This window comes from Anopheles coustani, chromosome 2, assembly GCF_943734705.1.
Source record: "Anopheles coustani chromosome 2, idAnoCousDA_361_x.2, whole genome shotgun sequence".
NCBI classification, from domain to species: domain Eukaryota; kingdom Metazoa; phylum Arthropoda; class Insecta; order Diptera; family Culicidae; genus Anopheles; species Anopheles coustani.
Window position 1 is genome coordinate 30,287,848 of NC_071289.1, and position 286,573 is coordinate 30,574,420.

General features: G+C 45.5%; 16 protein-coding genes across 18 annotated transcripts in view; 5 read left to right on the forward strand and 11 right to left on the reverse strand.

Moving 5' to 3' along the window:
- Positions 1-7,671: 7,671 nt before the first annotated feature.
- Positions 7,672-20,756, forward strand: LOC131266607 (aquaporin AQPAe.a). Of its 2 annotated transcripts, XM_058269199.1 has the most exons (6): positions 7,672-7,933; positions 17,443-17,548; positions 17,695-17,801; positions 19,185-19,619; positions 19,693-19,815; positions 20,180-20,756. In XM_058269199.1, the coding sequence occupies exons 2-6, from the start codon at positions 17,470-17,472 to the stop codon at positions 20,213-20,215; spliced, it is 780 nt and encodes a 259-aa protein (XP_058125182.1). In that variant the 5' UTR covers positions 7,672-7,933; positions 17,443-17,469; the 3' UTR covers positions 20,216-20,756. The 2 variants fall into 2 exon arrangements, with proteins under 2 accessions (XP_058125182.1, XP_058125181.1); XM_058269198.1 differs by lacking the exon at positions 20,180-20,756 and having other exon boundaries at positions 7,679-7,933; positions 19,693-20,046.
- A 307-nt stretch (positions 20,757-21,063) lies between these two features.
- LOC131262707 (galectin-6-like) lies at positions 21,064-22,927 on the reverse strand. The gene has a single exon (XM_058264767.1). The coding sequence runs from the start codon at positions 22,749-22,751 to the stop codon at positions 21,474-21,476; it is 1,278 nt and encodes a 425-aa protein (XP_058120750.1). The 5' UTR covers positions 22,752-22,927; the 3' UTR covers positions 21,064-21,473.
- A 275-nt stretch (positions 22,928-23,202) lies between these two features.
- On the reverse strand, positions 23,203-27,086 carry LOC131263187 (transcriptional repressor CTCF). The gene is made up of 4 exons (XM_058265350.1): positions 26,779-27,086; positions 26,303-26,479; positions 24,622-26,197; positions 23,203-24,552 (listed from the first exon to the last, which is right to left on the reverse strand). Exons 1-4 carry the CDS (start codon positions 26,983-26,985, stop codon positions 23,426-23,428), a joined length of 3,087 nt encoding a protein of 1,028 aa, XP_058121333.1. The 5' UTR covers positions 26,986-27,086; the 3' UTR covers positions 23,203-23,425.
- A 363-nt stretch (positions 27,087-27,449) lies between these two features.
- Positions 27,450-28,722, forward strand: LOC131266452 (protein arginine N-methyltransferase 6). The gene is made up of 3 exons (XM_058268983.1): positions 27,450-27,549; positions 27,609-28,492; positions 28,562-28,722. The coding sequence occupies exons 1-3, from the start codon at positions 27,490-27,492 to the stop codon at positions 28,683-28,685; spliced, it is 1,068 nt and encodes a 355-aa protein (XP_058124966.1). The 5' UTR covers positions 27,450-27,489; the 3' UTR covers positions 28,686-28,722.
- On the reverse strand, positions 28,716-30,973 carry LOC131266450 (gamma-tubulin complex component 4 homolog). Its single transcript, XM_058268982.1, has 4 exons — positions 30,908-30,973; positions 30,377-30,828; positions 28,921-30,315; positions 28,716-28,861 (listed from the first exon to the last, which is right to left on the reverse strand). The coding sequence occupies exons 1-4, from the start codon at positions 30,971-30,973 to the stop codon at positions 28,723-28,725; spliced, it is 2,052 nt and encodes a 683-aa protein (XP_058124965.1). The 3' UTR covers positions 28,716-28,722.
- Positions 30,974-31,343: 370 nt separating this feature from the next.
- On the reverse strand, positions 31,344-45,279 carry LOC131264192 (guanylate cyclase 32E). The gene is made up of 18 exons (XM_058266480.1): positions 45,082-45,279; positions 38,912-39,097; positions 37,006-37,136; positions 36,816-36,927; positions 36,538-36,720; positions 36,126-36,243; positions 35,906-36,052; positions 35,605-35,840; positions 35,230-35,382; positions 34,774-35,111; positions 34,485-34,599; positions 33,979-34,045; positions 33,505-33,913; positions 33,276-33,445; positions 33,034-33,211; positions 32,824-32,964; positions 32,097-32,755; positions 31,344-32,037 (listed from the first exon to the last, which is right to left on the reverse strand). The coding sequence occupies exons 1-18, from the start codon at positions 45,277-45,279 to the stop codon at positions 31,634-31,636; spliced, it is 3,945 nt and encodes a 1,314-aa protein (XP_058122463.1). The 3' UTR covers positions 31,344-31,633.
- Positions 45,280-47,833: 2,554 nt separating this feature from the next.
- LOC131264194 (uncharacterized) lies at positions 47,834-48,559 on the reverse strand. The gene has a single exon (XM_058266481.1). It carries the CDS (start codon positions 48,557-48,559, stop codon positions 47,834-47,836), a length of 726 nt encoding a protein of 241 aa, XP_058122464.1.
- Positions 48,560-52,043: 3,484 nt separating this feature from the next.
- On the reverse strand, positions 52,044-59,680 carry LOC131263164 (D-3-phosphoglycerate dehydrogenase). Its single transcript, XM_058265322.1, has 6 exons — positions 59,524-59,680; positions 59,283-59,333; positions 53,750-53,904; positions 53,079-53,431; positions 52,757-52,975; positions 52,044-52,668 (listed from the first exon to the last, which is right to left on the reverse strand). Exons 1-6 carry the CDS (start codon positions 59,605-59,607, stop codon positions 52,532-52,534), a joined length of 999 nt encoding a protein of 332 aa, XP_058121305.1. The 5' UTR covers positions 59,608-59,680; the 3' UTR covers positions 52,044-52,531.
- Positions 59,681-64,312: 4,632 nt separating this feature from the next.
- Positions 64,313-108,951, reverse strand: LOC131263083 (E3 ubiquitin-protein ligase MIB2). 2 transcript variants are annotated; one of them, XM_058265229.1, is made up of 7 exons: positions 108,884-108,951; positions 106,764-107,509; positions 83,960-84,331; positions 72,047-72,386; positions 67,877-68,178; positions 67,145-67,799; positions 64,313-67,067 (listed from the first exon to the last, which is right to left on the reverse strand). In XM_058265229.1, exons 3-7 carry the CDS (start codon positions 84,015-84,017, stop codon positions 64,787-64,789), a joined length of 3,636 nt encoding a protein of 1,211 aa, XP_058121212.1. In that variant the 5' UTR covers positions 84,018-84,331; positions 106,764-107,509; positions 108,884-108,951; the 3' UTR covers positions 64,313-64,786. The 2 variants fall into 2 exon arrangements, with proteins under 2 accessions (XP_058121212.1, XP_058121214.1); XM_058265231.1 differs by having other exon boundaries at positions 108,826-108,892.
- A 1,488-nt stretch (positions 108,952-110,439) lies between these two features.
- On the forward strand, positions 110,440-111,444 carry LOC131267657 (uncharacterized protein C1orf50 homolog). The gene is made up of 2 exons (XM_058270586.1): positions 110,440-110,696; positions 110,767-111,444. Exons 1-2 carry the CDS (start codon positions 110,639-110,641, stop codon positions 111,306-111,308), a joined length of 600 nt encoding a protein of 199 aa, XP_058126569.1. The 5' UTR covers positions 110,440-110,638; the 3' UTR covers positions 111,309-111,444.
- On the reverse strand, positions 111,363-114,237 carry LOC131267656 (protein hook). The gene is made up of 4 exons (XM_058270585.1): positions 112,632-114,237; positions 112,437-112,552; positions 112,150-112,373; positions 111,363-112,087 (listed from the first exon to the last, which is right to left on the reverse strand). Exons 1-4 carry the CDS (start codon positions 114,075-114,077, stop codon positions 111,810-111,812), a joined length of 2,064 nt encoding a protein of 687 aa, XP_058126568.1. The 5' UTR covers positions 114,078-114,237; the 3' UTR covers positions 111,363-111,809.
- A 428-nt stretch (positions 114,238-114,665) lies between these two features.
- Positions 114,666-117,772, forward strand: LOC131267700 (zinc finger protein 182-like). The gene is made up of 6 exons (XM_058270635.1): positions 114,666-114,800; positions 114,862-115,638; positions 115,704-116,105; positions 116,185-116,491; positions 116,580-116,707; positions 116,773-117,772. The coding sequence occupies exons 1-6, from the start codon at positions 114,666-114,668 to the stop codon at positions 117,094-117,096; spliced, it is 2,073 nt and encodes a 690-aa protein (XP_058126618.1). The 3' UTR covers positions 117,097-117,772.
- A 346-nt stretch (positions 117,773-118,118) lies between these two features.
- On the reverse strand, positions 118,119-120,773 carry LOC131267699 (protein pecanex). Its single transcript, XM_058270634.1, has 4 exons — positions 120,725-120,773; positions 119,868-120,649; positions 119,374-119,808; positions 118,119-118,997 (listed from the first exon to the last, which is right to left on the reverse strand). The coding sequence occupies exons 1-4, from the start codon at positions 120,771-120,773 to the stop codon at positions 118,122-118,124; spliced, it is 2,142 nt and encodes a 713-aa protein (XP_058126617.1). The 3' UTR covers positions 118,119-118,121.
- A 79,979-nt stretch (positions 120,774-200,752) lies between these two features.
- Positions 200,753-201,604, reverse strand: LOC131263936 (COP9 signalosome complex subunit 8). The gene is made up of 3 exons (XM_058266225.1): positions 201,499-201,604; positions 201,361-201,431; positions 200,753-201,301 (listed from the first exon to the last, which is right to left on the reverse strand). Exons 1-3 carry the CDS (start codon positions 201,553-201,555, stop codon positions 200,866-200,868), a joined length of 564 nt encoding a protein of 187 aa, XP_058122208.1. The 5' UTR covers positions 201,556-201,604; the 3' UTR covers positions 200,753-200,865.
- A 2,448-nt stretch (positions 201,605-204,052) lies between these two features.
- On the forward strand, positions 204,053-211,265 carry LOC131261977 (MPN domain-containing protein CG4751). The gene is made up of 6 exons (XM_058263859.1): positions 204,053-204,528; positions 204,609-204,716; positions 204,788-205,031; positions 205,100-205,202; positions 205,277-205,695; positions 206,456-211,265. Exons 1-6 carry the CDS (start codon positions 204,451-204,453, stop codon positions 210,307-210,309), a joined length of 4,806 nt encoding a protein of 1,601 aa, XP_058119842.1. The 5' UTR covers positions 204,053-204,450; the 3' UTR covers positions 210,310-211,265.
- Positions 211,266-213,114: 1,849 nt separating this feature from the next.
- The window catches only part of LOC131265891 (pneumococcal serine-rich repeat protein), a 196,930-nt gene continuing 123,471 nt past the window's right edge, over positions 213,115-286,573 (reverse strand). Inside the window, exons 6-14 of the mRNA XM_058268230.1 lie at positions 244,245-244,425; positions 244,023-244,148; positions 242,281-242,426; positions 238,876-240,027; positions 227,077-228,162; positions 225,063-225,438; positions 224,814-224,921; positions 223,150-223,425; positions 213,115-222,124 (exon numbers count right to left, since the gene is read on the reverse strand). Coding sequence (XP_058124213.1) covers positions 218,572-222,124; positions 223,150-223,425; positions 224,814-224,921; positions 225,063-225,438; positions 227,077-228,162; positions 238,876-240,027; positions 242,281-242,426; positions 244,023-244,148; positions 244,245-244,425 — 7,004 coding nt within the window. The 3' untranslated portion in view covers positions 213,115-218,571. The remainder of the gene's footprint in view (positions 222,125-223,149; positions 223,426-224,813; positions 224,922-225,062; positions 225,439-227,076; positions 228,163-238,875; positions 240,028-242,280; positions 242,427-244,022; positions 244,149-244,244; positions 244,426-286,573) is intronic.

Consider the following 286,573-nt stretch of genomic DNA (forward strand, 5'->3'; position numbering starts at 1 on the left):
GGCCTCGAGCACGTAGGCGTGTCTGGATTTCATTTGCCAAATTGAACTACCGCCGAACACGCTCCGCTTGGCCGTGTCTTCGGTGGCCATCATCCGAAAAATTGGAACCCTTCGGCCCATTGCAAGCGGACGGCGGCGTTATTTACAACCGACACAATTGCCGCGAGACATGGCGGTGGAGATTTAATTTTCCAGAGTGTCATCTAATGGGCACGATAAAAGCGGTACAAGAAAGCGGGGAAGGTTATTTGTGTACCGCAAAAGGTAGAGAGGTAGGTGTTTGACATTTTTGTAACTTTGTAATTTTTCTCATTAAATAAAATTCCAGAAGAATAGACAACGTTGAAGCGTTACGTACGTACGCAAGTTTGAGTCCCATAAACTCGTTATGTAAAAATTTTTGAAATCGGTAAACGACTACTTTTAACTTTATGTTGTTGGTTTTGGTTTTTTGATGCACCTCTTGGTGCAAAGCAAAACAGGTCGAAATTAAGTTTTTTCAGCTTTTATTTTCTCAAAATGTGTTATATAAATCCAGAATGAAAGTGTTCGCTAGCAGCATTTATCAGATAGGCTGTAAAAATCAGGTATACATGTTTATCTACTGTTAGTATACAATTTCTAAATAACATGTTTGCTGATGAAATCATTCATGAATGGTCAAAGAAAGGAGCTTGAAGAAATTTAGAAGAGCTTATAAAATATCAGAAACACTGTTATGCAACACTCTTCGTTGACCTTAAAGTTGTCGTTAAAATAAGTTTCATTTCTAAACCCACCGTTTCATGAAAATAATTAACAACTCAAACTTCGATTTATGTCTTTGCCTTTTTCATTCACAATTATTCTTTTGAAAAGCAGGTTGTTTGAAACTGTTGAATTAACATCTAAAATGTAAATTTAATTTCATTCATAAATACTGTTTAAAAAAGTATGTTATTTAAGAAATGTGAATAAATAGCACTTTTGGTTAGGGTGAAAGTGCATCAATTGGGCAACGATTATGAGGAATCATATAACATGGTCAATCTAAAAGATTGTATAAAATATATTCTTCTCAATACCAAATTTCCTAAAAAGATCCTTAGATTTCCTCGTTATATAAGATGTATTTGAAATTAAAATGGACACCAGTAAGGTAAAATACATGTTAAGTGGCTGGTGTCCGTTCATGTGTTGATCTTGAGAAGGATTCTATCTCTTTATTATCTTGTTCCTTTTTATCGTTATCAGAAGTACAAGATGAAGTAAACAATTGCTTCTCGTTTGCACAAAATATTCATAATGCACCTGACCTTGGTGACACTGCACCTCCTCCGCTCCGACACACTCCACCTGTTCGGTAAGATTATCACGTCGATAGTCGAGAGCTCGCCTCTTTCTCCCCGTCGGCCGAGGTAGCAGCTGACGTCCCGTCGCCACTGCATCTGTGGCGATGCATTGACACGTCTCCGTGGCGTAGGATTCCAGAAGCTGTAATTAATAATTCAGTCACATCCAACACCTTCCGCAAACGGCGTCACGTTGCCCCGTTGCTCACAACCTCACATCGCCACCGTGAGCATTGCGACGGGGACGACTCCCTAGCCCTGATCATGAACTCGAAGCCATCGAACCGAACGACACCTCGAAACCACCTCCTGATTCGGTCGCCCCCTCGTCCACGCCTGTCTCCCAATGCTGGTGGTGCATCTTCCACTAATTAATAACGAATAAAATAACACCTCCCTACAAGATGGGGCCGCCAGAAGAATTATCGTGCAGCGTGCGTACGGTGTCACACGCGGTCAGTCTTCGCGCCTCATTGCGCTTCCGATATATCGACGGTTTGGCCACGACGACGCCACAGGACTCTGGCGGTTCGTTTACAAACAACATCAAGGGGGTTTTTAATGAGCTGCAACCAGCACCATTAAATGGTCGTTTCTAATGATGCTCAAACAAGAAGCAGGCCATGATTATTTTCAGTTGGATTTAACAAATTCGACGCAATGCTTTAACCTTTGCAAATCCTTCACCGACGCACCGACGATTAAAATGAATGTCAATAAATTATTCAACCATGGTTGTTTTTCAAATCAATTTTACCTTTGTCCGACACAACAAAGGAAATAGTGAGTAATAGAGGTGGACGAACTGGTGGCAAAATAAACAAGAAAATAATTTGTTTTCTAACCGACTCGTAATTAACTATTCGTATCATTCATTAACACCCTGTTTAACCACCCTAACATCCGGCATAACACACGGGTGGAAAATCCGTGTCAAACACGGCGCGACAGCAAAAGAAGAGCGCTGATAAATGAGAACATTCCCCAGTAACGCTTTAGCAAAAACTGATTTTTGGAATTCATCACAAAAACACGAAGTAAGAAAATTTAACCCTTTTGCTTTGTTTGTTTTGTACGATCAAATGAAAATATTACGTAACAGCTGGGTTCGATGGTTCGGGGTTTCTTCAACGTGTACGAATGACTGTCGTTTCCTTTTCTTATCTTCTCGACGCGCGAAAGAGTGTCGTTGGTCAGGCGTGGGTGTTGAAATAATTATATTGGGACGCATTGCCGTGGCATACTTTTGGGGCGGCCAGAATGTTTGCCAGACGCGTCTCGTTTTTCGTTCATGTAGACTTTCCTACTCGTTGTTGTTGATTTTTTTTATCTTTTACGACAAACGATTTAAAGTGTCGTGACAACCGTCTTCGCCGCAACGATTTAGTTTATTTTGAGTTTGTTTTCGAAACGTTTTGTTTGAATCGAAACGCAAAAGTAAGAATAAATTGTTGATTCAACTAACGTGAGTATATTAATCGGAAAGTCATAGAACAAGTGAAAGATGTCATGAAATTTTTAAACATGTACAGTAAGTTGGGGCAAAAGAACGCTATGGACGTTAGGGAAATTGGAACTCACTGAAACTAATGATCGGAATTGTGATTTTCTCTAAACTTTTTCAATATATGTCCCACAAAATATAGTACAAGCGGTAGTTTGACTACTGATTCAAAACGAACAAAAAAAGGAGTCGTCGCAGATACCATCAACACATTTAAATAATCTTAAAATTGATATAAGTTAAAAGTTAATAAGACATCTTTATAATTTTTTAAATTGATCTTGCATTCTTTCCCCACTATGTTGATTTTTTTTTCTAACTATCTTACAAAAACTGTACTTGAAAAAAGATACTTTAAATTTATTCAAAGAGACCAACGCTAGATGAAGCTCACAAACGTTGTTGACAAACTCTGATAAATGGTTCATTGAAGAAGAACAGTGCGCACTTGTGCTCCCGCCACGAGGCAAAATAATAATAAAGCTGCTCGACGGTTATTTTAATCGTCATTTGATTTATGTCTTTCGGCCTCACAACCCTTGTCAACAGTTGAACGTGAACTGCATACATTTATTCGATCATAATCGTCCCATGGCACGTGTACTTAGCTTATTTAATGCACTTTCCATTAACTTATATTTGAAAATGACTAAACGTGAAAATTCTATTCATTTTTTTCGTGATGATGAAGTCTTGCTCAACACCATTTAATCACGCATACCGTGCGTGCCTTCACGGGATGATAAAACGTCAGCATCCTTTGTCGGTGAGCGACGCAACTATGTCCCCGGGAAAATGATGGCGATCGTATAATTTACAATGCCACCATTATTTTACACTTTGGCAGCAAACGGGTCAAGCTCTTCTTCGTTCTTTCACGTCGCAACAGTTCTTTAATTACCGTTGACAATTTATAGTCCTCGAGTCCCCAGCCCCTGCAGGTTCTTCAAAACAACCGGTACCAATGCGACAGAAAGACCGATGTTAGTTCCTAAAACAATCTCCCACCCAGTGCAAAGTCAACTCGTTTCTAACGTTTGCCAAAATTTTCCACCACTCATTAGCATCCGGTCCTCTCGGGTTTATGGGGAAATGTTCTAAAAGATCTCGCACGTTGACCTTCGTGGGGGTTGCACTATACGAAAAGTATTATATGTCAAATTTTATGTCCCCCTTCTGCGGGACAATATGCGAGAATCAATTTTAAGATCGCACGTTTGGCAACGATTTGCTGTTCAAAATCAACCATCCCAGATGGTTTGACGTGCAGGAAAATCACGTTCCGTCTGTTCGTGTGGCGTGGTAATGGCCAAACACGATTTTCTGGGGAACGAAAATAATATTTTGCTGGGGGGTGTTTTTCGCAGAGGGGTTTTTTTTATCATCTTTAAAAAAAAATCTAAGATTGAAAATAATTTTTCATTCTCATGAATACCTCCTTTCAACGATGCAATTCTGTGAATAAAGTTCCTTCCCATAGCGAACCGTTTCGCGAGAAGTTTGTTTGGGAAAACCTCATTGTTTACATTCTTATCTCGCCCGGGATTATTGCATTCCTGTTGTTGAAGGAATTGTTTATTCAAACGCAAGCGCTGGCTGCAGCAGCAATTATATCATTTATCTTATTGATTAGTCCCACGCCCAAGTGGTGTTGTTTGATGACACGTGCCCCCAGGACAACACGAGCTTTTGATTATAACAATTGTTGTTCAGAATTTAAAATTAACAATGCAAGTTTAGATCAATGTATCTAGTCATACCTCTTTTAAAAATCAGCTATCAAAATTAACAGTAGAAAACTTTTATATTTGTATACTTTTCAGTTAATATTTTGAATTTGACTCAGATAAGTAATGTAAAGATTTTTTTACTTTGCAATTCATAAATAATATTTATAAATTCATTTGGTTTTGAGTAGTATGTTAAGGAAATCGGAAAGCTATAATAAACTAAATATTAGTTCTACGCTTGTGTTTTTTTCATTTCAAATCCGCTTTGATTACAATGTTTCTTGAAACTTCCGACGCAAATACAGGGCGCAAAAAGCAATGAACAAAAGCACGAGTTCTCTTTTCTCCGCTTGCATTGTAATAAAATGTCTATTCTACTGTCCTTCTAAATCGTGAGCATGATAAACACCCGATCGAGCAGAAAAAGGCTTTGCATGTCGGTTGTGCGAATTCTGCCTCGAATGATTTTCATTCGAAATGACGCCATCATAAGACGTCAGCTGACGTCGGGAACCCCGTGACCGTCGACTCTCCAGTCTCAGCATCGTTGCCAGAAACACATCGCGATGACGTCGAGAACGCCCCGGAGTATAAAAGGATGGCGAATCTTTTATCTGTGTAAGGAATGCGAAACTGTGTGACTAAAAAGGAAAAAGACACCACGCGAGGCAATTATGTCGACAATTATTGGCGAAGCACGCCCGGTGCGGCGTTCCAGTCCGCGTTATCAAATTACTTGTCGCGACGGCGGTGACCGACCACCGGGAACATCCCTTTATCTCCTTCTTCAGGGCTAGATAGAGGCAATAGAGGGGGAGACTATTGAGGGAGGCTGCACATTTGCATGCTTACGTAGTATGGAATATTAATTATAGGCTTAAGCTAATATTTGATACTTAATTTATTCCATTTGTGCCCGGAAGACATAGGGATTCTGTACGGGGAAGCTACTTCGCCAGGGTAGAACTATACCATGTTGAAGCGAGTTTGTGTGTGTATGAATGAGCCTCAGCGGACGATGATAGCCTCAGATAGCCTCGATGCCGTAGACATGATGTAATTTATCTACGAGAGCCACGGAGTGTGATGACGCTTTTCCGAGTGCGCGTAGAACAATAATTAATTGTTTTAGAAAATGTGTACCGATGTCATTGTTTACCTCGCATGAGGTGGACGATTTATACTATAGTTGCACTTGAATTCATTTTCATACTCTATGATTCACCCAACACTTGGAATATAAAGTCATTCTGAAGCTAAACGAATCTAATAAAAATGCAAATCATCATTGCACAGTCGTGAGAAAGTGAAGAACTTTTACAGAAGCATCACGCATCCCGAGTCGATCATTAAAAACTAATCTAACCGAGTTCCTCGCACGTGGGGAAATAATTAATAAATTTAATTACCACCATCGTACCACCTTCATTACATTTCAACTCGAACCGTGTCATTGCAGCAGCGGCAACGATCATTCCCTTCGGCTAAACATGCTGTTTGTGTCCTGCTGAGGGCGCATCCCTTGCAGCAAACCAATCAAATCGACAATAGTGCACGGACGACAAGTGCGGCGACTGGCTACCGCGATGACCGACGAGTTCTTGTTCGATTCCCGCCCCAGGAGATTAGCCAAATGATGTCAGATAATTGTGCATTTTTTACACCCAAAGAAGAAACGACTAGAAGATCATAAAAAACACACACGCTCAGAAGCTTGGGGAAAGGAATACGTGTATGGGAATCCTTTTTTGGCCACCGACCTCCAAACGATATGTAGCTGTGGGGTGGACACGCTGCGCCATTTCGGTGCCAGTCGTGGGCAGAAACCTCAATAAAAACCCCTCAGCAAAACAAGACACACAGGTCAGGTGGTGCTAAAAATACACAAGATCATCGTGATCGCTCCCTTTTATCTCTATCGAATCGGAATAGCTACGTCAATCCAACGAATCCCAACCATCGGATCCAATTTCTCCTCCACTTTCGCCACGAGCAAACCCCACACGGGGCACGAAAAATTATGACACAGATTCTCGAGCAATCGCAAAACGGTGGTAAGATAAGATAAGAGGCATTAAGCGCCAACAATAAAACACGCGCCAACGTCCTTCGGGGTTGACGCAACAATCCGTTATCGAAAGTGAGCGGAGAAAAACGTGTGTATCGTCTTCATCGATTGGCAATCGAATTATCAAGATTATCTCCAGACAACGGCTGGTGGTAAGCCACGTGTGATGTAGACCTCCCCAAACACATCAAGCAAGCTGTGAGCATTGCATACCCAAAGGCGCTCGGAAATCTCCAGCGAACCGTTCGTACACTTTTTGTTCGACCACGTGACTACACGTGGTGTTCGAACAAATTATTTCGCATCGTTATGTTTTGGGCATTGTTGGTAAAGGGCAAACCAGTGTGTGCATCAAAAACAAAACACCTTTGAAATGTAGGGCGACGAGACGCATCAATCTCTGGTGACAACATCATATGTAATCATAGATAACGGGCGCACGTTTCCCTGGCAAGCGTTGAAGAGGACGTAAGTGCACCGTAATTGAAGAGTCTGCTAGTTGTTTACATTATTTACTCACCCACGAATCAATCAAATGCGATAGAGCAACATTCCATGAACTGTCTCTAAGCATACAGAGGCGTTGTAGACAAAATTGTAAAAGAGTAGCCCAAACACAAAAGTTGGTTTTCTTCGAGACTTTATCTAAGTAAGCGACACAGTTTATCATTTTTCTCAAAATATTTTTAGAACAACACGTCCTTGGCGGTAGGAAGCAATCATATAAACACAATGTTAAACCTTTTTGACGTGCGGTAAAATTCGTCCCCAGCATCTGTGGTCAAAGATGCTGAGTGCTGCCCTGAGATGAAGATCTCGTAAGATCGCCACAATGCCGCGCGTACAATCCCATGAGAGCCATTGGTGAGTGGCCAGTTGCCGTTCCTCGATGCTGTCCCCCTACCCAGGAGTAATGGTGGCAGCCGTTACAAGTTCACAGTACCCTCAACCGTTCTTTGAAGTACCTGTGTGTAGAGAATAGCGCCTACCCGAGGTTTGCGATCGTCCGAGCTGAAAGGGTACGCTGAACCGAACTCGCTGTTCCCGCTCATTCGTGGTCGATCCTCCGTGCGAAGAGCATCGTTCAAGCAGAGGCTCCGCTGGTGAACACTGCTATCGATAGCAGACAGATACTACGTATACTACCATCGGCATCATCCCAGGACAGGGAACAGGAGACATAGTTTTGTGGAAAAAAGAAAGAGCAGTGTGTTGTGTAGTGCCCGTGCCGCTATCTCCTACCGGTTGCGTTCGTTATCATTACAGGAAAAGCACCATCTGAACAAACTCCTCGTCCAAAGTAAGTACGGAAAGGGAAGCAACATCGAATCGTCATCGGTGGTTGTCGATTTGACGAATTTTTATCTTACCACCAATAACAACAACATCAGCAATTGCGATCTGCTGTAATTTCAATGTGGAGAAAACTCGCGTCCCTTTACACCTGGACGATGGCCTTAATGAGCCCTTATGGTAGAAGTGTAACGATAAGGACACATGTGCGTACGTGGTGTAGTGTGGATGTATAAAATCGTCCAAGGTACGTTGGGCAACCATATTTGTACCCGATCATGTTCAACTGATGGCGTACCAAACGAAAGGTAGTCATTAGTGGTTTGAAACCGAAGGTTCGCTCTCTGCGGACATAATGGCAGAAAAAATGGTCTTAATTTCACCACGAAGAAGTTGTATTTCAACGAGAACGACCCCTTTGGTTCGCTAATGGTGAATCGGCCAAGTGCAATGTAGCAATTTGTGATAACGCAAAACAGTTGTCACATTTACCTACATCCATCATTCGGAGTGCGTTGGAATCGTATGCTGGAGGCTGGTGTTGATAAGCCTTAGGCAGCAAATCTTCTAATTACCAGGCGTGTGGCAAAGCGCTCTGGAATTGGCTGTTTTTACGATCACGACGATTCTTACGACCACGTTCCAGGTCACTTAAAACTCATCAGACCTTCATCTCCCGATGCTTCGGTTTATTGCTATCGCCATTATTTCTTCCAAAAAAGAAATGGTTCGAAAAGAATGTTTTCTCGACGCCATAATTTTTAACTGCGATGACCAACCAGTACTGTGTGCGCAACTGTATTTGTTTCAAATCGAAACAACTCTAAATCCATTACAAAATGTCGTAATTAGATATTAAGATTTGTATAGGTTCAGGGTCTGCAAGAAAGTAGCACAAAATGCTACAAAGTTTGTGTGCAATAAATTACAAACAAACACTCATAATTTTCAAACAACACACAACTCAAGCCACACACCGCTTCAAACCTTCGCTCTATCTCTCTCTCTCTCTCGGTTGAAACCTTCGAAAACAAAAGATACTTTTCTTCAGTGATGGTTCTAAAATAAAAGTAGTCGCACCAAACCTGACACCGACGGAATCTACCACTTAAAACTGATCGTACTGATTGCGAGGCCACTTACCGAGACCCGACCCGGTGTAGCACGCGCGTTCATGTTTCCTCCGAAACCGCGGCGGTGGCGGCCATTTGAAACGTTTAGTTTTTCCCTCTCAAGTGGAGCAGAATGATTTGCGACACCCGCCACTTGGCTGCGGCAGGGAGTGTGTGTGTGTTTATGTGTATCTGTGTATCCCGACCGGTCGATTTATCAAATTATGTCCTCGGTTTGGGGACACCGCATACCGGGGAAGTACTCTTGCCCTCCCGAGTTAATGACGATTGTGGGTGGACAGTTCTATTGGTTTGCATTGCACGCAAACGCGCCGAGATGCGTCGAAATGGGAGCCAAGCAATGTCACGTTTACAATTGTTTTAATTGCTTCTGAACACAGATTGAAGGTTTTCCGAAACTTATCAGATTCTAAAAATATTATCCGATGTCAAAATATCCTACAAGGTATTTATTTCATTTATTTGCCTACCTTGAAGTAAACAACTTTATTACTGCTTCACTTTCTTTATTTGTTTGTTCAGCATTATCAAACCGTATTGAAATGCGCAATAATTACAATCCTTCGCCAAAACTGTGACCAACATAAAAAATAAACTTAAATTACTTGAATTTATTACTTTCACATCCAGTGCAATCTCAGAATTATCAAATTGTGTTCCAAAGCGCAAAATGTATAATCTAATGGAGCATTGTAGAAGAAAAAATTAAACAACCCTGATACGACATTCTTCGAGCGAAAAGATAAGGAATTGACAAGAATAGGCACAGAAGGCACAGAAAAATCATCCTTTTTGGATTTGGGAGCAAAACGAAAGTGTTTAAGTTATTTTCAAAATGGGAATTCATTTTCATTTTTTTTTCGAGAATGGTGAAACAGATAAAAACACAACGGAAAGCATAAACATAAACAATCTACACCTTCCACTCGCACAAACCATACGCATGTGCCTTAATCTAGACAGATCACCATCGATTATCGGTTTCATTCGAGTTCAACTGATTGCCTATTATCACTTCCCCCGAGACGGTAGGTAGGAAGAACCTGTAAAGTGAATTTAGAAAATTTTCCACTTCCACAATCAACTGCAGGAAAAACGAGTTCTGCTCGCGTTTTATGTTCAACGTGTTCATTTCCGTAGCGTTTAAAAAAAATTGCATGATCGCAAAAACGATACAACAAGCTCACCGGCTATTCCCAGCAGTGCGTTTGAAATTGTAAAATCGTATTGCTTGATCGACGTGTCGTCAGGCAAAAGTGGCGTTTGGGAATTCCCTCCTACAAACACTAATCAATGTTCCATTAGCCTTTCGCGAACGTGTCGATAGCGTGAGGCTAATCCAAAGCCGAAAACTGAGGTCGATCAAAAACCCGCATGCACACCGGATTGCCAGTCTGTTTGCATACGCACGTAATTACACGTCATTTATTTGACATCCAACACGATCGGTCCACCAGCGATACTATCGACGTACGCCATCGGCAACAGTTCATCGTCTTAAGCGTCGTTCGGAGGAAAACTAACCCTACCTACCACCTACCTTGAGGACGCGGAACGGCACGTCTGGACGTATAACTTTTACGGCCTTGTGTGCATGCGGTAAAAATTAGCAACTCCGGCTCGACGGCATACCGAGCGGAAGACGGGGGGATTTGAAAACAATCATAAAACTAACTACTTCCAACACCGATCTGTGGGTTTGGGTTTGGAGTGGAAGTGTGGAGGTAGTGAGGATGTGTGCCAGGAGGTAACGGCTCGAATTGCGGCCGCCAGTAACAATGATGGCCCGGGCTTTGGCCTCGCAGCGGTGACAATTTATTTAAGGCAAGAGAAAGAGGTTACCCGAGATATGGCGGGCGGCTACGATAACGATCTCGACTAGGGCTAACCTCAAAATCCTACCACGCCCCAGGAAGGGCGAGAAGATGCGGCCGGTAATTTAGAACACATTTCAGCGGCAATCGCTACTTCCGTTCTAGCGCCTGTACGCCACCATCTGTCCGACGGGCTTGATTAACTCCCGGTCCGGTACCGTTTTCAAACCCCGGAGTGGAACGATTCCCTACATTTGGTTTTTCGTGGGCAAGTCGTTCCGCTCAACTCTAATTCTTTTCCACGTTTAACAACCCGTAGGTTGGATCTCCTAACGGTTCCGGGCGTAGGTTGAGATGTATTTGTTTGCCCGCATGACGCGTAAAGCTGGTAAACAAAATACAACTTCGCTGAATCATGCCGTATTGATTCGGCTTCATTCGATGAAACTTTTCCATCCACTCTAATCAGCCTTCCACGCATTGGGTGAGTCATTGGAAAATTGTCCGAGTCATTGGATGCAGGTGCAACGTCCGGTAGTTTTTAATTGCATCGGAAATAACTCAACAATAATTGTGCTACTAGTCGGAAGGTAATTGGGACGATGAACGATTAGGTTGGTTGAGAAATGTAATAAATTTTCTGAAAGAATGGTTTATTTCATACACTCGAATGTTCCCACGTTTTAATGTATTGTTTATTCTAGTTAAATTATCAACATGTTCGTTCACTCGTAACAATCGATGAAACAGATGTCACTTTTATGTTCGTCGTCCTAACAATTCGTATGACGCGTTAACTTATTTGTTGTTCTGTTTAGCATCCCATTGGATCATTCCACAGCTTCCGAATAGCAATGATTGATCATCTGAATGCTCACGATCATAACATATTACACAAAAGGAAAAACCAACCGGTGATCGTGCCTCAACATGGTGAGGCTAAATCCAACTTTAATTGCTCAGGAGTATCATTCGATTTTGCATGTTTCTTTTATTGTGATGTCCATTTACTTCGCACGATCCTACTTATAAGTCATCTTATAAAAAAGTAAAAAAAAACAAGCTTCTCTAAGCCTTTGAGCAGAGCCTTTGCAGAATGCAATTTTATGTTGAAGTCATGGCCTACCTAATTGGCAAACCCAGCAGAAAAGGTTAGAAACCTGTAATGAATGCAAAGATCACTCGGTCTCATTAACCCTCGGAGGAAGGATGGTTGATCATAGTCGCGATTTTTAAGGATGCATTTTATTTGAAACGACCATAACACGAAGTAGAGATACGCTGTCAGGTGTATTTATTTAAAACGGAGCGCAAATTGAAAAAATTTTAAACGGAGCGCTCGGGGGCTTCGACAAGTTCCTCTGTATGGAAATTTCTTGGTAAATTGCTCAACACTGAATGATGTTAACAATCAAAATCAAATTCCTTTCCGATGTTGACAAGCGCTCATCAGAAATAATCGCAAATTCCACCGTCGTCGACGTGTGAGAGCAGCACCGCAAGAAATCTGACTCCTCAACATCCTGGATGGACGGATGGAAATTCCGCGCGCAGGGGAACTCACGACCGCACGAATCGTGTTTGATATCAGCGAACCGCAGCATCCATCGCGGGGAACAGTTGCTATAACCGAGCGGCATGCGAGCACGCGACAACTCCCCGCGACTTCCAGCCAAGGTCACGGTCAATTCATCTGCTCGAAAGCCGCGTTCGTCACTTGCTGTTGGAACCAGGTCTATCGCTTCGGCACTGATTTTGTGGTTCGTCTTTTTTCTTCCAACTATTACGTTGCTGCGCTTGCGCGCAATTGTAATTGGGATTTGCGAACGAGAACGGGTGCGGTGAGCGCAAATTGTTACATATTCGCATCGCGGGGTAGGTTCCAATGAATTTGTTTGTTTTATGGCCGGCAAACGGCTTGGCCGTTATCTATTGTTTACGGTGCAAATACGCGGATGGTATTGTTTTTAGATCTCCCGTTGAGAGCTATTTGGAAGAATTAATTAATCGCTTATCTTGCCGGGATTTGTATTTTACTGCCTAGATTAAATGTAACGGGGGTAGATAAAATTCAGATGAACGTAGTCAGTGCCATTTTATAAATTCCATGCAAATAACAATTGACACACGCTGTCCTGATAAAGGCTAGCCTGATCGTAAAAAGTGTGTTAACCAGAGTGGGATTTAAATTGTAAGGATTTGAAAGGTTTTTCAGTAATTATATTATTAACTTAGGTCTGCTGTTGGTTTTTTCCCCATGGGAATATTTTTCATTTAATCAATTTATCCCCACTGAACACTTTGTATCCGATCAACACGATCGCCATTTTTCACTCCACCCCACAAAGGTCAATCGATGTGGCCTGCAACTGAGCCAACATGCAACCCAACCCCTCTTCAACATCTATGGAAGCATCTTTGCGTGTCATTTGCACCGGAGAGACATTTGCAACGGCGCCAGTAGTGTACGGTTCTCCTTCACATCTACGAGTCTAAGTGCATGCAATTAGTCTGCCATTTATCATCAGTTCGTTTGGATAGAATTTCCCTTCAAACGCTCGGGGCCGGACACGGATTGGTACTTCCGTGATGAAGCGTAGGAAGTGAGAAGTAAAGACAATAAGCTAACGCTTTTCCCATTGCCATCTCGAGTGGCTTATCTCGCACACTTAAGTGCATTAGCTTACTTCCTAGCCAAGTAGGCTCTTGGGAGAGAAATCTTTGACACGCTCTTTTCGAGGCCTCTTCTTCTGTTCATTAATTAAAGGGTTAAAATCTGTGGAACAGCGGAACCGAGGAATCATTTATCTTCGTAGAACAGAACAAAATACTGTAGCCACAAGAAATAAAAACCTCTCATCGATCAATCATCGTTAGTGCTGATGTGCAAGCCGAAGGGAGGTGCCATGGCTACGGTGGAGTCTACTTGGATGGTTCTATCCAAAACTGTACAACGGCTTACTTGGTCGTGCGTTCGACCTGTCATTGGTGTGACGATAAATAGCAACAAACTTCTCCTTCGACTACGTGAAAATGACATTACTTACCCCTACGACCGAAGGCAGAGAAAGAAGCGACACAGAGGGCAACCACATCGATCGCATGCAACTGCAATGTAGGCGCCGGACCCTCCCGTACTCACCAACTTTGGTTGGGGAAGGTGCATCGTAAATTTTAAATTCCAAATGCATCACACTGACCTAGTCCTCCGGATGGCAAGCGTGTTGGCATTGACAGTCAGCGGCGGGTCCTCCGCAAAACCCTCACCCTTGCATAATATGCCCACGGTTGGATATGGACGTTACGCTTCCGAGCTCGCGGTAGTGAGAGTCTTGTTTGTTTTGCCTCACACTGTCCCTCGTAGGACATGGTTGTGATAATGCATTTAATTTTCGTCTCGCGAGAGAGTGATTAGCATCGTACTATGAGCACGTACCCGGGTGCATAACGCGATATCGATATCCTTGCCGATGTTCAGGGTGAATGCAGCGCACCTGTGTCAACCTGTGAGTGTGTGTTTGCGTTGGATTAAGCCATTGACATAATTTCCTTACGAGGAAATGGAAGGAAGGTTTTGTTTTGCATACCGTTTATCGTTTTGAATCGTTTCTTTACCCTTCAAAAATTTTATTTAATCAAATAAAATCAATGTGCCTGTGCGTTCTTAGTTTTTTTAAAATACATTCTTTTACGCTGTAAGTATTTATTTGAATTGAACAATGCTTTATTGATTTCATTGATTTTAAATTGTATATTTACAATGTTTGCCACGTGGGCTGTACAAGGATTCTTAATTATAACTGTATATGCCAAGGATTGTCTTTAACAGTAATACGCCTAAATGTATACTGCATGCAAATTAAAAAGGTAGATGTAATTAATTAATCCCTTTTAGTACTCCCTTACTCCCTTACAGTATTGATCAAAATGTTGTGCGCACCATAAAAATTTAAATTCTTTATTTTTCGTTCAATATGAAATAAACTCACTTTAACATGTGTAATACCGTATCTAACAAGATAATTAAAAGAAATTAAACAACAAATGGCAGCCTATCACCGTTGATCTACGGTATTTGTAAACTAGGCCTGTTACTAATAACATTTGTATTTAAAAAAAAGGCAAATTTTCATCGGTGATAGGAAAAAAGCTAACCAAGCTAATCGAATGAAGTAAATTTTATTCTTCAGTTACATCTTTTAAGTACTTTCAAAAAATATTCCGACGGCCAGTAAAGCAGCCTTACTGTCCTTGGCCGAAACTTTGGCCATAGCCGACAAAAGCAAGCGTGTAAGGATGTTTTTCAATGTTTGGGAGGCAAAATTTGGAATAGGTGGTACCTTAAGTGTTGTAAATGTTTTATCGATTGGTTGGCAGAAATTTGGTAAAGGCAGAAGGAGGGTTGGTAGTGTGGGGTATATCAATTATATTTGACCACTGAAACCACTCCTCCAAACCACTGAATCGTACTCTTTATGATAAAGTTGATTAATCTGATCTTTTTCTGATAAAGTTGATTAATTCCAGAAGGCATTGCACACTATACATTCATTCTCTTTTTTCTTCATGCAAATCTGCTGGTTTACAGCCACGATATGGCGTTCTATGGGAGATTAGGGACCTTAAAACATTTTAAATATATTTTAACTAGCTCCAAAAGCAACATAAAGGTCCACAGGTTTTTTACCATTTGCTGCCGTCTGGCTGTAAGTAATTTTTGGTCTTTAAGCATGTTTTAACATACAATCAAACGTAGAGGGTGTAATGTTTTGGCCTCGGCGGAATCAATTCAATTGATACCGTTGTCAAACTTGTTCTAAATTTAAAAGAAATGCTACTATTTATTTTGTTTTTTACAGAAAGTGGCTAACCCTAGCCGTTTTTGCATGAAAAGTCGTTAAAATTAGTTTTTTTCAATGCAAACGATATTGAGCTTCTGCGAGAGGAGTAGAATAAAAGGTATACAGTTTAAACCAAATGCCGTTACAATCCATGTCTCAAAAGGGCATGTTCTTTGAGGTATAGAAATGACTTCAGCAGTAATCCTCAATGGGTGTCGGAAGTACGTCAAACGGTATAACGGCCCCGGGAGCCGGTTTCTCAATCAAACGTATCAAACTTGACACGCGATCGTCAAGACACGGTTACCTTTCTATCAATCATCGTACGGTTGGAAAAAAAAGGTTTCGCCCCGAACTTAATGAAGAAGGGAAGATAAAACCGAATAGCATCGCGGTGGTCATGTTGGGGAATCCCACACTCGAGGTATCGCGAAAAGTTTCCGCAGGAATGAGTTTGCTTTATATTTTCGTTCATATTCTTTACTCCACCCTTACTCGTCCCAGTGTCCAGTGGTGAAGCATTTGGTATTCAACAATGATCGAAACTTTTCTTGTACGGAATGTGCTCCGTTTCCTTTCGCATCGGCATAAAACCATTAGCATACCTTGATCGTTTTTCAATGGAGATAATTAATCTGGCTTAGCCACGGCTATTAGACAGCATCTCATACATGTATATCGTTTGTCATTGACAAGCAAGTTTGTTTGATCAGAATAAGCTAGTTTGTTTTAAACATTCTAAATAATTTGGCCGATCGATTTGGCACCCTTTTCGACAATTTTTACACATCCCACTCATTACAACGCGGTCGGCTACCTTGTTCAACAACTCTCATGTGGTGGTTTAATTTCATGACTTTCAATTGCCTTTGGCTGAGGTCATGATTTATGTCGAACCTAAAATAGATCGCCAGAAGATAACAGAAACCCTCCTCGGAATGGGGGCAAAGTCCAGTGTTTGGCTGTCGTGCCACATTTTAAAAGATTAGCGGGAATAAATACAACGCTAGAAACAAAAAGTGAAATGATCCTATCCAACCATTGCATCCAGTCTGCTATATCAATTATTAAGTCATATCGTTAAAAAAAAAACAGATTATATTTGTGATAATCTTGTATGGTCCATAAGCTTCGATTTGCTGCAGTTTTGTGTTTTTTTTTTTTGTTGCGCAACCTTTTTTGCATCCCCCACCGGTGCAGCATATGGGGTGAAGGCCTCTCCTAAGACGAAGCCCGCGGTATCGAGAAGTTCATCCGCTCTTCCGCTCCAAGTGATCGTTCTATTTTTATCTTTTTATATTATTATCAATAATGAGAGTGCGGGGGGAGGGGGTGTGGGCAGTGGATAGAATAAATTGGAAAAGGAGCGTTGCATATCCCTAACCTAGAATCGAACCCCAACAGCAAGCGCGGTTATTAATTGGTGCATCCACTAAGTGGTTAGGGCTATCCAGCTCCCCGGCATAGTGCCATGCAGCACTAGCATAATACTATCCACACAAAGGGTTCTGTGCTTTGCGTTGGCCGCGTGGCGCATGCGTAAGGCTATGCTACACGCGGCGCCGGATTGGATTTTGTGGAGCCTGGATGGCTTTTTATTTCATTTTTTTTTTATTTCAATCACGAAACGTTGTGATTATATTAGTTGATGTGTCGTCGAATTGTAAACAAATTGAGAGGAAAAATAATGAAGAATCTATTTATATTTTTATTACCCCTTGTTCACAGTAAAACAACACCCTACAAGAACACAAGATGGGCTACAATCTCGGAACCGAGGAGCTGTCGAGCAAATCGAGTGGCCTCTGGAGAGCTTTGCTAGCAGAGTTTGTAGGTAAGTCCCATCATACAACCGATTGCTTGCCACATCATTGAGGGTGTGAAAGGGTGAAACAAAAAAAACACCATTATTAATATCGCACCGTTGACTCGTCGTTCTCTATCAATCTTATCACCCCTCGATGTCGCCGCGCGTCTTAGGTATTTTCATTCTCAACTTTTTTGCCTGTGCCGCATGCACGCACGCGAACGGCGACAAGACGCTGATTTCACTGGCCTTTGGATTGAGCGTGTTCATGGTGGTGATGGTAAGTAGACAGAACACTTGGCGTCCCGCCCACGGAACCGTAGAAAGCCCAATCGATTCAAGCCTAAGGTGTTGGATTAAACCGGAGAAGAGTTAGCTTCAAAAACATCTCCTATTACCATAAACATCCTCGAACGAAGAAGAGGGGCGACGATCGCCAAGAGCGGCACACTCACGTGATCTCCAGAAAGCGCTGCTTTCGTCATTCGAAAGCGATCGATCATTAGTGCCGAAACAGGAATCTTCCATCGACGTCAAACCCGCATCGTTGGCGAATGAAAAATGGTCGTGCGTTTTATTAGCATAAAATCAACGAGAAGACTTCCTACATCCCCCCGAAAAATCGAAAGATATCGTTGAATGTTTGGTTTTGTGAATGTGAGATATAGATGGTTATTTACAGCTTGATGCACATTGCTTGCATCATGTTCAAATGCCTTCAACGCATATTCCCTCAGCGAGCGAAGGTGCAATGCAGGTGAATCACGTAAAGTTTATATGGTGTTTTCGACTATCGTAACAAAATCGCTCTACGTGGTATGGTAGGTTGAGGGTTGCTCCCTCGATTCAAAGCGTGTCGGTTCGAATCCAGCTACTGGCAGGGTAAGGTAAGGTGTAAGGTCTTGGAAAATAGTACGCCCTTTGATCACCACGGGTAACGGATGGATGGGCACGATGACCACAAAGCCACTTGCACGCCGATAATAAGCAAAGCGCTTGAAAGTGTGTGTTATCTATCAACAGAACAGTAAAACGTAAATCATTCACTATTGCCGAATGAGAATACCCAGTTCATTTGATTGATTTTATTTGGTTTTAAATTTTTTACTTTCATAACATAATGCAAAATATCGGCTGAATATTTTTTCTAACAAAAACATTTTTTTTATCCAAAACTATATTCAAAAATATGTTCCGATGCATGACTGCCGAGAAACAACGGGAATATGCCGGCATGCGTGGGAGCGATCAATTTAAGCGGTCATTTTCAAAATACTACAGTTTCCTCACTATTTAAGGCATCAACGTTAGCGTAAAAAAACTGGAAGTATTTTTTAATTAAGTGCGCATACTTTTTGTGGGCCAAAATTTTTTCTTTGAAAAACTATCAAAAGTGGAAAAGTTGTAAACAAACAAACATAAAATGGTCGCGAAATAGTGTGTCCTATTTTTATTTATTTATGTTTTGACCCAATGTGTTCTGCGCATGATTTGCTTCATAATCGTAAATCAATAATCGAAAGTCTACTGCATTCTCAATGCGCTAGCGCATCAAATGGAAAATCGATTGGGCAAATAAGTTTAAACTATTAAAAAGAATATGTTATGAGCTTCTGTTGTGTGATATTCCTTTCATCGATACCTCGGCGTTCCCTTATCCTAGGCGATCGGTCACATCAGCGGAGGACACATCAACCCGGCCGTCACGGCCGGTATGCTGGCCGCCGGCAAGGTTAGCCTGATTCGTGCGTTACTGTACGTGGCGGCGCAGTGTGCAGGTGCCGTCGCGGCCACCACCGCCCTCGACGTGCTCATCCCGAAGAGCTTCCAGCATGGGCTCGGAAATACCGGCCTGAAGGAAGGCGTGACCGAAATGCAAGGTTTGGGTTTCGAGTTTTTCCTCGGCTTCGTGCTGGTTCTGTGCGTGTTTGGCGTGTGCGATGAGAACAAACCGGACTCACGGTTCGTCGCCCCGCTGGCCATCGGGCTCACCGTTACCCTGGGACACCTGGGCATCGTCGAGTACACCGGTTCGAGCATGAACCCGGCCCGCTCCTTCGGTACCGCTCTGGTCACGGATAGCTGGAGCAACCACTGGGTGAGTCTCAAGCGATTGCATTAACAGGGTAAGGTAAGGAGAGATTATATTGTCCCTTTTTTTTAAACCACAGATCTACTGGGCTGGCCCGATTCTCGGTGGCATCGCAGCCGCACTCCTCTACAGCTTGCTCTTCAAAGCACCGGCTTCCAACGATGCCTCGGAACGCTATCGTACCACGGCCGATGACAAGGAGGTAATGTTGAATCTGATGAAGCATGCCGCTCTTGAGGAATCCGTCATCACCACTTGAAGGCAATCGAGAGAATATCGTCCGCGATTAGGATCGGCCATCCTCATCAGATCACCTCATTCGATTCGTTTTGTGATCATATTTTTAATCGTTACTTTTGTGTTGTCCTCGTTTTATCGATCGTTGTTATATCGTTTTTTAGTTGTTGAAAATTTTAATTAAACCCATTATTCATTGGTTTGTTTCATCTCATTTAGTCATCCACAGGCGCCATTCATTCGTTCACTTTCATTCGCTCTTCATCGGTCGCTTCTCTTTCCGTTTTCGCCATCTAGCATTCGCTAATGTATTTCTTTCCACACCTTAGATGCGACGGTTGGACGGCAAGCACGACATGGCTTAAGCTACTTTTCCACTAGAATCCTCACCACTGCGGTTCTACAACGTAACGAAAGAAAGAAAATTAAAATTACGAACAAAACCCCTCCCCGCTTGGAATCCCGAAGCGCGAAGACTCTTTCGGAAGTCGTTGGGGGCTCCCGTGTCTCCATCGGCGCTGCCAGGTTCCATCCAGCATACCCAGCCAGCTCAAGTGCGTTTACTACATTTTAATTTTAATGCTATTTAACTCACTGACCCCAATCGCCGTCGAACGCACGGTTGCCGGAATCGGCGCAAGCAATCGTCGTTTTTCGACCGTTTGTCTTCTACATCCATTCTAAAAAACCCCCCACAACCACGTGTAGGTGTTGGAAAGCTGTTTTCGGTTCAAACGAAAACATGCCTTTCATCCGCACCCCGCGTGGCCTACTTCGTTCGTTAGGTTAAGGTAGTTGTAAAAGTCGTAACCCGTAACGTTACTTTTTGTACCGCGTGGTATGAAAGAAAAATGTTTGGCGGTACATAATTTTAATAAAATAAACTATCGTGCTAAGCGCACTTACAAATCATTTGTGCTCTGTGTCAAGTGCCTAAGTGTTTTAATTTCTACATCAATGACAAATGTTTTTCTGCCTTAAGTGGCCGCACTCCATAGGCTGTCCTTTAAACTCATGAATGAAATACGTTGATTGGAAAAACTTCTAAAACCATCCACCTCGGCGCTACTGCAAACCAAATGGTCCATTGTTGATAAGGAAACAACATTCTTTCCCCCGGCGATAACGTTTTCCCATCGAACGTTTCCAAACCGGGCAGTTCTGTTTGATTTAATTATGTACGTTCAGAAATTCAACCAGCGTATAGTTTACTTTTAACAGTAACACTTTATTGTACTGCATTTTGGTATCGATTAATTGCACGAATTTCATAAACAAGCAAAGGGGTTGAAAAGCAAAAGCTTCCTAAATGGGGGGAGAAAAAACAGTAAGTAATAAAAACTAACACATGTCGAACCACTTCAACTCTTTCTAATAGTTAACTTGGCCTCCGTTGGTTGACACACTAAAAGAGCACCAAACAGCTGCCCTTCTATGGCTTCTACAACTAGTATTGTATATCGCATGAGCGAGCAAAACGGCGCACGTTCATCCTTCTAAATAGGGGATGGAATCTTTGGAATCGTACGCAAAGCTTCCTTCTTTTCTACCTCACCGCTAACAGACTTAAGGTTTCCGCGTATTGTTGCTGTTCGAGTTGAGCTTGCTTTTGTTGCATTGCATCTAGTAGGCAGTCTCAACGACAACATCGAATACTTTGATGTCGCCCTGAATGTAGACGGCTTCAACCGTGCGCGGATTATCACGGAACACAAACTCCGCTATGAGCTTCCCATTCAGCGACACCTGATAGCTGGTATCCGTGCAGGCAATCTGTAGGTGGAACGGCTTGCCGGGCATGAAGTCGGTCATATTTTCCGACCGCTCCTCACGCTCCCACTTGCCGTTCATCCACGAGTTCCGGCAGATGACGTGCCGTCCGCCGACACTTCCGAAGCGCGGGTTCAGATGGAACTGAATGTTCGGATGGGGCCACACGTACGCGCTGCTCTGCAGGTTCACGTAGAACGAGTGGGGCAGCAGCTTAACCCGGCCGTACAGGTGAAGCTTTTTGCCCTCGGTAAACGGCTCCTGGAGGACGCCCGTGTAGGGCATCGGTTTGCCATCGGCTTCCGGCAGTGAGCGGGGTACGAGCGAAAGCGCATCGTGGTCGATCTGCTGGGCCTCCGGGGTCCGCTGTCGGATAAGCTCAAGCTCTAGCTGCGGATAGTACTCCATATAGCACTGATCTACGGCAACATCCCGCACGTCCCCTTTCACCTCCAGGGTGGTGATCTTCTTGTACGGCAGACGGTGCTTGAACGCGTTGAAGTGACGCCCATTCACGCAGATAAGAAACTCCCGCTCGGTCACCAGCACCTGCACGTTGAAACGCTGCCCACGGTGGAGGTTAAAGGAGAGCGGCGAGGCGACCTCCTCCTTGCCCCAGCATCCCTTTACGCGGCAGTTGCGCACGATGTAGTTCTGGGGTAGGCGCGGGTTGAAGTGAAGCGCGATGTCACCATTTTTCAGCAGCAGATTGACGGAAAATCGTTCACAGGTGAGCAGAATTGTGCCCGTCACGGCGAAACACAGCCCCGGCGATACCTCGGTGATGTTTTCCACCGTGTACACCACTTCGGTCGATGAGCTCTTGTCCAGGCTAACCGACCCAGGAGAAAATGCTTCCTGGTAGGCGAAGTCACAGCTATCTATAGATTCCGAAGACATTTCCGGTTCACTTTCCGGATCGTCGGCCGCGGGTGTCGAAAGGGATTCCTCGTTGCTAGCGTCCGGCGGGTAGTGTCGCTTCAGCAGGGCTTCAAACTGACGTTCCTTTCGGGTCACGGCCAACTGCGACCAGCATTCCTTCAACGAACCGCAGCGACCCTCAGCCAATGTGCTTCCGTACGCGAGCAGATCGTCGCCAATACTGAACACAAGAAAGGCAAGTACGGCCATTCGAGGCGATCGTACTACGACAAACTACCAACTCCTCACGTACATCGTCGAATGGTGCACAAGTACACGCGAAATAGATAGGAACTATCTTCAGACGAAAGTAAAAATACTGACAGGCAACGCGGGACGACGCAATAAGTACGACGGATGATGACTAATGTAATAATCTTTACAAGACTCCGTGAAATGAAGCACAATTTATTTTGACGAAGAAAACTCTGTGTACGATTGCAATCCGCTGATCTGTTTTTGTTTATCAATTTTGAATCCCCTGAAAAGATGACGTTTTGCTGTGCAAGTTGTTTTTCGAGCAGTTTCAAACGCGAGTTTTCGAGCTGTTAGCACCTGTAAAAAGTTTGAACTTTCAGTTCGTTGTACGTTTATCGAGTTTTTGTTTGCTTCGCTTGGGAATGGGTTTTCCGTTCAACTAAAACGCAACGCATTTGTCATTTTAAACTGTTACACAAATTTTTATTCAAACTCTACATTGTCCAATGGTCCTCCCTGGATATTCGATGTCATGTAGCACATAGGAAATGGTAGAAAAAAATCGGTTAAAAGCAAATAGTCAAACTTAAAAGTCGTTATAGATAAACAGATAAAAAAATAAAAGAGAAAAAATTCAAAATACTGATTACAATAAGTGGGAATTCTAAAAAGTAAACCAAAATTCCTTAAATTTTGCCCTTCAACTTGCCCGCTTTCTGCAGCGCCAACGCTTCACTTTTGGATAAAATTAATTTTTGCAACTTGACCGTCTTGCCACCGACATTCATCTCGACCGGTGCGTCCGCGTTCGGCTCACGCTTGACCGTGCGGACAACGTTGACCTGCACGGGTTCGCCAGCCTTTGCCGACTTTTGTGTCGTATTACGCAACGTAGAGAGCATTGCCGGATTCATAGTTTTACGCTGTGGGCCCGGCGCAAAACGTTTGCTCGATACCGGCTCGTCGGTTGCGGATTCTTTGTCGGCTGGTCGCTTTATGCCAGCCATCGGCTCCTTCGAGGGTGGTACGGCATACGATCGTCTGACCATCGATACCGAACCCTTGCTGGACGCTCCGGCAGCACTTGGGAACGTTTTTGGTGGCACATCTATTCCTACCCGCGTCTTGGGGAAGTTCATCGTGCCACTACGTTTGAGTCCACCTTCGACGGTGGATTTCCTGTCCGACAGCACTTTTTTGATTTCCTCGTCCAGTTTCGTGTGCTGCTGCTTCCGTTCTTCCTTTTTCATCACCACTGGTTCAACCTTCTTTATGGCAACATTTTCTTTCTTTCCTTCGCTTTCCTCCACCTTCGGGACTATCTTCGGTGGTCTTCCGGGCCTTCTTTTCGGTTCCACCACCATTGCCTGAGCAGTGCCTTTGGACGAGCCCTGGATGGGTGACTTATCTTTTTCAATCGGTATCATTTGCGGTTGCTTCTTTTCGACAACAATAGGCTGTGACGGTTTTTTCGGTGGGTTGGTCGTCAAAGAAGGCGCCGATTGCTCCCGCTTGATCGTCACACCTTTGGGCAAATTTTTCAACATCTCCGACACGTTACGCTGGGCCGTCTTCTTTTCCACCGCCTCCTGATTGCGTTTGAAAAACTCAACCATGCTCTTCTGGCGGGTCATATCTTTGCTTTTTGGAAGCGGTGATAGACGTTCCTGCTTCACTTGCTTCGGGTGTTTTGTTTGCGGAGATACCTTTGGTTTTACCTCCGATGGTGTTTCTTCCACGTATTCATTCACCTCGAATGTTTCTATCACTTGCTCATTCCCTTCCGGTTGCATGAATATGGCCGTGTCGTAATCTGAAATCGTAAGGAAAGGCGTTATGATCAACATTGGTCGAACAGTAAAAGGCAACCCTCATCACCTACCTTCTGGTTCAAGGAAAATATTTTCAATTTCCGAATTTTCGGAATCCAGTACCACATCCGTCTTCATCTCTTCGCCAGACGTCAAGCTTTTGCTATCTCCCTCAACTTTGGGTTGGTTCGCTGCGACCTCCTTCCGCGACGCTGCCTGCTCTTCATTTAGCTGCCGCTGCTGCTCTTCCGACCATTCGCACGCAAGCTCATCCGCGTGCTCATGCTGACAGTGAGCGTTTAACTTTTGCTCGCTCGTGTACAGCAGATCGCAATAGTCGCACGCATACTGGTTTTTCTTGGCATGCTCATGAATATGCGCGACCACCTCATCAATATCCTCGAACAGTTCGCGACACAGCGGGCAGACGAGTGTCTCCTTGGCGTGCACCTCCGAATGGGCAATTAGCTCGTTCTTACCGTCGAAACTCTGCTTGCAGTCGTTACATTTGTACTCGCACTGGCCCGCCGTATTGTGGGCGCGCAGATGCCGCGACAGATGATGGCTCAGCATGAACGACTTCTTGCAGAGCCGACACGGATACGGTCGACTGCCCGCGTGTGCCGTCAGGTGCCGTGACAGTGCGGCCGACGTGTGGAAGCTCATGTCGCAATATTCGCACTTGTGCGGAAGTTCCTTCGCGTGCACCGCGGCATGCCGCTCCAGGCCCTGCTTGTAGGCGAAGCTTTTCGGGCAGTCCGTACACACGAATGGACGATTTTTTTCGTGCGTCTGCGCGTGCTTGTCCAGCTCCTCCTGCGACACGAACACGCGCTCGCAGAACACACACGGATAGGTCAGATCGTCCTTGTGCTGCGCCTGGTGGCGCGTCAGCAGTGTCGATCGGGAGAACGCCGCACCGCAGATCACGCACCCGTACGGGCGCTCGCCGGTGTGCGTTGCCCTATGCTTGGCCAGATCGTACTTACTGAAGAAACGCTTATCGCACTCTTCACACGGGAAGTTTCGCTCGCGTTTGTGGTTTATCTTGTGCAGATCCAGTAGCTGCTTCAGCTTAAATGTTCGCGGACATTCGGTGCATGGGAATATATTTTCCTGTTCCGGTGACTCAACCGGCTCCGGCTCGAACTGCAGTATCATCTCCACCGTTCCATCGCCGGTGGTGACGAATTCTTCCTTCACGTTCTGCCGTTTGCTGGCCATGCTGGCTAGTCTGTTCAGTATGACAGGAGACTTTAAGTTTTGCTTCACCAACGGTTGATCCTTGTTTTGCTGGGCGGGAGGTGATTTCTGCTCGTCGTGATACTGGAGCCGTACACCCTGCTGCTTTGCCATTTTAGTCGGTGCGTCGCGTTTCGGCATCGGAGTCGATGTCAACAGTGGGGTGGACACCGAGACGACACTTTGGTCCCGCTTCATTGTCCCTGCAGGAGGCGTTCCCTGATAGCCTGTCGTCCCAATCCGTTGGGAAAGTTTCAAATTTTTCAAATCATTTGGACTCAGCTTGATGATATTGATCTTTCTTTCTCTATTGGATTCACTCTCGCCGCCAGAAGAAGCATTAATGATGTTAATCGTTGCATTGGCACGTGGATTTGCTTTGTGTTGTGAATCTTTTACGTTTGCCTGAAAAGAAAATTTAATTTGTACATGTTAACACGTGACTATAAAATGTGCATTTTATAGCACGTAAATAGACATTTTTGTAAATATTGATAGAATATTACTTACAGCGAAAGAAATCAATTCCTTAGGTAAGGAAAGTTTTTCTGGCCAAATTCCGGTGGTGAGAAACAGTTTCAATTGCGAATCAGCGGTCTGACATATTTGTTTGAACTGATAGTGATAGTTTAGCAAAATTCGACAGGTGTGACAGATCACCCCCGGCATACCATCGCCAGCATAAACCTGTTGTAGGAAAAAGAAACAATAGAAATTACAATCAACAGCATTCAAACGCTCATTTTCCGTTGCAACATTTAGCTTTTATGGCATCGAAATTCGCCCAGTCGGTACGAGCGAATGTGTCCGCGTTTGCCGCCATATTTGTTTTAGCTTGCTACTTTTTTCGCTCCCTCCTCCTCGAAAGAAGCCGTGGCTAGCGAGAGCACAAACTTTTCATTTTACGCGCAAAATGCCACAATCTACAGCCAGATTCTGCATTCCGCGAGACGAGCGCAACATGATTTACTCCTTTACGCACTTACCTCAATCGAAACGCAAGCCGTTATTTGCAGCGAAAGTGGCGTTTGTGGCGTCCGATTAGGGCCGGTTTGAGGAGTGAAGATCGAGCTCAAAGGTGCATCTTGCGCTAGGCAAAGGCGGCACATTTGCTTCGCTTTCAGCTGCTGGGGACGCAAAGCTTCGTCCACCACATCCACCGCGATCAATGTACGGTCACCCGATTGATCCATGGTGATTGAATTTAACTAGTTTCACACCCTGCACTGGGAAACTGCGCGTTTATAGACGAGCAAACGGGGAAAACACACACGAACCAGGAACCTTCCGATGCACCGCTCCGCAGCAGGTAAGAACACAGACTGAATTGAAGCAATTGGATTGAGTGCGATCGATCGATTGTAGATGGCGCAGGTAATTTCTGCAGCTGTCAAAAAAACGGGCGAAAACGGAGAACCACTTTTGCTTTACAATTAATGTGCATAAATTTAAAAAAAGAACATTTGCTATGATAAGTAAAATATCAAAAAGTCATTAAATCGTGTAGATTGTTGAGATTTTGTTAATTAAAACAGCATTTAATTTAATGAGAGATACGCTTTCTAGCGCCATCTGTTGATGAATCTGCTTGATACTTTTTCTGGCGAACGTTGATTTGACAATTGTAAATTAAAAACATAAACAACGTTCGGAAAAACAACGTGCTTCGTCGGTCGCCGGTTACGCTGCACACGATCATGGACACTACGGGAGAAGCTGATTGTGGAGCATATTTTGATAGCTATGAAGATCTTAAGGTATCCTGCGAAGTGTCTCTTAAAAGTCGGCAGTTTGTAAGAACACCCCTTTTCCATAGATTCACGAGCTGATGCTCTCGGACGAACCCCGACAAACCGCCTACCAAAACGCAATCTTGGGCAACCGGCAACTGTTTGCTGGCAAAACCGTCCTAGATGTTGGCGCTGGCACCGGAATCCTTTCCCTCTTTTGCGCCCAGGCGGGTGCTCGCAAAGTGTATGCGGTCGAAGCGTCCAATCTGGCCCACTTGGCCCGTGCCGTGGTGAAGGAAAACCGATTTGAACAGGTGATTGAGGTGAGCGAGTGCAAGGTCGAAGAGTTTCGCCTGCCGAACGACGAGCGGGTGGACATAATTGTCTCCGAATGGATGGGATTCTTTCTGCTCCACGAGGGTATGCTCGATTCGGTGCTGTACGCGCGGGACAAGTTTCTTAAACCGCACGGATTGATGTTTCCAAACACCGCCACCATTTACATTGCACCGTGCAGCGTACCGTCCCGGTTTGACCGGTGGGAGAACCTGTCCGGCGTTAGCATGCAGTGCTTCGGAAGGGCGTTACGTGAGCAATGTTCCAGCAAGCCCGAGGTGTTGACTGTGGCGTCGGAACATTTGCTTCACGAAGGCCATGTTATGACGTGGCTTGACCTAAAGGAAGTTACCAGCGAGGAGCTAAACAGTATCGAGGCGAAGGAAGTACTCGTTGCACAGAAGGAGGGCAAACTCCAGGGGTTTTGCATATGGTTCGATTGCACCTTTCCGGCGGCAGAGTCTGATGAGCAGATGAGTTCAGAAGTGATACTGTCCACGAACCCATCCGCCCCGGAGACGCACTGGAAGCAGACGGTTATTCTGCTTCCGGAACAGGCGTGTGAGGAGCTGGAGGCACGAGACCCGGTGGCGTTCAGTTTAACCATGACACGCAATCAGGACACAAACCGGAGGTAGAAACGAATCAAACAAAAAAAGCTTCTATATAATTTCCTTGTAATTTGAGAAATTTTCATTTTTAGGTACGATCTGCAGCTGACTCTCCTGGATGCGGAGACAGAGGAACACAATTTACCATGCGAATGTCAGATGACAAAGTGTATTTTAATGAAAGCCCATCTCGACTCAATGCAGGTCGATGGGTAACCAGGCGGACAATAAACGAACGTTCAAGGAACTCCAACTAAGCAGTTGTTTGTGTGTTGGAACTGAACCAATGGTTGAAATCCAGGCGAAGTAATAACTGAGATAAGGGCGCACTACTAGGGCCCGCCTTGAGACCGATGAGAAGCTTCAACAGAGAATCGACGTGGTTCATGAACCTGGAAGAAAAATTAAACATTAACCTACGGCGGAAGAACTGCACGTGCCATTAACTTACCCTTGCTCGTAGGTTACAAACTCCTGGCGTTCCATCTTTGTCATCGGATCCTTGCAGAGCATGCAGAACGAACAGAACCGATCGACGATCGAAAGGATACTATCGAGAATTGTGAGCACCGGATTTTCCTGCACCTGTATCACACCGGCCATGGTGGTCGTTGTGCCGAGTGAGGAAGATGGTTCGCTAGCGCTTGAACTGGCCAGCAGGAAGCATAAGCTGAGCACATTCACCTGGAATATCGTGTGCGCTCGTTGAATCCGTTCGAAGTCGGCCGGCCTGGTGGTGGTGTGGCTTATTACCCCCAGGAGAATGGCGAACTGGCTCTCCAGCACGTCCACCTGCAGGTAGTACTGTAGGTTGTTGATCAGAAACATCAACTTGTTGCGCAGCTGCACCACGTCCGAGTTGTGTTTGATGCGCTTTTCACGCTGATACGACCAGATCTGCAGCAGATCGTGCTGGATCTTTTTGATGCGCAACAGAAACCGGAACATTTCGTTGTACCGGTCGAGAATCTTGGGTGAAAAAAGTAGGTGCAACGGCCACTTGACCTTATACTTGAGCATTATGTTCCCGATGGCGCTCTTGGTGTCGTAGCAAATGCTTTCCTCCACTTCGTCGTTCCCGGGCAGCTCGAATGAAAACTGTTCGATGTCTTCCCCGACGTTGATACTGTTGGCGGCCAGCTGAAGGGCACGGTTAAGATCACGGGCGGTTCCATCGTTGATCTCCTTCCCGATGAGCAGCTTGAGCGATTGCGTTTGTACGAGAAACTCGGAGAACAGTTCACCCCGGCCGAGCAGAAAGAAATCCTTCATCAAGCGCAGCTGGCGTACCAGGTCGGCCTCCTCCACCACGATGACCGACATATGCATCGTCACTTGCTCCTTGATTTCGTCAACCAGATGCTCGAACTTGGTCACGTTGAGATTCTCTTCGTTTTGCAGCTGGTGAAACTTGCGGAACAGTTCCTGCTCCTGTTCGCCCCAAAGATTGTCCTTCGCGGCCGCCGACAATCCGCCCGTCCTACGGCCGGCGATCGGGGCTCGCCGCGCCCCCCGATCGATCGTATGCTGCCGCGGGTCGAAGTGACACATCAGCACCGTTTGGCCCACGAACAGGACCTTCTCGGCCCAGCTGGCTGGAAAGTAGTAGGGTAGCATCTCACGACGGATTTCGTACCGCCACAGTTCCGAGTTGATGCTCGCACTGTCCGAGAACGTGTTGACGGATGTTTGCGTGCGCTGCTGTAGGCCACCGGTGCTGATCGATCCCTTCGGGTTGCTTTCCACCTGCTGAATGAAGAACTCGCCGTAGTGGTCGACAAACTTGCCGTGCATTAGCCAACCGTACAGTTGCTTCAGGAAGATGACGTACACCGACTTTTGAATTCTAAAATCGTAAGAATGGAAATTATTTCACAACGTACTGGCCACAGCCTCGATCCACTTACGTTTTGACCGCCTGATAGTTTGCATCGTTCCCGTGCAGACAGTGTTGCTGCAGGTAGGGCAGCAAGGCGCACCCGTGAATCCTTTGCGTCACCACGCCGCTAACGAGTTGCAGAAGAAACCCAAACAACGATCGATACTGGCTTACTTGGTGAAAGATGAACATGAGCGAAAGATTCGGCCGCTTGAGATACTTGGCCTCCAGCTCGACCGCCAGATCTCGGTACGGTTTTACCACCAGCTCCAGCCCATCGACGAACGCCTGCAGATAGAGACCCTGCGGAAGCGGTTCCTCCGTGGGTTTCTGTTGCTTCGGTTTCAGCAGCCCAGCCGTCAGTGTCCCATACTGCTGTATGAATTTTTTGATCTCCTTATACTGGTTGGCAATGCGTAGTAGCTCTTCGAGGATGTGTATTTCACCCGGGTGCAAGAAGGTGGATGCCACTTCGGGGATCTTGTTGTACGGGCAAAAAGTATTCATATAAACATTCGATCACTGTAAAATGTTTTTAAAACTACTGTTTCGGGCTTACCGTAAAATTTTCGATCGGCAGCTCGGCATTGGAGGAGAATAAAGTGAACAGAATATCGTGAATCATTTTCAGCTGGCCGTCCGGCTCGCGCGCGGGCTGAAAATTGTATATAAACAGCAAACAACGGCAAAATGACAGATAGTCTGAACTGACAGCATTCTGCGCCGGGCGAAAAGTTTTATAGCATTATCAAAATATTGGTTTATAGCTCGATAGATCTGCGTAGCAGCGCCAATTTGTGTACGACGGGAATTCGATTACAAGTTTGTCGATGTAATTAATTTATCCGTTGGTTTTGAATTTTGAAATTCGAATTAACCGGTTTTCACCTGACACACAAACTCTTAAATTATAAGAAACAGATTTTTTTATTATTTTGCTCAACCACTCAAATTTTTAAATAGATACACCACATGAACTTTTTAACACAGTTTATTTAAACATCAATAATACACATCTGAAACAGTTGCTGGAACTTCATTCGCAACCTTTGTAAAAATTAAAAAATGCCATTTTTTACTCCCGTTTTTCCATCACTTCCTTTACTTACTGTTATCCTACTTCATGAAACCTTATCAAGCCGACATGTTTACGTATCGAAATGGTAAATAACATCACGGTATGCTCTGTGGCACATGTTACATTTACAACGGTTATAGGAAAAACCTGGTAATACACTCAGTCTGTTTGAAACCAGTGTCCATTCGCACGAACCTAAACCATGGCTCACTGCATAAACGTGATCTGCGGTGCTGACCTCGGTTCCCGGATCGTGCGCACAGTCATCAAGTTGTCGTTGTAGTACTCCAGCAGACAGTTCCGCTGCCGGCAGGTGCAGATGGCTTCATCGACACCGTAGCTTCCGTTGAAGATGGACAAACGCTGCGAGCCACTATCGGCCATTGCCGGTGCGTTGCCAATGTGCAGCTTGCGTTTGTGGCAGATGTAGCAGCCCAGGTGTGTCTCGTCGTGGGGGAGGATGCTTACCGTTGGTATTTGCTGATCGCTCGAGCTATGCTGGTGCGCCGACACGTGACGACCGGGAACCGTTTCCGACAGCATGCGTCGTAGCGACGGTCGGCTGAGGTTGGTTTGCGATTGGTCCGGTGTGCACAGGAGATCGGGTATGGCTGAGTGGGAAAATCAATTGTTAAAACTTGCGTGTTCTTTGGGGTTTCTCCTGACGTGCACTTACTCAAATTTGTGATCGCGTCGTTCGATCCGAAACGATCCATCCGCTTCTGATCATCCTCACCCTTCAGCCAGTACGTGCGCATCTCGCCCTTTCCCTTTACCTTGATAATGCCCCGCTCCTCACACTTGTACCCTCCGAGCTTTTTCAACAAGCCGTACGTCACGGATGAAATGTGGATCTTCAGCGCGTCACCCGTGCTCTCCATCCGGGACGCCGTGTTAACGGTATCCCCAAACAGGCAGTACCGTGGCATCTTCAAGCCGACCACCCCCGCCACACACTGCCCCGAGTGGATGCCGATGCGCATCTGTATGAACTCACCCGGCCGGTGCCGTATCTCCAGGTTCGAGATCGAGTTCAACAGATGCAACGCCATCGAAGCGATCTCCCCGGCATGCCGGTCACCGTTTCGCAACGGAAGCCCCGAGACGACCATGTACGCGTCCCCGATCGTCTCCACCTTGTACACGTCGTAGCTGGAGATGATGAAGTCGCAGCAGGTATACAGATCGTTCAGCATTTCCACCACCTCGAAGGGGGTGCTGTGGGCGCAGAGTTCCGTGAAGCCCACCAGATCGCTGAAGAAAATGGTAACGCAGTCGAAACATTCCGCTTCCACTCGTTCACCACGCTTGAGGGACTCTGCGACACTCCTTGGGAGAAGAAATATACACAAAATTCTTAACTCAATGAGACCTCCACGGTGCCGATGAAGACATACTTTGGCAGCATCCGCAATAGCAACGATTCCGTCTTTTTCTTCTCCTCCGAAAGCTGCAATGTCCGCTCCTGCACAATGCCCTCGAGATTGTAGGCGTACTTTTCCATAATAGCTAGCATGTTGTCGAAAATGTTGGACTTTCTGGCAAAGGGATCATAAAAAGTATCGTAACGTTTCATTTCAATGTCCTTCCAAACAGGTGCCACTTACAAACCCGCCTGCATTGGTTTCAGCTTCACACGCACCAGGCGTATGTCTGGCCGATCCTCGGGATCCTCTTCCCAACAGGCGTGCAGTAACTGAATCACGTACTCCGGTGCATCGAGCCCTCTCAGTGAGGGACGGAATATGCCGTACTCTTCGGGTGACATGACGCGTGCCACAATATCTGAAACAACGTGGTCGAGGAAAGGTTTAGATGATGACCCGTAAGTGTTTCTCAGTCATATTACCTTGCCAACTCATATTGATGTCACCCCATGGACCCTTCCGTCCGATGATTTCATACAGCACGATTCCAAACGAGTATACGTCCGCCTTCTGAGTACCGCGGGCCGGGAAGTTGGAGTCCCGCAGTATTTCCGGTGCTTTCCAAAGACTTCGGCGCAGTTCCTTCTCGAACCTGTAGCGCAAAAACAACATTCCTGCATGATTGAATGCTTCCCTTCGGGCCTCCCTTACTTGTTCGGTTCTTCCTGTCCCGATTTGAACTCCTGCAGTCCAAAGTCGGCTATCTGTGCGACCCAGCGGGAATCGATCAGGATCTTACTCGATCGCAGGTTACCGTGCGAACCGACGTCACTGTCGTGCAGGTAAATCAACCCCTTCACGATGTCGCTCACCAGCGACGACACGAACATGTGGTCTAGCTTCAGATCCTCGTTCGAGAGGACGTCGACTAGGCTGCCGCGGGCACAGTACGACGTTAGGATCGCTACCGTGCCGTGGTCGACCGATGCGCCGACGAACGTGATCAAGTTCTCGTGCCGTATCTCGCGCATTTGCTTCAGCTCCTTGCGAATGTTGCGCGTGATGTCGACGGAGCGCTTGTGGAGGTACTTAATGGCGGCGATATTGCCACGGTATAGCCCTGCAAAAGAACACAGGAAGTGGTACTTGGCGCGTTTCGGTCAGTAGTGGTGCTGCAAATCTTACCAATCGTTGTATAAGCACGTTTGTTCGCATCGCCTGTATTATTTACCATGATGCTTTGTTGACATACCTGGGAATGTAAAGAAAAAAAGCATTCAGATAAAATACTGAGCCTTGAAGCTGTAAAATAATGGCATCATTGTAGTTTATTATACTCGTCACAGTTTCCAATTTAATCTCTATAAAGATAATTTCAACATTATTTCTGTCTAGTCATGGCACATTTTTGTCTTGTCGTTTTATAAGAAAGTATGAAAACCACAACAGAAACACATAATCATTTTATAAATATTTTAAGCATAGTTCTCTTTTTAAAAGTTATCCATTTAGTGATCTCTAGTATGCAAGAACAAGTAAATTTATAACAAAATAAAACAAAGATTGTTTTCAAAATTGTCCAACTCCTGGCAGTGATCGAGTTGGCCATAACTTAGTTTCCCTTCCTGGTCATTTCGGTATGAAAACTCCTGTTTCCTATTTCACGTCGGGCGGGATTTTGCGCTACCTACAAGGTTTTTGCGGACCTCATTGTTGTAGAGCGCATCGGGTGAGGTGATTAGAATCACATCCTTCATGTCCACCTTCCACAGCAGGCACGCCAATGTCTGCTCGTAGCGATAATGTCTGCAAAACAAAAAAGGAGCAAGAAAGCACATCGTGGCGCAGGACCGGAAACCGGACACTCGCCGTCATTAGTATTGCAAAAGGCAGCGAGAGTAACGGGTCAGCGGGACCACGGTGGCATGACGTCACCGTGACTCCACGTATGTGTGTGTATATCGGAACGCGCTATACTACTTGAAGAGCACGACGGTGAAGATGGCCATGAACAGGATCACGACGAGCGCACCGCTTATGTAGCGCCAGTCCTTCGCCTTCGGGCGACACTTTTCGTTGTAGAAGCCGCAAATCGGTTCGGCGGCCGGTGGCCGTCCCTTCAGCCACATGATGGGTCGGTTCGGGTTGAGATAGCGGAACTCCGGCAGGGTGGTGCTGGTGGTGGCATTGCGCGCCCCGTACACAAACATTGCCACCGCTTGCATCGACATCTGCAGCGAGTTGTTCACCTTGTCGTCCTTCTGGAGCGCGATGACCGAAAAGTTACCCTCGGCGTCCCCATTCGGATCAATGTAAACCTGGCGGAGAAATGGATGATTTGAGATTCGCGTTGAAAGATACCAACCTCCGTCGGTGGAACGGGAGGCAACACTTTAGTATACACGATAACATCGTTCACGTTGTGGCGTCACCTACGTCGAAACCCTGGATTGAGTGATATGAACGGTTGAATATATGGCGCATAATCAATCTTCCATCCGTGATGTCCCCGCCGTCGCGTAAAACCTCCGTCGCGGCTCGTGCGTAGATGACGAGTGTATCGTACAGGTACGCGCCGTATATGGGGACCTGTGGAAGGAGCGAGAAGAAAAGAACAAGCAAAAGAAAAATTGGGAGACGTGAGTCAGTAACGCCATCATCCAAAGGAGATTCAGTCGAACGGAATGAGGCTAATCAAACACTATCGACTTCCACTCCTTGTCTCATCCGAAGCTGAGAGTTGTTTGCCATTCACACAAACTCCGGCATCGGAGAAGCCACATGCTATCGTCAAGAGTTTTCCAGACTTACCTGTATTGCATCGAATATTTTCTGATTATAAGGCAGCGGCACGTTGAAGGGGTCCATGCGGGAGTACAGCTTGAACTGGTGGCACAGGTTGCGATACTTGGGGTTCATTGGGAACGATGGCGATATTCGTAGCACCGACTGAAATGCTTCGTGCAGCCGCTCCTGGTCCTTATAGTTGTACCGCTTCCGGTTGTGGTACTTGTCCTTCGAGTACTTCTGGTAGAAGTCGGAATATTCTAGAGCAAACAGATTGGTGTTTGGACCAAAGGGTTATATTTGTGTGTAGCCATCCAGCGCCTACCTTGGTATATGCTACGCTGCACGGAGGGATCATAGATTTCATCGTCTATCGATATGACGATGTAATCGCCCGTACTGAGCAGCTTCCGGTTCTGCAGACATCGCACGAAATCCACCATTTCTATATGATCTCCCACAAAGACGTACACTGCGAGCATCAGGGATCACAAATGGATGTCAGTAAGTACACTTCTTCCTTAATTTCATTTAACAACTAATACCTCGTGTGTTTTGATAGGTGTCATCCACTATCTCCTGCAGCTTGTAGATCTTCGAAGGGATGTAGTCCGAGTAGATGCGGAAGTGGTTCAGCGTGAGGTTGTTGGATTCTGCTTGTAGCTGTAAATAATCACGAAACCGTCGTTGTTCACCATAGTTAGTCTAAGCGCATATTCTAATATCGAATAACATAAACAATCAAAGAGCTCATTGAAAATCTTTCCTCGACAGTCCAATGTACCGCGTTGGGGAACTGTATAATGCAACGTTTATGGACTATCATAATTTCACGCACCATAAAACGAACACATTTCTTCGTGCAAAGGTAAACCATAAACCTATGGGGAAAACAAATGTTTCACCACAAACACGGATGTTCGGGTTTTAGCGTGGATTGCAATGGCAGAAGCTTACCTTTATGGCAAGCGCAATCTCCATACTCCAGGCCGGATGTTTGCCGGCGACGATGCTGAAGCAGTGCCAGTTGTTGGCCAGCAGCAGGGCGGCCACACTCTTCGACACCTTCGTCGCCGGTGGAAGCGTTCGAGCGAAGCTGCTGTAGACCGTTTTGTCCGAAACCGCGATGTCGGCGCATTTCTATGGTAAAAAACAAGGAAGGGAAAGCCCCGGTTCCGCGAGAGCATGATCAGTCTGGTGAAACTCGAGCCCGAACGTTGGTTGGGATAACTCACGTAGGATATCATTGGTAGGTTCCAGGCGGACGCAACCAGCGCCTCGGAAGTGCACGTTTCATCCGGTCCGATGAACACCACGATGCCACTGTCACGCATTTCCGTCATTTTTCTGTTCCAAAGTATGTCGCAGGTGTGAAAAATCTTCGTCGAAAACGGGAAAAGAAAAAAATCCCACCCCCATACTCACTTTATCGGGAAAGCCTTCAGTGATTTTTGCGCCCCAATGTCCACGGCTTTGAGGCGCAACTTTTTACCGGGCAGCAGCGTCGAGTCGTTGTTGATTGTTTCGACCGCAAGGAGCAGCGCGCCCAGGACGACCTGTGAGGGTGGATGAAATGTCGGTTTATAAACGCATCACCAAATACTTGCTCCTCAAACTCAATCACGTGCTTAATCGGGAAGAAGTTACGCAAGTCAATCTAATATGATTATCCTGTGTCGAGATTGAGTTGGAGTCAATCAATACAAAGTTACTGTAGTTCCGATAACAGGGGTTTTATGATGTAATCAAATCCGACGGTGTGGTGAGTTCAATGATTTCTGTTACTTGTACCATTGATCAATGACTGTAAAATTAATCCTAATAAATTGTTGCTTTGTACTCGATATCAAAACTAGCACTGTCGAAAGTACAGAAGGGCCACATTTTAAGCGTGAACTACTGGGCGCCTCCATTAGGAAACGAGATGCGGTGTTGCCAATAACATTTAATTTTAATTTTAACTTTAATTTTTGATAGAAATGTGCGACCAGCGTTTATAAATTGGATTTGAAGGTAATTATCAGAAAGCGTAATAATCAGGAAGGGCTCTCATTTTTGCTTTCAAACATTGGTGATCCAAATTCGAATAGGGTAACGGTACCAATAGTGGTGCACTTAGTAATGTAACTAACAATATGATGTAATTTATAAGTGTTAAGAACACAATATTTTACATATTTGAATCAAGTATGATCGAAACACGACTGGAAAACATTTATTTTCACCGAAAACCATTAAAAATACACGAAAAAAAGCGTATATTTCTTCCGATTTGGTTGCTCCTATAATGGTGGTATGGTTCCTACAGTAGTGGTATCGTGTTCCTATAGTGGTGGTAGTACTTGGAAATGACTGAATAAATTTTGACTGTGACTTATTTTTGAAGCATATATAAAACAGAATGGTCAAATTACTTAGGCCAATGCATTTTCTTGGTCATAGACCAATGGATTGGCCTCATAGACTACTTATAAACCAATGCATTTTGCAGCGATTTATAGCCTTAAGGAAATCATGGCATACCTGATAAATTCTTAAGAAATCCAGCATATTAGTACAACCTGTTTAGAAAATATTAATTTTGGAGCCTTCATTTATTACGAAATGAGAAGGTTTGTCTTTTAAACACCCCGCAGAAGATCAAAGAACATTTCATAGAAGAACAAATATCTCCATTGTATTTACTTCGTCGTAGATCTGGAATTTTGTTCCACTACAACCACTATTGGTACTAGCCCCACAATAGGAGCACTTACCCTATACAATATTTGAATATACAATAAATATAAATTCTTAAAATGCTTCCTTTCCAGCTTTTGCAATGTTGCAGTTGGCAAAAGTTGACCAGAACTGAACATCATTAGGAATAAAGCCACAGGTAACTGTTTCAGTGTCTTATAAATTTAAGGTTACAAACTTGGTATTTATTGGTACATGTACTGGAAGTAACGGAGGCACGAAGGCAACCAACATTTATCTACAAGTACTAAAAGGATTCCGATGATTTTCTCAAACCGATGAACTATGCTTGAAACTGTAGAAAACTTCTCTTTCATTTGAAGCGTGGTATAAACATGCCATACGACTATCAACGTACTCAGTGTGACTAGGTCAGATAAATCACAATTATCATGCTAACCACCAGCGTACGCTAGTGTGGCAATTTCAATTCCCTCCCTGGGAATGACGCTCCGTGACCAACCCGGTCACCACATCGTACTCCATATCAAGCACATTACCACCCAGCGCGGGTCGGCAATCAAGTTTCAATTCCCGTTACCTACCGGCGCCCAGCCTCACCTTGAAGACCTTGACCGAGGTGGGTCCCTACCTTGGAGTGTACGTAGCCGGCCAAGAATCCCACGTACAGCTCGTCCCCGGTGCGATTACGGCCGATACCGGGTGGCATCGCCATCGCCCCTTGGGTGACGTTACCGCGCGCCAGCCCACCGTCGACGGGGGTTCGTGGACAATCGCAGGACATTCGGGCGACAGCTGATGCCATCGCGTGCGAAATCTGTGGCCCGGAGGGAAGAAGCCGGCCCGCCAGAAGCAGGAGAAGCAGCGTAGGCGTGACCGTTGTTGTCCGAGGCATTCCTTATCTATCGGGGGCCGGTGTGCACCAGCACTCCAGTTGGCGGTAGGTTTTCCTATCAGGTTAATTCTGCAACGAAAGAAAAACGTACTGTACATAGTTTTCTTTGGTCGAAAGTGAGAGACCCCCAGCTTGGGCGATATTTTTTCCAATTAATTTACACCTGCTCAACCATATTTCCTGTTTTAAAGAGGACTTTTCAGCTGAAACTTATTTCCCACCAATAATTTACCAACGGCTGGTTCCTGGAAAAAGCTGTTTCCATGGAAGGAAAGGAAAAGTTTGGGCTGGCTTTCAAAATCCGCTCCTAACCGTGAAATGAATCTACTTTAAATTTGCGAAATTAACAGAACCTTCAAGGTACCCAAGTTAATCGTCTTAGGAGAAAAAGAACAAGCGTTCTGCTTCGTTGTCGACGAGGTAAAATTTGATTCCTCATTAATACTGTGTTACTAATTCTATCAGAGCATTTAGAATTGTTTATAGCCCAATACCGTGTACAGTATTGATTGATTTTCTTAACAATTGTAGTTTAAAACGTATTGTTTCTTATAACATTTTTCGACGAGAAGTACTTTCACCTTTAACCCAGTTTATGTGAGCTTTGAGGGGAGAAGAGCAAACTTAATTATGTTATTTTCAAAACAAAATGCTTCTTTTGCACACAACAACACATTCATTCAAAGACCAACGTACCGAGTCTCGGGGTTTCTCGTCCAAACCGATTACTCGTATGATATATTTTTATTACTTCGCCCGGCCAGCGAGTAAGCTGTTCTCGATTCCTTTTGTCGCCCGGGATGAGCTTAGTTATCCTGCCGAGCGAAAAGAAAAACTGCGCCCAGCGGCCAATCCGGTGCGTACAAACGATGTGGAAATTAAGTTTGGTGTGCTCACAAACACCCTCGCATCACTTGCGCTTCACTTGCCAGGCCGGGGTCATAAAGTAGAACTAGAGCAGTAAAAATTATGATTATTACAAATGGCAAATGGCCGTTCGTGTCTTGTCTTCCGAGGGGTTTCGTGTGGGTAAAACTGTCGACGACTTTCTACACACCAGAGCGTCGAAGTTTCTTGTCGTGTGGAAGAGTGCAAGATACCGGATGGCAGGCCCCGATCAACGCCAGGACACCGGGAACGATGTAAATCCCTTTTATGAGGGAACCGGTGAAAAGACGGAAATCATGTTTGCTGCTCAAATGTGGCGGGATAATAGCGTATGCGTGTGTGTGTGTGAGCATTTGTTGGGAGCCGCTAACCAAATTCCGAGCGGGAATAGAAATGTATTTTAGTGACACTTTGTCTTTATGATAGTGTCCATTAACTACAATTGTGGTGAATATAAAAATCTTAATATCAGTCTACGGAAACATGTTTAGAATTCATATTCAATATTGTTTTGTTTAGGTTTGAAATAAACTATTAGTGATAAGGTTTTGTAATATCTGTAGTCTTATTTACATTCCAACAAATTTCACCAATTTATCCACACACTTACATACTATCGTGTTTATTTTAATCCATTGAGACTATGATCTTCAACGTAAAAGCTTTACCTTCAAATGAACATATTGCTTCAAAGTTGAGTCTATTTAAATTTACAGTTTGAATTTCAAAGTGATTTTCACATTCAATGAAATATATTAAGCCCACATTGTTTTACCACCGAGTTTGAAGGTGTATCTTGGAACTTCTTTTTGACAAATCAAAAGTGCTAACCCCTAAAACACCCATTTGTGCTTGCATAAAAAGAGGTATACTACTGAGAAAGAGAGAACAAACTTTGCAATAGTCGAGTGAGCTTTTATGATCTTCTATTGAGGTACTGTTTACAAAACAAAACCAATTTTTAGTAAGTAACATGGTAAATGGCTAAATGTGTCATCCAATATCGATGTTTTTTGTTTCCAATTATTATAATGTATGATTTTAAATAAATTTACTTTCGAGATGAAGATACTCTTTTTACTTTTTATTTTCGTTTAAAGTGTTTGCTTTTAGAAAATAAGAACAAATAAAACGGAAAGTCCTTAATGATATTTCACTCTTCATCCGGAAAGGAATCCGGAAAATGGTCACGCTACACTACGCCCTCCACCATTTCCCAACCATTTTCTACGAAAACGATTGTGTCGCAAAATTAGACCATCATTGTGCTCGACCCAAGTTTGCTTTGGCAGAAGTTTTCCTTTCCGAACGGCCCACTTTCTACCGGTGCGTTCCATTGAGTAAACTTGCCACATTAAAGTTCAACCGACTGAAGCTGCAAACTGTTGCTTTTTCCCCTTCCTTGACCGAAAGGGAAAGGGGGGAACCCTTTTTCGACACCGGGTTCCCTGTGCGGCGACAAACTTCTAAGAGAGCGTGCAAAGGATGTGCACCACTTTGCCGGGACTGCTCCCCGTTATAAATGGTATGAAATTGTCACCAAAACGACGCGTAGCCCTGGGACCGCCCGGTGATAAATTTATCTTCATTTTCGTGGATAATTAATTTGTTTTCCAGCGACCGGTTTCGATGGTCCAGCCTGCGTGTGCCTGATCATTGCGGACACGTTTGTTTAAATGTGAGTGAATTAGGGAAGAAAAACAAAAAAAAATAATAAAAAGTTAGGATATGTAGGTAGCGCCCATGATGACCACGATGAAATGCTCCTAATCCATGTGGCGACATATGAGAACCACCGTCCCACGTGTTTCGATCGAATTTGTGGATTAAACGTGGCTTAAATAATTTATTACACTATTAGCGGGTATCGAAATGAGGTTTCATCTCCGACGAGGCGAATTTTCTTTCCGTGAGCAACGGTTTCTGTGTCTGTTGGTGATGTGTAATTTGCGATGATCTTTTATCTAGATACTCTATCTTGAGCTTGTTTTTCTTTTCAATGTACTGGCATGAGATTGTTAAAAATTTATCTATTTAATGAACAGTTTTTTAACTCACACTACACTTCTCAAAACAATTGGAAAACGAATCGCTATTGTGCGTCCATCGTTTCCTCGAAACACTGTTTACTTAACACATGACTTTTTCCGAATCACAGCAGACGCTTGAGTTGCTATACTAAATTTAACGGATTTCCACCGAGTAACGATTGCTGCACAAATTGATTTTTAAAATAATTTGTTTACAACATGGACCACCCGGGAAAATTTACCCGAACTACCCTGGCCACACGGCAGAGCATGGTTGCAATCATGTTCACTTGTTCCGACACACGTTCACGCATTCATGGTGACTTTTATTCCGCTAAAAAAATCACTTCACACACCATCAGACCTGCCTTCCTTGTCGCACCAGGGATGGTAATTTCGGTGGCCCCAAAGTCAATTCAACCGGGGGCATTGAAATGAAGTTTAATTTTAATTTCATTGGCATAGGACCCACGTCGGAGGCAGCGACGAACACACACACACACACACACCTTGATACCCACAAAAAGGACACGTAATAGGAAACGCGAAAAGGAAAGCAATCCCGAATGCTGCGGTTTCACTGTGGCGCGCTTATCCCTGATTAATCCGCTCGTGAAAAATCCTATTACCGGGGCGACTGCACCCAGCACGGGGTCTACGGTTTAACGGTCACTGTCATAAAAAAAGAGAAAACAGGAAAAAAAACTGGAAAACCTTAACAAACTTAGCCACATGAATTTTAATACTATTTTATTGCTCCATAGTAAAACATCCGTCTACGAACCATTCGATGTATCCTTGATTTTTTACCCGGACATGCCACGATTAAACCACCTCACCAAGCGTGTTTTATTTTATATGTTCTCGGAATGCTTTTATTTTTCACCCCGCCAGGACTTGTGACGTTATTTTTTCACCACATCGTTTCCACCCATTTTAATGCGATCTAATTGACATCAATTGAAAACCCATCCTTCGGGAGTGCGTTGGTTGGGTGTAGCGTCGACGGAAGGAAAACGTGTGACTCGTGTCCATTCCCTTGTGTTACTTTTTATGTTTTTTAATTTGGATTACTTTTTTCCATATTAACCACCCCCTGACCCCGGCCCGGTGCGAGGTGCGTTGTTCCAATTAAAAGTTATCGGTAATTTTAAACCCTACGAACACTTCCCAGATGCACTGAGTAACGCGGGGAAGGCGGGTCACTGGGATAACGTTTCACTTTCACTGACCACTCTGGCGGCTAGGAGGGAAATTGGCGTTTACTTTCTTCACTAACCTTCTAGCCGGAAGTGAAAGGGGTATTGTACTCCACTCGAGAGAAACAAGGGGAAAAGGATGATGCCACTAATGTCCCGTCCCAGGGATGCCGGTTGATGCGGGCACTATCCTTGCTGGCAACAGACTGTCCGATGCCGGAGTCGGCACTTGTTGCTTTATATACATTTTACGGAAGTAACGCTCGCCCGAACCGAGAACGATTCGGCACCGACATTCCGGAGCGCAGAGTGTCGCTCGAACCAGCGATCTCTCCCGGAGTTGCATCCGCAGGCAATGCGGAGAGTGTTGTTTTTCCCGCAGCTGGTCGTGTTTTCCCTACATTCCTTGCGGGATATGTCCTGGCTCTCAGACGGGAATCGAACGCGGGAAAAGCTGACAGTGGATCATCCGGTCGGAGGGTTTTTTTTAGAAGAATTTATTTACTTCCACCTCCGAGCACGTGCTGCGACGGCAAACATCGATCGACGTGCCGGGATCGTTGGGTAGGATCGTTTTATGAATGAATGGGCAACTCCTCGCTTTAGTTTGTAAATACTATGTTATCAAATACATAACATCGCCCGTAAGCTAGGTGCTACATTGGATGTCGTCATGATTAAAATGGATTAGTTTATTTTAATTGAATTCTCACTTCGGAAGTCGTTTAACATTGCACATATGTCTGATATTGTTGAAAACATATTTGATACATGATCTGGATTAATCAGTAAGCTATCGTAAAATCACTCCATGTATTCAATTGCAATCAAATCACTTGACCCCAACTAATGGGACAAGAGATCTGCATAATAAATCAACATTAATGAACCGGTAATCTCAGTGCCCTTAGATGAGAACAATCGAAAAATTTAATTATTAAATAACAAACAAATTAGTATACACATAATGGATTCTCGAAACGAGCTTGATGAACTAGTTATTCGGTTTCATAAAATGAGACAGAATAAATGAAAACAAAACAAGCTCACCAGTTGAATTTTAAGCTTCCGTTTATTATTTCATCAGGTTACATAGTTCACACGTTTTGATCAGATAGAAACATTCAAGTATTTCTGTACGGTAATGTTTAGTTTGGCAAATTGCTGAACGGATGTAAACTTCGCTTTACTGACCAAACCAGTTCTTACTATGGAGTAACAAACTAACTTGTGGTACTAGAACTGCTTCTACATATCGAACGTCCTACTCTGTTCAGTTATTTACATTGAATGTAATGGTTAGAAATATATTGTTTGAGCGCCAAACGAAGCAAAGAAAACCATACCATCAGTAAACGATTTGAATTGATAAAATAGGTAATGAAAAAATGTCAGCGAAAAAATTCAGAAACAAATCTGTAAGGTACTTAACTTAAGGTAATTCGGGTTCGCGTTCCTAATGAGGTTCGATTATGGACAACATGTGCAAACGTAGTGCGCAAAACATCATGCTCAGAGTGAAGCATTCCATTTTATCCATCTTGACGATCTGGCGGCGGAGGCCTTCGTTCTGCGGGTTCAGTTCCATCTCCTTTACAACTGCTACTCGCTTCTCAATGTACTCGCCAACATGAGAATAACTGTCATTCACCAGCTTTATAAGTCTTCGCATAACCTCATGCATATCCTTTACTTCCTTGACATATCCGATACGCGTCTTTTCCACTTCTGCGATAAAAAATTGGAGCTTATCGCAGTCCCCCAACAGGATTTTAATAAAGGGCTCTACTTGGAATCTGAGCTTGAACATAAGTCCGCTGTTAATGGCATCCTTCAGCTGTGGAACTTGAACGTTAGACCCTTGGATAGTTTCGGCAAAGTAAAGCGCCCCAAAATCAGGGTCTTGTAGCAGATCGGTCAACGCGGCAATCCGCATTGGGAAACTTGTTTCAATCAATGGCTTGAACTGCTTGATCGCTTGTTCCATGTTTTGTAGTTGAAAAAAAACTGCCTTCGCTGTACACCGTTAATATGATGGTCTTATTTGACTATTCTCGTTCAACCGGGTCTCGAAACTAGTGATGAGAAGAAGGAATAGCTTCTTATGATCCGATCTGCTCTCTTGATTATATGATCTGATCTGATCCGAAAATATGAGAGCAAATGCTCCATTATGATCCTAGTGACGCCATTACCCGTAGCGCTATGGCGATGTGTTCTGATCTGATCCAATACGCTCTTTGCCGGCAGACCTATGGCGATGTGATCTGATCTGCTCCATTATGATCCTAGTGACGCCATTACCCGTAGCGGTATGGCGATGTGTTCTGATCTGATCCAATATGCTCTTTACCTGTAGACCTATGGCAATGTGATCTGATCTGCTCCATTATGATCCTAGTGACGCCATTACCCGTAGCGGTAAGGCGATGTGTTCTGATCTGATCCAATATGCTCTTTGCCGGCGGGCCTATGGCGATGTGATCTGATCTGCTCCATTATGATCCTAGTGACGCCATTACCCGTAGCGGCATGGCATTGGAGTACGATTATGCTCTTCTGATCTGATCCGATCTTTGACTGAGAGCAAATGATCTGATCTGCTCCTGAAATTTTGGAGTTTTCTCATCACTACTCGAAACACAACTTTTAGCTGACAAGATGCTGAGCTTGAACTGTCGGTGAACACTAGTGTTGGCAGAATCGGGATTCGGAAGATTTGAAGATTCGATCCCTAGAGGGATTCCAAAGATTTGAATCCCATTTGACGGATTCTAAAGATTCGAATCCCATCTGACAGATTCTAAAGATTTGGACGGTCGTCATCGATTGCACAAGGAGGTACATCTTAGATTTCCCAACTAGCAAAAGGGGACCACTTTCCGGAGTAGGGCAGGTATTTTCGCACAGTTTTGGTTAACACCGCCAGCTATCAACGGTTGATAGTGTGGCGAAACCCACCAGTACTACTTAAGGGACCTGATCTTGTTCCTTGCATACAACGGTCCCGAGCAATCACCTCGAAAGATAAATCCCCGAGTCCCCCAAGGTTAACGAGGCACCACCTTCCGGAGTGTAAAAGGGTATTTCTGCTCTGTTTGTAGTTCACACCGCCAATTACCATTGGTTGATAATGTGGTGCCACTATCAAGAACAGAAAGGGACCCAACGACAGCGAGATGTGTAGATACTACTAGTTCTTTTCGTACAGCCATGTCCACCAATTGTCCTCATTTACGCGCGCGTGTCTCAAAACTATGTAGACTCATTCATTCTATGAAGTTAAATTAAATAATAAAAATAAAAAGTCCCTGTTCATTTTTTTACTCATCATCACCATAGTCAAAGACCATGTTGACAAATGCAATACTACGGGGCTCAAAAACTACAACATTTACTAAATACATTACAAGCACAGCGTCAGACCACCTGCTTCACGTATACGGCGCATAGGCGTTTGAACTCCCTTAGATTTCGCGCTTGTTTAATCTCTCTCGGCATCCTGTTGTACCATTGTACTCCTTTAAAAAATAACGAATTTCGGGCGTTTCTAGACAGTTAGCCAGGAAGTCTTGGCTCATCGGCATTACGAGTGTGATACCGATGGACGTCAGTCCCAACAACTATCCTTTCCCCCAAGTACGCTGGTTCCAGGCGTTTCAAAATTTTGTACACAAAGACCACAGTTCCAAAGGAACACTATCCGCTGCTTGGACTGTTTCGCCTGTTTCCTTGGATTGGGATTCGGATTTGGGGATTTGGTTTACCTATCACTACGAACGAAGCTGCGCGCCAAACTTTGTGCAACAAGCTTCAAAAACCGACTAATTTCTCAATAACTTTTTAGTGGCTTGACCAATTTTAGCGCCAGACCAATTAACTGAAAGGTTTTTTAAAGACTGTAACTCTGTGCAACAAAGACTCTTCCGTAATTCTTAGTTTATGAAATTCTGAGGCGTAGGTGCAGAAACCTTGGTTGGTATTATGAGTGAAGTACTCAGCCGGGTACTGTAACCTGTCAACGCACACTTGCCATAAAATCATGCAACTTTGAATCACTCGGTAAACCAAATCTGCTGCGTTCCGTTAATGCATGAAATTCATAAATAGCTGCAAACGATGAACTTACCCTCTCAAGATATAGTTCAGCTTCAATTTAGCATACAAACCGACCGATGTCAATAACACTTAACGTTTTTCTAAACAACGAATTTACGCAATGCGATGCGGATTTTACTGAGTTATGCAGTGTGCAATTAAGATACAGTTGCACAAATACCTTTATGTAATCACTTCGAAAACATCTTAATTTATCAAAAATAATTTTAAAACAAACAGGCTTGCATTTTTTATAGTTTATTCCATCAGTTTGCATTTCTCACTCGTCGTGATGTGAGCGGAAGAAAACGAAATTACACTCAGATAACAACACTGTATTCTTATACTCCATAATAAAGGTCGACTTGGTTTGGGACTTCCTGATTTCAGTAAGACAAAGTACTCTTCTCCACCATCCCGTACCGTTAGATCGAACTTGTTGCTTAAAAAAAGTCCGGCTTTTCGGAAACGGAATCGTATAACATCCAACAACGATATCGGATGATGCGAAGCCTATTCTCTAGTTTCCGAAGGTACTCCTTCTCATCCATCTTAGCGACCTGTCGGTAGTGGTTTTTGAAACACTTATCCTCCTTCGATTTGATGGTGGAATACTTTACTTTGTGTTGGCACATCTGATCGTATGCAGCGTTCACCTCCATTTCCAAGAATTGTATTTCCATCATTGTCTCCTTTCGGATTGACTTGCCGATGCCATGGCGGTGTTGCCGTTTCGGTTTCACGTCCAGCTTTTTGCCCTCCTCCATCACGCTGATCCAAGTATTGAGCAAATTGCAGTCGGTTTTAAGGGTTTGAATACAGGGCTCTATTTTTAATCTGAGCTCAACGATAAGTGTGCTGCCCTTCACATTCACGGACGACAGCGCGTCACATCTAGTTTCATCTTCCATAACTTGTTGAGAAGACAATTTGATGTTTGAAACATTTGCTTTCTTCGACTTTTCTAGCTTCGAAATTGGAACCTTCAACTTCTGGACGGGATCAGCATACTGACGGCCGGAAAATGTAGGGTCTTCTAGCAGAGTATTCAACCAGGCAATACGCTTTGGTAAGTCGCTTTTCAAGAATACTTCGACGCGCTTGGTGACATAGTCTTCAAAGTCTTGTTCCCATGTTGTTGCTGTTGCAGACAAAGTGCTTCTTCTCATGTTTACTTTTGGCTTGGTTTGGTGGAGTGTAGACTTTTCTAAACAAAAGGTCGAATGGCGGTTCGTGTCCACTGTTTCCGATAAAAACTATTCTGCATTTAACAGCGTGAATAATCAAAGCAGTATTTGTGTGCACTTGTTAAACTTGAACCATTCGGGAACACATGATGAATTGGGCGCTGTGACGTACTAAGAGTTCCCGGTATCATAATGACCCTATGCAATGGTATAAAACCCAATGTTCAGTTCTTCCTTCTTATAAACAGCTACGACTTCTATGAGAGAAGAACACAGCCTGGTACTGTAAACAGCCGAAACGCACACTTGCTATAAAATTATACAATTTCGAACCACGAACCAAACGCAGCGTTTAAATAAATGTATATAATTGGTAGTAAAGTTGGTCCCCGCAGTACGCGATACTCGATATACGCGAATTCGCAATAGGCCGCGTCCACACGGCATCGTAGCGTAGCGATTTTGACACTCCGTCGTAGTGTCAACTATTTTTTATGGCCGTGGCTAAGGCCTCTCGACCAACATTTACACTACGACGGAGTGTCAAAATCCCTACGCTACTATGCCGTGTGGACGCGGGGATACGCGATTTTTTACAACTGACAGCTCATAGCGTTGCTTGAGTTCTGACTAGTCAATTTTACTTTGTTTTGGTAGAATGAAGTTTTTAATATGCACTTTTTAACAGAGACATAATTATGCAATGTAGGAAATGGAACACTTATTAGTGATTTCGATAAAAGATATGTTAAATAAGCGGTTCCCTCTCAGTGTCAACTCTTCAATATGAGGTATAAACGAAATGGCAGAGGAAATCCGCAATACGCGAAAATTCGATATACGCTATTGCGTCCGGTCCCAAACATTCGCGTACTGCGGGGACCAACTGTATATAAATTTTGTATATAAATAAAAAAGGTATATAAATTTTGCTTTAGTTTGCATACTATGTTTATGCCTGTTACAAACAAAACTTGTTTTCTCTTATTTTACATTGATTTTATATACTGAATACGTAGAAGTACTATCAGCAAGTCCATATTTAACATGCTACATTGTTTTGTTGCACATTTTCAACAGTAATGGGAATAAATTAAACAAAAACACAGGCATACAATACTTCATCCAAATTTATTCCATCTGTTTGTATTATTCAACCATATTGGACCAATGGAATTCAGAACGAAAAAACTAATAATTCATATCTAATGATACCGTTTTATAGTTGCTCGATTTAACCTTGAGTTTGGTCTGCTTTGTTCAATTGTAAGCGATTATGTTCGATCATGAAACTTTGCGAGTCAACTGTAGGTTGAATAGGGAAGAAACTAAGAAAATGTCGTTTGATAAACTATGATAAATGTGACGAACGATTTGCAAACCATTTGAATTGAATAAGTAGAGCAAAAGTACTTTTGAGAGAAAGGCATGTGAGGCACACACAGTTAATTCAACGATTTGCCTTACGACGTCTTCAGCTTTTCAACGAAGGCCGCGTACAGCATGCAGTATCGATTTCGTATCACGCGAAACATCTTCCCAAAACGAAGGCACTCCTTTTTATCCATTTCGAGGATCTGGTAGCGGTAGTCTTCGTTGTGCGGTTCTACGTCCACCTTCGATTCGGCCTTTGACCGCTTCTCACGAAATCGGCAAAGTTGAGTTGATAAAGAACTCACCTCCGCTTCCAGTGCTTCTATTGCAACCAGCGTATTCTCATCGATCAATTTGTCGAGGTATTCATCCGGCATTCTCGGCTCTACGATCCACGTTTGGAGCAAGTTGATGTCCTCCCTCAGGGTTTTAACAAAGGGATACACTACGAATCTGAGCTCAAAAATATGCTGTTTGCACTCTACGTCCCCGGACGGCAAGAGGCGAAACTGAAGGTTACTGTGTCCAGCTACCGTACTCCAGCCCGAATGTGTGCAGGATGGCATTTCGGCAGCTGTTTCCTTGGTCGACTCCTGTTTCCTCTCCGCAACACCAATATGCAATGCCCTGGTACAGTTAGGTTCGGCAAACGTAGGCTTTTCCAGCATGGCGTTTAGGTAGCGAATACGTTTGGGCATCTCAATTTGGAAGAATTCTTCAACGCGCCTGGTTAGATAATTTTTTATGTACGGTTGCCATTCTGTTGATTCTTCTGCTGAACTACTTTCGGTCCCCGTTGACCTAGTGTTTGCCGATGTAGTGATCTGCTGATGGCCTGTAGTCCGTTCATCCTGTTCCAGCCTGGTGTCTGATGGTGTTATTTGATCCTTTTCATCCATCTGTATCGCGAGTCTCAACTGCTAGCTGAAGAACTAAACTAAACCAATCAGTGAACACTTGATTGGATGCTGTGACCATCGCCTTGTTTATAAGCTCACATCGAGTTCAGATTTCTTTGAAAAGGCCTTGAATCGTAGCATTGAAGAATACAGCATGATGCTCTAAACTGGTAATGGGCAGATGCTATGAAAGTATGCAACATTCTTTTATGCCATTTTGTGTTCCAAAAATTGGGTAAAATTGGAACCATTCAATTTCAAAATAATTCCAACATGACCGCCTAAACCGTAGGAACGTAAAGTGAATTTTGTAGAACAAAACACTTCCAAGGGGACCCGCCGCCGTGTACCATTGTAAAACTTCGTGCATTTGATAATTTGTTATTCTCATCTACATACATATATCTTATCGTGCAGCAGTTTGCTCAGGTTAGAACGGTAGAAAAAAAGTAAATATAGGAAAATAAAAAACATGCTGCAGGCAACGGTTGGATTTTGTTCGAAAAAATACATCAATCAGTTCGAGTCATTTCCGAGACTGAGCGTGCTCTGTCAGGAGATGCAAAACAAGAAATCGCTAAACTTTCCACCCGGCAAAGACGGTCCCTGCTCTCATAGCAACGGCAACCAACCAAATCCAAGCGCAAGCGAAGCGAAAGGCAGCACGTGATCTGGCATCTTTAACTTTTTTCCACGACGATAACAGACGGTGCAGCGTGCAATCAGCATGTTTTGATTTCGTCTTGAATTGAGGCTACAGGCAAATATAATAAAAACCAACCAAGAAGCCAACCGTTCCGATGGGGGAAAAATGAGCAAGTTACTTTGATCCAGTTCGTGATTTGTTTCGAGCAAAGTGATCTTCTTTGCTCCGCCGCATAGTATGTCGCAACTTCATTTTATCAACTTTTAGCCGATTTTCTTTTCTTTTTAATGTGGTAACGCACAAAAGCAAACATCAATTTGGTTTATGCCATTTTTCTCAAATAGTCCCCTCAGAAATGCGGGCCGGGAAAAAAATATTTCTCTATCAACGGTCTTGAAAATAAGCTGAGCCGCTCCTACAGGTGACACCGTCAATTTGTGTTGCTAAAATTGGTGAATATGAACGTTTGATGGCTCATAAATATCGTTGTTTCAAGGACACAAGGGGGCCCTTTCCAGAGAAAGACAAATTGGGTTTTGTTTCGTATGTTTTATTGGAAAGTATACTAGGACGAACACATGAACAAACTGTTTGGTGTTTTAATATGTGCACAGTTTCGCTACATTTATTTGCTCCTCTTCTCCAGTGTCACGTTGTGCTATTTGTCAAATTTAATCGGTATCGAATTTCATAATATCTAAAAAAAACCACCCAACACCGCTTTCCATGGGCGAGCAACTTTTCATTAGTAATTGCTGGCGGTCCCCGCTAGGATCGAATTCTAACGGCGTGGGGATGCGTCACGCTCCGGGGTTGATGACGTAACGCGAGGACAAAGTTGGATACCCTCCACGGGACGATGATGTGAAAATGTGGTGCCATTTCGTATCGATGATTGATTTGCTTGTGGTTTCTTAAGGATTACGACGGCTTCGGCGGAATGGTGGCACCATCCTTATCGAAAGCTGAGAAAGCAATTTGCCCCAAAAATAGCGCGACCGTTTTGAGCTTGCTGTCTCGGAGGAGGAATTAGATTTAAAAGACATTCTTCAACACCTCGCGATTGACGACACCGGCGTACTGCGTGTAAACGGTCGACTTGCCCGTTAGCGCGATGAACTGCTCGGCCACCTCGACGGCAACGCGCACCTGCGCCTCGGACGTGCTGGCACCTGTAGGAATCGGAAGTGGAATAGCCCGTGTTAGTGTGTGTGTGTTTTCCCGGCCAGAAGGGGAGTGAAATCCGGACCCCCGACTTACCCAGGTGTGGCGTCGCGACCACTTTCGGATGATTGATGAGCTTCCGGGTGGTGTCGGATTTCGGCGGCTCTTCCGGATAGACGTCGACGGCGGCCCCACCACAGTGGCCACTTTCGAGTGCGGCCAGCAGCGCCTGCTCGTCGATGATGCCACCGCGGGCCACATTGATCACGCGCACTCCCGGGCGACATTTGGATAGCGTGGCCGTGGAAATCAAATCTACAAGTAAGTCGAATATTTAGCACTATGCTCAGTATCTCATCCACACTTCTACTTCAAATGCTCTTAGTTTGTTAAACTCCACCGTAAACCAGTCACTTACTTCTGGTGGCCGGAATGAGCGGCGTGTGGACGGTGATGTAGTCGGCCAGTGGCCAGATCTGTTCCAGCTCCATCTTTTCGATGCCGGCCGCCTTTGCCTCCTCGCTGGTTGTGATGGGATCGAAGCCGATCACGCGCATCCCGAACGCATTCATGCGCACGCCCACCTCGCGCCCGATCCGGCCGAGACCGAGGATGGCTAGCGTCTTACCGTACAGCTCGGTGCCGGAGTACAGTTTCCGGTCCCAGCGGCCCTCCTTCATGCTGGTCGCCGCCGGGCAAATGGGACGCGCGAGGGCCCCGATGAGGAAGCAGGTGAGCTCGCACGCCGAGATCGAGTTGCCACCCGGGGTGCTGGTTTTCAGGGGAGGGACAAAACGTATGTCGAATTAACAAAAGAAATGTACTGCCCAATGAAGGATATATCGTTGAAATCATTTGCTCCTCATTTATTTTGAAACATTTTGATTTCCAAAATTGATTTAAAATTAAATTGGCATGCATTTTTAAAGGATCGTGGGTTATTATTATTTGTATTATTATCATACTATCGAAGCACACATTTATCAACTCGAAGAAAACGGTATCAAATATTTAAACCTCACTTACAAACGAATCGATCCATTCGTATTTTACTCCGCAAACGGAGCGCCTCTACTAATCTCTACTTACTTGAGCACCAGCACGTTATTTTTCGTGGCCGCCTCGATGTCGATGTTGTCCACGCCCGCCCCGGCTCGCCCGACCGCCTTCACGTGTCCCGCACCCGCATTCAGCACCTCGGCCGTTATTTTCGTGTCCGAACGCACGATCAGGGCGTCATAATTCTGCCGGCGGGGAGAGAAAACAAATGAGCGAAAATCGATTAGTGCGGGCACGAAACTTAATCCCGGAGTATGTCCCTTTGCCGTAGTCCTTGGGCGCCCCCGGACCGTTACTCCGACGCTGTTCACGAGCGCATTCATTCGTCAGCGTGTCAAAAGCGTTTCCACGAATCGTTTCCGTCCGCCGGACTTATGACTTTCATTTCCTTGAGCCTCGGAAAGGGGAACTCCTCCACCCCAAACACCCTGCGGCGTGGTCCCTCATTTTTTGGTCATTCATGCGACGACGACGTTAGAAGCTATTGTTCTTTTGCTTCGATGCCGAGATTAATTGCTATCAATTGCTTTACGCTGGGCACGGAAGGGATGTCCGGTTTCCGGAAAAAGCTTACAATTGAAGGCAAACATCTCAATTCAATTTGTTTCGTCTACGTCACGGACCAATATTCAATCAGTTTCGTACCCAATGTGTGACCGTTCGTTTGAAGCGGACGCATCTATGACGCGAATCGTGGTCATTTTCGTGGTTTGATTTTTTTTTGTGTTAATGAGCACACAATTTGTTGGAGGAAGAGTTTGCAACATGTAAGAGAAAAATATATTTTAAAATATTCATAATAATTTTTGAGAAGATGAGCACCTTTTATTACACACGACGTTAATTTGTCCTACCACTCAGATTATTTGTGGAATCAAGATAAATTACAATGAAATCCTTATAATGCCATGTGTACCAGAACATTCGATCAGTATTAGCAAAACTAAAAAATCTGTAATTCGTTCAATCTTATCCATTTGTTCCAATAGTTGAGTAATTAAACCTTTATTTATTCTCCAATAATTTGTAACAAATGCTAATTTGATTTCTTTTTAGTTTGTTCCAGAAAAAGTATCGAAATAAGTGATGTGCCTATTTCTAAAAACATAAAAAAATTGTTCACGCACTTTTGTAAAATCACTAGTTTGGTATATTATTCAATTTGTAACCAACACTGTAAACCAATCTTTGCATTTTGAATGAACTAAGCGGCAAAAACGGCGAAGAGGCTACTTTGTTTCGTCTAGTGATGAGCAAAACGATTCCAAAGCCGGAGCCGATTCCGGGCGACTCCGAAAATTTCGGAATCGATTCCGGAACTTAGGTTCGAATGGGTATAGGCAACAACCTTTTTTTTTTTTTTTTTGAATGAATGTTACCGACTTTGACCTTCAGTCATTCGGCGCTAGGATTAATTGCACTTCATGCTTATGGCTCCAAGAAGACTTCTTCTTGGCGTAACAACCATCTTTCCCTTATGTACGTGGATAGTCAGTCCATACGTACAGGGGATGGTCGGTTGGATTTCAAACCCCCGGTTGGGTTATCAACTACACTATTGCGCTCATATGCATCGTTCAGTGGAAATTCTAAACATTTTTATCATTAACATTTAACATGCCTATTATGCCGTGACTTTAAGATGGGTCTCTTATTGTTATGTTTCGCCATCATCTTGCACCGAATCTATCGGACTACCATATATAGTATTAACGTATTGTGAATATGGGACGAGGAGAAGTTCAGCTTGTTAATCATATTTTTGAAAAATTAAGCACGTTTACTGACCAGACATGATATCTGCAGATGTGTAGAAGTAAGTGTTATGGCTTCTGAGGCATAGCATGCGATTTTAAAAAAGGGCTTTACGGATTAGAGCAAGCTACAGGATGCTGGAAGCAGAAGTTTGCCGCTAAAGTTCGAAAAATTGGGTTTTTCGAATAAAAACAAAGCTATTAGGTGAGTATCAGCCCAGTTATGAAACATTTACTGTGGAAAAGATTAGTTTGATTAGCGTTTTGTAGTTACAAAATTCAATCCGTTAAGGATTCCAATGAAAGAAAGGGAGATATTCAAGTTGCCTCCGTAGGACAAATGTATAAAAAAAGCATGCCTAAATCAATCAACCCCAAATTGAATAAAGAATCTGTCATATTAGAAGAAAAATAACTCAGCTCCCACTCTTCAATCAATTTTCGATTAAGTCAATCATCAAATCAAACAGGATAACGTTCTTTAAAGTGTTAAATTTCAATTTAATTCTATAATACAGTTGTCTTATAATACTTTCTTATCTAGAACTTAAAAATAAATATAACTAAAAATCTCGATTTCATCCATATTCGTGTAACATAAAAGTTTTTGTTCCAAATCAAAATTCCACTACTAATGCTACTAAACTAATTAAAATAAATGAAACTTTACTCCAAAATTATTCCATAATTATGTTGTATGAAAATTATTTCTTTCAATTTTTTTGAAGTTATTCTATTACGCTTTTCTGTTAGTATCTGCCCAGTTTTAGAAAAAATGCGTTCACATGGAACAGAAGTGGCCGGTATTGATAAATACTTTTTCGCAAAGCCGCATAGTGTTGGGTATATTTGGACTCTGTTTTTCCACCAAAGTAGCGGATCGTCTTTAATCTTTATCTTTTTTTCACCCAAATATCTATCTAGCTCAGATACGGCAACTAATCTGGGATTAGATGCATTTTCTGGACGTTGCACATGGCGATTCAGTACTTGCCAAATATCTCCATCATCATTGGGATTTTGTTCTATATCCTCACTTGTGTCGGGAGTCTGAACTTGAAATGGAATCATTTTTGAAATAATTTTTTCATATGTGTCTTGAAAATGGTCGTCATCTCCCAAAAATCCTTCTTTTTTGAATCGTGGATCCAAGAGGATGGCAAATGACACTATTTCTGAATTGTTAATTTTTTTGAATCTTTCCTTAATCCCACTTAAAATAATATTTAATAAATCCACAGATTTGGGGTGCAATTGTTCTTTTTCCTTCTTTTCTTCTAATCTGGTTACCGTCGACTTAATAAGCACTCCCATTTTAGAAACGGTAACTAATTTTTCACCCATGATTTCATTTGTTACTGCATTTATAATTTCAAGAATTTCGGTAACCTGTCCTATTATAATCCATTCATTTTCCTGAAGTTTGGATGGCAAATTTAAAGCTGCCAAAGAAGAAACTAAAGGGATCCTGTTTTTAATTAGTCTATTTAGCATCTCAAATGTCGAGTTCCATCTAGTAGGACAGTCTTGTTTTAGTTTTAATTGAGGATAATTAAGATTTTTTTGCATTTCTATTAATTTTGAAGTTGCTATGGTACTTTTACGGAAATGCTTTACAACGTCTTTAGCATCTTCCACGATTTCCTTGATAGAGTTCTGAATGGCCTTCTGCACTATCAAATTTAATGTATGCGCCCCGCACGGCAAGTGAGACACTTCTAAAATATCTGCTGTTGATTTCATGTTAGTGGCATTATCTGTGACTAATACACATATTTTTTCCCTAATAGCATAATTTTCGCATACTGTTCGTATCCAGCTTGCCAGATTGTTGGCTGTATGGCGGTGAGGAAGTTCGGAACATTCTAATAAAAATGATGATGATGTATATTCTTCGCATATGAAATGTGCTGTCAATGCACAATAAGATGTATTGTTGATACTTGTCCAAGAATCAGCAGTTAATGCAATTGTGAAACTGGATATAAGTTTTCCTTTTACAGTATCTACTGTCTCACTATAAAGCCTTGGTAGGGCAGCATTAGAAATTGTTTTTCTACTTGGCAGATGATAGTTTGGATTTAGCTCATGAACAAATTTTTTAAAATAATAATCTTCTACAATTGAAAAGGGATAGTATTCCTTACAAATCATGAGAAGCAAAATGGAATCAAGTTTTTCTTTACTCTCTGCACTCATGGGCTTATTGGATCTAAAATAATTTTGCATAGTGTTTACAGTGCTAATGGCATGTGCTGTTTCTTCAGGGACTGAGTTTCCTGCTGCTGATGTACAAGGACGACGAATTCTAGTTGCTGGAACTGTAGGATGTTTACGATCTAAGTGCCGTTTAAGGTTAGAAGTCGATCCATTGCTGTAACACAAAACAAGCTGGCAATAGCGGCACTTTGCACCTCCTTCAGTTTTCAGGAAATGTTGCCATATATCACTGGTTTGAGCCATAATGTACGATGCAGATGACGTGGGTACACAGCACTGAAGTTAAATATTGCATTAGAACTAACTGATACTCTAAAATGTGGCTAGTAAACCTACCGAATTACTCCGACTTAATTGACACGCACTTCAATTATCAATGACCGAACTCTAATGCTGTCCAAACAAGACTGTCTGCCAAGAACTCAAATTGGGTCTGCTGCGGCAAACATACTGCTCAGTACATTACAGTTAGGCAAACCCCACACCAAGGAAGAAATCCATGAATGAAAAATAACGCTAAATTAAATCCCCTACTATCTCCCGGTAAGTGACTGTTGCATTGAATTCATCAATCAGGCCCTGCCCGATCGCCAGGAGGGGATCGACCACAAAAAAAAAAATGCCCCAATATCGCACCACTGACTTGCGGCCCGCGAGACCCTCTCCTCCTTGGGTAAATGAGGCCTAACGCTATGGTTATTCTACCCAATGCGGCCCGCGTTAAAAAAAGTTTGGAGACCCCTGTTCTACACCATGCGATGCCGGTTGAGTCGACTTTTTTTTATTCAAAGGTTCTCGTCGTTTGCTTTTCGCATCATTCGGTTTTTTCGATGTCGTAGAATGGCAACAGGTACACTTTACTTGCAAGTACCATGGTACCTGTCGATTCCCCCTTTTAATTATAATTTTTTTTAGCACCATTTGTTGCCGTTCGATAGCATGGTGTGTCATTTGCTGCTATCCGGAGCCGCCCGGAATCGGCACCTTTTGTTTCTGAAACCGAAATCGGTGCCGATACCGGTACCGTTGTTGGCACCGATTCCAAAAACAGAATCGGTACCGGCTTCGATTCAAAGACCCATTCTGATTCTGGAATCGGTCTCGGTTCCGATTCTGGAATCGGTCTCGGTTCCGATTCTGGAATCGGTACCGGTACCGATTCCGGAATCAGCACCGATTCCCATTCCGGAATCAGCACCGATTCCGATTCCGGAATCAGCACCGATTCCGATGCCGGAATCGGTATCGATACCGATTTCAATGCCGGAATCGGAATCGGGTAGGTTCGAGTCGGAGTGCTCATCACTAGTTTCGTCGCGTTCAAAACGACACGGCTTGCTGCCGTCTAGCCATTGGCATTGAAGGACGACGACGAAATGCACATGCTGATGCACTGCTCTCGAAAAACAAGTTCTCGTCGAGTACCCGCGCCACGCATCCCGCTCCGAAGAGTATAGGGTGGGCCCACTGTTCCCAGTCAAGGCGAATGACTTCTTCGCCAGCCGTCTCACATTCTTCAATTAATGCAACGTGCAACGCGAGTGGGACGCGAACGTTCGTTACTGTTTCCCTATTTTTTTTTTACTCACCTTCACCTCCTTCACCAGCTCATCTTTCGGCAGCTTCAGCTTGTAGTCGACCTACGGGTGGAGCAACGAGAAAGGAACAATTGAAGATGCAAATCCGGCTAGCTCGAAAAACAATCCTGTAACCCTAGCAAGCAGAGTTCAATCACACGCAGCTCAAGGCTACTTGTGTGTGGGACACTCTAATTGCGGGCACCGCCAGGCAACCGGTGGCATCCTTTTTCTCCGGGCGAACGTTACTAACATCAATGTTGTGGTCCTGCAGCAACTTGACACACGCGTTGTCGACGGCATCGCACACGAGAACACGCTTGATATCTACTGGCATTTTGTGGCACTTTGTTTCGGGGGTGGTTGAGCACAATTTGATTCACAATTCCGTTCCTGCGAGGCAAAACGTCCTGTGCAATACGAGCGCAAACACGACACTAGTTCCCGTGGCTATCGGATCGCTACTGCCGGACCGAAGGGTAGCTCATGCGAAGGCTCTCGACCCGGTCCCGGGATCTTATGGCCAGGGGCAACGACGGCGGCGGCGGGTGCTTACATTGATAATTGGTTCCTACATTTTCCCACTACATCGACATCAACGCACATGCCGTAAGCCGGTCGGACGGCTTTGGTGTGCGTTGCGCCGGCCGTCGGACCTACGATGTTGTTTACTACACTTTAGGAACCAGATCCCCGCACCGATGGGTGATGGAACCGGAGAATTAAAAGGCAGGCGACAACGGGTTTCGTAGTCGTGTATGGCGTGCGACCTTGCGGCGGCATCGTGTTTCACATATTGGTTCAATTACATCCCATGCGCGAGTGAGTGCGCGCGGTCTCCAGGCAGAGAGTGCGGGAGATCAGATGCAACAGCACTCGTGCATAGTTTACGGGATGATGGCTAGCCGGTTGCCAGGGCAGGTCAGAATCATCGCATTCTGTAGTGCTGATCCTCGTCTCGTTCATGTTTACCTCTTGTACAAGCTTCCACGGGGTTCCACAGACCATGTGTGTTGAGTGGTGGGCCCTTATCTCATCAATGTGCACGGTCCTCTCAGGGCCATTCTACCAGATCGGCTTCTGACGTCGTTATCGGATGTTTCAACGCGTTGTTTACCCGTCGTCCGGCGTTGTTGATCAGAACCGAGCACTATGTAAGGCGCACGGTGCGTTGTTGGGAAGCCTGTACGCATTGCCAACAGAGATAAGAAGCTTCTGTCATCGCACTTGAATATATGAATCATGACCATTTGGCCTTGTTAATCCCCTGCCGTCCGAAGGAATGGGTCAGTCAAACACTTTCACCAGACGACAGGATTGCGCTCGGATTATCAGCCGTTACGTAGACGGATCTGTAAATACAGTGTGCTACACTTGTCGTCGCCGGTTATAAAATGAATCTTTGAACGAAAATTTTCCCATTCACTGGAGGCGAATTATCTGTCAAAGTAAGATTTTATTAGAATATTTTTTCAGGAAAAAGAAGGAATTAACTTAATGATGTGCTAATCTTCTACACAATTTTATAGAAGACGCTTCTCCAGATCCTGATGCTCTTCTGAATGTTGAGTGCCAATAAAACTTATCTTCATCCATTTGCTATCACTTCGCTGGCTCACTTCTCGTACCCACTCGGGAGGGCATTTACTTCGGGGTTGTGAAACAGCGTCCTGTTGCCATCGCCCCACGGGAACCGCTTGTTCCGTATGCGAAGGTGCTCGTAGGGAACAAACTCCGGCCGAGCACGGCGTCCGTGGTGCTCCATGTGGTCCAGGTAGACGTTCAAAAGGCACAGCCCGACGGCAGGCAGTGCAAGGAAGAATGTCATTTTCTTCCACATCTTGTAGCCACCGGGGGAAGCTGAAAGTTGTTCCGATGCACAGACAGTTGAACTATACGAACAATTTAGTGGATTAGGCAGAATGTGTGTTACCTTCATGTCCGGATCCAGCTGACGTCATTTGAGAGTAGAGGCTTTGGGGCAATATTCTTTTAATGGTGTGCTGGTACTTTTGACCACATCACAAATTCGATACTAGCGGATCCCGAAAGTTCAGGATTATCAGCACACTACGATGGGGAATTTGATGCTGTTCTAAACCTGAACGAAAACGTAACCTGTACACAAATATCATGGCCAACTTGTGACATATCGAGTTTAACAAAAACTTAGCATAACTAATAATAAACAATAAACTAAACAAGTAAACGAAACGAAACGTTAACATACGGTCAAGTAAATCTACAAAAAGTTGATTTTAAAAAGATCCCTGAAAAATGATTAACGATTCATTCATTTTTTCAAGCTACTGCAAGCGCGGCACTTGACAAAAAACAAAGAATTATAGTTATTCAGTTATATTTTTACTTTATTTTATACAAATTGTTCCATTTACATACAGTATGGGCCTATTAACGATTTAGGATACAAATGGTTTTAGTATTTAATCATTTTCTTTAACGTTCTCTCCGATTCTACCTACCAAAACCCCCCTCCTATCACCAACTCATTAGCATCTGTTGTGTGTCGCTCACGAAACGGTTGGGTTTCTCTTTTTTCATATCATTTGCTACATTTTCTGTCCCACGAAGCTCGTGTGACAACTTAATAAAACACTGGTGCACATCATTAAAGTTTTTATGTTTTGGTTGAAACTTATCATTATCTATTTTTATAAAGTTTTTGTTTTCCTTAGTAATGGAGAGAAATTAGCTAACCACGGTAGACAATAACGACGTTTTTAATAGTTTCCTTCGTTTGTTTGAGACTGAACGTGTTTTCTTGGTGTATGTGCTAGTGACACTTCTTCAAATGTGCTTTTATCTCTTTACCTCTTATCGTTTCACTATCCGGCAAAATAGTTCTAGTTGTTTGCACTCGATTTGTGTTTTGAAAATGTTTCATTTCTTTCACGTGTTGAATATTACGAGTTCGTATGTGCCACGTGTGCCTTCCATCATCCGATAAGCATCCTTGTGGTTTTGCTTCAAATTTTACACCTATTGTACACGTATGCCAGATTCTTGTCGTTTCCCTTCTCCAACCATAATTACCGATGAGAAGCTAAATACGTTTCGTTTAGCATAACAGATCTGTACTCACATTAACTTGATGGTTAACCAGAAAGCTCAACACCAACGCAGAAAGTACGAGTTTGCACCAGCAGAAGCAGCACATTGTAATTGGCTTTGTGTGTGTTATTTTAATCCTTTATCCCTCACCAAAGGAAGGGCAAACGGAAATCTATCCATACATTGAGATTTCCGCCTGGCAGATTTCCCTACCATTTTTACTACCTTTTCCACTTGTCCAGCATTGCATTAGTGTTTAGCTATACATATACGTTTTCTTCCATTTGCACTGAATATTGCACTTTCAAAAAGCGGGTGTATATGGTCGTACAAAAATAGCAGTTCTGTTCAGATGGTATTCTATGCTATTCGCTTTGCAAACACGTAATGGCGCTGCGTTAGCTAAATTTGCGATACAAAAGATCGATAACGAAAAAAACAGGTAAAAAAAACTACATTGATGCAGAAACTATCGTTTCGTTATGGACCTGGAACGCTTGGTTGAAGCGTTTTCATCCAAAGCCATATCGCTTAGCCTCAACCGTTGCTGACATTGGGAAAATGGTTCTTCCGCGGTGGTATTTGTACGTGTCTATACCGATTTCTTACACACATTTCTCTTTTATAAACGACAACCGGTGAGGCAAACACAAACATAAAATTGTAGCGTATCCTGTTGCTTTGGCCGTTTTAAGGATGCTTTACTTTCTTCGATACAAACTGCACACTGGGAGGGTGATTTGGGATGGTTCTAACTAATAACGTTCAGGTCCTTCTTTACACTCTGGATGTGATCAGGTGTTGATTAACATCGCCTTAAACTATACTGCTATGTACATGATTTGAGATGAAAAATTTGACTTTGCATTACACCAAAGTATGAGGCAGTGTGGTGGGTGACGAATGTGCGCATTGGAATCACCGGGTGTCACAAAACAGACAAACAAAGACCATATTTTCCGCATTCATGGTCGGAAAAATGAACAAACAAGTTACTTAAATCATTTAACGGCTAAACAGCGCTACACGCCAAGAGGCAGAGAGAAACATAAGGCAAGCGATGAAAGTCGGAACATAATTCCTGTGGTAATAAATAAGTTGGATTTAGCTAAAGTGAAATTATGTTCACCTCGCACGGCTTGCAACAATGGAAACGTTCTTACACCCTACTATTAGTGGATTTGCGATGCGATTTGGTCAAGATTACAATCGGATGAAATGTCCTTTTATAAGTTTAGTGAAATCCTCTCCTTTCCAAATTGGAAAGCAATTATGTACAGTTCGATTTTTGGCAACACTCAACAATGAGGCGACACCAAGCATGAACCCTGTCTGATGATGACGGTATGATCGCATACATTCGATTCGCTCGGCAAGTATGTTACCGGAAGGATCCGTTTTAATCACGAATGTGGTGTTGGAGGATTATAATCATAATTTCAACGATCTCATTAATCGCTTCCCTGCAGCGATTTTATCGATCGTGAGGGATGTTTTTGTTTTAAGAATGGGTGGAAGGTGGAGCATGCTCGTGTGGGTGTGGATATTTATATATTGAGACTATCGCGCCCAGGTACTATAACCAAATAGTGGATATCTTTACGGTACATTCGTTTTCGAAACAATATCTGACGAACACTGGCATCTTGCCATTTGTGTATTTGCTGCTGTTTGCCGTTCATTCAATGGTAAACATGTTTCGTGCTCTAGCGTCTGCTTCTTAAACATTACCATACACGTTAGCTTTACCTCTATATATATACGCATATTTTACATACACTTCGTAAGCGCAAACCGGCAGACAAATGTTCAAGCGTTGAAGCCCACCCACAATTTCCCAAAACAGTATACGAATAGGACTAGGACTTTAGGAAATTAAGTGGGGCCAACAGGCCAGAAACCAGAAGTAAAACACTCCGGAAGGGTAGGTATCATTTTCCTATCACTATCTACATGTTTCCGGATCTGCAGCGCATTTCGGAACAGCGGCAACAATAGAGTATCTCAACCGGAAAAGAAAAGAGTGTTCGCGTGTTTGTTTCTGTTTTTTTCTCATAATTTTTGATTTTCATTTGCTTCGTCCATTCACATCTTTCCATTAGCGGTTCAGTTCGTACAACTGATGAAATAATAGTTATAAACCTAGCTATAATGTATAGTATAAATAAATAGTGAACACTTACAGATGATCTTTTCGTTATGACCGTTTGTCTACACGCTTTTTTCCTAACAAAAAATAAACCGTTACACACGCACACACATACGCACACGCACACAAACATACACACATCGCTGTACGCATCGGGGGAAGTCGAGCCTTAGTTTCACCAACAGTGACTTTGTGCTAAGTCGTTTCTCGCTTGTCCAGCAAAACTTTCCACTTGAGTAATTTGGTAACAACAAGACGTGGCCACACCCGCGGGAACTGTGCGGGAAGGGTGTACCTAGTACAGGTTGATCTTTTTCGTGATCGCCTTCCGGCACATGTGGCAGATCTTGAGCGTTTCGGCACACTTGGAGCAGGAACCGTGCCCACAGAGGAACGCCACGTTCCGCCGGCGCTCCATGCAGATGCTGCAGCAGTGCGTCTCCTCGATCTCCATGATTTTGCTCTCGAGATAGCGCAACCGGTCGGCGGACGGTTGGCGGCCGTCCTTGGTGCAGAACAGCGGCCGGCCGGCCACCGTCGTGCGGCGCTCAATATGTTCACCGCAGGTGAGACACTTCTTCATCCGGATGCCACACTCCTCGCAAGTGATCTGATGCTGGCAGGGATCGAAAATGATCAGGGGCAGGATTTCGTTGCACACGATACACTCGGCCGGGGTAAGCCGTGGTGGTTGTTGATGGCGGTGGTTGTGTGTGGCGGAGGATGCTGGCGGGGGTAACGGTGGTGGTACCGGTGCACAACCACCACCAGAGGATGGTGGCGGGCTTGAAGAGGACCCGCTAGAGCTAGAGGTTGGGGGCGTTTGCGGTGCGATCTTGTCCAGCGCGAACTGGCGCCGACTGATATGCTTCGAGGGTCCATTCGAGGGCGCCGGAGACGACGAAGAGAGGCCACTGGCATGAGGTGGCGGTACCGGGGCTACCTGTAGCTGTTCGCCGGTGGATGATGGTGGTGGTACTGGAGGTGGAACGCCTGCAGCAGCTCCTCCTGCCGGCGATAAGGCTCTGTTGGGTGACTTGTACCGAGCGGGACTATCTACAAACACGATGTTGCCATTGCTAGCACTAAGACTAATATCACCGGCGGCGAGGTTATGGGAGGCGGCGGAGGTTATGGGAGGCAGATCACTATGGCCGTCTTCACTATGGCCAGCGGCACCGAGTACGGCCGGTGGGGTTACCAGAGCACCGGAGGCGGCACCTCCCGGGTCGCGATTGTGCCCAGCACGGTTCCGTCTCACCGGAGTTGGAGGGTTCGAGCCGATGGGCTGCTGCATTCCGCTGACACCGGGACCGGATAGCGCCGCCAGTGAGACCCCGGACATACCGTTCTCCAGCACGAGCTGCGGATTGTGCGGACCCTCCATCTTGTCCACCAGCTGTTGCTGGTTGTTTCCAACGCCAGCTATGCTCATCGACTCGAAGTTGAACAAAAGCTGCTGTTGCTGTGGATCCTCCTCGTTCGCTAGATTGCGCGAAGCGGCTCCGGTCGCCGAAAGAATCGCCGACGAGATGACGGGTCCGTTGGGGGCTGCCGCTGCGGCCGCTTCCCTCGCCAACCGCGTCCGTTCGTACTCGACGATGATCTCCTTGATCTGCGGGCTCTGAATCCAGTCGAGCACGCGCGCCCCCTTGTGGTTCACATCGAGCGGGCACCCTTCGCTGGCCAGGAAGCACAGCAACGCGTACATCAACCGATGCTCGCTCACGATGCCAGCGAGGGACTGGAAGATGTCGTGGATTTTCGGTGCCTCCGTCGGCGATACTTCCTGCACAAGGTTGGCCTTCTTGATGATGCACAGGTGCATCGCATTGTCGCCGTCTTCGTCTCGCGCCCGAATGTCACACCCGAGGTCGACCAGCTTCTCGATCGCCGCCGTATGGCCCTGCGACACGGCCAACAGGAACGGCGTCTGGCTCCGATTGTTGCGTATGTTAACGTCCGCCTGGCCCTCCTTTACCAACACCTCTACCACCTTCGAGTGCCCGTTGAGGGCGGCCAGGTGAAGCGCCGAAAAGCCATCGTCCTTGCGCACATTCACCAGCTGGCGGGCGAGACGAATAATGTTCCGGGCCGCGTGCACATTCCCCTTCAGCGACGCGTGATGGAGCGCATTGAATCCACGATTGTTGCGGATGGTCAGATCGAGGGTTGGACAGTTGCACAGGAGCTCCACCACTTCCGTGTTCTCCTTGCCGATGGCATCGTGGAGCGCCGTATCACCGTACGCGTCCTGGACGTTCACGTTTGCGCCGAACTCGAGCAGCACCTTCACGCAGTGCGGTGGCTTCTTGTGGGCCGAGATGTGCAACGCCGAGCAGTGGGACGAGTTCAGCACATCGATGTTGGCGTTGTGCTGCAGCAGCACTCGCATAATCTCCGGTTGGTTGCCGAAGGCGGCGTAGTGCAGCGTCGAGTCGCCCTCCTTGTCCACCACGTTCACGTTCGCGCCGAGCAGCAGCAGATACTTAACCAGCTCGACGTGCCCCTGGTGTGCGGCCACCTGGAGGCACGTTTTGCCGCCACTAACGCAGTCCACTGCTTCGGTATTCATTCTGCAAATGGAGACGAATAAAAAAACGTTAGTTAGTTTTCGTACAAGAGATGGTAAACTTCCGAGCACACAACCTACCCCAAATAGTTCTGGACAAACTCCAGGTTGCCCTGGGCCGCTTCCCGCACCAATCGATCCGCCGCCGACGTCCCCGACAGCCCGGACAGTGGCGTCATGTGGTGCTCGTTCGTGCGCTGATTGCTCAAGTCCATCATGCTGTTCGAACGCTCGGTGGCCGCCGCATGCGACACCGCCGACCGCTCCAGCTTCACGCACTTCGGGTTCACCGTCCACGCCATGTCCTCGTCCAGCTGCTGGACGCGCAGATCACCGTCACTGTAGATCTTGATCACTTTGCCCGACTTCCCCAGCACGTTGTGCATCGTTTCGATCCATTCGCCGTGGCCCTTCTGCAGTTGCTGCATTTTGGCCGCATCGCTTATGAACGTCACCACGTCGCCCAGATTGAAGCTGAATATTTTAACCAGTGCGGCCGGATGGAACGTCCACCGGTTTGCGCACCCCTCGTACTGCACGCGGATGTCACCCTTGTCGGTGATGCGGTGCACGATGCCGATCTTCGGCAGGTACTCCGCCATCCGCGGGTTCCATCCTCCGTGGCCCTGCTGGAGCGTCTTCAGGCGCTCCTCCGAGATGGCCACCTGCACCCGGTCGCCGACGTAAAAGTGCGAACGCACCGGCGGCGACACCGGCTGCTGTTCCTCTGGTTGACCTTGAAGGAATGGAAGGAAAGAAACGTTAGTAACCAGGGCCGGCTTACGCATGTCGATCATGTTCGCGCTCACTTACCTAATACTGGCATGTGATCCTTGTAGTAATATCCACCGACTGCCGGCTGCACGTACCGCAGATCGACGTTTCCCTTGTGCCCGAGGCGATACACGTTCGTTGAGCCGGAGGCCCAGGCAACACTGGCCACACTGCGACACGACTCGTTGTCCCAGCCACGAATTTCCATAACACGACCAGTCTTTCCGGGACCACCGTCCTGATTACTCCATTCCCAGTCGGGACCGCGCGTTACTCTTGCACCGACGAATATGCCCTTCAGCTGTACCTTGGTCGCTCCCTTCCGCGGTGGCAAACGGATGCTGCAAGAATGATGACCAAAGCGTCAGTGCACGGCCCTTTAAACCCTACGGAATTGTGGATGCGCGCGTGTATGCGTGTGTGTGTGCGTGGGCAAAGCACGGGTAGGGGTAGGTAGCCCACATCCCCTCGCAGGATGAAGAAGTTTTTCCCAAACGAAATCCCATCCGGAGAAATCCCGCGCCGAAAAACCGAAAACTACCCTAAAACGAACTGGGAAATTTCCTCAAGATGTGCGCGTTCGGTTTTGGGGTGAAAGGCCCGTGAAAGACGGTCGCTTTCTTTCTCATCCCCTCTTCCTCTCGCGCATCGTATCGTTTTGGTCTCTTCTCTTCCGGAAAATTCGTAACGAACATACGATACGATAAACGATGATCCGAAACTATTCTAAACCACTATGAGTACAAAGTGCAAAGTAAAATTTTTATTGAATGTGCATAACGAACGGAAACATATAATGAAATATAAATTAAATGGTCACGTTCGCGTGGAAATTCCTGCTTAATGAACAAACATAAAACAAATCAGGAATAAAAAAACAACAGTCAACGTCTCCAACACACACTCGAGGTAACGTTCTTCTCTCGAGATACTCGATCTCGTTGCGCTATAAATATCGGCATCCGCGGGGGGAAAGGCATGGGATCAGGAGGAGAACCGAACCAAAGGGAACCGTCAGGAAAGTAGCTGAACGGTATGTTAGCATTTAGTTGGGATTTTCCAAACCCTCTTTCTCTCTCTCGTGTTGATTGTGGTTCGATCGATTATTTTTAACGATCCCGAAGCCCTGCGCAGCGCCACTCGAGTTGAATTAAGGGCTTTTGCTGTTTTTTATTTAATTACTTATAGATTGCAGTGCCTCTATTTTACTAAGAATTGATATGAGCTATGGCACTAATCGGTTTTATGCGTTGAGCATTAGTTTAAGCTGTGATTGCACAAATGTGTTTTGATTTGCTAAGGACCTAACCGTTTAGGCTGATTTTAAATCATACAAAACCTACGATCGGCGATCAAAAGGAAAAGTTTTAGAGAGCAAGTCTATCAGCAATGCAAAACTGTTAGATGTTAATGAAAAAACTAATAATTCCGTCCAAATTATGATTCGAACGAACTGATTCATTAGGAAGGGAATTTAAACTTTCCACTGTCTTACCATCCATACATTAGATTGGAATAATAAAAATAAGGTAGTTTTTGGAACGTGAATTAAATTTAAAAAAAAACCCGATGTTTTGAGCATAAGACGTGAGCAAAACCACATTTGGTCTTGCCGGATGAAACAAATAAATGTGCAAATTCAGGAAAAAACCAACAATCATCCACTCAGGAGGAACACCGATCTTCAAATCAATTTGTTTTCAACGAAGAAACTAGGACAGCGAGGCGGAAGCAATCCACCACGACGTTTGAAGTACGTCACGCAGATGTGAGAACACTGTCGCTCCCGTCTGCACCACCAGGCGGAAACAATTTCCGGTAAGCGATGTTCCGGTAATATCTGTCCGCGTGATCTATACGACACGATGCATCAGCAGACATCCTACAACAATGACGCAACGCAGTGTGTACCGCAATTGTAGGACACCGTACGACGGCCCTCGATCAGTCACACGGTTTGCATATCTCAGAGTGTGGGGGATATGTCATGACACAACAGCGCGTGGAGGAGACGCGGCCGGAGCTGCGCGGGGTATTTGGGATTTTCCCAAAAGCGCACGAGTGGCCGGCTCGATGAGGGGGGAGCAAGCAAGTAAGCGAGCAAATAAAGTGAGGAGAAAAAAAAACAAAAAATCGCCAACCGACTCTTCCACCTCCCGTCGGCGAGGCGTGACTGATTTTACAGTTTTTCGGAGCAAAACCAGTTCTCGCAGCGAAATTATGCTGCTGCCCCTTCCGTTGGGTTGGCGGTCAATGGCAGGCCGTCGACTTCCAGCTCCGCGCGCGCATCCCGGACCGACATTTTTTCACCCTGAATCGTCCGCGCGAAAGACAGAAGTGGATGAGGATGAGCGAGCCATCTGGCTTCATGTGATTGGGATGGGGGCCATTTCGTTGTTCTAAAACCCCGGGGCGGACGATGATCGAACAGAATTGCACCACAAATGGTACGAACCACGGTCGATCTGCCGCCATTCTAAAACTAGTTCCAGCGTTAGTTCAGCAATTCGTGAAGCAGTGAGTGTACCCAACGAACAGATGTCTGCGTGTGTGTGGGGCGGGATGACGACGGAGGGGGGAGGTTGTAAAAATCCACTGGGAAAACCCTTTCCGATATTGTGTGCGCACAGCTTGAGCAAGGCCTCAGCGCACTAACGGAGGAGTTGGGTTTTTGTGCACGGTGAGTTCAGTTCTTGAAAACTGTTCCGAGGTCGAAGGAATCACCACCGAACGAACTCAGTAGACTCCCCCGAGTCAACTAACGCAGTTCAGTTGTATCGATTACCGTTCGAGGAGGAGCCTTCGGGGAGCCGGGGCCGATGACCGGAGTGTGGAGGAGCACTATGACTCGGTCGGCGGCCTCCGTCGATAGTGTCAATTTCCCGACGGAATTGCCCACAAGCCCACGACCATCGGCAGTCCAAAGTGACCACCAACACACCTTCTTGGCATTTAACAGGGCCAAAGGGAGACATGAATCGATGCAAAAGAAGAAGAAGAAAAGAACAACAGAAAAACCAAAGGAATCCCCTTCACCTTGCGCCCTGACGCAATAAGGTCCGGTGAACGCTGACCTCAAACAAGGTCTTTTTGGGGGCAGCAAGTACATCTATTCGATTAGCGTTCCCATTCTTTAGCAGTGTGTTCGGTTTTCCCCATCCAAAGCCCAGAACTAAAATCGACCGTTCTGAGTCGTTATTCCTTCCGTTAACGAATTGATAAGTCTTTGTCGGCAGGACTCGGCAGAGATTACAGTAATGGCCTACTAGTATCGCATACGTTTTTATGAGCTGAAAGTATGTGTTTCATGTATACAACAGTTACCTTCAAATATTTGCTTTGATATGTTGTTAGTTATTGGGTTTTTAGCATGACATCTGTTGGAAAACAAAGCTAACAAACCAAAACATAGAAAATACAAGCGGAATTCCGTAGAACTCTTGGATTTCTAAATAGGCATATTAAATAATAGCTTGATGGCCCTAAAACCCCGAAGCGGTCTAAGTCCTAACGACCAGATTAATCCAAATCTCATAGGTATGGCGGGGAAAATGTTCCAGCATAACATGCCTTGAATGCCCCATATTTTGTCACAAGCACTAATGTTGGTGTTTTGCCCTTCTTTTGTTTAGTGAGAACATGAACTGAAAAATGATAAAAATTCTTTTAAGAAGTCAAATAATTTTCAATGTTTTATCCATTAAAAAGGAGGGTATGGATATCATAAAACCATTTATGTTAACGTTTTTTAAACGTTGTTACGTGATCAACGGTGGGATTATCTTGCCAACTACGGAAAATTTTAACAATCCCAATAATAATTAATCGGAAATCAGGTCTCTTAAAATCCTACTACTTACAGCTGAGCATACCACCGGACATGCTTTCGAATAGTCAGAAACTTATCTGAGATCCTTAGCTGTCAAGTGATGAGTATCACATTTTGACAACCGAATAATAGCTCTGATGCAATTTTCTTGGGGGATGAGATTCGAACCCAAGAACTCCATTATCGAGGTTCAGTGCCTTTACTCGCTGCGCTATCGGAACCTTCTCTCTACAGTCGCAATTTCGCATACAAAACAACGAGTTGCTCGATTGATTTGAGCCTAAAACTATACCAAATACTTGTACCTCCGATTTGTTCTATCGTTCTCTCCTTATTTCCAGTGTTGTAATGTACCCACCCGATCGATTTGTTCTACTTACCCCACGGAGTTGGACGTCTGGAAGCGGATGAACGGATGCTCGAGGTCGTGCACGTCGTTGCCGTAGCAGGTGGCGCACAGGTCGTAGTACGGACACTCGGCGCACCGGAAGCGAATGCCGGCGATGCCCGCCTTGGTGCACCCGTCGCAGATTACGTTCGGGTGCTTCACGCCGATCTGCGCGTTGTCGATCACGATCAGATCGTACTGCTTGTGGTAGCCGACGCGATAGTTGGTCCGGTGGCCCGAGTCCCAGTTCACGACGACCGTCTTGTCCGGCGAGTGGGTCGACCCGGAGCGTCCTATTTCGCACAGCGTACCGACGTGTCCTTCACCGTCATCTGAGGAGTGTTGAGGGTGTGTTTGTTGTTGTTGTTGTTGTTGTTTAGTTCCGGCATATAGAATAGAAGAGAAAGACGCGAACACGAGATTACATCACAGCTCAAAAGGTAGTAAGACAGGGTTGGTTTTCGACGTTGTCGAACGATCATTTACATTTTTGTCACCACAACTTTCTTGACCGGTTTTGCTGGGTTTTACGAATTTTCAAACAGACACACACACACACGCACATAAAATTCAAGGAATTCGGTACGTCAATGTGCAAATCAAATCCAAATCAAACCGTCCTCACTTTTAACGCCTATCGCTCGCGTTTATAAAACACTCCTCTTATGCACACTGCGTCTTATCTTTTTTCCAAATAAATTACGCTGTTTTCGCTCCAACCAAACCACAACACCGCTCGAACGTACAACCGGAACTAGACAAAACTTGACCCTCAAAATCGCACACTGTCGCCCGTCTCGCGACCAGCAAACTTTCACTTAAGGTCGATGAGGAGGACAGCGAGGCTAAGAAAACACTCACTGGTGATGCAAATGGAACCGCCGTTTGGGACGGTTGGGGAGGAGCGTTACACTACCAAATCTCTCACTTTCGTTTGAAAGTCACCGTTGCTTATCTGCTGCTCACTACCCGCAGTGCGGACGCCTTGTCAGTTGAGTGAAGCGACCGTCCGCGACCGTACCTCACGATCGATTAACATTTCCATTGCATCTTCCCGTCGACGGCTCCGGCCATCGCGCGTCGGGATTTAAACGCGACGCTCTGGTGGTGCGTGGTCTCTTTCGCTCGCGCCGTTTCACCGTTTCTCTGTCTCAAGCACGTGCTGCTGCTGCTGCAAGACCCGCGAGTTGTTCCGCGAGTTGGTCCCCGACTACGTCAACAGACCCGACGTCATCCGCGTGACTAAGCCCGTTCGGGCAGCGAAGGAGACAGAGCGGGACAACAGGCGGATCGCGACCAGGATCCGGCCGATCTCCTCCGAGCGATCCCTAATGCCGCACGTCAAGTATCGCCAGTCGGATTTATTGTTTTTTTATTCTAACCACTTTTTTTTTCCTTTTTTCTTGTCCCGACCAAGATGGGAACTAATCGACACACGAAAGGGAAACCTTCCTCCCTCGCTATGGGAAGGTCCAAAGTACGGTGCGAGTAAAAACAGAACGGAAACCCGAACCGGGGGTCCAAAACAAATGGCACGACGAATCACCAGCCGAGCGCGCGTTGTTCTTCCATGTCCTCATTAGTCCTCCACCACCCGCCCTGCATAACCTCTATCATGGCGGACCAGAATAAGGGTATTCCAAGACACAGACCCAGACAGCAACGAAAACGAGGCCGTATTTGCCAAACCGCGTCGACGACGGATTCGGAGGAGTGTTTTTCTTTGTGTCCCTGGCCTGGTGGAGGCGCGAGGGCCGGGTTCCGTCTTATCCTTCAACTCGCGCGTTCAGCGTTCGTGGCCAAGGCGAGGGGCGCGCGTATAAACAGCACCGAAAGGAACCCGGCACGCACACTTGCGCAATGCGGACGTGGGTAGGAAACGATGCGAATGATGGAAAAATCGGTGCCATCGATCCGTTGGCAGTCGGAAGTCTCGGCCAAGGAGCATCGTGAGGCAGAGGAAGTAAGGAAAAGTACTAAAACCCCCTACGAAAAGAGCAAGACATCGCTAATAGAAAGAGATTCCTAAAGGTTACTTTTTTCTACCACCCCCGAACTTCCTCCCCCAAAAACGACAATGGTTGATGCTAAACGATAAAAAAAGGTGAACGACAAAAAAACAAAACAAACACCAAAAGTGAACAAATAGAAACGGAACTTGACGCAAACCACACACCACTGTCGGCTGGTTTCCCTGCTCGCGGCCAACGTCATCCTCCGCGGAGCATCACTTCCGGCTGCCGGGGTTCGGGGGGAGGGTTTTTGGTGGGAAAAGTCATGACGGCGCAAATTGGGACGAGCGGACTTCAAAAGGGAGTACGTACTTGAGAGCCGACGTACTTTCCTTCTTTGGTCCTCCCGTTCTTTGTTTGAGGCATAACACACTTGGCGAAGGAAAAAAACAATAAATCATCTAACATTAGCTTTTTTGCCGCTTTTTCTCAACCATTTTTTTTTGTGGTCATTATCGTACACGGCTTCAGTTGGTTCGGGGAATTCATTCATACGCAATAATTGGCGAACCGGGCGACCGGGTTCGTTCGGGGGTTCACATTCCGTAAGAATCATGCTTCAAGAATAAAACATCACAATTAATCTATTCCCTCCTCTCGGGTGCTGGGAGGGGGGGATTGATGGAAAGCTTGGAAGAATGCTTGACATGCCTGACAAGTTCCACATCCACGTACTTCATAATGCACATGCAAAAATGATAAGCAAAATCATATCAATCAAGCTCATTCATTTAACTTCCCCTCCTATCTCCCGTTGAAAAACCATGCTGTTCTTTGTAATGCTAGGCGGTATGCCTATCGCTAGTATAGCTTTGACCTTTGATATGTCTTTCTTTGTACGTATGGGCTTTATGAGCGGGTTTTTCCGTCGGTCTGAATTTGCAACACACTTTATCAACTATAATAAGCTTTCTCTTTGTGGCCTTAAACAAAATGTTAGCAAATTAAATTCGTTCGATTCGGGGTTATCCATGACGTGTACAAGGGTTTCCTACTGGAAACAAATTTTGGGAGCATTTCTTCGCGACCTAAATTACCAACGCGAGAGGATACGTTTTTCCAGCTGCATTCATCATAGGAATATCCAAGATGAATGTTGTTCGTAGGGCGTTGATTTGTTGTTTGTTGTTGCTTGCTTCTTCAGCAGTATGTGTGCGTGTCTGGGCATATGTCTTGCAGATGGGCTTACGAAGATGGAATCCCAACTGAACCCCGTGAGTAATGCAACGCAACGCAAGGTTTTTGGTGAGGTGAGCTCAGACATACTTATACGGAATCGTCAGCGAAACAAACGAAGCATGACCGTGACTTAAAGTGGGGCATACTTCGGCAGAAAATGTTTACAAATTTCTCACCTTCACAGTGATTCGGAGCGCGATTCGAGATAAAGCAGCACAAAGTATCGTAGAAAAAAGGAGTTAGCTTTTGCTAATTATATTTACAGTAAGTTTTTGTCGTCCTGAATGATGTTGGAAAAACCGCAAAACCGCCCTGCTGCAGCGGCGGGCAAGCGGTTAACTGCATTACCAATCCAGGCGCCCGATATGCAAGCCCGGGAAATACCCAAGCGGCCCGGACGGGCGGGTCGAAGACGATCGACGCCAGTCAGGAGATGGCTAGCACAGAAAAACGGAAGTAGATCGCATCGTTCCCTCCATCGGCTGAGTGGGAAGGCCGAGAAGGGAAGCGGAGGATGAGCGAGGATGACTAAATTATCAACAACAATTATCGGTCCATTCTTTTCACTCTCAGGAGACTCGGCCCTACGAGAAAGAGAATACTGGAAAACGGATGCTGGTTCCTTCTGAGGGAGCGTTTCCGTGAAGCGATGCCATATGCGTCTGTGTCCTGTTTGCCCGGGAAATCCCCCGCGATCATCGCGAGTGGGATAAAATTCCCCCGAAATGCAGCGCTTTTCCTCCGACGAGCTCGACACGGCAACGCTTGGACGGTTTCGAACGGCAGATGAAAACACGTGAAAACACGGGAGGGAAAACCGTTCGGGCGTTGTTGGCACGCGTGCCTTTTTCCCGGGCGCGGGATGGAGCCGCGGGACACGCGGGTCGCGGGTTTTTATTTTAAAATAAATCGTCTTGTTCCAACACTATTTTTAGCCTACATGGAGGAGGGTGGAGGGGATGCGGTGAGCCAGAAACTGAGGGGCGGCAAGCGAGCAGTGACATTTTCCGCGTTTCACAAGGCGTGCGCTTCGGTAGGAACACGAAGGGTGTCCGAGGGTCTGGGATGTTTCAACCCGCGCTCGGCTTAAATTACACGCGAAGAAGCTCGAAAGAGCATTCCCCCAAGTCCTGCACGGTACACAGAGCGTCTTGGAGGAAACGGAAACGGGATGTTGAGTGGAAAATCTCGGCAGCAGGAGTAAAGACCACACATTAAAAGCCACCGTTTGTCCTCCACCCTCGGCATGGCACGGGAAAAGCCGGGCGGAACGATTTGTTGCATGTTGAAAGGATTTCCCCGGTGGGGGAAAAATCGCGCCTCCGTGGAATGTGCGTCGGGCATGTGTTTACATTATATCGTCACGCTACACAGTCTGTTCCTGCAGCACAGCCAAAAGGGAAGCGCAACAGGCCTAGGAAGCACCGTTGTTCCCGACATACGTCCCAGCGTGCGTGAAAAATTCGGGAAAAAGGTAAATGACACCTCTGTCGCCGGTCGATGGTGGGCAAATGCCATCTTCTTGCCTCGTTCGTGTACTGTCTGGCGCAACCATTGGTGTTGATGGGTCGACGACGACAACCGGGATTGTTTGTGGAGTGTCTGTTTCCTCAGGTCTAGCTTTGGTTTTAACTATATTAAAAGGTTATGCTTCAATGTGATATTTTAATATTAATGAGAAATGAAACCTTGTATAGTTCTATTATTACAGTAACTTTGAAAAGAAAAGGTGTCGATTCTTCTTACTTTAGGCGCTTCATATCTTGGTAACCGAAAAATTCTCAAGATCATTTCTGAAAATGGTGATTTATACGATGGATAAATTTTAACGAAAATAATAATGCGATCGAAATGTGACTAAGAGTTATGTTTTAAATGAAGTTTTAATTTGTATGATAATATATTAGATACGCTGTAGACGCACAATGTTATCGTGCCAGAACACATTGGAACAAAAGGAACATAGTTTATATAGAATAATTTATAAGCTTCATCGAGAAGTGAAAATATGGCGATACTTTATGAAACCTTCGCTATTAATAGTGCACAATTAATATTGTCAGATCAATCATTTAATTAAAGCTAGTCTGCTGAAAAATGAAAAAGATTGCGACTACAAGACAATGTAGTGATGTTTTAAATTGTATAATAAAGTTGCAACAATCACCAAAGTTATTAAGATGATTATTTGAAATAACTATCAACAAATACTTTGCGAAACAAACTTCCGAATGTGTTGGAGAGCTTCTTTAAAATGCTAAATGTCCTTGCAGTATAGTCAAATATTCATGCTTCGACTGCACCATCTAACCGCATGGCTGAGGATTCCGGGGGGAAAACTTCACGTGAAGAAGTAAAACACGAATAAAATGAGCCTCTCTTGCTCCCTCTCTACCTCTCTCTTTCCAAAGCACTAACGAGACAGGAACATCCTAACTAAACCGTATGATTTTACCATCCGCATTTGCAGACAAGCCCCACATCTGCAGTATTGATTTTTGATTTTTATTTTAAAGCTAAACTTGATCAGCACCGCTACTAAGCCGACTTGGCTTTGGCATTCCGTGAGTGCTTCGAGGGGATTACACGTCGGGAACGGATTTACGGGCGGCTGAGGTTGTGGTGCGCAGGGAGCGCAACGAGCGAGACACGACAGGAGATTAAGGCTTCACAAAGGCCAATATGTCGTGCTATTTATGTACGGATGGTACATACACACGACCTACACGTGCGGCAGCACATGCAAAAACAAACAAGGTGCCATTAGAAGTTGGAAACCGTAGTGCAGGGACATGGAACGTGAGCGAAGCTTTTGAAGTAACTTAAAAGTAAAACAACGAAAGAAAACAATAAACACCATCCAGCGATGGAAAACCCAGTTGAAAAAAAGAAAACCGGATAAAAGTGATAAACCAGTACAGTACTTTCAACCTCCATACCATACACCTAACAGAATCGGGTTTATACCCATACTAAAGCGATTAATTGTACTGACTGATCGTGTTGTTAACGTAACGATCAAATGGTATCTCCGCTAAGTGAGTTACCAATCGCTTGAGCATTATCTAATTGAAAACCGTAGCGTGCAGCGCAACGAAAGGTGGATCACACCGTGAAAGTACATGCTCGAACGAACATGCTGAGCCACACGCACGTAGGTATGTGGTTTCGGTACCGCGGAAAAGCCCAATTGAATCGAGGAAGATCAAAATCACCCTCACCACCCTCCCAGATTGATGGTTATCGGACATCGTGACAGCTCGGGCAGGTCGCTTCATCGACCGGCGAGAAAGGTGGTGAGGCCAAATATTGTGGGCTCTAATCAATGTAACACACTGGAGGAGCCATCGAATCACGCAAGCATTACAGCACCCGCCCCACAGCCTGTACAAAGGCACAAAGTATTCACGAACTGCTAGTAGGAAGCTAATTTCTGTGAAAGTAACAACAATTGACCGATGGTTGAATGAAAACAGTTACATTTTACATGAACAGTAAAGCACTTGTTCAATTCCATGTGCCATTGTGTTGCACAACGTAGCCGATTGTGTTATGCTAAGCTCTTGTTAACTACCAGGCGCACTAACCGCTAATATAAAACTATTGAAACTTCCTCGAGATTACCCAACAACCCCAGAACTATATTAAGGTTTTAAAGGTATGTTATGCAGGAGGTAAGGAGTAAGATAAACTTTTAAGTAGAAGGTAAACCAGAATAAGCACAACAGGTTTAACGAGTAACTAACAAAAACAAAAAAACAAGTTATTTGCGTTGCAATTTTTAAAGCTTACCAATAGTTAAAGCTTACTCGGAATATATTTTTAATGCTTTCAAAACATGGCGATGAGTCACCAAATTTTCATTAAATTTTAGTAAACAATATGAATCATTTGATTCGTAGCATCTTGTCATTAAAAAAAATGAAGTGTGACGCAGTTGGATAGAAATCACGCAAAACTATTCGAATGATTATGCCTGAGCAGTATACGTTCGGAATACAACTATTCTTCTATACTGACAAATGTGACGTTTGCAAAGTATAAAAATACATGTAAATTCCAAAGTAAATTACTGCCATGCAGATTTAGAACGCCAACCGATTTTAATAAGGAAATGGAAATAACCACAGTTTAGTTAAAAAAATAATAATGAAATGTGTCTCTCAAAAATTAGTACGTTAAAATTATCAACCAGTGGTAGACGTGCTTAGTAGGATACCAAAAATGTGTGTGATGAATAAATATATGATGACTTGCAGACAAAAGTTATTGTGTTTAGAAATATTTTTATGATGGAGGTGCATAAATTACCAATTTATCCGGGCAAATGCAAATAAATAATATTTCAAAAATGTTTGTTGCAAAAGGTCAAAAATGGTGAACAATGATCACCAAGTTTTATCATTTCATCACAGCTCATCTCAAATTGCTACGGGAACCTTCTTTCAGCACATCATCATTACCAGCGCAATTTCCATTCGACACCAATGCATGTAGGTGTTCATAGTTCAAAAGTAAATCAGCACATATCTGCATACGGTAAACTACGCAACGTCCGCTGAGTACAGAACGCATCGAAGTGAAATGATTGGAAACGGGGGAAAAGTTTTCTAATTATCCCGAAACTGCACTCGATTGACATTTGCTTTCGATGAAAACCTCAACCCATCCACCCCGAGGAGGACCTTTTGCTCCTTCGTGTACGTACGTCACACACGCTGCTGACGACAGGTGAGATCGTTGTCCTCGTTCTCTGTGAAAACAACAATACGCGCACGTGAGCATGCCAACCGGAAAGGATTTGTGTGGGCTCTTCGACACGCGAACCGCAAAACTTTTCCCCGATCGGCACCCTTCTTCGGTCCATCGAGATTTTCCTCCGCTCCGGGGAGGGGGAGGGGAGGTTTGTAGTGACATTGATTCAAATCAGAGTCGAACGCTTGAGCTTTACAGGCACGAGCCAAGGTTTGTTGAAGCTAAAAACAATCGCTCAGTTTTGTAACAGCTCTGTGGAAACAACTATTTTGGTAGCTTTTTCTTATTCCATCATTAAAGGAAAATGCTTTCTATCAATTTTATTGTGACTATTTAACAAGCACCGTTTGATTTCGTAGAAGATTAATTCAATTAAATATCTTGTACGAAAGCAGAACGGCACTCCTGCAGTGAACAATATGCCACCACGGTTGAAACAGAATGGCGAAACTGGCGAATTTGAATCATCGGCAGGAAAATCCGCCACATTAATTCAGCAATTAATCAATCGCCAACCGATCACGCAATCCGGCCATTCGCTCGCCATCGTCGTAAGGGTAGAAATTAATTAATTAGTTGATTGCTTCGAGAATTAGAGAATGAAACGCGCTCCGTCACTGATACCCTTGCTCAACAACAGTCGTCTCTCGGTGGTGGTAGGGTTTCACAGCGCCGGTATTGCTCCAGTGGGTGGTGGAAATCTATCTCCCACTGCTGGAAGAGCTACTCCAGCTTTCCCCGAAAAGGGAGGCAACCTTAAAAATTGCATCACCTGAATGTATTTCGGGTTTTCAGGGGGGTGCTAAAAATAAAACCCCTCACGTTCATGGGACAAATGTGTGTGTGTGTGTGTGGGTTTGTGGGAGGAAAGTGAGCCAATTAAGATGCACGATAAATGTCGACGGATCGATTTCCAGCTCGTTCCAGACTCGTGCTGTTATTGTTGTTGTCGTCGACGAGCAAGCAACGTTGATGAAATGAACAACAAAATCGTTCCGATTTCCCGAACACGGGAAAACGCCAAACTCAACGCCCAATCCACCGTCACTCTCGAACAGATCCGAAATGGCTTGATTATGGAAATCTATGCGCCCACCAAATGGTTTAGGATGCGATTTCGGGGAGAGCGAAAAACCCGCCGGAAAAACACAAACATATCCTGCATCGCAGAGCCGCGCGGTACGGAAACTGGCCGATGTGGATAAATCGAATGGGAAGATCAATCGCTTTGTCAGATCATTTCCCGCAGCAACAGTCAAAAGAAGAACGAGGGAGGGAAGACAAAAAAAACCGGAGAAAATCCCAAACGGCTAGGAAAGTTTATTTTCCCGTTCTGCTTCGCGGGTCCTGCGGGACTTCCAGAGGTTCGTGGGTAGAAGACGCTCTAGATAGTGCGGGGTTTGAACGCGGGAAAGTTTAGGGGGAACCCTGTTGGGAGAACACTACAACATACTCTCTCACACACACACACATAAACAACCCACGAAGGCGCACGCCCGCCCTAAGCAAAGCCCAAAAACCCACAGGAAAAAACCATCAACACTGCTTCCGTTGCCGCTCGCTGGCGCCCCTTTTTTCGTCCCGTTCGATCTTTCCCTTCTACCTCACGTCACCGCTTCCCCGCCGCTGTGTCTCTCCGCGTGAAGGTCAACGTCCAGGTGGGTTGGTGGGAAAGGCGGGTAGCGATGGTGGTGGTGGAGGTAGGCGTACCCCGACGATACGCCCACCGATCTCTGGTGTTTGTTTGTGTGGTGCTTGCGCTCGTCGTGTTTATCAGTTCCGGGGTTTTTAGGGCAAATTTTTCCGAAACATTAAACCCTTTACTCGCCACGGAAAGACTTCCTAGCGTCGCAGGGATCTTCGCTCGCGTGAAACAGGAGAAACGAACGGCAGTAGGGTAGAAATGGTAAACGTGTTCGGGCATTGACGGGATGGAGTTTCCTTTTTCCAATGGGTTTTTTGTCGCTTTACTACGTTAAATGTTGTTTACAAAAGCCAACAACCGGGAATGCCACCATCTCCGCGACACTAGCATATGTGCCTTGAGGAACCAAATTTAAATTTATACTGGAATTGGACCAATTAACAAATAAACCAGACCACTTGGACACACTGCCCACTTTCGAGCTTGAATTGGCCCCAGACGTTCTTTTATGATTGACAATTCGTCATCAGCGTCATAATCGTGACCAAATTGCGGGGCCCGGTTTTCGGAGCCGTTTCCATCAATTTTACCTTCAACAGACGAGACAGCCAAACCAATGCGGCCATTCCTCCGAGTTTTCCACCACCAAGCAGTTATTGCGAGCGGACCGAGAAAATCAAATCCTCTGTCTGCCCGACTTTGTCACGTTTCGTCTACGCGCGTCGCCCCCGGCGTATTTTCGTTGCCCGAAAATAATTGGCTGCCAATGACGGCGATGAAAATAGATCTGACCCCAAGGGGACCACACACGCACACACGCACTCCACAAACCCTCGGGCGCCTCCTCGTTCTACCGTCCCCGGGCCGCGAATCGCGATCGAATGTGTCACCCAGCGACAGACACACACGCCGGACCCTTGTGGCGTTCTAGTCGTGTGCGGACATCGCCATCATCATCAGCATCATCATTCTAGACGCCCGATATTAGAGCCGGGAGCATTTGACTGCCAGACGAAACGGTAACGCACCGCCGACGGGACTAATTTTAGAGCGCGACCCGCGAAACGCGCTCAAACAATCGGGGACGCCATTTCTATGCGATCGGTCCCGAAAGGAGTGAACGGTTTTCAGGGAGGGGATGGGGAAACCCGCCAAGGGGGAAAACACACGGCGGGCAACCGGAGCGCAGGAGGGAAACATCGTGTTCGGGATCTTTGTTGGGCGTAGGATCGGTGAAGTGAAGTTTGCGGGCTCGAACAACAGATGGCAGCACTAGGTAGGCTGCACACTGGAAATCCGTCCTTTATGTGCGTCTGGCATATGTTTTCCAGGACGATTTTTCAATCCTGAACCCGAAACAAAGTTAGCATAAACATTTTAAGCAGCTTCGCTCAGAGAAAGTATTAAAATTCATTGAAAAAGTTTCAGAAGACGAAACGTATATCAACCGGAATACTCACAGAAAAACTTGTTGCAAATCGAACAACTAAGCGAGAGTTGAAAAAAAAAACTATTTGTATGTTCACGTAGCATATGACAACAATGAGTGTTCAACGTTCGCAGGAAAGTTAATTTTAAAAATGAAGGTAACGGTACTGTGTGAGCGCTATTTTATTGTTTAATAGTGTTTGAAGTAGGGAACATAGGAAAAGTACAAGAATATACAAAAATTGGTCTTAATTACTTTTCATCGAGAGATGGATATGATGTGAGTAACGATTAACAACCTAAAATCAAAAGATAAAATAGAAGTTTCCTACACATCTTTCTAAGTAAGGAAAAGAAACATTTGAAAATAACAAATACGGCCAACAAAACAATCAGTGTACTTGTTTCGATTGACTTGATTAATTGATTGAAAATTAAAATAAAGACAATCATAACATCATAAGTTAGCCCAACTCTTTCAAATCACTCCAATTTACCCAGCGAGATGGCTATTGGTCGTATTTATCTTCTCTGTTTTATGTGACAGTGACTATTGCTAGAATAGTCCACTGTTATAAGAATAGATTTGTGAATATCCAAAGGATTAAGAATTAGAAATTAACGTAAATTGCCTTAATAAAATCCAAAAAAAATATGTAAGTGCATATTCATGTGGCTATAAAGAATTTGATATGAGTATTTTGATGCCCTTATGAATATCAATATATCTTTCAATCTTATCTCATACGAAGAAAACCCCTGAAATACCATCAGATCGAATCTAGTGTGGATATATTCCTTATTCAAATCATGTGTAATACCATGTAATGTAATAACGCAATATTAATAAATAAACTAAGGAATGTAATTCAGCTCCTTGGCTTACCTTGATCCTGCCAGATCCAGTCCGGCCCGCGGGCAACTCGGATGCCCGGCGCTAGCATGGCTGGTGTCGCCGTATTGTCACAGTCCGGTGCCACCCCGGCGTACGCTCTCCCCCTTCGCCTGCTGGCGAACCCGGGCGGGTCGGTGTCACTTGGGTGTCGCTCGGTCGCCGCCGTCGTCGTTGTCGTCGTCGTCGCGGTCGTCGTCTCCGGTTGGCCGTGGAGCAGCGCGAAGCAGTATCTGCCCAGGCGCGTACACACTACCGCCGACTCCGACTCCGCCGCCGTTAGCACTTCATCTGCCGGACGCTGCCAGGGTGCTGCAGCTGCGTCGCTGCATCGACTTCGGGAACGGTCCGCAACCGCAATGGTAACTGCAAACGGGAAGAAGACGCGGTGGTGAGAAACTCTAGTCAGCAGAGGGTGGAAAATGAAGTGTAATTGAAAAATTATGAGTAATTAAAGTCGGCAGAATTTGAACAAGTGGAACCAGGCTGGCCCGAGGGGGGGGGGGAAACTGTTCGACGGACCAAGGAGTACTTTTTTGGGGAAGATGAGCTCCGATGCGGGGGTCCCAAGGGGGGTTGAAAAGGGGGGCGCTTTGACGAACCCCCGGCCTGGACGCCGGGTAGCGCAGAGCAAATCGAATTAACTCGCATTTAATGGGTCAACAAGATGTCGAAGCGCCGGACCGGCAAACTGCTGAGCACAGCACAACAGCGACCGGCGCCGCCTGTGTCCACTGTGGCTGGACAACCAACAACCGGACCTTCGGGAGCGCGGAGACTGACCGACCGACCCAGTCGGACGGACGGGTTACCATCGTTCATTGGTTTGCAAACGAAAAACAACCCAGGGAGTGACACTGACGTACGTGTCTCTAGCGCTCTCGAGGCGACTTATGAAAGTGCGCGGCGATGTGGTAGGGGTTGGCTGTGTGCAAAGGGACGCTCGGATGCCGGACCCGGCACCAAGGTTTCGCCGCTGCGAAACGAGGGAGCATAAAACTTTATTCACATCTATTTATTGCTGTCCATTTCACTCCGTTCGACGACGAGCTATGCGGTATGTGCAAATATTCAACCGTTTATCCGCACTCGTCGTCCCCTCGAAGGAATCCACCATTTCCAGGGTGTCTTGCATACGTACTGTACCCCTGCAGCGGTTGCCGTGCATCGATCACACAGGGTGCCTCGGAGAGGAACCATTACAAAATCAATTAAGGCAGAGAATTAAACAATTCCAAGCGTTACTAATGTAAAATAATCATTATGAAAATGTCATGGTTTGTTTAAAATATTGTTCAAAAGTGGGCCATATCCTGTGACTTGAAGGATATTTATTTCCTTAAACAACACTTGCTACAAAATGTGAAAGAAATACCATAAAATTTTCGGAAAGCGCCGAAATGTATGCAAATGGCAGATATCATAGAAAACCTAGAGCCAAAAACCTTATTTTGTGCATGATTTTTTAAAAAATAATTTGAAGGGACGTGCATAATCTATTTTCGAATTCCTTCTGGATGAAATTAATATGTGATTTATTTATTTTTTTGTCAGAGCGGTTTTATTCAAAACCAATCTATTTTGTTCACTACAAGAAGAAGGTGTAGAGTGTTACCGGTGTAAAACTATTCACTTGTTGCTATTTTACATTGCAGTATTAGACAGAAGAAGATAAGAAAAAGGGAAGACTTCATTGAAAAGTATCTCGGTACATGTTTTTGTAACAAATACCCCGGAATTAAATAGGTCAATATTGCTTATTTAGATCATAAGGCGTACCTAACTCAGCATCAAGTCCCTCTCATAAGGCCTTTTGTCCCTTTTGTGGCGTAACCCGAGCCTAGTCATGACTCTAAGGTCATGAAAGGGTTAAAGAGAACTGATCACCCTGTGGTACAGTGTTCGATATTAACATCGAAATATTTAACAGTATGTACATAAATTCTCGTACCGTACCGCGCCACCGTTATTTTCTGCACAACAATGGCACCGGATGTTTGGAGCTGGGGGCCAGACGCGATAAACCGCTTTTCTTTCCTCTTCCTTTTATTTGCCAGCTCGCGGTTCGTGTGAGTGTGTGCTGCTTCTTCGGCGGACATTATACCCCAAGACTGGAAGCATAAGAGCGCCACACATAGCGCACCCTCCATTCAGCAGCATTCACATCACCGGCGGTGGCCGATGGGGTCAAAGTGCGATGACTAATGTGCGTGCTATTTCTCGGTGACAGCATGGAACCACAAATGAAAACACGTGCAGATAACAAAGTCATCCACAATCGACGGCTGAAGCGTTCCCTAATCGCGGGAGTGGTTATTTTTCTCGCTCAATCGAAAGCCGTAAACCTGGCTAGGGGCATATGGATCGTTACGCCCGAAATTCCACGCCATTGAGCATTTATAATGAAGATAACGATACGTGCGTATACGTGACGTCGGCGTGCAAAAATGGCCTCGCCGTATGACGGCGTATAGCACCCGGTGTAATTGAACAGGGAAGTTGCTGGAAAAGTATTAGACCACGATTGAATCATGCTGGCGGTAATCGCACGGTCCGGACTTGTCCTGCTCATTTGCACGATAATTACGCCACGCAGTTGCTATATAATTAGCACGATGAAGCAGTTGCATGCATTTTTCCCACTCCCAAAACGGCGCACGTATAATTGACGAGTGTTGTTGTTGAAATATTCTTCACAAAATATTACCACCAGCACAGTTACAACACCGCATGGAATAATTATCCCACACTTCCCCCAGACGGCCATCGCTTTTAATTAAAGGACCATCGAGCCGTAACGAGAGTACACGACCGCGACGTGGTGTCTGTGGCTTTGGCTTAAGAACCCAGCAGTTTTCCACCGGTCGGTAAGTGCTCGAGTACCCGTTCGGCGTGAGGGGAAAACGTATTACATCCCCCCTTGGCCCATCCAGAAATCCCACGAGAACATGGACTGTGGCTGGTGGCGTTCCCATGGGAGACACCCGACTCCCATAAACCACACAAATACGCATACACACACACACCAGTCCGCGCGTCGAACCACATCCGGTTTCATTTAAAGTCTTCCGCTCCGAACTTCCACGGCACGCGGGTTTTCGGTGGGAAAACCGACCGAGCAAGAACTAATAACCATCGCCCGACGAAGGGTAAACCACACACAGCGAAAACAGGGAAAAATTAATTGTGAAAAAAACAAGTGACGACGATGATGATGATGATGATGGCGATGGTGACAAAATGGACCCTATCTCGTTGTTTGCGCGGCGGTTTCTGTACTTAAATACCCGGGACGACGGATGACGCGCTCCCAAAACCAAACTTTTAGTGCGCCATTCGATGAGGTCAGTACGGCGGGGCGGACTGATTCGATTATCAGACGCACCGACGTGGGGAGGGCGCCATTTTGTTTACATACTCCACTTAGCGGAACATACTGATTAATACCGCTGAGCTGAGGGCAAAAAGGACTTTAATGTGTTTGATCAGTGTGCTTTGTACTTCGGAGCCTCGTCATTGCCGAGCGTGTGTTTATTACTACCGTCCGCAAAACCGCTCGTGACTCGTGAGTTAGTTGTCGATCGCGATGGCACATCGAAATGGCGTTTCAAAAATCCATCAATACCAATCAACAATCGGTTCAACGGGGTGAAAAACAAATTTGTTACCGGCGAAAAGCTGCTGAGCGTCGCGGCTCGTACCAGCTCGCTCTCCAGCCTAATGAGCACACCCCTTTAAGCTCCATCCCTTTCGGGGCAAAGAAGTGGAAATCTCTTTCCAACCCACCCGAACATTCCCATTGTGTTCCGGATATGGTCACTGGCGCGCGGTTCACGCGGTGGGTTGGTATGTTGCTGTTTAATTCTATCGGTCTCTATTTCCGGTCCGGTGGGAGGAGGTAGTGTGCATCGGTAATTTACTTCCCGAACCGGTGCATTGCATGTGGTCAACAGTTTATATCCATTCATAAATCTACAATTTAAGTAAAACAAATTGAACCAGAAGTTTGCAAAAGATGATAGAAAATAGTTTTGCTTGAAAAGAAAATACTTAAACATTATAATGGATGAAGAAAAATACAAAACAACAAACAATAAAATTAAAGATTGATCATCATCAAACATGCACAGATGTTAATAAACAACACACATGGTGGGATGAAATATGAGCAAACTTTTAAATGTGAAGGCGATGCACGCGTGCATTGGTGGAATAAGAAATATGACCAAGGCGTTCCATGATATACAGATATCCTGCCTACCGTCTCTACCTCTGTGAAACCACGAGCGTGTGACGATCATTGTGCACGCAACAGGTGCGGTATTCTAAAACGGAATACACAGTTGATACTTGCTAATACCAGAAGCAAAAGCGACTCTGGAACAAAATGTGCGGGATGCCGGAACGGGCGAGAATGGAAATATTAATAAACACCAGTTAGAGAGTGTTGCCTGGGTGATGGCATGGATGTCAGTTCTGGTCATTGGTCATCTAAAAGGATCACACGACAATCGTCTTCTTAATAAGTAATGTGAAATGAAGGTATGAAGTCATTCGAACGTATGTTTCCTCTTTCGGATACGATGTCACTTCAAACATATAAGAGAGTCAACTGCACTTTCCAAATACCTCCACCAAACATTAGTAAACGATGCGGACACTGCAGTATCATTGCGGTGTCCGCAACCTTTTGTGTGTGTTTGTTCCCGAATGTGGTGACAAAAGAATACGCCAAACATGCAATGGATGCACCAACCTTATGTGGACGTTTGACAATAGCGAGAGACGCGAAAGAAAAACTAGCCAACGTCATCCAACGTGACAAACCACTTCGAACCGGCCTTGGAGCACCGGAGCGATGCGTCAAACCGCTGCTATCGTTTGCTTCGTCTCGCCAGCCTCAATTCACCTGCAACAAACGAGCCCCCGTTCAACGATAAACCGGTAATAACCTCCCAGCAGGTAGCAGGCAGTGGGGGGTCCGCGACAGCCGAGCGGTAGCGCCGGTTAGAAATTCGGCCCATGAGCGCCGGGGCTCACCACCTCGACGGCGTGGGTTCGAATCCCAACCGAGACCGGACCCTCCCCTGTACGAGAGGACTGACTATCCACGTACAACAGGGAAACAAGTCTCGTAAGCCCTTAACGGGCAGGCATGACCAAGAGGTCGTTACGCCAAGAAGAAGAAGGTAGCAGGCAGTATGTGCGTCCGCAACTTCCTATCCAACGGTTGTTGTGATTAATCCCTCGACCGTTTCGGTAACGTGGAGGGAACAAGCGGAAGGTTTTACCGGTGGTCGCTAGATTCAATTTGAATCCAATACAATTCAATCTGATTGAATTTTCGACGCGTACATCGAAGGGGGTTGTTTTACCAGCGATGTGTTTGAAGTATCACTGATTTTATTTGAATGTAATTCCAATCGTTTTCAATATAAGGGTTAGATTTAGTGTTTTCTCATTTTAGCTCGTAGTTACACTGGACTTCTCCGGTAAGATTTATGTTGAGGCTTCAAGTATTCGCAACAGCTCATTGTTTTTCACAAAATTGTGCATTGGGTTAACAAAGTAGTTTGAGGGTAACAATACTCTAGTTTGGTTGAATTTTAAAGGTATTCGGGTTAAATGTGTTTTAACGATGCTTGAAAATAACTACAAACCTTAAGGGTATGGGGCAAACGATGCGTAATCGCTAGCGTAATAACGAATTACGCTACTTTATCTGTCAAAAACAATTTTGACTTTCATACCCTATAATCGCATGTATAATCCCTGAGACAGGTTGGAAATAGCCGGTCAAAAACGTAAACAAACGAAGCAGTAGTACGTTCGATCGAGCTTTAATGGAAAGGTTATTGGAAATATGTGGTTATTACCTTTTTATTTTCAACAATGCACAACCAAATAAAAGCCGTTAGCTACGAAAAGCTACTTAAAACTTTATAGAAATTTGCTTCAGAAACACCAGCTAAAAATTATGCAACAAATAAACAGAGGAAAGATGAATTGATGATACATGGATGGAACAGTGCAATTTACAATATCACTAGCAATGAAGCGATTGCTTACCGCCCCTGTTAAAATTGATTATTTTCAAATGCTAAATACCATCCCCTGTGAGTAGATTGACCGAAAAGTTTTAATTGGTTTTATGTTGTTTTTTTTGTAAGTAAGGACAACTTGTGAAGCTGTAACTTTTGCGAATGGAGATAGAGCATTTGAGCAAGTTACAAGAAAATGATTTTATTTATATTTAACACCTTGTTGACGTGGGACGGAAATGTTCGTCCTAACTCGGCAGAAAGTTGGTGTGTCGACGTGCAGTGGACCAACGCGCAGCACAAGTAGCCTGGTAACAGCAGTAAATTTTGAATAACAGGCGCCGGTCAACAAAGTGTTAAAAATATAGTAGAAATTATCCAAAGAAACATAAACAAAAAACGGTACATACATGTCGAATGATTCATAGTGATAAAAATTAAACGTATCGCACAAAATGGGACTTTACTGTTAAACATCGATTGGCCATACGTTTTCTTATCGGCACTGTTGATAAGAACGCTGGAATTCTTTGAATAACGTGAGCCATCTGGCCATGAGCTCGTGGCTGACTAATCTCCGGCCAAAGGGCGGGTTAACCATGACGAGTGGCTTACATGGCCACTGGGGAATTGACTGACCGGGGTTGTCGGTGATTCATGCCACGGCGCTGATCTAAACATCACGCTACGAACATACGTATTCCAGGGAAAAAATCTACCCCAAATGGTTGAATTCTGCCTTAGAAACGCAGCGCGTAAGTGATTTTTTCTTTATCCCTCTCGAGGGGGCCAAATTTCCAGGCGATAAAGGTTATCCGAGGCACTTTGTGGCCCGGTGCAGGGTTGTGTAAGCGCTTCGCTCCGTGGGTTCGCGCACTGGAACGCCGCGTTCCGCCTTCATGCCCTCGGACCGATTCCTGGCTTCCCCCGCAACCGGTAAACCAATCCGACCGCGAAGTGTCTTCTTCTCTCTGTCCCAATCTCACTTCTACAGCAGCATCCTTGGGTGGATCATCGTCACCATACATTACCCACCATTTTATGGCTAAAAAACATACTCCCTCCCCCCCCCCCAAAAATCTCCGCTCGTTGCGGGGAAAAGTAAATAAATCACCGTCGTAGGAAAAGTAACACAAAACTGGAGCCACAAAAAATAAGAACACTCTCCGCTATAATTTTTCTCTTTGTTGCTCGTTTTCCCCCCGACCAAGCGTACGTTCGTCCGTTCCGCAGTGGCGCACAGGGCGCCCGACACGGACATTAGTCATCAGACCGGATCGGCCGGCGCGTTGATGGAACATGGCCATGGGGTGGAAGAAATAAAAAAAAATGGATTGTACTTTATGGTGTTTTTTCTTCATTTTCCCGCCTCTCCACTCTACCCGTATCCTCGCCGTATCCTTGAGTGGACTGAACAGACACAGCTGAATCAACCTTCATCGTCTTGGAGGATGATTTTCCGAAGCGTGGCTGGAGGTCAAAATTTAAATCAATTAAATGCAACAATCGGCACAGAAAAATGGTCCAGCTGGTCCGAACATTCGAACCTGACCCCCGAAAGACCTCCCCTACTCCATCTTCATACCATAATTTACAGTGATAGGCATTCGCATATCTTCGCAACACGTAAGGCGATCACCAGCGGAAAAGCACCTAACGTCATAATCGCAGCCCAAGGTGCGATGGCCGATTGCAGATAACGCCACCACCCCGCGACCGACTGACGACGGCCGATTGGGCCGATTGTGTGGGCAATGTTTTCATTTACTCGCAAACCCATCCGTTGGAACGCGTCATTTCCAGTTGTTTGGCTTTGACCGACATGCGGCGGGGTGGCTGACGTTATCAAGGCTCGCAAACCGCACCGTAGCACTTTTGCTTTCCACCGGCGAAGCATGTAATAAACCATTTCGAAAGCAAATACCGGCCTATTTTTAGCCACGCATGGTTTGTGCAGTGCATGCGTGCATTGGGTGTGCGAAATTGTGCTATCCACCGTGACGGCAGACTGGGTGCTGAAGTTTTGAGCGCAACTGTAAACCTATGTATGGTAAAATCTTTAATCTTTTCCGCAAGATGGCAGGATAGCGTAAAACAATACACGGGAAAGCATCGGACGAGTTAAAAGATAACGCACAGAAATACATAAAACGCGATGAAAAATCATTCAAAAGAGGGTTCGCAGAATCTTACAAGATGTACGATTGCGCGGATAGATATGGCACGTTTAATGCGAAGCGGAAAAAAACATAACAAAACCGTTATGAATATGAATAAATAATACACTGAGCTTACGATGGGGGAAGTATGAATGAAACACCCGGTGGAAAGTATAAATGGTTAAAGAGAGCCAATGCTGAGTGGTAATAACACAAAACTACCGTATGCTCATTGACCATGGCAAAACTACACCCACACTTATTTCTCACACACTAAGCTCATATGACCAAAGCAACAGCAAAAAAAATGAAAAAAGATGAAGAGGATATTATTAGTTCATAAACGTAGCAAGGAACGATATAGTCTTACTTATTTGGATTAATATTTAGATCTAAATCTAAATACAGGTTTAGACTGCAGACATAAGTTATGGTCCATTAAAAAATAATCTTATGCAAAAATATTACAAAACAAATATAAAAATAAGATTTAAAAAAACATAACAAAGAAAACATCCAAGAAACAAACCAATCTTCTTCGTACCAAAAATCAAAGAAAAATTTGGTGCAATAAGCCTGAATAAATTGCAGATGTTAGTTATGGTCCATAAAAAATAAAAATAACTTACGCAAAAATATTACAAAACAAATATAAAAATGAGAAAACAACATAACCAAGAAACAAACCAATCTTCTTCGTGCCAAAAATCAAGGAAACATTTGGTGCAATAAGCGCTTCGAAGGCCGACGCCATTCAAATGTCGGGCCGGTTGGATATCCGTGCACAACCATACTGCACGCTGCACGACAACTGCAACAAGAGTGCATCCATCAACTGACAGCTATAATTGCGGGGCTGCAGGAACGATCTTCGCACGCGTTGCACGCAATCCATCATGCACTCTCGGAGGCATGTGCGGCAGCAAGATTTATCCTTCGCACACATGTGGCAAAGGAAAGGCAACCGAACGACCGAGGGGGGGGAGAGGGGATGAAAGATTCGCCAGAGTAAGAAAAATCAAGCGACATAAAAGAAACCAAGTAAGCGCGCGATGACGAACAAGACGGCAAGGCAACGCTGCTTTTCTCGTCGAAAGAGGGAACATCTTTGACGCCGGCATGACTCGTAGGAGAGACTCATCGCGAGGCACAGAGCATCTTGCCGTGTGGGTTGCGATTCTATATGGATGATCGTACTAAATGATAATGACGTATCCGGTGCGAGTGTGTTTGTGTGCTGTTGTTGCAGTTCCAGCAAGTTCTCGATCCAGCTGTCAACCCGTTCCGCGTCAGAAGCGCATCATAAATACAGGCTGCTCGCGGCATACCGGTTTGTTTTTCATTTCGTTTCTGCGATCTGCGCACATGTGTCTCGCAGTTTCTTTCATCGACGCCCCTTCCTTTGGAGGGAAAGGAAAAAACCTTCGACGAATGAAGAAAACATTCTGCTGTGCGGAATCGAGAGGACGTTTGCGCACGCGCACTTTGGAGGCACGTGCTACAATGGCAAGATTGGCGACAGGCTATCTTTACACAGCAAAAAAAAAAAAAAACAAGTGGCAAGTTAATCTGCAAACATAAATGGCCGATAAGGGGGGAGGCCAGGGCAGTTGGTTGCAGACTTAGGATATTTAACAGGAGCAAGTTTTTTTGCCAAGTAGTTTTCTTTTCGCCTCCATTTTCTTTCTGCTTGAAGTAAAACGGTGTACTTTCTTCTGTAATAGGAATTCAACTTTATGAAACAAACCTTCAAGGGATGGCAACTATTCTCCATCGGGAGATTGGAGTTATGAGTCATACACCGTTCAACGCGAACAAGCACGAGCCGCCCGACGACTCTCTCGGGCAAAACCTCGCACGCGCCACTAAACGCGAACCATGTGTTCAGGCGCGTGTGTGCCAGCTGCCCATTGCCTCCTTCCACCTTGGTACTAATGTATCGTTGAGGTTTTTTTTGCCTTTCATTTTTTTTTTGCTGCTCCGAGAAGGTTGTTTTACTTGTTTACTACGTTTATCTGCGTCGTTACTTAGTCTTCTTGAAGGCTTGAATCTTACCCTTTTCGCTACTGTGTACTGCCGTTGTTTTGATGCGCCCACACAATTGGAACGTCAATGATAATTACATTAATATGCATTCTCCACGACGCGAAGCGACGAAGCGAAATTGAATAATCGCGAAACGGGCAAATCAGCATCAGGCACCGTAACGATTGGATTGGGAGAAAACAGACTCCAAGGAAAACGGGAAGATTCGGATGCCGACCGCTAACCGGCACGGAACCGTATCGTAGTGCCGTTTCGAGAATGGGGAACACTCGTCAGTTCGGTGTGTGAAATGTAGCGATTTGTTATGTGAAAACTACCTCCCAGACGAGTTGATAATGATTGTGTGCAAACATGTTTCAAATATTTGACGACAAGATAGATTGACCAAAAACAATTAAAATGAACGAGGAAACATTGAATAGCAGCAAACTGGTTTTTGTGTTTCTTTTTTTTTTTGGAAAAAGGCAAAGCAGACACTTTCCATAACGACTGCTCGGCGAAGGACATTACCCGTGCCGGGGCAGAGCATTCCACCAACACTGAATATGGCCGAGCTCTGCCTCCATTAGGCTTCTCTCATTTCGAGCCTGTCACGGTCGTTTGCATCTTGAAGGTTGTGCGACTTTCGATTGATCGACGAAAAGAAGCTGTTTCGGGCAAGCAAGGGGATGCGGGAGCAGATGTGTGGCGCTCGAAACAACAAACCGGTGTGTCTGGTGTAGGCATGGGCAAATTGAATCAGAACTGTATGATTCACTCTGATCTTTCTACTGAGCGAACGAGTACCGCACATTCAAATCAACCAAAATGATTCTTCCGCACGCCGATGGTCGCGACTATGCATACATAGGAAAAATCACGACTCGCCAGCTGTGTGACGATGCCCTAGTGGCAAAATCAGCATGCTCTCTCGTTCTGCCCAATTGACAATTGATACCGACAGAACGAGAAAGCATGATCATTTTGCCACCGGGGTGGTTCCTTACCGTCTATAGCCGTACGCCAGCGGTGCGATATTGATTCGTTCTACGGTTGATCATGAATGTGTAAGACAATACGTCACCCGCCGGCGGTGTGGTATAGGTTCTACGTACGATCGTTCTCCGTGCTCCCTAGCCCTGCTCAACCGCACGCCAGACGTGCGGTATTGATTCCTCGTGCGGTCACCTACCGTGCAGGCTATAGCCGCACGCCAGCGGTGCGATATTGATTCGTTCTACGGTTGATCATGAATGGATAAGACAATACGCTACCCGCTGGCGGTGTGGTATAGGTTTTTCGTACGATCGTTCTCCGTGCTCCCTAGCCCTGCTCAACCGCACGCCAGACGTGCGGTATTGATTCCTCGTGCGGTCACCTACCGTGCAGGCTATAGCCGCACGCCAGCGGTGCGATATTGATTCGTTCTACGGTTGATCATGAATGTGTACGACAACACTCCACCAACCGGCGGTGTGGTATTGGTTTATTCGATTGATCAACGAGCTGGCTAGCCCTGCTCAATCGCACGCCAGAGGTGCGGTTATGATTCTTCGTACGGTTGATCAACTGTCCTACTATGTAAGTGTGGTGCAAATCTTTACACCATTCTTTCTTTCGTTCGTACATAAACGATAGCAAAAAAAGCGGTTATTGTATCAACCGCTATAATTTAGAATGAATTACTGTTTTAGGTGGGCAACGATATTAATTATGGTTGTTAAAATCACATCCAGAAATATCATGAATAAACATAACAAGTATTCTCTTGTTAAATATTCTAATATCGAATATTTATGTAAAAAATATTCTGAATGTATGTGATATCTTACAATATATCCCATTTTTCACGGTGTTGTAATGACCAGGCCAATATTTGTCGTTTAATCTATAACCCATTCGACGAAAAATCGCTCTTGGGACGTGCGGAAGAATCACCGCACGCGTTCAGTTCACCTCACTGAGCGAACTGCACCGCACCTGATCTTTTTAAAGAATCATCTTTCCCATCTCTAGTCTGGTGTTTATCGCCAAATGGATTGGAAATGGCTTAGCGCAGCCAAGAAACGAAACAAAAACAACGTTGAGAAAAAAAAAGTGCACGAACGATCGTACTGCAAGGTTTTGTTTTTGATTGTAAACATAAATTTTTTGTGGGGGTTTGTGTAATATTATTTTGATGTGTTGTGATACAAGTTTTGTCACAAAATTTAGTGTATTTTATTGGTAGATTTTTGCAGAATATTGAAATTTTAGTTTTTCAACAAAATTGTTAACACTGTACTTTAAAGTTTTACCCTGAATCAAGTAATAATTTCAGGAGAGTAAATCATGCGTCGCTTGCATCTCAATTTCAAGTCCCTTTTGCCAGCAAACGATCGTTAGAAAATGGATTGCAAATCAGCATTTGCAAAACACGGCACACGAATCAGCATTCGTATCATTCCTGCCATAACCCGCCCACTCTTCTCTGCAAAGGTCCTTGAAGCACCGAACAAGAAACCCGACCCGTAAGTAATGCCCAATAAAAAGATCGTTACGAGACACCTTAATTTGGGGCATTTGCAGACGCTTCCGCCCCCTCAAAAAAAAAAAAAAAAAACTCGGGAGAAACGGGATGAAACCAAAAAAGAAACGCCCAACCCGCCAAGCAACAAAGATCACAAGAAAAAAAGGCACCAGGCGCAAACCGGGCCCGTAAAAGCCAATTCGTGCCAAAGACATTACCGGTCGGTTCCGGGCGGGCAGCGACGAGCAGCCTGGCCTGGCCGATAAAATATGTATAAACGATCCCGGCCCGGGTCGTCGACGGGCGCATTAAATTGGGCCGCACGGAACAGGTGGAAGAGCTTTCCGATAAGCGGAAGGGCGAATCCTATTAACGGACGGGGAGTGCTTCCGCGCGGAGGCTGAACACGTGCGAGTGGGGTCATAATGTGCAGGGCAACATTCTCCGGCAACAAACAGGCACAGCTCACATCTCACGTGAGCTTGGTGACAAAAGCAACACTAAATAACCTTAAAAACCCGATAAGGAACCGGTATCGTAGGTAGCACCTTAAGCCATTTCGGTTGGGACCTTTGACTGTGCGGTGAATTTGTTACACATATTTATTATTTCATTGGGAAATTGAATGACAGGATCTATAGGCTCTTATCGAATGTAGCTTTTGTTTTAGTCCTCTCGTGGAAATATTAAGTTAAAATGATCATTGTTCTTTTAAAATATTTATTTTATTCTATAGAACCATGAGTAGGAAAAATGAAGAAAAGTTTAAAAAACAAATTGGGCATTTATTTCTTTGTGGAAACATTTCCGGTTATTATGATTCAATTTCAAATGAATTGAAATGATTTGAAAAATAAAAATTTAAAGTATGACAATTAAGATCAACTGATTTGAACATTAATTTCTTAAACACTAAATCTGTTTGAGGCACTAACAAACGTTTAGTAGAATCATATGCAGCAGTTTGTGCTCAAAATTAAATCGATAATGATATAAATCCAAATTTAATCAATAATATTCGTAAACCCATGAACGTTCTGGAGAGAAAGTTGCTTACTAATTATTTCCGTTATATTTATTACTTTCCGCAATAGAAGGGGTGAAAGATAAAACAAACGGCACGGATTGTAAAAGGTACGTGGCTTGTTGATCTGTTGAAACTGGGGGCCGGAAATGTTTTTTTAGGTTGAGCGTATAAAAGCCCAAAAAGATGGCAACCACCCAAAAATATTCCAAAAACTTGCCAGTTTCTTCTTTACCTTCCAAAAACTTCTGGACTATATTAATAGTTTTGTTTGTTTGGGAACATTCCGAAATGTTGAAAGTTTGTGTAAAAGTTTATTAAATAAGTTTAATTTTGCTTTACTTTTATTTTCCATACTTGAATTAGATCCCAAATGGTTACAACGCACATTTTCAACCCCAAAACCCAAACTTCCACGACCTGCTGACACTTCCGATTGTTTAATATCGAAAAACGAATCTCGGCAGCTTCCGGTAAAAGCAACAATCTACTTCCTTCCGAGTTTCGAAATACATTCTATTCCATGCGGACAAACACACACACACATATAGATACGAAAAGGCCTCGGGAATGTGTGGTAACGGGCGCGGGCGAGATTGGAAGCAGCCAGATGGACCATGAAATAGAACGGTTCCGGATGGAGCGTGGAAGTGAGGGGATCGTTTCAATTTCATAACTTCCTCAAACGAACGATCGCCACGTATGTGGGTAGCATGGAAGCATCGGACCGCTTGGAGTTCGCCGCGTGGGGTGATAAAGGAAACAACTGGCCCGGCTCGGTGAATCATCGCGCACGTCCCGTCAGTCATCGTTGACGATGTTCCTCCATTCGGTCTGCGCTGAATGGAAGTAACGTCCCACGTTTCGTGTCACCGACAGTCGATCCCCGTACGCCACAAAGACGTATGACCCGTCCAAGGGCATGCGATGCACTTAAGAACAGCCCCTCCCGGTGGGGTGGTGGTGAAACGGGTCAGCATCTCCTTGAACGGCCCGGGGCTCGTTATCTACTCGTCCGACACCACATTCTATCGATGCCACTCGGTGCATCACTGGCTGCTCATCAACACACATCCCCCCCCCCCCCCCCCCCCCCCCCTCCCACAACTCCCTGCACCGTTGCGTTCAAAGTCAATTGACTTTTTACTTCAGCTACTTCAGTTTTCACAGCTGAAGCGCAACCTCCAGCTGACCTCCAACCTTCGCTCCGCTGGGAGGTGGAGGGGTGAGTGAATTTTCAAGTGCGATAAAAGGGCCGATCCTTCTCCCCGCACACACCAACCCGGCGCACACCGGAGAGGTCGCATTTTCCCGTTTGGCGCAGTTAGGATGCAATGGCATGGTTAATGATGAGAGATAGGGAGGACGAAGAAAAAGGTTGATGCAACATGCGCCTCGTTCTTCATCCTTGTTGTAGGTCATTGTTCTAGAGGGAAGGTTGATTGCCAAATACAAAAAAAAGGAAAAACTCAATCAAACTTCTTTCACTGGAACGAAACAAATTTTTGATTTAGTTACACTGCAAAGGAGCTTTTCGTTTCTGAGTAGTTTCATCCATGTTGGCTATATTGGCACTCCGTAGTATAAAATGGAAAATTCTGGAACTAAAGAAAGTAACATTTTTATTTTTGAAGTGTTTTTTCACAGCAGAATGTTCTGTGAGATATGCTTAAAATACATTAAGTTAGGACTGACAACACCCTGATTGTAATAAGAAAATATATTGAATGGGATGTGTTAAAAAGTATTTTACATTACAATCTCAAATCAAAATCCGCTTGGCATGAATTACAAAATTAGTCTCCATTTGAAACGATCATGAACAACATTCTTTGAATTGCCGATATCGGTGTCCTTACAAGCGAAAGATGCATTCGACGAGTTGGCTTTCTTTCTGCACCCGTTCCAGGCCACAAATTGTTAATTGATCTCATTTTAGATCCAGCTGCCCCCATCGCCAACGGTTCGGCGTTGAAGAAGGAACGGCACTTTCCAGCGACGGCGAGCTTGCGGGTGGTTGTCGTACTTTGCTGCACTTGCCGTTATCGCTGCAGCAACACCACCGGGCGGGGCCTTGTGCTTGCTGGTGCAATTAAATCGACCAATCGACCCGGGCAATCCAGTCCCAGCCGAGCTGCTACCATTCTCCCCATGGGGGGGACTACGGCGAGAAGGCCACTCGCCGCGAGACCGGCGATGAAAAGCCATCGAGAAACGCTGGTGACACTTGCGAAAACTGCTTCAGGAACTCCGCCTTTGGGAGGGCCCCCGGAGGAAGTCGTCGATAGATTGCGGCCATTGGCCACAGCCTGACGAACCGTGCAACCCGCTGATATCGGGCCGAATGTGGTGGAGCAGGATTGGGTGGTGCGGGACCACCGTTGCATTCAATCGAACGTGATTGCATTCAATTGATAATGGACCTCCCCATCCATCCTACTACTCGAGCCGTCCTACTCGAAGGGAACCTCCACCGACGCGAGCAATTACGCTAATTGATGTGCAGCGTGTATCAAGGTTTGGGTTCTTTTCGTCCAGCGCCAAACGATAGCTGCTGCGACGCGATTTGGGCTGCAGTAGAACATTTAACCCTTCAAGTGACAAGGCACAAAAGATGTTCTTGGTACATTCTGAAAATGTATGTCAATGCTTTTTCCTTCTAGGAGCAATGATAGATTACTGAGAATATATTAGCTTCGGATTTTATAACCCACGGAACAGCACATGTCCTTAGATGTTGTGTATGTTGTAGTAACCTTTTAGTATAATATTTAGTGAAATTTTATCATATTCTTGATGTTTCACTTTGTGCTACTGGCGCTTTATTAGGTCCGGTTCTTACTCCGATCGCGATTCAACAGAGAGACTCTCGAGCGCATCTCGACTCTTTTATATTCTAGTTGCCTACCTACCTACATATCTACTATCCTTACTTAGTGTGTGATCATACCTATCCTTACTTGGTGTGTGAATGTGTTTGTGTTTTAGCCTATCCTGCTAGCACCAGCTACGCCAAATGTCAACCTAAAGGACACTAGAGTGTTCGTGCAACGTATCGTATCACTACAATATTAAAAAAATAAAAATCGATGTTACAATTCTACAACTCTCAATTTCAAACATAGTCGTTGAAATTAAGAATTCAGAGTTGAACATTTGCATTCTTTTTACATTCATCTTATTTATCACTTTGGCATCATTTTACAAGCACTAGTTTAAAATAACTTACACATCATTTCATTCATTTGGCATCATTTTACAATCACTTGTTTAAAATGACTTACAATGACACATATCTTTTATTATATCTCTTTGGCATCATTTTACAATCACTTGTTTAAAATGACTTTGCAAAATGTTAACAAACCAAAAATGTCTTAATTGACTGACGATCCATAATTTTCAGACTTTTGACAAAAAATCCTGAAAGCGATGCGACAACAAATAATTTTAGAAAGGCCACAATTGTAATGGCACAAAAAATGGAGCCAGTAAGTTTAAAGTAAGTAATAAAAAGTTAATGGTCGATGGCAGATTCTGAATTCAATAATAAGTTTTAAAAACGAAATGGTAAAAAAAGTGAAATAGCCTTGTTAAAAAATGGAAGAATTACATAGGCGAAACAGTTAGATTAGATAAAAAATAAGTAAAAACTATTATATTACTCTAAAAAGTACTTTCACTTCCATCCTACAATTCTCAAGTTACTTAAATAAAACTTAAGTTGGGTATAAAATGATTGCATCAACACCTTGCGAGTTTCACCGAAGGGTTAAAAAAACGCACGCATAGGTTAGTCACCTACTCGCCAAGAATGTCTGAAAACACTTCCCCAGACGATTGATTGATCAACGGAAATGCACAGAACTTCACCACGTTATCGGTGCGCGATCGACAAGCAAAGATTGCGAAAGTGATGAACAAAAGCCGAACAGCAAATACACGAGTCATTGAATTTAGAACTCGATGGCCATTTGGCGAACATCCCCCCTTGACCGGGAGACGTCCCTGGCCCGTTGCCACTCGATAACCGGTTGAGCGGAAGATAGAGCTTCGAATCGCGACTTCAATCGAAAGCCCCATTAGAGAAACACGGGAATCGACATGAAAACATGCGTGAGAGCGCGCCTCAAGGTGCAACATGGCGCCCGTCCCCGATGATGACATCCCGTCGGAAGGAATAGGTACTACTGATAACGATAGCCACCGACGCCAACAGATATTAAATGTGTTTTTTCTTAATTGTTAAGAACTTGTGATGTTGCTGGGAGAAAAGAGGCCGACATGGTACCGTGCTCGACGAAGGAAACTGTCGAGTTTTTCCTCCAGATTTTGTCAACCATTGTCATGAGCTTTGCCAGAATAAAGCATTTCTTTGGACAAAGAGCCAAAACCTTGACGCAACAAGGTGCTTTACGACCGCACAAAGTATACAATTGACTGTGCTCTACTTTCTCCGCAGCAACCATTGTATGTCGGGAAACAGCAAAAAAAAAAGCTACATTCCCACGAAGCCATATGCCGGGAGATTCGTTGCAAGGAATCACATCACAAACCCACCGACCGGCCCCACTTCAAAGGGAAGCGCTAGGAAAGATTTCGCTTCGCTTCAAACGATAGAGAGTGAAACAAAATTGTAAAAACTACGAAGAAGATTGGTTTGAAGTGCCACTATTGTGGCCACTCGTAGAACGTCGTCGAGAGTGGCCAGCTGGAGTGGGGTTTTCTTTTTAAAGTCTTGCTGCAAACACGACGATGCGTTTCGATTCGCACAATTCAATTGCGACCGGCGCTGCTTGCATCGTTAGATGCATTTATGCTCTCGGCTTTCGGAAGAAGAATATGTTTTTTAATTCCAACGATCTCCGAAGGCCGAACCGTTCAGCAACGAATGTCTTTGAATTCACCGCATTCACCACGAACAGCTTTGCAATTTACGCCTATTCGGTTGCGGTTTATGTGAAATGGCGAGAGGGGAAAGGATGGGATTTCAAACGGTGCCTTTAGTCACAAATAATTCACCACGACGAATATGGCAGCTCTTTCATCCGTTTTTAAAAATCCTTCAAAGATGAAAAATGTACCAGGTGACACAGTTTTTCGCCCATATTACTAATTATTCCGCACCGCATCCGTATGTGTTTGAATGTCGTACCTTAATCCTGCCCCACATTCGGCTTATCCAACCGAGCATCCATTCACTAAATGTTGAAACGTTCGGGAGGAACCAGAAAAAAACCCATCCTTTGATGAACAGGATAGCGAAAGGATGCACCACCGCGGGTTTCAATGTACTGAAACTTTACACTGTTTCCCAGCTTAGGACATTTCGCAAAAGGAAAAACAACCCACCGAGGCAACCGAGAGCTAGTTAAAAAAGAAATTGTTGACCCATCTCGACACGGCAACGGGCTCATGTTTTCGCCACTCGAATAAGCGAAACGCCGCTTTTCGCTCTGAAGGGCATCCTTTGCGAAATAAAAAACAAACATGCATCCTTCGCTTCATACCACCGGCCCGAAGAGATCCTTTCTGCAGGACCGCTTGGGGGCCACTCGGGATTTTTCCCGCTTTCCTACCAACACATTCGCGCCAACAACTCGCTGGATCCTTTTCATTGCAAGCACCAGTTGAGCGGGAGGATTTAACGGAAAATCAACATAAAAATTCATTTGGAACCGAGCCCAAGGGGCCTGGGACGAGCGGTGGGAGGAGACGGAAGGGACGCCGTAAAGGAAACGACAGGATCCTCGGTCGGGCTTCCTCCGGCAAACCTGGTGCGCCGGTTCCGTTGACGAATGATGTTTCCTTTGCCATTTCCGCCGGATTTTGTCCCCGTTTTGAGAAGTAACGTAGCGTCGTTACCGCCACTATCTCATGTTTTTTTTTTTTCGTTAGTGATGGTGCGTTTGTGTAAGAAAAAAAGAAACATGTTGAATCCACGATTCGTGACGGAAGATTTTCTCCGTTTTTTAAGGAGAATTTTACCATTTGACAATCTTGCTACCTAAGCTTGACAAGCCAAAAATTATAATTCATTTGCTAATACCAGACAAATTGTTTTCGTTTTTTTTTCAAAAACAAGCGCAAAATTAAACAGTTTTTTAAAAAATTGATTAGTTGAAGTTATTTTTACGGTATAGCCGTGCTCCTTCTTTGCATGTATTGTATTGTTCTAAATTATAAAACACACAAGTGATAAAATTAACTTATTTATATTAATTTATAAAGTATTCACAAAATTTAAATTTCCAAGAAACATGATACGATAACTTGCAACAATTCAAATTTTTAAGAATTGAGTTTGAATTTTCTTAAGGACCAACATTCAAACTAATATCATTACATTGAAACAGGATTAAGCTTCCTAGCAAGATAAAATGTACCTGCAGCACGAATTACCCCGAAAGAGAGTTCAAAGTATCGCCCACAAGCAACTTCGACCGCGACGTTTAAGAAAGTCCAAGACCATAACCAGACCAATTCGATCTCTAAAAGAAGCCCTAGTCACCGACGCTCGATTTCCTTTTCTGCGACTCCCGCCGACCGGAAGTCACCCACGGACGAGCAGCGCGATCTCGATCTGATCGGCACCGACGAAGGCGGAAGTGACATGTATAAGAAACGCGAAGACATCTTGCATCCAGTTGCCTGCGGTTGGCCTCATTCGCGCAACAATCCGTGGGCAGGAAGAGACAACATACGTTATGATAACGTAACGCATCGTTCGAAATTGAAGATTATGCTTCTTGCGGAACACCAGGGACGGCAATACTTCCCTAAAGGGCGAACAGCAACAAGGGTCTGCGATGTATATGGAGCTCGTGCAGGGGGAAATATCGTTACCATTATCTTTCACAATCGGCTCCCGGCTGTGACTCATGGTCGACTGTTCGCGCTACACAATTTTTTCATTAGTGCTCCACTTTTTTATATGAAAAAAATAATCAACAGACCAAGGGGACAACCACAACAAGTAGTTTGGGTTTTCTGCTAGTCGTTCTTATCGTTTACAGTAGTGCTGCCGTACTTTCAACCAAAATGTGGTAGCGTGAAGATAGTGCGGGATCGGGAAACACACTATGATACTAGCGAACGATACAGATCGGGTTAGTATTTATCTTTGTTTTCTTGGAAAAAGTTAAACTGCTTGCAGACTAGCTCAAAAAATAAATATACCTTTATGGAATAAAAACCAAATCCAAACAAAGCGAGGTAAACAATTTATCGAAAAAACTTAACGAGTCACAAGTTTCCCCATACATGCTTTGCTTAATTGGTTTTTCCAATTGGTAACGCCTTTTCTGCGCTAATCGGCCGAAACGATCTTTCATCTTCACTCAGCGGGGACAAATTATTTCCATTAAAATAATTATGCATCTTCTGCGAAAATGGCCACACGCGGACGCAATGCAGCAGCTTCCTTTTCCTTATCGGGCCACATCCGGCAACGCGCAATGGTCATCGCTTTTGTTGGTTGGTTGGTTAGTTGGTTGAGTGGGGAAATTGAACCCTCGGGAAAACAACGACTGACATCTGGCTTCCACACTTTCTATTTAATCAAAGACAAATCCATACCACCCTGGTGGTGGACGACCGATTGGAGGGTGTTTAGGTCTACAAACTGTAGTATAGGATTCAGCAGGAAGTATATATTAGCAGAATAGACGCAGAAGATACCACATCGATACTTTGGATTCAATAAGTTAATACAATGTTATGGTTCGGAAACGAATGTGGGTGCATTTATAGTTTAGCAACCTATTCTATTGCACACACTATTAAATTCTATTGTAACTAGTGTATCCTGCGTCTCATGCTCAAAACCATTTCCAGATAACCAGGGAATGATTTTTCTTAATTGATAAAACTAGAAATAATAATTTAATATAACGATTGACAGCAGTGAAAACTGAGCCCCTTTAAACACCAGCTGTCATTGAACTCGTGTCCTCGTGTCGCCAGGTATGAGTTTGCATGCCAACGGAAAGCATGAAGGATTTCCAAACAAACCCCCTTTTTTATGTTCCCGCAAGTAGTTCCCTAGGGTTTAATAGCTTCGTGACCTGCCGGCGCCCGTTTATGCTAATGAAAGCCACAACAGTGTAGCGAACAAACGACCTTTTTCCGAGCTCCAGATGGCTTGTTTTTATTTACCGAAGTTCTTAAACCATCCCAAATCATTACGCAAGGTTGTTAAGAAGATATAACGATTGCTAATACTATTTGTATTGATTGCTTTGGAAAAGCTTGAACATTACCTCGCACGTGGACTTATGACAAAGGCGCGAATTCCATAGTATGCCATCATCGAAAAGACGACTACAGAGCATGAAAGCAAAACAACAGGTAGCCATGGAAATACCATGGTGACTTTGCGTAGCGTAGGGATTTTTCGTCCTCTCTCCCTTTCTGCACCGACTCCTAGCAAGTTCATGTTTACGGACATGCCTCAATTCTATCCTCAGTACGGATTGATAAAACGTTGCCGTGTCGGGCGGTGTCACCTCTCTTCTTGGCGGTATTTATTTCTATTTTTACAAAACATTAGTAATTCCAACCATCATTTGAGTTGTCGTCGACACGATGGAGGATGTTGCCGAAAAAAAAAAACAAAAACCCTATCAAAACGAGCTCGAAAGTATGCCAGGAAAATGGATAGCGTTTCTTGCAATAGTTTTTCCGGATTGGAGAAATTCTCTTCCGACCGCTCCTTCCGCATGGCAACAAAGCGATCGATCGGAAAGGCGTTGCCGTACAGAAGCAACAATAGAACCCTCCCGGGATGGAGGAAAACGTTGGGTTGCCTTTCGATTCGAATTTCCCTGGCGGTGAGCTAAAAATAGAAAACGTTCCGCATGGGGATCGGTGATGGCGTTGGTTCGGTGTTCGCTGATCTCGCACCGATCGGAAGTCAAGCTGGGTAGAGAAAACATTTGCATTCGCCTGGCAAACTTCAACGGGCACCATCTCGCTAGTGTTCCCGCACCATTCGTCCGTGATTTGAAGGTCCCAAATGTTTACTTGAACAACTACCTACCACTGTACGCGTTCTTTTCCTCGGACGTGATTCGGTTGAAGGTTTTCCTTTCCTTTCCTTTTTGGCTTCTTCAACAAAACACACACTCAAAAAGGATCAGGATCGGCTAGACGAGCGGTGGGCGTGCAGGGTTAGTTTACAATTATCACACTTCCGGTGCAAGCCGACCCGAGCAACAGGGAAGCCACTGCAGGACACTACCTCCGGCTGAGGGACGCAGGGATATGTTAATCCCTAAGAACACCAACTGCTTTGCCTCGCCTGACGAAGGATGTTTTCCTTTTCTTTGTCGATCTCACACACAAATACACACACACACACACGGTACACAGAACGGTCAGCACATGATCGCTTGCAATCGTTGTAAATTGCCACTTTTCACTGCGAAACACATCAGATAACTTTACAACTTCCAACACTTACACCGCAGGGTAACAAACCACATGCTGGTCGCAGCTTATAACATTCACGCACGATCTCGCTCAGCGTTGGCAAAAAAAAACACGCACGATCTTACACCCGTACTCACAAACACGCACACACAGTTGCACAACGTCACAGTGAAAGGGTGGCCGAAAATAGAAGTGCAATAGATCGGAGGTGACGAAGCGCAAAGGGACTTCTATTTATTTTTGTTTCACTTTCAGAGTCGAGTCGACCAGCAGAATACAACTGCAATAATGCACAACTGCGGCAATACGGCTGTCGATGTGCCTTTTCCTTGTTTAGTTCAACTCAAATGGAAGCTGTGGACAAAAAACAACAAGAGAGAGGTATAGACACAGAGCGATGAAGTGAAACAGTTACATTCCCTCTATGGTTTAAGAAATACTATCACCTTATGTCATGAAAAATAAGAAAAAAAACACCCGATACAAGTAGCCCTTGAAGCTTGCAGGGAAAAGTAAACAAATGACTGGTGCAGCAGTTTCTTTGCGTCACGTTAATGTTGACGATCATGACACAATTTTTAAACAAACAACAAAAAACTAACAACGCAAACAATTGTACTGACAACAAATCGCACATCTTTAGTACAACGAACCACCATTTGGCGTACAAACTGTGGCTAGACTTTAGCTGTAGGCCACCTGGTTACTTCTATTTCGAATGCCTTCTCCTTGGCGGAGAGATGCTTGCAAAGATTTGCACACTTTCCTTTCGCCCAGGAGCCCTTCAGGAAAAGGAACGATGGCAAAGAAACACAAACATTTCTCGGTTCGCACACCTACAACACGCACACACCGACGCGTAGCTTGAATGGGCGAGTACGGCGACTGCACAACTATAATCGTACGCACTTCGCGATCGCGATTTTCGATCCGCAACAACAGTGGGGTGATCCCTCCCCGCCCTTTTGCCCAGTTCCCTCTCCCTTTGCATCAAGAACAACCACTGTGTGTTGCCTTCGCGATGAGTCAATAGAGCGATCAGGGAGGGACGAGGGTAAGGAACAACAATCCCAGGGGGTTGAAACCTTTAAACATTAAAGGGATGTCACCGCATCGTGCGGTATCATGCGGTCGCAGAACGTTCTATACAATGATATTTTGAGCTGATAATCGTTTCTTCTCGAACTTTTGGCGTATCGCACAGCCCAGCCTGAGGACGATGACTAATCTAAAGTGGCACAGCTTTGCTATAGATTTTCCTTGGTTTAACATTGCACCATTGGAGTGCCTCCTCATTGGGCAGTTGTCACTTTTCAGTCCGGAATTCATCAATCCCGCGGAGATAGTCATTGTTTTGCGCTGTATTTTGGAGGCAATGCCGAGAGCTTCGACACGGTTGTGAGGGGGCCCTTTAGACTCTCCCAGAAATTCCGTTTCGGGGCGCGATTGCCTTTTTTGTCAACACGGGAAAATCTACACAGGAGAAAAAAAACATACACACTGCACACAAGCCGTGGTGCGCTATAGCAACCACTTTGCGGTACGGATTGGGAGGATTTTTCTGTTCTTTTTTCGGTGAAGTAGAAGACATCAGATGACACCGTTTTACATTATTTCTGGGCGCTCGGTTGCCGAGCGTTTTTGCTGCCCTTGACTGGATATATTTTTACCGCTGGTGCTGCTGCTGCTCCAAATAATGATGATGGCCGCTGTTGATTTTGTACTCACTTATCGCTCGGCCTGAAACAAACTGCAGAATCGCGCATCAACTTGCTGGCTCGACCAACCATTCCTGCGCTACCAAGGTGACTGAAGTTTGACAGAAGGTTGCGTCAAACGTGATTTTCACAAGGTTCAAGATTTGTCTAGTCAATTGTCAAAATAAAAATTTGTTAACCTTCAGGTCTACGACCAAAAATACCTACGTTAACATACGACCGCCTACCCGGGTAGGCCATACGTTTTGTATGGGGGTTTGCATTTTGCTGTGCTTCAAAGCTAATATCTTTTGTTCTAGATGCCGTAGTGAGTTGAAATTTTCAGTAATGATACTTAAGAATGTTTTCTAACACATCCCATTCAAATAATAATATTAAAAATTCGATAAGTAAGTAATTTTTTCATTCAAATATATTTTATCCCATGGATCTACAATCGCCAACTCTGTAAACCATACATTTTCAATAAGTTATTGTGTTTGTTTATACTTCTTAAGTTTCTGGTGAAGTAACTTCTTGGTGCCTTCAACATTTTTGCTTATAAATTGAAATTTCAAAGATGTAGAAATATTTTTCTTTTAAATTTTACGTTTTGGAAATGTTCATGTTCCTCAGTAAATTCGGTGGCATATCTGGAGGAAATTCTTCATTATACATTGTTACAACTAATATTTAAGCCTTAACATTTTAAAACTTAGCTCATATACATAAATTCGATCGTTTTGTTTCAAACGATAACAGTTTCTTTTGTATTTAATTCAACCCGTTGCATCATGATTTTCTTGCAATTAATAAATTATTATTTTGTGTAGAAAATTATGAAAGTTCACCTAGAATGCTTTCGTTGCCGCTGTGTGGTCCAAAATGTAGCATAATTTGCATATTTGTACATCGTCTTCGAGTTTATCTGATTACTAATTGTTCGAGGGGTTCGAGGAGTAAAACAGTCTTTCATAGTGTGTCGTAGATAAATTTGGATTGTTTTCAATATAAATATAAAAAGAAAAACCCGAGAGGCACCTCCTTTCACCTACTGGTGGTTTGTCTTGGTACAGAAAAATATAAACTCTCGTACAAAACGTATGACTTACCCGGGTAGGCGGTTGTAGATCTAAGGGGTATAAATAGAAAAATGGTGTAAAAAAATACTTAGAATAAAAATAAAAGGTCGGTTTTCGGCAGAATGATAGAGAACATGTTGCTTGAGGCATTCCAGGAATTTCGTGTCGATATAACTGTTCAATTCGAAGTAATTGCAAAATAAAAGGGCAAAACTTACCCAGGTAGGCGGTTGTAGATCTGAAGGTTAAGCAAAGGAGGTGGTCTCAAAAGGTGCGGGCAGTCCCAAAAGATCAATAATTTTAGAGTAGAATTTGTTTCCGAAACACATAAAAGATTTATTACCCACTAGATCCAACATTTTTTGCCAACTAACCGAAATAATGAGTAAATTGTGTTTCGGATAAACCTCCTACCTCAAAATAAACTAACCTTGACAATTAGTTTTGAGATCTCGGTAGATATGATACAACCTGTCTTTCTATTTCATTTCTCGAGAACCTCACATGCAGGTTTTCGAAAATTTTCATCACAAAAAACATAAACAAGGCAGTTCGCTGGAGATAACTAATAGAATTTAGAATCTCATCCCTCACGCAAGGGGCCCTTTCAGAAATTTTCGTAAGAGCTTAGCTGATAAGAAGATCCCAGACAACACACCACTTTGGTACCACATGTTTCGATGATCTGTTGATTTCACAATAGTATGAAAAGGATGGCGCTCGAAACAACATCTAAAGAATATCAGGATGCGCTCTCGAAAGGTAAGTAAAACGTGTGCCAACGTCCTTGAAAAAAATGTTTTACAAATGTGCTTCATTTTCTAACCAACAGTTACTCTGGTGGAGCGTAATCCCGCCCCGAATGGGACGGCAATTGTGAGCATGTACCGAACGGGTGTGCGGGAAGCGGACGACATCGTGACGTTGGCGAAGGAAATTCAGTCGGCCGACATTGCCGTTACGAATAATGCGTGCGCGAAGCTAGTCATGATAGCGGAGCAGGTCCGTTTTCTGCAGCAGCAGGCGAAAAAGATTCTAGAGGAAACGCAAGCCGCACAAGAGCTACACCATGCGGCGTGTAATTTCCGTAAAATTCCCGGCCACATCTACCACCTGTATAAACGGGCCTCGGGGCAAACATACTTCAGTATGCTGTCGCCGGACGAGTGGGGACCGAAGGGTTGCGAGCATCAGTACCTAGGCAGCTACAAGTTGGAGCACGATCAAACGTGGACCCCCATCGAGAAGATCGAGAAAGTGCAGGAGAACATACGGTGGGCACACCGTGTGCTGGATGCTGGGTTGAATACTAATCGGTCAAATTTCCTTTCGATTGATGAAGCTGGTGCTAATGACGATAAAATGGAATCTTAGATAAGTTAAACTTATAATAAAATTACAAAAGATTTAATCAATCTAACAACGTGCTAGGTGTTTGTCAAACATATAATATATTTACTATATTTGGAATCCGATATTACAAGTCTTGACAATAGCAAAAGGAAATATTAGCAGTGTAAAATAAATACTACACAAAGAATTACACTCGTTTAATGGGGGAAAAACAAACAGAAACTCTGGACACTCGTACCCCGATACTTTCGTTGAAAGTAAACCCAATGTCATCTTGTGGAGCGGAATTTCCCCTTCCGTAAATTAGCGCAAAATAGAGGTAAAAAGAAGTCCCTTCCATAAAATTCATCTCGCTTTTGGAAGGCTTGGTTGTTAAAACTCGACCACCTGGGTGGTGGAAAACTGTCACTAAACGATACTGTTTCGACTATCGCGCTAGAATAAGGCACCTTTCGGCCACAAATTGATGATTGATGATCGTGCGCACCACCGCTTTCTGGGTGTTGGAAGGATAATATCGAGTTACTTCTTTGCGAAGTTTGCGTTCAATGGTTTCCTGGCCGCCGGTTGCCGTTGGCGAGCGAGAAAACTTTGGCCCGGGCCGCTGAGGAGTCGGGCATCCACCGCTTCCCGATGACAGGCCATACCGAGCCGATAGAATGCGGTCGCTATCAGTTGTTCTTCCTGCTGCCCCATCGGTGGACGGTGTGGTGTGTTGCTGGCGGTCGCTGGTGCCCCATCGACTCCGGTCCCGCTGGAAGGATCGCTGGCCATGTGCCCTTTTTCCATCAAGAGTGCCTCTGGAGGAGTGATTTAATAATTTAAAAAATACACAAAACAGATAATCGAATTTTGTACTTACCACTGATCGCGTGTGGATCGAGCGTTTTGATCACTTCTTTCGCCTTTTCGACACACTTTTTGTAGCGTACGTCAGCTGCCTGCAGTTCCTGGTCTTTTGCTGCGAGGGCTGCCTCAAGGTTGGCTATTTTCGTGTGTAAATTGCTGAGGTGTGCCTCGTCAATCTGCGAAGACCGTTGTTCTCCACCAAGATCCATCGTTTGTTTGAGCTGAAGCTCCATTTCACTAAAGTGAAAAGCGGGAAAACTGTTGGCAAACAAAAGTCTATCGATGGTTTAAGAAACTTACCTCTTCGAACTTCCGTCGTCCGTGTGATGTTGACTGAGGAGTAGAATTTTTTGGTTGGCTGCCTTCAGCTGCTCCCGTAGCTTTTCATTCCGTTGATTCGAATCGTCCAGCAATTGCTGAAAGATATGCAAATGTGTTTCGTAAACCAAGTTAATGAGGAAACAAAACATTCAACAATTTTCAAACCCAACTCACCGATAGTGCCGTTTGACCACCTTGTCCCTCACGTAGGGCTTTATTTTCCCGCTCCAACCGTTCGATTCGCTCGTGGAGATCATTCGAGTGTAGTTCCTTGGACATCGTGTTTCCACCAGCTCCTCCGCCATGGCCAGCTCCATCCGCCCCAATCGCTTGGCCACATTTGAGCTCGTCAAACGCTTCCCGCAGCGAGTCCCGCTCGCTCAACAGATGTTCTTTTTCACGCTGTACTGCCGCCAGTTCAACCTGCAACTGATTGAAATCGAACTCGGCCTTCACCGTCTTGCCCATTTCTACGTCAAGCTTGGCGTGCATGTCCTGTATTTCTTTTTTGTACAGCTCTACCTGTCCCTTTAGGCCAGCGTACTTTTTTGCTTCCTCCTCGTACTGCAGATTTTGCTTCAGGTACTCGGAACTGCGCTCCTCCTGCAGTTTCATCTGCTTCCGTAGGTCGTTGTAATCTTCCAGCTTTTTCTTGTAGGTTTGCAGCTGCGATTCGCATATCTTGAGCTTTTCATTCGCCTCCTTTAGGATGTCGATTTCGTCCTTTAGCTGTGCTATCTCGGCCGTTGCCGTGTGTAGTTCATCGATCTTGACATGCAGCTCGCCAATCTCCTTTTCCTGGATCATCGATTTCATCTTCAGATCATCCCGGGCTGTTTCCGCTTGCAGTAGTTCGTCTTTGAGGCTGTCCACCAGCTTACGTAGTTCATTGTAGCGCGACGATCCAAGCTGGATAGGTCCGAGTGAGGTGCCATCGTCGCCAATCAGGTTTGGATTTTCGTACCGGCCAACGATGGCCTGCAGTTTAACGATTTCCTGCTGCAGAGCCGACTTTTCTTCGATCAACACTAGCATTTTCTTGTTCGTTTCGTGACACTTTTGGGCCAGTGTGTCTCGGTCTTCTTGCAGCGTCTTCACATCCAGACTGGAGGTGGTGTTGATTGAGTTTCGCGACGGCGAGGCACCCTGCCAGATGTACTCAATATCCTGCAGCGCTGCCATAATGTTGCGCTGCAGCGACTCCTCAAGCTCCATGATTTGTGTGATGTACTTTTGCTTCTCCAGACAGTTCACGGCACAGCCAAGTATGAGCTGCAGCAGGCGGCCCAGTTCGTATGCGTCACACTTTTCAGCGATCTTCAGCGCATCCGGACGCAACTCTTCCGAAAGGTTCAAGCTTAGCTCGTCCTGATAGTACACGTAGATGCCCTCGATAATCTTTCGCAGATTGCTCACCTTCAGCCGCCAGTTGGCACCGACGTCGGATTTGATCTTCGACAGCCACCCATCGGTGAACACTTCCGGGGCGATCTGATTCAAGGCCTGTGCGAGGGCGGCACCATCGGATAGCTGCTGCACGGTTTCGTGCGGGGCGGACAGATTCAGTACGCTCAGCCAGCGCACCAGTGATTCGTAGATTTCCATTTTGTCACTTTCCATCACCGACCACGACCTCAACCCCGGAGCACCCGGATTTACAGCAGCGTTAAAGCAGCAAAACCCGAACAAGGAGGGTAAATACTTGCACCCGTGTCGTGCTGTGCTGGAAAACGAGCCTTAAAATAAAATATAACGGCGATCCTCCCACGGACCACTGGCCAACAAATAGGTGTACGTTTTGTTTACAACTCGACAGCCTTCGATGCGTTGACAGGGAAAGTTGGGAAATTTCTACTCTTTCTACTGACAGCTATAATTGCCCTGGATAGATTAAAACTTTCAGCAGTTAAAAATAAACAAATCAATAGAACACAATTAAAAACATCGTGAAAATATAATAAGTATTCTGGCCTTCTAGCATTACACATTTTGAGATTATAAAAAAATTTAAAAAATTTCTCAAAAACACAAAATCATACGAAAGGTACAGCACCGAACTTGTAAATATAGACGCTTGGCACCTTTTGGTAAATAACAACAAAAATTCAAAACAAACATACGTCATCTATCTCAACATCCAAAGCAAAGTTTACGTTTTTTCGGGATTTTGGTATCGTTTTGTACTGTAATGTACTGAAACATGAAAAAATGGGTAAAGCTAATTTAATTGAACGGGTAGACTCGATATGCCGCCTGTGTCTGGAAGAAGATGGCATAGTTCCCATATTCGATCATGAAAACATCGATATTCCAAGCGTGGTAAAGTTTGTAACTCAGTTAGAGGTGAGCAATATACAAAAAGATTTTTCTCGTTAGGCATAATACAATGTTTTGTTCTTTGCAGATCTCCAATTATGATGCTTTCACTAAGGTGGTTTGCGTAAGCTGCTGCAAATTCTTAGAAAGTGTTGTTGAGTTCAAGGAAAGATGCATCCAGTCGTACCAAACTTTACTAGAACTACAGCAAGAAAGCGCACATGTAGATTCGAAGGAATTTGCTACATTACACTCCAACCAAGATTTTCCTCTTGAATTTATCGAATGTGTTCCGCCGCAAACGAAAACGATACATGAGACTGCTGAAGATGCCGACGATGGCGAACAGTTGGATACTAGAAGCTATTCGGAGACGGACACCTACGCAAGCAAAGATCGTTTAGAAACCGAAGACGATGAAAAGAGTAAAATATCTAAACGTGGGTCTTTACGCAAACGCTCGATAGAACCAGAGCCGGGGCAAGAATCGTCAACCAGCACTAATCCGTGTCCATTGTGTGGTGAACACATTGCTGGCGGGAAGATAATGGTTAAACATCATATCAAAAGTGATCATGGGGATGATGGTACGCTACCCAAAATACGACAGTGTTTCTTCTGCCCGAAGGCGTACTCATCGTTTCAGCTGTTGAAATTTCATCTCAATTTTCACCCACAAAAAGTATGGCAATGTCCACAATGTGATAAATGCTTTCGAAACAAAGGCATCTTCATCGATCACCTTCGGAGACACGCAAACGAGCGTCACTTTGAGTGTAAGATTTGTGGAAAACGCTTCACGACGAATAACTATCTTTCCACTCATCGGCAGTTGCATAAAATGCAGGATGTACGAAATTCCAAGGTGAATGCGAAACGAAAATGGGCTAAAGACGTGTTAATATCTTCTCTATTGATTTTGTTCCACAGGTTAATCGGTCCACATATAGCGGGCGGAAACAAGGCCGAAAAGAAGCCGTACATGACGATCAAACTTTCCTTTGTAGCATTTGTCCGGACAGGTTCAATCTGCAGATGCAGTTAAACATGCACCTACAATGTGATCACGTTCCTCAGGATAACTCTGAACACCGGTATTATAAGTGCACCGTTTGCAGTAAACCCTACGTCAACATGCAACTGTTAAACATTCATAGACAACTGCACGAACTTGATGAAAGCTGTACGAAAACGGAATCGAACGAAAAAAATACCCAAGATGTAAGTGCAGTCTTCCTGTGCGTATATTGCGGTAGAGAGTTTCTTGCGGAACGGTACTTCAAACGACACCTTCAATCGCATACATCGGATAAACCACAGCAAAAGCCAGAGGTATGTAAAAGGGAACTCAAGGAAAAAATATCACATGTAGTAACATACTCTATATGATATCTCGATTACTATCATTCAGATATATGAATGCGAAATTTGTGGCCAGCAAATGAAAACTAAGTCAAACTACACTAACCATCGAAAGTCACACAGGGATATAAGTGCTACGCACACCAAAAACCAACAACCGGGGGAAACCAGTTCCGATGATGTTGAGCATAAGAAAATGTTTCTCTGTAACATCTGTGGCCATAATTGTGGATCCTCGAGCAATCTAACGGTGCACCTACGTCGACATAATGGGCAGACTATTTGCGAGTGTTTGTTATGTGGTAAGGGATACCCACGTAGGTCCGATCTAATCATGCATATGCGCACACACACAGGTAAAGATGAAGACGATTGAACACAAGTTGTCTGATATACTATTTTTCCAAGTTGTTAAATTATGAAATCATTTCCTTTACCATCCAGGTGAAAAACCGTTCGTATGCACATCGTGTGGGAAAGGATTTTCCCGTCGGGATAAGTTACGGATACACATCCGTACACACACCGGAGAGAAACCGTATGGATGTCCTTGCGGTCGAGCCTACGCCCAGGTACTCAAGTACACTCTGATTGTGTTTTGGAGATAGTTTACCGATAAAACGTTTCTTTCCTTTAGAAAAATGACCTAAAAACACACCAGAAGCGAAATAACTGCGGACAGAACTTTGACATGTCGAAACTGCTAGCTCCTTATCCGTCGTCCATCTGCATAAAGTCTCCTGCGCGTTCGAAATCGGTGTCACCGTCGAACCTCTTGCCGAACGTCCAGGATTCGCTACCAGAAAACGTAAAAGACGAAGCTGAGCTTCTTGTGAGCGGTGGTGCGGGAGTTGATTTAATAGATACTCCCAACTGGGATCAGTACATGTCGGGGACATTCTGCAAGCAGGAAAACGTAACCGATATTTCGTTTTCCTCACAACCGAAGCTGTATTCGTGATTTGTTCGTGTCTGTTGCATCAATTCAATCAGTTATATAGGATTTATCCGATTATATTAAAAGAGTAATAACTATTACTCTTCTAATATTATCTGAAAAACCTTGCAAGTTGAATTTTATTTCTGTCTACCGCATGATTCTATAATTTTCCGCGTTACTTGTTTCCCACCGATTCGTAAAAGCATTTGAACCAGTATCAATAAGTCCTGCAAATAGCGCCACCACAGCAACGGTTAAGATAATACTCATCGGCATCATTTAAATTGCACTTTATTCAAATCAAATATGTAGCATTTGATAATAGATGTTTGTTTTACAAATCAAATCTAGAAAAATACACAGAAAAACTGGTACTCCATCGTTTAGTACATGCATATGGATATAGTCTTCAATTGTACGATCACTACCGGATGTTTCTAAATGTATTTATTTCCCCCTCGGCTCTGACATGGATAACTTTCTGCCTCCACTCACCCGTTACGTTTCGTTACATTCTACTACTATCGTTCACAGGTTAATGAGATTTTACGTTTAGTTATTCTTTCCTTTCTTAAAATGACTATACACTAAGCGAAGGTGTAGAGTAGTATGTAACAGCGTGTTTACAGCGGCAGGTAGCTAAATTATATATTTTACCCCATTGAGGATGGTTTGGTTTAACTCGACTATTTCTTGCGCGACTGTCCATGCAAACATCGAACGACTAACACTGTTCACTGGGTAGAAGAGAGTTGAAAATATATCTGTCGTGTAGTTTTGCTTTCTTTCACTATTACTATGCTCGCCTCTCTGGTGCCAAAAGATCTTTTTGCCGTGGAAACTTTTCGATAAAGGTATCCCGCCTTTGTTTTATGTACACTCCATGGAAACCACTAGATCCAGGTAGATTATAGTTTGAGCTAGAGGAAAGTTCACGAGGAAGGAAACTTCGATCGCTAAAAACGGTCGCCTTTGCAACTAATCTTATTATTGCACATTTATCTTGACTATTTACATCTCTAACCGTTTAGAGATTGTGAACCCGTTTACCAAGGACGCCAGGTTTGTGCCTGCAGTTGACATCCGGTCATGCTATCGGTTCCCTGGCTGCTGCCACATCGGTCACTACTTCCGCTAGCATTGCTACTGGTGGGTGATCTTCGATCTTCGATCGACCGTGGGCTCACACTGCGCCGATCCCTTTCCTCGGAGTACGTGGCTGTCTGTTGGGTTTCCGTGCAGATCATGGGACTGTCTCCATCGAGCGACTCTTTCTTCATCGGTGGACTGCCCGTTGATACTCTGGCGTCGGGCTCCTGTTCAACCAGGCCGGGAGACACTGGCCCAGCTGGTTCAGCTTTTACTGAGTGTGCAGTTGTTGCCGTTTGATCCTCTGGATGGTTCAGGTGGTGATGATGTTGATGGTGCTGATGCGGGTGGTTCGGTTCGTCCACTTCCATCTTCGTTACCACGGGTGTTGCTGTGGTTGGTGTCGCTGGACGTTCTACCTTCGGCATCGTAGGACCGACCGACTTTGCCATCAGCGCCCGGACATCGGTTAGGCTGAGCTTGCTGATCGAGTCCGGTATGCCGAGCGACTTCTTGTACAGCTCCCAGTAGCTTTCGTCGACGTTCTCCGGTAGCCCATGCAAGCTGCCAAGCATTTCCGCTGTCATCTTCTCGTGCGCTAGGACGGCCGCCTGCCGGCGGTTCTGTTCGATCAGGGTTTCAAAGTCTGTCGTTGAGAGAGCGGCTGCGGCGGCGGCTGCTGCTGCGGCCGCTGCACTCGGATGGTCTACCATTGGTTGGCCACTGCCGAGGCCGAGTGCTGTGGCCAGCTGAATGTAGTGGTCAGGAAGTAGCAGGACCTGGCTCTGAGGTGGATAGCCGACTGGAGGCACCACCACGCTATGCTCAGAATGCTGCAATTAGGAAATCGAAACAAGTTAATGTACCAGAATTGTATTGAGTTCGTAGTGATAATAACTATGAATGTAGGGATTCTCAACAAAAACTCCTTTTACATCTAACTGAGAAACTACCATAATTTGGCCGGTGTTACATTAAACCTCCATGTTTTGCAACAATCTTTCATTTATTAACTGACAGAATTACTTTGATTTAAACGAAATTATTTTATCATTTGTATTTGCACCAAGGATGCTTTCGTTCAAATCGCATGATGGTTCAGCTGGGAGCAGTTTTTATTAACGACTAATATATAATAAAAATCCTTTTTATAAATAAAAAACAACTAATGTCGCTCATTTTTTTAAAGACTTCTGTAAAACCACTTACGTTAGACATATCCTTATCCGACTCCATGTTGCCGGCCGCGGGTGATGGAGTAGGTGAAGATACGGCGGATGAGGTGGTGGAGTATCCGTTGACCAGCAGACCACTTCCGGCGCTCGTCGGTTCGTGCTTGATCGCGCCCGGATCAAGCCGGCAGGTTTTGAGGTTAGCCATGTCGATCAGCTTCTGCTGGGACTGGTGGGACTGGTGGTGTCCGAGCATCATTTTGTTAAGAGCCGTATGACTACCGGCGGCGGAAGTGGTCGCAATTTCGCTTCCGTGAATCATATCTTCCAGGTTGGCTACGGACACCGTGGAAGACACCGGTGGCTGATGGTGAAGATGATGATGGTGGTGTTGGTGGTTGCTGGCTTTCGTTTTGTGTCCACTCACCGTCCCACCGCTCGTACCTCGGTTGTTGTTTTCGTCCTGGTGGAGCTGAGTGAAGAGAATCTGTTAGTCCTGTAGAAGGCATTGAAAGTGGGTGAGAAACTTACCAATCCCGATGGCTTTGGAGTCAGCAGGGCTAGGTCGGTCGGGGAACCTCGGTACGAGTACGGAGAGCGACCGATTTCTCGGTTGGACTTGCTAAAATCGAGTGGATTGGAGTCCTGCGGTCCAGTTGGAGCAGCGCCACCATAGTCCACCATGAGATCTTTGGCTTTTTTCAATCCGTCGTACATTACCGCTCCAACGACGGTCGTCGTCTGCGAATCCTGACTGCCGACTGACGAGGCCACCGTCGTTACACCAGCACCATTCGTTCGATCCGTCGCCCCGACAACTCCCGCCGTCTTCGGGCAAATCTCGGTATCGATTTCCGCAATGCAATTATCAAGATGGCGCAACAGACGTGCCTTAGAACCCGCGTCCGTGAGCGTCGGAACGCTCGGCAACGGTGGTGGCTCGGGGGTGGCCAGATAGCGTGCCACCTCCCGCGCACAGTCCGTGTACCCCGCCCGGTACTTATCGATGCCCGGATTGTCCAGATTCCGATGGCGCTGGAAGTGACGCACCGTTAGCTCGAGGATGTCCGCCTTCTCCAGCTTCGAGTGCTTCGTCTGACCGTCGCCGGACTTGCTCTTGACCGTCGACTCGAGGATGAGGGCCTTCAGGATGGCCAAACTCTGATTGATGCGGGCTCGCCGGCGTTTCTCCATCAGGGGCTTGTTGGTTCGTTTGAGAGGGTCCTGCGCCGTAATCAAACCTGTTGCTGTCGTGCCCGCCTGGCTCGCTAGATGGCTGTCTAACTTGGACGAGATTGCTGTTGCGCTTAACTCTGTGCCAACGAAAGGTGGTAAAATGTAAAAGTTATTCCATCAGATGACGTCACCGTCGTCGAACCCAGACTTACCACTGCCGTGTTTATGATTCTTGTAGTCCTTATCCTTCTTTGCAGTCATTTTATGGTAGCTCGTAACGGCGTTGAAATAAAAGTCCTAATAATTTGAGGCGAAGCCAGCGTGCTTCCATCCGTCACTTGACTGGCATTCCGGACCGTTCGCGTCGCTGCTAAAGTCTCCAAAGCACTATTCCCAAAAAGGAACTGAAAACACTGCAGTGCTGACCACTGTGGAGGAGGATTAAAAGAAAGGTTTACATCAACACATAGCCATTGGAATACAAATGGAAGTTTGGATTTTTGATTGAAAGTTTGTACTACAGTTTTGTACTTCAGCTACAATAAGATCCGATGAATTGTTCGAATTTTGCAATCTATTACATCATGGAAGTGTTTTTGATTTGTACTCTTTCATCTTGTTTGTCGTTAGTCGTTCAGTAAGTCCTGTTGCACTAAGAAATTACTATAAATTTTAACTTGTTGCATGTCGAATAGATAAAATAAGGTATTTCGACAAGGATAATAGGTCTGAATGTGATTTGTTGAAAATGGCTCAGTTGATATGCTGAATGCTTTTCCCTAAAAAACCGTTAAACTATAGGAAAACAACGCAGCTCATTTTTTCCCCAGACAAACGAATCGAATTTGGCTCCAGAAGTAAACATATTGCAAAGAAACCGGAAATAAATAAATTCTAACACATTGTCTAGCACAGTTCCACGTAAAGTAAATCCACCTTTCGGTTCGTTCTTCTGTTTTTTTTTATGAACAACCAGGCGCCTCCATTAGATGAAGTCTAAGGTTATACAGGTTATAAATTCGTATAAAGTGCTTGGTTTGTCTTTTTTTAATTTAGAACATGCACATTAATGATTGTATAGAATGTCACCCATTTTTATTGAATTAAACTGCATTATTAACCATTCCGCAAATTAATTCTTTCCAGTTAAATGGTAGAAGAAATATGTAAATTCCTCAAGTGAAATCCAAACCGGTTAATTCGGCGAAACTGTGATGTTTGGTTCGTTAGCTTAACGCCCATCAGGCGCCCTGTTTCCTCCCGAAGAGGATTTAGCTGTTTATGAGCAGTTTTTAATTTTAACTAGTCTGTCTAATAGATGGAAAATAGAAGCTGCAGTATAAATTCTTTACACGAACATGCGCGCAACAATAGCGTGTGCGCAATGCAAAGCGCCCCGTAAACTACCGGTTGTTGGTTGTGGAAAATTAACATTTGTTTCAAAGTTCGCAAACATTTGGCCGGGGAAAAGGATGGGAACGGTGGGCAGCGAAAAGCGAACGAGAAATTCATGCGAGGGCAACATATTGGATGGAAGCAACCCAACGCGACCGCCTTCCGAAATGTATGTTGTAGCTCGCGGGAAAAAGCGGGACTACGTTCACGATGCGCATCATGCGGCTTTCCCTAGTGACCTCCAATGTACGTCCATTTACCTTACGCGTTATCGGGCGTACGATCTGCATTCCCACATCGCTGCATGGTGTGTTTTTTTCTGCATCAGAGTTCAGGACGCATGGAGTCGTCTTTTTGCTATCGTTTTTCCTGCATGCCTTGCGGCTCAACGCTGATGTGAATTTTTCCGTGACCGGACGACACCAACATTCCACAGATTCCATCGCACGTACTTTGTGGAGGGGGAGGGGGGGTCTCGCTACCAGCTCTTTCTTTCCTCACAGGATGGAATATAAAGAAATGTGGAATGCCGTGTGTGCTCGGGGCGAATGGTTTGCGAGCGATTTTCGGTGTCAAATCGTGGGGTTTTTAAAAACATCGTGAAAACATCCTAAGCCTACCGAGAGCATTCACATTCCCATATTTCCAGAACACCATTCAAACCAGCTGCCTATTAGTATAGCTTGTTTTGGAAAGTTTCCCTTTGCGTGGTTTCTTACAGTATGTATGTGTTTTAATATTTTGACCAGGAAGCAAGGAACATGGAACTAAACAAATTTAGAATCGCAATTAAAATTTCGAATTTCGAAATTCGAAAATGAGTAATAATGAGTAAAGATGCTAGAAATAAAACTTGGATTGAAACATTGGCGGAAAATTTTATTAAAACAATGATTTAATATAAACTAAATAATTAAATATAATTAAATAAATTAATGACGATTTGAAACATCGTTCAACGTTAAGTAGTATATAATTAATTATAAATCATTTGATCTTTCGAATTGCATAAACGTTTCTATCGGTCAAGCATTCTCCATTATACGATTTTGTGTTCCACAAAGTTTGATGAAATATACCACACCTCTTACCGAGTCACACATTCCTTTCTCCCAGGTCATTCAATAAAGCAAAGTTCGCAGACCAGATGATGAGCGTATCTGCAAGGTATTTCTCCGGCGGAATGTTTACCTCACCAATCCCCAAAACTGACGAGCGGAACGGAGCGGACTGCAACAAATCCAGTGACTCCTGGCAAACGAACCGGCTGCAGCTGATGACGGGCGTGCTTTTGCGAGCGCATGAAAAGCGAAGCGCCAAAGGGCTCCGAAAAGGACACAACCGTCAACAACGCGGTGTCAACGGCGTGCGGACGTGACAAGTTTAGCCATGGCGTGGATTCCGTACCTATCCTCCGTTGTGCGTCCTGTTTGGGAACATGTTATTTTTTGTCGTTTTTCCTACGGATGCTTCACGAACTAGCTGCCAGCCATAAGCCGTAAGCAAACGGTGCCACTCGAGACGGTCGCTCTCCGATGGGACGTTTTTGCCGTACGCTTGTGCGACTCCTTGTTGACCGTTTCCACCACTTTGGTCACCTGATGGCTCTCAAACGGGGTGGGTCGTTTCCGTTCACTTTGCCAGTTTGTTGCACCGAGAGACGAACGAACGAACTAGGGAAGGTAGAAAAAAATCCCAACCCTTTGAACCCGGAAACCGGATTCAACCGAGAGCCAAAGGATTTCACACGCTGAGTCGAGCTTAAAATAGAACTCCCACTTTGAAAGTAAGGCTTCGAGTCAGCGCAGGCTTTTTTGTGGTGTTGATTTGTTTTTCTTTTGGCAAGCTGCTTTTTTTAAATCCCTTGAAAACATCCTTTCTGTGCCGCTAAATATGCGAGAAGCGGCTCGGAAGGCTCGCCCCTTGAGAAGACACGGACCGGCTAATTTTGGCTCGTGGGATTTAATTGGGCTTTTCCGTGCGCCTCGGGTAAGATCCGATCCACATCGGGAAGAAGGACGAAACGAGCTTCTTGCTGTTTCAGAGAGAACATTTTCGAAGAATCAACCTTTGAAAAGCTTTTTTTAGCTACCTTTGTTAATTCGATGTTTGGCTTCCAAACAGAAGTAGTTTGTTTTTCGGTGAGTCCATTTAGAAAAGCTAAAAATGCTTCTCCATTATTTAGTGCTTGTTTCTATTTCTGAAGGTAAATTAACACCTCTCGAGTGTTGTTTACAAATGTGTTTGTTTGTTGATTGATTTGTTGATTTGTTTGTTGTTTGTACCTGTTTAAATTCTAAGGTTTCTTACAACGTTAATACGAATAAATCTATCACTATCCACCAAATAAAGAAATGCCCATTGCAGGTACATGGACAAGTTTTCCAGTAAGTTTATCACTTTTACTGCTTACAAAAGTGTTCGTCAATCGTTAGAATTTGTGAAACTTTGACAGATTTTCTAAATGCATTTTCGTTATCAGCTTTGTGGAAACTGTAATCACTGTCCATATAGTTTGAATAAATACTTGTTTCACTCCGTTCTAAATTGGATTTTCAGTAGCTCACTTGATCTTTTTTTATGTTGGCCTTCTAATTGTTATATCAATTGCTTATAAAAATTAAGTGCCATTGGCAGACAATGAAATTAGACTAGTTGAGTAGACTAGTTGAGGGATCACTGAAATGTGCGACGAAATATTAAGTTTCACGTCAGTATGCTTAATTTTGTTTGCTTTTAATTTTCTCAATTCCGTTGGTAGCCGCGTAACAGAAATTTTCCACTTAAGTGCTTGGTAAATGACGCTATGAATGACGTGGGCGTCTTAGCGCTGGCGATTCCAAGCAAACATGAAATCCGCCTTCAAATATTCGCGACGTGTCCTGCATTCGTGCCAGTATCCCATATCCTGCCTCGCGTGTCGGCAGCAAAAGCCCTATAAATTATCCCATCTAATTAACTAACCGTCTTCGGGTGGCTCGGTTGGGCGGCTCCGGAGTTTACCCGTCACCCGAGACCGGTTCCTCCGCCTTCCATTAATGTTTGTCACGAGCCGCCCACCTGACGCCCCATCTCGTCGTCGTTCAGCGGAGACCGTCCCAGGCGAGGACAATTTATCATTCGCCGGTTTGCGGTGTCATCGCGCAAGACGACAACTTCTTGGCTTCTTGCCCTTCTGACATCCTACGCCTCAATCACACACACACACACATACACCCACTACTTCCAGCCCGTCGCAGATTGTCCTTAAATCGGTCAATCGTTTCATCTGCCGGTGATAAATTTAATTTTCCAACACTTGTGAAGCAGAGCCGAGTGGGTGGAGGGCAGGAAATTTTCCCTTAAACGACACCGGAACGATGTTACCATTTTTTTGCCCCTCCCTCGCCCGCCCCACCGCCTCCTACTGCCGATGTGGTTTTAAGTGTACATCACGTCCCCTCCCAACCGATACCACCTCCGCTCGGTAATCGCTTTAGTCGTTTTTTTGTTGCTCAGAGCGCCACAGGAGGTCCGCAGGACAATTACCGGAGCACCAAATTGGTCCAATGTGGGAGGGTGCTGGTGGTGTTTTATTGCGCCGTATGGGTTCATCGGTACGCCTGGAAGGAGTTAAACGGATGGTGCGTGGAGGGTGAGGGTCTGTTTTTCATTTTTACGACACCGTGGTGGAGGGACAGGGTGAAGCGGTGAACCTGTTGGTGTGTTGTGGGATATTGATGAAAGTTAGTAGAAAAGGATATGTGATTTTTCTTCAGACCGCATTTTGTTTCTCATAAAAAAAAGTATTTGGAATGTTATATTGGAGTAAGTTTTGATCGTGTAACCAACTCTTTTGTAGCACAGCATTTTTAAGATGCTTTGCTTCCACAAGGATAGTGTAAATTTTCAAGAGATAAACAAGTTAAAATTCCTTAAAAGAATAACTGATATAAAAAGATGCATTTATATAGAGGAAATAATGCTATAAGTTGAAAAACGTTGTCAAAACACTGACGTAGCACATTTAAAAAATGTGTTTGAATAGAGGAGGCTTCAAGCTTTAACCACAAAACGCATTCAAAATAATAACTTTGATTGGGTTTAAAGTATATTAAGTCGTATTTGATAAATTCTTTATTTTGTATAATACATTTATCAGAAAATAAAATTACAAAGCTATGGACTTAAGATAAAACGTTTTTAATTGCACAAACGACGAACCTGCACTATTATGAAAATTATTGTTTTCAGAACAAGAACCATTTTATTAACTTTTCCTTAAAAGTTGAAATAAAAAAAGGGTGATTTATCGTAAATATTTAAGATTTTAGAATATTCAGCAGCGAACACTTGAGTGTTCTAAGAACTTTGTCCCGGATGCGTGAAAAGCTGTCAGCGAATTAGTTGTTCATAAATAAAACATGCCCCGTTTTTGCGCCACAAACGTACACACTCACTCATTTAGTTGACACTTGAAAAATCATCGCCACCGATTTGTCGATTCCGTCATCCGCCATACCACCCTTCCGCGGCCCAACACCAAATGATGGAAACCGTGTCATCGCAGAGGCGTGTGGAAAACCTTCTTCTGTACCTTTTTTCACCGTTTGGAATTGTTTCGCTCGAAAGTGCCAAATTTGAGCCCATCCATCCGACGTCATCCGCGTCGAAAACCGATCCATCATCATATCCGCACAGCAGGCGTAACCTTTCACACCCCGCACCCCGAGAACCGAACCCTGGACCAGGAAAAGGTGGAAAGAAAGAGTGGCGGAAGTGGTGTAGGGTGGGTGTGGGTATGGGAAGGAATGAAAACAAGCACCCAAAGCAAGCGGGCGAAAGGAAGTCACGAAACGATCATCATCACCATCATCGTCATCCGCGTGCTTGTGCCTTCTCCCCCACTGTGCAGCCGTACCGGAAATGGGAAAACGGGCTGGCCCGGCAGGTGCTTAAGAAGCCGAACCGGGTCTCCTTCCTTCACGCAGATTTGCGTCGTCGTCGTCATCGTCATCGTCGTCGTCGTTGTTCGGTCACCGCAGCAGCGCTCAAACGCTCAAACTCCAGCCGATTCGCTTCAACGCCGGCGGCGACGGCGACGAAAACGTTACGGTTGACGTTTCGGTATTATTATTTCTTCCCCCCATGGATTTTTTCCCCTCACTTTTCGTCCGTTCCGTTCCACCACCACCACCAGCACCAACGATTTCCCTTCACCGAAGTGGGAGTGGGGGCATATTATCGTCGTCAGGGCGCGTTGTCGTTGTCAAGTGTAGCACCCCCTCTCCACCCTCTATCCTGCGGGGGGACGGGAATTCAGTCGAAACATAAACCACCATCAAATGTGCACCCGAGGCACCCCTCCCCCTCCTCACCCGATTACATTCGCCCCGGTTCGTCTGAGCCGTTTCGGAAGCTCGCAAGGAGCTCTTGATGTCCTTATCAGCGCCAAACCCTCGTGGAAAACTTACCTCCTGGCACAGTTGACGAGCGACTTCCCAGAGAAAGGGAAGGAGAAGGGGGAGGTGGGAAAAAAAAGTTGGCCGGTGTTGGCACACTCGAGCGCTCGAGCGCCGTGTGCTGCTTCCTGTGTGTTCGTGTGTACGCCACGCGCACGACTTCGAGCACGCTACTGCCACTTATCTGAATCATCACCTTCGTCGAGCAGGAGGAGGGGACGCAAGGGACACGACCGACGGTTACCACCCTCACCGCGGGTGGCATGTGCCAAAACACCCTAGAGGGTGGAGAGAAAAAAAAGAAAACAACAACCAACCACCCAACACGGACGATGACGACGACGAGGACGACGACGTTGTTGATAGTCGCGGCAGGAAACGGAAAAGCCACGCGAGAAGGGCGCGAAGGATAATGTTGGCTTGCGGAAGGCAGGATAATTTGGTGGAAATGAGCGAGCGCGAGAGGGAGAGGCAGAGAGTTGCCGGTTTCGGTTGAATTTACCGTTGACGTCGTCGTCGGAATTTAGGGTCGGCCGGGAAACGGAGAGCAGGAGAGGAGAGAGTTCGGGAGTCAAACATCGCGCGCGCGTTATTCACCCTCGTTAAACTCAGCACCACCCGAGGCGGGAGTGGGTGGATGGTGGTGGGTGGTATCGCAGGCGCGCACGCCACCGTCGACACATTCCTGGTAATCGTTTTGGGGTGTGCACGCGCCATCATCAGCATACTGGCGCTCCATCGCTACATCAGCGACGTACCACGAGCAAGGGCGAGGTGGCTGTGTGATGATGGTGGGCTGAGTGGTCGTTCTCACCCCCTCCCTCTTCCCCCCACCCCCTATCCCAACCCACCCACTGAGAGCAAATGAAAAAGGTGCCGTATCCCGCCGGCGTATCGGTCGGTCGTTCGCAGCATGAACGCAAACATCGCACGTCGTCATCGTCGTCGTCCTCGGCTGGGACGAATGGTCGAATCATGCGATCGTGAGGAGGCATGGGAGGGGTGAAAGAGGCGCAGGGCAGACAGCGCCGACGATACGCGAGCGAGGGGCAACCGCAGGAAACGGCGATGGAAACGGAAGCGCCAAGCGCACAGCAGGCGATGGCAGAAGTTGTTGGTAGCCCAGAGTAACAACAGGCAGGACGGTGGAAGTGGCCAGGGGGTATCAGCAGCAGCGTGTGCCATGCACGAGAACAGGTCCTTTTTGCAGTTTCTCTTAGATTACAGTGTGGTCCTCACGATTTGCTGATTAGGTGAAAATGCTTACGCTTTAATCTGCGCTTTAATCTGCGTTAGTTTCGGTTTTACCATTGTTGTCAATTTTCTAGATTTAAATAATTTCAAATAACTCTATGAGACTGAGTTTCATTTGTAGAGTGACGCAAATTTCTTGTTTTCATACAAATTTTCTAGTAGCATAATTTACTGCCTCGTGTTTTTATCTGAAAATATGTACCGAAAAACGTACATATTGATTTGTAGTGGTTTATACTACAAACACTTCTCAACAACAACAATTCACTATTTGTTTTTTTTTCAATTTTAATACAATAAAACAGGGTTGTTATTATGGGCAGCTGACCACCGTTTTATAATATACCGTCTTTCGGTCACATTAAACTCTTTTATAAGAGACATACAAAATAACTTGTACGCAGCATATTATGGAGTTTTCATCCAGAATTGCCTAGAATGTTGCTTAACTTTAATAAAAAATAATGTGAAAGTTGGTAGAAACTGCATGAAAGTTTATTAAAGTTACATATTTCCTTGGCTTTAAGGCAGATGTCGCTAAGTCTTCGGTCCATACTTATTTAAATAAAAGCTATATGAATTACAAATCCACCCAAAAAATCATTTTTCATAGGAAAGCTAAATTGTTTAAATTATACGGTTCAGTGACCCTTGATTTGCTTAATACGCTTGAATATTTTTTGTTGAATTCTCAATAATAAAGTGTGAAAGAAGGCCATTCATTTATTTTTTATTTGATCCATCCGTCTGCTTGCTTAGAAAAATCCAGTATTGTAAAGTAAGATTTTTGGGGCTGAAAACAATTTAAGCCTAGTTTTGATACGTGTTTTTTCATCAACTTGACTGTAAAACCGTTGAACTATAAATTGAAGACACGTCGAAAATAAATGATATGGTTTTGGTTTGTGTTGCTTGACCTTCGAAATGTTGTTGTCCTTTCAGCCAAATGTTTTGCACAGCACTGTCCGAGAGCAGCGTGCTACGGAAGATAGTCATCGCGGACGACAAGCGAAAACGAGCAAAACGAGGCGGAAACCAAGTCACCCTATTTACCCCCCGAACTCAATTTTCCAACCCTCCTCCCTCCTCTCCCCACCAATCCGAACCGCTCGTGGTTCACATCAAATTTTCCTGTGGCACTTGCCAACCCCACCGAACCCTTGAACCCGGACGATCCGTATCCGGCGGCGGAACGCGCGCTGCAAAAGCTGCTCCACGTAGACTCGTGTGGCGCCACCGAAAGTGTGTGTGTGTGTGTGTGTGTGTGTGTGTAAGTGTGTTTATGGATGTGTGTTTGTTGCCGGTTGCGCCTTTTCCGGCAGCCCGTCAAGCCTACATCCTTCCCCTTTCTTCCTCCTTTCTCACGCACCATCGTCGTGTTGTGACGAAAACTATCCGCCGGCAAACATTCCTTGCCTCGTCTCTCGGTTGGGAGGGTGGGAAGGGGGAAGGGTGGCCGGCAGGGAGGGTGGTGTATGCCAGCCGGTCTGTCGTTGACGCTGGGCCCACGGTCTGATGGCCCCACTCCCGTGCGGCATCGGATTAGGGAATGCTTCTGGGGCTTTTTGCCAGACCGTTCACAGCACGGCACACACGTACGTCGCGCGCGCACACGTACGCCGGGCAGCCACATGCACACGTACACGCTGGGCACGGAGTTGGGCACGCCTCGGCACTGATTGTCGGCAACTTATGGAATGGGAAGCGCCGGGGACGATCGTTAGCCTTCTAAGCGCGCACCACGACACCATATTTCATGTGCACACACACATACACACACACATACACACACACAGACATACTCGATAAAGTGGGTGGTGAGAGGAGGGGCAAAATGGTAGAACGTACCCGTACCGACGAGGCAAGCAACGCGTGTTCGCGTGCCGTGCGAGAACTTCTGCGGTGTTGACCGGATGGTCGAAATCCGGTGCCAAAATCCCTCCCCCCCCCCGCGTCCATGACCGCATCGTCTTTCGTCCCACCATCTTCGTGTCTTAATCTCTACCGAGCTACCGGTCTTACCTGGAGTTGTGGGAGAAGAAGGTGGAGAGGTTTTTTAACCGCATGTTCGAGGATGAACCGCGACGCACAAAACCACACCTTTCCTTCGATGGCCAGTGTGTCGGGCGCTAACGCATAGTGGTCAAACCGGAGGAGATTCGTAGTTGATCCTCGATAGTGTATATTTCAACTTAGAAAACCTTTTCTAGCTCTTTCAGAATACCAGAATATTAACTTTATCATAAATATCTCTTAACACGTTCCGTACCGCGTCACCCAAATACGGGTGACAGCAGTTCTAGTTCTAAACAGTTTTTGACCCATAAATAAATGAAAATGCAACATAATTCAACGTGTTAATTGAATTCGTAATTCCTTTAAGTAATAAATTATTCACATTTACAGTTGCAATGCAATTTATTTGAATTTAAGAAGATCTTTTACAGGTTCTAGAGATTAGGGCTGAATAAAACATGGGTATTTCAGCAGTCGGTGTTGAGTAAGTGGAACATTTCTTTTATGGATGCATCATGTTTATTACGGAAATTAACGGTCACCTATTAACGAAAGACTATTTTAACTATTTTACGATACCAATATTTTTTCATCCAATTATTTTATCCTAGTTCAGCTTATTTCAGAATTGACAGGCATTATCGAAAAAATGTTGAAATTTTACATAGGAGCGCAAGGAGTTTGATAATGAAATGGAAATACCCTAGGAAGTAAGTTAGCTTATTTCAACAAGGAATAGGTTTTTTGGAAAAGTATACTTAAAATGTCCTCCTGAAAGTCTACTCTGCGACCCACTGTGCGGCGTGACAAAACGCTATCGCATTTCTTTACCCATGATTTGGCAGGCACAGGTGGAGGTGGAGTTGAGAAAGTCGTGCCTCGGAGTGGAGAACACAGAGGAAGACAAACGATTCCCAAAATCCGTCGTCCGCCCCGGAAATCAAGCGAACGGAAGTGAAAAGCGCCGCTGGGTGGGGACGATGAGTTTGACGTGGTGGAAAAGTGACAGCTGAAAGCCGTCCGTCGTCGGTGTTGAGGTCGTGAGGTGTTGGATGGAGGGGGCTAGCAGGACGGAATGGAACCGCACCATCGACCACATAATCACAATCGCCATCGGTTCCTTCCAGTTGGGGGTCCTTTGACCTCCACCACTCCCACTCCGGACGCCGAATGGTCGAGATTCGTGCGAGAACGATCGACGTACCGTTTGCCCCGTCCCTTGGAGCAGTGGGGATGGGAAAACACCGGCAGGCAAAAGTTTGGCAGGACGTGGTGGGCAATTTTTCTCTGCCAACCCGCAGACGGTCGTTCGCTTTGGCGGGGGTTGAGAAAAACTTTAACGTGTAGGCTGATTGGGGGAAAGGCGGGTATATGGGGTGGGATCGGGTGAGGACAATTGCTAGCCGGTGGCAGAAAGTAAGTGATGAAACTCGCTCTTCGATCTGCCCAGGGTTTTCTATTTCCTTCGCTCTTACTTTCATCCTTCTTTTCGCCCCAAGAAGAGTTTTCCGTTGCCTCGTTGGAGTCTCGTGCCAGGGAGCGTGGGATGGAAACCACCCGTTTGTTGTTTCGGAAGGAGAATCGAGGCAAACAGGCAAAGTGGGGATGGAAAAAAAGAAAAACAATACCACCCGAAAGGAAAAAAGGAAAGGATCTCAACATCGTACCAACCGCAGCAAACCCACGAGGACACTTTCGACGAGGGAACGGCTGCTTGCACGGATCGAACCGAATCGAAGCAGGACTTTCGACACTTAATGCCCTTTCCTTTCCTTGCGAGCCCGTTGGTGAAGAGTTTTTCCGGGCAGCAAGCAATGAACTATGAGCTCGGGGATGGGGCGTGCGCCCTGACAGTTGACAGGCGACAAGAAAGAACGTCGACATTCGGAAGCCAGCTCGACGTCTGTGCCGGCGACTTGCCTCCCCGTTCCCCAGGAAGGATATATTTTCCGCCCCCGGAAGCGAGCATTCGTGGAAGCAGACACCACCAGTTGTCCCAGTGAACAAACAGGAGAGAGAAAGAGAGGGAAGGGAAAATAATTCAACGCCACGGCACAAGAGAAAGACAAACACGAAAAGGTAATAGAAAAGGCAGAAAAAGGATGCAGCAAAGCGAAATGGAAAAAATAAAAACGCATTAACGAGACAACCGAGGTTCCGTCCAGGGTAAGGAAAACAAAACCGGACGACGGGCGCTGAGCAGGCGAAGAAAACCCCAGCGCAGATGGGTGGAAAAAAGGGCGAAGGAAAAAAGGCAGCGAGACAAATGGAAAGAAACAAAATGCCCAGCTCCCCCCGGACGCGAACCGACGAGGAGCTGGGCGCGCCAGGTGTAGCTTCCGGTGCTCGGCGAAGAAAATAAGCGTGACGATGAGTCTCGCCCTGTCCCTGGGTGTGTGTGTTTGTGGGTGTGCCTGAATGTGTTTGTGCATTTTATTCTTCCTCCCTACGGTTTGGCATCGAACTCCGGCCATTTTCTTCCGCACCGCACGCCGAACGTTTCGGTGGTGCGTTGGGGGAGGGCTGGCCGGCTCGGAGGTTCTAATTAAATTAGAACGAAACGGAAACGCAGGCACGGGAGCGCTAAGTTATTGCCGGCGCCGGGAAACGCCGGGATCCGCAGCCGTTCCGCAAAGGGAAAAAGCTGGCAAAGTTTTCCATCCATACATTTCGTTTCCTTCCCGACGAGAAGTGTTTTGTTTCGTTTTGTGTGTGTGTGTGTGTGTGTGTGTGTGTGCGGGTTTTTTTACTCCACTACAGCGCGTTTTCCTTTTTTTGCAGTCCAGTTTTCCTCCTTTGTTCATCTTCACCATCCGTATTTTATATTTCCTTTATTTTAAGGCAACATTTGAACGGTTTTTCGGGTGCGCCATTGGCACGGCAAGAGGAGGACCGTCGGGTTGCGGTTGTCGAGAGGACAGAGACCGTTTTTTTTCTGTGGCCCAGACGCAGCTTTTGGCAGAGTTTGGTTAGGTCTTCGTGAGGGTTACGAAATACGTTGACCCACAACATAAGGCAAGGAAAGGAAAAAAGGGTAACTATCAGCAAGGAGGACGGTGGGAGGTAATGCGATGATTATGTAAGCGTAAAAGATATACAATTCCACCGAGAATCAACCTTCGGTAAGTACTAAATTACACCATAGCAGATGCAGCTGAAGTTGGGTTGTTTTAATTAAACACAGGACTTGTCTTGTTCACGACTGAACTATTCCAAGTTTATATAATTTAGTGATTTATTTAATTAAAGTTATCGATAGATATTTCGAACAGTTTCACAATTTCCTCTCGAAATAGTTTGATGTCCTTCATCTGACCAATTTTTGGGAGGTTTGCCACTCTCTTTTTCAGTCCAATCAATTTGCTACCGAAATGTTTATTGATTTACGGAGGAAAAAATCGAGGCGCCCTCACGCATTCCCGTAGGAAAATGGCACGCGTGCCACATGGCGTTCGCTTTTTGACTTTTCTTTTTAGGTCTCCTATCGGGGAGGGAGGAAGGGAATGGTACGGATAACTATGCCAAATCGTGACACATTTGGCACGCGGGCGAAACCATACCCGAAGCGGATGGAAAACGGCATCAGCTAATGCGTTCAGTTCGAGGCCATCGGTACCCGGAAGGGGTGGAAAACATCGCAAAAAATGTACAAACGCACACGCACACATTTACACACATTCATAAACGGTGCCATCCTTTTGGACGCAGCACGCCAAACGTTTTAATAATCCCGCGTGTTGGGGGAGAGAGGGTGAGCGCGACAGCGTGTCGGAAAAACGTTCCTACATTGACCGGAAAATAGGCCCAATCAGTGTGCGACATCAGCGCACCAAGGAAAATGGGGAGGCGACAAGGAAACGAGAAGAGCTGGTGGGTGGGTGAAGTGGGAGTCGAATTAGGGGTTGGGAGGGGACCCGGTTAGGGCCGGGGTTGAAAGATAAATGAATTCACCGACCCAGAAGCAGACACGCTTCCACGCGCTCGCCGGCTTCGGTGCCGTGCCCATTTTCCCCGGCCGGGTTGGTGCGTTCTGGGGTCGGGCGGGGTTAATTCGTGGCGGTCGTACAGTGCGTGACAAGCTTGTTGGGCCGCCTGTTGATTCTGCAATCATTGTTAGTTGATATTTTTCTATTTGCTTTATTTTATTATAGGTCCAGTTTTTTATAAAAAAAAGTCTGCTTGAAAAGCTCTTGTACTTTACATTCATATGAAAAATGTGTTTTTATAAAGCATGTTTAAGAGAAAGAAATATATTCGTTTGTCTGTTTACTATGATAGTTCCGTTGGCACCAAAAGTACTTTCTGTAAAAATAGAATCTGTTTTAAGCAACATCAGTAAAATATGAAATATTTTTCAATTACACAAAATGAAGCTTATAGACAGGATTGTCAACTTGTTCTTGTGCATTGAAATTTTTAACTATATAAACATTTATTGTAACTTTTAATTGTAACCAACAATTTTAGTAACAATTACCCTAATTACCTAAGAAACATTGCAGGACCTTTTTTCCGAAGCATAACGTTTTTGCCATTTCGAAAGACAAACCGTCAATTGTTTTGATTTGTGTTACTTCTTGTCCAACAGTTTGCGAATGTAAGCATGATCTGGAATTTTTCTATAATTTAGAAAATGGTAAAATCTGTAGGAATTTCATATGTTCACTACGCGATGAAGCAAAGGTTAAAATCTTTACCATCTGTACTATCCTCTCAAACTTATCTTTGCTATAAGTAAATTTATTACCGAACACAGTGTGAAAAAAAGGATTGTTAGATTGAACACCATAAGAAATAAATTTTTCTATATGAGCGTGTTTAAACATTTAACCAACGGAAAAAGACTTTGTCGGAAAGAAAAAACATGTTAATTGAATAAACCAATATTTCCTGATGTTCTTTACGGTAGCGCACTGTTAGTGCCATGGTTCACCGATAGCTAGGCCGGATTTCGCCGGGAGACGCCAACAGATGGCAAACGGGGCATGGAAACGAACTGCTAACGCCGATAACATCGGACACTCGCCTCGGTCCCGGCGTTCGCGGAGGTGTTGCTGATGAGCGAGCGAGCGATAAAAAGGCTAAACCGGTGGAGGGGGAGGCGCTAGAACGGAGGACGATGGACCGTGCCGTGAATTCCGTCACCCGAGACACCCAGTCCCACCCACCCCCGGTGGGTGGATTGGGGGATTGGTTGATCTGAGTGAAACGACACGTCCGGTAAACCCCACGTAGTTTTCGCGCGCAAGGTACGCAATCAGTGTGAATCCTTCCGGGAAGGCGCGAGCTGGTGGTGGGGGAAAAAGCCAGCGGGAGGTTACACCGATAACCTTTGACTCCCCCGGTGTTCGCTCGCCGTGTTCGCTCTACAACCCTTTTCCCTCCTTCACGTACCGCATTCGTCCGGGTTCGATCGAATGACAAATAACCGAGTCATGAACTTGTAAATTTTATTCCATTCCGAATTGGATTGGCCGAACCGATCGACCGGGTGGTTGGAGGGCGCGGCAGAAGGGGGGCCACAGTGACAGCAACCTTTGACCCGTTTCCTCGGGTCGACCCCTGACCCGCTTCCGATCGTCTCTTTCTCACCCTTTCTTCCACTGCTAGTTATCGGATGGAAAGCGTGCGCACGTCGTTAAACGCCGGCACCCGATGGAACCCGAGGAGGGTGTCGGTCTGTGTGTGTGTGTGTGTGTGCGTGCCGGAGGGTGGAGGTGATTATTTGAGGGATTTACGCAAGGACATGCCTGCCAAGCGTACCGACCAGGGGTGGTGGTGGTGGTGGTGGTGGTGGCCATGGTTTGTGGCCTGATGACTGATTGCTTTAAGTGTGCCTCGACACAACGACGACGGACGCGCCCGAAGGGAAGCAGTTGGGAAATTGTGTGGGGCCGGGGTGGGCGAAACCCGAGAGGAAACCGAGTTGAAATCGGACATCCTGAGCGGCCGAGCCTCGCCCTTCCACCCGTTTTCGTTTCGTCCCCGTACACCGAGAAACGTTCGTTCAATTTAGGGCTCAGGGAGGGAGAAAAAAAATTTATGGGTTCAGGAAGGACGGAATCGGTGAAGTTATGGTTGTCGGGAAACTTTGGTGGGGCAGTAGAGGGGGGAAGGAAAACGGACGGCAGGAATGTGTCCGGTGCAGACCGATGGAATCGTCTGCCTTCCTACCCATCACTTGACGACCCCGCGACGCCGACGAAAACGACGAGGACGAAGAGGACTATGGCCGCCCACAAGGGACTTCCCATTTCCTTGTGCGTCCCTTCTCTCTCCTCCCGCCTACCCCATATGGAACCAGACCAACGGTGAAATGTTACGGAGGAAAAAAAATAACAGGTTCGTCCTTTCATTTGTCCGACCGTAGCACGCGCGCGTGCGGGCAGCTTGTTCGTGCCTTTAGTTTGGCGTTTCGTTTCCTCACGGGAAGGAGAGAACGTTCCAATATGTGTCACTATGAAAAGAAAAATAAAGAAAAGGGTTCTCTTTTTTATAGTACTCTTTTTAACGACAAACACCCTCTACAGAATGCAGTAGCTTCGTTCATTAGTTTGCATGTTTTTGCAAAGCTTTCCAAAACAATATTTGATTATGATGTTTGAAGTTAAAATAAGGTTTTATCATATTGGTTCGATAAAGTTTCATTTTTTCTTTTAATGTTTTGATTGTAGAATACAAACAAATTGTAATTCTCTCGATGTTTTGTTAAGAGTATCGCACCACATAGGTTAATGTGCGGTTTTACTCTGATTAAATTTTTTTCCTAAGACTTTATGCTTCTTCTTCCTTCCACTTTATGACTTCCTCCGTTATTTGTTTATTGCAATAATATAAAATAAGCTTGGCTAGTATACATTTATTATTTCCATGTTTTACCCATGGGGAAATCTCGATGCTCGAACGAATGAAGTTTGTTTAAAAATTATTTATCAGGATGTGATTGCCATGTCGGTGCCTTTTGGTACCGTTTCCCCTATTTTCTCAATTCTTTCTCCCCTTTTTAGCCTGCACCCAAGCCGTCTTCCTCCCTTCAAAGCGTTTCGGACGATGTAGACGAAGATCCTTTTTCCTTTCGCTGAGCCTTTTTTTTTTTGTTGCCGTTAACGTGGGACGTCGTTTGGGCTGAATTTTCCTTCGCAGCAGCAGTAGCATCAGCTAAAACCTTTTTCCGGAGAAAAATAAAATTCACCTTCCCACTAACCAACGGGTTTGAAGCGGGTTGGGGGTGTTTTCACCTTCGTCCTTTTTTTTTTAATTCCATCGGGAGAAAGTAAAATCAAATAAATAAAAAAAGAGGGAAAAAAACTCCCACCTTCCCGAACTCGTAGAACGTGTTATGGTATGGTTTTCTTTCCGCAGGATGTTTTTTTGTTCTCCCCTTCCGTGTCTTTTCCGGTCGATAGAGATTTTTTCTTCGTTTTTCCTCATGATTGCAAGAGATCAAGGATGGGGTTCTTCTTCTTCAGATGAAAAGAAAAAAAAAACAAAATCCTTCTGGAACGGTAAGTGGCTGACAACAGAACGACAGCGGCAGCATAAATGGTGCACCGGCGGGGGCGGGGTGGCAAGGTTATGATTTTACGCTCATTTTCTTTTTATGGTCCGAAGGGATTAAGTGGCAAACGCGGCGGGTGTAGAGTCTTTTCCGTCGGGACGATGTTTTTTTTTCACATCGAAAGTTAGCAAAGAGCGGAAGGATGATGTAGTCAAACACGCCGACCCACCACCCATCCCTAACAACAAACGCGTGTGTACACACACATACACACATTCCTTCGCGATCCCTTGTGCGGTTATCCTTGTCAGCAAATAGAATAGCCGTCGTCAGGGGCGATTTGCCATCCCCCGTTCGAGAGGACTCTGCTCTTTCTCATCCTGGTGGTGGGAAAGGGTGTGACAGTTATGGGAAATTACCCCGCACCGCGTCCGCGCGTTCTAAGGCCACGAGGGCACCCGGAGGGTTGCTTACTCTAATCACCGGCTTGCCCGCTGGTGACGCGGAAGGATTAAGGAAAGTTCCCGCTGGTTTGAGGGTATTTCCTGCTTCTGCATGAGTTCACGCTTCCGCGAGCCAACCCACGGGGAACGTCAAAATCCCACGTCGACACGGTCACGACTTCCGACGGCGGTCGTGCAAGCGAAAGGATACCCACTCTTCCGGGAAAGGATTACGATACAACTGTTTGAAGGAAGATGGGAAAAGAAATCTTCACCTACCTGTTAGAGAGGCTGGAATGTGTGCGTCCGAGACACAGTGACGCGTCCCGGTCGGCTCAGGACTGATTCGTTCGCACTGGCGCGATGGCGATAACGGTAATGGGCTGGCTTGTTGAGGAAGCCTGATTTTGTACCCCGCGAGACTTGCGTGCAGGCGTTTCCTATAGCCCGAGCAATTAAGATGCTGCTTTTCTTAATCCTTTTTAATGCGCTGGGTTTAGTCTGCTCGTTTTTTAATTACGCTTTTCTAAAATTGTTTAAACCAAACTTTGTCCGAACAATTTTACGTAAGTATTTTATGTTTTTCAATATTATTGAAATTTTAAACTTTTATTTCACTTTCACTTACACTTCACAAATGTACATGCAAATTATTCGTTTGTTAATTTTCGAATAAACAAAATAACAATAATGTCGTGAATTTTTTATGTTATTTGTTTCAATTGATGATCGATTTACGAAGATCAAGTTACTTTTCATCAAACACCAACATTCTTCCTGTAGTACCTTTCCACTTTAATCACTTTATGCACTGATCGTCAACTGTTTTTTTTTCAATTAGCTCGATCATTAAACCGCGATCAACTTGCACTTTTAAAAACTGTATCAACTCGTGACAAGTTCGAAACGGTATGGAAATCGATGTTCAATAAATACAATTTCCCGCACAGGACCTTTCTTCTGCACGCTGCAATTTTCCGAACGCCACAAGTCCACGCGAGCTCGTACGGGAATGCGGCCAAACACGCTCACTGGCGCACAGTGGTTGGCGTACGTTTCACCAAACAGTCGATCGCCAGCGTAGCCGCGAGTGCGAAACATCCGAACGCCACCGAACCGAACCAGTGACTGGCGCCGAGTCCTGCACGGAGCGCGTGGAAAGCGCCTTGGCGTGGACTTTCCCAGCAGGACACGAACAGGCGAGCGAGCGAGCGCCCGACCGACGAGCGTAAACGAGCCGATTTCGAGTCGCAGCGCCTGCTGAGTGAGAAAGGGAGAAAGGGAGAGTGTGAGTGTGAGCGAGCGAGACGATGGAGACAGGCGTGCCGTCGTCGTCCTCGTGCGAATCGCTAGTAGGCTGTGGATGAGAAATGGGCAAAAAGGACCGGGACCGGCGAGCGCAGGGCGATGGTTGGGTTGGGGTTTGGTGGCCACCACCGTGAGGCGGAAAAGATTCACAAGGTGCGGGGAGGGAGGGAAGGCGTGGACGGCCGTGGGGTGGGAAGGGATCGTGAGGTGTGGGATTTGATACTGCTGCGGTGGGAAATCCTTGCGACTGACACGCGCCTGGGAGAAAAATTGCTACCCAACGGAGGTTTGGCTCATTTCTGGTCGGTGGGCGAAGGGTGGGCCGGGAGAGAGAGAGAGAGTGGCGGAGAAGGAGGGCGGGGGACCGATTGAACGCCGCACGACGGCTCCGTGTGGCGATGATGATGATGATGGTGGCGGAGTTGGGGCCGAAGGATCATGTGAAGGCGAGCAGCGCGATGAGCAAAAGCAGCGAGAAGCAAACACACTCACACACACACACACGTTCTCTGTGAGAGTAAGCTGGACGGGGAGAGATCGGAACGAGACAGCAAATGAGCAATCATCACACGGCCGGATTTGGTCGGTCGTTCGGTTTGGACGGTCGGGCGGATGGACGGACCGTCGTTTGGTTGATTGCACGCCGGGCGGGCTTTCGGTGGAGCCGCAGGGTGCGGGCATCAGGCTCACCGTGAGGTGGGCTGGATGTAAGCCGGGCGAGCGGGGGGAACGGATACGTTCGATGCATTCGTCCGAAAAAGGGAGCCAACAAGCGATGAAATCCTCACACCAGCCAACCAGCCAGCCAGCCTTCGAGCGACCGAGCGTGAGCGTGCCGGCGGTTGCCATCAGCTTTATCAGTAACAGTGGTCCAGTGGTGATGCCATTCGGTGGCCATAACATATTTTCAGAAATTCAATTATAAATTACTATATTTAATTGAGAATAAATGTTATGTTAAATTAGAGGTTGTTTTGATAATGATTCTGGCTTTAATTTCACTAAACTGTTATTTACCTAAGGCGGGATTTACCAAATTTGTATTTAGTTAATTTTTAAGCTAAATACAAGTTTTTGCTTGCGCGCTTTGTTTTTATATAATCACATATTGAAAAACCAAGCTATGGGCATTTAAACGATCGTGTGCCACTTGGGTTTATATTTTATAGATACTTTAATCCTGCCTAGTTTTTGAATTATTGAAAAACAAAAATTAATAAGCCAGGGGAACCAAAAAGGCAAACTTAACTCTTTATTTGTTGGTTTGCGTTGGTGGATTGATTCAGTTTCAGTGGAAACAAACTTTGGTTACGCCGATGGTCATTCAGTTTATGTCGGGTCCAGGGTTAGAGCATTTGATTAGGAGTAAGAATGTTAAAGATAATTCCAACCGGATGATCGGACTTACGATGAGGCATCAAAGGGTGCAATTACGGGATTTACTACTTCTACTACTATCTACTTTTGGGATTACCTTAAAAGGTATTCTATTTTTGAAACAGCGCTTAAAATAAACTTTAAAGAAATTTACAATGCGCATTTCTTAAATCACTTTAGATATTCTAAAGAAAAGGCAATGATAACCAAGAGAAAAAAAAAATTATATTATAAAGTAGTCTGCTTCTTTTCAATAGATTCGACTGATGGTGCAGTGCAACTACTTTACTCTCTTCTCTTGAACTTTCGCAAGATATTGTTGTATGTGACAATTTTAGGTATCCTCATCATCTGTCTTTTATCATTTAAAACTAACAAGTGAATCAAGCAATTGTAAAATACTTTCTAAACATAGTACGATTCATCGATTAGTTAGATTACTTTGTAAATTAACCTTTGATTTTAAATGTGAATTGTTGTCTCTAGAAAACCGAAATATAAAATTAGTATTTTATGACCACAGCTTCACGCTCCAACGCCGTTACGCCCAGTGTGCCTCTTTGCCGCTATCCGCACAGAAGTGCCCCGGAGCGAAGCGGTTTTTTCCGGAGCTTCAGCTTCACCCCCGTATCCTGGTGTTTCGGTTCGCTCCAATAACTCTCGTCACCCTCCTTCCTTCTTCCTTCCTCTCCCTGTCCCACCCATCCCTTCGTTAACCATCCCCTTGGATCATCGAGTCGTTCCAGTCGGTCGGTCCGGCCACACCAACTCGAAACCGACGGCTCATGCGGTGAGCATCCGGTCCTGGCGCCCTCCGGTGTCCTTTTTTCCCATCGGACCATGGTTTCCCGTGTGCGTGTGTGTGTATGTGTGTCCGAGCCGCTACAGCATCGTCCCTCCTCATGAACCTGTCGCACTTTGGTCCCCTCTCGGTTCCTGCTTCTTCCCTCCCCCCTCAATGCGAGGCTGATCCTTTGGCCGTCATCGACGTCGTCGTCGTCGTCGTCGTCGTCGTCGTCGTCGTGTGCGCTTTAGCCCGCAAAGTATCGCACTAGCAATCCGTGTGACCGTGGTGCCGTGGAATATGGGATGAGATCCTTTGCGTTATGTATAGTTTTTTTTTCATTCGCTCCCCCCACTCAACGCTCGTACCTTTTTTTCCCCCATCTCGTTCCTTCCACCGGCTTGTGGTTCGGTTTCTTTTTCCACTTTCCCAACAAAACAGGTGCTCGCCATGCTCGCCGTATCGCAATCGGTAAGGACGATCCCCAGTGGCTGGAAAGCGCGTGGGTGGCAAATACTAACCACCCACCCTCCCCTCTCTCCCGCACCACATCCCCACTTATCTCCTGCGTTCATTCACACCCCCAACTTCGGGGCAGGCGCTCGCGCGCTATGATGATGATGATTCCATAATAAAATATCGAAACACGTTTCGCGCCGCGAGGGTTTTTCGGCTCTTGCTTTTGCCTCCGGTGCGGCTGCTGTTGATGTTGCTGGTGCTGTTATTCCTCTCACTGCTGCTGCTGCTGCTGCTGATGATGATCCTGTGCCGCACTCGTGCCGTTATCGAGCCGCAGTCAGGGTCGGATGCCGTGCCCGTTTCAGTGCCGTGCCATGCTGTCGTAAATTGGGAGAATGCCGATGATTTCCACCGTTTCGGGTCGGGCCGGGCGGGCGATGCGGGAATGTCGCTCGGTTGCTGCGTGGGTGGGAGGCCATGGGCCATGAAGCGTTGGTATGGGTTGCGCGATTAACGATTCTGCCGCAATGCCGCCCAGCCCGGCCCACCATTTCCACGGGCGGCGTGGGTAGCATCGACACAGGGAAAAAAAAAGAAAAAAAAAACAAAAACCCGAAGGGAAAATAAAATAAAAATAAACAGAAAAGCGGAGGGATCAATTTTCCCGCCCCTGTGGGCATACCGAAACCGCGTGCCAAACTTCACCACCGACACCTTCCCATCGGCACCGCACGAGCATCGACATCGATGTGCGCACCCTTCGGGAGGGTGGACCGGGGGTGGAATTATCGTCGACCGCCCACAGTTTTGCCACCCCAGCGCAAGTGTTTTCCCTGGTCTGGTTTTTATTTCCGTGCTTTGCCGTTTTTTATTTTGTTTTGTTCTCCCAGCTTTCCAAGGAACCGTTTTCCACCAGTGCACAAGTGCCACCGAAAGGAAGGAAGGTAGCAAGGAAGGACGCAAAAAAAGGGCAGGAAAAGGAAAATAGAAAAAAACACCCGGGAAAATATGAAGGATCGAAATGAAACGCGCGAATATCCAGCACGGCAGCACGGCACCCTTAAGCCTGCGAAAAAAGCAGCCGCTCCTTTGGGACTATCGGTTTTAGGGTTCCGTTTTCCTCACCCCCAACGCCCATCCGCGTCACACGCTTCCCACATGAGTTCGAACTTGGGGAGGGTGGAGGTTTAAATTATCAGGCGACCCGATTCGTTTCGGGCACGGCATTTGGGGTTGTACGGTGCCGGCTTTTCCACCGTCCACGGGCGTCTCGAGCGAAGGAAAGTTTTTCTCACCCACCCTAACCGCCCTCTCGTCGTCGGTGGAGTAGAATCGGAGTAGGAGTTGGGTTTTTTCTCCCTCCGCCAAACGATCCAAGCCCGGCAAGTGCCGTGCCGTGTCGAAACGTTGGTCGTCCCGGCTCGGGTTCGGGTTGAAAATGGCTACCTGAGGCTAACCGAAGGACCTTCGAGAGCATTACGGTTTTGAGGAGGAAATGAGGGGGGTGCGCGAGCGGTCCTGGGGTAGGAAAAGTTTATGTGGGAAAGATAGGAAATTGTTGAATCGCACACTTCGCAGCGTTTTCCACCTTTTTTTTAACTGCTCTCGTTCTCTTCCGAGTAGCCTTTGAGCGATCCTTTGGTTGCGTTGGCCCCGGCTAGGACACTTGTTGACCATATTTGAATGTCACAACGGGTAAAAAAACTGTAAACTGTTTTTGAACAAATATTTTGGATACCCAATACAATAGAATGATATTTTTAGTGCACTTGAATGAAGCACAAACCATCATAAAATGCAAAGACTCGAACTTTTTTATTTGGAATGCTGCACAATAAACAATTCAAATATGTTGTTAATGGGATGGACTAGAATCACAAGTGGAATTTGAAGTTCGATTGTAAAGATTGTTTATTTAGAAAAAGGAAACACTAAAAGTGCGTAAGTGTTAAGATTGAGTTTTTAATAGAAAATCTTAAGCCAGCAACATGTATGACTCTCAAAGATATTTAAAAATCCTGTAATTCAAATGCAGAATCAAGTATTTAGGAAAGGATTACTTGATTTTGATGAAAAACTACTACAGAAAACAAATGAAAATTCAACATGCACGTCAAGCATGAATATTTTTAATAGGAAATCGTACAAAAACAGAAAAAAAATTTAGGAAAGGATAGAAAACTACTACTACTACAGAAAACAAATGAAAATTCAACATGCACGTCAAGCATGAATATTTTCAATGGGAAATCGTACAAAAACAGTTATTAATTTTAAATAATGTTTTCAAGGATAAATGCAAGTGATTTGAAATTTATATGAAAACAAAATCAAATCTTTCCCACAAACAAAACAACTATTAAATTATCTTTCAAAAGCTTCATACACGCTTATACTTATCCGTATCACCGTACGTGTAGCCAACTCGTGCTGTCAGCTCGCCCACAGTTGGTCCAAACGCCTCGGTGCTCGGTACGTTTATCGTGGGAGGCAAAGGTTGAGGATAGCAGGCCGGCACCGGCTCCGAGGGGGAACGTGCGGCAGCACTGCGTCGTTGGCACGTTGGCAGGAATAAAGTTCGGCAAGATCTTTGCTACCCAAGCTGCTAACCTCGGGGGCTCCTTTTTCGCCCTCGCGGAAGGATACCGGGACGCCGAAAGGGCGCGCACCTTGTAAAGGTGTCTTTTTCCTATTTTCCCGGGCGCACAAGAGGTGGAAAGTGAGTCAGAGGGAGAGGGGGAAGCGAAGGTACGGATGAAGATAGGACCGAAAGGACGTCGGTTCGGTCCGATGCTGCCGTTGGCGCACTTCTGGGTGGGAAGCGAAGTTTGTGAGGTTAGGGTTGATGCCGGAGGTGGAGGTGAAAAGGTGATCGTAAATAGAAACCATCCTCACCAAGCAGGGCCTGACCAAGCTTGTTAGCTGGGCTAGGGAGGGAGTGCGCGAGTGGTTGGGCAGGTGGACGAGTTCGATTGCCAGCCGGGTAAAGGATGCCACCGGATGTGGCTGCGCTGTTCTTCCCAAGCAGACTTCTGGCAATGGCAACCACTTGGTGTTCGATTCGAGTTCCGATGGACGGAGCGTATGGGCGTGGGCCGGGGGGTCTCGGGGTGATAATATCTCGGACGTGTGCACACACACAGACACACACACTGTCGGTCGGTGGGTCGACCGTCGGGAAAACCCTACCGATACAACCGGCGCGGACGAGTTGGTTTGATTTCCGCACATTTTCCTTTCGCCGCTTGAACCTCCACCGGAACCGGACGCTCTGGATGGTGGATGCCGAAGCTGTTCGTCCCACGCTGCTTGAACACTGTGTGTGTGTGTGTGTGCATGTGTGCGTGTCCGGTGTGGGTGTTTACCGGTCGGCGGAGATGCTGCAGGATACGGCCACTCGCCTGCGTCGAGGGCCCGTTCGACGTGCCCATGACGTTGGCCGGCTTCGGTCACGGTGGGCTTTTGGTTTTGCTTTATGTATACATAATCGTCCCCGTTCATTTAGGGTACATCCGTTTCGTTGCGCGCGCGCTGGCTTCGGATTGGAATTCGTGGGTTGTTTCTGCGCCGCCCAAGGCGTCCGTTGGGCTTCAGTTTTCCCTGGCGTCGTTCTGGGAAATAGGGGTTTGTGGCTCAATTAATGAAATGAACAAACATGATTCATTTTTTTTTCATCAAAATTCGGTCATTACTCGGCCATCGTCTTTCAGTTTGCATTGAGAAAGGAATAGTAAATTGTACAATTTTATGTAACTGTTGCATGTCTATTTCGACAATAATTATTGTTTCTAAACAGTTCCCTTTTAAAGGTTGATCATATTTATTATGATGAAAACATTGCATTATTTCGTTTGAAACTCACTTCCTTAGAAAACACTTGCTTTCGTGCTTTTTAGAGTTACGTTTGTTCAGTAAACGTTCAGTAGTGTTTGAGTTTCAAAATGGATTGTTGTGATATTATTTCTGTTTGATAGGATGTAATTTTCCATCCAAACAAAATATATTTATGAAAATGAGTTTTTAAATTAATGCGTAATAGACCCGTTGCCGCTATTTCAATTTGTAAAACAGTTAACAGAACATTTCAAAACAGTCAGTCGTTATCTGAACGATGCTTTAAAACTGTTTTTATTTGATTGTTTTAAATTTTTTCTAAAATAACTATTCTTCAACGAATGAATAATTTTAGATACGGAATGATGTTCGAAATGTACAAAACACACAAATTGTAGCCACAAGTTTTTCATTTTTGAAGTAACTTTTATCAATTCAGAAGTTTAGTATCATCCTTCCCTCCTGGTGTCTCCTAGTGCAAACGCCATCTCCAGCACATTGAAATGGAAAAAATGGTCTTTCCTTAGATCAGCTGAGGGATAATGTTCCATCCCAGCCACCTGGTGCAGTACGGGCTTTTGTTGTTTTGGCGCTGGACGGTAAAACAGAAAAACCCTTTCGCAAGGGAAAGATACACAGAAACATAAAAACACACATCCACCGTGCTGCATCTGTTCGTATAGCCATCGCACGGTAGGGATCTTTTGGTCTCGAGAAACAAGGCTGGGATGTGGCGTAAGCTGCCAGGCAGAGATGCGGGAGTAGTAGCGGCATAAAAAACACCTCCTAAAACCCAACAGTGCACGTGTAGCTTGGTCGAATGAGCCGAACCGTTTTCCCTTTGCCGAAAGGCCGCTCGGAAAAGGGTAAAGTAACGCGGTGACAAGCAGCGAGACGGTCCTATGCGCTACACTGGATCGAGGGAAGCACAAGCAAGGAAAAGCAAATGGAAAGAAAAACAAGGTCATAACCTATGGGATGGGAAGCGGAAAAATAAAATTTCCCAACCACTCTGCTTGCCGACACAAAGAGGAAAAAGGCAGACTCCTTCCCGGAGACGGACGGAGATGTGGGCGATAGACCAAAACATCCCAAAACCATAAAAACGCATGGCCCAGAGTTGTGCGCTGGAGGACCTGTGAACTTTGTGTCGTGCTGTGGAAAACTGGCATGTAAAAAAAACGGTGCCGATGTAATGCTAGTGGACCCTTACCACCAAGGTTCGCAGTGGAGTTTTTCGGTATCTCCCATGCTGTCTCCGACCCCAACAGGGAAGTGCTTCCCACTGCTACAACAGCATGCCGGCAAGTGCGACCTTTTTCCTATGTTTCGTGATGTGCCAGTTTTTGTTTGTTCCATCCTCAAGCCTTGCAGGTCCCGGTGTTGTTTACGGGCCATATGACTACTGCCACTGTCCCTTGGACGGTATCAGACTATGCGTTCGGGAATAGCAGTTCTACTCGGTGTTTGAGAGCGGATTGATCGAGGAAATCGCATGGAATGCCAAGAAACGGGCTTGAACGGGAACCAGCCTCATACGGCAAGATTAACTTTCGAAGCACAACTGGTCGATGATGCCTGAAAGATCAAAACATACGGTCGACTAGAAAAAATTCTTGGGAAATTAAGTTAAAATTGTCAGTACAGTCAAATTATTTTTCATATGCTAGCTAAAGTTTGAAAAATAAAAACAGCTAAAAGGGTAAGTCTTTGGTTACTTTGAAAGATGGGAAAGTGGAAAAATATATGTTTTATATAAGTGTCTACATATTCTGTCGGAAGGTTACATCTCGGTATTAATTTCTATGCTTTTGGTACAGAGTTTAAGCTTAACCCATTGTGCTATTTTTGCTCCAGGCAAGCAACCCTCAGTGATCTAACAAGCCCTTGCTAACCTTCTGAAGGGGCAAACTAGAACTTATTGGCCGTCAGGAGTGTTGGGCGAACGGTAGGAAGCTGGGAAGCAGATGAAACCCGTTGCATCAATGCGATATGTGAACCCCAGAGACAGTATGCCTCTATCCGGTGCTCGGAACTAGACTTTCCTTTGGGTAGGTGTAGTTTTTTCTCCCCCTGCACCACAACAAGGCTCGCTCCGTAGTACTCGACGGAGAATGGACCATGTTCGCAAGAACGGGGGAACGTGGAAGTTGTCTTCAAAGGCGGGTGGTGCTAGGCAGGATGTAATCGTCCTTGCGTGTGCTGCTGATGGAAGATCATGGAGTCGGCCGACGGATAGGGAGTCGAAGGCAATCCCAACTGCCACCCAGGAAGCACACCATCAGGGAACGGGATGCCGGGCCAGCTTTCGCAACAAAAGTTTCCTCATTTCGCTCCACCGTGCAGTGGCTGAACCGAACATTGTCTGCCGAGAGCCATCGGAAATGGGAGTATCGGAAGTACGGTTGCCGGTTCGGAGTCGATTGAAGCGACAGTGACAGGCGGCAAGCCTGGCCGTCGATGGGGTTGGCACCCTCGAGGACGCTTCGGTCAACTCATATGTGTGTGGGTGTGGGAGTGAGTGTGTGTCCTTGGTGCTCCCAAACAGGGCACGGACCGTGAGTCCCGTACGGGCAACATTTTACCCCGACTATGCAGCTTCGGGTAGTCAATTGACAGGGATCATTTTGCATTTTGCAACACTGCTCTTTCCACCGTCATGACTCCTGTGGGGTACTGGGTGGAGGAAAGTGGAATTTGATGGGACAGTAACTAATGAACGCGTTCCACCCGCCCTTGGTGTACGTATTTCTGTACCTCTACTTGTGGGTTTCGACGTTCTTTCCACGAACTGCTCGAATTGAACCCACGAGTAGCGGGAAAAACAAACGCCAGCGTAACGTTGGCTCCCTTTTGCCTTTGGCGAAACTTGACATTTTTCCCTTCATGCATACAGGCAGTCTATCTAATAGTTCCCGGCTGTCGATGGTTGACTAATCAACGTCAGCCAGGACGGTTGGTAACTCGTTGAAGTGTATTTAATTTCCATCCTGCACATTCGAAGCATATCAACATACGTTCATTCTCTTCATGGGCTTTGAGAAGCAGCATGGTATATTTAAGGGAGATTTGCCATCTTAGAAATTCTACCTGAGCCGATAGACGTTTTAGAAAAATAATTAAAAAAATAACTTTAGCGGTTCGTTTTAAAAAGTAAATTAAAATTTTGACTAAAACCAATAAGTGAAAAAAAAAACTATGAAAGGAAAAAGAGATTCGTGATTCCAAAATACACAAGACTTTGTCGTAGGAAGTTGAAAATACATAAGACAAAATGTGCAAGTTGTGCATTCGATGAAAGACGATCTTGCAACTAGCAGAAAAGTGGTGAAATTGCAATATTTTTATATTAATGTCTGTATGACATAAATTCCAAATGAAAGTGGATAATTTCGTTATTTACAGATTACAAAAGCAGGAATAAAAACTATAAATATAGATTGCGTTTATCTTTGATCTTCTGCAAACTAATTTCCTCCTGACGGCGTTGACGTTAATCATACTGAAAATGATTAATAAATCTGCCTTTTTCAATACTTTTCAATTAAAATCAGATCAAATCAAATTTTTATTGCTAGAGGTAGCCAAAGTTATTGCTCCTTTTATCTTTGGCTCTTATTTTCCGACAGTTATAGCTGTCAAAATTTAATAATTATTTAATTAAAGCATTCTAAATAGAGCATGTGCAACGTAGTACGATTGATGTCTCCAAAGAACTAAAAAAATAGTATATTGTACAAAATTCTGTCCGTCCATCGTCCGATAGTTCGCCTTCCTCACAGTGCAAACGGAAAGCAACACCCGTTGAAGCACGGCACGAAGTAATAGTTTTATACCTCCTCCGGGGCAGAAGGCAACCGTCATCCCGGGCAGCTTAAGGGACCCGGAAAACGGTGGCTCGGAGGCCACACTGCGACCGATTCGATGCGAATCACACTCTCCCCCCTAAGCACGAGCTTTTGCCAAGCTATACGTGAAACTTTCCACCGGGGACCACTGTGAAACGAAAAGAAAAATGAGAGAAAGGGGCAAGGGTAAACTCAGCCGCTGCAGCTTCGGAGTGTTGCGCTGGGACGTGGAAAAATGGAAGCTGCCACACTCCTGCAGGAAACACACGTGCAGCAGTCGGAAAACTCGAGAGCCCGGGCGCGTTGTTTGCTTCGCCGTGCTCCTTGCGCGCCGCGTTGGAAGGGGTGGCGGAAGGTGAGCGAAAGTTTGAAATTATCCACCCCCATCGCATTCTTCTCTTCCACCTCCGGTCACGACTCGAGTTTCCGAGATTGCCCCAAAGGAGTCGGTAGAGTCCCGCAGCCCTAACTGAGTCATCCATCGAGCCACTCCAATTTAGCGACAAGCACCGGAGCCGAGGAAAACGAGTGGCGAGACACAAACCCCCCCGTCCCCGTTTTTCCTCCCACCTCGGTGGCAACGATTATGGCCGCGGGCGGAACAACACGGGGTGGTGATGGTAAACTTTTACTTCCACCACGCCCCCAGCGACACGATCCGTCGGCAGCTTGCGCCGCCATATGCGCAGCCGAAGGACCCGAACCTGCGGCAAGGTTAACTTTCGACGGAAAAACCCTCAACTCCCACCCACTCCATTCGCCAGTCGGATGGTGGAGTCTGGAGTCTAGTGAAGCGCACCGTGAGCCATCATTTTCCACGAAACTTTTCCCGAGCACCAGCACCTTTCCCCAAGCGTCCAACCATGCACCAGAGCGCCCGTTGGCAATGGAAGCGTTTCAACCAGCGCTCGGCGGTAAACAGCCGAAGACCCGGCGGTGGAAAATGGGAATGCTAACTTTTCGTTCCGTTCGGACCCACTCCGTACTGCGCGCGCTGAAGCTTCGCCAGCTCGGTCGGACGGACGGTCGGTCGGTCGGTTGGTTTTGTGCTTAACACCTCGACAAGAATCCCCCGTTACCGTATGACTCGTATGGTGCTGCCAGTCGCCAACTTCGAGAACGAACGTGCGGAAAGAGTTCCTAGCGAAAGGCTGGCGTTGCGATAATTCTGCGGTACGCTGCTCGATGGTGAATGCTTCCATCCCATTTCCCGCGGGCTAGGGGTCATCGGGGGAAGGGCAAACTTTTCCCTGCATAAGTGTTCCGCATCTTTACTGGTGCCATTACTCCGATGTGCGCGTGTGAATACGTTCACCAGTGGCGTCACGGGTTACTTCTAACCAAAGGTACGTCGATCGAGTTCGTTACCGAGCGTTTTTCTAACAAGCAGGCCAGTTGAGAAAGGCGTCACACAACGGTGACGGGGAAGAAAGGGTACAGTTTCAGTCGTCATAATCAAAATTCTGCTAAATATGGGTAGCACGTTGTACAAACCAATATTGAGTATTTTATGCTAAACTCGCAACCTTTTAACCTACATAAGAAGCCACTTAAAATCCCATTAGTAAATTTAAAGGTTTTAACAAGTCAACAACATTTTTGGATGCGATAAACTGAAAAGGCGTTTTTTATCTTGAAATCTTACTGACACATTGTATCTTCCTATTAAAACATTGATGGATTCAACTGTTTAACTCTGGAAACCAATTAATGGACATGGGGAATAATTTTATTAGTGTAGCATTATAAGTAAACATCTTTGTTAAAAAAGACAGCATGCTAGTAGTACTATCAGAAACGTAACTTATTACACAAATTAAAATGTTTTTTGTCGTTCGTTAAGCTTTAGGTTGATAAAACTAAATTTACCATAAGAATAGCACTACCTTTAGCGTCAAGATTTTGAAATTATTTGATAGTTTACTATTTGTAACCATTATGTTGATTGTAACAGCTATGTAATCCATATTCTTTTATTATTTGTAACTTTTATTCAATACGTGTTATTCTGACTGCAGTGTATTTTTAATCTCTTATTGCGTTATAGTTTCTTGAATAAAAGTTCACAATTCCCTGATTGTTTATCCATAACAACAAGCTAATGAAGAAATTTCCATCTCCCAGTACGCATAATAAGGTACACAAAGTTAATGGAAGGTAAGAAATTTGCGTCACATTGGTGACATACAACTAATGCATTAAAAATCACGAAGCCTTGGAAGCATGCAAGGTTTTTCTTATATAATTGAAAACCCAATTCATTTAATAAACCTCGATGTGAAAGCATTGCACTTTATCTTTTAAGGACCTTAGAAAAACTTTGAAGGACTAATTAAACCCAGATGTAGACTTTTCTCTGAATATACTGCTAAAAGGCAGACGAACACCTAAAGCTTCGCGAAATAACCTTCAGTGCGAGTATTTGCTCTACAGAGCTTGTCTTTTTAGCAATACGGTGTCAAGAAAAAATATTGGACATTTCAAGTGGCGACCATCGTTTCCCCGAATCGGCAAGTTCCTCTTGCGTTTCAGAAAGGACGGTGACATAGGAAAGTTGTGTAACTGCGTAGACGTCGCCAAGACTCGTCCCGATTCGTTGGTACCACGTTCGACTAGCTTTGGTGCCCGCTTCCGGCAATTCTGCTGATGGTTGTTTTATGTATGCACTTAACTTTGTCGTCTTTAACCACCGGTAGAGCGGGCGTCCAACTCTGACGCAGTCAGCTGAAACCGTGGCAACATTGATGCGGCTCCACTCTTTCCCGATGGGGTTTTCCTCACGGCGTTTCGCTCGTCCTTCATTCTCTGTCCTGTGACTGTGTTCGATGGGGCAGAAAGTGAACCATATAGCACTTCGAAACTGCAGCAGTGCATCACTGACGAGGTCCGGCTTCGTGCCACGATCGTTCCCCTGAGTGAACGGCCGGGCTAACCTCAAATATGCACAACTTTTCCAATATCATCGAGCCCCGACAGTCAGCTGCAATATTTGTAATTGGGAAGCAGTTTTGTTGCTCCTACATATTGTTTGACGGCTTCGGGCTGAAATGCATTGACGGGTATTGAATTCTAATGGGAATATTTAAAAAAGGAGATTTTTAAAGCAAAATACGCGATCAACGTTGATTGTTTGGTATTACATTTCAACCTTTTTTATGCACGGTAGAAAACAGAAAATGGAAGAGCTTTATTTTTTGTTCCATGCTCCCATTTGATAAACTTTAACTTCACAAGTGGAAAAAAAAGGAAAACAGGTTCAATTCAACGGGCCTTTTCCCGGCGGTGTGTGATGATATGTACAAATGAGGGATTTCGGTGCAGCGTATTATGTGTCGGCATGATTAATGACTCGAGTTAATTGAATGGAAATGAACTGACCGGCGAGACAATGGCACGTGTTACCGAGCGAACAATTTAAAGGGTTTTGTGTATGGAAAAAAACTTCGATTATTCACTAAAATTATCGAATGGAGACTGGACATGGAAAAAATATATTTTATTTAGATTATTACATAAAAAGGACAATGAGGCTATACGGGGCGATCTATAAGAACAATAGCAAAATATAGTTCTTTCACTTGGACGAAATGTTTGTGCGGAGTGAAAAATGTTAGTTTAATGTTAATGTTAATGTATCAAACAGGTACATCATTGTATGTCTGGGCTTTTTGTTATGTAATTTTATAATCAACAAACAGCTGGTTGGAATTAATCTTTTTGACAAGTAAATGTGTATTTTTAAATCATATCTGATATTTTAAAACAAGCTACAGTATAGAGTAATTATTTTTGTAATGTTGCAAAACAGTAAATGTTTTAATGTTTGAACAATTGGAATCTAGCAGATGAATGTTATGCTACTAAATTTTTCCTTTCGAATGGAAACTCACGGAGCTTCTTCTCACATCAAAAAAATGAAGATGGTACAATACTAGGTCACTCTTAACTCGAGATGGTATTCGTACACAGAAAGGAGAAGTATACTTCCGCACGACGGTTGAAAGATCGTGCCACAAGTAGCCACTTGTGTTGGAAAGCAGCCCCCGAGTGAACCAACCCGACTGGCCATCTATCTGCCAGCATTGAATGCTGGTTGGACTGATACTCTTACCGTAACTTTCTTTCTCGCCATTCGAGATAGAAATGTTTTTCACTTTTGCATTTTCAAACAGTCACCGAGTCCATTATCCTGTCAGCTCCTCTTCAGTAGGTCTAAGAAGTTGTCGCACGCTGACAAGGGCCCAATGTTGGGCTCCGTTCCGTTTGAATGTCTCGACAGGAAAAGATACGAACCGAGACGCTGTGTGCAAAAACTGTTGCTTTCCGGACCCCGACGGGCTCGAGTCGGTAAGCAGCGTCAATATTTACTCATCGTTTCCTTCAAGATACCTGCCATCTTTTCTCATCGCACCGCACATAAAGCTTACTAATCCTTTGCAATAGCGCAAGTTTATCCGAGTTGGGAATACCGTGGCGAAAACAGATCATAATTGAAACAAATGAATCAAGACCGAAGAGTTTGGGGAAATGGGACTTAAGACACCCTGCAAAGATTATTTTGGGTTAGCCAGATAAATGTGCCAACCGAGCAGCAAGTGATGCAGCAAAGTAATGGCTTATAACATGCATGTAATGTAGTAGTAAATAATAGGTTTTACTATCAGTGAAGATTACTTCTTTGCTTTAAACCAGAAAAATGTGCCAGATTCTGGAAAAATTCTATAAAATATGACATATAATATTTAATTGGACTTTTACTGTTAAAATTGTACCCTATTTATAGCTAGTTTGATCTACTGGGTTAATGGTACCTACATCGTCTGTCTCTTGAATTGTTTACCATAACAACGTGTTTTTGCCATGACGACGTGTTTATTAAAACATTCTTCAAATGATATTGTACTTTCACATATTTTATTTTGGAAAGTGCTTGTTTTTTTAGTTAATTGAAATGAACCTGCTTGTCAATGACTTTAAAGCGGCTGCTGCACTTTGTCTTATTGAAAATTGTCCGTCTCAAAATGTGTTTTTAACATTGCAAAAACATTTGTACTAGGATTTGGTAGTTAAATATGTCTCGGTTTCTTTTGTCTGATTGTCATTGATGTCTGATTGTGATTGATTTCTGTTGTCATTTCTTGTTTCATAGTAATAGTTGTGGATCGTTTCTTTCTTTAAAAAATTATTTGGATGTTTTTGTAAGTTTTACTAAAAGAGTGTGGCCTTTGTCGACTCATGTCGAAATCAAACTATCTTTAAATGAACCATAGAACGAAATTATTATTCTATTCAACTTAAGAAATTTAAAGCTTAAACAGTTTCCCAGAAACAATCTAATATCGCATGCCTCCAGATGAAGTACTGCCATCCCCTTCAACCTTGCCTGGTGCACTCCTCAAATGGGATAACCGTGTCAGACTCATCCACCCCACCCGTTCATCAATCGTCCATCGGATCCATCCGTGTTTCGATTTCGGTGCAGTCGTCCTGGGGTGCTCCAAAAATCGACATCTTCTGCTGCCAAACAGGACGATGGGCTTCCGCCCGAATGGAGGTCAGCGCACGTGCTGTTGGCCCGCAGCCCAAAGGCCCGCCGATACAACTCGACCCAGGACGAATGATGCCAAACTTGTGGAAGCATCCTACCATCGGTAAACTCTTCCCACAAACCATTCCGGTCCGTTTTTTGACGTTCGGGGAACCAAGGAAGGGTGTTAGGTGAGGGTAGGGGTAACGGTGTCGGCAAGACATGCTGCAACACATAAACACAGAAGCTGTGGGCACAAATTTCGAATTTCTCTTCACCCCCACCGACCCCACCCGAGGCCCCAACTTCGTTTCGGAAATTCCCTACGGACGCGCGAGACCCGTACGAAGAACTTTCCAGCCCGAAACCCCGTCATCGTCATCGTCGTCGTCCGTCGAGTGGCTACCAGCATTCGAACTACCGGCTGGTGCGTCCTTAATCCCTGGCATCCCTTGACGGCTTTCACGGTTGGATTTGTCCGCCTCCGGGGGGGCCGAGACCCGGACATATCATTCTTCATTCAGGCACGAACGTTCGCTGGTGAGGCAGAGCGGGTGAGCGTTCGATGGGACGTCTGTGTAGTCATTGCGGGAAGGGACGGACCTACCCGGGGTTGGGTGGATAGAAGAGCAGGGATCGTTTCCCCTTCCCATCTCAACGCCCCGCACCGAAAAGCCTTTCTCCGGGTTTGACCAAGCTGAAGTTATTTTTATTCCTCCTGCAGTCGGCCGTTCTCATCGCCAGCGCTCGTCAACGCAGGGATGTCGTAAGTGGCCCGGGTCGAAGGAAATGATGCTCGGCCATCAGTCGACACCTAACCTCAAGCCTCCACCTCTCCGCCTGGTGGGCCGTCCGGAACCGTCATAACATTTCATTCGCCTTACGCCGGCTACCCGGTCCGCTTTTCTGCCGGACGAGTTTTATTGGCAGGCAGCGTGCGCGCGACCTCGACGAGATCCTCACCTCCTTCCCCCACTGCCCCTAGTCGTCCAATCAATATGTGGCCATCGGTGCGAACTCGGGTATCGCATGGGATGGGGCGTTTTTATCGCTACGGACCGTTCGGACGGGTCTGCAAGCCAGTTTCCAGCTGGAGTGGCTTCATTTCAGCAGTTCGAGTGAAGCAGGCTGACGTCCCCGGCGGCCTCCTTTCCGTGTCCTCCTCGGTTTCCACCCCATCGGCGACGTTTTGGGCCAGATTGAACCACATTTTACTGCCTCCTCCTCGCCCGGGAGGTTGGAATGCAAATTTCCGATAGCGTACATTCGATTTCTTTTTCCCTTTCTTTAAAATTCACACTGCGCTTCCGATCCGATCCGGGTTCCGAAATCGATATACAAGGCGTGTGGAAGTTTTCAGACAATGTGGATGCGAGCGTTGGTGTGTGGATGTGTGAGTGTGCGCTTTTTTTTACTATTGTTCATTACGTTAGTTTTCTCATGCATACTAAGCGGGTAAGTCGTTGGGCCATTTTCGGAAGGCAGCAGAACGAACAGTTTAAGCAACCGGACGGAAGCATAATTTCTAACGTTTCCGTTTTTGGTTTGCCCTTTTCTTAAACCCAGGATTATTATTAAATTCAACAGTAGTTCGGTGTTTTGCCTGAAAAGCTTAAGATAATACTTTTCGTTTGGGAAGTTGTACATTATTTGATATAATAGATAAATATAAAATAAGCTATAAGAATGTCAAAATAATGTTTCGATTTCATAAAGACACTCTTTTGATAACGTCATTCAGATTTGTGACAAATTCATGATATGATAAAAGGACGTTATAGCTTAGGAATCGGATCCTATTTTATTTTATTCAATTTTCATGATGGTTTTGTGTCATACAGTGATTTCAAATTGTTAATAGCCTTCTAAATAAATTAAACTCATAAAACTGTTCTGTAAACACTACCGAAACATTGGTGACCATGAAATCGTATAATGATCCTGAAGTATTAGCCATAAACAATTTTTTCAAAGCGTTTGAAAATCAAGTGTGAAGTGAAGAAAAAACAATACATTTAATAATTTAAAGAAACAAAACACCAAGAAACCAACACACCACATTCGCAATTTAACTTTTAACGTATCTAACTGCGATGAAAGGAAAATTAAGTTAAGAACCATAAATAAAACCACGTTAATGATCATACAAACGATCTGAATAGTGTCAACTTTCTCTTTACTTCGCCACTGCTTTCCTAACAACCGTTTAGAAAACAAAATACTCTTAAAAGGTTGAGGAATGCGGAACGATGTGTTCAAAAAAGTCACTTGTTCTTGTCGTGTCGTATAGGGATCGGGGTTTCTAACGTTTTCTTTCGGTCTCTCAGTTCCACAGAAAACAACAAGCAAGGAGAGACTTCTTCTTCTGCTGGTGGTGCAAGGTAGAAGGAAGGGGTTGACTCCATAAAATAAGTTGTGCCATGTTCGTGAACCTCTTTCTACTAGTACCCGCACTTAGCCGGGCATCCATTGACGCCATCCCTTTTTTGTCTAGGAACATTGCCACTGAAGGTGGAGAGATTGCTGAACACCCTCTCTGGCCCCTCCTCCTTCCCCCATCAACCAAAACCGTGTGCCATTTTGAGCTTGGCTCAAGTTAACGAAGCATTAAAGTGTCACCAGTCTATCGTCACTTGCGTTCGGAGATTTTCCGCAACCGGCACGTTTTCACCTTCGGTGTGAGCGAAAGTGTGTTTGCTGTGCGACCGTCAACGTGAGTGTGTGTGTGTAAGTTTATGTGCTGGTATTAACGTTCGCCTTACGGTGAAGCTGGATCGGGAAGGATTAATCTTTCACCGACGGAGCGTTCGGAGGAAGTGTCCTTTAGCCTGGTTAGATCATGGCGTTGATTCGGTTAGTCATGTTCCATGATTTCATTTATCGGTCCAGGTGATGTTGACGATGTTTACTTACCGACCGGAGGGTGTAGAGTCGATTAAAAGGTGCTTTTCGTGTGCTTCATCTGGTTGTTGCATTTCTTTAAACCAGTTCGAACTGAAACTTACAATGTTGGTGTATTTCATTTCATTGGCGAAAACTTAAAGCCATTTTGAGCCCGCTAGTACATTCCACACGTAGAACAAACCTTTCTCGTCCAATTTAGTTCCAGCCAAACCTATTCGCAGACCTGGCCAGACTTGGCTGCTGCTTCGTGCCGGCGTTTTCCTGCGTGCTTCTGGCGTTCTTTAGCAGGCACCCTTCGCAAATGCGGACGGCGTCGAAAGTCCGTAGTTTATTGCCGCCCCCGAAAACGGACTCATTTCCTTCGAATCTTCCACTTCCAGCCAGTTTGGGAAACAGTTCTGCCGAGTCGTCGGGCGAACGATGGACCGTTTTGCACGGCCGTCGGGCGGTACACGGATCGAAAAGTTATTCTGCGTCTCAATTTCCCATTCCGTCGAATTCTGTCTCGTGCCAGGCGCGGTCCGACAAACTGTTGTTGGTCGGCTGTTGCTACCCTTGCACGTGGTTAGCTACTCGACCGATCTCGAAGAAACAAAAAAAAAACAGCAACGACCAAACCGTCCCTTTCCCCTCAGACAACTTTTGCGACGTTCCGGTACCGGGCCGGGTTGAACTTTGCCACCCATTAGCCGGAGCCGAAAAACGAAGCCCGCTTGCTTGCTCCTGTTGAGTTTTGCGATTACAACTTCAACAATCGAGTAGGCTATAGTCATGTAGTAGACTATGATGAATGTGAAGCAAGATATTATTCTGTGTCTGTCTGTTAGCCTCATCGGATGTAATCTGTATTTCTGTTCAGTGTAATAAAAGAAGAGTAGCGCAGTGGAAGCGAATCAAATAACCAACAGGTTATGGGCCCAGAATCTTGAGCGTGAAAATGGTGGATACGAATTTCTCGATACAAAAGTTGAACGATTTCAATTATGAAATCTGGCGTTTTCGGCTGGAGTTGTTGCTGACCAAGGAAGGATTGATCGACGTAGTGAAAAATGAGAAGCCTGATACGCCTGATACTACCTGGATTGTTAAAGATGGTAGGGCTAGAGCTTTCATTGGTTTGTCCATCGACGACAACCAAGCGTGTCACGTCATCCGTTCCGCAACTGCAAGAGAAATGTGGGAAGCTCTGCGGAAACACCATGCACGAGCCACGCTATCTTCCAAAATCCATGTTCTGAGGAAACTGATTCGTCTACAATTGCCCGAAAATGGCAACATGGCAGAACATCTTGCTGAAATAACGCAATTGTCGAACCGACTCGCAAGTATGGGAGATGCTCTGAAAGAATATTGGCTGGTTGCTATTATTTTATCCAGCCTGCATGCATCGTATGATACTTTGATAAGCGCCCTAGAAAGCCGACCAGAAGAAGATTTGAATTTACAATTCGTGAAAGGAAAGCTTCTAGATGAATGGCGGAAAAGAGTCGAGCTTGATAGCCATGGAAATGGAGAGCATTCTTGTAAGGTTGTAAAAACGAAGCAACCTGTGCAAAAGAAAAGGCTCTGCCATTATTGTAATAAAGAAGGGCATATTAGGCGCTACTGTAGGAAGCTAGAACAGGATCGACTACTGAAAAAGACGGAGGACCAAGCTGTGAACAGATCGTTTAAACAGAAGACGCATTTGGTGGATGAAAATGCAGAAGTAGAAGTGTGTTTGGGAGCTAGATCTGAAAAGGAGAATTGCTCTGCGTCATGGATCTTCGATTCAGGAGCAACTTCTCATATGACTAGCAACGCATCGCTACTAGATGATATACGTGCGAACACCACAAATGTAAGCTTGGCTGATGGAAGGGAAACATCTGCAGCAGGGTTTGGATCTGCTAAGTTTCGATCTATTAATGGAAATGAAAAGGACATCCTTGTGAGGCTGAAACATGTGTATCATGTGCCGTCACTGTCAGGAAGTCTGCTGTCTGTAAGCAAGTTGTGTGATGAGAACTGCTCAGTAAACTTTTCCAAAAATGGCTGCGTTGTGAAGAAAGACGGCAAAGTGTTGATGAAAGGACAACGCAATGGAAATCTTTATCAGCTCAATACCGATGTACAGCGTACACTGTTGGCAACGGCCGGACATAATGCTAACTGCATTGACATGTGGCATCGTCGCCTGGGTCACAGAGACCATAGTACTGTGAAAATCGTCATGTAAAAGAAATTAGGAGTTGTGTGAAAACGGAATGTTGCAACTCACTTATTGTCCCACAGAACACATGGTGGCTGACATCTTTACCAAGCCACTAGGAACAACAAAGTTCAAGAAGCTGTCTAGGTTGTTAGCTTTGACCTAAGGGAATTGTTGAAGCGGTTGTAATTGAGGAGGAGTGTTGAGTTTTGCGATTACAACTTCAACAATCGAGTAGGCTATAGTCATGTAGTAGACTATGATGAATGTGAAGCAAGATATTATTCTGTGTCTGTCTGTTAGCCTCATCGGATGTAATCTGTATTTCTGTTCAGTGTAATAAAAGAAGAGTAGCGCAGTGGAAGCGAATCAAATAACCAACAGCTCCAACGAACAACTTTGGCACCGGCCTTCCACCGCCGTTCGTGAGTGACCCGACGAGCTCCAACCTTGGCTACAATTTCACTCGGGACCGTGGAAGACGCAGTGTCCCTCGCAAGGGATACGTGGTTTCCCTTGTCCAAAAGCTTGGAAAATGAATTCGGCTTCCAAGTGGCGTAAGGCAGTGCGGTTTTTGTGGAAGATCGAAGTCAAGATGTTGCGTTCGTGAGGGGATGCGTTTGCGACGCTGGTTGCGAATAGTTTTTTGGCGAACTTTTGGAACGTTTGTCAGTTGAATGCTATTCGAGGCCTGTTGAACAGGAACAGGCAAGGAAGGTATTTTTTGAGTGTAGAACCAAACCTTGCCTCTCCTTAACTATCCGAGTTCTTGGTACTATACTTTGTATATTTGCAGCATTGTAAGAAAATAGTGTAATAAAGGAGAATAATTTAGAACCTTTTAGGTTTGATTACTAAATATGCAAAAACGAGCAACTATTTTGCCTGTTGCCGGTTTTACGAATCCTTGCGCATAAATGGCCTTGTAGTGTGTCCAACCAGGTTGAAAGCTCGAACGTCACGTAGCGGTCGGGACACGTTTCAGCCACAGGAAAACGTGCGTAAAAATACCCAACCGGGAGTAAAAAAAACACAAATTCTGCATTATAATAAAAAAAAACACCGGATACCAAAACCAAACAGACGCAAACCGCGAGCCTGCTGTCAGCGGCAAAAACCCACCGCCAGGATTAAAAAAAAAAAAATTACACATGGCCAGCTAACATAGTAGCAGGTGCAAAAAGGGCATAAATGAAATCTGCACAACGACGCGTGGAACGTGAAAGTCACGCCATTTAGTAACGTGTGGGCGTGGGTTGCGCAAAACCGTTGCATTCCTGGTGTGGACAAACTTTTCCACCTTCCGTTGGAGGAAAATGTTAGAACTAAGGGATTTTGAAATATAAAAATAAAATATATACAATTCATAACCAGCAGCCGACACTTTTTTTGCGGGAGTTGAAATGAAGGAAAACTTTTATAAAAGTTAGACGAACGATTAGAATTGTTCAAAAACCAAAAACAAGCAAGAGCTTCTGTGTGCAAAGATTTCGAGAAAGGCATCAAATATACGTTTTTTAAATACCTTGCCATGTTATCCGATTCAGCTGCAATGTAACACACATTGCTGAATGAAGTTTTTATTTCAATTACACAAACCTTACTCCGGCATCCCATGCATAACATTGCGAATAGAAAAATAAACCCCTTGGCCCGTACCAACACTTTATTGCACCGCCAGTTTTGCTTCGGTTTTTCGGACGTTTCGTTTTACCGTCACCATCGCATTCCAACGACCAACGCGCCTCGTTCAGGATCATGGTGTTTAGTTTTCCTATTTTTTATGTTCAAGGGAGGAAACGGAAACGGCTGGACGGCGCCACCTCTCCCCTCTCTTTCTATTCCTTTCAACGTTCCTCGCCCCCTTTGAAACCGACGCAATTGATAATAACTTTAGCACGCGCGCGCGCCGCCGCCGTCGCCGTCAACCACCAACGCTAATGCCATCTACAAGCCGACCTTGTGGTCGCGCGTGAAATGCTTCCGGTTGGAATGCGTTGATGTTGGGGTTAGGAATGGAGAGAGGGGTGAGAGAGGGGGAAGGGGGAAATTTCACTCCAATGGAAATGGAGGGAACGATTCAGCAACACGTTTAGCAAAAACGAGGGGTGAGTTTTGCTAAATATGCATGGAACAAATTAAATTTGTTGAAATAACTTCAAGGAAGCTTTACGCAACAAGCGTTGAAGTCAATCAAGTGACCAAACGAAATTTTTAAATTTTATAATAAATTAGTTTTCTTTAGTCATTCAATCTTACTTGCGTTGCATTAAATTACATCCTTTGTTATTGTGTTACTGCATTCGCAAACCTTTCATTTGGTTCAACTTTGTACATTTGGCACGACATTGCGATGTCCTTCGTTTGGATTTCTTTTCCTTTATTCTGTTTGTGTCCCTCGAGCAGGAAAAATTGCTCACGCAGCGAACAAGTATATGTACAGATTAAGGTGTGGATCCTGCACTTTTCTTCCATTTTCCAACGCTGTTGACTGTTTTCCATAGGTTTTGTTGAGGGTGTCGACACTTTTCCATTGCAACCCGAAATCAGCAAACTTGTGTACTGTGCGGTATGTTGTATGTGCCGTTGCGCAATTCTACATCAGCAAAAAGCGGAGGGCAAAAGGAAGTTTGTACGGTAACGTATGGGTTTAGGTGCAGTAAGGGACTGCGCATTTCCGCATTTTGGGAATTTTCAGTTCAGTGTTCGGTTCGGTAAATCCAAAAAACTAAGTAAACTATCCTTTTCTATCCTTTGTTGACAAAAATAAGTTTGAAATCCTGTTCAACTATACATAGAATGCAGTGTATTCCAATTTACCGGACCATTTGCCCTTACTTTCGTTTACTAGAACAACAAAGATAATTTTTAGTCAGTAATTGAATTCTTGTTTTGAAGTTTGATATTCCTATTCCTTCCTATTTTAGCTAATTATTTTTGGCGTTGACAAAGATGTACAGAGTGTTTGATAAAAGATGGCAATATTTTTGACCCCGCGAAAGTCCCATTGTGCACATTAGACGGTGTAGAAAGTTTATCCATTCTGCCTCAGCAACTGCAAGGCGCTTGTTGCTCGCATCTGTTGAGGGTTGGGCAGGGTGCGAGGAAGCCTTTTCTTTCCACCCGACTATTACCTTTCCCTCCGTATCCATTCGATTTGCGCTCTTGCTTGACGCTTGTTTTACTTCAATTTTCACCGCCAACCAATTATCCTGTTTTCCCATTGCTGCCAGCAGAAAGTCCCCGGACCATCCTATCGTCCCCTATCGTGTTGGCGTTCGCAAAAGATTTCCATCTTTTTCCCATCCAAAAGCGATTGCAGCGTTTCTAATTCCTTCGACCCAATTCCCCGACAGGCGTTCCGATTTTCCCCACCAGTCTGGTTTGGAACTCTGTGATTTTTCTTCCACTCTTAAGCGATGCTGCTCCTGGGAGAGTGGGAAGTTCTCCTGGCAATCCCCCGAGGGACTACGACGGTGGCGTCTTGCGCGAATGATGATAATAATAAAGTGAGGAAAGTGTCGGTACCGGGTCTGGTTTGCCTTTCCACCGAGCATCTACTTCCCCCCCGAACTGATCGTAGAGAGTTTTTGCCTTGTGGCACGCGATTTTCGTTCCCCCTTCCAAGAACAGCAGGCGGGCGAATCGTTTGCTTGGAAGCGCGGAAAATATATTTTCATCACCTCATACTCAGCCCCTGGCCGGTTGTCTGCGTCTTTCAACCACGGAGTCATTTGTATTCTACCGTTTCTGCTTCGCTCGCCTTTTTCTTTTCGCAACTGTTTGCAACTACCCTAACCGTGACGCTTTTCTTTGAGCGTGTTTCGAACGAACGAACGAAAATCCCGGTGGCACTTTGCTGCTCAGTTTTGTGCCACCAGCATCGGCGTCGGTTTCGGTTGCTGATAAGTGAAACGTTTTTTTTTTCTTCACCCCTGCCTTCGGCTGTGACACCCGATTCTGGCACACTTCACCGAGGAGTTTCATCACGCCGGCAATGGGAAATTACCACCTCCAATCAGTCCGCGGTGCGGTGGTGTGGGAAAGCTTGCGAATGAATCAGAAGCGAGCCCTTTACGCGTCACTTCCAAAATGGAAAGATGTGTGATTATTGGAATCAGTAAAGAAAAGCGGAGAGTCTGTGAGTATTAGGGACATGAAAGTCTGCTCAGATCGTAGCGTATTGATTTCCACCACCGAGGTGCTATTATTCGGAGATATTCTGGTTAATGTTTTGGGTGTAGTTAAAGTTCTCTAGTGGTTGCAATTGTGGTGGTTGATTCCTTTAAATATAATTGAAGTTAAATTACACTAAACACAAACGCCTAAAACTAAGGCAAAAGCAATTGATACCTCGATAGCCATTCGTAAAAACCAGGGATAAAATCAATGATATTCTTCAATGTATAAGGCCTATTTGCACGGAAAATCAGTATTTATTTCAATAAATTTCTTCAGACCAACTAGTCCCAGCAATTTAAAACAATAATAATAAATCATAAAATATGAATATTTTCGTGACACGATCGAAATAAACATGCGTTTCATTCTTTACTTCTGAACATCATTTAAATGTGGTACAAGTTACTTAGGTTTCAGTTTTCCCTAAGTATTAGGACCCTTAGAACTTCAGGTAATCATTTTTTCAGCATGAGAATGATTCAATTTATTTTTTTAAAACAAGGGCCTACCCATGTATGGTATCTTCAAGTTCTATAAGATTATTTAGTATTATTAGTAAGGACTATACTTTCTAAGCAAATGAAATATTCCACATTATCCATGGATATCGGTGGATTTCCAAGTAGCGAAATTATAAGCAAAAAAGGAAACGAATGGAACAAAAGGAACTAGTCTACTCGAGCTTCTTTTCAAAGGCTGGTTCCATCTTGTTTCACTGCACGATGCGAATTTCTTGACTTACGTTAAAACGAATGACAAAGAAATATCAACGGCGATAAATTATCACCCACCGAACGACGGAAAACTCAAGTGGAGGCGTAGGGAGGTGGCATTATTGTCAACGTCGTTTGTTCCGTTCGTCAACCGCCGGTTGCCTGTGGACACGAACGAACCGCATGGTAAAACAGAAAAGTTTCACAATTTTATTGCCTCAAATAAAAAGGCTGCACCTTCCGAAAGGATCCAATCGGTGCGACTTGTGGGTAGGGCACGGTGAAAGAGAAATAAAATAAAAAGTAAGGAGCCACATTACGATTAGCACACGAGTGTGTGGTGGCGGCTCGTGGGTTAGATTATTCCTCCCAAGTCTAGGAAAACCCCGTCCCGGGCCGGCGCCACGCCGGAAGCTGGTGGAAAAAAAGGTATGCGGGTAAATAATTTATTGAGTATCCGCCGAAAAGCCGACGAAGGCAGAGCGACGGTCAAATGGTTGCTGCACGAGTATGGAAATGGCACGGGAGGAAAATTGGAAGATGCAACAAAGAGCTCGCCGCTACGAAAAGAAAATTTACGTGCCTGTGTTGGTTTGGTGGTGTGAGGAAAAGTCAGGTGGCAACGAATTATTGCGGGTTAACGTATGATAAAGTGGCAAGGCTGTTTCGGGACGAGAAAAGGAAGGAGAGAAAATACCTGAATCCTTCCTGGCGGGGATATGGTTAGGGAATAGAAAAAATTATGATGATACAGAAAAAAAGCAAGGTATTTATCCGAGGCATACGGCAGTGTTTGGGGACTAGGTTGTCGCTTCGGTGCCAGTGATATATAACTTCATACCACGAGGTTTCTCGATTTAAGCTGAGGTCAAAAACTGCGTGAAGGTTTCATATCATTCTCTGATAAATTTGGCTCTATGGTAAAAAATTAAAAATATTTCAATCAAATCAGCCACGACTAGGTAGGTTGGGGATAATGAAATGGAATAAAATTAGCGAATGACTTAGAGACTTAGAAGAACTCATTGACATTGAGTATGGAAAAATAACAATATATTTTAAAAAATAGTCAAAATAGTCTTTTTTTTCCAACGTTCTTAAAAGTTTAGAAATATAAACTCCAGTAGCTGCTGCATATTTGTCCTCATAACAATGAAGGAGGCAAACTTTGAGCGATATCAGATTATATCTCAAGAAATCTTGATGACTTGTGACTAGTTCACAGATGAATATAGAAATACATAAGACAGTGGATATATGCTATTATTTATTTCCTAGTAAATTTTGAAGAAAACTGTGTTCTTTAATTGAAATTAAATATATTCTCGAACAAAAAGATTATTTTTACTTACACAGAATGATAAATCATATCCTGTAACGCTTATCCACTTTTTCATTGAAGGTTGTATATTTCTCTAGATGATTGAAATACGTTCATGAATGTTATTAAGACCAGTTTTAGATTAGACCACTCAACAATTCGTTTTCTCGAAAATTATCCATCGATCACGATTTAGCTGTAATAAAAACTAATTTAAGTAAAAATTCTTCCCATGCAGATATACATAATTTATGCAACATTCGCCCACATTCCACGCATCAATTACCCACAGCTCCACCGATTACACACAGCTCCATGTGCCGCGGCCGATCAGTCCCTGCGCCGTCAGAAACAGCAGAAGCAATAAAAGCAGCTGCAGCAGGAACAGCGCCAAGAAGAGCAGCATCACCGAGCAGGCAGCCTGCCATCCACCATGGCTCTCGCTTTCGGCCCGGCAGCAGTCATCGCATCAATATTTTTCCCGGACTTCTCCTACTCGCACCAACAAAGTTTCCCCGCGGGAGGAAAACCCGAGGCAACCGAGGGACCCCAAAATAAAAGGCACAAAAAAAAAGGTCACAACGAGCGTGCAGGTCCTTTTTGGTCGCTGGTGAATCCTTGATAATAAATAAACCAAAAAAGGAGGGAGCAAAAACCCTGATGGAAGGGAAAACAAAGACCCCCCCCCCCCATTCTCCTTCCCCAAAAAGAAAAACACAGTCTCTACCGGAGGGAAAATATCCTGCCCATTCGCTGCGTTCACCAGCGGGGGAGGAGTGGGAGGTGCAAAAAATAAAACAAAACCGTTTCAACCACCCAAAAAATCCTGCAAACGTGCCGAACGACGTGGCCTGCTGCGATCGTTATCTCTCGTTTGGGCATGGTTTGGGGTTGGCGTATTTTTTTTTCTTGCGGTCGTTGTTTTTCTTTTCACCACAAACCGTCGCCGCTTGCGTCGGAAAATTACCCACCCACGCCCCGCCGGGTTCTCACCCAACCCGAACCGACGCAAGCCCCCATGAACCCAACGTTGATGGTCCCAGGGAAGCATCGTCGCCGGTAGCAATCGCTCATTCGCATTCGACCGATCCAAGCAGGCGATGTTTTTCCCTTTTTCATTTGCCCCCTCTCCGACCATCGACTCGTCCTTGCAGGATGCCTGTTTCCTTTTTTCTTTTGCTTTTGGCACACCAGGCATCCTACACTTCCTCCTACGATGTCGAAACTCCAACGAACCAGGCAGGCAGCCAGTCTGAGCCTGTCATTTGCAGAGTTCGCCCCAAAACCACCCACCATCGTCACCCACCATCGTCACCCACCGTCACAAGTCTGCTGCTCTTTCCGGTTTCGGACAAACTTCAGCCCCGTCGTATTTTTCCCGTCGAGCGGGCGCCCTGCCCCGTTCGCTTCCCCAACCGCAAGTCACGCCGCCCATGGGTTGGCCACCCATGTCTGCCTGCCAACGCTTTTCCCACCCACTCAGCCACCCGAGCAGCTCGAACGTTCCCATCGGAACGGACTAATTCTCCCGCTTTGTGTGCAACCTTTTGCTCCTGCTGTCGGGCGAGGGGTTGCGTTTGGGAGTATGGGTGTGCATCCGTGCTTTTCCTCCCATGGCTCTACATGCCTCATTTTCCTTGGTTTTCCACCGACCGATACCGTGCGATGCTCAACTTTTCCAACACCCCATCTATCAACGGACGCAGTCGTCCCTCTCTATCTGACTCCTTGTCTCTCTCTCTTTTTTATTTCTTTCTTTCCCTCTCCCTTTCTCTCACCCGAGCAGCTGGCTCTTTTGCTCTTCCGTTATCCTTTTTTCTCGCATTCTCGACCCATCGACCCCGGGTGGCCCTTTTCGAGGCGTTCCGGTCTGCTCTTTGGACGAACGATTTGCTTGATTTTTCCACCCATCAAGTCCTCGCCCACCCTCACCACCACCCCTTTGCCGGCTCGATACGTTGCCAATGTAGGTAGCGAGAGGTGGCTGTGTTTACCCTCGGCGTGCCTTCCATTCCTTCTGGGTGTGCATCGTGCTTCGCGCGCACGGCTGGGAATTCAGTGCGTCCTTATCCAACAAAAAAAAAGAGAAGAGGAAGAATACAAAAAATCCACACAAACAGAAAAGCATGGCAAACCGGTGGCGAGGTGATTTTGGGTTTTGGAAAAGTTTCCGCCACTACTCCGCCGAGGCGAAAAGGTTCGGTGTCTGGGGGGAAAGGCTGCCGTGGGAAACGCGGTGGCAGCCAACACCGCACGCGAAACCCGCGTGCCCGGATATGGATGGCGTGCGACACCGAAACGGAACGGAAAGCCGTGCTATTCTACGGGCTGCAAAGGGAAAGGAGGGCGCTTGGGAGGAATCAGTAAAATGCGACCGGGAGTTTTGCTGGGGCGGGCGGGTTCGATGCGTTGCTCGAGGGGGATTCCAACTGTTGGGTGTTGAGTTGTATTTTTTACTTTTTCACTTCGCTTCGCATCGTTTTACCTCTTCTTTCTTTCTTTTGTTTTGTTTTCCACCATACCTCAACACGGTTCCCATTCGCTTCCGCGGCCACCGGGCGGTCTGTGGACTGTGAAAACTGTGCTCAGCGCTCGTTTACCCGTCGTCGTCTTCGACGTCGTCCGGGTTTGGGATGTTGCCGTCGTTTGGGAGCCTGAAGGCGTGCAGCGAATCGCACCGTTGCAAAATGATGCTGGTTGATTGAAAAGTTCCCTAAAGTATTGTGATTTCGAACTAAAAATAGGAAAATAAAAACTACACTGAAACTGAATAAGACTTCTGCTAATTGTGCTAATTGTCCTGTGGTATTTGCAATTTTGTTTCAGGAATTTTGAGTTACTTAATCTTGAACTTTACTATTTTTATACTAGGTTTAATACTTAACTTTTTTTATCATTTGTACCTTCTGCTATCTTGTTCTTGTTCTTTGCTCTTCTTCTTCTTCTTCTTCTTGGCGTAACGACCTCTTGGTCATGCCTGCCCGTTAAGGGCTTACGAGACTTGTTTCCCTGTTGTACGTGGATAGTCAGTCCTCTCGTACAGGGGAGGGTCCGGTCTCGGTTGGGATTCGAACCCTTGCCGTCGAGGTGCTGAGCCTCGGCGCTCATGGGCCGATTTTCTAACCGGCGCTACCGCTCGGCTGACGCGGTGTTCTTTGTTCATATTTTGTAATTTCCTAAGATTTTGCAATTATTATATAACTAGTTAAAGAGATAGAGTAATTTATTTTTTTCGCGATCAGTTTACGTTATAAAATGATTTTCTCCTTTAAAGCTACCCACAGGTAAGTGATAATTTTTCTACGGAAAAACACGTCCCTTCTCGGGTGACGATTTTATTTCTGCAGCAATTCTCATCGTCTCGTGCTAAAAGCAAGGCCCTGAATGGACAATCGGGAGGCAGGTGGAAAATTGCCAGCACACCGTTGATGACGACTCAGACGACGATATGTCGGGAGGGAAGCATGGTGGTAAAGTTTTCTACACTCCGTCCGGGTTCGAGGCTGCGGTTCCATGATGTGTTCCGGTCGTGCGTCTGGCTGCTATGGGTTCAAGATTTAAAGGCGGAGGAACACGAGGTATGTACGAAGTAAGAAAGCAAAATGCATTTCTTTTTTGTCGTGTTGTTGTTTAGCTCTCGGAAAAGCGATTCAAGCAGTCGTGCAGGATGCCGACCAAACGAGGTGCACAGACTCGCACGTAAAGTGAGCTGGGGAGACGGTAAGAATTCACGGCACTGGCAGCTTCCATCACACAAACACACAAGCACACAGAAATACACAAAAATAGTCAGGCACATAAAATAACGCTTCTCCCAAGCGCGGCCACCGGGTGTTTGGATGTGTCGCACGTGGCAGACTTTCGTTCCGAGCGGCAAAAAATGTACGAGGACGGGTTGACGATGGAAAAAAGTAAAGGAAAAACTTAGCCAAACGCCAAAGTAGCAGCGCTCCGTTTTGGCGACCATCATCCCTCTGGGATTGATTCCGATCGAGCAGAAGCGAGCGCAAAAGTTGGCTGTTCGGAGTGCGATACCAACCCGTTCGGGACGGACGCCACCGGGGGAAGGAATGGTAGAGGATGAATATTCTTTTTACGTTCAGTTTAAATTCGATGCCCCACCGAAACGGTTTAGTAGTACCAGCAGAACTTGCCGGGAGTTGACGGCAGAGATTCAACGTGGTTATTGGTTTTACAGTCTCCCATTTGAAGCTGGAATCGCGAGCTGGATCTACTCGACATAACTCCTACAAATGCCATTCCTTTGTGTCGCACCTGCCCGGTAGATATTACCTTGAAGTTCTCTTTTTCTTATACATAGGTAGGTTGCGCAAAAGGTTTTGTTCAAGCTGTAGGGAGAAATAAAAAGTAAAGTACTGTAACAAACTTGTAGTTCTTCAAATCCTCTGTTTTCTACCGTCAAGAACATTAGAAGAATGAAACCGTAACAAGATCTCACCGTCTGGAAACTTCTCTCCGAGCATGATTAATTAAAGTCGCATTAGAAATATAGTTGTTGTATAGTATAACACTTTTTTCCGATTCACGTGCAATCAAGTTCTGTTAATTTATGTTTCTTGTATAACAAATTATTGTTACCACATTTAAATAAGCAAATAATGTGTCAAATTCCATATTGTCATATATTAGTTTTCTATCATTTTCAAGCGTTATACTCATGTGCGTATCATAAATTGCACATGAGTTTGTCAGATATCAATCTTGGTTGCGTCCATCGGCTATACGTTTTCTTTTCCTGTATCAATCACGACCTTTTCGTGTTAAACCCTTCACTTTTCCGCTCATTAATAAATCATTCAAAATTTATCTATATTCTCGCTTGAATCAAGCATTAGTTTTAGTGACGTAGCTGAGCAACCAATACCGCTTCGACCTTGAAGACACAGAATTCGCTGATTGGAAAGGTTTTCAGATAAGGCAAAGAGAAAGAATCAAGCGTATCGAAAGAATGTCATGATGGAATAAGAAAGAGATTTTCTTTTGGGACAATCATGTTTCTTCACACCCACACCTAAGTTTTGCTTCCGAGCTACTCAAAATACTGTTTTTCTTCACGTTTCTTCTAATCTGACATCGTTAATGGCTTTAGTACCTTTTTTCGCCTGGAAGGCGCACTAGGCAAAATGACAAACGTTTCAGGTCATGTGTAACCATCGGTTGCCAATCGAAGTTGAGTCGATATTCACACTCTAGTGGAAAATACTTCTATGCCAATAAAGCGAATCATTGTGGGAATCTCATATCTAAACTTTAAACTTTGTTCCATATTTTCTGACTAGTTTCATTAAGTACCAATAGCAATCTCATGCGTAAACTGTGAACCATCAAAATTTAGGTAATACAATTATCGACGCATCCAGCTAACGGTGAAAAATGGACTGACGGAAACAGATCGACAAAGCTGCCAATTTATCATCCTCTCGCAACGATGAAAACTCAGTGAAAAACATGCATTGTTCCTCGATGGCAAATATTCCTGAATCTCTATGAAAGAAACAACAAGCCGAAGCGAACATTTGCACTGAATATCCATGTCCATACCGCTGGTTTGAGGCTCATCGTAGCAGCGTTGGGCAGCACATTTTCATCAATTTAATAAAATGCACTTCGGACGTGTTTGCAAAATGGGCCTACGGGCGTTTTGTGTGAGTTTTTGCGCTTCATTTTACAGCCACATAATTCCAATCAATTGAATATCGGGGACCGTCCCACTCCGTGCCGCACGCGGGAATAATGTATTTGCATAAACGTTCGTGCCGACCGTGCAGTGCAGCGTTTGGAAATAACCGAGATCAGAGTTTAAAATTATAAATAAAAAAAGCCTCCTATACACGCTCGCAGTTGAGTTGGTTTTTTCTCTTCTCCTCGATTTTGATATATGTTATCATTGATGAGTAAAAAGGGAGAAGTTTCATGAAAATCACGCAACTACACAAAAAACGGTACACACATCAGTTCAGTACTTTTATCCAAACTGAACAAAACATTATGAACGATTTTTCATTTGAGTGTGATTCCACTGATTGTGATTGAAGAAAAACATTAAAATAATAATGAGCGGTGGTATCAATTAGTGAAGATTTTTGAATAACGAATTTCCTACAAGTAAGCAAACTTTAAATTGTGAAAGTACGAACAATAGGATGATTTTTGTCTCCACTTTTTCTCTTCTTCAAATTTCCGATATTCCTTTATCCTGATCCTTGATTCCTAAACTTAAGACTGCTTGGTTCATTTCCTTCTTTAATTGAGCAAACACTGCGATTAAATTGAGCAAACAAGTGCCAAACATCCCCGTTTCACTCTTCCGGCTGGTGCGGACTCATCGATTTTTTTTCCTTTCCATTCCTTTATCCTTTGTTCGTGCTTTTCGATAGCCATTTTTCTCTCCATGACCGTCAATGGGAGTGAAAAACGATGGAAAAAGAACAAATCTCAACCTCAACTACTGGACAGAGCTCGAACGACAAAGTAGCCCAGCCAATGGCGGATGGAGAAGTGGGGCGGAAAAATGAAAAAAGGACCAACTCAAACCGGAAAATTCCGACGACACACCCCGACCGACGGACATTTGGTTGCTGCTTATTTTATCCTTCCGTTTATTTATCTTTCTACCCAACGGGTTTTCCAACCGATGCCTTTTCCGCACACCGGCCCTGGAACGTGCCGGAAAACACGCGCGAGAAAAACTTTTTAGCGATATTTTGGGGCTTTCGATTTCCACCGCTTCTTCTGCAGTTGTTTTTCCCCGCAGCTCTTTGGCCTTCGTGACCAGTAGGGCAGCTTTTTAACATTTCCACTGGACGCTTCGGGGTGCATTTGCCGAGCGTGCCGCCCATGGGAAGTTTTTCTTGTTTTCTTTCAGCGCGATGATGTTTTTGTTTTCCTCCCTACATTTTCCTTTTTTTTGTGCGCTTCATTTCTCGCTTCCATTTCCGCTGATCATCCGAACACTCCACCCACTCCATGTTGCAGCACGTGCCAAAGTTTTTTTCCACCCCGTTGGGTGGCGTGGAAAAACCGCACGGAAACGCAGCTTATTTCGTTTGTTGGGCAGAGTGTTTTGTGGGCCTTTTTTTGTATTGAATTTTTCCGATGTTTTTTCTGCTTGTTTTGGATTCGCTTCGGTCGATTGTCGATGCTGATGTTGATCCTGTTGGTGTTGTTGGTGATTTCCTCGGTTGATGGTTTTGCTTTGGACTGAACGAACGGTTGTCGGTTGCTAAAAAAGGAAGATGTGTTTTGACGACTCGTCGCTTCGACCGGGGAATCGCTTTGGGCGTTGTGGGCTCGGGGTTAATTGTGGCTCAAGAAGCGAATGCCATTTTTTCTATCACACGGTCAATATTTTAATTTAAATGGTTATATGATTTAAATAAAAATGATTTTGAGATCTTGCACAGTTTTACGTACAACATTTTTCAATTACCAGATAAATAGTAAATTTTGTTTTATTTTAAACATCACATGACAATATATGTATCTTCTCATCTTCTATGTATCTATCTTCTCATATTTTTTCCTTTAATTTAACACTATCATTCTTAAGCCTCCAAAAACTCAGAACCTTTTTTAACCTGTGAAAAACATTTCTCTTTTTTCCAAATTCATTTTAGCGCCCTTTTTCCCAACCCAAACACAACTGCGTCCGAGGAATTATCCGTCCTATCAGAGAACCACCACCACCACCGTCATCGACGTTTCCCCGCGTTCCAATGAATTGCTGCCGTATGACCGACCTTTTTCGGTTGGTTTGCTTTATCCGTTTTGGGGGCCAGAGTAGAGGAGGGGAGTGGGAGTGATTTTTTATCGCTCGCTTCCTTTTCACCCTCCTGTGTGATCCCCATCGGCACCCAAGCGTTACCTTCGGTTCATCCGGGATTTGCACACCGGAGGGACGTCAAGTGGAAAACGCCAGCATGAAGGGTGAATTTAAGGGGGGTGGAAAAAGGAAAGGGGTTAAAAAAATAAACCACCCGATTGCGACCTGGATGAGAGAAAGCGAACTGGACAAGATGGGAAGAAAAAATAATAAAACGAAGCAAAAAAAAAACAACAGTTCCACAAGAGACACGGTTCCGCAAGCGGAATCAGCAATATCATCATCATCATCATCATTGGTAAGAGTGGCAGCAACAGCAGAAGCTGTAGTCACGTCCCATGGACCGGGGTTGGCAAGCAAAGGGAGTGAGCGAAGGGAAAAACTCCCATCTCGGGGCATCTTTCCAGTTTCGTTTGGAAGCAGCTGAGCTCGACTGTTAGCGCCACAGGGAAAGAGATTTTCTTTTTTTTTCTCACACCCCATCTGCACCCCTTTTTTTCATCGCCCTTCCAAGAGCATCGCTCGCCTCGCCTTTTTCACCGCTGCCCAAAAGTCGAAGTCGTGCGCCATACGACGAGTTATTTTTATGATGCTGATTCCGTTCCGGCGAGAAAGGACAAAGGGTTCCGGCTCGGTCGCCCGCCCGGAATCGTTTCATCGAGCGACCCGTCCGCCCGCTTTTGCACACACCCACCTTCTGTCGGGTCGGTCTCGTCGGTGGAAAAAAAATATAAAAATCGACCGCAGTCACCTTTCCACGCGGACGGATAAACCACCGGGCGCCTCCATCGTTCCCACCGATCCGTCGCAATCAATTCCTCACGCTCCCTTTTCCAGCGTGCGGTGGTTTTTACCTATCTTTTACCTTTTTTTTCTTTTGCTTTCACTCACCTTCGATGGAGCACGACCCTGCGGGCAGGGATGAGCGGAAAAATGGAGGCGGAAAAGGATTGCTGGCGGATGGCCAACCGACCAAGGAATGGGTCGCGTTTGTGTTGGCGTGACGAAAAAATAAATCCTGCCACTTGTGGAAAAGCGAGCGTCGTGTGGGAGGAAACACTGCTTCCATTTCCCTAACCCATCCCCGCTCCAAGGACCCCATTTTGAGTGGCATCCTTTGATTGTGTCCCATCACCGTGGGCAAACCGGGTTCGAATCGGGGAGGGATTTTACGTTTGTGCTGCCCGGATTGCGGACCCTTTTCGGAAGGGTTCCATCGTTTTTTTCTTACCTCCTTATCCATTTTACCTACCCTTTTTCTTCACCTCCCCTCCATCGATGCTTCGAAACGAGCACCCACCGTCGGATTCCGAGCACGCAATTATTCGAATGGGGCGAAACATCGGAAAAGCAGTGCATCCGCCGGGTGGTTCCGTTTTCCTTCCCTCTTCAGCCAGTTGAATGTTTCGTTGGAAAATTATACCCACGCACCCACACACACGCACGCACGCACCGAACCGAAAAGGTGGTTTTCGGGTGACCCATCACGAGCCGTCCCTAGTTAGGGATTGTGTTTGATGAATGGATGGCCCGGGGCCCAAGCCGATTGGAGAACAGGTGGCAATGGTAATAATTTTGCATCCATCCGAGACGCATCTAGAAAGGGTCGACCACAGTTCAGGACCGGTTTGTCGATAGTTCGATTTACTTTCATGATTTCTTTTGACGTAACATATTTTATAGGTTGAAGTTCAGGCATCTTTTTTACCTAAACAATGCATAGGGGTTTTATAATATGATGTTGATACCCGCACAACATTTAGTAAATACAAAATTAAAACTTTTCCTTGTCAGATTTATTTGCGAGACGAAAAAGTATTCATATCTTCGATGTTTATGAAAAAGTACAAGTAAAGCTTCGGATAAACAAATACTCAAGGAGAAAAATTGCACAAAAACAAATCGCTAAGGAAAAACTTCTCACTATTTTTGAAAAAAGCATAAAATGAGGTCAAAAATTATATCTTTCTATCTTTAATAATTTACAGAAGTCTAATGCGATAAAAGTAATGAATGTTTGAAGAATAAAGTACACTACAAATTATAAGCTTATATTTTAGACTAAGTATTAGTGTTAAGGTTAGGTGGATATATAAGTTTCTGATAAAAAAATTGTAATTTGATAATTTATACTTTTGTTTATTATTTCAAACAAAGTAGGCTTTTTTGTGAAGAAACAAAAGAGTTATCAAAAAGATCCTTGAAACTATAAATAAATTTCATTCCAAATTCCACGCAGAGTAAACAAAATTGAAACGTACTGTATCAATGTTCGGGACATTCCGTGACGAGTGTGGAATGAAATTACCACCAACGCCATTCGAATCCTTTCGCCTGACGAACGGTTGATTCGCGTAAATCATCCACGAGGCGTCCTCAACCGGTCGCTCCCACCGCAACGTTCCCCGCGTCCGTGGCAGTTCAATCAAACCGCGCGCGCGAGAGGTGAGCAAAAAATGGGAACGCAAACGAACCCACCCCGAAGCTTCCGAATCGTTATAACACCCTCAGCGTGTCTCGTTTCGCCTGCGAGCGGCAGGTTCGGTTTTTGGTTGTTTGATTTATTTCACCTGTCACCCTGCGTCGAGAGGAAAGCCACCGTGGCGTAGATGTGACCGTGTCCGTTTTCCGCAGCCGCGGTACGATCCATTAAAGTTTTCCAAGCGATTGGTAGGGGGTGAACAGGTTCGTCGTCTCCTGCTGGTTTTCCTCCGGTTCGGATATCGCTTTCCGAAACGGTCTGGCTCGTCAACAATCGTTGAGCACAAGGTGATGTGTTGTGGTTGTTTTTCCTATTTTGTAGAGAAATATTGCACATCGGAATGCGATGCTGTAACACTCCTGACTGTTTGCCGATAGTTTTGGCATGTTGCGGCAATGTTAATATTCTCCGTAAAATTTTAAAAATGCATGGCAATACCATCACGATTGTGCAAGTATTTTTATTTGTAATCACATCGCCATTTACAAACAAATGTTTTTCACTAATTCAAACCGTTTCAGAAAAGAAATGGTTAAGTAATAACACTAATTCTCTCTTACGTAATGTCAACAATCTATAGGTTTTTCAAGGTCATACGTTATTTTACTGATTGTAACTTTGTTTTACCATTTTAAAAATCTTCAGTTTTTTTCTCTGATGGAAGATCAATTGAAACAATTGATTTTAAATCTTTTACTCAGCAAAACTGATTGGATGTTTGGGGACGACAAAGTTTAAATTGATCAAAAATATTGAAAGTATAGCAGTAAAACAAATTAAAAATGTGGCTGATCTCATATTCATTACTTTTTAAAATTACATGCATAATAAGTTGTTTGTATTACAAACCAAACCAACCAGCAGATATAGAAATCATCCTATCGCGTGGCAAGCGAATGCTATTTCGGGGTAAATAGTCATCGTACCTATCAAAATCAGCTTCTTCAGGAAGACAAATTCATCAACTTTTAGTAAGAAAGACATTAAAGTCCGACTCCCGAAGAAATTCGACAGCATCACACCAACGCCCAGAAGTGGTTCTTGACGGAGCACTAAACTGACTTAATGCGAGTCCTTTCCGTCGCCTGGCTCCTTTCGCCTCCGGGAGCGGCAATCGACTACCGTCAGCGTATTTGTGAAATGTTCGGATCATTTTAAAGGGAGACTTTTCCGAGTGCGGCGACACGAGTCGCTTCCGACCCGTGTCGCATCAGTTAGGTGGTTTCCGGGGGTTTACCGTTGAGAGGGATCGTTAAAATGTGCCGCCTTCCGTTTGGAACGCACCCGGCTTCCCCGTGGAGGATGGTGTTGCTTTTTGGTTGCTTCGGTTGCCTTCTACGGGCAAGTGGTGATCCTTTTTGACGAAACTCCTTCGTCCGAGTGGGAGCTCCTTTTCGTCCTGCAGCAGGCTCGGAGCACCTGAGACGGTTATGCTTCGGTGACCCGGAACGGTGGGGAAGGATTGTCTGAATGCGCTCATCGTTAGCAGCGTGTCCCAGAGGGATGGGTTGGAATCTCTTCCGTAGGTGGTTGGACAAACAAACATACCGGCACCCGGGGCCAGTCGCTCCAACCCCGAACGCCTCCGGAATGATGTTTTCTTGTCTACCAGTTCTAAGAAATCATCCAGACGCTGGTTCCCTTTCCAGGAAGCACCCCATGGTCCGGTTTGGGGAACGGATCGGTCGGTTTCTGGTGAAGGCATGTGCCGTTCTGTCTGTAGCCCACCGACCGACAACCACTGCACAATCCGACCACCATTGATCCGGGTGGATTTTCCAACCCCACCACCGAGTTCCACGCTCGGACGGAGGCGGAGCGACACGAATTCTACGGAAGTGCAAACTTGCTCCCTTTTCCGGCGTCAGGCAGAGCACACAAATCCCGCCCGCAAACACGTACACTCTCACGCACCCACACGTGCGCACGTGCCCTTGGAAGAGAAGAACGACGGCTACCGAGGGTCGGGGAACGGGCCGGCGGGGTTTAAATGTTTAATTAACTTGTGAGGCTTTTAGCACGTTCCCCAAGCAGCAGAAGCAGCAGCAGCAGTCGGCGTGACTCAGGGCTCAGGAATCAGGACGAAACCGTCGTCGCCGGTGGCTGCTTTAATCGTCCTCCACTTCGGTCCGCTCTTCTGCCTTCCACCATCCCGCATCACACCACATTCCTCGTCGTTAACCGGATGTGGATGAAAATGTAAGCACGCCGGACGTGATCGCATTTCGGGTGCGTTGTGGTTTACAGCGGTGTGGTGGTGTGGTAAGGGGAAAATTTGTGACATTTGCCGGTTCGTGCCCGCCGGCTGGGCTGTTTGGTGTTTTTGGGGCCCGATTTGCGCCCGACCGTGTTGGCGCTGCCCGGCTGCAGTGGCTTAATTAAAAATCATCTTTCAATTAGGACGAAGGGTGTTTTTTCTCTTTTTCCAGTGCCTTTTCCGGTTGTGTATGTACGTGTGTCTGTGTTTAATTTCATATATTTATTCAACCCTCATCGATAGATCGTAATGCAAGTATCGTATATGCCACTTGTATCCGACCGACTTTTGCCGACTTGAGAATTATACAATACAATTTTCTGTGTATAAAATATTCTTTTCTTTGAATTTCATAAAACTGTTCGTGTTGGTACTGATTAATAAGGGGACTCCCTTAGTATATAAACCAAAGCAAGAAAAGGTTGTAAACCATCATTTTACCGGATAATTTATTCAGTGTTTGCTTTACGTTTATAACGTAATACAACAATATTCGAAATAATTCTAAACTAATTTATTCCGTATCCGTAGATTGTCTAAGGCATAAATATTATCTCATGCCATTGAAGGTGAATGTATTATTCTTTTCTATTTAAAGCACTTTTAAGGCCTCTCGTTGTATTGAATAACCCCTGTAATTATTAACTAGCACTTTAAAAGGCTAGCAGAATTTACTTAACTGTTTTGTATGTTTTATAATTGAATTATAATATTATTCAAAGACGAATAATATAGTAATATGCCATAACATTTATGTATGATTACATTATTTAATCATTATTGTTTAAAAACCATAGAAGCGCTTTATCGAAGATATTTGTATCTATCTCTTTTGATTTTTATTTATTTATCTATCTCTTTTGATTTTAAATTTGGATTCATATGGCTGAAAAAAAGAAGTAAGATAATGGTATACCCATTATTAAATTGAAAGGAAAAATCGATCCTCCAATGTAATCTCGATTATAAATGTTCATGCTACTTTTTATACTTTTATTTGGTAGATAGTTCTGCTGACTACATATCGGGTAAACAGCAAGATGAGCAAACTAAATATAAATGTACAATTATTTTAGTATCCGATTTGGTAGTGATTTTTTTGTTCATTCGATGTAATGCTGCCTCGTCACAAAGCATCACACCCAGGGTTTCCATGGTACGGATATTTTTAACAAGGTAATCGCTAGGGAATTAAAAACCATCCTTTGTTGGCCGAAGGGTGTTCTCATTATTCGAGCATTAACTTTTTTTTTGTTGTTTTGCGCCACTCCGGGTTCATCTTCTTCCTCGCAAAGCAAAACTGCCCGTTCGGGAAAAAAGCTACTCCCATTTGGCCGCCCAACCACGTCTAGCCGTCCAGCGTGACGTCCGGCCACAAATCAATCGCCCACTCCAGCCACACTCCAGCCGGCAGCCGGCATGTCCGTTTAACGTTTTCCCCGCCGCTCATTTTCATGCAAATTGTTTCGACAGCCATTTTGCTCCCGTGCGGGTGAGGGTGGTGTTTTTTTTCATTCCCTCTATCACACTTGTTTTCATCCCCTTGTTCCCTGCACCCTTGTTTGCTTCTATGCGTCTGCCAAGCGCACCGCCATCCGTCACCACGCACCCCAACCCACACGCCACTCCGCGTCGCATTTATTCAATTTTATTTACCCATTAGTTTAAAAGCCAATTGAATTTCGTTGCCATCGTTGCCGCGCGCCAGTGCGCCGCCGGAAAAGTTGGCACGGGCGGTGGGCGCCCGATCCGAGCCCCCGGCCGACACTTTCCGGTTACCGGCGACCAGGCGCCTCCATGTGGAAATAAATTGTACCACGTTCGGTTGGGTTGGGCGGAAGCGCATGGCGAAACAAAAAAGCAAGAAAAAAGTAGAAAAAGAGAACACATCCACCCGGAGCGTACGCGTTCCTGCTGCGTGCACGAAGCAGGGTGGGTGGGGGAGGGGGGGGGGGGAGGAACAAACGGGTCGCTCGGTGAATGTGTTTACGCTCGATTGTGGTCGTGACCGTCGAGCGATCTCGGCTGCTCTCGGCGTCAACTCCGAGCTGTGGGGACAGATTCATCCCTCCTTTCCACAAACCGCAAGCCATCGGTGGGCGTCGATGGCAGGCGAGTTGGTCGACAAAGTTTTACAAAAACAAAGAGAGGGTAACGGGACGAAAAAAAAAATCACAACTCCAACCCCCGCCCACCGTAACCGTTGTTCGTGTGGGAGATGAGATATTTTTTTGCTCGTGCCATTGCCGTTGGCCAATTCGTGGCGTGCGTTCGATTTTTGCCCCTCCGGGGTTACATTACGCCGGTGTTTTTATGTCCCTCCAGCCAACCTTCTGGTGAACGCGATTACGGTTGATGTATCGGATACCTTTTTCCATCTACCTGCTCTCTTGCCTTTGCCTAGCGCCGGTCCCTATCCCAAAACCGAGCTGGAGCCTGTCAGTTGACATTCGGGGACGGTGTGGTCGGTCCGGAAGGTCCTTCGATGGGATGAAGCCGTTGCCGTCGATAGTAATGGCAACAATAACCGGTGCGTCGTGTAGCGCCAATCAATACCATGCCCCCTGTCCTGAGCCTTTTTCGGTGATGGTCTGAACCAATGGAACCGGTAGGGAGGGGGATGGGAGATAGAACACAAACCGAATAGTTACATCCCACGCAGCGCACGATGTATCGAACGAATATATCAATAATTTATGCTCAGGGTGAAGGATGTTTGTTATTTCTTTTTTCGATACTGCATTACATGTAGTCGAGATTTTTAGTAAAATGTTTCAAAATGGGTTGAGTTAGTTGTTGATTGTTCAGTTTTTATTGATTTTTAAAAGCAACACTTGTTTCATCTTTTTTTAACCTGTTTCAGAGTTTTTAAATACAAGACTAACTGCAACGTTAAAAATACGAACAAAAAAAAACGCTAGCATATCTTCTTCGATATGGTTGTAACTCGATCACCGAACGAATGGAAGCTCGGTTTTTTCACCCACAGTTCGACCTCATGTGCTGTTTTCCCGAGTTTCCCCGTCCCACAGTTGGTCGATGGTTGGCGCGTGCGGATAAATTGCAAGCCAGGAGATGGCGTCGGATGGCGGATGATAAACGAATTTTCCACCTCGGGCCTTCCCTTCGTGGCCCGTTTTGCGTGATATCCTGATGATGAATTTCCTCGTACCGACCGGAACCGTCCGTTGCCCGCTGGCCCGAAACCGTGTATATCAAATTATGTTCAAACGTGTGCGGGACGCCCAAGGGTGCGAATGGTGGGGTGGGGAGCATTGGAGGGAGGGACTCCCGAAGCGGAGGGCACTCGCGTGGTCAGTTGGGACGATGGAACGAAATGGTTTCACAATTCGCTTGCACCGTGTTTTTGCTCGTTTGTTTTTATTATTTTCTGGTGGTTGTTTGCCGTACGTACCTTTTTCAAGCTCACTTCAGTTTTTCGCTGCTCCTATTTTTGTTACGTGAGTAAAAAATGAAACAAAAAACCAATGCTTCAAAATACATACATGCATTTGGCCGAAGGTGGGAAGCATCGCAACATGTTCATCAGCATCGGCGGGCAGCCACCGACACCGCAGCTTGGTGGTTTTTGGGCAAACTGCGGTGTGGGGAAACATCAACGGGGAAAATCATCCAATTTGAAATCGAGAGCCTAGTGGAAAACGGTGACCACAGTGGCACGATTTGCACGCACATTCTTGTAGCACCAGATAAGCACTACTCAAATAGGCTGTTTATGACCATATCGCTCCGACGCTGAAAACTTGAAAACATGCCGAAGTTTTCCTTGAAATCATTTTAATTGAGTAGGCAAATGGAAATGAAGTAAATTGAATAAAATAAAGGGGGAAACAACAAAATCAAAGAAGAACAAATTCTGATTATATATAATTTGAAAATACGTATAGAATATGTTCTAAGAGATGTTTTTAACCCAGTAGAACAGATTATGATTGTTAGTTGAATTACTATTTTTAACTAGAAGAGAATTTACTAAAAACTTATCCAAAAACACTATGTGGATTAAAGCGCCCGACATAATCTGAAACATTCCTTTCTCGTATAGTCTTCAAACTTGGTGCAATAGAATTTAAAAAGTAATCATATATATGATCAAAAGTAATCATATATTGTATTTTGGATTGTTTTGAAATAACGATATTTCTCTATTAGATATCGGTTATCAGTTTTATTTCGTTTTTATTGTGGCTCAATATAGTATTACATAACGTTCTCATTATAAAGAAACATACAGTTCTTCCACAAAGCATTAAATAATCAGATGTGTAAATGAAATTTTGTGCAGCTTGTAACCAATATTTTAATCTTTTCTTTTCCTCTCATTTGTAAACGCATGCAAACGAAAACTCCAAATTGGGTTTGAGTTATATTATTGGTGCTCCAGCATTTCAATATCATATATATCCGGAATTGTACATTTTGCACACGATTTATTTAGCATGTGTCAATTGTTGCTGTGCATACATTTAATTTCATATGAGATGGTAAGAACGCATAAGAATCACAATTTACCACTTTCAATTGTCAACGCATTTCGCGTCTTGTCACGGCATGAAATTTGTAATCGAAAGCGCCGATATGCCAATGTAATCCTTCACTGGGAGTTGCGAGAAACCAACGGCACGGGAAATGCGGGGAACCGATCGATAATTTATTGACGGCCCAAAAATAAGCACCGGTCGGGAACATCACTCAGCGTCCTCTCAGAGCCCGGGCCAGAGCCTCGCAGCGTTGTATTCCGTTACGATGGTCGCGATCCATCGTCCCACGTACACGTGTGTACTGCATTTCTGGTGGTGGTGCAATCACGAAACGGGAAAACCCAGCATAAAAAAACCAAGAGGCGGGGATTCTACTGTTAAGCCAAACGTCTGATGAAGTCGTCCCGCCACATTCGAGGACGGATCCCACGCAGCGAGGACGACTCGCTCTCGTGTCGTTCCCTTCCAGTCGAACCGGGTCTGTCAGTTAACTTTCGACAGTCGCGATCCCCTCTCCTCCACCTTTAGCCCACCAGTTCCGGTCCATTTGATTGCTGCTTCCCAGTCGAAGTTGCTCGTCGAGGGGAGAAACCGTTGAGCGTAACCGCTGGAGGATGGAAGCGGAATCGGGCTACAACGTCGACCCATACCCAAGAGTTGAGTGGCGTATGTCAAGCCAAACTGGATCTGCCCGGTTCTGCGGCAAGTTCCTCTGTTACCTCCCTCGTTCGATATGTTTTCCGCCAGCATGGCAGCCAGCAGGCATCGCACGCAACGGTGTCACAAATAAATCTTCACCATCAGCGTGTCCAGGACAAGCTGTGCTTCAGCGGACGGCGGCGGTCTTTCGGGAGGCAGGGGTCGGAGTTTCCTTCAACACTTGCACGCGCGTCACTCGATTGTTTCCCACGTGCCACCCGAAAAAGGCCGCAGCTCGACCCGGAGCATGCCTGAAGGAACGCCACGCTGCTTGCCTTTGCGATGACGACTCGATCCGTCCGTTCGTTGTCGTCGTCGTCGTCGTCGTCGTCGTCGTCGTCGTGGTTGGCACAAATTTTCCAGCCACCGGACCGGCAGCACGAACACGAACAGACGGAACAGACGAACGCCACTGGTATTCCTCCTCCTCCGGCTCCTTCTTCCGTGAGGCATGAAGCCTCGGGGCACGTACCACGACCCTGGCGTACGGCTGCACACGGAGCGTGTCATAGTCGCATACATAATTTATGCACTTTATCCTTTCCAGTTTGCAGCGAGGGAACGGGTCGGGGCCAGAGGCAGCGGCGAGCAGAGGCGTCCCCGGGGAGGTGCACATCTCGCCCGGTTGTTGTTTCACCTCACGCGCTTCCTCGTCCCTTGGTTTGGGGGAAATTGGTCGTCTTGCTTGGGTGCTGTTGATATTGTTGCCACCATCGGTCCCGTGGCTACAACTGTGTGCCTTTCCATTAGCTTGCCAGTGCGCTGGCATTTTTTTTCGCTGCCGATGCCTTTTCTGTGCCGATGCTGATACACAGTGCGTGAGGTTGGTACGATGTGTGGTCAAAACTATGCGGTATCCAACTAAATTAGGTAAGAATATAGTAAATAGTACTGGCAGAAAAAGAAAATTGATTTGAGATTGAAAGATCTATATAATTTAGAGCAAACCGGTAGTCCTTTTTAACAAATAAACAAATAAAAATTAATTAATTTTAAGGGAATCTTTAAGCAACATCAAATATTTTTCTTATATCTTGTCATTAGTTGTAATTCGACGAATCCATATCCTGGTAGAGTAGGCTAAGCTTATTTGTTTGATAATAATTTACATATATATATAACATTTACATGTATATAACGGTTATAATGAGAAAAACAAAGAGCTGCTACGCCAATGAGTAATATTTTGCTCACTAAACAGGTAGTCGCTGACACCTGGTCATCACTAGGACTTGTTAATAAAAGAAATGTTCAAAAACATGCTTAAATTGTTTTATTTATTATTCAAATTTGTCTATGAAAAAGATCTAAATAATCCCCGTAAGCTTACGGATTAATGTACACCGAAAATGAAAATTTTCAAAATACCAAAAGCAGTAAAGCATATTTCTTGGCATAGAAATTAAATTAAGTAGTAAGAGAGCTAAATATTTCCTAAGATGAGCGCTATACCATGTAACACAAGATGTGAACGTTATCTTCGATATTTGCAAGACATGATCCAATGCCAAGTTAGAGTTCATCAAAAACAATATACGATACAGAAAATATAACAAAATATATTTTTCTTACTTATCAACCATATCTAGCTTCCTACGTATATTCCATATTATTTATAAATTTAAATTTTAATAAATATGTCTCTGAAAATAACATCGAATTGGACAAAATAACATTTCCAAACTTGCATATTACCTTGCTACTTGAAAGTTTAAAATATTTGTCCATATAAACCAATGTTTACTCAAAAATAGTGACTGCATTTTTGTTAATCAATCACCCTTCTCACAACACCATGCTAATGCGAAACGTGTCCCTTTCATCGCCCATAGTGCATCGGAAGCCTGCCGTCGCATCGTCCCGAACTCAAGACTAACTTCCATTTCCAAAATTCACTCGCCCAGCATCCGCATTTCGCTACACCCAACCCTCGCCCCCCCCCCAAACTGGCATAGTCGTTGGGATGGAAAATATTTCTACCTTGCAGCAGCGTTTGGTGGATTTCCGGCGTTGGCAAATGTTGGCAAGGGTGAAATTCATAAACCGAAATGAACGATCCGGGAATGCAACGATCCGGCCCGAGGCGGGGAAGGCAATTCGAGGGTGCACGGATGGAGCCTCATTTGTTGGATGCTTCCCGGATGTCCTGCCCGGAAGTCGCCGTGGGGTAGGAAGGGATGGCTCTCGGGTATTTAGCATCCCAAGGCTGGGTGGAACGGCGGACGAACGGATCGGAGCATCACGCGCCCTCCTCCCAGCTTCTCCCCCTCGTAAGCATCTGCTGGGCGTGTTGGGATTGGATTACGTTCTGCCGTCGCGCGGGTCGTCGGACAAATGAGGTTAGGCAATTCCGACCGGAGAAGTTCATTGGCGGTGCTGGCAGCTGGCAAATCCGCTGGTGCCTCTGGTTGATAGGCGGCAAATAGGGAAGCAATGGCGAGGGCTACTTACGTCCTCCGGCCGTGTGTGCTGATGATTTGGCACACGACGTCGACGATGATGCGAGACGAAAAGGGTTCGTTCTCGTCATCTGGAACTCATCCATCATGGTGGCATGCGGCAAACAACCGGGCCGAGAACGAGAACGCCGCCACCTTCCGTTCCGGGCGGAAGCCACAACGTGCGAATGCGGCATCAATTGTTCTCCGCACATATCCACCCGGCTTCGTGCTCATGTTTGGCATCCGTTGACGGATGCCTCGACATCACGAGACGCCTCACAGGCAGCAGACGGTCCACATTTCAGTAGCCGGGCAGTGTGGCGGTGGCCTCTACTACATATATAATGAGCCCTCGGTGGCTTTGGACCGTACCGTACGGACAGTGTACATAGGCGTTTGGCCACAAACGCCCGCCTGAAGCGCGACACATTTCGCCACCACGAGCAATGGCCGACGGTGCGAAGGGTCAGGAGAGAGATTTTGGCCCCCTTTTCTACGGGTGTTCCATCCGCTGCGGAAACTCTGTCCGCTTTGACCGATGCGAGTTGGGAGGGTTGCTAGGAAGCTGAGGGAAAAGCCGCCCAAGGCGAGAGAAGCGAAGAAAAAACAAGTCCAACCCACATTGGGAAATTCCCCAATAGCCCTGCTAGGCCTCCTTGGCCGCGTCACATCGATTACGCCGATGGGCATGATTTATGCGAAACCAATCCAGGCCATAATTTATCCTTGGGTGTGCTGGATCCGATGAAACAGAAGCCTTGTGCCTTCGGTTGTTTGTTGTTGGATGCTTCACACTGACAACTAGCCTCTTATTTGTTGGCCATTTGGTTGTTACTTTGACAAGGTTCTACTTAGCCATCAACAAACCCGTACATCGCATTCTCCGAAACCGATCTGATAGGCGCTCGACAAAATTGGAGAAGGAAAAATTTTCTATAGCTCCCCTCGCTCGGTTGATGAATTCATCAACGTCTCTTATTCACCCCTATAGCTGAAAGCATATCACTAGCTGCCTGGTGTAGGTTGACCAATTGTCACTACGATCTCACCTTCGGGCGGCCCAAACGGGTTGGACGAAATCGATACAACGGAATTGTTTGTTCGTCCGGGCCGGTAAGATAGACACTGGAAGGTGATTAAGGACAACCGAAGGAGGTGAGAGATAATTGACAGCTACATTGAGTTTCACTTGTGTTGAAGTGGTTGAGAGGTGCTGTTTGGAATTTGATGAGAAGGAAAACAGAAGACTTGATAAGGCATTGGAAGGTTTTTGATTTTCGGAACCACACTAGGATGTAGTCGTGTTGGAAGAAATTGAAAGGATGCAAGGAAATGGGTGGGGAGGTAAGCTGCCTAACCAGGGGGCAATAAATTGATTTACAGAAGCATATGCATGTAATGAAAGAGAAAATTTTGTGAAACTTATTTATAAAATAAAATGATTTAATTCAATTGTAATGTCAACTATCTTGGTTGTAGAATAGACATGCCCATGTCTATATATGCTCGAGAAAAATATAGCTCCATGTTTGTAATAAATATGATGCACATGTTAAAACATCATACATTACTGAAACAACGAATGAACGAACTCAGCTTTTCCATAAACAGTTTGAGATGCATTGACTATCATGAACGTTTATTTAGTTTTACACAACTGAAAAGTTTGGATACTATTTATTTTCGTTTCTAATCTCTATTTACTAATTGCTTTACTGACTATATAGATTAAAGCATTCAATAACATTAAATCAGTTTTGTTTTAAAACAATATTTCAATAGAAAAAACTATGTTAGCAAATATATTTGTTACGCAATCTCGGAAACACTTCCTTTTACATTTGTTTGTGAACTCTCAACTATTTTTCAGTTTACAGCATTAGTTTCCTTCGAATGTGTAATGAATTTCAACATAATTTTTCACCGAACCTCAATAAAAAATGGTATCTTTCCCCGATGCAGACTTCTTGTGGATGGGTTGAAAACTGTGCCATTTATTTCACCATTTTTCGCCGACGGTTTCGTAAGCTTCTCCATTCGGGTCTATCTTTTAATTTTTTCTTCCAGATTTTCCATTCTTTCCAATGCCCAACCGATAGCTATCAGCCGATTTTATATTGAACAAAGTGAAAGATACAAAGGAGGGAAAAAATCCTCTCGAAGCGTTCAGCTCACGCCAACCCTTCAGGCCCCATTATTGGCCACAAACCGCACGACGGGTCGGCGGCACGGTTTGCAAGGACGTTGCCGTTGCTTGAAATGTGGAAACGCATCCTTGGTGGGACGTATGAGGACGTCCGTTCGTGCTCGAATGCGAACAGGAAGAGGCAGAAGAGTTCGAGAACTTTGGCTTGCGAACGACGGACCCGGTCTGCATTCCCCATTTACGGGCGGTTCTGGCGTGCGAGCGTCTTGCAAGGCGCTCGGCAGCAAACCGACGATGGCAATAAGACCCAAAGCTGCTTAACTCCGAGAAAGGAAACGGTTGCTTTTTTTTGCGCCGCTTTTTCTCAATCCTTCTTTCAGTTCGCTGCCTTTTTTTTCTCGCCCGCCTGCTTCGAGGGTGGAAGTGTGGAAATCCGTGAGGATTTTCCCGCATGGCAAACGATGGGTGGGGAAGGAGGCACGTTGCGAGGAGAAGACAGTGGAAAAAGTGTGGTCGACGGTCGCCTTGGGTTCTCGGGTTCGTCGGGTCGCCCTGGTCGCATGCTGGGCGGTTTTCTTTTTTATTGTTTTTCCCCATTTTCCCCGTTCCACCCTCCGCCAATTGGGATGAGGCAACGGTAGAGGGAAAGGGGCGGGTTTGGGTCGCCAGGCTGGGAAATTTAGCCGGAAGCAGAAAACGGGATTGTGCGATGCGATGGTTCCGGCAGCGAAGGTCCACAATAAAAGGCCCCAAGTGAAAGCGGGGTGGCCGGAGCGGTGTGCCGGTGGAAAAGGAAAAGCAGAAAGGTCGGAAAAGCCAAACAGCCGGCGGGATGGGATCGAAAGGTATGGGAGGAAAAATGGTGGGGCTCGGTGGCGTTTCGAGCAAAGCGAGAAGTGATGATCCCGATGATAGCCTTGGGAAATGGAAAGGGGTTTTGGGAAAGTGGCTGTTTGCTGGAGCCAAGCGGGGTAGAATGGAACGGGTGTTGGGTAGAGACGACAGAAGTCAGTAGTGGAAAAGTGTCGACGTTGCCATCGTTCGCCACCGTTGCTGAGCCGGATCGGCCACCCATACCGAGCGTTTTTCACTCCTCCCCCAGGATGTGGGGTGGGTGGGAGGGATATTCTCGGAACGGCCAAGGGAAAAACAGCAAACCAAACATACAACGCAACCGCCCCGAGAGCGCACGGCATACGGTGTTGACGGTGAGAAAAAGAAATCTGTACGCTGATATCGTGCGAAACCCCCAGAACCTTAAGAAATGTTTTTCCAAATGTTTGGAAATAAATTGGTTCAGCTTCTAAGTTCATAAAATTGAATATTAATTATATTGTTACTATGACTTATATTTATATCTTTAAGGCAATAGTTTATTTCAGAAAGATATGAAATTATTCATGTACTAACAATTTTTGCTACCAACTGTGTTAATTAATACTTTCTCCTAAAAATATCGTCATTTTGAAGGGGATACACATTGGTAAAAGTAGGTTGTTTGTGATTTTTTTTAAGTTAGTTTTTCTACAATTTTACAACTGCCTAAATTAAAATATAGAGAAATGAAGACTGAATCCTACAGTTTGTGTACACCATGAAAATGTGGTAAGTTGAATTGTGTTTTCTTCACTTGTAGAAATTATAGCATGGAATAATATCCGTTTTATCACAAAATTCATTTCAGGTGAGAATACTTGCCACAGAAGAAAGAAAGCTTATTTTTCAACTAGTGGATAGTCTAAGACTGTCGATAATGTAGTATTGGGTTGATCATAAGGAGAATGTCTTTTAATCCTTGGTGTCCTTGGTTACAATTTAAAAGATTCCAATGACAGTAATGGGGGTGCCCATGGCGCAGCGGTAGCGCGAGGAAACACCACACCACAGTTGTGGGATCGAATCTCGAGTCTGGCACCCTCCGGTATTACGAACGGCTGACCACCGATCTATAATATACCGTCTTTCGGTCACACAAACTCTCTTCGGAGAGAGGCCTTGTCCCACTAGGGGATGTCGTGCCACATAAAAAAAAAAATGACAGTAATGCTATTATTGACTGATTCAATATAGAGAAAAAATTGCATAAAAATTAACTCAAATAAAACAAAAATAGTAATTGATCCACATAATTTGAACACTCGCCTAGTTATTGTTTTCCTCTAAAGACATCAGTAGTTTATTGATCATTAGGCTCATTTCTCGGATAACTAACCATTATTACTTACATGTGAAATTTTACTAAATTTGGGTTAGTATAATGTAATAAAAAAGATATATACTCAGCCTAATCACGGACTTCGATCGAGTTAATCCAGTCGAATCGGGCTGTCAACGTTCATACATATCACGCCAAAGGTTCGGCTCAATTCGATCGTATTAATTCCGCCGAAGTCCGTGCTGAGGCTGATTGACTTACATATTCTTTTTTAACCTTTTTATCACAATAAATATAACCTCTCCTCAATTTTAAGCTGAAATGTGTTTGAAGAGATAATCGCATGCAAAAACACTTCAAACAATGTTCAATAAAATTGTTCTATTTATTAATTTTTCAGAAAGAACGGGCTGGCCGTATTGCTTAATAAAATTGTTCTAAAAAGAGGCAAACTCAAACAATTCGTTAAAGAGCAATAACATGACTTTTCCTCCTAAGCTAGCAGGCGCCATCGATCGAAACGGTAAACACTAAACGAGCAAACGTGCCAGTTCGCAAGCCATGAACCGTCCAGAGTCCTCCCCGGGCCATTGCCGGACCGGGCCACCGTTTTCCCTGGGCTGGAGCTGGCGAACATCGCACCGTTGGCACCGCGTTGCCGGGTCGAGTCGAGTCGAGTCGAGTCGGGTCGGGTCTTCCAATCCCTCCGACCCCTCCGCATGGTGTCCCAGGGCAAGCATTAGGTCGAGCCGGTCGTCGTCGTCGTCGTCGTCGTCGTTGGACGTGCACGATACGACAGCCAACGAAACGACACGTCCACTTCACGAGCCATTCCCACTCCACCTTGCCGGAGTAAAGTTGGCAGCTTTATCCTTACCGTGCGCCCGAAGTGCGAACCCGGCGGTCCCGGTACCACGCGCGCGTGAGGACGGAAGACCGAAGAATCCTGTGTGCGGTCGTGACGGTTGTCCGTTGCAGAAATTGACTGACGCTCGTGCCACCCGACATGAGCGACATCCGTCCGACGGCGTAGGGAAGGAGCAGCCTTCGAGGACTGGGGCGATGTCCCTGGGGGGAGCACTTTACGGTTGCTGCTCCTGCCGGTGGTGGTGGTGGTTTGAGCTCACGCCAGGATCTCCTTTTTCCACGTCGATGCGAGGAACGGGATGGGGCGATGTGAGTGGTGGCTTTCTTTTACCCATCCATTCCATCTTCCAGCTCTATGTCAGACTTCACGTCGATCGGGCGTGTTGAGTGGAAGTAGCCGGTATGGAGACGCACCACCTCCCTCCTCCCGCCCCGAGCGGCAACTCGTGGACGTCCAACACGTTAACGACATCGAACCGGGCGGCCGGAAGTCGGGAAAGCGGGCAGGCACACTTCACCGGGACCGTAGCCACAGTTACACAGCTGCGCTAGCGATTACGGAGCGGGTCGGGAACATTCGTCATCGGGTTCGTGCCAGTAACGTCCGACATTCTGGAACCGCAGACCGAAAGGGACCGGCACCGAACGTCCGGGATGATGCAGCTTGAGGCGAACGTGCCGGTTTGACGGTTCCCTTTCCTTTGTGCTTCTCTCGGGGTTTTCCCTTGCCCGTCAGGTGCACTACATCTTCCCGCCGGAGGCAAAAGCTGCCAGAGTGACCGGCGACTGTCCGTCTTCCGCTCGGTACGGTGACCGGGATGAAATATAAGCACACTCCACCGTATGGTACCCTCGTTGGATTCCCTCCAGGGACCTTGTCCGTCCGTTTCTGGAGCTATCCTTCCTAGCCTGAACAAAAACAAAAAAGAGAAAATAACCTTCGACCTTTGGCAGGTGGCAGCCGTGTGTGTGTGTGTGTGTATGTGGGTGGGTGGTGTTCTTTTCCTTTCTCAGGAAGGATTTTTCACTGTCCAGTGCTGGGAACAAGTCAAACCCGCCCGCCTGACCCAACCAACCCGTCACAAATTGCCGAAGCTGACAGGTAACCGGCGAAAGACCATGACAGGACTCCAGCGTGACGGAAGGAGACACTATCGTCCGGTTGAAGGGCAATATTTTTGCTTCATCCCCTTTTTCCCTCTATTAAGGATGCTGGGAAAAATCTCTTGGCAAGTTCCGTGGAAAGTTCTTCTTTTTTCTTGTCTTTGTTTTGTTTGCTTTCCTCCTTTGCGAAAACGCTTCGAATCCATTCGCCTGGAAATGGTCGATCAAATGACCCTCCCCGGACGATATGTCTACAATGGTACTGCCACCGTCGAACGGGGACACAAACAGACACACTTACACACGTCCGTCCTGGAACGGTACGGACGGTAAACGGACAGATTTCCTCAATAATCAAATTAGTCTTGCGGAAAACGATCGGTGGTGCCATCGACGACTTGGCCTGGAGGTTTCCTCTCCCAGTAGGGAAGAGGAAAACACGTTCATGGGGACAAGTTTAGGCAAACTTTTGCCCACCCTAGCGTTTGCCAAGTTGCGTGGGATGCCGTGCCGCTCGGGGTTAACAACATTGCGGGAAAACATTTCAGCTAATTCACTTACATAATTTTCAACTGTGGAGAACTGGTACGTCTGGTGGAGTAAATTTATTCGTGGAAGGCTATCGATTTATTGAGAAACGGCAGCAGGTTTCAGTGCCTTATCCCATCGCAAATACTGTTACTGTGACTGTAAAGATTATTTTAGCTTATAGCTCGAAGGAAGCCGATGTTTTCGAGTCGTGAGAATAAATAATTTAATTCAAATTAACGCACAAATGATAACCATGAGGCGAAACGATAGAAATTTTAAACACACAATTGCAAACGCAAACAAATAATCAGAAAGTGATAATCGCATTTGCAAAGAAATGTACAAAGCTAACCTGTGCGTCTGATTTAGCTAATGGGATTTTAATTATGCTGAGCGAAAGTGATACTAAAGAAAAAAATAAAGAAGAAAGTAGTGAAAGCTGTTAACAAATGTGTAAGTTCATACCTCTCTCCATGCTCGGAACAACTATACACATAAATCTCCCATTAAATGTGTCAACTCCATACTTCTTAGCGTAAAAAAAATTTACAAAATCACCGAGAATAACATAATGATTAATTATGTAATAAGCTGTCATAAATTAATCGTATTTACCATACAACTGTTACTCTAACAATCCCACCTATTAATGATTTTTAACTGTTTGAAATGCAGTAATATCATGCAGTTAGAATGGATTTCGTAATAAGATTTCGCAGACCGCAAACATCGAAACCAGTAATTTTATTTACCAAACCACCGCCACGAACGCCTGACGGGGGCATCCGTGGCACGAGGAAATTGGCCTCAAGATTGCAATTACTTCATTGCAAATTAATCACCATAACGAGCGTCGCAACTGCAAATGCAATTCGGTAAGTGGCAATCAAGCCACCTCGGGTCGGAGTCGGCAAAGGTTTGGCCACTTCCCACTTCCTCCTCCAGCGTGAGGGATGGGGTTTTGGGGCAGGATTTTTCGCCGAAAGGAACGACAGAAATCCGTCCCCGGTTGACGGCGATGGGGCGTTCCGTCGTCGCTGCCGCAGGATATCGAGTTTATTTCTCCTGCGCCATTCCTGCGATGGATTTTGCGAGCGAGCGGGCGACCGATCCCGACCCGGCCGGACGAATGTTTTCTAATTATGCAAATGCAAACGGAGGCCACAACGACCATGCCGGGGTAGTTTTGTCGCCGCAAGCTTCCGCGCTGCTGGTGTGCAGCCAAAATAGTTCGCATGTTCGCGGGGGGAAGAAAAAAGGAGAACCGTCACGCACTCGCTGCCATTTGCGCTCCGGCAGTCGAACCCGGAGAGTTGGCAAATCGATTCCGTCGCATTTCCGAACCGAAGGCGTTACCCGAAGAAAATGTGAAACAAATGAAACAATTCCAGCGTGCGGTACGACGGAAGTCGGCGGAAGTAATTCGAACCGGGGAGCGGGATCGGCAGCGCCAGCGGGGCGAGATATTTTCAACCCAGAATCATCGAAGGCAAATCCTTTTTCATCCTGCGGAAGGAAGGGAGTCTGCCAGCAGCGCCCGCAAAAGGGGACGGCAAGCGAAGAAATATTGAATCCATTAACGCCACTAGAGGCCCGGCCTCGTCGGGGGCTGGGGGCGCACGGAAAGCACGGCACGGCACGATAAGTATGAGGGGATTTTTCTGCCTCATTAGAGCGGAAAGGATCTCTCGGTCCAAGTGCGCCGTTTGCTGGGGGTTATTGAATTGCTTCGACGCTCCGGCAGACAATACCACTTTTTGCCGGGGGTTTCGCACATGCCAGGGAAACCGCCACTACCGGAAGGGTGTGAACTATTCGGAAAGGTCAGAGGTTCGTTAATTATGCAACGCGAAGGAGCTGCCCAGGAAGTATAATTAAAGGACAATGTTCGGGCAGACGTGCAAGCGTCGTTCAAGAGGAAGTATTCTAGTGGCAACAACATTCCCTCTTCCCCACCAAGGTGATGATCATACATTTTACTTTTCTTTTGTCCGTGCGGGTCGTTTTTATGGGAAGGAAATCTGTTTTAAGAAAAAACTATCTCAAGAAGTGTCTGTTAAGCAAAATGTGTTGCAGAACTATTGTAAGTAGAGAGTTATGATCTGTTTTATTGAATGATCCGCAAATTGATCCGTTTTTCATTTTCCAACATACAATTTTCATTGCTCCTAAATGAAAAGTTACCAAAACAATATCTAACACGTGAAATAAAGTTTAAAATGATAATATGCTGAATGCAAACATAATTTTCCAAATAACTGTCATTTTTTTAACACCAACCTTATTTAACATCATCCCACTATTTTCAACCTGTTTTGCTAAAATAAGTGTTAAGTTACGGTTCTTCTTTCCAAAGGATTTGTACAAGTTGGGCAGAAGTTGATTATCCAAATTAATTCGTTGTGTAAAAAAAATTTTAGTGCATTGTTGGTGTAGAAAAATGTAAAATGAATACGCAAAGATAAGTTTCAACTGATAAATTTTACTTTTTTGTAATGACAAACATTTAATCGATTATTTATTTCAAAATTTCGTGACTGGCCAACGAACGCCAAAGGTCAAATATTATGTTATTAAAATAAATCGCAGATATATGAAACGTTTTTTTGGCCAAAAACTTTCCTGCCGCACCCTCACCGTTGCCGTGAGTTTCTCCAGTGCTCCATTCAGCAAATGTTTGCCTTCCAATCACCATCAACACACGCTACCCAAAATGAAGTCCAATCGTCGGGAAAACAACGTGATCATATTTCTTCCCTCCGTGCCAAACGCCCGGCCCGTTCGAACGCTTTGCGAAAATGTGTTGCAATGAGCACTGTGTGCACATCGGGTTATGCACTCACACACACACACCACCACCGTACGTCAAAATGCGGGGAGGAAAATATGATGCGTCTGGTGAAAAAGCAAAGAAGTATGAAAAAATAAAATTGTACAAAAAAAGCGGAAGCCATTAAAAACGTTCGAACCATGTCGGTCGTTCAAGCGGCTTCGGTGCGGCTACCGGTGCAATTGCATCGGGGTGCAATTGCATTTCGAACGTTTCAACACCACCGTGCCACGCGCGGTTGGCAAAGGAGACTGGAAATGGTACACCGGGAACACGAACATCGCTTGTGTCTTTGCTGCACTCTTCTTGCAGTATTTTATGTTTCGTTTTTAGCTTTTTTTCCGGGCCTCTTCCTTTTCCCCGGTGGCCATTCGGCGGGGCTTGGCTAACAAGGCATCAAAAGTGGGATGGAATTTCGCTTTCGTTCCATCCGACGTTCCCGCCCATTCCCTCCACCTGAGCGCAATGCAATCACTGTTCCACGTTACAAAAAAATCCCTACCAACCCCAGGGAACCCAGCAAAGGGGTGGGAAAAGTGGTAGCTTCGCGTCAACGAATCAATCATCGTTTGCACTCGAGCAACCGCGTGTATCCTGTCACGAGGCGGCTGAATTCGTTCTTCCCGCCTCGGATCGCCTCGTGGCGTGTAATGAAAGGTGGACGAAGCCGCCGATCGATTAAAAAATAAAAACGAAAAAACATCACACAAAGCCCTGCGGGGCCTCCGTGCCGCGGTGCGTAATTTATTAAGTTTAGGCCAAATTATTGCCAAATGAGAACGAGCGTCCCCTGCAATTTGGGCCCTGTTTAACCGACACGACCACGAAACGGGGGGTAGTTTGCCGGTTGTGCACCTTTCGCGTGTGCCGCGCGTTAGAGCGTTCCGTTTTCCATTCCATCGTGCAAAACGGGTCCCCACCCGTAACAAGGCACAGGAACTGCCCGGGAAGGGAAGGAGAGAGCGGGCGGTAAAATCACATGCAAGCGATCCGTCTCCGTCTTCGGCATCACTTTGCATTTTCGCTTTGACGTCGAACGTGCGCGAAAAGCGCATCCATCGAAGCAACCATCCATCCATCCATGCATCCATCCGTGATGCTGCAGGGACGATGAAAAGGAAATCGTATCAAACGAAGAAGCAATAACAAAAAAACGACGTACTTTTCGATTATGGGCTCCAGTTGCCTACAGCCTTGAAAAGACGGCGAAGCGGTGAACAACAGGGGAAGGGAACACGAGAGTCCAAAAAGGTGTCGGTAACGATTTGGAAATTACCATTAGAAACGATCGGTGCGCGGAACCGCAGCATCACAGGGTGGCGGACCTGAAAACAGAAATAAAAATAAATAGAAAATCTTATAAAACAGGTATGGTCACGAACGATGCGAAGTGTGGAAGATGCATAAGGATTTCTTCCTCCAAGATGTGGTTTGTTTGAAAAGTTAGATGCGTTTTTAGGAGGAATTTAAACGATTAAGTAATAAAAGAATATGCTTAAAATCATTCAACACAGCTTCAATTGCTTTTACATTACACGAGAAAGTTTAGGAAACACGTTTGAACATAAAGAAAAACATCTTTATCTTCATAAAGAAAAAATGAAAAGAATGTTGCAGAGCAAACGTGTGCTTTTTATAAAATTAAATTATAAAAAAACTTTTAACGTTCCTAATCAGTAGAGTACAAATTTGGAAATCTCAAACTCTTCGCTATTAGGAGGATTGCTGTAGTTCTTCCGCCTTGCAAGTGCAAGACAGTCCGTTTGTCCGATCATGCACCCTGTATTGTGCACCGATTTCGTCAACAAGATGCTTGCGAACAGCAAAGAAAGGAAAACTCTCAAATTCCTAAACCATGCCTTCCACTGGCGGCTCGTTGGACCACGGTGTGTGCCTTTCATTGAGCAGTAAATTATTTATTGATTAATCGCTACCGGCACTTAATGAGATGGGTTGCTCCTTCCTTCATCCCGGAGGGTTCGGACTCGGTGCGTGTCGCTGTGAAAATTTGCCAAAACTGGCCACATCCAAACAAGCCTCCACAGCTTGTTTGAGGGAAAAATACTTTTTTCCTTTGATGCTTGTTTCTCGATTCTTCTCCTTTTGCCACTGGGCACGGCTTCTTCGAAGATGCCGATGCTCTCGTGCCCGCATTTCGAACGGACCACTTATGGCTGTTGGTTCCAAAATTCAATCAAAGGTGCGGTGTTGAGTCGGTTCGGTCCCGCGTTCCGATACAATTTAACGCTCGGCCAAGGACTCCACTTTTCCCGTGCAGCCAAGGAGCAGCAAAGGTGTCATTTTCTTGTCGCCCATGCCTGTCACGTTTCGACCACAAGCCGGCAGCTGTAAGAAGGGGCAGCACTTGTGTAATGGGAATATCATTTTTTAAAAACGCATTATTACACATAATTGCCAGTGTAATAGACGTCGTTTTGGGATGCAACACGATTATTCTTCATTTTGGTCTAACGACCCGCGGCGATTTTTTTTTTTTTAATTTGTGGGTTTGTGGTCAACGGAACGGGTATCAAGGTCCTTGTTAGGACAACACGAAGCCTCCGGTAAGACATTTTTCCGTCCGCGACATAACTCTCGGTGCGTCCTTTTATCAGTGCCTAAACGTCGCGTACTTTCTCATTAACGGTGCGCAGATGTTTGATTATTTAAATTCGATTCGGTTCCCTATATTCGCGTGTGCATTGCGCAGCATCCGTCCATCGTATCGTTGTTTGGGTCGTAATCGACGCTTTCCCTCCAATGCCGGAGCGCTCATTAATAATTGATTAATGAGATTTGATTTTGCCGCAATGAGGGCCGTAATGAGGCGGTGAATTTCCTTACCAGCCGTTCTTGAGGTGGGTTCTTCAGAAAGCTGAAACAACAAACCCGACGAATTTGGCCAAATGAAATGGAAAGGTGAAAACCGGTATTTAATGCGCATCTTACAAAAGAGATGTGCGTGATGTGAGGACATTTTCATGCCGATCATTCAGTTTGGGGTCTTGTTACAGTTTTTTCAATCACTCGGTATAAGCATAAAATGTGAACGGAATATATTACTCCTTTTGCTGTAATGCACGGGATTCGAAATAAACACTGCAGCGCACAAAATAAAGCAATAAATTAGTAGAGAAATGAATAAAAATTGGTTGTCTGGTAATTAAAACCAGATTACATAAAAATAAGAATAGCTCTTAAAATCATTGATTGAAAAATAACATTCAAAGTAGACATTGATCCAATTTTGGTTGTTAAATCAAGCTGAGAAAAATAATGTGTGACCAAACAAAGATTTGTCCTAAAAAAGGAGGTAGAGCAGTTAAAATTGCCTATAAAAAGAGAACTTTTTTGAAAAGAAACATTCTCGGGTAACACTTTAGTATATTGAGATACATAATAATACACTAATAATATTTTTAAAAAATAGAAACTTTTTAGGAGGAACCACTACACTGGATAGGTTGTTGCTTCTAGAAAAACAATTTCTCAAAAAATTTATGCTGTTCTTCGGACTCTACCAACGTGGGATGACAGTACAGGAAATGCGGGACATGAAAATGGCGCTAGAGGATAGTTTGAACGTTAGGCGATTTTTCCCTGCCACACGGCGTAGTGGCTCCTTTAATACTTCGGATAATGCAAGAAACTATTGCTGTTGTCCATGTCATGTAATTTTGTCTGCAAGCCAGGAGTCGTTAGACCATACAAACAACAGAAGATAAGTTCTCAAAAGCGTAGTAACAATAGAACATTTATCAAAAGAGCTTTTCAAATTTCAATTCAAATTTATGAACGTACGCAGCCACTTCTCAAAGCTCTGGGGTTCTAGAAGAAGCTTTTGTACTCTTTTGCGGATCTAGATAAACTAAACTAGTTTGATTAATTTTCCGGAAGATTTATTAGAAAATCATAGAGAAGTATTTCATCAACTAAACCAAAATTGTCTGCTTTTTTTTACAGTAAACACTCACAGTGACCCGGGTTTTCATATCAACGTTTCAGTTTTCGAGGAAAGAAACAAAGTCGGTGAGCCTTTGCAGCTGATCCTCGGAACTGACCACAATCGGTTTCTCCTCGACCGTTCGCTTTGGTATTATCAATCGCGGGTGCGCTCCATCGATGATCTCCCAGTTGAGACCTTTGCACGTATCCTCGACCATGTCGGTTGTTTGGTTGGTCATTTCGGCGAATACATTTTCAAAGATGGAACTGTATGCTCGTCCGATCAGTGAAATCGTTTCTTGCTGTATTTTCTCCTTCAGCTCGAACATCAGCTCCGACACATGCTTCGACCAGTCGTGGTTGATAGCTTTGTAGAAACCGGCCGTATCGTTGTTCCACAGGGACACATACACTTTATACATCTGCTCCAGCTCCGAGTGGCCGGCTTTCATGTTTTGTGGTATACGTTTCCAGAGAAAACGGGCACTGGCGCTGGAAACGAAACAAACGTATCAGCATCAAGGAGGGTAACATTAATGGAAAGTACTTACAGATCATTTTGATACAAATAGGCGGCAAAAAGTTCGGAGTAAAGCTGTATCGAAACAATTCCTCCTGGAGCCTGCAAAGAAAGAGAACACTGATGTTCAGTATACCACTCAATTTACTTCCGAAACGACTGGACTTACTTCGAGCTCTTGCTTTTCTAGTAGCAGAGTTAGTTGCCGTATTTTTTCGGTGAACATCTTTCTGCAACAATTTACTATTTCACTGAAAACCCGAACTAACTTTATTGTTTACTTCTGTGGCAGGATCACGTTTGACGTTGCGATGTTTTCACGTTTTCATCGAAAGTCGACATCCGTATAAATTGGAAATATCGGATGTCGGGTCGATTTGCTTAATATCAGGATTATGAAACATCGTATTTACCTCATAGAAAACCAAAATCATAAATTATCTAACAAACACAGCCACAAAATTAGCAATTTCAAAATAAAAAGATTGGTTAAATTTCATCGACCAACCGACTCATGATTGTCAAACAGTTTTCAAAATGGCGTAATGTCAAAATGCTTCTGACAGACTCTACCTGCTCTAGTGATGGGGAAACTGAATCCCTACAGGGATTCGAATCTTTCGATTCAAATCCTTTCTGAGATCCGGAACTTCGAATCCGAATCCCAATCCGTCATATCATACATGCTCATCTAATGCCGATTTTTCATATGATGTGTTTGATTCAATGAATGATTTACATAAGAATATCAATATTGTTGACATTATTCTTCTAATTGTATTCAAACAACACAAACAATCTAGTCCGTTTTGGGGATATGCAGACTAACTTATTAACCCGCGTTTATTCCTAGAAAAGTAGCATTTATTATGTTTCAAAAACAATTATGCCAGCGTTAACATTCAAATTGAATCCATCGTGGGTCACTGAAACAGTGAAGCAAGTCCTTTGTGATGTTTTTCCGCACTTTCCCAGCGGGCACTTTATCGCTGAACGAACATGTTTGATGCTCCGATAACATTTTTCACAAATAGTGCCTCAGACATGGCTGATATAATGTATTTAAAGCTTGATTGCAGCAACAGGTAAGTAAACTGGTGCTTAGCGTCCATTACAATATATCGAACGTATTTGAGATATTCAATTCCTACATCCGCTGGGCCTTTGGTGGCCCAAATGAGCTGTTTTATTCACCGATTCAAGCTTGTAAGACCCACCACTGTAATATGTTCCTTGAGACAAAATTACTCGTCTTGCAAAGACCTTTCATTTGAGGGGTCATTTGTGGAAATCGGTCAAGAAACTAAAAAGTTATGCGAGAATTGGCTTTTTTAACCTAAATTGCCAATCAACCTGATTTACCTTTTCGACCCCTCGGGCGAACACATTCCCACCTGTGGTTTTTATCAAAAACAAGAAAGTACGGAAACATCTACCTTCAACACAAATGCGCGTCTTGAAAAGACCTTTCATTTAAGGGGTCAATCGTGAAAATCGGTTGAAAGAATCAATAGTTATTAATAAATAGGCAGATTTGGCTTTTTATTAATCGAGGTTTATCAACCTTGTTCCCGGTAGAGTGCTGTCTCTTTTCCACACAATTAGTTTTCTCAAAAACTAGGAAGTATGAATGGATCCAATGTTGCACAAAGTTGTTTGTTTTGAAAAGAGCTTTCATTTGAGGGGTCACATGTGCAAATCGGTTAAGCGATCATGAAGTTATTAACAAATTTGTTATTTCAGCAGAAAATACGAACCAAGGTATCTGTACCTTCGTCCCATTCAAAAGTTTATTTCATAAACTTCGTTTCGAAGTGGAATCTTTGTTGTATCAAGATGTTTGCCTTGAAAAGACCTTTCATTTGAGGTGTCTGTTGCTGAAATTGACCAAGGCACTAAAAAGTTATTAGCAATTTGGCTATTTCAGTCATTATTTCAAGCTGTGACCAAGTTTTTGAAGCTTGTTGGCGCGCTGCAGCTTTATGCTAGTGGTGGGTAAACCAAATCCCCAAATCCGAATCCCAATCCAAAAAACAGTCGGTCCAAGCACTCGGATAATGGACATTCTACTGTATTTCTTTGTAAAAAATAGGTTCTAGGAATTTTTCTAGAGCCTAACTTGTAAATCGCGCAAAAAACTCAATCTATGTCCATTGGACATTCTACCCAGCGTTCGATTTGAGTAAATTTAAATCAATTACATTGTCTCTAGATCGACTAGTTATGTGACTAATTCGACTCAAATCATTGTGAGTCGATTCAAACAGTTTAGGATCAAGTCAGAATCGAATCAAATCGAGTCCCAAACAAATCAAAACAGATTCGAATCCCAAACAAATCAAATCTGATTCGAGTCCCAATCGAATCAAATCTTTAGAATCCGGACTTTTCTAGCTATCAAATCTTTAAGCAACCCGTAGACGTTGCGAACTTGTACGTGCGAACAATTTGACAACCAGGCATTGCCTATGTTAAGGAAAGGAAAGGAAGATATAAGAGGAAATCTTCCTTTCCTTTCCTTAACATAGGCAATGCCAGGTTGTCAAATTGTTCGCGCGTACAAGTTCGCAACGTCTACGGGTTGCTTTAGAATCAAAAGGGATTCGAATCTTTAGAATCCGTCAAAAGGGATTCGAATCTTTAGAATCCCTCTAGGGATCGAATCTTCGAATCTTCCGAGTCCCGATTCTGCCAACACTACTACCTTCTCTAGTTCCTAAAGTAGGAACGCACCAAAAGCGTTTTGAGCCGCAAGTGATGCTTCTTCGGTAAATGCAAAATTTCCCGTAAGAAACGAAGCCGGACGGCGAAAAGTGTTGTTTGCCTGCACGGCGGGCCCTCCGTCGGCCACGGTAAAGTGTAGAAAAGTTCGTTTCGGTGCCGGCGTACGGTGGAAAAAGTGTGGTAAAGTTCCGTCTGCAGTCGGTGCTTGGAAAACGGCATCCCTGCGGGGTGTACCGTGTTGGCGGTGTAGGGGGAGTGGACGAACAAGCGACGAACAAAAAAAAAAAAAAAGAAAGAATATTAGGCGCTTTTCGAAGTGTGGATTGAAGTGAACCAAAGCTGAACGCAGTAGTGGGAAATATTTGTATCTACCGGCCGCTTGGCGAAAAACAGCACGATGTCAACAAAAGCAAGCGAAGAAGAATCGTCCTCCCATTTGGATGAGAGCGATATTGCGGACGAGTTTATTGATGATGTTTGTATCCGGATGTTTTCCCCCATGCCCTTCGGCGACAGTTACACGGTGTACTTATTGTTTCTTTTTCCTTTGCACAGGACGGGGATAAACCAGGATACTTTCCTGGGAAAACGGTCACCCTGCAAATGCTGCTCGGTGCGAACGTTCTGCAACCCGGCAAGGGTGCCATGACAATAGAATATCTCGTAAGCAAAATGCACATCGCCTACTAGGGAATTGTTTTCTAAACATTTCACTCGTCACTGACGATTTCTAGGGACAAAAGTTCGTTGGTGATCTGATGGCCGATGGTAAAATTAAATCACAGGAGACGGAAACCATCTTCTGCTCGCCGAGTGCCTGGGCGATCTACTGCAAGCGCATCATCAACCCGGACAAAAAGTCCGGCTGCGGATGGGCCTCGGTGAAGTACAAGGGACGCAAGCTGGACGCGTACAAGGCGGCCTACTACCGGAAGCAACAGAAGGAACGCGATCAAAAGGACGACACTATAGTGGAAGGTAAGTTTGAGCTATTTAAAAAGTGGTTAAATATTCCTGATCCTTTCATGTTTTACGGTATTTTGTAGATCCAGTGGAAGAAATTGAGGAGGATAAGACGGCGATGGAACCGCCTCCGGTTCGGCGCAATATCGTGTCGCACAATACGATAAGCAATCGTAATATTATGCAGTAAGTAAACTTGGGAAGCATTTTTGATGGTTTTCTTAATTAAAAAACTTTCTTACAAATGTTTTTCCCAACAGCGACTCAAACACCCTCATCGAAGCGGTTCCGTTTACCTCGATCGGTAAGATGCAACCGTTCCTCGTGACGGTAAGCACCTCCACGCTGCTCGTCATGGATTTTCACTGCCATCTGACCAACCACGAGGTGTGCGGGTATCTAGGTGGCACCTGGGACATCAACGCGCACAATCTATCCATAACGCACGCCTTCCCGTGCCGGAACACGCGGCACGATCGCGATAAGGCGGCCCTTTGCGAGCTGCAGATCCAGAAGCTGATGATAAAGAAGAATATCAACCTGGTCGGTTGGTACCATTCGCATCCGCGGTTCCCGGTGCAGCCGACGTTGCGTGATTGCGATGCCCAACTAGATTACCAGATTCGTATGCGCGGACCGACCGAGGCTTCCTACATTCCATGCATTGGGTTCATATGCTGTAAGTATGAAATTCGCATTTGTTTCAACTTTAACCATTTATAGCTAAGGTAATTTTTACCAAATGACCACTGCTCCTCACCATTGTGGGTTCCTTGATTCAATCCCAAATTTATACAGGCTATAAGACGAAACAAATTTCGTATTTCATTGCTCTCTTTCCTTAAATTTTGTATTCATGTACTATTTAGATTTTTCATTCGATGATACCGAAACCACCTTGAAATCCTTGCAAGATATTCGTCAACATCGACTAAGACTGAGTTGGTGATGAAAACAATGGAAGCACGGATAATTAATGACTCCTTAAAGTTAGTGTCCCAATAGGGTCGAGTTTAAAATGAATGCCATAAATTTGGTACTGTGATTGCTTTCCTGGTGCATGAACATGACGAAATGATAAGCGCCGTGACGCTCCTTTAATGGTGTAGGTTCGAAACCCCACTTGGGACCGGACCTCTCCCTTGTTCGATAGCTCAGACTATTCATGTACGCAAAGGAAACAGATCTAGTAAGCCCATTATGGGTAGTCATCGTTACCGAAGATGGTCATTACGCCAAAGCAAAAGAAAATAGCTGTCGTGGACCCCCGAGGCTGTCCTATCCCTACTAAGTAAATATTTACATTTCTCTATCGCTATACGTCAATTTGTAGAACATGTTTCAAATTTTGCCGTCGTTTCCCGATATTTTAAAGTTGATATGTTTAAAAAATGTGTTGAATTGAATTTTGTTTATTTCTTTTCTCACACCTAACGCAGCTCCATACGACGACCAGAACAGTGCGCTCGAGTCGAACGTAATGTCGTTCTGGGTGATGCCACCGCCGGAGAACCGTCCGGCCGAGTACGGCCGACCGATGCTGATGTCGTACACGCTCGTCCAGGACGAGACGCTGTCGGAGGACGTGAAGGAGGAGATGATGCTGACCGTCGACTACTACAAGCAATTCAAGCGCGAGCTAATCAACTTCCAGTCAATTTACGCCAACGAGGTACCGTACATTGAGAAGCTGCGCAAATCACTTAGCCCGCGGTTCCCGCGTGACTCCACTTCCGGGCACTTTTGGAATTGGGTGCGCGAGCTGCTGGGCCTGGACCCGGAGGAGATACCGGAGGTGGTGGTCATCCCGGACCCACCACCACCACCACCTCCCGTCCCACTGGACGACGGGGGAAAGCACGACGACGTGACGATCGTATCGCAAACGGCGGGACCACAAGTGCAGCCTCAGGTGGTCAACCTCGTGAACAGCGCCGAAGAGAGCAGCATCGGTGGGGAGGCGAAGAACGAGGAGGACTTTGATGGTGCGTCGGAGATGGGCGATTCGGACGTAATCTCGTTGAAGGATGACGATGGCAAACCGTCCGGTCCGTCGATCGCGGTGCCGAGTTTGCAGGCGCAGCTGAAGCGACCGTCCGGCTTGAACATGACTCCATCGCCCTTGTCCAGCTCGTTGGTGGTGTTGCCAACCAACTTGACGGGCCAACCGACGACGGGCGTTTCGAACAACGGCAGTGCCGTTCCGAATCCGATGCCGACGGCTACTAATCTGTCCATGAACAATACCAGCGGGGGCCAGATGATAATCAACAACCATCAACAACAGCAGCACCATCAGCAGCAGCAGCAGCAGCAGCATCAGACCCCGATGGCCCTCGTTGGAGGACCTACGCTGGCGGCTACCAATACATCGTCCCCGCGCGATAGCCCCATCACGATTCCCTCGAATTCGGCCAGCCCGGCCAAGTTCGAGATTCCTGTGCGTGCGAGCCCATCGCCCGCCAAGTCGGACACCTCGTCGTGCCGCAGCCGCACCCGCAACTCCCCGGCACCGAGCCCCGGCAAGCTTTCGATCGGTGACTTCTTGGGAAGTGCGGCGACGGCAGGAAACCGAGGAAGCCCCACGCTAAGTTCCCTCATTGGAAGTATGGGAGCCGGTGGGCAGGCCGGCGGAGGATCATCCAGCGGCGGGGCCGGAGGTGTCCCGTCGAACATTCACGATCTTTACGCGGCCACATTCGCTTCGCTCGGCAGTGCGCTTCCTTCGAATCTGCTCTCGCAGGACTATGCCGCTCTGTTTGGTCAAGCCGGTGCGGGCCAGGGCGGTGGAAAGGGACAGCGTGGTGGTGACGAGTACGGACTGTCGGCACTGACCGCCCTGGCCCAGGTGGCGGCCGCTTCGGGGTTGTCCAACTCGCAGATCAATGAGACGCTACTGCATAGCCTTAACCGGAGCATATCGTCGAAGGGTGGTGGTGGGGGTGGCAGTACGGCCACCTCAGTGGCACCGGCGTCGTCCACCATCACGTCGAACAGTGGCACGTCGGCGGGCGCCGGTTCGGGACTTCCACCGATTCCGAACATGAAGGAATTCATGCAGCAGCTCGAGAAGGGAAATCTAAGCATGCTGATGCAATCGCAGTACGGAAACCCCTTGGTGGGGATGGCCGGACTGACGTCAAGCCCGGGAGGTGGAAATGCGACGAGCGGGGGTGGTAATCCAAACCCAACCGGAAAGTCCGGTTCGGGCCGCTCATCCAGTAAATCGTCCCGCTCGAAGGCGAACCAGTTGGCCCAACAGCAGCAGGCGGCGGCCGCAGCGGCCGCAGCCGTGGCCGCTCAGCAGCAGCTCCAGCAGGCCCAGCAAGCCCTCCTGCAGCACCAATCGATGATGGAGTACGCCGACTTTTCGGCCAAGTTCGACCAGGGCAAGTTGGCCGACCTGATGAAGTCGCCCGAGTACAGCCAGATGTTGCTCCAGCAGGCGCAAGCCCTCGGCAGCTTGGGCAGCGAGATTTCGATCATCAAAAAACCCAGTGGTGGCGGAAAAGGCGGCTCGAACGCGTCGAAAGACCTCTCCATGGGGGGTGGCTCCTCCTCCTCCTCCTCTTCGGCCGCGACGTCAGCGGCGGCGAAAAAGGAGGCCGCCAGTGAGTTCGTGGCGAAACTGCGAGCCGTCTTCTCGACCGACGCGTACCTACCGCCCGTCCCGACGACGGCCGACATCAATCTGCTGGTGGAGCAGTCGCAGAAGTACCCGGTCGTGCAGCAGATCCTGAACTCGGGCAACCTGGACGATATCCAGGTGCTGCTGAAGGCGCAATCGCTGTCGAACAACTCGCTCGATTTTGCCGCCTTCCTTCCGGTAGCAGGCGGCGGTGGGGGATCGGGAGGCGGAACGAACGGAAGTAGCGGCGGAACCATGACGTCCGGGCTCGGCGCCCTCGGCATGCTCGATGGGTCGTCCTCGGGTAAATCGTCGTCGAATTCGAAGGGAGGTGGGAATAATAGCAACAGCGTGGGTAACAACTCCCACAAGGGAGGGGATGCGCAGGGGGAGATGGCAGCTGCGGCCGCGGCAGCCGCTGCCATGAACCCCTACCTGGCCGTCCCGAACCTTTCCGCCCTCTTCGAACCGATCCAGCAGCAACAACAGCAACAACAACAACGCGGAGGTGGAGGTAAATCGGGCGGTAAAGGTGATAAGGCGTCGAAGGCGGCTGCAGCGGCGGCGGCGGCAGCAGCGGCCGCGGCCGTCAGTAGCGCCTCCGGCATGCCCAACCCATCCGATATGCTCAGCAGTCTGTTCACGTCCGGCGGGGCCGGTGGTCCCGGTGCGGCCGACATGAACGCCCTTCTCTATAGCCAAGCGGCGGCCGCGGCGGCTGCAGCTGGCGGCAAAGGGGCTGCCGATTTGAACCTTCTCTTCGGTGGAGCGACTGCCGCCGCCGCCGGCACGACATCCTCGCCCTCGGGTGCTCCCCCGCCGTGTTCCGGCGGTTCGGCAGCCGGTGGTGGAAAAGGGTCCGGACCTCTCGATTACCTTTCGATGTTCCCGAACTTTTCGGCCGCGGCCGCTGCCGCCACCAAGCTGCCCGACATGTCGTCGCTGTTTGCGTCCGCGCAGGATAAGTACGAAATCCCGGATCCCCTCTCGAAGGCGACGCTCGAGGCGAACAACATGTACCTCGCCCCGTCCGCCTCGCTGCTCAAGCTGCACCAGGAAGCGTTCAACTCGATGCTGATGAAGCCACCGAAATCGTCCTCCTCCTCGACGACGTCCTCGTCGACGGGTAAGATCGAAACCCCACCACCGCAAACCTCGTCCGCCGCCGGATCATCCGGCGTGGCGCAGGGTGCGTCGATCATCGCTTCACCCGGCTCGCGCTCTACACCCACCAAGTCGGCCAGCCGTGAGAGTCCATCACTTGGCACCACGGGAACCGGAGCCAGCGGTGGTGGTAGTGGTAGTGGTGGTGGTGGCAACTCCAAGTACAACTTTTCCGCCGTCGATCTTGCCGTATCCAGCGTGGTTCCGCTCGCGGCCAGCTCACCACTCGGTGCCGCCGCCGCCGCCGACCTCTCGCGGAAGACGCTGCAAACACCACCGGTCGATATGTCCCGCTCGTCGCCGGTCATCCCCGGCACGACCTCGACGTCCATGGCGTCCCCGTTGATTGGAGGTGCCGGCACTACGCCACCGCCCGGCTCTTCCTCGTCCTCGATTCTACCGCCGTACAAGAAGCGCATGGAGTTTGCGTCGATCGCTGACCTCGTCGCGGCACCGCCCGCTAAGATGCCCAAGATGTCGTCCGAGAATCTCGACCCGTGAGCAGCAGGTGACCGTTAGGCCCGGAGTCAGCAAAAACAAGGGAACGGTCAGGGCGGGCGCTATTTACACGATAGGTACGGAACGATTCAATCTCCGCCACGCGACACACACATACAACGTTTAGTTTAAGCGAGCTCTAAAGTGTTAGGGTACGATTAATTTTTAAGCGATCCCTGGGAAGAAGCGAACAAAATGAGAAAACAATCAAGCCACTCTTTCGGAATCTATCGTAGCGTCTAGATTGAAAAATCAAACCACTTAATTTTTAACCCCAGCTCCCCTACGGGGAGGATTTAATTTAACAAAAAAACGTTTTTAAAGAAACGACTATTTCTTTTCTACACGGAGCACTGCCGATGATACCCGGAGTGTTTTATGCTTTTCTTTTCGAGTCCCTTTTTCTCGCCTACTCTGTTCTCCGTGCGCTTACCGTGTTCTTGTTCGGAGTTGTTGCGATTAGAATGAATCTCATGCTCGGATTGGAAAGGCGAACGACAGAAGTTTAACAGAGGAACATTGGAAGAGTGGAACCCCCTTAAAAGGGAATTGAAATCGCAAAACGGTTTATATTTAAATATATCTATTCTAGGGCAGCACCTTAAGTAAGTAAATTTCACTACGAACCGGTCGTCGGGGGGGAAAACTGTCAGTAAAAATGCAAACGAAAAGAAGATCAAAGTACTCCTCCAAGGAGAAAGCTGATGAAGTTGATAAATATCGTTGGGTATCCTTCGTATTGATTTTCCTGATAGCGATGTGTGGAGGAGGTCAATTCGATTGTTCCAAATGCGACGATCGTGTTACGCTGTTTCTGGGAGAAAGGGAACGGGGATTCAGGACGGGACAGTGACAGTGAAGGAAACCCCCTGGTAGAGAAAGTAAATCCGTGCTGTCCGCCATCCAACGCCAACAAGTATTAGCGAATAATAAAATCTACCTTAATAGTATTTTATGTGTGATCGAAACCGACGGTTTTACTTCATTGAGCTGGAAAAGTAGTATCCGAATTATCCGAGGTGCAAAGTAAAACAAACCCTGTACCGCGCGGCTCAGAGTCGTGTCGGCGTCGATTGAGTACGGTCGTATTTCTCGAAGTTGCATCTGAAAAATCTGTCCAGGCTACCAGGATCGCAGAACGCACGAGGAGGTAGTTCGAACTGCGGGCCTGCTATGGTGGTCTCCTTCTAGCACAAACTTTAGACAAGGTCCAACGTACGACCCCGCTTGATCAAAGCCCATTGGCGAAATTGTGGGCGTGGCTTATTTTGCAAAGGATACCTCTTTGCAATCATGCAACCCTGGTATCGAAACTGATTCCAGAAATCATTTTCTTCGCTCGCTCGGAGCATTTCCGGGAGATCTTCCGGACTTCCGCGCGCGTCGACGTAATGTGGCGTAATGTTGCTGTCATCAACGTTGTTCCCGATTTTCTTTCGTTCTTTTGCAACACCTCCCCCTCCCGCCCACTAAAACCAAGATCTTCTTTTTTCATTACTTTAATTTGCATTTTCTGTTTATTCTTATTTTTTTCTGTTTTGTTTTGTGGTTGAAGTTTTTACGCATTATTCGTTATTGTTATCATTATCGTTACGTTTCTTCTCATTTTTTTCTCCTCTTTATCTTTTAATCATTACCGTAGTTATTTTTAGGTTTAATCTGTTTCTTTTTCTCTCCCTTCTCCTCCGCCTCATCCTCTTTCTTCTCCTCCTCCTCATCCTCCATCTTCCCCACCCTTCCTTATAGCCCTTCTTGCGCACAAGTTTTGTCCACTTAAACACTACAATAAAAAGTAAAGCTGATCAATATCAAGGTATGAATTCAGAATCGTAAATTGAACACAGTGTTTCCGGTTTAATTCTCTTGTTCTCACATGTTGGTTGCTTGTTGTTGTTGTTGTTGATGTTGTTGTTGTTGTTTGTTTTTTTTCTTCTTATATTTTCATCTCTTCACCTCTATTTAACTGTTTTTTTTCTTCTTTCTTTTATTTCTTCTGCTGCTGGCCGCTAGCTGTTGCTGCTTGCTGCTGATGCATCTTTTGCCTGGTGCTGTTTCCTGCTTGTCTTTCTGCTTCGGGTGTGTGTATGTATGTTTGTTTCCGAAGAAACTAGTATTTCTTCGAAAAGCTTCGTCCCTGGTGGCTTGTTTCTCCTGCTTTTTCGCTGTCGTTTCTCATTCACTTCGGTAAGTTCTGTTGGTCTATTAGCTTTTAGTCATTTTTCAAAAGATCCTGATCGAGTTTGGTTTTTTTCTCTTTAATTTGTGAATGGTTTTTTTGTTGGGTCTTTCCACTCGTCACTTTCCACTGTTGAGGTACGTACACATTTTCTTACGATCGCAAAAGGCTGAAACTATCGGGCAGCGTACTAGCGGTATGAATGATTCTTTTCACCTTTTCTTTTCATATCTCTGGGGAGGTGATGATGATGGTGGTGGTGCTGCTGGTGTGTAAGGTTATAGACTGCCGGAACGACGTTCGTTTCAATTCCGAATCGGAAACCGAAGGGTCCGAAATGATCGTTCGTAAACACGAAGGGAAACATAAAAAGCAAAGCATCTTCGTTCTCGCGAAGTGAAGATCGTCTTCGTCGATCATTCTGATTTTTCTTCCACCTTCGTAAGCCCAATAATATCCACACACAAATAGCTAATTAACCCAATCTAAAGCGAGCTAATGTTACTTTTAAGGAATCGATCATATGTTGTTTTTACATTCAAATGTTGCTCCACTCACTGGTCTTACGGTTTGAAATACATCAATGGTTTCACTGGCACTCCGTTTCAGAGCCTCGACTTTGCTCGCCTAAACGTTTCCAAATTTTACTAAGTAATGATCTCTTTTCGTTACATGTTCTGTTTTTTTTTTGTAATGATTCTTTTCGGTCGGCGGTCATGGCATACACGCATGAGGGTTCATAACTCAACTCAAGCTAGCACTTCTAGAGGACTTCCCTTCACTTTTCCCCTCCAAATAAAAAGAAAACAGGTTACAAAATTTTGACCATTTAGTTAGTTAGTTCTCGTTTTTTGTTTGCGATGTTGTTCATCATCGATGTCTACGACAATACGTGGATTGCGCTATAGTGTTTCAAGTTTTGCTAGAATTTCTTGCTATATGTTGGAAAACAAAAACATAAAGTATGATAAAATCACACTCAAAATTTGTGAAACTATTCCACGGATCGTTATCCTGTCGTTTGTTTCGGTAAAAAGAAAAAAACACACACACACACATTGGAAAAACCGAGTCTGTTGTCGTGGCAGTGGTTTTATACACACAGTTGGTGGCAGGTAGTTTTGGATGAGTGGAAATTACCAAACGGTATACATGGGTTAAACAAATCCTTAACGATTTAGCAATGTTTGTAAGTAAACAAACTACAACCCTTTGTGTACTTAATGGGAAGCAGATTGAAGAAAAATAAGCTGTACAACAACAATAAAGCATAACAAAAAAGTAAAAAATGAAAGTTCTTCCTTGCAAAGTTTCAAAGCATTGTGTGAACAACCTCCGAGCGAGTGGAGGAAAGTATAAAATTTTCAAACAATTTCACTCACCAGCACTACATTTGAAATGAAAAGTGCAAAATTAAGAAAACACATCGCGAGTTTCTAGCACTAAGATCATTCTCAGGTTTCGCTATAACATAGCATGAGCAAACAATAATATCAATCCGACTGACTGACTTCCTGTTTGGGCAAAATTTTGTTGGGCTATTCTTGCTGGGTGTGTGTGAATGTGTGTGTGGATGTGTGGATTGGTTCTGATATTGTTCACCATTCCAGTGTGCCCTCCGTGGTCAATTCCGCACATTTCGTTTAATCTTATGCTTTGATATCTTAAAAAAACGGTCTCAAAAGTTTGCTCTAATCAATAACATCAAAACGAATGTATAACAAACCCTGAAAAAAAACCCACAAAAAAGTAGATAGTAAATAAAATAATGAAACTCTAATAGAAGCTCAACACGAACGAAACAAATGAAAGGCGGAAAAATAAACCCAACGAAGTAAATTAATTTAGGCCAACGTATTGAAAAGCCTTTCAAAAAACAAATAACAGTGTTTCGGGAAGGATAAAACCAACCAAAACTTCCTTCAACAAGGTTTCCTTGATGTATACACACGCACAAACAGGCACGCATACATATACACACACACGCACACACTTACACAAACAGTAAGTTGTCTTGAGTAGCGTCCGGTTTTGCACCGAGTTGTTGCCGGGTTGCAGTTGCAGTTGCAATAGTAAGTAGTAAATAGTAGTTATTAAGTGTAGTGTAGTAATAGTAATATTATTTAGCAGTAGTACTCGCTCGCGTTCGTTTTTCCCTCCGAATGTTTCGATAAACCATGCTATCTATAGCTGCATACACTGCCCTACAACTCTGTATGTGTGTGGGTGTGTCTGTATGTGTCTGTGCGCTCTGTTTCTGTCACTTTGCCTAGTTGCTCTGCTGTCTAAATTTCTTGGAGTTGCTCCATTATTCTCTGTAAAAATATAAAGTTCTCTAGTGTGTTCTAGTTCGCGTTGCAATGTAGTTTCATTTTTGTTCATCATTGTTTAGTTTTTGTGTTTTTTTTTCAAACTTTTCCTCCTGTTTTTTCGCTCGGCAGCATTCGTTCTCACATTTTACTGTTCGGCTAGTGATCTTCATTGTGTTTCTTGTTTTGTGTGTTTTTGTTTTCCGTTCAATTCTTCGCTCAATAGTAATATGATTACACAAGCAAAAACCCGCAGCTTTACAAGGATTTTTGCTATCATTTAACCCTTCTATCTAACTCTTCTTCTTTTAGTGCCCTAGAGTTCTGATAAGCGCACTGCACTAAATACAGTTGGATTGTGTATGTGTGTGTTTTGCTGCCGTGATAATTTCTTAATTTTTACACTCTTCTAAACCGTCCCTCCTACCGCATACCAATACCGAGAACCAAAAATAAAGTCTTTTTAGGTATGTTCTCATCTGTGTTTGCTCGTTCACTCGTTCACTAGAGGATATTTTTGCCTCGTGTTTTTTTTGTTTTACTATTTTTTTCAATTTTCCCAAAATGTCCTCCCACAAACCGCAACACGCGTGTGTTTCGTTGATCATTTAATTTAACCGATGGTACACAGGTAGCCCGCTTTAGTTTTTTTTTCCTATCCTTTTCTACTGATTCATTCTTGTCCACAAACGGTTCGCCTTCTTGTCGGGGAAGAAGTGTCATTGTTCGTCGAAGAAAAGCCTGCAGCAGCATCGAAAGGGTAGAGATAAAAACAACAACACAAAACAAAAGAACAAAGAAACAGCAACTCAGCTGTTGCTCGCACTTTTCGCAGTGTTTGCATCAACCAATTCTATGGTATATTGAGTAATCTTTCTCTTCCTCCGCCGCTTTTCTAATATTCCTTTTTTTCACTATACGGCTCAAGCCATCCTCTGTTTTTTTTTTTTTGTTTGTTAAGTATGGAAAAAATATATCGACTTTGTTTTATATATCAATTCGTTTTTCTTTGTTTTTTTTACACATGTAAGATATTTGTATATATTTAAGAGGAACGAACAGAAAACCAGCAATCGGTTTGTAACTTATATAGTGTTTTTTTTGTGAGTCGCAATTTTCTTTATATACCGTAAAACTAAGTAGGAAAATAACGTTCAAGTAAAGCTTATTTTGGCATTTTACATTTTCATTCTCCTGCTGTCCTTCTCCTTCATCTCCTTCCTTCTCCTTCGGGGCCTTTCAGCGCACGCTTATCAGCTATATGGGTTTTTGTGTTGAGTTGTGTTTATTGTGTAAGTATGCGCTTTCTTACCGATGCATTCATCTGTAGATGCGTTCCTTCTTCTTGTTCTTCTTCTTTTTTTTCTTTCTAGTTTTTCGTTTAGTTATAGCGCTGCACTTACCCTATCTTATTTTCTATTGCCATCTTTTTTTCTTTTTCTTATATAATTTTTCCTTAAGCCCTAGTTTGATTACTTCTAACCATTCGACCGTTTTTTTTTAAACTTCCTCAGCCTGCTCTCTTTTTTTACATGGAACGCGGAAGGGTTGGATGTATTTAATGTTGTTTTAGTTTTCTGTTTCTCTTCTTTTCTTCGTTATTTTTATATGGAATAAATGTTTTTTTTTCTTTCCTCTCCTTAAGAGCGTAAGTTTGCGAGTTTTCTCATCTCTCCCATCTTTTAGCAACTATGTTTCTGCATCTTTTCTTTTTTTTTTTGAAATTTATGCTTACTTCTCTTAACCATAAACACGTTTGGGGCCGCGGGCGTGTGTTATGTTACTCTTCACTTACGATGACCCTACATCTAACTGTTTACAGTTGCTGATAGCTTAAACGTATATATTTTACTACTTTCTAAAAAGAGTTCTCTAACCACACGCTGGTACACATATCTCAATTCTTCCCTTCTCGGCTCGCGTCCCCACCACACCACCGTGCGGCGGCCCGCGTGCAGAATTGTGCGTGCGTCTTCCCGTGCGTGTTCCAGCAAAAAAGTTGGGAACTTTCTACGAGGACGAGTCCGAGGAGGTACGCAAATTTGCGACAACGCGTTTTATCGGGTTTTTTTCTTCTGTTTGTTTGTTTTTTTGTTTGCTTGGCACCTCCGCATTGCCAACGTGTCGTAGCAAAAAATATGGCTTACAAAACCCAGAGTTGTGGCAGCTTTGCCTTTGGCTCTGTTCTACTTTTTTTTCTCTTCTTCTCCTTCTTCTTCTCTCCTTTGCTTCTTCTGGCGAGGATAAAAATCCGTTGATTTTACGTTGAGTGTCTGTCTGTTTGTGTTGTTTTGTCATCTGTCATCTTATCTAACTACTAGTCTTCTAACTTCTAGGTTCATTATTTACTCTTACTACTTTCTTAAACATTTTATCTGCTTTCCTCTACCACTTCCACGTACCTCCCGTTTACAGACACACACACTTACGGTTCACTCGTTCGTTTTTTGTTTCTACAGTGTAACAAAAAGAAGAGGCCTCCAATGGTAACAGAGAGTGAGAGTGAGAGAGAGAAAGAGAGAGAGAGTAAAAGTGAGAGTGAGAGAGAGAGAGAGTGTGGGAGAGAAAGTGCGGTATAACCGTGCACCATCTCTCGAACGGTAGTATGGTATTATAAGCAGTTATAATAGTAATAGGTTCCTTTAGGAGATGCAACCGTACATTACAAAACATCCAATCCATTGATTGGCATTCTACTACTTCGGCGTTTGTGTTTTTCGTTCTGTTTTTCCTTCGTTTTGCATCAACTGCTCTCCACCCTCTAGCACTGGTTAACTGTTGTCTTGCGTGATTTTTTCTGTTTCTTTTTTTGTTTTTTCTTTTCTTTTTGCTTTTCTTTTTTTTGCTTTCTAGTGATTTCCCCAAGTCTGTGTATAAAGTGTTCAACTTTGCGCCCTAACACCTTACCCCCTCTTCAAACGCAGGTACCCTCTTTTTGCGTAATTTCTCTTCCACCATTGCTATTTTGCATAACTTTTCAGTATCTTGGAAGTGTGTGTGTGTGTGATCATATCTTAAACGGTACTAGCAGCATCGAACTATAATGCAAGTCTGTTTCTGAGGTTTCAGGTCGCCAGATCTCGGATCAGGTTGTTTGGCGGCCATTCCTTGCCCTTGCCGTGCCGTACACGCCCACTTCAAACGCCAGATGGCTCGCAGGTGGATTGAGGTGGTCTATGACACTGTCATACAGTGTCAAAAGATTTCTATTGTTGTTCGCTTTCTCATCAACTTACCCTCCCTCCCCCCCTCTTATGCTGACTCCACTGGCTGTCGTAATCAATATTGACTGAAGAGATTTTTTTTGTTGTGTTCTTTAATATTTTTCTAATTTACTCTCCTTTTCCTCTTCTTTATCGGGGTTTCTTCCATCCCTCACGGGTTTTGTGTATATGTTTTTTTTCTCCTCTTCATCACTTTACTTTTTTTTCCTTACTCTGGATTTTGTGTATATATCATATTTTATATGTATTTCTTCTGTGTTAAATCAAGTTGCTAAATTTTCCTTCGATATTGGCAGTTTTCGGTACATTTTTCCTATGGTCTGTCTTCGTTATTCGTTCCCTTGTATGTTTTACAGGTTTGTTGCAAATTAGTTAATCATTTTTCAGCTTGTTTTTTTTCATCTTGTAAGGGTTTTTGTTTTTGTATTTACATGGTCGAATCATGCATAAATCCTCGCACCCTTTCACCGCGCGCGGCGGAATAAGAAAATTGGTGTCGCTTATACTCTAAATAAATAAAAACTAGGAGAGGCGACCGCCCGCCGCCTTTCTCCGTTTACGCTTGGGACGATTGGGGGCTAGCGCCGGTGCTACCGGCACCACTACCGGCCGACGCTGCGGAACCGGGGCCACCGGTTACCGGTTGCTGTTGCTGCTTGGGGGCTTGTGATCGTACGAAGTCGATCTGGGCGTAGGTGAAGGCACCGCCGCAGCGAACCGTTTGCTGCTGCTGCTGCTGCTGCTGCTGCGAGGTACATCCGGGACTAGGGCTTGGGGTGGACGGCATTGCTTCGAACGAGTAGCGTGCTTCGTTCGAACCGGGCATCGGTTCGTCGACGTCCATCTTCTGTACACTGTTCGACGCGGAGGAAGCCAGCGTTGGTGCTGGCCCGATAGCCACCGCCCCCGGAAGAACCGTTTTGCTGCTGCAGGGCGGTAGGTCAAGGCTGGCGTAGTGTAGTTCCCGCTCGGAGCTGACCGAGGGCGGGCGGGAGATGATGTGCGGATCGGTGACGGAGCTGACCGAGTCGGGCCGCGATTCGGCCACCACCGCGATGGCCGTGCACGACGCGGAAGGGCTTTGGTTTTTGCTCTCACACAGCGTCGACGTGGACGAGGCGGACGATGAGGTAGCTGATATGATCGGCAACCGTTCACTGTTAGCCGAATTAGGCCGTGAGGTACCGGGTGCGGAGGAAGTGGGCGTACCGCTGCTGCTGGTGCCACCGGCGAGCATTGCGATGGCCCCCCGGCCGCCGATCAGCTCACTGTTGACACTGTTGGGTCGCGTACCAGAAAGGCTACGCTGCAGGGGAGGCTGTGGCGACGCCGATGCCGACTGCTCGAAGGAGAACGCCGTCGTAACACCGTCCAAGCGGCGGGCAAAGTGAGCCTTCGGCGAGCTGGCGGTGCAGTTGAGCACCTTCGTCGTGGCGGCCGGTACACCCTGCCCCAGTAGTTCCGCGTCCTGCGACGATGCGATCGGTTTGAAACCCATCTGCGGGTTCGAGAGGAAGGTGGATTTCTTCGCCACCAACACCGGAGGGCTACTGCTGGACGCGCCACCCGCCACGGAGCCCGTCGGAGAGGTCGTTCCGGCACCAGCACCGCTGCCACCCATCGAGGTCGTTGACTGCTTCCGTGCGCTGGCCGGGTTCATAAGCGCATAGTCGCCCGCCCCATCGTCGTCGATGCGATTGCGGACCGTCGGTTGTGGCACCGGAACCACCGTCTCCGGTGTGACCGGTCCAACGGGGCAGAAGTTTACATAGTCCGGCTGAACCACACCGGGACTGGCGAGCGCTCCCGATCGCGGGAACGTTCCCGAGCCGCGACTTCCGGTGGAAAGTTTCCTCACCGACGCTTCACCGGAAGGACCCGGAAGGGACTGCTGCCGGCCGAGGCTGAGCTCGGCATAGTTTTGACTTAGATCCTCGAGCGTTTCCATACCAGCGGCTCCCGGTGGTGGTTGCTTCGGCGCTTCCACCACGTTTGCCGGGAACGGTTTGGTGGGACTTGACGGGCTGAAGGGAAATATGGTCGCCTGACTGCCGGAAGGGGTCACGATACCGCTGTCCCGTGAGTCACATCGCGCTCGCAAAACACCTCCACCCCCTCCTCCTCCTACTCCCTTCGAGGGGCTGAAGCCAACCGAGCCGCTCTGCTGCCCGGTGGTGGTCTGAACCGGTTGCTGCAGGGACACGATCGTGGCCGACACATGGGCGGAACTACTCTTTCCCGCTTGGTGGTGATTATGGTGATGATGGCCGAGTGGCAGATAGTTGGGGATGTTGGAGGACGCTTCCACCTTCGATTCGCCGCTCAGATCCAACCGACACTTTCCCGCACCGGGCGCGATCGTGATCGGTGCCGATGGAACCGGCTGTGACGGCGTCGGCGTCGTCGCCGTCGTACCGAAGGACATGTTCATGTAGTCTTCGGCCGGTGGCATGGCACTCGACGACCCCGCCGTCTGGGTGGTTGTGTTGTGACTAAACGACATCTCCATATAGCCGTCCGGCGCACTGCTCGTGTCCATCGATCCGGCCGTACCGGTTGCAGCAGCAGCAGCAGCAGCACCGACGACCTCCTCATCGTTGCCACCCTGCAGCATCTTTTCCTCGCTTCCACTGTCGACCGAGCTCATCATCATCAGGGGCGTCATGTTTAGGTAGTCTTCGGAAGGTACTTTTGTCGCGGTCAACGCCCCTCCGCCACTGGTTGGCTTGGCCAGCATCCGGGGGTACATGTCGAGGTAGTTGTTGTTCTTTCCGGCGCTACCGTCCATCCCGGAGGAGCTCGCCGTCGAAGCAGCCGTCGCGCCATTGTTGTACTTCTTTGGAGAGCTGATCTGTATCGGGTTGCTGGTGGACTTGGCCGAACCGGACCCACCTCCGAGCGGGCCGTCGACCACATCCTGGCCCGGCACGTTGGCAACACCCGATGTCATGTTGAGATAGTCACCCTCCTCCGATTGCGAGTTGAGACGACTGCCACCGGGTGCCCCACCTCCGGGGCGCATCTCGACGTAACCAGCGAGTGCGTGGGCACTGGCCACCGCACGCTCGCGCTCCTCGTCCAGATTGCTGCCACTCTGCGGATGGTGCTGGTGATGGTTGTTATTGTTCAGGTTGTTGGTTCCACTGGTGGCGCTGCTGCCGGACATATCGAGGTAGTCTTCCATGCCGGGAATGACGGCACCGGGCAGCTCGTGGGTGGTGGCTCTCTTCAGCGGCGTACTGCTACTATTGCCCGCCTCCTCCCCAGTCCGGGGCGACGAGTAGTCGATCTCCATCAGATCGGCCATCTGATCAAACGATCCGTGGCTGGCGGTACCGGCACCCGAGGAGGATCCGCCCAACAGGGGTCTCCATTCGGCCAGCAGCGACCCACTACCCGCCCTACCAACCGCACTCTCGTCCAGCGGCAGGTTCGCCTCCAGCGTCGCCCCAAAGCTGCCCACGTGCGGGATGCTGCTCGTGCTTCCGCCACTATTGTTGTTGCTCTCCGTAACGCTGCCCTGCGAGCTGCTCGACACGAACGACACGATGACGGGCGCCTGCGAGTAGCCCTTGTACATCTCCGAGCACCGGGGGACCTTCGCCCGCGAGCCCACCGAGAAGGCACGCTGGCGGGAGCTGGCGGAACCGCCACCACCGCCACCTGCCCCACCGAGACCACCCTCGGCCGAGCTGAGCATGTCGATGCGCAGCTTGCGCTTGATGTGCTCCGGCCGGCTGCCGACCGAGTACGTCCGGTACGGCCGATCGTTCATCTCACCCTCGTCACTCTGGCCAATGTACGCCGGGACCTTCTCCAGCGACAGCCGTAGGTCGGTCGAGGGCGTTCCGGAGGTGATGCTGCAGCTCGACGCGGCCGACGACATACCGCCGATACCGCTCGCTGCCCCACCATTGCCACCGCCGCCGCCGCCGCTGGTGGCGTTCGAGAGCCGGCTGCTCGTTCCGTTCTGCGTCGGATCCATGCTGACGTACTCCTCCGTCGGCGGTTGGGCCGCTGTTCGGGGCATGCTCATCGGGACGTACCCATCGACAAGGTCCTCGGCGAGGCTGGACGCTCGGCTGTGCGCACTCGAGCTCGAGCAGAGTCTGCAAAGCGAAAAAAAGCGAAACAGAAATTATCACCTGATGACACACTGCGCAAACTGAGTCAGAGAGAGTGACTGAGTGAGTGATTCAATCAGTGAGTTGATTCTATTCACTAAGATGATTTATTTTGGCCCAAGCTCAGTGAGAATGATTTGCTTCAGTGAGAATGCGTTGGCTCAGTGAGAATGATTTGGCTCACACACACATTGATGCAGTGAGCCACATCATTTTGAGTGAGCTAAATCACTCTGAGGGAGCCAAATCACGCTGAGTTAGTCAAACCATGCTCACTGAGTCAAATTATGAATGAATCAAAATAATCTTGTTGAATTAACGGATTGACTCTCTATTACAACTCACTCACTTTGAATTGACTCACGTTACTCAATCGTTATTCTCAATACTTGTCGAAACTAGTGATGTGCGTACTGAGTATGAATAAATGAGTGAGTAAAATATATTGAATTGATTGATTTAAATCTTCACGGACAGTTTTTTTAACTTAGTTTTTATTTGAATCCTGAACAATGATTCGAAATCCAAAAGAGTGAACGAGTGGATAATTTAAGAAGAATTGCTAGTCCATCTCAAACAAGGATTCCATGCCATGGAATCCAAGGAACCATGTCCACATATTCGGGCTGTTTGAGAATATCTGGTTAAGATTAAAATCCTTGATTTTGGTTCCGATTTCTGTTTCGGATTTAAGTTCCTTTTTTAGGAATCCCTGCGGCAACTAGCAACTCTTTTACTCACTCTTAGGATTCGAATCCATGCTTGGGTTTCAAATCCCTGCTTGAGATTTGAATTTCTACTTTAGATTCGAATTGCTACGGTGACCAGCATCTCTTTTACTTACTCACTCGTTCTTTTTGAATTCGAATCCCTGTTAATAATTCAAATCACTCATTTTTACGTTTTAAATAACAAAGGAGTCTCTAAAAGCATCGAATCATCATGGCGTTTGTTCAGTACCATTGAAATCTCTAAAGGAGTTGATATTCTTACCGCTAGTCGGTACTTACCCTCGCGAAAAGTCGGCCACCGGCGACATGGCCATGTAGCAGCTGCCGGATGGGTCGCCGGGCGAGCTGCCCGACGGGCTGCACATCTCCATGTACGCGCTGCCCTCGACCGAACCGACCGTGGACGGCGGGGCTGGACTGCCGCCGCGTCGGCCCGCCTGCGATATGGGAAGCGAGAGGGAATTATGATGACTGTGACCAAGTCTTGCGCTGATGGAGGTTTGATGGTTCGAGGGGTTGTTTTGGTGGTGGTTGTGGTGGTGGTGGTGGTTGAAGCTGTAGTTCGACGGTTTGCCATCCGACTGTGGCGACATTCGGAAGTGTGTCTGTCGTCGGAGGGGGTTTGTCGGGGGGGACGGACGGAGGACAAACCGAATTCGTGGACGTTGCCGGAAGGTCGCGGATAATTTTGCGTTCACAGCCAAATCACAGCAGTTTTCGTGGTCGCCAATCGGATCCGAACACATCGAACACAACCAGGTTGGGGGGGTCGATCCATTCCGGTGTGTGCGCGTGTGTGTGTGTTTGGGTTTGTGTGGGTGGGGGTTAACATTTCCCGGGGAAATATTTTTCGATAAGAAGGCGTCCCTCAGAGCGTTTGAAATGCGAGTCCGGAATTCCGGGGCAAAAGATGAGATGACGGAACGGACGGGTTCAAACGGTTGGTGGTGTTGTGGTAGTACACGAATTCGAAAGTGGTGGTACATAGAAAAATGAGAGAAAGAGAGAGAAAGAGAGAGAGAGGGAGAGAGAAAGAAAAAGCCAAAAAGAGGGAACCAATTAGGAACTGGTGCATTTGCTTGATTTGAAGTAAAAAATTTTGATTTCTCTGGGAAGTATTCGTAGAAGATGGCGCTGATGCAATTGAAGAATGGAGGGGGAGGGCGCGACACATCAGGGACTCTCTGTACATGAGGATAGATAGATTTCCGGTTTTTTTTTCGGACAGCCGAGTAGATGACGGTCCGTCAGCCGGGAAATTCCTTTTTGATTCACCGTCGCCGAGGAAAATGAGCTCTTTTGGCTGGAGATTTGATAAGCTATAGACTGACAGTGAGCGAGGAAAAAGTTTGATGAAATTGGGAAAATGCTACTCAAACATCAAGCAATGAATTTTGGTGGATTTGACAACTAGGAAATAAGCATTTTTTCCATGAGATTTCACTTTAAGTAATGTCCTTATAATCTGGATCTGTTCTACAAATGAAACGCTTAACCTTTCATGTGTTGCAATCAGAAAGACATCCTGTACAGCATTATATGTATAGATTTAAAATGACATTGGGGTTTTACGAAATAAATCTACTATGAAAAGCAGTGTTTTAATAATATTAATTCCTTGGAAGAAACCTGGTTTATGTTTGGTTTTTATGTGTCAAACTTTGTAACTTAAGCAGAGGCCATTTTCTTCATTTGAGGGTTTTATTCTTTGAAATAACTGTATGCAGTTTCCAAATTTGTTGTTATTAACAAAATGTGTGTAAAAAAATCTCAAAAATGATTATTGCCTTGCAATGCCTTCGGCTTTTGCCTAATCAATCTCCTCACACTTTAAAGAGCTCACTTCCAACAAAGAAAAGAGGGAACAAGTAAACCCAAAACTTCATCCTGTCCTGGCATCGGGCAGGGCCCTTCCCCCAACACTAACCTGCACACCGCCGTACTCGTCGTGCTGGGACAGTCCGCCGCCCAGTCGCAGATCAATATGGCCGTAGTCCTTGATGAACTCTTCGGAATTTTCCTCCGGTATCGAGCCGCCGGAATTGAGGTGGCTGAAAGCGAACGAAAGGAAAGGGGTCAAAAAAAATGGGACGGCAGGTGCGAAAATGGAAAATGGAAAAGGACATAGTAAACGATCCAAAGGCGCGGGGGGTTTTCTTTGGCACGATCGTTTCACTTTTACTAGCACTCACTTAATGACCTTATAGCCATTGCCCTCGTCCGGCGTCGGCGGATCGGTGATGAAGCTGTCGGTCGACTCGTCGATGCTGTAGGAGGAACCGTCCGAGCCGGTCGAGTAGGTGGCGGGCGGTGGGCTGAGCGGGGACGAGTTGACGGGCGGGCTGTGGCCGTGGCAGCTGCTGATGTGCATCGAGTGCGGCCGGTTGTTGCTCGGGATCATGCGCGGCGGTGGCATACCGCCACTGTTCAGCATCAGCTGATGCTGCTGGGACTGATGCAGCAGCGAGTGTTGCTGCTGCTGCTGCTGTTGCTGGTGTGGCATCGTTTCGCTCGTCGTTCGATTTCGCGATGGAAGACTGTCGCAACGTTCGCGCGCTATGGCGACACCTGCGGGGCAAAACGCCGATCCGGTGATCAAAGAGGAAGAGAGAGGGAGAGACCGAGGATCAGTGTCAAAGCCAAGTGCATCCGGGTACCTTCGTCTAGGCTCCTGCCAAACCCCGATCGCCAGCAGACCACGATCGAGGGCAACATATTAGCGGCTTCTCTGGAGAAACCTAATCTTACGACTAAAGTTAAAACACGTTGCATTATCAAAGAGGAGTAGAAGCGAATGGGAGTTGTTTTTGGTTGATTTTGGGTACACGGTACGAAGGCCGAAACAAATCGATGCCAAACACGACAGAAACAGATAGACAGAGGTAGGAGAAGAAACAGACTGAGACAGAGAGAGTGGTGGAGTTTTCGTCATGCAAACAAACGGGAAAAAAGGGAAAACTCACGGGTTTCGTGGACGGGGTGCAATCTTCATACAAACTTATTGACGCTTATATTATTCAGTGGTGCGGTAGCAAGATGAAGGTAACAACGTGAATTGAATGAATGCGTGGTGAAAGCATATGTAACCGCCCGAATATATATATCGCTGCTAATGATGGTGCGCTTGCTCCAGAAGCTTATGAGTGTGCGTGCGTGAAAAAGCCATTCTCTAGATATGCCTGAATGCCGGAAAAATACAACGATGGACCTTTACCAACCGATTGTTGTGATCGCGAAAAGTTGTAGGTAGTAGAAAACGACGACATTTCACATTGTTATACTGTAGCAACCACGCTTAGCGCCCGCGACACCGCGTATAAGTAAAATCGTACGTTGTGCTCCTCCAACTGGCGTTCCGTAAATGAAATAAGGCTTCCCTTCCCGACCCGACCCCTCCTTTTAGAGATATTTAATTTGTTTGCGCTTGTGAACGGGCGCCACCGAGGAAAATGGATTTGGATTTTGATAGCGCAAAACCGTAGGCAAATAATTGGATTTATCTACTAATGCGGCAAATCGATTACCGTCGTTAACACGCCATCTTTGGGGTCAGGAAGTTGACGACTCACTTAAGCCGATTACACATAAGCCGCTCAGTGAGGGTGGATATACTTCCGACGTTGCCATATGTATGTGTGTACAACTTCCTTCGAATTCTTGTTTGATTGAAATATGTTTTCTTTTTTGATTTGTTGAAATAGACAAAATTTTCTCCTTCGCTTCGAATAATTATTTTTAAACTCCATTTAAAATAACTAAATGTTACATTAAATGCTACTTGAAGCGATTGACTTTCACTCGAAAATGTCGTTTTGTAGAAACATTTCTAGTACTGATCATGAGTACGAACTGGTACAAAAAATATAATAATAGTAAATAAATATACAGTAAAGAGGAAATGTAAAACATTTGCAGACAAGGGTAAAAAATAAATGCAGAAGAATAAATACAGAAAAATAAAAGAGAGTAACAAAAAAAAAACAAAAAGAGTGCAATCTGTGTACGTGTGTGCTTTTGTGGTGTGTATAAGTGTAAAGTATTTTATAACAGAAGTAAATAATACAGCAATACAAGAAACAGTTTTATAGAGAGATAAAAAAAGAGTTGCAAAGATCAAAATAATAATAAAAAAAGATACATTCATCAACTAATAGTAAAAAGAAGGAAGAAAACAAGATGCAAATCATGAAGGTACAAAATACATACTCCTGCTGATCGTACTGCTGGCAGCACGGCCACCACCGTTCGGGCGCCGCAGTGCTGCCGGTGAGGAACCGTTCGTGCTCTTATGGGTACTGACATTGGGGCTACTAATGGCGTGAACGCAATTGCTACTGCTACTGCACTGTGAGGAGGAGGGACTACTACAACTACAGCCGTTGGCGGCGGCCGCTGCGCTGCTACCGGGGGACGACGACACCCCGTGTCCTGCTCCTCCCGCGGGGCCTTGCGCCATCATGGCCATCTTGAGCCCGATCAGGCCCATCTTTCCGGGGGACGCGGGAGTCGAGGCGGTGGCGGTGGTGGACTGCAGGTTGCTGCTGCGCAGAAGCCGGCTGATCAGCTGCAGCTGAGCGCTGGTGCCGGCTGCGGTCGGGTCATAGTGGTGATGGTGGTTCGATTCCGCCGGCGCCGGTTTCTTCAGGTCCATCGGAAGGTAGCGCTGGTCCTCGATGATGCTCTCCATGGAGCTGCGAGACGGCAGCAGCTGCGATTCCTCGTAGTGCAACTGCGGGGAGGTGCACACCAGCTCGGCCATTGGCGGCGAACAGCCGTTGGGAGTGGCGGTGCCGTGTAGGGAGCATACGTGCCCTGTTGCTCCGCCACCACCGGACGATGGTGGAGCGAGCAGATAGGACGAGGACGACTTCCGGCCGACTGCGTAGTAGTGATGCTGATGCTGATACTGACCACCTGCACCCCACCAGCCGCCTGCACCACCGCCACCGCTCGTAATGCGGATGGCCGACTCCTCCGTCAACGGCAGCGAGCGAGTTCGATGGTGAACCGGTTGGATCGCCCCGGTGAACGGCGACGACGCCACGGACGACGTCGAGATGGTGGTGGTGGACGCCCTGCTAGACGCCGCCACTATCTGGCCCCCGCCTCCACCACTCCCGGCGCCACCCGCGACGCTGCTCTGGGAGGACGAGCGGGCACTACTACCGGAAGACCCATGGATTGCACTCAAATGATTCGTATTGCTATGGGGAGAATGGCCTAACATGGGAGCGCTTGGCAATGATAAAGCTCTTTGATGGAACACCCCGGATGTGGAGGATGCGGATGTAACTGCGGATAGAGACAAACGGTAAAGAGAGAGAGAGAGAGAGAAAGATAGTACACACGAGCTCACTTGTGAGAATGAGGGGCAGCGCTTGGGGCTTGATGGCAAAAAAGCTCATCTTGAGGATTACTCCGCTGTCCTTTTGCCGCATCATGTTTTGGTGGGTGTCTGTGTGTGTGTGTGTGTGTTTGTTTGTGTTTCCAAGAATACAAAACTAGTTGCCAGGAGAGTGGCATTATTAGTTGTTGAAAAGATAGGAAACTTTCCTCATACCCTGTACACCAATTAAAAATTGGGCATTAAGGGGCACACACACTCGGTCTACTCTTAGATAAATGTTTGGAGAGTGTAGCTTTGCGAAACCGTTGTCCTGTATTCGAAGGTTGTTTGCGTTTCAGTCGTGAGTTGTGTACTACCGGTCTAAATATAGAGTCAAGTAGTAGAGTCAAGAGTAGTAGAGTCAAGAGTAGTAGATAACCATTTTCTATATCTCCGAATTTAATGCGAGTTGTAAAGATGAGTGAAGTTCTAAAGATCAAAAGATCAAATGATCACCGTTTAGTTATTTTATTCAGATTTATTTCTAGTTCTATTTATCTGTTTCTTGCAGAGTTCTTACTCGTTAGACAGATATACTGACTCTTTTCTGTCGTCAAACCTATGCCAAATCTAAAGTTAACCTCAACATATTTGCTTCTAGCTCCAGAAGTTTGATAGACGATCATTAGACAAAAATGTACTTCTAACCGTATACCAGAGGAGTCGGAAATAATCTCAAAAATATCATAAATAAGTAAATCTTCATGTTGAGTCAAGCGTATCAATAACAGTTGCAGTATCTTCTGTACTTTAGCGTTTCACCGTCTGTCCGTGGTTCGTCCCTTTAAATACAACGGTTTCGATCAGACGACAAACTCCACTTGGAAGGAATATGTTAGCGCGGCGTTAGTGTTACAGGCTCAAGCGGTAAGTATCAGCGTAAGTGTGAGCGGGGTGGCGGGGGATCGAGAAGTTAGTCTGAAGAATTGGGTCCATCGCTCGTATGCAGTATGCAGGGCTGAGAATGAACAAGGCAAAGGAGGTTCGAAGGAAGGCACTCGGTATAATTTCGTTACTGTTTAGAACCGGACAGCGTTAGTTCCCCCTTGGAGATAGAATTGATGACAGATGTCTAATAGGTTTATTTCGTCCTATTATGGGGACGTTTTTAAACAGCAAACTAATATTAGTACACAGTTAGGCGGTGAGAATGAAAGACCATTGAGCTTTTATAATACAGCAGCGAGAAAAGGTCAACTAAACGATCAGCAGTTTGGGGATTAAGATCTGGCTCTTGAAGACACTTATATTCGGGAGTCGTTAGCGTGCGAACTCATTGGAGTTACCCTCGTAGAAACGGTATCCATTTGTTATCATCTGTCCCACAGAGAATTGGACGCATCGCTAGGATCTTATCATAGTTCCGTATAGAACCGATTTCTCCATCGTTGTTCCAAAATGATGGTAGTTTTCTCCCATTGTACGTTCCTGTTCCGGCGGTCCTCTCTTCGGGCGGGGAGTTTCTGATTATCTTTCCACTAATTAGTTTTGTTAACAGGAGTGATTACTAAATGGAAATTTATGATTATCGCCCCGCCACGGTTGGCCGGATCAGATTGAAGAAGGTCATTCGCAATCCATTTCTTCCCACTTCCGTCCAGCGGTTCCGACCACACCTGACTCCATTCGCGTCTGTGTGTGCGTTCGTTTTTTTTTTTTATTATTATTATTTTCATCTCCTATTCGACGGCTCGCTCGGGACGTGCGCTAGGCGAAGGTGAACCAAAGCGATTCCTCGTACGCGATGATGCGGATGCGGAGCGATACCCAAAAGTCCCATAAATAATCTTTATGAGGTTCGTATGTCAGCCGCTGCCAGACGCAGGCGTCTGCGAGACTTCCGCCGAGCCGTTTTTCGCGAAGGAAACGTACACGTCCCCGTGCTCACTGGAGGGCGTTAGTACACGCGGTGGGTCACTGCCGCCATATTTAATTACACCCATTTCGAGCGCACTTTATCGGCCGGCGTCGTTGTCGTCGTCGTCGTCGTCGGGTTTTCGCTTGTTTATTAATTAGATGGTTACATTATTAGACCAACGGCTTCCCAACTACTTCGCACGCGTTTGATGCTCTTCCGTTACAGCTATCCGTGGTTTGTTTGTTCTACTGTTTTTCTTACAAATAGTGGAACGTTGCGTTCCTTGCCAGTGGAGAACATTTTGAGTCAAAAATACCTTTTTAGAACATTTTGAATCTACAGCTTGTAGGTCGAATTTGGTCGAAATTGATATTGAACAAAAGGGTAAACTGTATGTACACAATAACCAAGCTATGTTTATAGCATCCCAACTTAACTACTTCTACAAACACACTAAACCACCGGTTAGTAGATACAATAAACCAGACATAGGCCTTGGTGGCAATGCCTCAATCTGCTTCGTTAGTTACGATTGTGGGCATTGATTTACAACGCGTGGAACAATACGAGAAAAAGCAACCGGATCAATGGGGAGGAGCGAATTTTCAACGCATAACTGAACTCCACGAAATTGCGAATCGACAATTACTCATCCTAGTGCAAAGACTTTGAAACTAGATTGGACGGACACTATGGAAGGAAAGAAAACACCACGAGAGAAAAAACCTGTTACCCACGGTGCATGATTCCTGGCTGACCCTGGCCGCTTCACCTGCTTTCGAACATCGTTGGCTCGCGCAAGCCGCAAGGTTTTACGATTCTGACATTGCAAAAGTGTATATTGCACCGAAGGCATGGCGCGGGGCGTTGCTCACACAGGCCCCCATTTGGCAATAACATTTATGTTATATGAGATTTGCCAACGTATCATAATGAATAAGTTTCAAATGAGCAATTTTTTAATTACAGTCCGCCTCTGGGCCAAGCCAAGCAAGACGCCTCGGCTGCACGGGGGTGCTTTGGCGAAATGTAGAGCTCGGCGTATCCCACAGGAGGAGTGTGATGTGCGAATTTTTAACACAAGGGAAAACACCATCACTGCCTGCGCTGCAGAACAAAAACGGAAAACAAAATGAAACCCGAATGCAATAAATCATTTATTCCTCGCGATGCGAACGGAGGAGCTTAAAGGCATGGGATAACTATCCGTAAAATTCAGTTTGCGGGTTGATGAAACCGATACGAAAACACCGGGAGGCCGAAATAATATACTACGGTTGGTGGGTGAATTTAATTTAGCACAACAACTTGCCGGAGTGTTTTGCCATCCACCATCAAAGGTTTTTCTTGAGGTGAAAAAGAAAACACCACCGGAAATATTAGACATTAATGCCACGTGCGAAACTGCAGAGCGCTTTCGGCAGCAAATTGATTATTAAGACACTAGTAGTTAACTCTAAATCGGCGGTAAAAAATATTTGTAATTAATCTCTATAAGAAGGTTAGAAGCAGGGGAATAACAGTAGAACGTTGAGAGACGTTAACAAAGTACTAGAAAAAGGTAGTTTTTTGAGTTCTTTGCTCGATATAATGAATTCGGGAACGTTCTCATTTTATGGTCAGTTTGGTTCAAGCGAGAGTAGCGCATAAATGGTTCTTCTGTCACACCGAGCAAAGTAGCTTGAGGATAATTCGATCGTGCCAGAAAGATCGAAAGCTGTATAAGGTGTTCTGAGGAGACTAAAAATCCTCTATGTAATTTTCTGATCCAGAGCTATGATGATGTGATCAGCTTTTCTAATGAGAAAATTCGATCCAAGAGCTGATTTGATCTGGTCAATTTGGATTTTACCTTATAATCGGGGGATACCTAAGGAGATACCTAAGGACTTTAATACCGACCTAAAAACATGACAGGTCCAAAAGTCTGAAGCTAGTTTCAGGATCTGGATTCAGATCAGAATTAATTCGAAAGAATTGATCCCATCAGCGGGACACATTTGTCAAAGATGGTCTCCTGCATCCGAAGCTGCCTTGATCAATTTTCATGAGTCAAATGTTTCATCAATATTAATTTAGCCCAAAAAACGAACAGTCGATAATTGATTAATCGCTGTTTAAACCTTTATCGACCGTTCGTTTAATTTCCTTTTCCTGCTTCAATGCTATGCTGTGATTTCCGTTCAAAGTCCAAAATTTGCATGTTGTGCACGCTAGCAACAAGGTTCGGTTTGAAACGGCGACAGAAAATCATCAAACAATTACCCACCCTATGCTAGCGGATGATAAAACATATCCACACATACACACGATTAAACACAGCATCATCGAAAGGTCAATGGCACCGACAATACCGGAGGGTGCCGCGATAAAATGGCCTCGAAACGATGACAATGAGTACATTTGTAAGCCTTGTTCCATCAAATCAACACACACCCACGCACACACACACACCTCACGATAAGATAGGCATAATTTGTGGCCGAAGATTAAAAGCGTTGTCCGTCTCGGTAAAAATTTTGGACCTTTAATCGGGAGGCTTCAAAAAGGGGTGGAATTGATTTGGAGTGGGTTAAAAACTGACCCACACAACGAGAGCCGCTTTCCCGGTGCAAGGTGAAAAGAAGATTCCATAACGGCCACAGTTGGACCATTCACCGATGCATTCGCAGTGCCGTGGGTACGATGCGCATGGTCGACGCTAAATCAGACCCACGACAAGGGGAGGGTTTTCCCGTTTTTTTTTCGTCTTCGCTCGAAGAGAAACACACACCGCGGGAACGCTAATTCGTTTAGCCCATTAGTTCACGCTGGGGCGCCACCACCCTCTAATGTGGCAGGGTGGTGGAGAAAACACGGCGGAAGATAAGACGAATGAGGCCTTTTTACTGTTTCCCTCCAATTTCCAAGCACCGACTTTCCTTCGCCTCCGCAGACCGACGCGTGTTGAACAAACTAGCCCATAATGTCGGGGGACGCTTGCCGGCAGGTTTAATTAATCTCCATTAAAATTACTTCATTCCATTACCGGGATGGGGTGGGAGCATTTAAGCATTGCATTCGTTGCACTCTGCAGCAACTCGGGAAGGTGTGTGTGTGTGTGAATGGGGAAGAAGAACGGGAAAAATCCATCTCCTCTAGAACGAAGACAACATTAGGCTTGAGTGCACTCAGGCTTGTACGGGTTGAAAGTGTATCCATAATTTCACGTGAATGCTGAAACAGATTGTATAACATTTTAAATCCACTTTTTAACAAGTTAAAACAGTTCTGGAAGCGGATGAAGACAACCTTAGGTCGAGGCGAAGGCAAAACTAAAGAAGTTACATGAGAGAAACTGATAAACTGATCGAATGCCAATGAGGATAGCCAATATGTTCTCTTATTTACTACCTTATAGCAAAAAATAAAAACAAAAGAAACAAAAGTGCTTGATCGAAAACTAAAACTAAGCTTCGATCCGTGAAGAACGAAACCCGAACGGATAAAAGCCGTGAACAATTTTGCGGGGCACGTAATTTGGAACAGAGCAAAACGACCAAACGATAGGGAAATGAACAAAAACGGACAGCAACAGAGTGGAAAAGCCGTACCTGAGACGGAATGGCGCCGCAGCGAGCTGCGCAATCGTCGCAGTGGGTTTGTGTTGGTGAGGAGGTGGATCGCGTTGGTCGAGTGGTGGCTGAGGCTGCGCGCATGGCACCGCCCCCCACCCGGCTGGTACGGTGGGGGTAGTGGCGGTGGCGGGAGAGGGGGCGGCGGCGGAGGTGGCCCCATCAGGAGGGGGCCGCCGGTGGTGGAGGGCGGGATGGCCGTCTGAATGCTCGCCGTCGAGGAGCAGCAGGACGACGACTTCGACGACGACGACGATGGCGGCGACGAGGAGGAGTTGGAAAAACTGCCCCCCGCCGACGAGGAAAGACACCCGCCGCCACCCAGCTCGTTGCCAACCCCCTCGTTGCCAACGCCACCGCCCACTCCCGGCGCAAGATTGCTACCGCCGATGTTGGCCACCAGATTGCCGAAGGTGATGCTGACGGCACTATTTCCGCCTCCACCACCACCACCACCTTGGACTCCGACCTCCCTACCACCCTGGCGACTGCTGGCGTAATGATGGAATTTGCTCATCGAGGCCGAGGGCGACGGTGGCAGCATCATCATCATCATCGTCGTGGTCATCGTCGTCGTCGTGGTCGTCGTCGGCGTCACTATTGGCGCAGCGACTGAGCGCGGTCGATGTGGAATTTTAATCCCAAATCCCACGTCACGCACAGAGGACGTTTTGGGGGGTAAAAGGATGGAGTGTGGGGGAGGGTGGGAAAAAATAACATCCCGAAAGGCACGGGGGAAAGGGAGGGAATGAGAAAATCGTCCAGTGCCGTACCAAGGCAGGCGCATATTGTGGGAAGAGAAGAGAGAAACACACATGTTTTGATAGTAGACAATTTCTCACCACGCTCATACCTGATGTTTGTTGTTGCAAATGTTGAATGCTTTTTACAATAATTTTGATCGAAATGGGAATTTCTACTGTGATAAACAATTTTCAAACTGTTCTGCATGTGTTCGTGTCGAAAAGGGCTAACAATTTGGAAAAAAGCTTAAAGTACGAGTAAGAACAACCGAATTTTGAAGCCAATATAGAACAGAAGAATTTCAAAAAATTTGTCTAAAAATTACACCGAATAATTTTGCCAAATGTCGATGGGTGTGTATTTTGTTTGAACAAATATGTCCGGGTTTGCGAATTGATGGTTTTCGAATTTTGATGATATGATTACGATGAGAAATATGTCTACACGTCAAGCGTCTCCAGTTGCCCCATTGGACGGAACGCCCCACAGAATGTCCCAATGCTTATCGGTTGGAGGATATAAACCCAGTTTTTATCTACAAGATTTTATCAAATCCCATCGGGTATGTCCTGGTGAGCGGCTTTTAGCTCGGTTTTAACATCAAACAAGGCCCAACCCGCAGCAGTATATACATTCTTTGTTTCGCTAGATTCACGCGATAAGATCCATCGTTGTTGAAGCTGAGTTTTTTTTAAATATTCCTTACTTTGTTGTTAACTGATTACTTATCTTGACATCTTATTTTGGCGACGTTGAAGTTGTAACACTTTGGTAGATTTACTTTGAATGAGATGACGATGAATTTCGATGGTGGTGAGTAAAGCGATAAAGTTTGCTAATTGTGGAACGACAACAAAATGGTGGAAAGGAAAATAGACAATGCAAAACGGACCGGTTGGTTGGGAAAACGATCTGAAACACACTGATATGCAAACCAAACGCATGCCACATATATAGGAGGAAAAAATCATGCAAATCCGTCGCAGAAAGCCAATCGGTCAACGCAACGAGAGAAAGGGGAAAAAAGAGTCAGTCGAGGAAAGAATAATTAAACATGCAAGAGCAAAACTCGGTGTATCGAGAAAGCAAATTTCGAAAATGGATAAAAAGGTACGCATGCAGTAGAAAAAACACTTTGGTAAGCACGAAATCGAAGTAAAAGCGAATTAATGCAGTGGCGTAGTAGAAGAACTGATTCTTTGCGTTAATACCACAGCGGACTCCGGTGGCTTCTTTTACAGATATTGAGATTAGTTTAGGTTGACAATAATAATGTTCACGTAGAATGAGCCGTAAGTTGTACCACCTGCACAAAGATGACTATTTGCTTCACATTGTAACTAGTGGAAAGGTGTGATGGGGTTTTCCGAAAGCTTCAGGGTGGAACCTTCTTATCATTCACCTTTTCCATGACATCGAACGAGCAAAACAGACGGCAAGACACTGAAGGACGGAACGCTAAATAAACAACTCCGCCCGATCGCTTGGAGAGGTCGCTGGTTTCTGAAGAGGGGGGGTGGCCAATGCTGTCGGAGCGTTTCGTACGGATCACGTTCGGTTGGGGCTTTAGTTAGCATAAACTATTCAGTCAAGATCTTATCGACCTGCATCAGATGTAGGCAACATATCGGGGTTTTCCGCCGACGTTGTTATCGAAGTCTGATCTGCTGATCTCCTCGCTATCGGTCGCTCGAGTTTTAAACCCCAAAACCGAAACAAAACAAACGACCATCTGCAAAAGGCGGCTTTCGTTGTCGGCCGACGCAATCAAAACCCAGACAAAACAAAACGCCACACAAACCGCACGAGACAAACACAGGGGTTCTTGAGGGGGGAGGAAACATTAAGCATTCGCCGTGTCGTCAATAATTCATGCTGGCTAAGCGCGACCGCAGTTAACAAGCATTATTGTGTTTTGTGGGTCGTTCAGTAGTTTTACGTCTTGTTTCGGTGGGTTTTCTTTTATTTGTACAATTATCTTCTTTTTCGAAAATGCTCCTCATCCGAACCGGGCCGCGGGGGGGCCTTCCTCCGGATTGGGAGGCAATTAAGAGGCTAGATACAAATTGAAAATTAAATTCAACCTTATAGGTTTTTGCAGTGGGATGGATGGTCTAACGTGTCTTGTTTTGCTTTTCGTTTTCTTTTTGTTTTCTTTCCTATCCGAGGCTATCCACACCCGCCGGCCGGCACTCAATTAGTCACGCTTGAGTATGACTAATTTATTAGTTTATGCTTTTAAAGTTTGCTTCCGGCGACTGCCAGTCCGGGCTGGTTTCATTTTCTTTTTCTTGACTTCGAAAAGCTACTTCCATCCACCGGTGGCTAGACTCCGGCGAAGGGGACACAACGTGGATAATATTGGAGAGATAAAACAGATCGGGCAGGTACATGTAAAGCAAGACAGGAAGATAAAATAAGCCCCCGAAATGGAAGATATTGCTCTAAACGTTACAATTTATGGAAATTAAAAAAAAACATGTTAGAAATCCAAATAATAACTTCTTCAAAAAGGAAATATCCAATGTCCGACGGACACCGTACGTACGCCCCGGCATCATCCTCCCTCGCCAGCAGGCACACACTCACGAGACCTGACCATTTATACACATATAAAACACAATTCACCGAGCAAACGGAACCGAGTAGCGTTTTGATCCTGGACAGGCCGAAAAAACGGGAATGTCCGAAAAATAATTATCTTTCGCCGCGTTGCGGTCTATCACGCTTCCGGGCCAGTGTGGTACGATCGAATATTTTACAATAAAAACAGCGAAGAAGAAAGAAGCGAACCCAAAACGACCGTCGTGTTCCAGCAGTTCCAGCGGCTGGCTGAAATAGTGCATTCGCATTACATGCGCATTACAGCGAAAAGCGCAACAAGCAGTAATAGACAGCAACGAAAGGGCGCAGTTCTTAGCAGCTGCACGGAATTTTGAAGTGCCCTGAAGTAGGGGTTGAATTTTGAAGTACCAACAATTTTGAGCATCAAAACGCGTTTGGTTGGTGGTTTCTGTTTTTCTTCCCTTTGCTGCGCATCAGGAGAAAGCGAAGGAATCGGTGGTGGGGGTGGGTGGGAGAGGGTTGTTGGACGAGAGTGAAGGAGTTTTGAAACGCAAGAGGAACGATGCAACAGAAGTACTCGGGCCGGCAAAGTGGAGAGCAAAACTCATAAAACAAAATTTACGCAAAACGGTTATTAAAAATTGCAATGGAGAAACAATTTAGTTTCTCCTTTAAGAGTATAACAAAAAAAAACAAAATCCAGAAGCAAAAAAGTTTGAATCAGACCGGCATTGAGGTAGTGCTGCATCCGATGCTGAACCCGACACGGTTTGGTTTCAATAAGCGCATGGGTTAGATAAAGGATAGACACCGAGAAAAGCATCACCCGCACCGCTGTGGGCACGACCCACACTACGAGGGTTGGGTTAAGTGCGGAAGGTAGCGATTAAAGGATGAGGCGGTAAATCAATTTTAGATCGAAAGAAATAAAACAAAAAAGCAACGAAATTATAAGGGATACCGATACCTCTCGCAACTGTCAACTCGAAGTATTTTAAATCTGATCGTGTTGGAAGATAATCGCTTGCCGCTATAATCGACCAAAGTTTTATCGCTCCCTAAAGATGGCAATAAACTGTTAAACAGGAGCATCAACCTCTAATGTTTATTCAAAGTATAAAGCAAGGTTTGTTCTTGCATGAGTTGTCAATTATTTTTGAATTATGGATAAATGGAAGAAGTCAAACCTTTGGCTTAAATTAGCCTCTATGATATGCACATTTTAGTTATACAACTTAGTTTTTATAGATTAGTTATAATTACTGAACTTATCTGTTAACGAAACATTGATTTGTTGAAAAAAAAATATCATTTACGACTACCAGCAGCTTTTTTTTAAATCTAACCACTTCGAGGCTTTCTTAACAGAATTAACAAAACAACTGATGCCCAAAACTAAATTGACGAAAAAAAACAATTTCCTATTTTCAAATTCCGGATCGACAGTATTTATGTCTAATTTCTCCTTTTCGATGCAAATTTGTAGTATTGAACTTTTGAGTTGACAATGTGCGAGGATCCTCGGTAGAAGGCTTATTTTAGAGTCGAAACGTTGGAAGGTAATGAAAAAGAACAAGAGAGGGTAAAACATAAAATAAAAGAAAGTGTGCTATGTCCATGGGAAGGTAGGATAATCGGGATGAGCGAAGAAGGGAGCGTAAGCCGGAAGAGAAGTTGACAGAGTTAAAGAATGATGCAAAGATATTAAAACATGGGCAGGGGTCGGGGGGAGGGCGCGAGCGAAGGAAGGATATTTTTGAGGTGGAAAGAAAAATCATAATGTACATATCGAATAAGAGAGAAGAAAAAAAAAATCAAAACCCATTTCATAGGCGTACCATGGTCGGTCGAAGAGGACGAAATGTCAGTGGCAATGGCGGTGGCGGCGGCGGCGGCGATGGTGTTGCTGCCGCTGGTGCTGCTACTGCTGCCGCTACTGATGCCACTACTGATGCTGCTAGTACAGACGGCAGCGAGCGGGACTGGCGGCTGGTGCCCATGGGCCAGGGAGAGGGAGGAGGAGCTGTGCGGGGTCGAGCGCGGTAGGGTCGCGGACGTTTGCTGTGCGCCGTGGTGATGGAGGTGGTGGTGCAGATGGTGATGGTGGTGATGGTTGGCGGAGGAAGGGGGAAGCAGGGGAACGACCGGACCGTGGTGGAGGGGATGGTGGTGCGGGTGCTGCTGATGCTGCGAGCATCGGAGGGAACCCGTGTCGCCGGCCTTGCCCGAGGAGGCGGTGGATGGCTTTCCACCCTCCGAAGGAGTCCTCTTCATCGACGCCCTCCGGTAGCTGGGCGATTGGGCGGTCACTCCGAGCCTCGGAGAGCCACCGATGTGGCCGCGTCCCGACACGGACCCTCCACCGACCGCACCCACAACACCAACAGCGGTCGGATGGACGATGGAAGAGGAAATGGAACCGGCTCCGGGAACGAGCGGAACGTAGGCATCGATCGGCGAGCCGGAACCGATGCTGGCCAGGGAGGAGTTGCTGCTGCGCACACACGCAATCGGGGCGACTACAGCGGAGCTGCCGGCAAAGGGAACGATGGTGGCGGCACTGTAACCCGCGCTAGTGGTAGTAGTGGTGGTAGTAACGGAAGTAGCGATCGCGTACGGAGAAACGGCGGAACCATTGCCGACCATGGGGGACGACGACGCCGTGGTACTAGCAGTAGGAGTAGCGGTGGAAGTAGTAGTAGCAGTGGAGGTAGTACTAATAGTAGTAGTAGTAGTAGAAGTAGTGGAAGTAGTAGCAGAGGAGGTGATGGATGTGGCGAGCAGTTTGTCCGCACAGCCGGTGGTGTTGGTGGTTTGCAGGTTGGGAGTGGCTACTGCCGCTACTGGTCTTGCTTTCGAATTCGGTGCTGCACCGGAGCTGTGCGGAGCCTTCGGCGGCGACCCGACCAGCACTACCGTGTTGTTGCTGGCGGCCGACGAGGAGGACTCGGAATTCTGTGCACTGCCCGCGTTTTGCGAGCATTGATCTTCTGGAAGATGCAACAAAGTGAATTTATTGGATTGATTTCGGGTGAGGGGTGGGGTGGGGCGTGGGAGAAAAAACCGGGATCGGAGTTTCGGGGTAGGTACACGGTAAGGGGTAAGCCGAATTGTTGATGTGTTCGATGTGTGTGGAAAATAAAGAGAGAAGTAAAATGAAAGGGCGTTAACGGGAAAAAGAGATACAGAAAGAGAGAGTGAATGAGAGAATAGAGATCGTAAGGACATAAAGGCGGCTTATCGGCACAGGTACACGGAGGAGGAAGGGCTGGAAGTGATGATGATTAGAGAAACAGGACACGATGCACCTTGCTCCGAATATTTGACCACCAATTGAAGCTGCACGAAAGACCTTATTTTTCATGGAGATTTGCAGATTCTAAAGCGAAGAAACGAAGACCTTTTCTCAAGAGCGGACAAATCAACGAAGAACGGAGAATAATCGTTCGCCTGGCGACGGGAGGGTATGAGAAAAAGAAACAACTGTAAAGGTTGTGAAAAGGTGAATGCGAACGAGAAAACACTCGCTCATCCACTCGCTCAGAAACAAATCGTAGTACGAACGAACGAAGTGAGTTGAAACATCGCAACGAGGCAATGGTTTTCGGAATACGTGGATTTTTTTTTGTCAGTAGGACGTAGTGAATGCGCTGAACAGATCCGCTGCTTAATGTATTGCTAGCCCAAAACAACAAATCGTACCAAATACAAAGATTCTAAAAGACAAAATAAAACCCACTATCGGGCGCTGAAAACACGTGTTAGCTTACACAAAATAATAATGTACAATGTTAACAGGTACGAGCGCAACTCGCAACTTCGAATATCGAAACAACAAACGCAACGCAACGCTCACGCAATTAATAGACTACGGAAAAAAGGGGTGAATGGTTCAACTACGGGAAAAAACTTGGAACAAACACTCGAAACAACGGAACAGCGAAGTTGCTTCACGAAACCAGTGTGGTGGGTGAGTGTGTCTTAAAGAAATCAATCAAACCATTCGAGACCAAAACAGAAGAAAGGCAATACAAAAAGGTCAACAAACATCCAAACGTTTTCTACATCCGAATCGGGGTTGGTTTTGCAATTTCGGTTTTCTACAAATTCGTTTACTTAGATTATTTTGTTGGCGCAAGGTGTGCAAAGGAATTAGGACATCTACAAATCAACACAATTAAAAGAAAAAAAAAAAATCGTTAGAAAAACATATAGCTGATACACTCCCGTGTAAACTAGAAAACTACAAAAACAATACTAAAATTCAATTGCTATGGTTTTTAATGTCAACACATGATTTCCTCCATGATTCATTGCTCGAAACAAATACTTTAACTGTTAATAGTAAACTGAAGAGCACCAAAATACACCGTTGCACAAAACACAAAAAGAGTATACTTAAAAAAACCAGTTTTAGTACGATAAAGTTCATTTAAGCTGCTTTTAAAACATACAAAAATAGCCAACATAAGGAAAGGAACAAACAAATTACGAGTGAAATACTATTTTTTTTTTTTTTGCAAAAACTACTTGTAGGCAGAGCGCGCTATACGCTTCAGTGTTTTAGAGAAAAACTGTGAGCTGTATAGCAATGAATGGTAATATTAAGGAAGAAAATACAAACAACTTGCAAATTGCTAAACTGCCTACGAGTGAACGGGACGAAAAAGAGTTAAGATTAAAGATAAAAAGAGTGGTTTTTCGGAAACAGATAACTTTGTGTACGGTAGGGTGGAATGGTGGGGGTGGAGGGTGAGAGAAAATCAAACCATCTGAGTCAGAAGTGGGTAGTAACATTATTCAACAAACAACATTTCCAGTGCTAGGTTCTAGAAGAAAAGTGTAATTGACTAGTTTAAGGGTGGGTGGGTGAATGGAGGATGGCGAGGGTGTAGGGACAGTGTGCGGATGGTAGCGGACCGAGCAGGGGGTAGGGGGGGGGGGGGAGGTGATGTTATACGCTCTATGGCCATATATTCGTACCGCACCGGAAGTCCTTGTTGAGAAACACCGTGGGTGAACACCAATAGAGCAGGGTTGGCGCGTGTGAGAGGGGTGGGGGGGGGGGGGGGTAGCGGGGGGGGGGGGGAAGTAGTGATATGGAGATTGAGGACGGGAGGGGCGAGTGTTTGAATATTAGGCGGAAAATGAAGTGTGTTTGTGTGTGTGTATGGGGGGAGCGGGGGGAAGTGTATAACAGAGAGCAGTAAAATAAAACAAAACGACCCTAAAAGAACACTTACCGCTTGACGGTGAGCAGTTCATCGGCTTCTGGCCGGCGTGCGTCTGGCGCCGGATCAGCGTCGACGTTGGCTTCGAGGCGGCGTTCGCCGACGACGACCGTATCCGGATCATGGGACCGAGATTGTCCTCCTTACTTTTCGCGGACCTATTGGCGAAGGGGGCGGAAGAAAGGAAGGAGCGTTCAGTTTCCGGCGCTGGTAACGATGGTGATAATGGAGGCATAATTTACGGCGGAGATCAAAGTGAACCGCCCCCGTCGACGATTTTCCGATCGAGATGTGGCGGCTCCGGGTGAAAATCCGTGGTGAATCCTTCTAAAGGACGATTTTTCGCATTGATGAAAATCGCGCCACCCACAACTCCCAAACGACCTGTTGCCGGGAGGGGTGAACCACAAACACACTCACCATAGGAGGCGCACGTACATTCCTATTTCGAAAGATTCTTTCCACGGCCCATCATCATCACGAGAGAGAGGGGGAGAGGGCGCGAGCGAGCGTGGAAACCATCCAACGTTATTTACTGTTTTCCCAGTCAACCGTCAACCGACAACGGCGAGTTAATTTGACACTTCAGCGAGTTTCACTCCTACGCGCCCTTCCGGGTGAATCGATCGAGCGTGTCCGTTCGCACACATCCAAATGGCGTGAGGCTTTTCCGACCTCCGCCTTTTTACGTTCGTTGTTAAAAACTGAACACATTACTGACAAATTTCCACCGAGGCCAATCTCGTTGTTCCGTGTTAAAAAAAGGGCCCTTTCTTTTATCCCCCTTTGATCCTTGGTTTCGCGTGAACATTGCAATGGTCGTCGAAGATCATTAATTTGTGTTAAATCACTTCAACCACAAACGCTCGCAACGCCAACGCGTCGGAACGAACGAGCCCCGGACATTATCGATAACCTTTTGCTTCGTTTATTGTTCGTCCACTTCTTTTCGGGAGCGAAAGTCCTCGTCAGACATACTGCTGCTATCCAGAACCGACTGGACCACCGAGTGGTTTAATGGTATCATGCTGGTCGTGATGACAAAAAACGAGCAGATTTCATCAGCCCGGAAGAAGCAAGAAATCATGGATCTTGTCCGAGCGGGGCTCGGGGTGTCCCGAACGCAGCGGGAAAGCGCAGGCGAGACATCCTGTTAGTGAAGAACTTCTTCCTTCCTCCTTGACTTGACAGGCGCAACAGGTTGTTCGAAGTGAACAAAAAACAAGTCGCAGACAAACCCGCCCGGGAGAGAGAGTGTCAAACGTTAGGATCTTGCCTGCGTCTAGCGTTGAGTTTTTTTGTGTGTATGTCGGTCGACTGAAGGGTCACGCCAGGGCGTCGGAACGCAGACGTCGACAACGTCCACAAGAGGAGGCAGCGAACACATGGCACGCCTTCCGGTTCCGGGTGTTCTTTGGAAGCAATGCCTTCCAGCGAGCGCTTTTCACCAGCACTGATTCTTTTCCGTTCGAAGAAAACTGTGCAACAGCCTCGCCCCTTGCCATGTTTGCGAAGGGGAATGGGAAAAGTGTAATCTCATGAGACTGCTGGCTGTTTTTCCGGTAGACATGACGACCATTTCAATATCAATCGGATTCTGCTTTCTGCCCGCGCGACGATCGGGGTCGATGATCTGTTTTCCCGATAAATTAATCTCTCGTCGTCGAAGGCACGAACCACGCGGCCCAAAGTCGTGCCTTTTCCCTAGAAGCTGAAACGAAACAGGACCGTCCGGCTCAGGACCGTCTACTCACTTCATGATGGTGGTGTACATGTTTTGCGCGATGATGGAGTCCTGAAGCTCCATCCAGATCTCGCCGGCGCCGGTTTTCGAGCTCCGGCCGACCTCCAGGTAAAAGTAGCGCTGAGAATGTCCGCATCTGGGGAGGAGTGGAGTTGAACAGTCGAGATGAATTCAAATGGTTCTGCATTATTTTAAAACAGAAATCAAAAGCAAATGGAGTCGAAAGACTTACCGTCGAATGGACGCCAGCGAGAACTCGACCAGGTCGGCTCGCTTCTCCTGGCTGGCGGTGAGTTCCGGTCCGATGCGAACCAGTGAAAGGATTTTGTCGGTGATGCAGAGCCGATAGGTGCCGAGGATGCCGTAGCTGTCGCCGAGTCCCTTCCGCTGCACGAACACATCCCATACGTGCTCTGGAGGGAGGGGAAAAGAGATAAGAGAAAAAGAGGAAAATCAACAACGTATCCTTTGAGAAAATGCGTTCCGCTACTAATTGAGCTAGAATGTTGTCACGCAAAGTTGAGTTGAGTTGTGCACCGTAAAATATAACCTACTCCCCGATCTGTCAACGACAAACAAGACATTTCCCATGCTCTCACCGAACCACCACCTCCGGAAAATTGTTTTCCCTTTCGGACATGTTGATGATACGGATCCGTTTGTGCGAAATGGATTTTTCATTTACTGAAATTGCTGGTCAAAACTTTCCAAAGTGATTCCGGTGAATCGAAACCGAAAGCCATGGACGAAGTGCGGTCTCGAAAATAAAACAAACCACCAGGGGGGGAAAACTTCCAATGGGAAAACAAATAGAATCCGATAACGTTTGGCAGAGCTGGACCTCGGGTGGAGCACTGGAAAAAAAAACATCCAGTGAAAACTATCCTAACTGTCCAAGGTGTAAAACCTGGTGGCGTGTTGGTTGGTTTGTTGGGAGGCAAACAATTTAATTTAGACGAGGACACGTGAGTGTTTTTATCTTTCATGTTGCCCCCCCCCTCCCCTTCCCATCACTCGAACCCTTCCTCGAACGAAGTGTTTGGCACTAGTTTAAACAAATGTCTCACTTCGAGCTTACCATTTCCCTCCTGCTCCCGGGTTTCGCTCCGTCGTATCAGTTTTCCAAACTAATTGCTACATTACAAAAAAAAGAAGCACAAGGTGGAAAAACTAGGGTCCACTTTAGAGCACGAGCGTTCTGGGTGGGGGGAGATAGAAAATGTTAAATTAATTACTTAATGGCCGAAGCGGAAAAAATGGTTTTACCAAAGTACGGAAGTTTTTTTTTACTGACTGGGGCTCCACTTTTCCGATCGCTTTAAAACATTTTATTTTATTTGCCCCTCAGGGGAGTTCGGGATTTTTGTGCAAATAAACAAGCTAATTTAGAGACACTGTCAACTGCCGAAAGTGGGACTATAGGCCTTTTTATGGGGGTAAAAATATAATATTATTGAGAACTGATTCTTTCATCACTCGTTCGACAAACGATGCGTGTTCGATAAAAAATGATGCAAAAACAGATTTTTCAAAACTAATCTTAAAACCGTTCACTTCAATGCAGTTTGGAAAAGAGAAATCCGATTTGTTCCTATTCCCTTTAAAGTTTTGTTTTGCACCAAGTCTCGGTGTTCCTGTATGTCGGTGGAAAATAAAGCATACTCTTCAGCTTTTGCCTTAATCTCTATCATAACGGACGCCCACACGACCAAACCAACCGGGCCATATATTGTCAGTAAAGGTTTCCGTCGGTTCGCTGAGCATTGGGAAGGAAGTGATCCGTTAAATTATGCTATCTAAAGTAGGACACCCGTGTTGCAAAAACTGCCATCGGATATTTTAAGATATAGTAACAAATAACAAAATGAACTTTAAAAAAAACATATTGCTTAGGTGCAACAATAAAAGGAAAGGCATAAGTTAAAGAAGAAAATGAAAATGCCCATTATAGTAATGTGCATATCTCAAAAACGAATCCATTCGGTAATGAGGCTTTACTTAACGTTGAAGATTGTTAAAAATCGTGCCACAGAATCAGGTAGCGCACATAATTTCCCCCGACGGTCGCAACATAAGCACTGACACTCTACGGTGCAGCGAAGCGGATGCACCGGATGCATCCTCTCTCCGATTTCGCTGCGTGTCATTTGCGGCTGCACCACCGACACCCTTTTTCACGCCGTCGGGAGTCATCCCTCCCCGTCGTCACACACCCGGTGCCTTTCACGGACATAATTTTAATGCTTTCTGACTGAGTTGCGATGCACGCGCCACGCCTAATTAATGAGAAAATAACAATTCACTCCAAGAAGCGTCCTTCTGTTCGCGCCGTCGGCCCCCCACTGGTGGAAGGAGGACAGTTTAAAACGGCGCGACGTTCTATGCAATCCCACCCTCGTCGGGCGCACACGGGGCTGAGATGGGATGGGAATGGGTGGCACGGGACACGTGGACGACGCGGAGATGCAGTGAAGCATGGGAAGCAAATAAACAAAAAAAGGAAGAAAAAAAAACAAAGAGAGAGAAAGAGAAGACGAGCCGCAGGGTGGGGAAAACTAACAACAACGGAACGGTAACCGGCGCGCGTTACTGCTGTTTAATTCGGTTTTCGGTCCAATTAATCGATAATTGGAGATGACAGTGAATTACACAGCTCGTGCCATCCTTCGCCCCCGGGCTTGGCGGAGTCGTTGGCGCCATTCGCAACCGAGAGCAGCAACCGATCGCCTGCTGGGGGGGTAGTTTGCTTGGGATGGTCATGGCCGTGGAGTTGTACAGGGAGATATGAAATAAAATAAAAACTGGGAAAATCAACCCGTGAGGCGATGGGGATCAAATGTGGAAAAGCGTCTTAAAAAAATCATCGTCAGCTTCACCACGGCTGGTTCACGATTGCTGGAAGCGTATCGTCAACTCCACCGTTTCTCTCCTTCTCTCTTCGTTTAATTCCCGGGCAAATATATTTACATCACATATCAGAAAAGGCGGTTGAAAAGTGTGTCTACATTTCAAATGTGATTCCGAAGCCATGGGCAGCTATGCGAGTAGAAGTCAGCAGGGAAGGTGAAGGGTGCACACGTACATGTGTGTGAGTGTTTGTGTGTGAAAAGGGCTTGCAACTCCGAAGGGACTTTGCCATCTGAAGAACCGGCAGCGCGTCCCTCCTCGCGCGATCAATTGCACGCTTAATTCAATTCAATTAGCGACTAATTAGTTCCACGTGGTGCTGCTATGTGCGTGTGTGGGTGTGTGTGTGTTCACCGGATGCACGTCGGACAGCTCCGTCACCTCCTCTGAGAATACGGCACCCCCCAATCCACCACAATTGCACACATTTCACTTCGTTTCCTATTTCTTGCGGTGTCTTGCGTCGCTGGTTTTCCCCCGCTCCTCGTTCCCTTTTGCCGGATGGAATCTTGGAGCACGGCCTTGGGTTGGACCCGGAGCGTTTGCTTCCCCATCCTCCACCCCTCCTCCGACCGGAAGTGGTCATAGTTCGATTAGCTTTCGATGCGCTTCAGTGCTCGCAGCACCTATTTCTCAGTACGTTTTGTTTCTCGGAAGAGGGAAGGAGGGGGAGAGGGGCGAAGAGGACGCCCAGGGGACGGGGTGTAATAAGATTGGTTACGGGTCCATATATCTGCGAGGCGAATGGTTCACAATCGCAATCACAATACAACACCTCGGCATGAATTGCAAGAAGGGTGCGTTAAGTTGATGATTAAGCTGCGAGAGATAATTATCTAATGATCACGAATATTTTTGATAAATACAAGAAGCATTGAAAAGTTTATTATACTGCATTGTAGGAACAATATTACTCCTTCATAAGATTGGTATATCCAATTATCAACAGAAAGTCAAAGCTCCATTCTAAAAACAAATTACTGGTACATAAAACAATAATACTTCCAATGATACTTTATGCATTTCCAATGTGGTCGCAGTGTGCGAGTACACACAAAAAGAAATTTCAAATCAGAGCAAACAAGATAGTAAAAATGATGTTAAACCTTCACTGGAGGATCCCTACAAGTCGGGTGCTGGAGCTTGCTGGAGTGGATCGAATAAACAACCGGTAGACCACTACAAATATATCAACAAGAGCTAAATGTCTCTTATCAATACATGAATTGATTCGTAACTTAGTTGTAGCAGTAAATTAGTATGTAAAGCGTTAAAACAAAAAATCTTTAAACATCTCTTTAACAGATGTAAGTTATTTTCTTAGTAGCTGCACACATTTTTTAAGGAAACTCCCTACGCATGTAAATATTTTAATCGAAATAAAGCTTCAATTCCCTTAAAAAAAATTGTACCTTTGAAAATTGAAACAGTACAAGCTTGTTTTTGGCACTTTGGGTTGAAGTGGAAAAAAATATATTTTAAAACTTTCGCTTTTTAAATGTAATAATCGCACTAACTGAAACATTAGTAGAAAATCATTTAATTACATCTACTATCAAATCCTTCCAGTTCGAATAACCAAAAGCAAATATGACACATCGGATGTAGCTGGTGTTTCTTCTGAGTCATCTCATTCTATTCGTTCCTACACTTGGATACGAGTTGGGTTTTCCCGAGTCATAATTATCATCCTTAAAATCATAAATGCATCATCATTGAGGCTATGCAGCTTCACACAAACATATGACACTCACTGGTGTGCATTGTATCGTGCTGAACTTCTGATCCTAAGGATCAGTTCTAAACAACAAATGACACAGGCGGCGCAAGTATCCTCATTGCAAGCGTCGTTTGTAAAATACGTTTAGTCATGTGTCCGATTCATGAAGCAAAACCGGTTTATCTTTTGTTATTGGGATTTTTAACTTAAGTTGCAAGAGTTTTTCGAGTTTATTTCTCACCCGTTCTTGCGTTAACATACGACAGAAATGTAGACTTCCAATTGGAATAAAACTCAAAGTACACAAGCGAGCACCGCGATAAGATGACGAGCAATTTGGTCGGTTTTTATGATCTCACATTCATATGAACTTTTACACACCCTGCACAAGATCTCACATCTCGCCATAAACAAACGGATTTTATCGAAGCTTATCACAAGTGCCAACAACATTGTTGCGCGTGCTACACACTCCCACAACACCCGCCCTACACCGCCACTGCTCGCCAAACAAACGTTCCCCATTCCGTGTGTGTGTTCTGACATGGATAATGTTTGTCTGCCACAAATTATTATCCCTCGCTCGGTGGTAGACAAGCACACACACACACACAAACATACACCCGGGGCGAAAAAAGGGGTGCAAAATTTAAATAAACCCATCGCGGAGCCGCCCAGTCAGTCAGTCGGTCGGTCGGTCGGTTCGCTTGGAGATGTAAAACTCCGTAAATCCCTTGATTAGTGCTCGCTTACAACGATGATGCGGGGTGATTCCATGCCATCTAGCCACCCACCCGTTCCTCCACCTCTCCCCCCACCAACCATGGTATTTACTTTCGCTGGTTTCACAGAGACTAATCGCGTTCACTACGCCGGGGAGTGATTTTAAGCAGCGCTATTCGTATGCAAGCGTCATGCCGGGTGTCGCGACTTTAGCCGGTTTTATTTTATTTTTTGTTGCACTTACCGGTGCGCCGAGAACTGGCTCCGAGAACATCGGACCGTTAAGCGGAATTATCGTCCTCGGTGGGACCGGCTTGTGAGCGGCTTTAGCCTTACCGCGTGCTGTATAAGTCTCCTTCGGTCGCCGAGTGTTAAAGGCTGGATGGTTGGGCGTTTAAAATATCACTGTCAGCGCGCTGTTCTCGTTGATATCCTGGTGCGAAAAGCTGGTCGGATCGGATTCACAACAAACAAACAGTTCCACATAAACAATCAATTATTGTGATTGGCACATTTGAAAGCGTGTTTGGTAAACATTCCATCCGCCACTTCGCCATTTTAAATGTGAAGTTTTAATTCGCTAGTTAAGCAGCATTGCCGATGAACTGAGACGCGGACCGATTGGCTTGAAGAAACTTTGATTTGTTCTCGCAATTAGTAAGAACAAAAAAACAATATACATCCACAAATCCCTTGAGGAACGGCCACCGGGGTCATTAAAATTTTAATCCCCCAGCTTGTTCCCAGGTTCCAAATTGATTTCTACCTAAACACCCGCTCGTCGCGGACCTCGCCTCCTAATGGAGATGATTAAAAACTTCCTCCACATCCATTATACACTATCCACAAATGGAGGTCAATCCTTCGGGGAATTTTGATTTCCCTCCCTCGGCAACCAAAGGACCGGGAGAAGATTGTTGTTTATATTCCCGTTATAAACAACATCCAATACCGGCCCGCGGTCGGCGTGTGTTGGTAAGGACTTGGATTTTCTTTTGCTATTTCTTGAGAGTACACCTGTTACCAGCGACATCTCTTCTGCGTCGTCGTCGTCGTCGACGATTTTTCCGAGCGAATTTCCCGACCGAGCGAAAGTATTCCCATGGCGACGCGTGTGTGTTTTTCTTTCGGCTGCAAGCAAAAACTTTGAATTCCTGTACGTCCCGGTCACATACGGGCCGTAAATCCAGATTTAATGTCACACACAGACACGATCAGGAAACGGTTTTCCGTGGGTTGAAGGAGGGGTGGGAAAAGGGTACACCAGGGAGCTCTATTCTTTCTATTAAATGGCAATCCAAACCTGAACCTGGTGGGTTCACGCGTTCTAAAGAAGGAGCGGAGGTGAACCGGCGTCGTAATAAAGCTGTAGCAAAGGGAAGAACGTTCGGGAGCATGCACACCCCGAGGGTTGGTATCGGGCGCGAAATCAAAATTCTTGTTCATTTTCTAAACCCACCGGAGGACAGGCTCATCGGGGCTAGAGGATGCCGGTACAACAACAACCACCGAACCGTGACCGTAATAAATTTCTATTCAATTATGATCACAATAAATAATAGCAGATTGCGTGCGATGCTCTTTTATTTTCTCAACCGTGCGCGCGCTTGTGCGTGTGTTGTGCGTGTCGGCTATGTTGAGGTGTTGGAGGGGGCCAACACCCCAAACCTCTGGTTCTGTGGGAGCATTGTAGACCAGTAGGTCGAAGAATGTTTACGCCGAGGGAAAAGGATTGTAGTGACATTTGAGTTTGTTCTGGAAGCTGCTGCCGAGCTGTCGTATCATTCCCTTTTTCTTTTATAAAACTCCGACGAAAGTTTTACAGTTTTCCTAGATGAAAACAAATATTTTTATTTTACCTTTATGCTACAAATGTCTTTTTTTTAATTTTATAATTCAGCTCTGTTATCGATTCACAATTTCAACTTTAATTAAATTGTTTGTTCCTTTTACTGTTTTTGAGCCCGAAAACAGGGAAACATAAAGCGTCAAAAGAACTTCCAGGTTTCATATTTATGATACACTTGTGTTACATTTTTAGTTTTAAAACCCAACTTTAAAATTACGACTTGTATGTTTCCCCTCCAGCTTAAAATATGGTTGTCTGATGTTTCCAATTTACAAGAGTGTCCATTAGAATCCATAAACATGAAAAAGCAAGGAGCCAATGCGATTTTGAGCGATTTATTGTCGACAAAAACGTCCATCAGACATAATTATCAAATGTGTAATGTTATGTGCGATCGTTCGTGCCTCCATATATATCAAGGTATTTTTTCCCAACATACGTAAATTCACACAACTTCAACCGGGAAAAGAGGTGAACTTTCCCGCGGCGTGCGGTTGTGGCGCAAATTTAATCCTTCTAACGCGTCCCTGTCACGAATCCTTGTGTTCAAGGGGCCGACAAAATAAAAACAATAAATAAACTCAAATCCGAGTATCTTTTTGTCAGCCCGCCAGTCATCGTCGGCGGGAAAGCGGCGACGCATGCATGCATTGTGTCAAATTTTTGGAGACCGCTCCGTCGCGTGCCCCAAACCAAACGTGTGCGCGAGGTTGGAACTCCTTCCATGTGCAACTAGTATGGCTGTGTGTGGGGAAAACGGGCAAAACCTGCAGCAGAACTTTACGTTTACTCCCTCTCTTCTCCCCGACTCTCTCGCACCCCAGCCGGCATCAAAAGTGTTACGCCACATCCGCCGAGACGGTGAAGGTTTCGTGATTTACTGCAGTTAGATGATTTATGTTTGCTTTTCGCGGTGCAAGAAGGATAATGGTAAGAAATCGTTACCAATTGTGGGCAGCAAAAAAAAACAAAGAAATAAAATCACTATTCGAACCGGTATGGAAAATAAAAGCGGCAGAAGCAAATCCTGGCGAACCAGGAAGGTGTGGAAAAGTCTGTCCTAATTTGAGAAAATTGTTTTCCGTTGATTACGAACCTTTGACGTGCGAAGCCGACTCGCGTTCAACGTTCCGGTTGGTTTCACTTTTCCGAAGTTGGTGGGGGGGGGGGGGTTTTTAGTATTTTTTTCACTCTCGGAGCAATTCAAATGTTCAAATAATAGATCAAAATTTTCCACCTCGACCAACAACGGAAGTTGCACGGAATCCATGGCGGCACCATGGCTAGGCCTTTCACCAGGAAGCTCGCCGTCGTCGACTAATTGTTCTGATAGTTCGACTAATCATTCCTAATGAACGCGAGGGCCAGGTTTCTTCCTCCACCCTTTTTTTGGGGGGGTGTGTGCTAATGGTTTCCAGCAGGGCGAAATTGGTTCGGGTTCAATTATCCCACGGGAAGAAGAAAGTTTTATTAGTTTAATTACAAGTTTGGTCTTGCCGTAGTGGGGCGAAAAAGGATTCAGCAAAATGGAAGATGCATGTAACTGGAGCCACAAACAAACGTCGGCGCACAGTAATGGAAAAATTGTGCAATTACTATTTTAAAGTAACAGATGCATTAGGAAAATGGATCGCAAAAACGACACGAATGTTAGGTATTAACTTGAAAGTTAATTATTCAAAAATGCAATGCGTTGAAAATGAAAATATTTTACTCCTTTTTAATGATAGCTTCGGCAACTCGTATGCAAGGTTTTGTTTTTGTACAGGGAAAATGAATTAATCTAATCAATTCAAATCGTTTCCCTATGCCACCTCATAAAAGTTAAGCACCCTTTCAGAGTAGTTCTAACTCTCCAAAGGGTGCTTTTGGATGTCTGTACAAACGTTTACCTTCCTTCGTGTTTGCTTTTACGGAAACAGGCCAAAGTTTTCTACAACTTATTTTCCCGCTTTTTATCTATCACCTCCCAGCAGCCTTTTTGCGACGTGCAATCTTGTTTTATTATGCGACACAAGAAATAAGACGTGTGCATCAAATTGTTGCCTTTCGGGGAGTGGTCTAGTGGATTGCGCCACATGCTGCTAGAGCTAGCGCCTTTTTGGCCACGGGCCACTGGCGACTCGGGTTGGACGTCAACTGGACACGGAATCCCCACTGGATACTCCGAGGGGGGTTAAAAGACATGAAGAAAAAAAATAGAACAGCGACGAGAAGACAGACGTCCTGCTGCGGTTCGCGGGGATGTCGTCAACTCGTGCACCGAGAGTGAAAGGAAGAGGACTGTGGGGGGCTAGCAGGGCAATATATCTTTCCGGACGCGCGCGCCTCGTATGGCTTGGGAGTAAATCGAGCGATTTATGTTATATTCTGGAGGACGCAGGAAAGAAAAACGCAGTTTGTGTGCAACGTTTGGGAGTGTGGGGGGAGGGTATTGTAGTTTTTATTTCTCGATTACGGTCATCTCAAGATGGCCACACTCGCCCACCGATGCCAACCGATGATTCCGTTCCAGAATTCCCGACCGGCGACGAGCACTGCAATAGGGGGATTTATAGGCGATTAATGATTTATTTTCCACATTAAGCGTAGGAGCGCGCGACACAGGCTGGGCTGTTGGGCTGGCTGCACATCGCCCCGTCCCTATAAATAAACTGACCAGAAGTCGATGAAGTCGCCAGGCCTCGTTCCAAAGGCAAACGAAACTTGGCAGCACTTCTGGCTGAACTTAAACGAGTTCGCAAACACAAACTGCCCGACGTAGAAATCATTTCGCCAACTTTTCTCCAGATGGATCGGCACAAGATGTTTTGTGACGATGTCCGGTGACCTTTACCACCCACCCCTTGTTGTTGGGGGGGAAAAGTACGAAATAATCCGATCCTGGTCAACGGCAACGCCTGAACCACCGGACAATATCATCGAGTGCAACGACTTTGGGGGAGCTCAACGTCTTCGTGGTGGCCCTCACCCAAGTCGTCGATGTCCACCGTGTACCAAGTATAGTACCAAAGAAAACCCCTTCCGGAAGCGCCAGAAAATTGAGCCCGGAAAACGTCGCAGAAACGCATTAACTTCTGATACAATTTATCAGTTTTAATGCTCGCTTAATGGCATTCTTTTGTGTATAAATTTCATAAATAACGGCGTGCTTGGAGTCCCAGGGTGGGTGTGGGGGTTTTCTGGCCTCCGGCCACTCCGTCCAAAGTGCTCCAATGTTTCTGAGTGTGCACCACGACTCCGGGAAAACCCGGGCCTTGTTCATGTTGTTGTATATACGATTGTTTCGTGACCGAGTGTCGCTTTTCCATCCGGGTGTGGGTGGGGAAAACCACCAAACCCTCGACACAAGAGCGTCTGGCGTGTGTCCGAGCGTCCAACGTGCGCTTCAGGGGAGACGGTCCAGTATGGGACCATCTTCTAATGTCATTTTATCGCCCTCCCCTCAAAACCTCCTCCCAAAACAATTCATGACGTTCAGGCGATGTGACAAGTGGTGCAATCCAACTTTCAGGTCACAATATAACAAAAAACGAACAAAACCAGAAGAAGAAGAAAAACTTGCTGAGTGAGAGCCAAAAGAGGGAAAAAATGTATAGAGATATATATGAGGAAATGCTTCATTAAGGATGCACACCACCTCGGAGGGCACGGTGTAAATACGTCCTCCATATCCCAAGCCCGGCGCGCATCGAACCTCGATCGCTTTAGTTTTTCCTCAAAGGTACTCTTTGAGCAATAAAAATTTAACTGAAGAAAAAAAAACCAACACACAGTACTAAGCAATCCGCACGCCAAAGTCGGGAAGGGAAAGCGCGATAGCGGACGATGCAATGATAAAAATGTGCCAGTCTATTTTCCACTTCTTGTTTCACCTCATTCCACGCGCGCCGGTCGGAGCCTTCTTTAATGGCGTGGAAAAGCGGGCCGGGGGGTGGCAAGGATAAACGATTTATCTTCCGGACGACAGTCGCCACCGATGTCGATTGCACCACTCGTTGACTCGAGGTGGAAGGAGGGGTTTTCGTGACCTGGTCCGTCCTAGGCACTCGGAGTTGGCGGAAGAAACCAACCAAACAAACGAAGCAACTGGACGCAGACAATACACGGGACAGGTCTCCGTACGACGGAGCAAGCGGAGTCCGGTTCAAATGAGAAAGTGTTGGGGATGAGGGAGGTGGGAGAGAGAAATGGCCATGCAATATAGCCCTCCGCTCTCGATGGGATAATTGAGACATAAAAATATCTTTCTGCAATAGCATTCCGAACACGGCTATTCGTCACGCCTGCGAATGTTATGTTGTGCGTTCAATTGAGGATTTAGCATATGTTGTCGGATTATTACGAAAGTAATTTATTGTTTCTTCTTCTTTTATTTTGTGTGAAACAATCGGCGTAAAAAAAACTTTAAAATTTCCTGTCTTGTCTAATAATTTGTTTCAAACGAGCTCCTCTGTCGTTACCGATAGAAAAAGCACGTGGATAAAAGTGGAGCCACATCTTGGCTGGAGGAAAATAATTAAGTTTACACGTAGATGGGGGGACGAGGGGGGGGGGGGGGGAAGCAAACAAGGAAACGAACGGGGGCCCTGGAAACCCGGGGACGGTATCACATATCGCAGCCAAAGTGGAAAAAACAAAGCCACGAAGTAACGAAGTGCGGCGGCCCGACAGCTCTCCAAGCAACTCTAATTCAATTAGATTCGTCTTATTGCCCCCGCCTCTGCCCCGTTACTCCGGTGGCCATTGCCCCACCCCACCAATCGTGAAGGAGGAACGTCGTCGTTTTTCCACCGCTTTCAAACCGACACCAAGGTCCCATTCAGCGGACCTGCTGCAGGTCTCCTTTAATATTGCAACCCCATCGGTTTCCAACTGTGCAACTCATCCATTTTATTGCATTTCTATCGCTCGCTTGTTATCGGTGGTTCGTTTCGTTCGTTTCCCGGCGCTGCTTTATGTGACCGCTCGTTTTCTTTCTATCTTTTGTGCTTTAACCCATAGATATTAAGAAAAAGAGTTGTTACAGTACACTACTTATTCAACTGCAAGCATCCTTCCAAGCGATATTTTTGTAAGTTCGCCTTTTCTCTTCTCCCTTTTCTCTTTGGAACGGTCCGTCCACCAGCGGAACCTCTTATCAATAAATTGATGGTCAATTAATGCACCGTAGGTGGTTGGCGTCGTCTCACTTGAGGCTGCACGGCGTCGACCACGGCGAGTGGCAAATAAGCAGCGATATTTAATGGGCAAAAACTCAAGTAAAAAAAAAGGGAAGAAAGGAAGAAATAACAACTTCAACTAGACCCGAGCAGTGTCCTCTGTGCAAAAAGGGGGAAGAGGACAGTCGCGAGGTGGGTCGGTTAAAAATGACCACCGCAAGACTCTCCTACGTCTCGCTTAGGGCACCGGGCGTCCATGTTCCAGCTGTCTGTGGTTCGTTCTTTAATCCTTAATCGATGAAGTTTGATCGTTTCGTTCGTAAGTCGTTGCGTTTCCAATTTACTTCGCCGGCGCTTCATTTGACCGGTGGATGTGGAGAGGTTTCTCTCCCTCCCCCTCCCATCCTTTACCACTCTTTTTTTCGCACCAAGAACCTGTCCGTCTTGATGTTTAAATTGCTTCTTTTCCCGAGGCACTTGCTCTTCTCTAATTCTCTTTGCCTCCTGCACGGCGCGCCGTTTGAGCTGAACGCTGCAGTTAAGCGCTGCGGTGTGTTTAATTAACGAAATTAAACCGTGGCGCCCGGTTTTCACTCAGGACGAACGAAGTTGCTGCAAAAAAAAGGGGATGCATTTGGAACTATAAACGGAAATCCACACGTCAAAACGTTTAGTGTAATTCGTTTAGAGCCAATTTGCGGAGGGAGAAATATCACGGACTGTTTGATTATGTTTTCATCTAAAAAGATACTACATGTTATGATGGAAAACAAATGTTGAAAACAAAGCTGTGAATCGTAAGCGCAGTGTTCTTGTCATTTAGCCAATTTAGAAAACAAACAAACATTAGCCTGGTAATGATGCCGGCCGGAGCGAAACACGCGATGACACGATGGAGCTAATGTACCATAAAACTGGCGTATTTTATATACTCTTTGTTTTTTTAAATGCCAATTTGCAAAAAAATAAAAGTAAAGGCAACCGGCGACGAAAAGGATCCTCCCTCACAGTGCTAAAAATATCCGACCATCCGATGAGTGCACAACACACATCCCGTAGCTCCGAAAAACCCTCTGCCAGGACGAGCCGAAAGTGAAACCAGCGCAATGGAGCCATACTTTCCTCTTGGTTCGTTCGGGGCACTTAAATTATTTCCCAAAGCCCTTAATCCACGACAATAACCGGAAATACCGTACATTAATGCTTTTAAGATGTTGTCGCTCTTTCTTATCTGCCGACCGGGCAGAGTCGCACCTCTTCTCTTTTCCCGGGCCTATTGCAGCGTATATCCTGCCCGGATCGTCCTGCAAGGCCAATACACTGAGGATAGTGCAGCCCCACACCATTTTCCGACAACCGTACAGAGAGAGCGAGAGAGAGCGATTCTGTGTGAGTGCTGTGTGGCCCATTTTTCTACCGGTAGTTTTCTACACCAATGCCCCCATCCCCCTCACCACCGGAAGCACACCGGTATCTTCCTTCGGCCTATGTTACGGCGTAGTTTTTCCTTCTGTTTTCCTTTTTCATTTCTCAGACCATTCTTCTTCCCTCCAAGGAATCTGTCAGTTGACCAATAGATGCCGAAAAAGAAGAGGAAGGGGGAGGGGGGGAGGGGGGAATGAAAAAAAAATTGGTAGTGGAAACATAAAGAACCATTTTTTGGCAGTCGTTGTCGACGACGTCGTCGCTTGCCGCCGTGACTTGAATCGAAGCCAAATTCTTATGAAAGAGTTTTCATGTCGCTCGCTTATTATCCTCGGCACATGATGTCCTCGGGATTTGCTATTTATTTTTTATTCGTGTAAGGATTTTTCATTTATCCTTCGTGCCGTTCCCTTGCCCATGCTTGTTCCTCCCTCTGTTCCAGTAGTACATTTATTTCTTTATTTATTTCGTTCCGTTCGGGGCTCACATGCCTTCCGCTTTGGCGTCGAACGGAGCCGGAACGCGCGGTCGGATCGGGGAGAATAATTTGCTCACGGAAGGACGGAAATGCTACTGCCAGCGACATTGATATTATCTGCCCGCCGGCATCGCATTGTATCGCGAACGAAGCCGAGGGAGTTTCCCGGGCAGCGTGCACGCGAGGCGAAGGAAGATTCGTTTCTATGTTTATTATCTTCATTGCACTCCATATGTTTTCCTTTCCGTCGAGCGGGTTTTTTTTTCCACTTCGCCTTTCTCTCCTATAGTAGATGATGCTTGTAGCACGCTTCTGCAGTTGTCCTTCCTTGCGAGATTGCTTTATGTTATTGTGACACTTGTTTCTTGCTGGTGATGTGCCCAAGATTGTCGTTTTTTTTTCTCTCTCTCTTGTATGCGCCATTTAGTATTCGTCCCTGCACGTCCCAAGCGTTCGGCATATGTTCGGCAAATGTTGCATCGAAATGGATCTTCGGTCTTGTAGTCGGAAGAAAATAGGTTGTAATAGCTTACGTTGCATTGCATTATGGACACATAGTACATTCTTTATAAAATAAAACCATTTAGAAAAGTAAATACATCGGGTACGTGGGGAGGGAAAGGCGCGTAGACGATCGATTGGCCCCAAAGACGATAACCTCCCATTTTACACGGACCAGACGCTGAGCGTCAAAATAAATAAAATCTTGGCCTTCCAAGGTGTCTTTATTTTTAGCCTACATAGCGGGGCACATTTTCTGGCGTATATCGCCTGCACGACAGGCTGCATTATTTATACCCGCGTATGTAATGGTTTTCCATGCAACGGGGTCGCCGATGCAAGAATCCCGGCTTGTCTTGTAACGGGAGCCGGAAAAAATAAAATAAAACATTCCCACACCCCCCGACGTTACAGGATTCAGCGGCTTGATTTTCGCGAACGGAAAGTGCCGGAACGCACCAGGGAAGGAAAGTCGACGAAAGGGGACAGTAAATTGTATGCTGCAGGCTGTAACTCAACGCTTGTCAACCGCGAGTGGCCGCCGGAACTACGGAATAGTTTCGGTGCAAGTGGCACTTATGCGGCAGTAAAGTAAAGTCCTGCGGAAACGGTCGCTCGCACAGCCCGTCGTAAGGGCTTGCCACACTTAAACGGTGGACCGTTTTCCAGCGGATAGCTTCGGGAAAAATGGATGCTTCCTCCGGTCAAGAGGGCATGGAAAGTTATAACAAACCGACCCTTATCGTTTATTAGTAGACAACTGATTTCGAAGCACTTGTTCGGCCAACATTTAAAACCAAATCTATTTCGGTTTCGCCGCGCGCTCTCGTGTCGTCGTTTGGCGGCGGGTGAGTAATTGAGCATAAATCGTCGGCGCCGCAATCGTTGGAACAAGCACTAATAGGTTGTCAACTGCGAGCATTATCTTAGAACGAAAGAAGACAAACAAAAACGCTCAAAACGAGCATCATCCCATCGCCATCATCGTCATCATCATCTTTGTCATCTGGCTTTGGGCGACCCCGTACATATGTTCGCGAGGAGGAATCCTTCAAATAGCTGCCAATTCTCAATCATCCCGAGGATTGCCCATCTCGTACCCATTTGTAACATTCTTGGCGGCATCGTGCAGAACAATCAACTGGCCCCACACACACACACGCACACACACACTTGACCATTCCATTCCTCGGCTGCGACACTCTGGGCTTGTTACAAGCAATTAATTTCGGGGCGATAAATTTATTTCCGGACACAATCCTGCACCGCAGCACCTGCTGTTGCTGCTGTTTGGGAGGCCGCGCCGCTTGGACCGTTGCCTGAACTGAGTACTTCGTGCCCGTTGTTTGCAGTTGAGTTAAACCTTTCGGTGATCAATGTCGCGGAATATTGATACACAGGAAAAAATTAAATGGATTATTACCACTTCCATCATTTAAAGTTAAAAACCAAAAGTGAAGAACTCCAACTCCGTATGTTTATTTGACAACAAGAATTTAATATTTGTGTCAATCAACAACTTTATTGACACAAATATTAAATATTTATAATATACATAATAATATACAATAATTGGTAAAAGAGTAAATGAGGCCCCGGCCGCCATGTTTTCGATCGTGGCTACACCTCTTGTGGACGTTTAAACTGAATGTATGCAATTGGTGATACATTAATTTGTTAAATTCAACCTACGAGTATTTGAATCGTAGTGTGTACCGTTAATTTCGGCTACGCAATCAACCTAAGGGTGCGGTATGAGGGGGGCCCACGGGCCCCCCTTATTTCTCAAAACTATAACAAACTCTCTTTTTCAGTAGACCTAGCGCAGTCCGCTCGCTTCGCTCGCTGCGGGCGCGCCGCCGTTTCCAAATCATTTCTTCGGCTAAACTCATTGTTTCATGCTGTCCATCATGTGTGGTATAGTTTAGTTACTAGTAACTTACAGTAACTTAACATGTAAAAGTATATTAACCCGCATTCACCCTCCACTGCGTGATTAGTTTAAACCGTTATGTTCTTTTAAGCGAACCGTTAGCGATCAAATATTTGAAAAGTATGCATGCGTCGCGCTTTGCATAGCTTCAGGCGCTTAATGTGAACAAGTAGGAAGAGGAGAATCTAGCCCGGGGCCTCATTTACTCTTTTACCCAATAATTTATTCAAGGAATACACACGCATTTGAGTAAATCCGCTTATCTTTTCAATATTTTCACAATTGCTTAAAATGTTTAGAACTATAAGCGTTTTCAATTAGCATTTTTAAGAACAAACGAGAGGAAAACCGATATAAATAAATGTCACCTGTTGTGTCACGTTAAAATATCAAAAGTAGATGTAAAATGCAGCGAATTTAATGAAAGAAATATTACGAAATCATAAACGTTTAAACTATTTAAGAACAAGTCAAACCTTACAAAAAATTATTAAGTACAGAAAGATCATCTAATTCTGAGATAAGCTGGTCACTGGCTAAAACTTGTTTTGTAAAATCTTCACAACTGATGTGGATATATAGCTGTTTTTTTTTAAATCAAACAATAATTATTAAGACTTGATCATGAAACTATCAGTTTCTCCATATTTTTAACTATTGAAAATTTTCTCCATATTTTTAGCTATTGAAAATTAGAACAAGTCGTGAACCAGTCCCGAAAAAAAAGCCTGCCATCTGAAGGGTTGTGTTGTTTTCGTCGCAAAGGACATACGAAAGGAAAACCCGCGTGACGGGTGTGATGCCACAACACCGGGGCACTTGCGACAGGTTTTTCTTTCGTTCCCTTCCACCCCTCTCGTCCGCCAGCCGTCGCTAATCGAGAGCTATTTTCGGCCCAACCGCGGTCACGAGGAGCCTTCTGTGCCGGGTCTCTTCCGGCCTTACGGTCCCGCGCGGACCAGACAACAATCCCACAATCCTCGTCCCCTTTGTGTATGTGTGTATGCAACCATCAATCTGCGGACCAACGATTATCCACCTCCTGTCTCCTCCCGCCATACAATCGTGGGTGGATCGCAAGCGCGGATGGCTCGATCATCATCATCGTTCGGTGGATTTCGGCGTGATTTCATCTGCAAGGTACAACTATTTCATTGATGAAACACGACGACGGCAGTAAAAGCCGCTCGCCCCTTTCACATTCCGCTCAAGAACGGAGCGGCCGACCACAAATGGTTTGATCTTTGGGGTGACAGAAGCAGAACTTTCTCCCACTCTTGAAATGATTTTTGTACGTTCTTCGTCCTAGGAGGATGTTGCTTCTGTTGTCGACTGCTTGGGCTTATCTCCGTGCAGCCGATTTGCTTCTCGATTGATCACTGCCTCAATAAGCGGCTTGAAGAACATTTTTTCAGAACATCAATAGAAACATGCGAAGCACAGAATGAACCGCAACAATTTTGATTTCATTATTGATAGGAAATACATACAACAGACCAATCTCTTTCAGAAGATTTAACTTTCTCGAACTTTTTTGAACCTCCTTCGCTCTCACACTCTCTGCGAATGCATTAAGTCCAAAGGTACTTCTATGACCAATGGCTTCGAAAAAAAGGCACTCAAACTATGCAGCGACATTACGCGGGAAATAACACCAACACCAAAAGGGAAACAAAAACCAAACCCTTAACGCATTCCACAACAGTATACTGCTCGCAAAACCGTAAAAACCGCAACCGGCTTGTGGGGGATTTTTAGAAACATTGGGCAATAAAAACAAATTGCTGGCGAAAAACAAACAAACGGTGGACAGCTTTATGGTGGTGCATGATTTGTGACCCCCGCGCGTTCCACCCGGCATCCTTGCTTTTTCCGTTGAAAACCCAAGGGGAGAGAAAAACCATCCCTTCCGCGTATTGATTTCAACAACTATCGACCAATACCATCGAACAGGTCGTCGGTAACGGGGGAACAAGGAAGTATGTTTCAAATCGTCCCAAAAGACGCGGCAACCTGCTTAGGAGTAGCGCAAACAACAGCTAAACTCGAAACTGTCTCCGCACGCGAGACCAATTGAGAGAGCAACAAAAGAAGCAAACAACACAAGCACTAGCTCTGATGCAATGGCGCAGCTGAAGGTGGGCAAAACTCTGCGTATCGCAGAAAGAGTTGCAGTTGTTTTTTTACCTTATCCCCTCCCACTCTCAGCACCTTATCCTTGTTTGTCTGCGAGATTGCAATGACGGTTTTTGGTGAGTTAGAAGCTTGTTTTTATCACATAAATCCGGGTGCAGTTGAGCGGAGGTCGCCTTTTTTTCTGTAAGCGCAAAACCCACGCCCTCGAGGAGATTCTAGGGCAAAATAGCTACCAGACGTTCGGTGCTTTGTATGACGAAAGAATGAAAATAAAAAATGGACCTATAATAAACTTATAGAAGTCAACTTCGAAATACGTATCTTGTTGGCAAGAGACTAGTTAAAACATTCGACAGTGAACGATTCAAAACGTTCATTAGGAAGTTTAACAACTGATACAAAATAATCTGAGATCGCTCGACGGCAAATATGCGGCAACATTCAACCCACTGACCGGGCGAGAGTTTGCCAACTTCATAATTTATCAACTTTTAATTACGCAGAACACTTCATAAAACCTGCCCCTGCAAACATTGAAGCAGATTTCTACTGTTTTTTTTCCTGTTTCTGTGGCTTCATAAAACGCTTTTCGTGTCGTTTTTTTCCAGCTTCCCTTTACCAAACTACCTTTTCGGAGCGCAAGTCGGAAGAATTTCTTGGCAAGCCACAGGCCGCAATAAATTACAAAATACACAACGCCAAGAGACGAAAAAAAGGAACACAACAAGAGGAACATACAGGAAGCCAAACTTGCTCACACTTTCCGTTTCGTTCCGGGCAACGGGGTTAGTGTACGCCGGAAACGAATTCTCGAGTCTCGTGCGCCAGTACTGCCTCCCCCCTTCCCCCTCTACCCCTCAGCCCCAAGCTCGAGAAACGCGCAAAATGGGTGAGAGATGCATTAATTATTACATCGTTTATAAGCATCGTTGCGAACTGCACAAGGTGGAGACGTGTTCCCGAACCCGCTGAGTGGTTCGTGTTGGTTCAGTTTTTCTCTTTTGGTTTTTTTTAATCTTCCCTACGCGCGCCGAAAGTAGCCTGGCCGGAAAACGTAACTTCGGGGCGTAGCTGTGCAAAATGCAACATGAAAAAAAACGAAGTGCAAAATCCACTCCAGACGGAGAGTTCATTCCGCGGTTCGGGGTTTGGCACGGGTTCCTTCGAAAATCAACCGTACTGAATGAACTCTGTGCACCGCCGGATTAATCTTTCGACCGGGCGGGGGTTGGAGCCTGCCTCTATATCGCATTATCTCTTCATCCGGTTGACCGCTTTTCCGGCCCCGCAATGTTTTTCCTTTGGCGCAACCAGAGGACGCTGATGACAAATTCTATTTATCGCCGCGTTTCGTTTGTGATCGGCTCATTAGCCATGATGGCCCTGCGGCGCGCGTTGATCTGTTTTTCTATCTAGGACGATCTGCTCCGACTGCGGTTCATAAAAAAAGCTAAATTTGGAGAGTTAAAGCAAGTGCGGTTTAAAGTTTAAATATTGTGAACCAAGATTCTTTTGAAAAAAATAAAGCAGCGCAACAATTTAGAAATTTTCTCTTTAAGAGTATTTCTCAACCTACACGGACTTTTTGATTTGCATTTCAAATTGCATTGGTAATTTGGCAAAAAAAAAAACGGTTTTGTGTAAAATATTCAAAACCAAATGTTTGTTAGCAAAATAGAATAGTAAAATTGCTTCTTTGATTGAACATTATTTATAACTTTGTCCATGTAACTTGATAAAATTTGTAACATTACCTAAAATGGTCAATGAACAGTTTAAGATCAGTTCGACGAACCAGAGCTAAAGCAAAATTGAAAAACCAAACACTTATCCAATGCATAAACATATTGGGAACCAAAATCCTTTTGAATGAAAAAAAAAATGGTGCAACAATTTTCAACATTCCTCCTTTAAGAGAACTTCATTATCGAAATTTTCCTTTTGTAACCACATTTATGATGATCAAAGAGCACATTGAAACAATTGGAGATGAGTTTGACGAGCTCGTGCCAAAACAAAAACCAAACACTTATGCTATGTCTGGTAGAAGTATCGCGTACGTAAAAGCACCGGGCGAAAAACCACAATTTTATCAAACAAAACACACACACACACACACACACACACACACACACACACACACACACACACACACACACACACACGTATCATGCGCGCATACCAACACCGTTCGCTTTTCATCTCCGACCCAGACGATACCGTCGATGGCAAACGCATTTGGGGTAGCAGCTCGGTCGAGATTTTGTTCTCGTAAAATCTCGGCGTGCTTGGGCGAAAAAGAAGCACCAAAACCCAACCCCCCCGCCGACAAGAAAAAGTCGAAGGAACAGCTTGATACGAATGGTATGTTTTCGGTCGCCCGTGCTTCTACTATCGGCGCGTTCCGCCCCGACGAAATTGGTCGCCGGATTCCGAATGTTGTTTGGACGATTTGCGGACCGATTTGCCGCATAACCACCACAACCGATACAGACAGCTTCGCCGCGCGGCCCACACACCTCCAATTGGTTCGTTTAGATCGTTTTCTTTTTCGATTTGTTTTAGATTCGCTTCTTTTTTTATCTTCTTTGCAACGATGGTGATGACGATGATGACGATCGCCCGACGCGATGGTGGCGATGATGATGCGAGGAGGTTGTTTACTGTCTCGTGGCATGATCCGATGCGGCCAATCTTGTTATTTTTAGATTGTTATGATTGTTATTTCTGTCTCGGATTTTCCTTGGCCCAAGCGCGAACCGAAAACCCACCCCGGGCCCCGTCCCCTTTGTCTATTCGATATCATCCTTTCTTGAGCGGGTTTTGCAGGGAAAATCGTGTGACCACCGTGAAGAGACCGGCGCACAGCTACAGATGCTGCAACCCGGTTCGGGATCTTTCGTTGCAATGCTTGATACATAAGCTTCTGCAAGAGAAAAATAAAAGTGCGATACAGCTGCCGGTGGCCAAAAGGTGTCTCACCGTTTGATATTTCAAGTGTCGCTTTAAAATTGGTTCATCAAACTATTCTTACCTTTTTTGTTATGTTTAAACAAAAATTCCGCAGAGCAAATTGAAATAATAATGATTAAGGAAACAACCTTACAGTGTTGCAAAACAAAAAAGGAATTTTACTGAAAAATTATACAAAAAATATATACGTCTACATAGGAACGGTGTTAGACGATCCCTCCTTTCTTTAAAGCTCTATTAGTTTGTAGTAGAAAACTTTGCCTAATATTCTTTCAGGAACTCAACCGCTATTATGTCCGATTTAAAGGTAAATCGAAAAACAATTCTGCGCCAGTTTTGAAACAGATTTTTCCAAAACTCCAACACCGTTTGTTCATGCTCTCTCCACAACGCGCTGTCGTTCTTGAGCGAGCCACGTGCTGTTCCCTAAAGCGACCATCAAGCAGTCCTCGGGCTCACATAATAATGCTTTCCTGCCAATTCGCAGAGCAAGGACACGGTCGGGAAAGGTGTAGAGGTGTGGGGACGTAACTGTCGATATGAATACTGAGTGCAGCCCTCCGATCGACCGAAGATCCGAGGCAACGATGCCGGGCATCGGAGACCCGGGCTGCTGATTCGTGTCGGTTCCGAAAGCAAGACAAGCAGCATAAAAATTCATGAGAATGTCAAAACCATTCTCGACACACAAACACACACGCGCCCACATACACCCGGAACAACGAGACCCCGGGTCGACAGCAGGTTCCTCTCACACCCAGCTCACTGTTGGTATTGTTTTATTTTTCTTCTCATCGGTATGTGTATTTTGTTTGGTGCAAGGCATTCTGCAATTTCTCCAGTAGCCGGGATCGGGAGGTCAGCGGGAAGGGAATAAACGGTCTGGGAAATATCTCCATCTGCCACCATCTGATAGGTGGCCACCCCAGCAGCAGCTAACAGGGGACCGAAAGTCAAAGGAGCAATGGCACTGCTGTCAACTGCACCAACCGATCCCACCGAAACCTACGGCCTTCGGCGAGAGGAGACTTCTGCTCAACGACGGAAGACTACTCTCTTCGGGCAGAGTGGGTGACAGCCTTAACGAGCAAGTAAAAACGTCCCATACGATCGGATGCCATGGGTTGTGGATGAGGGAAAAAGAACCAACAGCGGGGGAAAATCATGTGTTCACCGTAAATACTGATTCGCGATTACGAGGGACATCCATCGGCACTCCGTCCGCTCGGCATGACCCTGCATCGGAAAGGTTCGCCAGCGTGAGCACGACGGACGTCCTCTACCTTCGCTGGAAGATCCTGGGACGAGTGGGAACACGCGTGCTGGTTGCCTGCAAGGTCTCGTGTCGAGCCGCACGAACTGACGACACGGACAAGCGTACAGGGCCAAAGTGCCATATAGCTACTGGAACAGTAAACCTCGACTAGGTGGGGTGGTCGGTTCCGCATGGCATCTGACACTGTCAACCTCCGGAAAGAAATCCCGCCCATCCCTGGTATACGATGTGTGTTCAGTCCAGAGAGCTGCCTCCAGGAGATCCCAGGAATCCGTTCTCAAACGGGAAGTGGGAAGTTCCGCGTCGGAAAATGTCCACTCCTGGGTTACGATTGTTTCACATTCATTCTCGCTTTCCGTTCCCCTATCTCCCCCTCGCTTGGACAATACATTTGTTAATCGATTTTCGATTTGTCCTGCTCGGGGAACCGTTGGATTCCGGTGGAGTGCCTACAGCAGCCGGAACATGATGCCACGGGAATGCTTATTGCGGCAAATCAATTTGCATAGCTATTTTGCAATGCTGTGTGTGTGCCATTTTGCCGACCTAAAACATATGAAAAACGTCTGTTTAGCTTCGAGCGAGCGTCGTCATCTGGTGTACTGCTGGACGCATTGTCGCAGTCTCTTCCAATAATTTCTCGTTTTTGAAAAAGTAACGATGGAGTTACTAACACATTCGCTTTGCTTCCTTAGACAAATCCATAGTCAGTTCGTAGGCGATCTCTACATTCGCGCAAAGCAGCCAAATCCCACTGATTACTTCTTCTGCGATGTCACGCGAAGTTGGGTCTGCTAACGCGTTGCATCGGACCCTAAAAAGAGACGACCAATGGTTAGATGAAACCTCCAAGATTCACTGTGTTCAGAGCCTGTGTCGGTTTGCTTGCTTTTATGAGGAAAAATCCGTGGCGCACCATAACCGTAAAAGATGAAGACTTAAAAAAATAACCGAAACCGGCCTTGGTACGTTTGGCGCAGGGTTCATCGGTTTGGAGGACTGTTAGGGAGCTGCCGGAACACTGTCCCGTGTGGCGTGCTGAAGCTGAGATCTTATTAGCCATGGATTCTGAGAGTGTCTGGGTGCCCACGGCAGGAAAGCGAGCGTATGCTGCCATTAGATTAATTAGCAAATTATGTTGAGTGACTCCTCGGTGTCCTCTTCCTCGGTGCCGTACCGTCGGCAATAAAATTCTTGTAGGAAATCTCACCCACAAGATAAGCGTTTTATGCGTAACATCGTCTTCGGTTGCACTCGGTCGGCTTACGAGGGCGAAAGAAAGCGCCTCCTGTAACGCGGAACGATCGTTCTCCATCTTCGTGATGAGGTAATTTGAAGGATTCATGGACGACATTGCGCCCTCTCCTGGGTAATAGGTTTGGCGGACCGTAAGGGTACCGCTTGGCGCCCTTCCAAACGAGCCTACACCACTTTTCATCAGCTGTAGCGCGGCAGCGAGACGTTCTCCATAAAACTCCGGCAATTGCCGGTGAGACCCCTAAAAATAAACTTCCAAACATGGGCCCCGGACTGCATGGGCGGAGAAAGAATGGGTGTTTATTTGACGCATGCAGCTTCAGTCGGGCCGGGGAAAAAAGAAGTTTTCCGGAGGGGGGCCACACACACACTACCCAAAACTCTTCCCGAAGAACTGTGCAGCTGGCATACGATAATTAGCAACCGTGAGGAACACATTTGCGGCGCAGGACTGTCCCATAAAAGTCGTAGTCCCTCAGTTAGAGTCTACGCAGTTGTGTTGGTGATTGTCGCTTACCTGGAACGAAAGGAAAAAGGAGATAAAATTATACGATTAGCCAACGCATTTCATCCGCTAAATTTGTGTGATCAAACGCAAACATCTTTATCAAGGAAGGTATGGTGCCGGTAGCTTTCCCTTTTCCATGAACTGGTCGTCGCCCCCGTCTCTCAATCATGGCAATGGCTTTTGGAGATTTCTATTTTTGCATACTAACGATCTTAAATTATTTTTCACCCCTCCCTCCCTCATTCTCACACTCTCTTTTGACAGACAGAATCGGTAGCGAATCCACGTGCAAATTCCACCCAAGCCGTCGGAAAAACGAATGATGGGATGGGGAAAAGGAGACGAGTGCAACGATTTTATCTTTTCCCCGCGCGGCCGCCACTCGGATGAAAGGGTCCAGGGCTTGACGAAATAAATCTTTTTCACACCACACCCCCCTTGTACAAACCCCACCGAGCGCGAGCCGTCTTCGGCGTGGCGCAATAGGGTAGAATAAATATTTCACACCGTTGTTGACTTCGTGAAACACATTCATACACACGCACGATTAAAGGGAGTGGGGGGCGGAGGCGCAGAGAAAGAGGCGCTGCCACGGACGATTGAAGCTCAATTGAGTAGAATAAAGTATGCGTTTCGGTGTCGTTTTTATTGCCCCGTGCTGCCGCGCCGCTGGGCCTTTTCTTTCTAGCGTTTGGGGGGGCAAGGTTGGAAATTGGGTGGCAAGGGAAAGGCGGGATTGATTTTCGGCCGAACAACATAAGACAGGGCAAAAATATGGCGGCGAAGAAAGGTGCACCATTTACGAATTTGCCATATAATCATGAGAAAATGGGCTTGAAATCTCTTTAATGATGGTTTACAGAAGTAATTTTCATTTGTGGATCAAGTGTCAACATCAGAGTTAAAAGGATAAAATCGTGACGTAGTGATTTATTTAAATACAAGTTGGAAAGACTAAATAAAGTTAAGTCGTATTATTCAAGTTTCATATTAGCAACAAAAAAGGAAAGGAAATTCAGAAGAAGATTGATAGTATATTTTTGTTTCTTCTATGATCTTCACTATTTTTGACATTTGAATCGAAATTTGTTCGAAACAAATTAGTTTCGAAATTTTAATCCTTGTTTTGATGAGCTCAAACAAGGATCAGAAATAGCCATCAATGGGATAAACCCACACCGAAGAGAAAATAACCTCTATGGCTATGTTAAGTAGGCTTCGCTCTTTCCACTGGATGCAAATAGCTGCGAGGGCAGACGGTTCAAAAGCAGGAGGACATAATGAAGTGACCCGGTACGGGGCGGAGAGAATCACGCTGGAAAGTTCATCGAATGCCATCAGACAGAAGGTTGAATAAACTTTACGATGGCCACTCGAGGAGGTGTAAGTGGAAGCTTCGTGGTGGTTCTCGCTTTACATCCCGGCAGGTGAAAGGAGTTTCCTCTGATGGCCGAAAGGAGAAGGCAGTGATTTTTCCCCCCAACCAAAGTATGGCACCGTTTGTCGACCATTTATTTAATCGAGTACTAGGTCCAGGCAACCATCAAGGATGACGCTCGTGCTGACGGTTTGGAGGTAAGTCAGCGGCGGAGGAGACGAAAACTGTGCGATTCGGAAATAATAATCTCGTCTGAAGGGACCCACCCCGAATCCCCCGCTGAACGATGCAAATTGAAGAGTCCACCACGAAGCAGCAAAACGGTTTGGAGCGCACGGGAGAAAGTGGTAGTGGAAAATTTGAATAAAAATGCACTTTACAACATGCAATGCAGCTCGCACAGTAGGGTAAATGGTGCAGTATAAAAAAAAAAGGTATAACCATAGAAAAGGTGCTCGAGAAAACCCAAAGGATCGCGAGAAACGCGTGTTCTTCTATTTTCCAACCGCAAGGAAACGTGTTCTTCATCGGTGGGAATTTCAAATGTCGAACGGTAAACTAATCCTTGGCGGTGGAAAATCTTTTCACCACAATGATTTCTCCCTCCGTCGCCGTTACATCCTCGTCGTCCTTAGCGTGTGGTGAGTGTGTGTTTTATTTCGATGTAATTACGGTGCTATAACGTTCCACTCATCAACGTCCGTGGCGATGGTGAAGGAACTTCAAGTGGCCGGAACTCTGGAGTAAATTTCTTCGGTTCCTGGAATCCTTCAGGGAAATTCCAGGAGGCTTCAATCAAGTCGGGAGGAAAACGTACCTCACCATGCAAATGCATCCCCTTGATGTCGTACAGCAGCTAGCCACATTATGCACCATTTTTGGGGTGGCAATTTGTGTATGTGTGTGTGTATGTTGATGTTTTTCGTTCCCGTGTTTTTTTTTACAGTCGCCACTTTCGTGTTGCAGTGTCGTAATTTAAAGCCCAAACCAACGAGTTAAAGTTTCGGGTGTCATGTAATGTTTCCATTAGCAAGGGTGGTGGTCCGTGTGTATTCATTTGTAAGTATGTATGTTAACGAAAATAATTATGACGATGGGAAAGCGATAACGAATCCCGCGAAGGACCAATTGATTGTAATTACGCTGCAGATTAGCATACAAGAGGCAGGTTTACGAAAATTGCCAATTCGATTGGCATACTTTTCATCTGGGATGGGAAAATAAATACAGGTTGTACATTTTACGCTGTGAAATGAATAAAAATTCAATTGAATGGAAAATATATAAAAAAAGAACAGTCAGTTGAACAGTTTGATGCAGTGTTGATAATGACATACGTATTCAACCTTGATCGTTTTAAAATTAATATAATCAAAAAGATATGCACTCATCACAACACCAATAATTGCAAACGAAACGAATAATTGGCTGCAAACGAACAATTGCCAACACACGTACCGTAAGATTAAAAGCGTATACGTGCACTTGACCCCGTCGTCGTCGTCTGGCTGGAAAAAGTCATTCTGAACAGTTTCCCAGGAGAACTTTTAAATCGGTTTCATCCCACCAAGCACCGCCCGTACGCATTCGACGCTGGGAAACTTCTTGATTAAGCATCCATCGAATTCACAGAACCACCTTCGCACGTCCGCTCGCTGCATTTCCCACGGAAAACTCGCTTCCGCCCCGTGGGGCACGGGATTAATTTGCAAGACGTTGTTTGTTTTATTAGAAACTCAACCCGTTGTTGGTCACCCGGTGAGGCAATTCGTAAGCAAGCAAAGGGATGCCCGGAACCAGTGCGAAAAGCCACCGAAAGCTGCATTCTCATAGCATTCACTTTCGGGGTTCGATAAGATCAAAAGGTAAACAAAAGAAGCCCACCCGCTTTAAACATGCGAAAAACTAAACCGAGAGGCGGTGGAAAAAGGGTACACATCCACACGGAACGAAACAGAAGAACACTGAACGCTGAAGAGTTGCAGCGGAAACAGTATGCACTCTCTTTCTTGTTGCACAAACGAACGAAAGAAGCAAAATAAAAGGCAAAATAAAAAAAAAGATGGTGGAAAAAGGGAACATTAAAAAAACATAAAGTTAAGTTGATAAGGAGCACACACACAGGGAGAGAGAGGGAGGCAGGTTGAGCTGCGGCTGCTTCTTCCATTGCTTCACCCGGAGGTCGGCTGTGCCCGCGTGGTAGAAATTGCTCTAATTGCATTGTAAACGAAAACTCACCACAATTTGCATTTAAATTTAATTTAATTTAATGCAATTCATTCGAACAATTAACGAATGGCGTAATGTTGGCGAAGGGCGCCAAACCGGGGTTGGAAGGAAACTGGGCCAAAACGGGCGGAAGCTCTCGTACCTTCCGACTCCTACCGAAAGAGGGTTTTTTTTCCATTTTCCGTTACCACGCTCGCGATTCCCTCATTTGGCTCGTTGAGTTCATAGAAGAAAAGACACAGTCGAAGTCAACCGAAGGCCCCATTTGCCTGCACAGTTCAACTTGCGTTTCTCGCCTGACCTCGTGAAGTTGTCCTTAGTTTCGTGCCACCAGACAGGACTTCTGGTAGTTCCTTTTCAGAGTAGTTTCTCTCCCTCCCGAAAATTTTTGGTTCCTTTTTTGAAAGTTGCCACCAACAAATACTTGTCGACAACGGAAGCTTTACAGTCAGTAAAACCGATCCTCGCCCTTACCTGCGACCCCCCCTCTCCTACCTCCCCATTGGCATGATCTGTTCCTATCTCCCAACATGTTTTCCTTTCGGGCAAAGGAAACATTGGGGAAGCCTCCAAACTCTGCTTTAACAACTTAATTGGTCCCACGAGTGTGAGTGCGAGATTTATCTTTCGGACGGGAAGGCCGGGGAGCCGAAACGGCGGACTTTAAATATGTTTACCCACTTATGCTCCACGGACGGTGCATGTGGCAAACGTCAAATAAAAGATAACATCGAGCGCAAAATTGCCTTTATGCTGGGGCGGGTAGTTAAACCATTTTATTTTTGACATAATGTGCGCTCGGTGCGCTTTACCAACCGAATGGAATGAGAAGCATTCGACAGCCGTTGGTGGTGGCGGGTTGGCTGGCTGGCCATTTATGGTGGCCTCCTCCCTCTCCTATGCACCGTTGCGGCGATAAGCTTGCAATAATTTTCCGCCCCCCCTCCCCCCCCCCCTCCCCCCGCTGCAAGCTGCCTACTCTGCTGCTGTGCATTGGCTGGAAAGAGCAACAGATGGCCAGTCAACCGTAACTAGGCAAACTGGACCGTCGTCTGCCGCACATTCGGGGAGCCGCTGCTCCCGTTTTTGGGGGAAAGGATTGCTGAACTCTGGGGGAAAGGATTGTCTCGACAACCTGTTGGCGGCGGTAAACCATGGTTCCTGGAGCGTGTCGGAACAAAACCCGCAAGCAGCACTCGGTGGCGACTCTCCTTCTCTGCTACGTCCGAAGAGCTGGAGCTGTTCGGATAGTCTGGCACTAAAGGCGGAAGTTGCGGAAGTTGCAGACTCTGCCCTCGGAGCATTTCCGTCACTCAACTACTCAGTCAGCCAGGGTCGAGCGAGTTTTGGGTGGTGGTGTAGGTAAGTTCATAATTTATGGTCTTATGCTTATTCAGCGAATAATGCTCCCTGTCGTACCCGGCGTTGGGAAGATTACCGGGAGTGACTTGAGCAGCCTCTCTGGTGTGTCTCGGCAGGTGATCGTCCTGTCAATTTTGCGGAATTTACGAGCCCCGTTGGTCGGACCAGGGCGAGGTCCGGGTGGGAATGAAGCCGGGGTTAAATATTCCGCACAGGAAGGGAGCGGTACCGATCCACCAAAGCGTATCAATGAGCATCATGAGTCTGCAGCAGTGTGGCACGTCATTCGCTCGTTTGTGTCGGACCGTTGGAGCCGGACTGACTCATTCGATGCTTTGGAAAGACGACTCGAGTGCCCCGGAAAAGGATCTTCAGGAGAACACTCAATTGGGTTTGTTTTTTTTCGGAGAAAATCATCCTTAGACAGTGATCCTTTAAGTGGGATCTTAGTTCAAACGAAACCGAGTGGTTTAAATTGTGAACATCGCACGCGTGTCGTCCTCATTTCCATCACGAGCTCCAATCATGCGGCATTTTTCCCTAAGTGCAGATCGAACAAACGACCCAATGTCATCGGAGGCTTTGTGGATCACTCCCGGCGGTCAGCTTTGTGCGCTCATCTCACTTGCCCAACCGACCGGAAGACAGCTGCACGCGTGCGGAAGCGATCATCAACCCGTCAAACTCTTGGACGAGACGACGAGATGGCCGTAGTTGCACCTGAGGGAGGACGCCAGGTCTCAAATGACAGATAATTACTGCTCGTTAGCGAACGTGGTTCTTCTTTGGGAATATGACGGAACCATTTAGGAAACCGTTTAAAAGGAGTACGGGTGTCATCGAAGAATGACTCGAAATTTATGTTTGTTTTAAAGTTTAAAAAATTAAAACAAACACTCTTTTGAATGAAACACAATTGTTAATGAGAGTTGAGTGGTTTAAAAGGAGCGCAAAACAAGAATCTTAAATATACAACCAGAAAAGAAAAATTCAGCGAAAACCGTAAAACATAAAATGAAATATGAAAATGCGTTGAAGTAAAATAAGTTGAAAACTAACATCATAAGAATATGTTTGAGGATTAATTTTAAATGCTTACACAGAGTAATCAAGAAAATAATCTGAAAAGAGCTAATCAGAACATGGAAAACCTACGAAGATTAATGTTGATTATTTAGGTGGAGATTATTTAAATAAAACTCAACAATACATCTTAGACATTACTGCGTTTACTGTAATACAATTAGTTTTTCTATCTTAGAGCCAGCATTTGATTTTAAGTAGTGTGACTCTTTTTCTAAAACAAATGTCATAATATGCTGTGAAAATAATTTTATCAACAAATATTGGTTGACTTTCTATTTTACCAGCGAAATATGATTAACAAAAGGGTTTGATTACAAGTTTGAAAGACAACGAAGTCTCCCTGATAATTACAACAACATTGTGAAGTTGAATAATGTATCACACTCAATGAACTATTTAAAAAAAAAAGGTATACGCTGTCCGAGTGCGCACGTTACGTTAGGTTTTCCCCGCCGTTCGTAGAAACCGCAACAACTTCCTAAGTGTTTTCTTACACGCGGCGAAGCCTGTGTGTGACAGCGTCTAAAGGATTGTAAGTACCGCCTTAAACCCTTCCCTAGGTGACGGTGCTTATTTGTAACGACAAGGAAAGCCATGAAAGTAAACGTCGAGCAGACAATGGCAGGAAGGCTGGCAGGCAGGCACGAGAACTGAAGCGGATGTAATAAACAACACTACCGTCAACAACACCCCCGCACCGAGTGGGACTCATTCGTGAGCCTCGCGCCGCAAACGATACGTGCATTTCCGCGCGCCACGATTCCCATCCTTCAACCACGAAGTGGGAAGCGGGAGGGAGAGAGTGCGTTTAGAACGAACAACAAACCCCTCCACCCCTGCCACCGGCCGGCGACAGAGATTGGTTCCGGGTCCTCGGGCGAGGGAAAATCCGTTTTGCGCCGTGACAACCCTAGAATGTAGGTGCCTCCGGGGGGGGGTGGTGAACTGAAACGGGCTAAAACCTGGCGAAATTTCGCGAGCCCCTAAATGCTCGCTACCAGAAGGGAAAACACAGGGTGGGGCTGTGTGCATGTGAGCGTTGCACGCGGTTGCGGGTTCACGTAGCGCCGTTACGATTATCGCACTGGCGCCAAACTGTGCAGCGGAACCCCATTTTCCCTTTGACGGGGAAAAAGATACGGCGGCCTCGAAAAAGTTGTTGCAGCTCGCTCGTTCGCTCGCGTTCTGCCGGAATGGGTTTACCTTTCCTTTTTTTGTTTTCATTTGACGCTTGTTTTCGCCGCTTACTAACAACACGGCACGCCACGGTAACGCCGGTCCCGTCACTTATTTGATTAGTGGGTAACGTACTTACGGGCCGTAAGTGTGTACTACTTTGTGCACCGGTGACAAACGTCGCCATTGAGCAACGATCGCTTGGTTTAGGTCTCTGGAGGGTTTTCGTGTGCGAGTGTCGAGGGAGGGGTGATTGAAGAGGGCTTTAGTATTGCCTAACACTGCGTAGTAAATTTAAAGGAAATGAAAATGTGTACCGCAAGCATTGCAGAGGTAACATTTTTGATTCTAACGAACAAACATTATTGAATCTTGGCGCATTATTCTAGTTAGTATTTCATGAATTAAACTAAATAAAACATAAAATATTTGTAACCCGAATGTAAGATACGACACCCTTTTGAAACAGTTGCTAAAATTTGTAACTAAACCCACAATATTTTTGGTTTCTAAATCAGTTTCAAGACAGTTTGGGGAACTTCAATGTTTACCTCAACCATTTTCTATCATATTTAGTTTTTCTCGCGCCAAAGAGAAATGGACACAAAATTGACACAATGTGCATTTAATTTGCTGTTCCAAATTAATTTCATGACCCTCGTCCATTACAGCTTTATCGCTTGTACCACGGCTAAGGGCGTCGGTTAACTTGTTATCTTACCAAAACCACCACGACGCTAATCCCGTGCCGTGGAAGGGGCTCTCATGCAGACGTGACACTCCCCCCCCTCCCCCCCCCCCCCCTCCAACGGGGCACCATCCACACTACGTTCAAAGATCTGGTCGCTACAATGTGTGTTCGCACGCCTGGCACACATCACAACAAATCGGCGTTAGAGCATTCGCGCGATCCATGGGGCGAAAAATGGGGCAGATGGAGACGAATCGATTCTACGTCCCACGCCAACAACAACGGCAACACAACAACAACAACTGTAGCTCTCACTCTTTCTCGCTGTCTTGCCGTCTGGAAGGGGATATAAACAAACTCATCCCTCTCCTTCATGCAACGCAAACCCACAGCGGAGCACGAGCAACCCCCACAGTCTGCAACAAACACACAACAAACGCAACCGCTGGAGAGGACCAGCGATGGTGGTGGCTTATCTACCTAGCGTCTGCCGGCGCTACTCTCCACTCCCAACCCGCATACCCCAAGGAGCTTCCCGTTTCCGGCGCGAAACAGCGTCAACCTTGAAAAGGAGCTTGACACCGACGCTCGGTGTGGCATCCACCACACCACGGCCGCTCCACGGAACGAGCAATGACGCGCGGGGGGACGACACGTGTTGCAAATAATTGTAACAGCCGCAGCGAAAGCCTGGCCATCCGATCGCAAACAGCACGCGCACCGGATCAGGCGTCATCGCGTCACCGTGTTGTGGTACGTCCTGCTGTAGGAGCATACACCGTTGTGCATGAAGTGCAACAGTTTCCCTATCAGTCCAGGGGTTCATTTTCCTGGCGAGACAGGATTCATAATGTTGCTCAATACTATGGAAAAACTGAGTGTGCAACAAAGTGCGGAATGGACTGTTCATACAGAATGAAATCCCTATAAATTGAACACTAATCGTACCATGTCAGTAGACGGAGCTCAAGAAATACATTCAACTTAAAACAAATTCAATAGAAGATCTTTCCTCTTGGGTACAATTTTTCGATGTCTCAATTTTGATCGCTAAGACACCAATTATTAATTGTCTCTTTTAGTATCACTCAAATGTGACGCTTCTGGCAACTGACGCTGTAAAATTAATTAAAGTGGCTAGAATTTTACAAGATTTAATCAAACCGAGGTTTTTTTTACATTATTTAGTTCATATTTTCCTTTCGGTCACTAACATACAATTTTTTTGTCTTTTTACGTCTATCATTTGATAGTATTATGGAAAATACTGCCTGTACAAATAATAAGTGTCTTCAATTTTATAATCTTTTAACAAGCTGTGGGTTTCTAATTCATTTCCCTTATACAAATTACGCAAATATGTCCGTAGAATAAAGCGTTGTGTTGGTTAACTCTGGATAAATATGAATTTCCATAACTTATAAACCCAACATAATCAAACTAGGCCAAGCTTTATCGATGATGGTTAAAAGGGCAGTTGATTATATAACATCTCATAAGACCTTACGATAAGCGGGAGCTTTCTGTGGCAACACATCACCCGATCTGGACCACCGCCATCGACGGCATGCACAAGACGCACCGGCAGCAACACCACCATCACCATAGTGGCGCTCCACTATCACAGTGTTGCAAAAGACCTGTTTTGTTTTTCCTTCCCCGGCATGGACATTCCCTGCGCGCGTGCAACTAACAAACCTGCTGTCCCGTCCGTCGGTGTTGCAAATCTTATCGCCAATTCTTGTTTACCGAGGCGTGTTGGACGCGCGGTGGTGGAGGGGGAAAAAAATGCACACTAACATCCACTGGGCAGTTTGTAGCCGCGGGGCAGGGTTTCGCGGTGGCCCTAAGCCCGAGAGGTCAATGCAAACAATTAGAAACGGAAGATTGGATGAGCGAACCCGAGCCACTGCAGAGTGCAGCTTGCTGAATGTTTTCGTTTGCGAAATCACCAACAATCTCCCCGCTTCCCTCCCACCGCTGCACCGGCTCCGGCAAAACACACCGTTTGCGCTCCGGATCAGGTTTGCTGTTTGTTTACGGTTGCTCTATTTGCCAACCCGATACTCTGGACCTGCGTCCATCTTGACGTGCACATCACAGGCTGATTCGGTGCACCAACTCTCTCGTGCTGGAACTCCAACCGGGGGCATGGACTAATAAAGGATACGCAAATGCAATGCACTGTGGAGTGGTGAGTAAGAGCGAAGCAAAAACAAACAAATCCGGACCACTCTCCTCGTGCGCACTCCGCACGAACCATTTGGAAGGCGGTATAATTAGTAACGTTGCGCCGGTTAGTGTACATCGAAATAAATTACCTTACACTTGACTTTGCTCCACTCTCGCACACGGTCCCGGGGGTTTTCCTGGGCAGGCCAGGAACAGGTAGGGTGCATTAAAATGCACACGTTTTCCTAGCGCGTGCCGCTAAACGAGGGAAAACACATTCAATTCGCTACTTTGTTGGAACCTTCTGCCTTGGGCACCACAACGTTGAGGCGTTCGCAGTTCCGGGGCACGCTTAAAGTTTGCCGAACACTTGTTGTCCGTATGTTTTCCACTTGATGAACTCGTAAATTATCGTTCGGCGACCAATTGCGCGTTAGGGTTCGTATTTCCAGATTGTTTTCTTGAGGAGAAAAGAGGACCAATAAAATCGACAAGGGTCTAAATATGAGTCTTAGGTTTTATACCCTTAAAAGGTGCACTGTATTTATATTCTCTATAATTTTCTAGCAGTTGAAAGACGTCTAACAAACCCGGAGCGGCCACATCTTCCTCAGTCGATTAACTTCTCGTGCCACCGACACCCGTAGTGTGCTGTCACTCAACGCAAGAAGGGAAGAAATGTGAAATCTGTCAAGGAAGGAACCGACAACTCCTAAGTTCTCGCTCCCAGGAGATACTCTCGGTGTGCATCATACTGTAGGAAAAGGCTGCACTCACCTCCTACCTCCCTACAAGTCACACGAACAGTAACGGAAGCTACGGAGCCGCTGCCAAAGAGTACAGGCAGGCATTCTACTATATCCGCTGTTACTAGCTCCAGAGTGCGGCAAATGCAATTCTCCTCGAACTACTTGCTGGCAGTATGCTTCCGGTTGGCGTTCGCCAAAGTGCCTGCTTGTATCGCTGGTTGGTTACTTCATATCTCTAGGGGTGCCGCTTCCGATGCGCACAGACACACATACGCCACACCGATCGGTAGTAATATCCACCCAGGCACCTTTAAGTCCTAGTTCACGTCCTTCTCAGTTACATTTTACTGCCGCAGCAGAACGCAGGAGGGAGTGAGTTTAAAATAGAATGCCACAATAGAACTGCTTGGGAGGAGTCACCGCCCTGCCGGATGTGAGCGTCAAGGCGTCCATGGAAAATTGAGGCAGTAATACCGGCATTACTGCAACCCACTTTCCCTACCGGAACGAGTGTGGCGACGTTGGAAACTGGCACAAACTGCAGCGAGACCCAGGACGTTCTTAGGGTGTTTGGAGTCGCCTTCCCTCCACCAGAGATGGAGGAGCCACTAAACACTGTACACGTGCCCGCGTTGGATGCGCTCCACATGGTCGGTTCGTTTCGCTAATAGAATTCGCCAACATCGGGCCCCCGGAAGATAGTGTGTGTGTGTTTAGGTTTACTGGTTCGCTCTTGGTTTGTTACTGGCCATTGTTACTGGCATGCTGCCGTTGTCCGCTTGATAGTGCCATATTTCAGTGCAACGAACGGGTGGTGATATGCAGCAGAGACCAGTCTTTCGTTCTTTCACGAGAACGAGAAGTTCAGCTGCCAGAAGCCCTACTTTCGCCGGACGCTTCGAATTGTGCAGCGGTAATCGTTTGGCGAATTTTGTGATAATCTACAACTGGCCCCGCAATGGATATACCCGAGAGAAGAAACAGACTCCGCCCGTCGCGAATGTTTACACTTCCTCCAGTCCCGCGCCAGGCGCCAGTTCACCCGTTGGATTATTTTTTATTTTTCGTTTCTACTTTCACGATAACATCATCACCAACCATTGACCATCGTGGCACGTCTGTTGGTCGCTTTTGTAGGACCTTTTGTAGCTACTGCTGCTGCTGCTGCTGATGGGGAAGTCCTGGTGGAATTTGTTTGATTTTTCAAAATTAAATTTACCAACCGTAGACGACTCCTTCCTTGCGCGCCGGATTCACGATAAGACGGCACACAAGCAGACCGCCCCCAAGGCAAAAGCGACCGTGTTGGTGGCCAGGTTTCAATCTCGAGGACTTCGACTCCGGAAGATTTTTTTTTTCCGGTAGGGAATGAGAAGGTCTGTCTGGTCTGGAAAACTGTTTGCGCTTATCAACATCGGAGTAAATCATGCGAAAATAAAACGTAAATTGTAGTAGTCAATGATCCAACGGTTTTCGTGGAGAACTGCGACATTGCCTCAGGAGGTTCAATGGTTGAGGCGATTTTGTCGGACAACATTAACTTTCTTGGTGTACAAACTCAATTTAGGATAAGGACGAAAAAAAGCCCGAAGCATCCATCTCGAACGCCATACTTTGGTATTTAATTTTTCCATATGAAACATTTCTTGGCATTTAATTTCTCCACTCAGCGGCATGGAGATCCTTCAAAAACATCACTTCGTCCAGACAATTTATTTTGCTAGGGATAAATCGAAACACTTTCGCATTTAAGCCACAAGAGCAAGCAGAATGCAAGTTTGTTATGCCAAGACCCTCCCGCTATCGCTTTTGCCGGTTTTTCTCGCTAATGCCATCGATTTTCTTTGGCAGCCTGATGTGCAAAATGCACATTTTTCTAGATCAAACCAATTCATTTGGCTTTGATTCCTCACTGTTTCTTCGTGGGATTTTGTTTCCCTATTTTTTGCGTACTTGCGTTCAAGTCGAAAGAAAATTCAGTAGAAAATTTCCCCGTAACGAAGAAAATGAGCACGAGTCGCTTTTCCCGCCGGCATTGCTTTGCGAATTTGTGGCGTTTATGCTGCACCGTTGTTCAGCCGTCTCCCGTTGCATCAGGAAATCAGGAATTTCCTTTCGCGGTACACGCTGTGCACCCCATTTCCTGCACCGAGAAAATTCATCCTTAGAAAAAGGACAGTGTGTTTGTGTGTGTTTGTGTGCATCTTCAAACGATGTTTTCAATCAGGCAGCACCGCGCGTCGAGGCATTGGCAAGATGGATTTCCGATACTTTTTTCTTCTGATATCGCTTTTTGCTGATAATTTCAAAAGTTCTAGCTCAGTGGTTCTCAACGCCAGGTCTTGGTATCCAGTGAATTATATGTTTAATTACTAAAAAAAAAAGATATAAAAAATGCTACAATTCCAAAATTATACGATTTCAATATCTTGGAGTAATGTTGTTGCGTTGAATAATCTAAAATTGGGTTTGGTAATACCGATTGATACAAAACGAAATGGTGCAACAACTTGTCGTATAATTACTTCTATTGTAAGTGTTTTAATATAATTCCGCTATGAACAAAATAAATTGACGTAATATATTATGACAGATTTAATTTTCTTATTCTATGTGATATGACATATTTATGTAGGCAGATTGTTTCAACTCGCAAGAATTTAACTTAATGAAAAACAAATTGAGAATCGCTGCTACTTGAGTAGCGTTTGGTGCTGCAGCTTTTTTCTCAGCTTCGTTCTCATTTCGCGTTCCTTTTATTCCACGCCATCGACCCTTATTGATGAAGCATTTACGCCCCTGCGACTTCCTTCCTTATCTTCTCGATTTTTTATTCTCCTTTTTACTTCCCTGTTTTGATAGCACACCCAACCGATGCACGCCACGTACCGGAGCAGACGCAGCCGAATGCACCGAGCTGAACGAAAGTGCACGAATTCTTGTGCATCTCCCACCCGCCCCTTATCATCAGTCGCCAGACTCTCCACTCTCCTTTCCTTCGCCATTCCCAACTCCATCGAGCGGAGTTCTTAAGATGCATTCCACTGCTTTTGCTCGCTTTGTGCGAATCGTGGTGGTGATCCCCGGCTTCCGTCTCCACTCGATCATGCTTCCTCCCCTTCTCAACCTGACCCCCCGAAGAAGAAACAGCGGTGTGTGTGTGTGTGTGTGTGTGTGTGTGTGTGTGTGTGTGTGTGTGTGTGTGTGATTGTGTTTGTGTATTTATTATTTATAGTCAATTCCTTTCACTTTGTTCCGATTATGCACCGCGCAAACCGATGCCCCAACCGTTTTGCAACCCTCCAATCCCTGCAGCGCATGCATCCTTGCATGGAACTCGGTGGAATTATGCTGCGCTACGATCGTCCGGTTCGGCGGGAAAAACAAAAAGCACAAAAAGCAAAATCAAAAACAGACTGTTCGATAATGCAGTTCAGTGTTCGCGCGCGCGGTACGTCGAATGTTTTCCTTTCTGTTTTTTTTTGCCATCGATTGTTTTCCCTCCCCGCCGGTTCGTGGCTCTAAAACCCGGCACGCCCACCGCCTGCTCCCCCCCATCATATTTATCATTTCATTTTGTTCCCGCTACCATCGCCGCACGCTCTAAGAAGGATCCGCGGCATGTTTCGATCTCGTACAAATTAATGGCTGCGAAAACGATTTTCCGACCGGCGGAGCATACGGCCACAACAACAGCAACAATAACAACCCGGTGCAGGGAGCGCGCGCGTGCGGGGCGGCATCAAAATAGCCCCTGGCTTTGCTCCCATTCACGTCGCCCAGCCAGTCCCATTTTTTTGTCTCTCCCTCCCCCCCTACGGAAATAATTTCGATGCCGATGACTACTACGAGGATGATGATGATGATGGTGGCGCTGTTGCAAGTTCATTTTCACTGCAACATTGTTGCAAAACAGACCAGGCTCATAAATATGCAGCGGCGCACACACAAATACACGGATTCACATAAGGTTTCCTCGGGCGCCACCACCACCCTCGGAATCTCACCCTTACCCGGGCGCTGGTGGTGGTAATTGGGCACGGGAGGAAGCAGGAGGGCTCTTCCCGACACTACGCTGGAATTTTCCACCACAAGGAAGCGAGGGAGCCTTTACCGCGGTGTGGCTTCCGCAAACTCAATAAGCTTTGGCGAGGGAAAATAACCCACAATTATCGGACCCCGGGACCACTCTCACCCTCCCTCCCGCCATCAGGAGAACACACGACGATCGTATCCCGACGACTCCGCACTTCTTTCCACCGCCAAAACGGGGAGAGGGCTCGTCGCCTACGTTTGGTAAGTTCTGGCGCGCAAGTCTTCCGGCAAAAGGGTAAAAAGCAAAGCGGTCCAGATCGATACGAAACATTCCTTTTTCTGCATCAAAAATGGAATGATGACCAGCTAGCTTTGTCTTGCCTTTTAGGGTTGTTTTTAACGTGAAATGCCACTACACGAAGCGTGGAACCCACATTTCTGCATTCAGAAAGTTGACTATTCTATAAATGTACTCATCCAAAAGAGTAGATCCGATTCTACATAAATGAATGTAGTGTTTGCATCCTTTCCGCAACAATGTGTCCTATTTTATTCATAGTGGAGGCTGGGGTTGTCCTATAGATTTATAGCCAACACTATTACGCAGTACGAGACGATGGGTAACATTTATATATTCACCGGAGTATTTATTGCGTGACTTATTGATTTGCAGTGCCAACACAAAAAAATTGCAACCCTAATAGTAGTAAGAGGTTTAGATTTTCAAATTTTTATGAATTTAAATATAATGATTAAAATCAGCAAAACTTAAAGATGTCCCACGAGCATGTCACGAATTTTAAAAAATTGTATTTCGTCGTACAATCAGAATCTATGGATTGATTTATGTACAAATTGATATATTAAATTGATAATTAATGAAATCAACTGCCTTATTTTTTCTGATTACAATCTTCAAGAAAATCTGTCCCAAAAATATAAAAACAATTCTTTGCATATTCTTTTTTACAGACTGGTTTTGTATAAACCTATTATACTGTTTTGCTCTTTTTCTGTAATTGCAATGGATGAAAAAAACACAATTCTTTTTCTGCTTATTCTGCACAGATTTTCTTCTAAATCTTACCGAAACTCACTTTTCATCTCCTTTTGGTTATTATTATTACGCGGCATCGAACCGATCGATCTCTACCCGTGGCGCCTGTTTGCGTAAATTAAGCCAACGTGGAGTTCCTTCTTGATTGGAATTCCGTTCATCAGCCCTCCTACCTCCTGGTATCAATATAAAATCGATGCTAAGAAGTTGGTGAAAAATGGATAATCAGCAGTCTGACACGGTCGCTGCATCTTATTTCGGCGCATCGAACCGAAAACAGCCGAAGGTCATTTATGCGCCGCAATTCTGCCATCGATCATGGTCGCTGTGTCCCATCGGTGGGTCCTTGGAAAACGGGAACCCAACCCCCCTGCTGATGCTGGAACGTCCCCCAATCAGTGACGATAAGCACCGGGAGGGATGCATGCACCCGAGATGATGCCGAGGCCAAGGTCAGGCCAAGACGTTCTCCTTCTTTGCTGCCGGTTTCAATTTACCACTCACTCAGCGATCACCCGCACCCGTGATACTGTCCCGCGAAGGGAGAAGCGAGAGCACGTAGCACCGTCGTAATAAATTCAGTGACAGTTTAAAGTATTATGATGCATAATTTCACCCCTAACAACCTAACAGCCTCAATTTGTGTTCCGCCCTCTGGTGCCGCCGGAGAATTCTCTCCCATTTTCTTTCCCCCTCGCAAATGGCTCGCCACCAAGAAAAGGTTGGAAGAAACACGTGCAGGAGAAAAACATCAGTTTGCATCATGCGGCACGGGATCAAAGGCAACGGTGCACGGTGCGGCCAATGATTCGAGAACACACATCTCAACTCGACTCGTGAAAGACAAAAACAATTCCAAGACAAAGCCAAGGTACACCGGAGACAGAAACGGGAACATGGAGAGCAAATCAGTCCGAAAATGATTATGCAGCTTTTTTCGCCTCAACCTACCACCCCCGGGCCGCTGCTCCCGCTCGTGTGCATAAGAAAATGAACACCCGGGGTGGCATCATATTTCAAAATCAAACGAGAAAAGCGATCCGAAACCGGCGCTCTCCGGTCATTTGCTCACGCACGGCTGCCGACGACACATGGAAGCTAGAGAAGCGTCTTTCGTCCTTTTGTCCTGTGGTTCTCGGGTGATTGAGTGCATAATAATGTGCACCGAATGTCACCGGATTAGGGCTGCTCGACTAATGATGCACGAAATGGGGCACACATAGAAATGCGGAAGGATATTTGCTGCACCTTTGCTACGGAAATAAATCGTAGAACATCATTCACACGATATGCAAATAGGTTGAAAACATACATTTAAAATTTGTTTTCAAAAAGATGTTGTCATTGGACCAACGCTCCAGAATGCGTTAAATTTTACAAATTTATTATGAAAGACAATTCCTTGTCAAAGAAGGTGATTGATGTGATTTTTCTCCCTTGTTGCATAAAGCATAAATGGAATACGAAACAACTGAAAGACAACGAACGCCACACAACCTCATTTTGTTATGCTCCTTTTTGTTAATAATAATCCACCCTTAGAAATTGTAGCAGCTGCCGATGGTGAAGCCCATTGTTGGGCAATCATTCGTTCTTTTATTTGCAAAGAAAATTTGTCATCCTTCTGCTTATTAAGCCGTATTGTTTCGAGATTAAAATGTTTATTTTTTTTTATTGAGGCTCTCTAAACCAACTCGCAGGAAAAACTACACGGATGACTGCAGTAATGTGGTTTCCGCGACGTGGACTTTGTTAGTCCTTTGTTTTTCGCTCTGTTG

Bases quoted from the DNA above. Each gene is read 5' to 3' on its own strand.
- LOC131263164 (XM_058265322.1), bottom strand. From the start codon at position 59,607: ATGCCAGTAGATATCAAGCGTGTTCTCGTGTGCGATGCCGTCGACAAC. The intron at 59,334-59,523 runs GTTAGTAACGTT...CTCCACCCGTAG, and splicing joins TGCAGGACCACAACATTGAT to GTCGACTACAAGCTGAAGCT. The intron at 52,669-52,756 runs GTAAGTCGGGGG...CGATTCCTACAG, and splicing joins GGTCGCGACGCCACACCTGG to GTGCCAGCACGTCCGAGGCG.
- LOC131264192 (XM_058266480.1), bottom strand. From the start codon at position 45,279: ATGGAACAAGCGATCAAGCAGTTCAAGCCATTGATTGAAACAAGTTTC. The intron at 36,721-36,815 runs GTGAGTTATCCC...TTTTTACCATAG, and splicing joins ACCTACCAATGATATCCTAC to AAATGCGCCGACATCGCGGT. The intron at 33,446-33,504 runs GTAAGGGAGGCC...TTTGCGCTACAG, and splicing joins GGACAGGAAGAACCGAACAA to GTTCGAGAAGGAACTGCGCC.
- LOC131264194 (XM_058266481.1), bottom strand. From the start codon at position 48,559: ATGAGAAGAAGCACTTTGTCTGCAACAGCAACAACATGGGAACAAGAC.
- LOC131263083 (XM_058265229.1), bottom strand. From the start codon at position 84,017: ATGCTAGCGCCGGGCATCCGAGTTGCCCGCGGGCCGGACTGGATCTGG. The intron at 68,179-72,046 runs GTAAGTAGAACA...TCATTCTTGCAG, and splicing joins CAGACGTCCAACTCCGTGGG to CATCCGTTTGCCACCGCGGA. The intron at 67,800-67,876 runs GTAAGTGAGCGC...CATTCCTTCAAG, and splicing joins GGATCACATGCCAGTATTAG to GTCAACCAGAGGAACAGCAG.
- LOC131263936 (XM_058266225.1), bottom strand. From the start codon at position 201,555: ATGTTCACCGAAAAAATACGGCAACTAACTCTGCTACTAGAAAAGCAA. The intron at 201,432-201,498 runs GTAAGTCCAGTC...CTTTCTTTGCAG, and splicing joins TAGAAAAGCAAGAGCTCGAA to GCTCCAGGAGGAATTGTTTC. The intron at 201,302-201,360 runs GTAAGTACTTTC...TTTCGTTTCCAG, and splicing joins TATTTGTATCAAAATGATCT to CGCCAGTGCCCGTTTTCTCT.
- LOC131267699 (XM_058270634.1), bottom strand. From the start codon at position 120,773: ATGACTGCAAAGAAGGATAAGGACTACAAGAATCATAAACACGGCAGT. The intron at 120,650-120,724 runs GTAAGTCTGGGT...TCGTTGGCACAG, and splicing joins GAATCATAAACACGGCAGTG to AGTTAAGCGCAACAGCAATC. The intron at 119,809-119,867 runs GTAAGTTTCTCA...CTCTTCACTCAG, and splicing joins CTCCAAAGCCATCGGGATTG to CTCCACCAGGACGAAAACAA.
- LOC131267656 (XM_058270585.1), bottom strand. From the start codon at position 114,077: ATGGAAAGTGACAAAATGGAAATCTACGAATCACTGGTGCGCTGGCTG. The intron at 112,374-112,436 runs GTAAGTTTCTTA...TTTTCACTTTAG, and splicing joins GACGACGGAAGTTCGAAGAG to TGAAATGGAGCTTCAGCTCA. The intron at 112,088-112,149 runs GTAAGTACAAAA...TCACTCCTCCAG, and splicing joins CGATCCACACGCGATCAGTG to AGGCACTCTTGATGGAAAAA.
- LOC131266452 (XM_058268983.1), top strand. From the start codon at position 27,490: ATGGACACTACGGGAGAAGCTGATTGTGGAGCATATTTTGATAGCTAT. The intron at 27,550-27,608 runs GTATCCTGCGAA...CCTTTTCCATAG, and splicing joins ATAGCTATGAAGATCTTAAG to ATTCACGAGCTGATGCTCTC. The intron at 28,493-28,561 runs GTAGAAACGAAT...TTTCATTTTTAG, and splicing joins AATCAGGACACAAACCGGAG to GTACGATCTGCAGCTGACTC.
- LOC131262707 (XM_058264767.1), bottom strand. From the start codon at position 22,751: ATGGCCGTACTTGCCTTTCTTGTGTTCAGTATTGGCGACGATCTGCTC.
- LOC131267700 (XM_058270635.1), top strand. From the start codon at position 114,666: ATGGGTAAAGCTAATTTAATTGAACGGGTAGACTCGATATGCCGCCTG. The intron at 114,801-114,861 runs GTGAGCAATATA...TGTTCTTTGCAG, and splicing joins AGTTTGTAACTCAGTTAGAG to ATCTCCAATTATGATGCTTT. The intron at 116,708-116,772 runs GTACTCAAGTAC...TCTTTCCTTTAG, and splicing joins GCGGTCGAGCCTACGCCCAG to AAAAATGACCTAAAAACACA.
- LOC131267657 (XM_058270586.1), top strand. From the start codon at position 110,639: ATGAAAAGGATGGCGCTCGAAACAACATCTAAAGAATATCAGGATGCG. The intron at 110,697-110,766 runs GTAAGTAAAACG...TCTAACCAACAG, and splicing joins TCAGGATGCGCTCTCGAAAG to TTACTCTGGTGGAGCGTAAT.
- LOC131261977 (XM_058263859.1), top strand. From the start codon at position 204,451: ATGTCAACAAAAGCAAGCGAAGAAGAATCGTCCTCCCATTTGGATGAG. The intron at 205,203-205,276 runs GTAAGTAAACTT...TTTTCCCAACAG, and splicing joins AGCAATCGTAATATTATGCA to CGACTCAAACACCCTCATCG. The intron at 205,696-206,455 runs GTAAGTATGAAA...CACCTAACGCAG, and splicing joins ATGCATTGGGTTCATATGCT to CTCCATACGACGACCAGAAC.
- LOC131263187 (XM_058265350.1), bottom strand. From the start codon at position 26,985: ATGGATCAATCGGGTGACCGTACATTGATCGCGGTGGATGTGGTGGAC. The intron at 26,480-26,778 runs GTAAGTGCGTAA...TTCCTACAACAG, and splicing joins CGGCTTGCGTTTCGATTGAG to GTTTATGCTGGCGATGGTAT. The intron at 26,198-26,302 runs GTAAGTAATATT...TTTTCTTTTCAG, and splicing joins AGGAATTGATTTCTTTCGCT to GCAAACGTAAAAGATTCACA.
- LOC131266607 (XM_058269198.1), top strand. From the start codon at position 17,470: ATGGGCTACAATCTCGGAACCGAGGAGCTGTCGAGCAAATCGAGTGGC. The intron at 17,549-17,694 runs GTAAGTCCCATC...CGCGCGTCTTAG, and splicing joins TTTGCTAGCAGAGTTTGTAG to GTATTTTCATTCTCAACTTT. The intron at 17,802-19,184 runs GTAAGTAGACAG...CCCTTATCCTAG, and splicing joins GCGTGTTCATGGTGGTGATG to GCGATCGGTCACATCAGCGG.
- LOC131266450 (XM_058268982.1), bottom strand. From the start codon at position 30,973: ATGATTCACGATATTCTGTTCACTTTATTCTCCTCCAATGCCGAGCTG. The intron at 30,829-30,907 runs GTAAGCCCGAAA...CCGTACAACAAG, and splicing joins TGCCGATCGAAAATTTTACG to ATCCCCGAAGTGGCATCCAC. The intron at 28,862-28,920 runs GTAAGTTAATGG...TTTTTCTTCCAG, and splicing joins TTTGTAACCTACGAGCAAGG to GTTCATGAACCACGTCGATT.